The sequence below is a fragment of the Nothoprocta perdicaria genome, unplaced genomic scaffold (genome assembly GCF_003342845.1).
Source record: "Nothoprocta perdicaria isolate Ctin4 unplaced genomic scaffold, notPer1 scaffold_74, whole genome shotgun sequence".
NCBI lineage: Eukaryota > Metazoa > Chordata > Aves > Tinamiformes > Tinamidae > Nothoprocta > Nothoprocta perdicaria.
The window spans coordinates 801,401-1,037,592 of record NW_020456021.1 but is presented as its reverse complement, the minus strand read 5'-3'; the positions used below and the strand labels follow the sequence as shown (position 1 = coordinate 1,037,592).

Here is a 236,192-nt window from a genome sequence, read left to right as displayed (position 1 = left end):
TCAAGAGAAAGTTAGTGGCTATCTACTAAAAAAATATGATATTATTTACTACCAGGGGACGTACTAGAAAGAAACACTATTTTTGTTTTGTTTTGTTTTCCTACACTCTGCAATTTAAAAATGTTTTTAAGGTAACAGCCAAAGTGAGCTAGATGTCCAGTGACACAGCAAGTGGGGCTCCAACGAAGCAACTGTAGGAGTTGTCCAAATGTGCTGGTGGTTACTCTGTTTTCGAGCTGATGARTTGTTTCCCTTTCACTTATGACACATTCCCCAACAAAAGAAGTGGCTTTTCTGGCTCCTAGAACCCCATTATTTCACCAGTGACATCTAGGAGCTGGAGGGACAACATTTTCTGAAATCTCTCCAAGTGCACTGTGGTGCAGGAGATGAATTAATCTGTTTCATAGTGATTACAAAACTTTTCATCAAAGTATTATTTTTGTTCCGATTCAGATTGAAAGCTTCTGAATAGCAAGACTTATTCTTGGTCAAATGATAAAGGGTCATGAGGTTACTGGAAGCTGGGAGTTGGGAGCCTGGGAACAGAGACTTCTTAGACTTCCTTAATTCTGCATTAAAAAGTGTTTTTGAGAAATGAATCTTAAAGAAAACAATAATTCCCAAATTAAACAGAAACTTAAATTTTATTTCTGAATGAATTTTAATTATTTTGAGGTGTAATTTTACTTAAATCAACGAGTRCCTTTAGTGCTAAATGCTTGAATTTTTTAAAACTGAAGAAGTATGTTAGGTTTATTGMCTTTATTTTGTGTATAATAATCTATAAGCTCTTTTGATGCAGTTTGTCTTTTTTTTTTTTTTTCAGGGTGACATGGGATTACCAGGTGCAAAGGGATCTGTAAGTACAATGAATTACAATGTTCTAGAACTACTGAACTCTAATATGTCAGATAGATGTTTTGTTCTGATGTAAGAAGGAGAATGCAAGTAACAAGGTCTTTACAAACCTCAGTTAAATGAGYTCCCACAACATTTCTTCTTTTTAATTCCTCAATACCTCTAATATTAAAATTAATCCRTTTTCGAAAGGAATTCACCTCCTGAATCCCAAGCTCCTTGGAAGAGAAGCAGCCTTCAGCAGCAGTTTTCTGGCCACCTCATTTTGCAGAAATGAATGGCCCCTTTGTGCTGCAGAGGTGTTGCCTCGAAGGAGTCCCAGTACAGGGGCTGTGTTCAGCCTGTAATCTTGATGCTGTGAAAAAGCTGGCAGCAGGACTGCCCTGTTGCTGAAAGCTGAAGTATTTCTGGCCCAGATTCCTCTTTTTTTGAAGATAACAAAACGATGCCTTTGATGAGGGAGGTGCGTAAAAACTTGTATGCCACACAAGATAAAGCTTGAGAGCTGAATGCCCTCTTTTACTTCTGAGTCCTTGAGGAGCGTGGTGGTTGTGGCCGCTGGCAGCTGGGGCTGTAACGTGAGCAGCTCAGCAGAGCCCGCCTGTAACAGGAGCGTGGCGCCTGCCGCTCCACCGCCAGCGCGGCTTTGGGGCGAAGCACATGCAGGCTAGAAAGTGGTTACTGGGAATCAGGATCTCAAGGGAAGGACGTGGAGATGGAAAAGATGTATTAGAGGGGAAGGCTGCATTTTTACTCCCCGGATTCTTAAAATTCTGGAATCCTTTTCCTAGATCCTAGAATGCTTTTCCTAGCGAGTGCACACATAAGGAAGAGTGATCCACCAAAGAGCCTGATAACTCGCCAAATTTCAAARGAAGATATGATGACTTCCTTGCTGTTTAGTCCACAAAGGGAACCCTGCTCTCCTATTCATACATCTCTTAAAGCATTTTCTTCCCATTTCCTTCTGAGAAGACCAGCAGGTAGCTGCCTGAGATGCAGCAKGGATGGGACTGATGTGGCTCCATCATGTGGAACTGTTACCACAGCTGGGTGGCTTGCCACGTTTAAGAACTTCACCTTGAGTTGGATGTTACTTTCTTCTCCAGTATTTTGGGGAAGTTGTAGCTGTGTAGTGAGCTACTTCTTTTTTTTTCTTTTCATTTTTCTTTTCTGTTGGAACTACTGTCAATCACTACAGTGATGTCTATTGAAAGTGGTCCAGAGCTGAGGTTGGCATAGGTCCCCCTGTGCTTCCAGTTAATCTTTACATCTTTACAGCTTTTGCTTTTAGCAGTTGAAAAGATACATGACCATGCTTATTTACAACAAAACGATTTTAATGGAAGGTTTTCTTACGATTTTGAGTTTGCAGTTTATATAATACTGATTTTTATATGTAATGAATGCATAATACCGATTTTTAGCTTTAGATTTCTGCAGACTTCTACCCCAAAACAACAAAAGAGCCGCTAGGAAATAATACATGTGTATTATGGAATATTGCTCCTGCTGAAGTTAAAAGAAATTCCACCCATTATTGCAGAGTCTGGAAATTCACACCCTGACTTTCCATTTCTTTGTGCAATTTGTCTGGGAACAAATGAACTCTTATGGTCAGAAGGAAAGAATAGGTGTTTTACTCATTGCAATAAGTACCGTCTAGATTTTATTCTCCTCCTTCTCTTTCTTTGTTGCTTTTATAGATGASAGTGTATTTATGAAAAAAAAGATATGTATGTACAATACAGGGCATGATCATGAAGACAAAAACATATGCCTTGCTTGGCAATGATGCAATCTTCTGAAATTCCTCTCTCTTACTGTCAGGTGGGTAACCCTGGAGAGCCGGGTTCCCGYGGGCCAGAGGGGATCCGGGGGCTGCCGGGCATGGAAGGACCACGAGGCTCGCCGGGGCCGCGCGGCCTGCAGGGGGAACAGGGGGCCCCAGGCCTGCCGGGCAGCCAGGGTCCAGCTGTAAGTACCATTTTCAGGTTATGGGCATCTTTGGGCTCTGGGCTGCCGCTTGCAGCACTCGTTTTGCAGGATCACAAGCCCCACGTGCCCAAGTGCACACGTACACACACGCACGTGCAAGCATGAACCTGAATGCCACAGCAGCCCATGAAGCACCTGGTCCCTTGCAAGAGACACATCTCTACACCAGCACAGTCTTAGGGGTCTCTTTGGGTAGGACTTTTGGTCCTCTGCTTTCAGTTCAGCTCTGCTTTTTYCTTTCTGGTGCCACCTGCGCTACTGCAGGGTGCACCTACCATTTTTCATAAGTGGGTGTATCAGGCAAACATAGTACCTACCAAAATCAAATGAACTAATCAAATGGAATGCAGTGGCAGTAGATTTTGCATGGATTTGAACAGCTTGCTTTAACCAGCATTTACACTGATACTGCTTTTTGGGTTCTTTTTAAATGTTGCTTTTTTAACCCTAGGGAAAAGAACCAACTGATCAGCACATTAAGCAGGTTTGCATGAGAGTCATGCAAGGTAAGTGTGCTAAGAAGYATTAAAATTTTATTGTGCATTTAAATCAGAATACTCTAAGGCTGTGTTCATCATCTTCCCACATTCCCTGAATTGCAGCCCCTTAAACAGGGGCACCTGGCAGATGGTCTTCTCACAGGTTAGTGTAAATACTGAGGAATTAGTTTATTTCTTATACCCCTTGCACAGCTCATTGAATCACCTKTTGATTCCACAGTTGCAATATCCAGACCATAGTGTTTTTAAATGATTAATACATTTTATATGCAAACTATTTCCTATGTTTAAATAGATAAATCTGTATAGACTCACTGAAAGTTGCTCTTACCATTTGTCCTTATTCATTATCAGATTACAGCAAAAAAAAAATGTACAAAATATGTAAAAAGAACAGGGTAGACTGACACTGTCTATAGATAAAAACATAACATAAAATGAAAACAACAGGCAGATGTTCAAAGCCCTAATTGCATTTGTTCAGTTCTTTTATGATATCCACACCTCACTTTTTTCTATTACAGTTGGGTGCATGGAATTTACTGAGTTTACAGTTTTATGCTGTCCTGCAAGCACAAAAGAGACCTTTTCTGGACTTGCTACTGTAGATGTCCTTTGGGATATTATTTCTTTGTAAGAGCTTAGCAGAATAATATTGCTGCTCATGATTTAATTTAAAAATTCTCAGTACTAATCACTGTTCCTGATACTGCCCAAAAGGGTATTTTTTTTTATTTCAGTTTGAGTTATTCTGGCAGAGAACATCTTCCGTTTTCTATCAAGGGAGGGAGGGAGGGAGGGAGGGAGGGAAGAAGGCAGGGAAAGAAAGGAAGGAGGGAAGAAAGGAGGGAAGGAGGGAAGGAGGGAAGGAAGGGAAGGAAGGAAAGGAAGGAAGGAAGGAAGGAAGGAAGGGAGGGAGGGAGGGAGGGAGGGAGGGAGGGAAGGAGGAAGGATCCATTAAAAGAATCTTTGAAAGTGGCCTCTTGAAAAGCACAGTAATATTGAGGAGGATTATAGAGATATCGGATGTGGTGCTTGAGTTTCCTCACAACCATTAGAATTAGCAGTGAGCACAAGGACGTGAGAAAAATGTAGGCCATCTTCACTGCATCTCTCTTGAGAGCCCTAACATTGTCCATATGCATACTAACATACATATAGACATATATATAAATATATGCAAGCGAGTACCCTAAGTTTGAAGYCAGCTTTAGCTGCAGTCCAACTCCTCAGCGGCCTCTGGCCACAGATGTGCCCGGCTGCTGCTGGAGCCCTCAGCTGTCTGCTGGCCCAGCTCCGGCTCCTCTTGTTTGCAATCCTGTGCTCCTGCCTATGTTAATATTTCTTGGGTGAGGACACACGTTAAAAGAGCAAATCTTGCCAAGTGAAACATACCTTTTTAGCAAATATTACCTGAAACTGTGTATGGCTCTGTCCAGAAAAAGCTGTTTCTAAGGCATGCCTCTGTTCCAAGGAATGACAAGCTGATGATTGMCTACAGCAAAGCTTCTGCAGATTTACTTGAAGTAAAAACAATTGATATAAAATGTCAACTCAAGTAAACTTGAGTTCACAAACACAAATATAAGGGATTTTTCCTCTGAAAATAAGGGCTCTTTGAACTAAATTCAAATTATAAGGACATTTCTAAATAAACTATATTTTATTTTATTAGTTTCTTTCTAAATTAGTTTATTAGTAGTAGAAGTTTATTTCTATAATAATAATTATTACTATTGTTGGTTTATTCTAAATAATACATTTATTTTAAAATAAATTACTTTTCTAAATAAACTATAAACCTCCAAACATCTGGAAGATGTTGAGTTCAGAGTGAAAACTTGAGAGCATGCCTGCACAGTGTGTCACTGAAAGCACTGAGTAAGATAATAATCTTCTGTGTAGTCCTCTTTCCACCTATTTCCTACCTATTCTACCTCCATTTTACCTAGGGAAAGTGGTGTGTTGTAACCTGTCACTTTCCATAGCAGAGTATTTGCTTCACATCAAATAGAGATTTTTCTTTTGTGGTCTCTGATGCTTGGGAATTTTTCCATAATTTTGCACTTACTACTTAATTCTGCCTTGCTGTTTATTGCAGAGCAATTGGGTCAGCTGGCAGCCAGTCTTAGGAGGCCAGAATTTGGGGCTCCAGGGCTGCCGGGCCTGCCTGGGCCACCAGGAGCTCCTGGGCCTCCTGGGGAAAACGGCTTTCCTGGACAGCTTGGACCTCGTGGCTTGCCTGGTCTGAAGGGGCCCCCTGGTGAAATTGGTCGTAAAGGTCCTAAAGGTGAGAATTTCTGTAGCTGCCTTTCAGCTGGTGCCCGTAAATGCTCTCCTTGTAGTGCAGAACCACGTCATATTTAAACATAGTTCAGCAGTCTCGCATACTAGCCGTATTAAAACCAAAGTTGACCTTAAGCTTTCCACATTCTACAACTAACTCCTTTCTGTGCAAGAGGGAATCTATATTTAAGTTCCTGGTTTAAAATCGCACAGTCTTTCTGACCACGCAATACAATTTACAGCTTGTGTTGCCAGCACTGGTYGTCGGAAGCAGAGAGGTGCAGAGACATAACCCTAGAAATCCTTTGAGCTCCAGAGACGTAACCCTATAGATCCTTTGAGCTAGGCATTTCCAGCACTCCTTTTGCATGACTTGAACCCTGAAAAGATTTTTTTTTTTATGGTTCACAGACTGTGGGATGGTTCATATGTGTGAAGCCCCCGCACAAAATCCTAAATTTGGTATTTAGGCCATAACTGTTGCCTTAGTTGCCACAGTGACTAAAGGATATGCTAGTTCAGCCTCAAAGACTCACTTATAATTTTATCCTTTGTAATGAATCACTTACCCAATAGGAGAAAGGAGAGGCATCTGTCTTCATTTACTTTCATATTCATAGGAAGCAGAAAAGATTTCCTAATATTAGCTCTCCCTCTTATGCACTTTTGAGGTTTGTGGTTACACTCCAGAGAAGTTTGGGCCATGATTCTCTCTCTGGCCTCTCAGCCCAGATGTGAATCTCCCTTCTGCTAGACTGACAATCCCAAAAGATAACAAAACACTCAGATACTTTCACTCAAGTCTGTCCTTCTACATCTGGCCCCTCTCTTACATTGTAAGTGACTGATAACACTTTGCCTGTCATTTTGGCGTAGAAAACAAGTCGTTCTTAACTTCACCATTATTGCGCAGAGGATCACCACCTACTGACTSTTTGGAAAGAACAAATCCATACTAAGATTCACCTTACATGAGAAAAAAAAAAGAAAAAAAATACTCAATTAATCTCTTGTTTCTGAGTGAAAGGGTTTATATCCCTGCAAAGGATTACACAGTAGATTTTTCTGCAGAGTCTGATAAGCACTATGTGTGTGTTACTGTTTCTATTCAGCCATGGGTTTGTTTCCTTTTCTTGAAGGAAAGTTTTACTTAAAAATTGTGCTTCTGCACAAGGCTGGCCTATAGCCAGATTAGGATATTTGCTTTTGTCTCAAGTTCTATTTGAAAGTAAAACCAGAAAACTTTTAATGAGAGAAGTTCTAGAATAAAAAGAARTTTTCAGCTTCTTTGTTGCTGGAGATTTGTTGGCGTGTTAATTTAGCATAGTATAATCTACATTCTTATTTTAGAAGCAACAAGAATTGATATAAAAAAAAGTGATCTGACATATTGAACATGATTCAGGAAAGCAGCTATACTCTTGTTCGTATTTTAAAAATTATACGTATAGAGCACCCCCGCCTCTCCCCCCCCAGCAGAAGTAAAAACTTAAAGATGACTGCGGTGAGGAGCTGTCTGTAAGGGCTTCAGTGCAGCTAAAATGACTAGATTAAGATAATGGAGTTATTTCAGCCAGTGTTGGGCAGAGAGGAACCTCATGAGGTTCAATAAGGACAAGTGCAGGGTCCTGCACCTGGGGAGGAATAACCCCAGGCATCAGTACAAATTAGGGGTTGACCTGCTGGARAGCAGCTCCATGGAGAGGGACCTGGGAGTCCTGGTGGACACCAAGTTAACCATGAGGCAGCAGTGTGCCCTYGTGGCCAAGAAGGCCAATGGGATSCTGGCCTGCATCAGGAGGATGTTTCCAGCAGGTCAAGGGAGGTGATTCTGCCCCTCTACTCAGCTCTRGTGAGGCCGCACCTGGAGTATTGGGTGCAGTTCTGGGCTCCCCAGTATAAAAAGGACGTGGAGCTCCTAGATAGGGTCCAGTGGAGAGCAACAAAGATGATTAAGGGACTGGAAMATCTCTCATATGAGGAGAGACTGCATGAGTTGGGCCTATTCAGCTTGGAGAAGAGAAGGCTGAGGGGATCTTATTAACATGTATAAACACATGAAGGGAGATGGTAAGGAGGAGGGGGCCAAGCTGTTCTCAGTGGTGGCCAGTGACAGGACAAGGGGTAATGGGTGCAAGCTGAAACACAGGCAGTTCCATCTCCAGGTGAGGAGGAACTTCTTCCCTGTGAGGGTGCCAGAGTCCTGGAACAGGCTGCCCAGGGAGGTTGTGGAGTCTCCTTCTCTGGAGATCTTCCAAGCCCCCTTGGACACCATCCTGTGCCACATGCTCTGGGTGTCCCTGCTTGAGCAGGAAGGTTGAGCTAGATGATCTCTAGAGGTCCTTTCCAACCTTTAAGATTCTGTGATTCTGTGATTCTGTCATTCTGTGAGCACTCTATATACACCTTACAGACTCTAAAGACCATTCTGATTTAGGCAGCAATGAGCTGGGAGATGGAAACAGTATTTCACTACTGGACAAAAACTGGTTTGAAATGGATAAGCTGCTGCTGTTCTGATACACGTGTAGTATTACTCAAGGTGAAAGACCTCACTAAAAGACTTGGATTACATTATTTATGAAGCTTGGATTACATTATTTATGAAGATCTTGACAACTGCGCGGTGTTTCATGGTGTATGAGGCACATGAAGATTGACAGGTGCCCTGAAACAAAATTAGTGATTCATTTTGAATTCCTGGTAGCTACCAGAGTTCCACAGAGGTCAGGGAGATGAACGGACTTTTATTTGGGGATGTTTCTGAGAGAGGAGGATTACTAAGAGAGTAGTGTGTGTGATGTCTAACATGTGTGATGTCTAACATGTGTGATGGATATGATGAAGATCAGATACAGAGGAACATGGTGCAATATGTGCAGGAAAAGATGCACAGGAACAGTGATTAACAGTAACAACAGCAGGGCTGGAAAGACTTGAAAACCTGGAAGCTGTAGAAGTCTGTTTGGGTAACATGACATTCAGTGGCTCTGGTGGAGAAGAGATGAGATTGATGTAGTCTTCATGCTGACTGGACAGGTAGATTTTACTCTGAAGTCTAGAGATGCCTCCTCTAGTGTCCTGTGAGCATCTTCAGTTGAAACTCAGAGTTTTGTACTCTCTTGTGTATCTTTTCAAATGGCTCTCTCATCTTCTGACACTAGGCAATCTGATAGGCTATTCAAACTTTCCTCACTATACTGTCCATAGGACAGCTATTTGTGCAGTACAAGAAAGTGTAGAGGTTCAAAATAAAGCTCTCTCAAATGTTGTTGGGCTTATACCTGTGGGTTTAAACCCACAGAAAAGCAACCAACAAACAAAAAAAATCCCAGGATTTTACATAGTGTATTTGTAAATATATATTTGTAAATATATATTTGTAAATATATATTTATATTGTAAATATATATTTGTAAATATATGAATTTTCAGGGTGCATGTGTACAATGAACAGAATCTGAACTCTTCAACTAACAATAAAAAAACCTTTTTCTTACTAAGATACTTCTTGTTTGAGCAACACAAAAATGAGTGTGAAGAAAAGCTAGGCATCCACTGAAGAAAGGTCCCTGTAATACCAGCCAAAGGAGAACAAAAGGCCTTTGCTTCACATTTGGGAACATCTTATGTGGTTTAAACAAAATGCTGTGCAGGCTGGCTGGTCTTTTCTTCCCTGCACTATCTTGAGAAGCAGCACTTGAGAATCTTTATTTCTGAGCTGAGTTCACAGACCCCTGCAAAAGCTCCCTGCCAGCTACCTAAGGCTGTGATCCAAAATAGCTTAAGTGGTTTCGTGAGATTAGTTGCTTTCTGTTATACAGCCTATCACGTATTTTATGTGGTATATATACTATTTATATGGCATATATACTGCCCAATCCTAAGTTTTGTTTCAATATGTCCAAGTATAACTCCTCTGAGTTTAAAAAAATTCCAAACCAAGCAAATGTCTCGCAAGGATGTGACTCAGGGTATCTGTAGGAGAATATGCAGAATATAAACAGGTACCTGAGTTCACTGCTAATCAGTTGCTCACCTTTGAGAGAAAATATATTGAAGATAACATGTGTGGCAGGTTGTAAATCATATATATTTTTTTGATGTTGCTTTAGGTGAACCAGGAGAAAGAGGAGAAAGAGGATTTCCAGGCAGAGGACCGAAAGGTTATCCTGGACCAAGAGGTCTTCCAGGTAAATATAAATGGGTGAGGATGGATTAGAGGAGGAAGAGATGCAGAGTAAAAAATGCATTTAGAATTGATATTTTAAGCTCTTTTAAAAATCTGAAAGGTGTTCCTTAAGCAATAAATACCAAATTTTTACTTTGCACATAATTACACAGTCACAAAACACAATTAAAAGTTTTTCTTTTACTAAAGAGCCACCACTTTACCCTATGGAGCAAAATTAGGAAAATAGTGTACAAAGTATTTTTAAAAAAGCAATAATTAAAAAATAAAGTCTTGATACCCAGGCTGTCTCTCTGGCAGCCACAAGAGTTTTCAGAAACTCTGAATTTATAATTTAGGACACTGGTATAATTTCTCCTGTACTTTTGTGGTAAGCGTTAAGTGTTATGGAATAGGAGTCCCTGAACAGATTCTTGCTGGTAAATGCAGCACAACTGTCCTCTAGCGGCCAGTGAATGAAAATAAACAAGTATTTCCCTTGAGTGCTGCCTGTTTCTGAATATATTCAGACATAAGTTCTCAAAGTTTATTCTGTTTGGAGGAAAGACAACAGTTTCAGTTAAGTACACACTGATATCTAGGATATTTCAGTGCTCTTTATTAGAAGGATCCTCACTGAACTACTTTTTTTTTCCATCCCCTCATTGGGGCTTTAGAAGTAATAAAGATACTTTAGTGCTCAGCAATTGTTCCCTGACTGATCCGAGGGGAAAGTAAATTCATGGTATGCTTTTTTCTAAAGCATTAATGTAACTCTGAAATAGTGAGGAGCATCTACTCCTTCACGCACATCAACAGCCGGTTGTGCTGCATAGCTCCTTGCAGCCGTAGGTCTGCGCTAGGGTGACTGGAGGGAATTTAGCCTGATGTAGCTGGTTCTGTTAGAGGAAAATATATCCCTCTGAGTGGGCAACTTTCTGGGGAAGCCACTGTGAGCAGGAAAAAGGGAATTTTTGTACAGCTAAAAAGGAAGTTTTTGTACAGCTGAAGAGCAGGCCCATTGGTTAAGCTACACATGTGCTTAAGTCCTGCTGCCAACCTGGTGCCTKCGACTGCTTTTGCAGGTGAGCCCGGAAAAGCCAGCTACGGCCGGGAAGGCCGGGAGGGCGAGCGGGGCCGCCCGGGGGTGGCCGGCCAGCCCGGCATTCCCGGCCCGCCTGGCCCGCCCGGCCCACCCGGCTACTGCGAGCCCGAGTCCTGCAGGATGCAGGCAGGACAGAGGGCCGGGAAGAATGTGAAGGGGCCGTGAAGGCGCCAGCGGCCRCACCGGGTATCCCGCTGGAGAGAAGTAACGTACGGAGAGGAGGCACAAGTGAGGAGAAGCCTCTCAGCTGAGGTTTCACCGCGGCATTTTTAATGCAGTGGTTGTACGGTCTTTCTACATGTGTACTTAGCCAAACAAACTGGAACAGTGTTGCTTACAAAACTGCACACGTGGGTGATTCGGGCTCTTTTTCCACGGTGAAGGAGAAGGCACCTGCCTTTTGGGGGTATGTAGGGGGGAGGGACTGGTTTTTGGTTTTATTTTTTTTGTTTATTTTAAATAAAGACATTCCCCGTGAATACTTCCTCTCCCCTACTTAATTCCGAAGCATGATGTACAGTGAGACAATGTGTCTTTGGACATCAAATAAAATGGAATAGTTTATATTTATTTCAATTGTAGCTATTCTTTTTTGTGCCTGCATAAACTCCTATACAGATCACTTCACTTCCAGCACATWCATTCCGTTGCATGTATGGGCTGCACAGGGTGCACTGGCCCTCCTGCAAACCTTCAGGTGAACTTTCAGAGCCAGGAGACTGTTCTTAGGAAAACCTGCCACTTTGGACATCTCTAACATTGTAAATCTCTGCAAATGTATGACCCCTGGGTTCTCGTGAATAAGCCACATGGAACAACTTCTTAATTTCCACTGGCCAATTTGTGTTGCATTCCTCATTTCATATAAAGCCTATTCCAGGTTGACGTCATCTATGCAAAATTAAAAGGACAGAAGCCACTCTCAGAGGAATATTAAGTAAATCCCACAAATATACAACTATTATAGCCAAGATTATGTACTTTGAATAACATCTCTGGCTGTAAAAAAAAAAGAAGACAGAAATAAATAATGTGTTAACCTCCTGGGGGTTTTCAGTATGTATGGCTGCATGCGATAGTAGTGAACCGCACAGCTGTTATATTGCCATTGGAGATAGCCCTACTTGCCTTGTTTTTCTAAACACCAATTTTAGGGAAAAATGAGCAATGTGGAATTTTTTGTTTCTCTCTGTCCAAATCAAACTGTTTCTCTATTTACTTTCTTTTAAGTGCGTTCTCTCTCAAAGCAAAGGAAACCATCCTGTGGCTTTTCTTTCTGTCTTGCCATTAGTCACTAAACTTCCAAAAAGCAAAATTTGCTTTTTTGCACTTGCTTTAAGCACTTTTTTTTTTTCCTGGCCCTTCATTTTCTGCTTATGTTTAAAATAGTTGACTTTTATGCCAATGTAAGGAGGTAACACGGGCAGTGGAGCCATGCACTCTGCCTATCATGACAGTAAGGTCCCTGCCTAAAAGGACATTAAGGAGAAAAATACTGAATCATAGTTCTGAAAGGGATTGTTGAAAAGACAACAAACAAACCTTTCTTAAAGTAAAGCTGCTGCTCTAGCTGTATCCTCTCTGCCACCTTGTGTGTTGACAGAAATAGCCCAAATAGACATCACTTGGAAGAAGACTGTATGAAAAAAAAAACATTTATTAAAAGAAATCATTTGGCACATTTACTTATAAACTTTTAAGAACAAGTTAAACAGAGGATTACATTTGCTAAACTCCATGCCCATCCCAGCTCAGTGTTTTAAACAATAAGATGCTGCAGAGTTTGCATATTCACAAGTAAATCGCTCTGCCCAGCTCTACAGAGCAAGAGCAGCAGCTGAGATTTCAGGCAGGAGACCGGGAAAAATTGGGCTTGAAAAGGTGAAAGGTGATCCTAAAGACTTTGGGAAAAGCCTAGGAGAGAGCAGCTCTCCTGCCTCTCTGGTCTGGCTGGAACTTCCCCTCTCTGACACTTCTAATACTATAAGAAACCATCCAAACAGAGTCGTTCACAGAATTTTGTTCTTTAAAAATGAATCCAGACTACAGCATGCGAGGTGATAGGCCTGATCGCACAGAGCTGCTCCATGAAGTGCCCCAAAAGCCCTCCGGATGTCGTAATAAAACATTAATGCCAATTACAAATCGTAGTTTCACCAGCAAACTTTTATTTGGACTATAAAGTGTGTAAAACTGTTACAGAAAAAAAAAAAAAAAGGTTAACAGATTGCAAATACTTTTTTTTCCCACAGGTAATGCAAAAACATAAGTAATCAATAGAAGCAATAAACACAACATTTCATTACAAATGTGATGTGCTTTTAAAAAATATAGTCTGAAAATACATAAAATCCCACAATGGAACTCAGGTAGGAGGGAAAAAAATCCCGCATGTAAAAAATAAATCAGAATTATTACAAGAAAACACTTCCAACATTGAGGCTCAATTCAAGACATCATCTGTTTAAGTGGATAGTTTATGATTGTGACCAAATTTCTACCTCCAAGCTGATTTAAAAAGTGAGTTTTGACTTAAAATACTGAAGTAAACTGAAGAATAAATTCCCAGGCTATGTTATAAGACTGTATGGGACTTATATTGGCTAATTTAACTACTTATGAATTACCAACCTTGTGCAAGAATGGAAAAAAATTCTTAGATACAGTATATACAAAAAAGTCAAAAACTGATAGTTATTGGCAACATATTCAAGTAAATAAATATTTGGAAAATTAAAAAAATCATAAATCTAAAAGAAATATGTATCTTTTTTTTCTATAAAAATATGGTGATACATAAGCAATTGTTTAAATAAAAATATCAAGAAGGCACAAAGAGACTCCACAAGTCCACAAGACTGTCACATTTTCTAACTACACACTCCTGCGATCCTAGGGAAAACCCCATTAAGCCCCATTAGCCCTATGTTTTTCTTATACATTTCTAGCTCAATGACAAAAGATTCTATGAAAATTATCAATGAAAGACTTGTTAAAATCACTTTTACCAACGGGGATCTCTGCTGCAGCTCCTAATCGTTGACGTTTTACCAGCACTGTTATGAATACAATTTTTAGCTCCACCATTATCTCACCTAAACGTAGAAGAGATCCATCAAAAAGATGGATTGTTTAAGAACTGTCCTCAAAATGAAGGCAATTATAACCACTAATTCTCAGTCCAATCTCATATTTTGACTTTGGTGCTTTCCTTCCTAGGCTCCTGGTAAGTATTAGTGCACTGCTGCAGAGCAGGGCACTAAGAGGCATCTAAGCAGCCTTCTGCCACCCCTGTGGCACCCTGGTAGGACCTGGTGCCTTAGTCAACGCCAAAAGGCCGCTGTGAGCCCTTCATGCGGGCCAAGCTACTCATCTCTCCTAGTAGGACCTAGCAGGTAGGCACATGCTTCATATTTTTGTAGATGCTTTGAAATACTGAAGAAATTGGGTGAATTTTTGAAGTCTGCTTGACCTGCTCAATGGATGCAGCAGGGAGCTGGTGGCTACTGCTGCTTCTGGCACTATCTGGCCATGAAGTCTCTGCTTGTTGTCGAGCGCAGCCACATCAGGTTCTCTGCTCACCGACCACAAGAAAAGAAGGCAAGGTCTTTCTTTGTAAGGCACATTATTACTCCTATCTGATTTAACTTCATTTTTTTTTCCCGTTCATCTGGTTCTTTTCTTTTTCTGTTGTGTTCTGCTTGCTGATGCATGGAAAAGGACTAGGAAAAGTGCGGTGCCTTCAGCTTGTTCCTCTGCATTCCCTCGCTGYGCTGGTGTCCTTGGGTCTTGAAACAGGGGGAGGAAAGATGGTTGTTTCTGACAGAACCTCCCTCCTTTTATATGCACGGGAAGCAGGTGAAATGCTGCCGTGTTCACCTGCAATCCGCCTGCAAAGGGCCCCACAGGTGATGCACCCAGCCCATCTGCTTATCCACTTCATAGACAGCCACTGATTTGAACCTTAAATGTTGCAAATCCCCCAAAAAATCAAGAAGGAAAGTAGTAATCAGTATGCACGTACTGTGGTTAAATCAGTGACAGCTGCACGTCACTCAGGCATGGGGAAAAAAAGAAAAGCAATAAAAAGGTATGGCACTGAAAATCCTTCAAATACATTAACTGGGGATGGAATACATTTACACTGGGAGTTCAGTAAATAATTAAATGTATTCATGTTCTCATGACAGCAGACTTGGAGATAAAACTGAAAGAATATATGTAGATTACATTCTCTTTAGCTGAGAGCTTATTTTGGTCTAGGTTATATAACATTTGTTAGCAATTCATATTTGAAAACCACATTTTCTTAAGGTATTACRAAGCCTGTGTTTCCACTTAAACAACAGCTAAGGTCACAGTTAAGCTTGTTCTCCATGACCTACGTCAAGCAATACGTGTGCAGCTGGATCTGAAAATCCATCCAGCATAGCTTAGTTTTAATGGACTTTTAACATATTACCAAGGTAAATATATGTGCCTTAACATATCCAGAATCTAACAAACAAATAATAATAATAATAATAACAACAATAATAACAATAATAATAACAATAATAATATACCAGCACTGTTGTATTTCCTGAGATAGTCCTCATGTGTGAACATTTTAAGTTAGAGCAGTGATCTTACTCAGTTGRTAAAATTACAGGTCAGTGGCTGGTTTTACCACTGTATATTTGGAGCAACAAGTATACAAAGCGCTAATTTAGCTGGTGGGGTTTTCATACAACTTTTATATAAACACGACATAAAAATGTATACAAAATTTGAGTGTAGACTGACATGAAAAGGAGTATTTCACCACTGTGAAAAATCAGAAGTGCCAAAATATTTTATGTGCTTACCCAAGAATTTAAAACATTGGCCTTACAATGTGCTGCATATCTAATACTTGTCATAACACGGAGTCATGAAACCTGCAGGAGGGCTGGTGATGATGCATTCAGCTGTGGTTCTGTTTCACAGTGCTTATTCTAGCATTGAAACCAAATCGCACTTAATACAAAAATATTAGTTCTGAAAATGCTAACAAGTAGGTTGCACTGCTGCTTGGTTTTGCAGTGCTGGCAATTTTATTTATTACCCTTAGCAGACTTGCTGCTCCCCTAGAGACAAGTATCATTACAGTGGACACAGATGATGTCTGCCAGTGATATGTTCTGTTACTGCATATATTTCTATATTGTTTATACATCCAAAACACAAAATCTCAGCGACATTACCTTGAAATAGTTATTCAGAAAAGGCAGTATTTTTTACAAACACCACCATAAAAAAAAAAAAAAAAGGAAAAAGAAAAAGAGAGAGATTTTAGAAAAGGGTATTGGACTCAAGAAATGTGACACGCGGTGCCATGGGCAGCACCGGGAGGATGGACCAACTCCACCGTGTGGATGACAGGAGCAGAGCTTTAACCTTGAGAAAACYGCTCCACTGCAGCGCTGCTGCAGCCTGACTCCTTCCTTCAACAAGCGGAGGAGTTCTGCATGTTTTAAGAAAGAGCTACAATTTTAAGAAAGTCCTAACATTTTCTTAGAAGGTGACAGAGAAACTAAAATAGAGCTGCCTGCCCTCGACATAGAACAAAGCTTAGAGAACACTGTAAAAAGTGGGAAGCATGTTGTCAAAGAGATATCCGTTCTACATTTTGCTCTAAGTAAAATAACTTGTGCTACCAGAAAAAAAAAAAAAAAGAAAGAAAAAAAAAAGAGCTCTGCATTTAATTCCTTGCAATATTTACTATAGTACATACTGGATAAACCAGACACGAAACAGATAAATCACAAAATAGATTACCCCCCCACACCAAAAATAATGAAAAAGATCATCACAAAACCCAAGACAGCATCAGCAAACAAATTTCAGGGACCAAACCTGAAAAATATTCAGAAAGAGGCATGTTCCAAACTGGGTTTGGTGTTTGGCAACCCCATGGCAAATGAGGCAAAGCTACCTGGGTCCAACTCTCTCCTACCCGAGTAAGGAACATGGCATCTTTAAAAAGGTATCACAATACCCCGTGTAACAAAATACCCGTTTTCTCACATGAGAAAATTAAATTGGGCTTAACGCAAAATAAGATATAACTAAACAAGATAACTACCAAAGTCACCTGCAAATAAATTCAGTGTTCAAATAAATTTTAAAGACTTTTAGCTTTGCGCCTGAAAAAGAAAAAAAGGAAAAGGCATCTGTAGGAAATATAGATGAAAAAATAAATTTCTCAAAGTACAAAAAAAAAAAAAAAGTGTTCTACTCGCTGATAACTTCAAGTAAATTGAATCAGGCAAGTAGCAAACGCTCAGTCCCAACTAGCCCAAAGCCCCCAGTATGCACACAGCGCTGGAGCGGAGCAGTTCCCTCGGCTCGCGCTGCGCCGCTCTGTGACACACAGCACCCTTGCGGAGATACATCAGCACGSACAACGGAGGTCAAAATTAAGTTACAAAGTAAAAAAATATGCAGCTTTTACAGAGATTGGAATCACTAGAGAAGTAGAAATACATCCCCGGGGAAGGTCCGTGCCCCGCGTGTGGCCAGCAGCTCGCTCTCCACATGGCTGTTGCCGCTTGCCCCGCGCGGGGGCTTCTCTGACGTCCGTCTCCATCGGGGGCAGACGCGGCCTTGGCCCTCGCCTCAGCGCCTCTCTGGTGCTTGGCACCTTCCCGGCTGGAGCGGCCGCGCGGGCCGAGGTGCTGGGATGCTCCGTGCCCTTGGGGAGGCCTCTTGTGGTGTTGGGAGCGCCCTGGAGCTTCCACGTGCTCCCAACTATCCTAGCGTTCCGGCATGGGCGCCTCTGGGCCGGGAGTGAGTGCGGGGAACTCTGATCAGCACAAACGCCGACGACGTGATTTTTAAAGGCTCCCACCTCCAGTTCTTACTGCTTTCGAGCAAAAAACAGATTCCAGGTAGATTTGTCTGTTCACCATTCAAGCCCAGCAGTCACCTTTGCCACTTACCATCACAAAGCAGGAGAGAGAAGCTAGCGGCCTACGGGCCGGCAGAGTCCCTGCTGCTGGTTTTGTATGTCGAGCTGTGCAGTTTTGTGCAGGCCCGTGGCTTAYTGCTGCCGTCTCTGCACTACACTTGCAACTTCTGTTGTGCTGTCCAAGCTCCTTAGGAATGGGCTGTAGAGGCTCTAGCATCACCTTGGCTCCAAGCAATGTTAATGCACTTGCTAAGCTCATCAGCTGTTTGAAGAGGTGTGAGTTCTCAGTTAGGAATAACACCACCAGTCCCCAGGAATTCAGCATCTAAAGCATCCAGGCTAAGTAGAGTAATAATAATGCAATATCCATGGCTAAGCAATCGTACAAGTTCTGAGTTGGAATAACACTCGRTCAAAACAAATGCTTCCTGCGGCGGCACATGGTGAATTTCCAGTCGAATCAAAATGTTKCATGGGAAAGGAGAGAGAGAGCACATGTCTACCTTCATTTTACTGATGACACCTCAGAAATTACTGAAAGGATGGGAAGTGTTCATGCTGTGGGACAGACCCCTCCAGAAAGGGCTGCTGGAGCATCCTCAAGGGAGAGCAACATTCAGTCTGAGCAGAGTTCCCAGCACTCCGGCCACGAGCCAACATGCGCTGCTAGTGGGTACGCTTCAAAAAACCTCACAACTGCATTTTATTCATTTAAGCTTCACCAGTAGCAAGAAAAATAGATCCAGCTTACGTACTGAGGCATACAGACTGTCATAAATTATAATAAAATATTTTCTGTTTGAAGAAAGAAGCCGACGAAAATTATTTGGGCCTATTTTCTCCTCTAAGCAAAATAAATATGAGAAATAACACAACACATGGAATGCACTCTGGAAAATAAAAGGCATCATTTCATAATTACGACACTGCAAGTAGCACACAAAAGGCTCAGTTCTGTGCCTTATAAATTATCTGGATACTCCGCAGTGTCTGGGGGAAAAATATGCACCAAGTATTCCGAAGATTAAGTTAAATTATTAAGAGAAGTGAAAAGTGGCTGTGAACCCAAGCGTCTCCGGGAGAGGGTTTTTATTTCCCACTGGTGCGTGACCGAGTCTGTGCTACRTGGTAATAGCAATCTGCTGGGTTGCATCTTCCGTGGGGTCCGGGCGGCCCTTGYGGTCCGGGCGAGCCGGGAGCTCCTGGGGGGCCAGGCAGGCCGGTCGCTGGTAAAACAAACGCAGGAGTTAGTGGAGCTGGGACGGGAGCGCACACCTCGTCCTGCATTGCACCCCTGCATACCAGCGAGGCTGCAAGCAGGCCGGGATATCCGGCCTCATGCGACAGCAAAACCGCCAGGAAACACACTGAGGCAAAGCTGGCGTGAGGATGAGCACAGCAGAGTGTTTGTGTTAGTTCAGGAACGTTAGTTCAGGATAACGTAAAGAAATCTGGAGACTTGTACCTGAAGGGCCAGGTGGTCCAGGGTTACCAGGCAGTCCAATTCCAGGCTCGCCTCTTTCCCCTTTCTGTCCTCTGTAACCTACACAGAACAAAGATGGGAAAATAAGAGTGTCCTCTTATGATAAACAGTAATCTAAACAGTAATCTTATTAACAAACCCAAACAGGAAAACAGATGCCCACTTCTTTTCCTTTTTCTTTCTGAGACTAGTAATACAGCCGGTAATATTATGTTTGTATGTTCCTCTGGGAAATATGAGGATTTCTAGCAGTTACTGCTGCATCCTCTGGCAAAGGGCTCTTGCTAGATTTACTAGCCTTACTTTTCCCAAAGATTTTAAGTTACCTTCCTAATTAATAATTTAGGGTGTATTCACCTGTTTGGGGGACTTATATAAAGCTCTAATCCCAAGGCTCTTTGGCATCTGTCCATACATGTCACTGGTCATAGTCACAGAAACATAACTCCATGGCTCTCAGTCTTTCTCAGGGACATAGCCCCAAAAAAGAGGAAGACTTCGCCCTTGCTACTACATGCAAATCTTTATGCACGCACCTTTTAGATTTTAAACTTCCTGGGCTGGAAGTTTATACTTAGATATTCCACCTMTTTCACTATAAATCAGACCGATGCTCTCTCCAGCTGACACAGCTGCCCTTACTCTGAGTAGAGCTCATGCAGGCTACAAGTTCTGCATGCAAAGCCCACTTTGGCCCAAGTACCGAGATAATGCCCATATGATGTGATTGCTACTTGTATTTTGAATATCAAAATATATTTTGAATGTTTGTGACATTCAAATATAAAATTTTCAAATCACAGRTCATAGCTCTGTATAAAGGAAAATCAGCTTCCACCCTCTTAGGTGCTCCAGCTCACATCCAAACTATGCGATTCCTTTTTCTTAAACTCTGGCTATGTCTTTATTAGTTGGAAACATTTGGGATGCCTGAGAGTAGAGAATTCATGAGTATCAGGATATTACTATTTCWGGTTAGAAATCTATATAGGTTTTTTTTACTTAAAGAACTTAAAAATTATTTACATAGGAGAGAGAATGAAAGGATTTTGAGGCATTTTGAAAGGAACAAGTGTGACATCTGCCTTAACTCCTTATTTTAAAAGGGTTRTTGGAAAACCCTCCCATCTCCCTTCCCTAACACCTCAGCTATTGATGTGTAAGGTGACATATGCTGGTGATCAATTTTGCCAGCTTCTAAGAGCATTTGTGGTTGAATTTGTTTTGCTCCAGGCAGCAGTGTATGGCAGTACTGGGTATGCCATGCAAGAAGCTTTCTTTTGGGAGAAAGCTTTGATTAATTTAAGAGTAAAGCGACCCAGGTGATCGGTCAGCACACTGCTAAACATGCAACTTATGTCTCATGAGGAAGAAAGGGCACTGTCAGATGACCAGCAAAGGTTGTCTTGCCAGCGTACATCAGCTCATGGCAACATCAGCCCTTGCCAGGCAGTCAAGGAAGAAATTGTTATAAGCCCTATGGGCACCAGTTTGTGGTTGCAAGAGACAAAACGCAACAGAATGATACCCAAGATATTCAGACTTTCTGTAAAACACAAGCTTATTACACATTTCAGTAGAATTTGAACACTGGTCGTCCTGGATTTCAAAGTCGAGGACCAGTTATTGTGTTCTCTTCCCCCAACACCCCAAGTAAGAAATGACAGTGGAAGTCATACAGGCAAAGCAGGAGACAAGACATGCAGGGTGACATGCAGGGTGACACAGGCAAAGAAAATGAACTGTTTAAAAGGTCGTGCATTCAGGTTCACCAAGTTGCAGTAAACAGATTTGTGCAAGGCGCACAAGCACACAAAGGGAATATGAAGGTGTTGGAGTTCACTGTGAGTTTAGTTTCTCTTCAATGGCCATGGTAATATTTACAACTATATCAATCAAAGCTGTCTGGATCCAAAAATCTTGTATAATCCATAGTATTTGTCACTGTTTGAGAAGCTCAATCACACAACCACAGTCTATTACATTTCCTATTTATTACATATCTCTGTTTCTTCATTTACAATATGCAGTTACAATACATTTCTCACTACAAACCCAGTTAATCATAATTTTGCAAAGTAGTGCTGCCACTAATTTATTTATTTTTTTGCATTTCTTTAGTTATGGGAAAAAGAGAGAAATCACATTTATGATATATCACATTTACAATCTCCATCATAGCATTACTGAAGAGAGCTAACATAACACAGTTGAAAATGGACCAAGATAGACTGAAAGATTCTGTAAACATCACTTGAATTTAAGACATTAAAGACCAAAAAAAAAAAAAAAAAAAAAAAGAAAAAGGCAATAGTACAAACAGCAGGCTGCCTATGCAAATGTTTGAACAAGGACTGAGTAAGCAATTACCAGCTCCATCAGAATACATATACAAAGGTGTAGTTTGTACAGAGTGGCCGAGAAAGTTTTGTTGACACTGAAGTTTCATATAAGATTTCCCAGGTATCTTTTTCAAAAACTAAGGCTTTATTTAATAGAGTATAAGCATTTAAGTAAACAGGCTTATAAGTAAACAATCTAAACAACGCAATATGTGATTCTGGCAGTAAAATATTTGATTTTCAATGAGGTATATTTTGCTCAGAAGCAGGTCCCATGATTCTAGAGGAAGTCTGTTACCTTCTATCTGAGCTGAAAGTGACAACTTCATATGCAGTCAAAGGAAAGTATTATCATATATCTGAATAAGGTCTTGATATATCGGTTTTTACACAAAGGCAGATGTTTTACATTTCTATTGGTAATGACCCGAGTAAGAGGTTTAAAAGGTTCCCAAAGGCAACTGCTCTAGCAAAGCCTTGCAACTTGGGTTCCAGAGGTTTGCTCGTCATTCCTGCATCCCAAAAGTTGCTGTATGTAAACATGTACCCAATGTGGGCAGTACGGTAAACATTTGGTAGTAGTATGTAGCAAGCATGCACTTGAACAGATAAGCACCCTTCTTATGTTCACGGACTGGTGACAGCTAAAATGTAGCTTAGAGTTTGCTGCTATCTACCAGGACCACAAATATTACAGTCTGTCAGAAGCATCAGTATTGCCTGAGCTTAACTTGGAAATGACACAATTTCATGTCTGTAAGCTCTGGAGGGATAGAAAGAGTTATCTCCTTTAAACAGCTCCAAAAGGAACTTGATCTATATCCCTGAGACCCTCTTCCAGCTGCATGGAGAACACTGCAGCTGAAACAGGCATGGCAGTGTTTGGGAAAAAAAGAGCTTCTTTTAGCAGAAATGAGAGGCAAACACACGAACACAACAGAGAACAACAACTCCAAAGTATCCACTGTGTCTTAGTGTGCAAACAGTTGTGCATACTGCTGCATTCTTAAAAACACAACACCGCAAAGCGACAGCAACGGTGCYCAGAGCAAGTCCTTCACACCCAGCTTCCAGGGCACCTTCTGAACTTGCGCCACTGCCCTCTCCACTGCCAGGCAGTAACTGGCTTTCAAAGCAGACTGAAAACAAGCTGAGTTCACTGCCACAAGAGTGGGACACCTTAGGGGAGGTAAAGCTTTAAAACTCTGCAGCTATTCCACAAATAAAAAGTGACTACGTCTGGACAGCATCCACTAAAACAGGATGCTCCATGTCAACCATCGCCTCTACTCCCATGACATAATTTAGTAGGAGATACAACAGCAATAAAGATATGGAATTTTCACTATTCATCTCATCACATAGTATTTTTCTTTCCTGAGCTGGGAAGTTTRTTTCCTTGGGTCTACCATGAGTCATGAGGAGTGATCAAAATCTCTTGATGTTTCCTTTATATAACAGTGAAGTTTAACTAGTATGAACCCTTCTTATTTTTATGACAAAAAACAAAGGTCATATTAATGCAAAAGATAATATGCATCTCTCAATTCCAAAATTACCCAAGAACGTGAATTTGAACTAATGGATAAAAACTATTATATATTTAAAAATCTAATCAAATCAAATTGAGCTAATTTCTCTAACACATGACAGAATCTGACTGGCTGTCTGCAAAATGGATGACATTGGTAAAACTTGTCAATAAAATGCTGAAATAATTTTTTTTTTTTGTCTACAAGACATTAGCATCCTTCAAAACATAGATGCATAGTAAAAAAGTTCCTCTACTCTTCCTTAAATGGATGTTTTACCTCTCAGGGAAAACTTTGCCCCACAGAATCAGCTTCCACTAGCTTATAGGGTCTTCTTTCAGTGAGGAAATATATACATACATATTTCTATTATTCTTATGCAAAGTCTGTTTAATTCTCAAATGCATATTTTACCATTCATGTTGCAACTATTTTTTTTTTTTTCTGAGATAATCAAAATCAAAATTATTTTTACTTAAAGCACTGGGAACTACCTGCACCGTACTGTGATCAGCCTTACTCAAAGACAGCAGGCAGCAATTCTGGAATTCATTAGAAATGATAACTCTACTCGCAGTAGTTGAAGAATTCCTTAAACAAAGTCCTGCTCAGCAGGCAGGAGTGGCTACCTGACTGACCTGTGTCTTTACAGGTCCTGTTATTTACTCCTCAAAAGTTTTTTCCTGACTGTTTGGGAGCTGCAAGTGACTAAAACAGACACTGATTCACAGGTGCATATTACTGCACACGGCAGTACCCTATTAAATACCTGGGACAGGTAATCTAGGCTGCAACCAAGTGAGAATTACTCAGATGAGTAACTGTCAGTCAGTACTTGCTTACTTCAYATTCCTCCACTACCTGTGCCATTTTCTTTTAGCAAGAAAAGCCCTGTCTGATGCATATTATCCCTTTGGCATACCCGCCAAGTACAGGAACACACCATGCTCCCTTGCTGAGCCAGGCCTACGTGCAGATGGCATGCTGCCCTGCTGCCCTCAGATGCACACACRGATGAGAACATGCTTCTCCAGAGCCTCCTCCCTGCCACATCTCATATGCCTGAGAATAAACTGAAATATGCATGGATACTTCTCAATCTGCTCGGAGACAGGGATTTCATTTTGCTGTTGGCACAAAACAAGAACATGGACAGGCACAGCAGGGAAAGGCACCAACTGTAACTGCGCTTCTCTCAGGGTAACATCGGTTACACATAGTGTAATAAGGAGGCAAGACAAAATTTTGGCTTTCTTTCTTTTGCAGTATAACTTTATGTGTCTTTTGATATATCAGAGAAGTAAATGCTTCTCACTTAGCTTAACTCTTACTAACCCCAAAACAGCATTGAGCATACTGGTAAAATACATGGAAAATCCTGTGTACATGGGGCACTACTTTTACTTAAGCATAAGGCATGAAAAAGCAGCTTTATTTSTTTTCAAGCATAGCTATCATCTTCACTCTTGATGCCCACTAGCTGGAAATGAAGCCTAGTACAATGTGCTACTTCCCAGAAGCTGAGACTATCCACCACATACATAATCATTGAACAACCTGGCACTGACATTAAAGGTAACTGTTTACAGTGATCTGAGTACTTAGATAATGAAGAAGTCAGTGTTGTAAGACTCTTAAGTCTTTTACTGTTTTCCTTGATCCTTTATTGTTGTTTGTTCTTCTTATTCTGAGCTCATCACATTTTTCAAGCTTCTGTCAAGGGTTTGCTCTTATCAATGTTAATAAGTCTTTTTTTCTTCTGATAGCTTTAGGATCCACACATCTTCAGTTTTGCTTTCATGTTCTTCATTCCAGTCTGACTTGCTCTGACTCCAGAGCAGACCAAACTAACAAAAGATAATAATTAAGAACTACCTACAGATAAACTGCAAATTACATATTACCCACAAAATATTATTATTCTATAAATTCTTTTTCCTTCATTCTGCTCTCCCCTTCCTTGCACAGTCTTAATCTACAGGAGAACACAGCTATAATGACCTTGGATTCCTTGAAACTGATTTTGCAATAAAGGACAGTTCAGTGGCACAAGCGTCCTGCACTGCCCGAATGCACTGCAGTGTACAAATTACAGTTTGGGATACAGTGAAAAGCAGATTATTCTGAAGTGGATTTGTGAAAATAGATTATTTCACTCTAAGAAGGATTCAGGCTGTAGTATTTCAGTTCTCACTGCTTCTAAAGAGCAATATTTGCCTTTAATCTTTCCTCCTCAATACTTAGGGTCAGAGCTGAAAATGCTCAGCCTTGGAGATCAAAAGTTGGTTCTTAGATAAGATGGTCCTTTTTAATGTGAATCAGGATGTAAAGAGCTACATTAAAGTGCTGGCATAGCTTTTCTTCCTTGTTATAGTATTTTAGAGGAAAAAAAAATTGCTACAGCAGGTTTAGATATCTGTCAGCTTTAGATATCTGTCAGTATTTTATCATTTATTAGAATAAAATGCACTGATTAGGATTTTTTAAGCAATAAAATCCACACATTTACTACGGGTTAATACATAGCTCTAGTCTGGAAAAAAATATAAGTATAGTTTTAAAAAGTTAATCATTAGGAAGCTAGATATGTAGTCCTGTCTCATTTAATGATCATTAGCAAGTATATAAATTTCAAGATACAATCCTTAAAAGCATATTTTTTGAATTCCTACCTTGAAGTCCACGTTCTCCTGGTGTTCCTGGTAAACCATCTTTTCCTGGAGGTCCTGGTAAACCATCTTTTCCTGGTGGCCCGGGTTTTCCATGAGCTTGGGAAGCAAGCAGTGCTGCAGGCAGCTTCAGCTGGGATACAAACTGAGCCATCCTCTCTTCATTAATGAAAGAGAGAATCAAAAAAGGACATAAGTGTGTTGGAAACACAGGCTTGGCCAGTAAAGTCAGAGAAATCGATTGTATTGATGACAAGTCCTTCCTACACAGTAAATTAGCTCTGAGTAAGAGTATTTTGCTGATGTTGTGTTCATGCCAGTTGTGTATTTCCTTTCCATACCTAATCAATACAGCTATTTGTTGAAAACACAYGGCAGCTTACACCTACATAAATGAGAGCTGTCAACTCTTTCTTTCATATAAATCTGCTAAGTGGCCAAAATAATTAGATGTTTCTACTATGTCCATTTTAGTAAGTTTGCGGTGTCTTAATGGTTCCCAATTTTCCTTCTTCTGAGAGGAAAGCAACTGTTGAAAAATTGAAAATCTAAAGTAAACTGAAATCTAAAAGCAGCTGTTTATTAGATAATTTATTTGAAACAACTTAGTAATTTAATGAATGTAAGGGATTCAACAAGGATACCTACATTGTCCTTACAACTCATTCAGAGTGACTTCCCTTTCAATGCTAACCTCTATTATACTGTCATCAAGCAGGAGAATATATGATTTGTTCAAGAGGAGCAAACCTAACACATATGAATCTAAGTACATRGAAAAAAGCTGCCATGCAGAACAGAATCACAGCAATGCTGGGGGGAAGAGATCTCTGGAGCCGAGTGGGTGCAGTTTCCTGCATGAGCTGGAACTACCATAAACCCCATATGGATGACCTCATATGACCTGGGGTCATATGGATGATTTGTCYGGCCAAATCCTGAAAATTCCCAACCTTTCTGGGTAATCTGTTCCAACGTTTCACTAATCTCTTATTTTTTTCCTGATTTTTGATTAGGAAAAGTTTTTGCAAAAGTGCAGCCTGACCCACCCAAGCTGTAATTTGTGGGCATTACCCTTTGTTATATCCCATGACACTGAAAAATGAGTTCAGCTCTGCTGTCTTTATAACTACCCTTCAAGCAGTGTGGACCAGACCACCCTTTAGCTCCGTCTTAGCTTAGTTTAGCTTCCTAAGCAAGCCCAGCTCTTACCCTTTCCTTCTAGGTCATGTGCTCYAGACCCTGGAGCCCCTTGGAGGTCCTTTGCTACATCCTCTCAAGTTTCTCCTCATTCCTCCTGAATCGAGGGCCCAAAGGTGGACACAGTATTCCACATGTGGCCTCACCAGTGCTGAGCAGAGAGGTATTACAGCTTGCCTTAATGGGTGGGCCACGCTCCTCCTAATGTAGCTCAGGTTCAGGTGACCTCTTTTGCAGTAAGGGCAGCGCTTGTTGAGCTTCAACACTGTCCACCCTGTCCACCACCATGCAGAGTCATTTGAAAATAGACCTCCCCACACAGAGCCATTTAGAAGGACAGGGCTAGCAATCATGGAATGCTTTGAAGGCAGTTGTTTTACTCATCAAGGGGAAAAAAAGTACTAAGAATAAAAGACATTTCTGATTGTAAAGTTGCTTTTAATTAAAAACTGAAAGAGAAGCTAGTTTAGCTTAATAGAAGGTGTGATTTATATGTGAACTTATTAGTGAAAGCAAAGGATATGTAAAGATCTAAACTTGCTGGAACTAAAACTGAAAACAGGGCAGTTGCGTATACCAATTTATATCTGAGCAATCAGCTGCTTTGCATTTTAGCTCAGTTTACCCATTTTAATTCTTATTCCAAATAATATACATGAATATGTATCTACAATGATAAATATCCATGTTTGATATCATTTGAAGCAAATTATCTTTTAATGCTAATCTTTTTCAGAAGGAAATACTCTGGTTAACAGATATTTTATTTTTTTTTTTGCAATTTATAATAACAATTACTTGTTTGAATTATATTAAATAGTTCTAAACATCAGCAATTAACTGATAAGTTCAGCAACAAGGCAGCTGTTCAAGTACTATGCAAACAGAATAAAAAAAGTTAGAAACGTATACAAAGGCTATAGGGAAATGAAAACATTTAGAACCACTTAAGATTTAGATTCAGTTGTAAAATTTTCTTACCTTCAAAAACCTTAAGAACCTCCTGTTTGATATATTTTTTTATTTCTTCAGATGAAACTGCATCAGCCTGATGGGGAAACCAAAAAGTGTTATATGTTAGCTATTTACCAGGAAGGAAAAAAAATACTCAGTGCAYTTTTATAATCCGAACATCATAAAATTAGCACTAAGCATCTAAAACGTTCACCAAAAATAATATATTCTAAAATATTTGTTTTATTCACTTAACTGAAAAGGCCATTTTATTCCAAATTTATTAGAATATTAGGACGGTCTTGACTACCATACAGTAGAAGAAGCCCTTTCAACTGTCAGAGTGATCAGCATATATTATATGCTTAGAAATTGCTAATACTGCTTGTTCATAAGACTAAGAAAGGATGTCCAGCTATACCACTGTGATTTACTTGCMCTCTATGTCATGTTCATCAGCTTCTCACTTTCATAAGGGAATAACWGCTTTGACTCAAGCAAAAGTAAATAATACTGTAGCAATGTACCAACTAACACTCGAAAAACTTTTTAGATCTTTACCCTATATGATTGATGGTATCTCACTAATTAAAAAATAAAGACCACAACACACACACACGTGTGTGTGCATGACTGTGGAGACAAATGAAGGTATATACTATAACAGGTAGAGTGGTAATTTCTCTTTTATTGAGGAACATTTTCGCTTCCCTGTATTTCTTTCTCATTTGCAAACACTTAAAATTTAGCTATTAAGTTATGAAAAAATTGCAAAATTAATTGCATTGAATAGCCATCTGCTGATTTGTAAGGAACTAAATAAGTTAAGCATTACCTAACATCTGCTCTGAAAGTAGCACTCACATAGTGAAAAGCAAAATCTAAAAGTACTTSATCTGTGTAGAATTTTTCCACTTCTGACCTCTGAAGAGAAATTTTAGTTTTTATGAGACTGTTTCATTGTTTGGTGGAGTTTTCACTGCTCAGTATATGCTACCTTCATGATTACTGGCTTCACAAGCAGTAACTCAGAATCTTCACTTTCTTACCAGAAAACCTGGGGGTCCTGGTGAACCTGGAGGACCTTGATGACCTGGTGAACCGGGATGGCCTCTGTCTCCTGGTGGCCCAATGGGACCCATAGCCCCCTTTTCGCCTGATGGGCCAGGTTTTCCTCTTTCACCTTGTGGGCCTCTGTCTCCTGGAATACCCTGATCTCCCTGTGCAAATCAAAAGCATAAACAAAACCACTATGTACAGTAGAACAAACCAAGAATGAAACATCACCCAAGAATGTCAGAGAAACTTCTTCCCTGATTAGAAACAGGCATTTCTTAGGCAAATAACTTATGCTATGAAGCTGATTTTACAAGCTAATCCTATCTTTGAAAAAACAGTGGATAATATTCTGTTTTCTTGCACTTCTAATGTTGAACTCAGTAAAAAAAAAAAAAAAAAAAAAAACCTCGATAAACTACCTTTCAAGTATAGAATTGGGGTGCACAAAGTTAATAGCCAAGATCAATAAAAATGACCTAGAAATGTCAAAGACAAGATGGGTAGAATTTAGCTGCTCAAATTCCTCCACACATTAGGTATTTTTTTAATATATATAAAAATAAATTCCCTAGTTGCCTAATATTTTGTTTCCGCACACACTAATGCCTTCAAACACTTGACAGCTTCATGCTCATCTCAATTGTTACTTTCAGGTAGATTCTTCTCTATTCATTCTTAAAATTGCCATTTGTTATATGTGATGAAAAAAAGTACTACTACAAAAAAAAAAAAAAAAAAACAAACTTGTCAGTTTGTCCATTCTCACTCAACAAGTAAGAGAGATGCTTCTCACTGCTCATATGGTGTCCCAGTGGTCAGACCAGTCTCTTAGGATCAAAGATATAGGATAAAATTCTGTTCCTCCTTCAATCTAAAATCATCCAAACTCATTTCACTCATTTCAAGAGACAGGTTTGACCAACAAGCAGCTGTAGAGAGCAGTAACCTCAAAGTAAAACCACTTCAAATTTGTAAGATGAGAGAAAGGGCATGTGTGACCCAGGGTGCTTAGCTGGCAGAGGTGTGGAGTCCTTTCCAGGAACCATGTACAACTCTTCTCTGGATCCAACCCAACGTTACACAGTAAAAAGAGTTGAGTTTAGATTGTCCATGTCTTAAAACGATAGTCTGATACTTTATCCAAATTTGGTCTCACAAAGGTTGCAAAAATCTTACAGTGGGGCATAAAACGAGAAGGCTGAGTGGGTTAAAACCCATGGGCAGAAAGACACAATGCAGATAAAAACAGTGAAAGAAAAAATGAAATGATAGAGCAATGGAAAAGAAGTTTCAATGAAAAGTTGCAGTTTGATAAACAGGAACCTGCAGAGCCCAAAGGGGTGCTTCCTTAGCAATCTGCCTAGTATTCTCTATGTTCTTATATAATGACTGCAGAAAACTAGATAAAACTGTAGGTTTTATCTGCCTACATTATACTGTAGGCTACATTTTTGTCACTCCGCTAGAAAACAGAAAGAGAAAAAAAAAGTGTACATTTTTCAGTTAGAATGTAGTTGATAAGGCAATCAAAGAGTGTACAAAAATACAACTTCCAAGAAAAATCATGCAAAAAAATAAAGAATGAGTGTAACAGGTACGAGTAAGAGAAAAACACAGCAGAATATTTGAAAAGGTATTTTGACCTTCAGAACAAAAATGGTGAAATATGTACTTCTGCATTTTGCCTCAGCTCATGAGGAAAAAACCCAAACCAAACAAAAACCAACCAAACAAAAACCAAACAAAAAAACGAGAAAAATAAAACCCAGCAGATATGCAAACCCATTTKCAGTGAGTGAATTCCTTGCAAACCAAATAAAGTAAAGGTCAGTGTTACGGCCAGAAGCAGCTGCCAACATGGGCTGAGATATGACTTGATTTGTTTTATCTGTGAGAAATACTTCATTCATTAAGCTATTAGTTTGCTGAACTATAGCTGTGGAGCAAATCTTGCATTCAGACTGCTAATGATGAGTTGCTGGTTCTTAAGGATCACTGACTGTCCTTGATGCATGACTTAAGCTAATCTTAAATTCCACCACAAGGAGCGAACAGCATCAAGAATTGATTACATCTTTACCAGAGTAATCCTCAGCCTACACCAATGAGAGGTAAATAAATTGAATTGCATTCAATTATATGACAAGTACTGGTAAACTGTACTCASATTTGAAACCCTATTAACAAATAAAACTGTAAAACTGTAGCTATATTCTAAAATGATATTTATATGATACATAAAGATTAAATGAGACAGAGAAGAACATAAGGATGCATGTAGGAGGTTGCACACAATTTTATCACTCATTTGTCCTCCAAATCTCTTTGATTTCTAGTGGGTTAGAGCTTATTATTGGCTATAATTAAGCTTCACTACAAAGACCGCTGTGAGGTTTGATGTTTTATTGGATTAACTAAAATCACAGTTCATTCCTGAMTGGAGTTTAAAGTGCTCTCAGCAAGAGAGGAGAGGGACTGAACTCTGGAAACCCTCCCAAGAGGACTAAAATAAAACAAAACAAAACTCTGTAAAAATCTGAAATCTCTTTATCTGGAGAAATCAGGTAAACAATCTCTTTGTGATTGCATATTTGCAAGATGAATTATTTTATGTTTCTTTTAAAAGAGCAATTCTGCAATATTGCATACACCTGATTTCCAGTTTTATTTTCCAGACATGAATATTTACAGCTGGGCAGAACTGTAAATATGAATGATTGCCTGCAGAAACAAAGCTGCTTTAGTTATTAAGTAGAAAAAGAGAAGATACTCAAAGGATGTATGCAATTCTTGTTTCAGTTTCTCAGATTTTCAATAGATAGGAGAAGGAAAGAGAATGTGTCCACATGGAAGGAACTGGAAAAGGAATATTCTGATGGAAGAGACAGATCAAAAMGATCAAAAAGGTTTCTATAAATTTAAGATTTACAGGAAAAAACATGGCAGTGTGAAGCCAATTCTCAATTTGTTTTTCTTCTAAAATATTCTCATTTCTCAGGCTGCCAATGCATAGGAGGCAGATCAAATACAGTCACTTTTCATAAAAGCATTTTTGAATCGCCCCCAGTGTTTCCCTTGTCTTTGGAAGAAGCTCCTTGTAATAATTCATAAAACTGGGTCACTATCTTCCTCTAAATTTCACTTTGAGTTATTTCTTTGCCATGATGTACAAAAAAAATGACAGGACATTTGGATTCCAAGATCTCTGTTGACTGTGCTGAATTGTAGAGTCTTTTTTTCTGGTGTTCTCTCATTAATTGTATTTAATTTTGCACTAAAAAGGTAAATTCTGTGAAGAAGGAGCTATCCTGCCGTCTGGAATTATAAGGAAGAACTTGCACCTTTCTTAAATCTGTGTTCAGTTACTGCATTGGGCTTATTTATAACTTTACTGTTTTATAAGGCTGTGTGAGATTCTGATTACCACTTGAGCCAARAGTATTTCTGGAAACTGAACCAAATTTTTAACATAGAGCTGTGCTATTTTGCACAGAGAAGGCTAGACTGTGGCCAATTAGCCACACACAAGTTTGTGTGGACATACATACACATATAGATTTKTATGTATAGACATGAGTTCTTTCACTGATGAGATTGGAATGGGTAGACCCTCTTCCTTTTTCCCTGGACCTTCCCAAGTTTCACTCTGATGAAGAGAGCTAAGGCCATGGGTGCCTCAACGTCTTTCCTTTTCAATGTCTTTTCCTCACTACAAAGGATGGACCCAGTCATTAATGTAAGGCATCATTCAAAGGTACTTGCTAAATTCTCTGCTGTTGTGCAGTCACTCTGCTTGCCTTCTGGCCAGTTACAAACAGTGTTGCCAAAACTTGGCCAAGTCTCTTAAAGATGTGGCATTAGTTGGAGTCAGTGTATGTTTCGATATTGCATATATTTATGGGCTCAGCCTCTTTCTCTGGTGGCATGCCTGTGGTTTTAGTTGCAGGACAACTGATAAGGTCAAGAGTGAGCAAGGTACGGCAGGACACAGTGGGCTGGGCAATGAGAAGGTTCTTAAACCTTATTTGTGGTCCTAAGGGCAGGAACAGAACACTGCAAAATGTTGAATTCTGTAAGTGACAATTATTGTAATAATGACTAAAACCTCGTGTCTTACAAGTGTCTAACACTGCATTTCCTTCACACATTATGCACAGAGGTGACAAGTGTAACAAGTTGGTTTTAGATAAACCAGGACTATATGTTTGTGATGCCAAGTTCTTAGGGTTGTTAGGGGAAATAGGGAAAGCCTCAGTGCTCCTTCAGTGACTGTCTGCATCACTGTGGAATTAGTTACCTGCTACTTCTCATCCTATTGATCAACTTACATTGCCCAAACCAATAGTGTTAGAAAATCTACAAATATGTTTCTTTTTTTATGTAAATGCAGAAGTCAATTAAAATCTAATTCCTTAAATCAAAGCAGTCTCTGGGACGGAGTCTCTAAAATGCCTAAAGTTCACAGAAAATTACCTTGCTAGCTTTGCAAACAAAATCAGATGCTCAGAATCTCTTAGATGCTCAGAAAAAGGAAAGGAATAATAAAACAGGCAACTTACACGTTCTCCTTTGGGCCCTCTGTCTCCTGGTCTCCCCACAGCACCCTGAAAATTTGATTTTGAATGAAGAAGTTAAGCACATTTCTAAAAGCTGTGTTGTATATTCATTTAGTAGTAGAACTGACAGCAACTGCTAGGGTTGACAGTTATAGTATCTGTGAAGAGTAAAATGTATTCAAAAAGTATGCTTTCTTACCGGAGGACCTGGCAATCCATCTTTTCCATTGATTCCCTATTAAAAAAAAAAACAAAAAAAACCCAGAACATATTATAATTATGGGTCGAATGCATTTTTTAAAAATATAAAAGTAAATGTTCAGTGATGTTATGAATACACATCCTGAAGTTGAGGAGGCAGCAGCTGGTGTCTTGACTACGTTAAAACACTCACAAATACTCTTGAAGTATRTGAAAGAAAAGAACTTGGAGCCCTACTGAACTGCATGCATGCTGAAGTTTAACTACATATCTTTGGCAACATGATGTGCATCAACTTCAACGAGCATGCAATTTTAAATGACAAGTTATATGGAAATTATGCAAATCATGGAACTGCATGTGCACTTTTCTAGTCCTATCTCATCRCTGCATAATCACGGAAGAGATTCCTCTTGTTCTAGATAGTAGCCCTAAATTGATTTTTGTTCTGTTTTTTTTTYGTCTTTTTTATTTTTTTTGCACAGGAACATAACTGAAAGTAAAATTTGTCCTATGTAACCTGAAGATAATCTCAGTGTTTTAAGAGAAATTCAGACATATTCATTCAAAACACTTGCTGTTACAGACACAAGTAACAAGTGGGCTAGACCTACTCTTTCTTTTTTAGGACCTGTCACATAGTTCAGCTGCAACCTACTTGGCTAAATATTCTTGCTTTTTGAGAAATGCCTTCTTGCTTCTTAGCAAATTTGCTTATCTTGTTATTCTTTGCACCCAAAAGGGTGGTCTCATTTGCACCACCTATTCAGAACAGTCCCAAATCCACATTCTCCCCTAAACTGGAAATTGTCTCAGAGTGTCCACCCCATCACCTCCTGACACCACACATGCAAGCAGGTACTGCAGTTTTAAAATTTTATTAGTGATAGGGATTTTGCAATTATTTCCTAAATTGGGCCAATTTGGTGCAGAAGCTACTGACATTTTCTTCTTATTTCAAGAATCTCAAGAAGCATAAGGCAGGCAGACATGGTCACAAACTTAAATGGGCTACTTGTGCTTGTCACTGTAGCAGCAGGTGTAGGAGGAATTAATTAATTCTGTGCTACCGAAACTGAAATGTTGCTGCAATATAAACTGTGTTGTTTTTATACCAGCTCAGCTGGTACAATACACTGCAGCAAGTGTCTGCAGCGAGAGAGCAGAGCTGGACTTCAAATGAAGAGGTCAATTTAGACATATCCTAAGAAAACAGTAAATGTTTCAGCCATGGCTGGCGTTGCATTACCTGCGCAGAGAGGAGTTAATGAGGGCACGACGAAGCAACCAATTCTCTATCTAAACTGAAACTGGGAATACATTCTGTTACCCCATCCTTTATAAACTGTGTTGAGTGTCTGGGTTAACATTCTCCTTCAAAAAAAAAAAAAAAAAAAAAAAAGGTGCTACAGGTTCCTTCATGTCAGCAGGACCCAAAGGTTCTTCGAAGGTTCTCAGGAACATTAAATATTAAAACATCAAAATATAGGGCCCCCATATAAAGAGAACCCCGATAGTATGACTGGTATGAACAGTATAACTGTAGATATTCTTAGGATGAAACCTTGCTTAACAAAAAGCAGAATGCAATTTCATTTCTTTTGTAACTTATTGCAAATGAAGATGCCTATTTTTGCAATAAATGTATATTTGATATACAACTGCTTACCGGTTTTCCTTGCGGCCCTTCTGGCCCAGGGAATCCTATATCTCCTATAGGTCCTCTTTCACCCTTAAAAGGAAGAACACACACACATGGAAATCTGCATCTGTAAGTCTTGCATTCAGTGTTTGAAATATTTGTGTACTATCATGATAGTTTAGAACTCAATTTGCTCTTACAGGTTCACCTGGCATTCCTGGGGACCCTGGAGATCCTGGCTTTCCCTGCAAAAAGAAAATATTAAAAATCCAAGATTACTAGAAAACAAAATATTAATTTCTCTTAGCAGAAAAATAATACAGGATATGTGCTTAATTGAAAAACTCATATTTTTGCTTAAGAAATGCTTTGAGACAGAAAAAATATTATATTATATTTTAAAAAATATGAATCAGCTTACATGTGCACACATATGTGTGCATACATACCTATGTATCTGGATTATATGCACAAATTAATTCAAAAACTTTGTCTCTTCATTTTTGAATACTGGAATAATGTTTTATGGAATTGTAAAAAAAAAATCCATTAATGGTTCCTTCCTAGATGGTAACAGTCTGATTAGAGTTCATCACTGTATTTGTACAGTGTATATGTAAAATCATCAGGTAGTTTCTGATCTTGATATATTTAAAGAGGTTTTATTACTGACTTGATGCCTTTTGCAATTTTTCTTCAAGTTTTTTTTCTTGGCCAGTGTTATTGTGGTTTTAAGCTCCATCTGCCAGTTTACAATCCTTTCTAGTTATCATCATTTAGTTAGAGACTTTATATGACTAGAGCTTTTTGAAAGATGCCTTCTTGCTTTTTAGCAAATTTGCTTATCTTGTTATTCTTTACAGCTGTCATGGAAGAAAAAAACTATTGAAAACAAAAACTGTGGACAGCCCATCAAGAAAAACTTGGAAAATGTGCAAAAAGACGTTGGCAGCTCTCATGGTTTATTTTAGCTTTTATTGCTCCTAAAAGGAGGTAGGATTCAAACATTTTATAGCTGCTTTTACACTGTTTCTTTGATTGCTTTGTGTTACATTATGCTCTGCACAAAGTCAAGTTCACCTCTTGGGGGTTTTCTTCTCAACACTCTTAAACCAATTAAAACACTAGCTGGTTATGTTTAAAAATGAAGTCTCTCTGACATGTCCTGATGTGACATTCACCAAGCTTACTGATTTTAGCTGAAGCCTTCCTTAATCATCACACTCCTGCTTCTGCAGTCTCTTATATCTCTCTCAGCACACCACAGTCAATAAACTGCCTTGATCAAGTAGTTGGCGATAGACCAGTTTAGAGCTACATCCTATCTGGGCTTTGATGTACTTGTATTAATGGTGGGTGTAGCACTCTGCTGTTTTAACTGTATGCAGTTTGAAGAAGATTTTACCAGAGCTATAGAAAGGAACAAAGGATAATTCATGTTGGGAGGAACCTCAAGAGGTCATCTAGTCAAAACTCCTGCTCAAAGAAGGGTCAGTAACAAAGTCGGACCAGGTTATTCAGTCTCAGATGAGAATTCACAACCTTGAACCTGAATTCCTCAGAAATGCCTCTGAGCAGATTCTGAACCGACTCCTGTAAGTGAGGAAACTAGCACATGGACATAAGCAAAACTTCAGGAATGACAGGACTGAAGATTCAGTCTGAAGAAGTCATTTGTGGCAATTCTTGCAGACTCTGTTCAAATTTTTTCTGGTAATACCACTGAGCAAAAAGCCAAAGCTAGAATGAGATATTTATATCCCCAAATGGAGTAATATTCTCTACTGAATCTAGGAAATAATGGCAGGCAGGCAGGACAAATTCTCTTCCAGTAACATGTGAGGATACATTTCCAAAACTCTTCCCAGCCTATTAGAAAGTACCGTCTCTTATAAATCTAATAACTTGTTAATTAAAATGACTTAACATAAAATGTTAAAAAATAATTTATTTTAGTACATTTCATTTGAATTAGACATAAGCAACAGAATACTTTGTATGAGTGCTGAAGTGAATTCATTAAATATTTGGTATCTGGCCAGAACTGAGAGCAACACTCCAAAYAAGAATAAGACTTGGAACATATCCAGTGGGAAATACACCGGGAATGAACAATTATAATCAGCCTAACTGCTTACTGCATTATTGATTATACTGAACATAATCAATATACTGAATATACTGCATGCAGTATATTTCAGAATATCAAACTTTGATATTCTTACATGAGCTACAAATCCCAGAAAATACTTCTCCTTTTCCTTTAAAAGTGTACTTTCTACTTGTTTTAGGAAATCTTAACTAAATTTAGTTATTTACAGCCAATGTTCTCTTTTGGAACTCCCAGTAAATAATACTGAATCAGTGGCTAATGGAAATGGAGTGCGTAGATACACATTCCTCTTTATTTCATGAAGTACGTATTTATAATTTATAAACAGCTCCTGAAAGGATTGGTAGCTGTCCAAATTTAATAATAAATGTATTTGCATATAAATAACTCCATATTGCCCCCTAAAAAATGAATGAGATTTTTTTAGTAAACTGTGAATATGATGCAAAGAAAAAAAATTCTTTATTTCCTCTAGGAACACAAATGAAAAATTATAATTTCAATTTATCATTAGCTACATTTACTTTCACCTACAACAAAGTTTCTGGATGACTTTCAGAAAGTTCTTCAAATACCACCTACAAATAGCTGACAAAATCATTCCCTCATGAAAATGTTTGATTGACTTGATATGCAGATCCTCATAGATTGCAGTATCTAATGGTTATAAAATTTCTTTGTGACAGAAAGATGCTGAGAGGTTTGGGAATCTCCAGTAATACTGAAAATGAYTTTATGATTTGTCTTTATTAAATTGTGACAATGAGAAGAATCTCATATGCTTCGTTAGCTGAGTATATGCAGCTTTAAAAACAAGCCTTATCATGTATTCATACCATTCCTTCCTGTCATTTTAACAGTAACAGGAAGCCTCAATAGTATTAAAATTTTAATCTCTTTAGGGAAAACATGTAATTTTCATACCTGCCTACAAAGCAGGAGCCTAATGCTGGCATTCCACAAATAGTGATTAATGGTATATTTGAGCTCCTTGCCTGACCTTTTTCAGCTTTTCCTAATAATTTTTTTTCTTTAACACAGGTACCTACCGGTGTTCCTGCGACTCCTGGTGTGCCAGATGGTCCACGGTCACCCTAAAGGAAAGATAAATCCATACTTAAATGGTAATACTCAGAATAGAAGTAGATTCCAATTAAACCTGAGAAAGGTTTATTCAGTGAACTGAAAATGAGGATAAAACGAGGCTCTGCTAGATACTGAGATTTAGCTCTGCCATTGATCTCTTTGTAGACTTGACCAATTTAACTGTGTTTAAGTTCCCATGCATAATGCAATAATTTCCAAGCCAAACCTACTCAGTTTGAAGCAATACTTGAAAAGGGATAGAAAGTCCCTCTGAATCTGTGGTCATGAGGATGACCAAAATTAACATACGGTAATTTGCTATCACAGCAAGATGCATATATAAARATTTATCTCTTAAAGAAGTTACTGTCTCCCTGCTACCCAGTCATCCATGTCCTAGAAGTTATCATCCCTGAAGACTGGGCAGTAGAAGGGAAAGGTTCTTTGTGCCATCGTCATTTCAGGGAAAAGTTCCACATTTTAATATATGGCCAATCTTCATCTACACTTCAAGGAAATACAATGTATTTTGTGCTGAAGCTGCTGAGGCATAGGCATAATTTTATCTTTCTCGCTTGAGTCTTTACATCAATCAATTTCACCAGGGTGGTAAAACTACAGCAGCTTAGACAGCTGCTGGTATGTATTGATCTGCAATACCACTGAAAAGCTGGTTAAAAAAAATCTCTTCTCAAAATAGATCTATCATCTCTGATCTTGTCAATGAGATGGTTCAACTGTGTCAGCCCAGATGAGGGAAGCTAAACCTGACTCTGAGCTCAACTTCTTGYCCCAGTTCTAGCGTTTAAATCAATGCATTATAAAATTATGGTTTGTGCAGAAAAGAGTGCCTTCCGCCACACAGACATATCTAAGAGCTCCAAAGAAGAACAAAAGCATCTATTATACTCTTAAAAACATCTATTATATTCTTAGGACTGGCAGGAAGACACTAGGATTATGCTTATTTGTTATGTGAGTGTAGAATTCTGACTAAAATTAGTTATGGATGTTTTTGCTTTGGGAGAAGGTCGAAGTGCACTAACACTTAGCTTGTTTATACAACCTGCTCCAATCAATCTGCCTTTTTTGTTTGTTGTGTTTTCTGATGAAAGTCTTGCATGTGGTGGGTCTGGACTAATTCAGGTACAAACTTCTTTTCAGATCTAAGTCTTAGAACAGGACAGACAGACTGCAAGCATATGACCATATCCAAAAGAGAACAAGAATTTGTAACCATATTTAGGACCAATGTACATGTCCTTCCATCCACTTAAGAAAAAACACTATTAGGCCTCCTCCACAAAATTTTATATTTTTGGAAAACAGAACTTTATGTTAAGTTAGTATATTACTCAGATCAACATTAAAGGCAAAAAAAAAAAAAAAAAAGGAAATACAGATAATTATAATTTTTTCACACTGAAACACAAACTTCATAAAGCACACCCACATAAGTTTAAGACAGCATGCAGCTGCAGGTAGTTGCCATTAAAAGTCATGATTTGTCTTTTATGAGTCCTACCTTTTCTCCTGGGAGTCCTTCTAGTCCTGGTAATCCCATCGGTCCTGGGTCTCCCTGGTATTTGTTTTTTAATTAGAAAGGATTGCATGGATTAGAATTTCTGTCATCTACATAAGAAATGTTGAACAGAAAGCAACAACACAATATTTGGTTTGAGATCATTTAAAAATCACCAAGTAGTTGTCTGAATGCTCATATTTTGTTATGTCATGTTGTAGTGATCTACGAACTAAACTATTCTCAGAGGTATTGCATGATTTTCTGACAAACTGMTTTAGTTCTAATTCTGAATGTAATCAAGACTTCCCTCTTTCCCTCCAGTGCTCTTGTTGCCCACAGGCAGCTCCGAGCACCTTCACTCATCAGAGCCACAGGGTGTGAGTGTGTGMAGAGAATTAACTTTCTACCAGTTTATTTAACTTTACTTCAGAACAGAACTCTCCTCCTTAGAGGAGCAAAGCTTATTCCGCAAGGGACCCCCACACATTTGGTCCCTGTAAAAATACTTCTTCTGTTTTCAGGTTTTGAAAGAACCAGAAGATTGCTGCACTGGAGAGACCAGGTTAGGATGTAGAGAAGAGGTTATTTTATTTTATTTTATTTTTTTAAAGAAAAGTGACAGCAATTTACCACAGTTATTTTTTACAATTTCTAATAACTCTAGTATTTCAGCAGTCTCAGTCAAAACCAAAAGTCACAGCAAATTCCCTTAAGGATTTCATTTTGTCTCTGGCAGATCTCACCTTGAACACCCCAAACCTATGTAGGATAAGGTGCTTCCTGCGCAGGAAGTGGGTGCTGCTACAAGATGTTATGAGTGCTCAGTGCTCCATTTTGGGTTTCATCACCTGAATTGTCCTCAAGGAGCACAGTTACCACACTGGTTCATAGATCAAAGTTCACATGTCTKTCCTGGCAAAGAATTGAACAGAATCCTAGGCCTGGCACAGGTTGGCCAAGTGAAGAGTATGCACCTTCATCATACATGAACAAGTCTAACTGTTGAACATGTTCCCACATGGCCAATGCCTCTTTGGTCTGGGCAGGGCTAGTGTGATCTAGTTATGCTTAATTCCACAGCTCTTTTTGTGTAGATATCGTGCCTGCATTGGTAAGAGAAGATACATAATTGAATGGGACTGACTTTCCACTGAGCAGAGAGCTTTTTCAGTAGTTTTACAYTGACATGCAAAAAAAATGACTCCATGATTCAGACTCAAGACTGATGACAAGAGCTCTTGAACAGGATGAGACACTCATGATCACCTTCCGAATACTCTGCCTGATATTTTCAGACAAGGCCAGTGTCTGGTGACACTTACACAGTGTGCATGCTGTGCTCTGACATGTTACTACCAGGCAGCCAAGATGATGACTAAAATCAATCACCACTGGAGGTCAGCAGTTACTATTTCCCAATTTATTTTGCCCAAGATCGACAATTCAAAGACCAGATTGCATCTGGAGAGGTCGTGTGTCACCTCCTTGCTATCTGACAGAATTCCTGAGTGCCTTAAGGAGCTCTGGAGGTGTTTCTCCGAAGTAGTCCTGTGTTCCTTCCCTTAGTAGCAGAAATAGCTGTTTTGTACTTTGGCTGCTGGAAGGGATATGATTTTATTTCAAATGTGATCTCTATATTTTTCAGGCTTTTTTGATGTTCAACAGAAGAACTCATCAGAAGATAATGAGGAAAATAATACAGCCTGACTGGGTAAAATTTTCCTCCCCACATATCTCAACTCCGACTGCTGTTATCAGTGAGCTATGTTTCCAGCTCTTCCAGCTGACACTTTGGATCCAGCTTGACTCAATCATGGTCTTTGCAGTATGAAACAAGTCTACTGGACACAACTCTAACACACTGACTAGGAAGGAGTAGGACTTGTCTTATTGCCTTGCAGTGTTATAGTCCTGTAATTATTGTTATGCAGGTAAGTGATAATTCCTTAAAAAAGGAGAAAAACATGAATATATATCAATTTAAAATGACRTTTTATACCACCATACTTTTTATGCTATACCAAGAACAGTAGACAGTTTTTACCACTATCTTTTTGGTAATTTTATGGATGTCCATCAAGAAGTCATCAAGAAATCCTACATGTGAATTACAGTTTTGCCACTTTCAAGGCTTGGAGATGTAGTGGTATATTGTAACCTAACAACCAGTATAGTCTCTCTATCAGAAATTCAGAAATCTCTATATCAGAAACACCATTTGTCCAGGACTTCAAGAGAAATGTGTTCACAGACAGGATTTGTATTTGTATTCTACTGGTCACTAGCCCTGTGCTGGACTGTTCAACTGCTCACGATTCTTCCACTAGTTGTCCTTCCCCTCATAATTTTGACAGAAAGCTCACATGCAAAGACCATAATATAATAGGGAAAAAAGAAAAGTTAAGTAGCTCTAACAACTTCTGGTTCCATTCTCTTTAATATGAATGTGAAACTACTGGGCAATCTCTCTACTCAGCTGAAAGCTGAATGCCATGCACTCACCCATCCTTGAATGTCACCCTGCATCGCTCAAAGGCACAGCAGCATCCATGTCTATCATCTTCATCATCTTGCCCACTGGATGCAATGTGATCACATTTTAATTATCTATCATACCACTCCCAGTGAAACCATGTGAAAGCAACTTCTGCTTGCTGCTTGCTATTATGACACAGCACACTGTCTCTCTATCAATTTYGATTTTAATTTTGAGCACAGGCCAAAAGGTCTTGCAGCATTTTGCATCTTTATTACCTATAGCACTGTAGCAAGTAAGGCTTTTATCTCTTGCAATACACATTATTTTTTCTTATATATCTCAAGGGACAGCTCAGCAGAGATGAATCCAAAAGCCATTAATGCTGTGTTCAGTCATTCACTGCATTATCACTGAAGAATTATTACCAGAAGTTGCAAATTTCTCAAGCCCATCAGTAAAAAAAAAAGAAGGCTTTTCAGATGTACTGATTCTGCAAAAGCAAGATACCTTCTAAAAATGAATAATCTTCCACCTTTGTTACTATAATCATGTACTGAATTATCTGGGGAACCTCTAGAAGGGCCAAAATGTACGTACCACTACACCAGGATCTCCTTTTGGACCCTGCAAAAAACATAAGAAGTGGAAATCCATGAAAATCCGAAGAGCATTATCCAATAACATGGTATTTTTATGTTTTAGTGCATTATAACTATACATTGGTAATGCACTGCATTCCACATGAGCACAACAAGCCCTCCCAGCCAGTTTATTCTGTGTAAAATTTTAGTAATACTTGTTCTTGATATCCCAAAACAGAGAAAGGCAGTTCTGTGGATCAGGCTGAGTCTGCAGCGAAAAGCTGGTCATCAAGCAAGGGCAAAGTACTCACTGATAGCTACAATCTACTTAAATGGTTGCCAAAATGATGATATAGCAGAACTTGCTTATGACTCTAACAAGGAGGAGGACCTAAATAAGTGCAGAGCATCTTTGGCCCCAAGAAGCAAAGCAGCAGGGCGCAGAGCTGCAGGCTGGGGCAGCTACAAAGCCCGGGGTGCYGCCTGGAGTGAGGCCAGCTCTGCATTCCAGGCTCTGTTTTACACCTTGTTCTGCACTGTGGCTACCTGCAGTGAATCTGTGACAGGACTGAAAGCAGATTTCCCGTGTCTCATTTCTGCATCAAATATAATTCATTACATCCCTAACTATATAGACTATATTATACATTTTAATAGACTTTCAGTGAAGAGTCCAATAATAAATTAGGTACCAATTTTGCAGACTTACAAGTCAGCACAGCACGGGAGTGAAATACTTAAAATAGACCAGTCTCCTGGAACAAGCTAAACTGCTTGATAAACCTTGAATAACACAACTTTCACTATTTACGACATACCAGTCATATCTTGAGTTATGACTTTGCCATCTTCCACTTACAAAATCAAACATAATACCACTCACAAAAACGGCATGCAATTAATCAATCCCTCTGTTACTATTTTAATTTACTACTTCAAATTGCATTTSTGTGAAATACTTACTGGAGGTCCTGGTGGACCTGGATAACTAGCAACACTCACGCCTCCCTGCAACAGCAAGTTTAAAAGTTGAGTTGAGCCAAGATTAAATGCTTATTGAAAAAAAAAAAGAATAATGAAAAAAAATACCTGTAGTTTATATAAGCTGCTCATGCCATTTCTTTCATTGTGAGGGACACCCTATAAGACACAAAAACCAAGTATCACAACTATGAACTATAAGGTGGAATTCTTACCTTACCTAAGCCTCAGCAAAGCTGTGGTATCATTTTTTGTTCTAGATAATTTTGCAAACATTCTGGACATTTCAGTAAGAATGTAAGATATATAACAACACCACTTGTGACTTTTAAAAAATATAAACCTAATAAAAATCTTTAATGTACAATACCTACATACTCATATAATAAGCAACTCATCAAACTACACAAGCAAGGAAGGTGTTTTGCATTTTATTTTCAAATTTGAAGGCTTATGCTAATTGGAAAACTGGAAAGCATCTAAGCTACAGCTTCAAGTGCTTTGAGAATGCTAAATCTTGAACTGTTAACTCTAAATTGATGCTCAGGTTTGACTGATGAGATCCTATGCACTTCTCTGGCTAAATTTTGAGTTATGAGTGACAACTCACAGGAGTCGCATTCATGGTACCCAGAATGTAGCCTCTRTTTCAAACCCCATCATGACATTTACCCATCTACATGACAGCATCTGAAGTCTGCAGTTTTATGCTGTTTCTGCCATCTTACACTCTCTAGTTTCCCTTCATAGGTCTCAGTCTCTGCTAACATCCTAATTAGATCACAGTATTATTCCTCTTTCTCATTTTGGGGGCACAGAAATTCAATTTATAGCGATTCTTTTTTAACTTTAAGATTTATCTTGACCTTAAATTTTCTTTTATAGTCAGCATTAGTTATTCTGTCATTCATAGGCAATTTTTACCCTGGTATTACAGTGCCCCTCTCACTGCTCTCCTTAAGCCACGTCTCTGACGTTCTTATTACATCCTCATTCAAAATCAACTGTTGCTGTAGACAGTTTCCTGGGAATTAGATTGAATTTACAGAACTGTTAGGCAAGGACTAACAGTCCTCTAGGCTACATTAGGAAATGGCTTTAGAGTTAGMCTTGGGGCAGAAAGGAATAACTGTCCTAGAGAAAGGCCAGAAGCAGACCACAGTTTTGGCCGGATTTGTTTCTAACATAACATTCAAAATATAAAGTAAAATGTCTTACCGGAGGCCCCGGTGGTCCAGGCTTCCCAGGAGAACCTTCACTGCCCTAGTACAGCAAGAGATTCATACAACTCACTCACAGAACCTGAGGTTCAAGTCTACCCAACAGCCAAATTACAGTGACCATAACGACTAATAAAAAAGAATTACAGTCAATATGAGCAGATAAGATCAAGAATGAAGTATCCTACCCAGCTCATGCTTAAGGCAAACTGTTCACTTTTCTAGACTAGCTTTTATTTTGCTATAATGCCTTATCTATAGTAATTTCCTTACGATAAAATAGTACTGATAAGATGGGATGATTTTAATTTCAGAATACAGCATATATTTCATAGGTGCCAGGAGGCAGAGAAATGAAGGGTTGTTGATATAAACTTCAGTGCAACTGGCAGATAAAAGGTAGCATTCCTTGTCATTTGTTCTATACTACTTTTTTGGTAAAGGCTGTCTTTGATTTGTTCATTCACAGATAAATAACAAAGAATCACAGCTTCAGAAGTTCATTTTATCCAGAAACACTTCTCATTGAAATGTATTGAGTAAAATAAAGGATCTTTTTTTCCATTATTATCTGTGGATATTTGTAGCTGTAGCCTGTTCTGTTGACATAAACTGAACTGTATACTAAAAAAAAAATTTCAGAGTTTTTGCTCCAGTAAACTCTCTAAATTGTAAGGAGTTAACAAAGGTTTAAGGTTTGCTTCCCTTAGAAGCAAAACACTGTCAGAATGTCATTACTATAATTTAGCTAAAAATAGTGGAAAAAAGTTTGGAGCAAGTATGTCACAATATTTCACTCAGTCATTTGATCTTATTAACAACATGTTAATGAAGGCTTAATGAAGGCTTAGGCTTAATGAAGGCTTAGGCTGCCTATTTAAATTGTTAACAAGGAAAAAGTCAAGCTAAGGATCCAACAGCAAGCATTATCTCACAAGAAATATAAAATCTTTATATTCAAAGCACATTTTTAACAATTATATTGGAATATGCATTTCAGACATTAATTCAACTTTTTTTCTGATCAGGTTACTGAAAATATGTTTCTAGTTGCAAAGTTTTAAGAGGTGTCAACTTCCRAAGAGGAGTTTGGAGTACTTCAGGGGAAGACAAAATACTCTAGGAAACATATTATATGACCCGTCCCCAAAAGGAGGTTCCCAAAGAGAAGGAGGAGATGGAAAGTGTTCTGACCATATTTTACTCAACTTCATCACTCCTCAGGGGTCAGGCTTCTGCCCTTTTTCACGTATGGGAGAGTAATTGTGGAGAACTGGTGCTCTCRGTCCCTCATGTGAGAGCAAGTGGTTGTCTTTTCTTGATATTTAAGAGTTATAATTCAACAAAAATATAAGGAAAAAAAGTGTATAGGTGTTGAGTGGCTGATTTACCACTGCATTCTTAGACTCTTTGATCAGTTCCACATAAACAGAGCATTAGACTTGGATTTTCCTGTAGTGACTTGAAAAGGAAATGAATGTGACAGATTTTTGCTATTATGATTTAGAATGAGACAATTTTCAACTAATTTTTATACTGAAGTAATTCCATAGCTTTACAAAATGAAGAGTTTACTTTTTCTTACTCAAAGCAGTTAAAAGTTTTGTAGCATATTGGTAGCACCCCATATTCTGATATGGCAGCAATATGCCTGGAAAACTCCAGGCTAAAGCAGAAATAAGCCTCAGGAATGTGTATTCATGTGCCAAATGGCAAAGTTGTCCCAGAAAATATTTTGCAGCAGGCTACATTTATGTCTGCTGTACTTCACTGATTTGAGGTGCCCTGAAATAAATTTGACATGTTATCTACAATGGGTAGTTTCAATTGCTTGATAAAAGAACACATAAAATACTGATAAAAACAGTGCAAGTTAAGTTTGAAAAAAAGAGGAAGCTTCCATACTTTTGCAGATCATACTAAACAACTTTCAGTATTTCTGAGTGCTTTTAAGATATAAATTTTTTTCTAAAATATTGGAAAAGAAATGAGAACAAGTAGCTAATGGTTATGTAATATTTCACAAAGGCATTTTCATTTTTATAACTTTATATCATATGTCATATTAGAGAATGTTCTCTGGGACTTAGATTCATTACTAAGGTTATAATGTAAAACAAAAGCTCATAGGCATGGCTTTCTTTGAGACATATTTATTAAGGCATAAATAAGTCAACGAAAATTCATTTGGTAATGTATTGTATGTGAAATTCTTGTTTGCACTGCATGTTTAAAACATTTTCAGATCATCAAAAAGTAACAGGATTACATAATCTTTACATATCTTTACCAAGACTGAAAAGAAGGAATACCTTTTCGCCTTTTGGTCCTGGGGGACCAGGATGTCCAGGTCTTCCTGTGACTCCCTGCACAAGTAGTATTGGTCTTTGTTAGTTAAGAAATGTACAGTATTTTGCACAGTATTTTGCATTGCAGTTATTTTTGAAAACTTGAACTTTTTGAAGGTCATTTAAACTTAATTAAGTTTCTCCTCCAGGTTTAAATTTTTCTCGCTTGACTGATACAACAGCTGCATCCTACTGATAAGCCCCATGAAGGGTAAAAATTGCATTTGTGGTTGCATTTTCACCTTAGCAAACTGAATGGACTGACCTTTAACTAGCACCTCTTGATACTGCTAAGAATTACGCTTTCCTGCTAAAATATCTATTTACATATTTAACATTAAGCTCCTTAAATGTGTTACAATTTTTGAAAGAGGACTAGCGTTAGTACTGTAAGCAACCTTGGAATGAATAATGGCCACAGTAACAAACGTGATCTGCATCTTATATATAAGGCATAAAACTTAAAAATATTCCCAAAGGAAATGTTCTTRGATCAACATTTTTTTTTTTGTGATTGCCTTAACCACATTTTTTCAGTGGTTTAAGCCGATTTAATTTCCTACTTCATAATTACTTGCTATCATTTTTTTAGAATGTTTTYAGAATGACCAGTTAGAATCATTATTAGATTTTTATCACCAACATTAGTAGAGTAACTTGGGTACAAATCCATAATCATCTGTAAGTTTGTACAGCATAAGTAATTTTACCTCACAAAGTCTCTAATAACAGAACACCAAATGCATGCAAATTACATAAACTTTAAGAGTCCTGACTGACCTGTTTTTAGTAATCTCAACATATTTTGTTCTATTCGAGCCATTATGGATTAAATTTTAATATTCTTTCAGAAGTCGAAAGAAGGCAAAGTCTCTTTTAAGAGTAGAGACAAGAAATTAAGAATATGAGTTTTATTGAACTAGCTATAACAGCCTCTGCAGGGATAGATTAGATGACAGATGACATCAAACACTTACAGAAGGTCCACTGGGTCCTGCTACACCAGGCAGTCCAGGAACACCTTGAAGACCCTGAAAATCAAAATGCACATGTATTGGACAGGGTATCATAGAACATGGTAACAGGCAGTTCTGGTTTAACTGAAAAACAAAATCTCAAGTCCAATCCAATCATCCTCCACTCTTTTCCACTTATACTCATGTCTTTTATATCTTTTTGTCTTCAGCCATGCAGATAAGAGCAGAATATCTCTTTCCTTAGAGATTATTTTATTTCCTGTCACTATAAAGTGTTTTGCTAGGAAGAAAAAGCATCTACTCAGACTTCTGAATGATACTTGATGGTATCTGCATAAGGTAATGCCTTCTGGCAGATTTAGATTTGGCTTTTTGATAATAAAACATTACATTTTCCACGGCATCTAATAACCTACCATCCCACTCATTCTATGGTACTGCAAAGCAGTGGATCCTGGTATCCACTTATTAGACATACAAGTGTGTAACTTATTATAGAAAATTAAGGTCAGATTTGAGGCCAGTCTGCATGACAATTGATTTGTTCTTCTGCCTCATTAAATTGACATGGACTCTGGGGGAACTTTAGACTTGGAAAAGCTAAATGCCTATGTCTGAGCCAATTGCTCTAAATGCCCTTTCTACTCCGTGAAGTGAAAGAGGTTGCTCTCAATATTGACTCACGTTACCTGCACTGGGTGCCTGTGCTCTGGGAAGAGTAATCACTTCAGGCAAGACATTTTTCTCATGTTAAATAYGGGATTTGAAACAACATTGCTAAGCCGAAAGTAAAGAAATCCAAAGAAGTCAGAAGCCCTGAAAGAAGGGCTCTGAGGGAAAGTCTGAAGGGAAAACTTCAGATGGAAATAAAGAAGGAATGAATGGAGAAAGTCTAGTTTCCTTATTCTTGTCCCTCCACACACAAGAAATTGATCCGCTTCTTCACTTTTTCAGAGGGGCTTTCCAACAGATAATGTTTTCTTTGGCCATTTTAAATTGCTTTAATCTTGCAATAAATATGGTCACCCATTATATAAGATAGGTGACTCCTTGCTCTAAAACACACCTTTCCATAAGGAAATGCATTCTAAAAAAGAACRATTACTGACTTTTTTATCTTGGGCTACGGTAAAATTCAAGACACCTTAAGTAATGAGATTGACTTTACAGAGTAATATTAGAGTAAATGACCTTTCTCTCTAGAGGAGAGAGGAAAGGCAAACATATAACCCTGTGTTAAAGAGGCAAGTAAGGCACTTTAACTTACTGCAATATTAAATGTGGACAAGATTTCACTTGAATCTTTTATCATGATGATTAATATATTTTACACATCTCTGATTTATATTATCTATGTATTATGTTAGAGAAAGCAGCTTCAAACAAATTGTAAAGGTTTATTTGAAAGCACTCTGAAGTGTAAGAGAGATTTCCATTCATTCCAAAGAACTAGCGATTACGTTTTGAAAAGCCCATTACATCTGGATACTAATGAAATCACACAGATCTAAGAAATGCAGACCCATTAACTTAAAAACAACTCTTTTATAAAAGTGTTTCTATGTCCTCACATGTGTCTGAAAACAAGCTATCCTGTCCCCTCATAATGTAGTGATCAAATGCTGTTGCTTTATTTCTAGTCTGGCAATCTGCTAAATTCTAGAGCAAAGCAGCCAGGCAGATATATATCTAGTGCTTTCTTTATTATTATTATTATTATTATTACTATTATTATTATTATTAATTTATTATTTATTATTTATTATTTATTATTATTACTAATTATTCTCATATAACTGTTTATTCCTTTGAACCTGGGAGCCTGAACAACACAGACTTTGGGCAAATTAACTCACTCTCTTACTACATTTATAAGTTTAGCTCTAAAGAAATATAAAACGAACAAAAATAATTTTACCTCTTTCCCTCCAAAAAAACACCCCTGTAAATAAACTCAGAATTTCTCTCCTATTTTCCTGGTATTTTCTCTTGTAGCCAGATCTTCGATTTAAAAGCAAATACTCTTTATTTATCAAGGATCAGCTGGGTACTTTCCCTTTTCAGAGGGTTCAAGAAATTGTTTTTAACAGACTGCTCATTTTAACTCCTTCAGTTGACAAAGGTCACTGAAAACGTATTTATTTATTCAGATCTATTTGCTTAATGCCTTTTGCTATGTTCACTTTTTTTAAAAAGAATTCACTCACGAACTTTTAACTACAAGTATTTTAATTTAATATGAAAGCTATTGTAGATATTTGAGATTAGACGTTATCAGTTATATGACTTTTTTGCTCATCTTTGAGATAAAAATAACTCTTAATAACTCAGTACATGATGTAAAATACTGTACATATTTTAAATTGTCTCTTCAAATATATTTAAGAAAAACACTAATTAGTGATGATTGTTTCCCTGTTAGCATTTGCCTAATGGAATATTTTTGAAAGTGAATATTAAAGAACTAACACCATGAAAACAAATTTCTTTTAAAACATGAAGAATATTTTTTGAAAATATTTGACATTTACTCATTTCTTGCTCTAGCTTATGATATTAAAACTTACCATTTAAATCTTGTGAGGCTTTGAAATATATAAACGAGCAAAACCATTCGTGTGAAGATGAAATAGCTTTTTAATTGAATAACTTCATTTAATCTTGAAAGCTCAGCATGAGGGGCTATTCATAGCAATATGTGACTATTTCAACAGTTGTAATGAAATGAATATTTTATGCATTTAATTCTCAGCTTAGTTCTTTATTCCAGTTTGGATAAGAATGTAACTGAAATTAAAAAAAAAAAAAAAATTACCTCATCACCCTTCTCTCCAGGAAGCCCAGGAAATCCACGCTCACCTTTGTTCCCCTATAAAAATATAGTATTCAAATAAATACTTTCCATTAGCAGCACAACAAATATCATGCTCTGTAAAGGGTTTCATAGCACATATTTAATATATGCTAGAATGAAGAGCTTATAGCACAGAGAGGAAACCTAAAATAGAAAAAAAAATCTGCCCTGAAAGTTTTAAAATGTGCCTCCTATTGATGGTGTTGACAAGCCATGACATTGTTTATCCTGTAGGTAGATTAGTCAAAAAGACTCATGGAGATAATACGGTTTCAGCTCATAAATTCCAGAGAGTTCAAGTACTTGTTCAAATTAAGWAAGTAGACTTTCAGGATTGTACTACATGCCAAACCAGGTGGTATTTGATCAATCACAGTAAAGCACAAGCTTGACTGACTTCAGTGCAACTTCATGTCCCCGTGGACCTGAGGAGTTAGTCCCACGAGGAACAACTTGCAAATACACAGAACAGGCCAATTACCACATACTTGACTGATATATGGGAGGGCAGCTTTCTTGCATGACTGACTCACTTAAAATAAGCCTAAAGATAATAAAGCACTATTGGATAATTAAATCTGAGCTGTCTTTAGGTGATGCAGGATAAAAGCTTGACTTGGTACCCAAGTAGGGCTAATTTGTTCAATCATTAGAAAGATGATTGAGAGGAGAGGAAGGAGAGATGGAGAGAAAACTGATACTAGCTCAGGAAAGAAGGGCTGAATTTAAAAAATGTTTGAAGCTTTAGGGTGCTCAGACACTATAGACAAAGCGTTAAGACTGACAGATGTAAGAATTTGATCTTTTTATTTTGAACGAACAACAAAGCAAGCTAAAGCAATTTCTTCAAAACAAACAAACAAATAAAAATAAAACTCTTACCTTTGGCCCCTCTCTACCAGGGATGCCTGGAGGACCTCTTATGCCAGGATCACCCTGAGGAACAGACACAAAGCGAAGTGATAATAACCACTTCCATTACAAGGGTGGAAGACCTGAGCTATGTTAAGTTACAACTGCTGTTTTCCCTCCGTGCCTTTGTGCCTATCACTACTTGATGAGCATCCTTCTATTTTCACACTTACTGCTATAGAAACATGGACTTTACTATTTTTACAAACGTTCCATTAGAAATACCTATCTTTTTTGCTCATGAACAAAGAAATACTAAATCAATTATTTGAATAAAACATGTTGAGTTTCAATAATTAAAATAATGCTACAATTTGTAAGAAGGAAGTTAGAAAAATATGGTGCATACTATTAGGACAAGTTTGGAAATAATGTGAAACAGATGTAAATCCGACAATATAAAGTTGTTAAAAATATGTCCAAATGTAGGATTTGGGCTAAATTATTTTCATAGCTCTGAGACCACRGAATTGCAGTAAAAGGAAATAATATATGTAATTAATTAAAATATATAATATATACATATAATTAAGATAAGRTATACTTAATTTCTTATTACCACGTATCTTTATCTTCCTAGTCTCAATCTGTTTTATGAGATAATGACATTATTTCCTTTAAAAAGAGATAGCACAGCATTTTCAAAATGTGAAAATGAGTTGTTCCACTTTTTTTAACTTCAAAGTAGCCCCATTTTCCCTTAGAGTTAAGAAATGTTCAAGATTTAAAGATTACTCAAGTTAGAAGGAAACATCAGCGAAAATGTCAGCAAAGTGCACAGAAATGTATAGAACCTTGTTGACATGAGCAAAATTTCCTCATTCACAGCTTCTATTAGTGCTATTACTCAAAAGCCCTCTTTGGAGGCTCAAAAGAAGTCTCACTCACTTCTACACAAAAGATTTATTCCCATTTCCTTCCCTCTCTCTCTCTCCCCCCAACTCTCACATGCTCTTCCCATATTCAACCCATTTGAACACAAGCTTTTCACCTCCATTAGCTTCACTCTTGAGAAGACTCAGAAATGCCTTTATTTTGGATAGCACCAAATATCTGTATTTAGATTTCAGCCCTCTATTCTCTTTTAAAGGATGAGTTAGGAATGAAAGCCACTTGTTAGTCTTACCAGTTTCAAAACTGCAGTTATCTTAATTTAAATGATTCTAATTATCTTAAATTAAATGATTAATTAAATGATAAATTAAGTGCTTTGTTGGGAGAAACATCTTCCAGCTCAGTTTTAATCTTATAAAAGTACTAACCACAAAATACATAAGAGATAGGGAGAATGAAGCATGAAGAATCAATAAGACAGAGAGATGTCACAGGAGAAGGACATGCATGTACACGAGAAACAAGATAGTGTTACAGTTAGAAAGGATGAGGGAAAACCCCTGTAAAAGAATTAAAGAAATATAATTTGGGAATGACTAAGTCAATAAGCCATAAGTACATGCATTAATAACAGAAAGGAGAGTAGAATAATATGTCTCCTTATGTTTTTCATGTAAAAATTCTCTTTGTATTATTGCAGGCCACATCACATGTTATTATTTTTTAAGATAATGTCATAGAACTTCCACATTATTTTCGYCCTTTGCTATATTCCCAATATCAAATGCTAGAGCACAAAGCAGAGAATGGTAGAAGCAATTCATACATGGACTGGATGCACCGAACAGGTACCTGCCAGTAAATTAACTCRCTTAACATTCAATAACTATATTCATTTTTATGAAAAGAGAAAAAATCTTATCAAACACTCTTGTTTGTATTATTAATAATACTGTTAAAACTGATTTAATAATAATATAATTAATAGTAATTTTAATAAGTACTAATAATACTAAACATTCTTGTTTATTTTTTTTTTTTAAACAAAATGAGAATTAACAAAAATCTCAAAATGATTTTCGGAAAGACCAAATAGGACCTCACCTAACCAAAGGAAAAGTGCAAGCACACATTTTGGTTTAAAAAGTATGCTCATGACAAAGAGCTATTTAACCACAGAAAATTTTTACCTTCAGTATAGTACCCATGTCTCCCACAAGAGGCAGTGCAATCTGAAATTAAAAAAGAGCAACTACAATTAATATTTTGCATGAATAATAATTTACACAACATTGATTCTCATAGGTACTCAAAAGTTCATATTGTTGCATACATAGTTTGATTACATATATTCTGTCTGAAACTACTATTAAAATTCTATACAAAAATCAAGGATTCAAATGCAGTTTTAATGCTCAATTCCACTGTTAATCATTTTTAAAAATTAAATATTGATGTTCTTGTAGCCAGCCATTAAGAGCTCATCACTGTTGGAAATTCTCAGACACAATTCTCACTGCATGATTATCTTCAGTGTTTTCCTCCTTTTTTCTCCAAGGCTTTGACATTATTGTGAACTGTAGCATGATGTGCGAAGATAACAAAAATAACTTGAACAAGCTAGCTCAAAAACTGGAAATAATCCAGCCACAGCAACACAAGTGCCAAATATAGTGTTGTGCCCTGCTTTTAAACATTAAGAATTAGTGCAAAACTCTGTGGTGCCACAAAGCAACAGCCAAATTGCTACCAATGCCAAGGATATCTCAGTTAAAGCTTAATTGATAGCTTCACACTGTACTGTACTGGGTATCTGCATCTGCAGATTCCCAAGTGTTGTTGTTAATCTTATTTGGAAAGACTGCTTGTAAAAATTGACTGAACTGGTATCATCACCTTCAATTATGAACAGACTCTTCAGCTACCAAACCTCATTTCTTTAAACCAAGAAATTATTCTTGCAATTACTAAAAGAAAGACCTAATTCTGTGTGTAATTGGATGATGTTTTTCCAATCTCTTTCATCAATTTCAAATTCTAAAAATGAAAAATATATCATTTTTATTAAAAAAAAAAATGGAAAACATTTTTTAGCATATTAGRAAAAGTGCCTGTTGGTAGCAGTGAGTTTCACATACCAGATGAACAGAACCCCTGTTGAACATACTTATAGGACTACACCATTTACAATGTAGCTTTACCACCTCTGAAATGCATGTTGAGAAGTGTTTTCCATAGTAAGATATTGCCACATAATATACTTTTAAAAGCATACACATATAAGCTGTGAAGTCAATCTCTGACATAAATGCAGACTGAATACAGACCATGTCATTACTCTTAGAAGCATACAGTAAATCTTAAAAATAATAAAAAACCCACATCCTTACAAAAATCATGGCCTGATTTTTTATCCTCCTCCTTGTAAAAACTTTTTAGAAATAGTTCAGACTATTATCACATCTCCTCTTCCTYTTTTTTTTTTTTTTTTCTAGACTACAAAACCTAATTCCTTCAGTCTCTGCTGTTTAAGCAGTCTCTGCCTTTGTTTAAGCTTTAGTATCTTGTGAAGATAGGGACTCGAGCTAGAAAGGGATCCGATAACGCATAGATGATATTAACTTGGGCATGAATTTGCTGGACTATTTGTTATTTCCTAAATCTTCCTTTTAGAAGACTGTCTCTAAAGAGAGACAGTATTTCAAGAGAGTATTGTATTTCAAGAGAGTATTGCAGAAGGCAATAATTCTGCTATGAACATTTATAAAACAAGTTCTGCCTTTTTTTTGCAGTGATATCAGATTCCCTCCTTGTATTTAGTTTACAAACATACTGTGCCTTCTGGCACCTATTCCACTTATGTATTTTGGTTTTCCTATTAAACAATTCATGCTCATCTGTCTTGAGTTTCATCTTGCTGATTGTAGGCTGTCTCTCGGAATTTTAAAATTTGATTATATCTTCAAAAAGCTTGCAATCCAACCCAGACTAGTTATAGATTTTATATCTATTTCATTATCCTAATCAAATTAAAACATTAAAAAGAACCAGACATGGGAGGGACTTCTCTTCCCAAGTCTGACCATAATCTGTGCTAGTTACTCACATTTGTATTTTTGATAATCACTGATTATATATCAATTAATACCACAGCAATTTTAGCTCATTTATGAAAATACCATGAGGACAATGTTTTTATTAAAGGACAATTTTATTAAAACTGAAGTGTGTAACATCACTGCTTCCTTGTATCTCCTGAAAAAGTTAACCTGCTAAAGGAGAAATCTGATTTATTCCATGATTATTTCTTAACGAATTTCTTAACAAATTTCATTCTAACATTTTTGTATCTCCACAGTATCATCCATATCATTGGTACTGATAAGGCAGTTTTTAAAAATACTTATTTCAAATCTTTCCAGCGATTAAAGTTGCATTCAGCTGACCTATTATAATCTAGTTCCTTTTCTATCCACCTTCTCTATGAAGATATGTTTTMTGTTGTATTTCTCCCTTCTCCAAAAGCTTCAGTTTTCAAAGTACTCAAAAAAACTAATAATTCAGAAACTGCTCTGCTCCAGCAGATATTTATATTGTGTCTAAAAGCTCTTTAACCTATTTTTTCTATTAATTTTTAAAATATTTTTTCTGAAAACACTTTTTTTTTTTTCCTGTGGACAATGAAAATCTACTGAATTCTTCAGGTGTCTCTGCTCAGACTGTAATCTGATTTCACTCATTATTAAATACTAAAACTATATCTTACTATTTATGTCCACAGGGCCTATTTCTTGGTTTTATACTCATCTCTAATGAAAAATCTCACTGCACTGTGCTGCAGCTGGATTTGAGGGATATGAGGGAAATTCCAAAATGAGGGAAATCGACCAATAATATAGTTGGACTAACCTATGCAACATGAGAATCACTGCTCCAGTGACTGATGCTAATGCAGGTACCAATTGACCCATTGGCACCACTGAAAAATAATGTATTTCATGATYCTGATTCTTGATGCTATGATGTGTCTTAAACAAACACTACTTTTTGCATGAAGAATACTATCATTGTATCTCCCTGCTTTTCTAGAACTATGCCTTTGGGTAAAATCTCTTAGAAAAGATAAAATCCTACTAAACCAACAAGAACACAAGCGAGTTTAACAATACTTTATTTTAAGCTCTGGTTTGACTTGTTTCTTCCAGTCATCTACAGATTTTTATTTTGCTGATGGGATACATTCCAATAGCTGCTGAGGGAATTTAGAAAGCTTTTCACTGTCATAAAAGTGCCTGTAAGCACTGGTTTCTAAACAAAAAGTTACTTTATGAAACTTCTGATGCAGTCGTGGGAACTCTTAGTTTCAGCTGATTCAAGACAGGAGCAGGAATAATGACTACAGGCTTGCTGTTTGGGAAATTTTGCAGATTTTGCAGGGACAAGAGACTCTCTTGACTCCCATCTAAAGCATGCAAGTATCTCTAAAGGCACAATTTGGCCTGAAGCAAGAGTTGACTTTATGGCTCTTGCAATGTTGAACTTTACAAAATCTGTAGAGCCATAGCACTGTTGCATACAAATACACTGCTATAATACTCAAGAGGAGATAACAACTCCAAAAACTAGTTGAAGGTTCAGAACTCATTTAGTGKTTTTTTTTTTTTATAACTTAGACTTTTTTTTTCATTAGAGTTAAAGGAAACTAATCACACTACAGGCTAATTCTTTTCAGAGCTTCATTAAAAATTCATGCTTTCCTAATACAACAGAGCAAAACTAGTTTTCAGAATCCGAAAACTTTCTTTTTCAATCTTGTAACACAGGAACCATCAAAATATGTTCCTGCAATTTTATACTACACATAAAGAATAATTTTTTTCCAATATATATTTATACATGTATATAGGTATATGTATATATACATATATTTWTATATATATATAAAAATATGAAATAGTTCTTTTATACAGAATTACTCCTGCATATGCAGGAGATACGCTATACCAAGTTAAAGCTGGAGCAAACTCTACTACACAAACTGCATTACCTGAAAACATGAAATTTATCATACAAATGTGGACACAAGATAATTTACACTGCAAAATAATATAATGAGAATAACAAGTGCTTTGCTAATTGAATAATTGATTTAACTTATTCATTCAGACTTCCCACAAAAAAATATTACTACCAAATTGAAATATTAGTACAAAGCAAATATGCAAGAATCCTGTGTATACATACAGGATCACCTGGAGGGCCTGGAAGTCCTGGCTTTCCATCTCGTCCTGGAGTGCCCTAGAAATTTAAAATTCGAATCAGTAGCCTTATATCATTGACAAGGGACATGTTATTTTTTATGGGCTATCTGCAAGACTGTTACTTACATTAATTCCTGGGGTACCTGGAGTTCCTGGTAATCCAGGGGGTCCTCTAGGGCCCTACAATCAGGAAAAGTTATTTTGGATTTAAGAATTTTTTCTCTATTGTAAACTACTTACAATTCAATTTTTTTTAATATATATTACTCAGAATACTTATTCTTACCTGGACACCTGCTGATCCAGTTGGACCCATTGGACCCTGCAAGAAAACCCCAAATAATGAGCAAAAATGAGCAGTGATCACCAATGCAAAAGTTCAGAGCAGTCACAAAGCCTCCCATGGCTGAAGGCAAAACACATTTTTGCCTTTTCCACTAGCAGCATGTATTTCAAAATGCCACCACCCTCAATGTAGACTAAACTACACACAGGATGGATTTTGCTGACAACTGCAAACAATTGCTGATTGCAAACAGACCCAGTTGGTCTGGAGGTGTCTCAACACCACTCGCATTAAGCCTATGTGCAATGTAGCCATCAACTCCTTCTGGTCTCTYGATACCCACTTTTGAGTGAAAAACTACAGTTTTCACAGAGTTTATCCTGATAAAAGGAAAAGATGCTGAGCTGGAAATCAGTAGGTGGAGGAGAGTTYGTGTCCTTACTGTTTATTATGCCTTATCTACAATGATGGCCAGTGAGAAGCCCAAATTGTTGGTGTGTTGGARTACTTACTGGTGATCCCTGAATGCCCAGGCCAGGAGGCCCCATCTCCCCAGGAGTTCCTTGCACACCAGGGAGTCCTCGTTCTCCCTGAAAGGATAGAAACCTTTCAGYTAAATCTGCTCTGAAAATGTAATCTAGCCCATAATCCTATACTTTCAGAAACAGGAATTAAAATATTTTTTTCTGTACCTTGGGTCCCCGTGGACCTGGGTTTCCAGGAATACCAATGGGACCCTAAAAAGAAACAAAACAAAACAAAACAAAAATAGAAAAGCAAAAGGATAGTTCTATTTTGAAGTCAAAGAGACTGGCTAAATCTTATTACCTAAATTAGCCAGCCTTTACAAATAAACTATCATACATTTAGAATGTGTGTTCCTTGTTAAAACCACCGCAACTAGGACTATGTGTGTTGCACTAAACAATACAAATTTCCAAACTGTATCTTCAATGCACTTAAAATATTAGTATTGCATGTATTTTGACTTTGGAATTGCAGCTGATTTTTTTTTTTCTGATTCCTTTCACTGCACCATGAGAATTCTTTAATTATTTTCCCTAAAAAAACTGATGTCATAAAAGCCATTTCGGAGTATGGACTTACTGGTGCTCCTGGCAGACTTGATCCAGGAGGCCCCACTTCACCTTTTGGACCTGGATGCCCAGGTGGTCCCATAATCCCACCAGGGTCCCCCTACAAGACAAATTTCGATCATTAAATGGAAAGTCATCTGAAAATACATACTTATCATGTATCTGTACTTTTTTTCTCCTCAATCTTCCAATATGGGTATGATGACAAAATCTGGCCAATAATTCCAAAATAACATCTTCTCAGTCGCTCTCACAGTCACTGTTGTAGCTGAATTCCAACTAAGGGAATGCTTACACAGCACAAAGCAATGCCATAAGGAGATCCCAAATGGGGCTGAGACCTGGAGGCAGAATTGTGGCATTGGTTCTCCTCCAAGATTAATTATTCTGGCTTCAAGTTAAAGGTTTACCTCTAGTAAACCTAGTGTGTGACTAGGACATTCTGCTGAAAAGGCTGTTCCACTTTCAGGGCCTGAATTGGTTTTTCTGAACTGTGTAGGCTATGTCTAAGACCTCAGTTGAACCTCTCTTGAAATAATACCTACGTTGGTATTCTARAAAGCAATTATGTTTTCATATCGGCCTGCGGCATCTCTGAGGAAGAGATGCAGATTGTTTTTTCTTTTTCATTTTTAAATCAATTCATTTAAATCAGAGAGAAGAGCTACAATAGGATGGAAGATTATTTCAGGAGCAGTCAAGTATATTCTAACATGCACAGTTTAATTAAAAGCAATTAAAACATACCTTTTCTCCTTTATCTCCTGGTTTTCCTGGTATCCCTTGATCTCCTGGTAAGCCCTTGAATTAATTAAAAATGTAATTTTGCATTTTTATCGCATACTCCCTTAAAATTTATCTACAATTACAAATGAAAATGAGTTTATCGGCTTATTTACCTTGCATTAATACTGGCCCAGATGTTGACAGAGTTCAAGCTAATGAATGTTAATTTGTTCAAATATATGTATCATTTTCCTTTAAATCAATACTTTTTACTCAACATTATTTCTAGGTCCTACCAGGGCAGAGCAGCAGAGTCCCAAGATTAGTTTAATTTAACTTCCAAACAATCCCAAATCTTGAAAATGAAACATTTTTCAGGGAAGATGGTAACAGGTACAAAAATGAGTTTCAAATTATAAACACAGATCTTTTGTTATAAAGGACCTCAAGATTTCCTACATCATTTATGTAAATGTCATTTTTTACTTCAAAAAATCACTAACTTCCTACTCCTGCATATCACTTAGTTCCTTAAACTCCTTAAAAATATTTCAAGGGATATATTAAAATATTTTAGCAAAATAACTGTATTCCATTCTTTTTTTTTTGCCTGATTCTCCTTTTCGTCTTCCATATTTTGCTTTTAGCTCCAGTATATTCTTTTCCCCGTTCATCAAAGAGTTGGTATAAATGCAGAGAAATCAAATCTAATCTAATCCAATCTAAATAGAAACCATTCGAATAATTCAGAAGTTTAAATTCATTGCTCATGTTTTCGTACTATGTTGGAACAAATACAGAAAACTTTTCCCATAACTCTCTTCAATGCTATTCAGACAATGTTTTTATAAAGCATTTTGTTAAGAACCCCAGTGGCTAAACTAAACAGTCATATCCATGTCCATCTACACATTAATGTTCTGAGGAAAAGCCACAGAAATCCATATCACTCTTATTTTGCCTTGCAGTGTTAAATATTGCTTTGTGAGAATCTGTATCGGAAGGATGATGACATTTTCATGTAGGTAATGATGGTTCACCAGCTCTGTGCTCTCTATAGAGAGACAGCTACTTGTTTCACACACTCATCCAAATTAAAGGCATGAGAAAAAAATGAAATGTAGCTGAATGGAAAATATTTTGCTTTTGCTAACATGAAATCATTACAAGAATAAGTGGAAAGTTGAATTTACCAGTTATGGATCAGATATCATGTCCTGCCCTATCCCCTTTTGGTGTTGATATAAAATACATACACTCTTGCTGTATTTTTTCTAAGGATTTCTCAGGGTTCCTTTCTCCTCTTTTTTCTCCACAATCAAGCATAAAAGGCATATTAGCAAAGGAAAGAGGCAAATCTTATCTGTGGATGGTTCTTTGATGATGTAAGTGAAAGTAAATTATGTTCAATCTTTCATAATTCTTATCATGCTGCACAGGACGAATGATGTTGATTGTTAATTTACAACGTTCCACACTTAGCACGAAGGTGATACAGATGCACTGGATCTCTGGTCAGGCCCCTGCTGGTACGAGAGACCTTGTCCATCGATGAAGATCCATGTGGCTGCTGCCCAGAAGTGCAATGCCCACAGACACACTCATTTCCCCATGATGCCCGTGCTTGGCTTGATGAGCCCTGACCAGGCAGATGGGGGTCTCTGCCACCCCAGGGGCATAACAGGTAGAGTGAGATGAAAGGTTTTACCCTGCTTGATCATCTCACACTTTCACTCACTCACTTCCACCCAAGCTCTGTGGAAATTGCCCTGCTTTCTGGATCTTTCCCCCAACAAAGATCTTCACTCACTTATTTGTATATTTATTTTCCCCCTTTTTTCCCATTTCTTCCTTCTGAAAGTACTTCTTCCTTTTGGGAAGCCTCTTCCTTTTCAGTATCGCTTCTTCCTTCTGGAATCCCAGTCCTGTGGCTCTTGCAAYCTGAACAGTCCCCATGAGGGAGCACAACCAGTGCTGAGAATCCTACTCGGTGGTCCTAACTGGTGCCTCTTTCTTAACTGCAGAATTTGGGATGTGCCACTTTTGTTTAGCCCAGATGCTATCAAAATTTACAACCAGCTCCATTTGCAGCTAGCAAGTAGCAGGTCAAAAGTTCAGTTTGGGACATTTACCCACATATACACAACTATCTGCTGCCTGTCAGTGTTCACAATTTTAGCTATTTTTCACCTATAAGAGTCATACAGAGATTAATGATAATTTATAATTGTCAGTAACCCACTATACAAWTGAATTGAAATACCAGCTGAGAATCATAAAAATAAGCTCTTATTACACCTTCTGCACAGCATTTTGGCAATTTAATCTTTTGAACACTAATTTAGAAAAGGYCTTCTATTAACAGATAAATATTAATAAATGTATTACTGCATTCTACTCAGGTTGGAGAACTAAATCTTTCAAGTTTCAATAAAAATGTGGAAGAGATGAGCCTGGCTATGATTCTGAGTTTTACTCACAAATCTGACCTAAATGCTAAATGATAAGCACTGCTATTTATCTTGTTTATCTCACTAATCTTCCTCACTTTTAATGGCATGTGTTTAAATCCTTAGGATATGCTTACTTTCCCTGTTTCTCCTCATCTTCCTTCACACACAATGTCTTTTCCAGTTCACTGTTTAACATCTCTATTCAAACTGCTAGAGATCCTTTCAGATTTTAATCTACTCTTCTGAAATAGGATTTAGTAGAGTTAATTTTCTGTGAATAATGACATTAACATTTGCATTAGCATCCTTACTTGCTTGTGTAGATGGTAACACAGCATATTGYAGAACTGTATACTGAGCCACAGCGTAGCACTGTGTTTCAAAGGCTCATTTCTACAGTACCACTCACAGAGAGTACCAGCAATATAACTCATGTGATACTGCTGCACTAGGTAACTGTTCCTACCCTGTGCTTCTAGAGGTTAGTGAAAACACAAAACACATACAGCTTCTCCTGGTAGTCCACTGGGTCCAACAGGTCCTGGAGGTCCTGGCAGTCCCTGTGAGATGATATAATACACACTTGAGACAAAAGTCCCTGTAGCACTTCAGTATAAAGCCTTCTAGTAAACACACACACATATAAATGCACACATGAAGTTTTACTCAGTTAATTTTGCTCCCTTAATCTTCTAACGAGTAGTCCCATAAATCTCCACATAAAGGCACTACCTAAGAAAGACCAAAGAGGGCTGCATCTGTTCAGCTTGTAGTGTTTTTTTCATGATCTAAGAGACTTTGCTACTCTTCTACTACCTGTCAGTATTTGCAAGGAAGAGCTGAAATTGAAGTTAATTACTGGGGTTGGAAGTGTTGCCCTTGCTTAGGCCTGAAGAATGTACCTATTCACCCCCTRAGGAACATGACATATATGAAGAGTTTTGAGTGGTTAACTTCTTAGTTTTCTTTTCCAGCTTCATTTGACAGAATTACAGAGATCATCTGAACTCCTGATGRTGTTTAACTTCAGAGGAATAAACCATTTTCTTCAAATCAAAGCAGAGACTATGTTAAAATGAGCAATTTTATAGAATTTAAAACAAGAAATGCTAATGTACCTGCACTAGTTACTCCTTGCCTCTGTGCCCAAATAACATTTGAAATTTGAAGAAATTTTCATTATTGATACTGAAATCAACAATCTTTGAAATTGTTTGAAATCTTTCAAACTTTATGAACTAGCAGTAAAATTGTTCTGATATTTGCACAAAGGATTGGTATAAATTATTGAAGTCTGCCCTTTACTAGTAGCTGAAGTGTTGTAAGCACTCAGGGTCCTCTTGTATTACAACAAATGAAGACGACTGTAATGAATCCCACCTACCGGTGATCCTGGACTTCCCATGAGTCCAGGTGGTCCAGGGTCTCCTGTTTCACCCTAGTGATATTTTTTGAGAAAAAAATTCAAATTTACTGTCAAATCTCCCACTACCAGCTATACACACCAGCTATAAGAAGAATGTGTAAAAGTCAAAAAATACCTTATTTCCTTTCAATCCCTGCACTCCAGTTTCTCCCTGAAAATAGAAGATATGACCATAAAAAAYTGAAATTTAAAGTAAGATCAACTAAGACTTTAATGCACTACCTTAAAATACTACCACATAGCTCACAAATTTAACAAATTTTGAGAAAAAAAAAAGTTAAAAATGCTGATGCCTTGTGGAAACTTTGAAACGCATTAGCCTTCCAAAACAATTATCAGTTTTTCCTTACTGGCTCCCAAAACATTTACAATTGCATGAAAATGAAATAAATTTGCTTAAGAGCTTCTTCAGTCAAAACCTTATTCTTGCCCAATAAATCACGACTCTATTGGTGACATAGTATTCATCTCCAAAACAACACATTACTACAGTCTGTCTTATTTTGGATATTGCMATATGATTATCACAAGTATCTAAGCAACCATCACTTGTGTGTTAAAACAATGTTATTAGCTTCCGTCATATCCAACAAGAGAGGACAATAGTTAATTAAAAAAAAAAAGCAACACAAGTAAACAATGTGTTCTGAAAATATCCCTCAAAATAAAGAAACATTATGCACACAAAAAGAAAAATGGCTATAAGAAAATTGCYTGTGACCTCTTTTTGGAGTTTTCCAATGAGGTGCTTGATTTATCTGTTGCCTGATTGAACTGGTATATGCTCATATTAAATGTTACATTGTGAAAACTGATAGAGCAGTTAAAATAATATGGTTCATTCTACATAAAATTCTGTGAAATACATGAAAGTTAGAAAGAACCATAAAAAAAAAAAGTAATTGACTCATTTCAACTCATTTCAGGGACAAGAGGCAATCTATCTGTCCCAATCTTTCTGTTCAGAAATGCTGAAGATGACATTGTATTGCATCTCAGATTTTTATTATAACCTATGTGAACTTGATGCACATATGAGAAAGAGAAACAAAAAATAAGTTAACCTACATAACCAGTGAAGAACCACTAATAGAAGTATTAAAAAAAAAAAAAAAGGAAGATCACAGGAATCTCACCATGAATGAAATCACGCAGTATGAAAATCAGATCAAATATAGATTATTCACATCATCAATTCAAAGCTTTACTATACTTACTGGATCTCCCTTTTCTCCTTTTTCAGAAGGSTCTCCCTATGGAAATATCCAGAAGATGTTAACACTCACAGTGCTACTTCAGATCATAAATAGTACATCTGGCATCTCTGGTTTTAGTGAACAACTTTTGAAATAACTGGGTTTATACTTAAATAAAACACAAATATGTGGACTATGAAAATTCACTTGAGGGATAATGTTAATTTAATAATTACAGAATTATTAAATACAGAGGAATACAGAACACAGGGAGAAAACAGAGTTCTGCCATGCTYGGACTATAAATTGAGTGACAATGAGTTTAAGTATGTAAAAAACTGATGAATTCTCAAACAGAAATGTTTTATATTAAGTGACTAAATATTTCAGAAAAACTATTTATATGGAAAGGCATGACCAAAGAAGTCATTTGGAAGTCTAACACAGCAAGAWCGTCTGCTATTCTGTAGGGAACCAGGCATGTCACATTCTTCCAGAAAAAGGCAATACATTTCTCTTCCCCAGTAGCACCTTCCATTCCCGCCTCTCCTTTATCTTTCGTAAGAAAATTAAGCTGAAAGTAAAATAAAATGAACCAACAAAGCATATTTATGCATTTTAATTTTTTAAAGAAACATATCTTTTCCTATAGGTATTGATGATCATGTTTTATATTTTATGAAATGTGAGACATGCCTAAATCATCCGGCTTGAACTCATATAATTTTAAATTGGCATCCAATAAACATCTGAATGTATTTTAAGTTCTGTGAGTGGCTGGAACTGCAAAAAGCGACACATACACTCTCAAGATGGAGCTTCAGTAAATTACTAAGGACATTTAGAGTCCCACAACTTTTTGTGTATCTACATATTTTTTCTGACTCTGGGTTTATTTGCCAAGATTTGACTCATAATCAGTCTGTTCAGCCATTTCCTAGTATCATATCCAAACAGAGAAATAAAGAATTATTTTACCTTTTCTCCCTTTTCACCAGTTATTCCCATTTCTCCCTTTTGACCCTTTTAACAAAAGAAATAATAGTTACAACTTTTTTTTTTTTTTTTTCAAACAAATAGAAAGAAACTGTATTGAACTGCACTCTGTGTGGGGCACAATCTTAACTTTTATTACAAAGGAAATTTGAGATTTGATCATCTCCAAATTAATTTAAATTACTGTTTTCTACAGAAGACCTACAAGGCGACTCAATAAAAAAAAATGTTGGCAATCCTCTCACATATTTGGGAGGGCTTGCCTCTTTTCTTCCAAATTTAAAAGGCATCCAATTGTCAAAAATTCATTCCACTCTTTAAACAGAGCAGATGCCTATAAATAATACACTGTCAAAAGGTCTGGATTCAGAATTTGATCTCCATGTATTTTTTATAGGCTGATTATAAATATATTTTGTATAACATTCTCATTGTACAGAGAAATTACTTGAAGCATTCATGATTTACTATCAAAAATATATATTTTTTTTAAATTTCAACTTTTCCAAAGAGTTTTCCCCCCTCATTGGTATCCCATCCCATTGGACATGTCCCCAGTGTCACAGAAACCACACACAATTTTCCCTGAACTCTCCCTTTCTGGATAGCACAGGTAGAGAAAATAGCCTTACATGCAGTACCTGCAGGCTGGCACAAGTTGGGTATTGGACTACATTGCCAGTCACGTATAAACTGCTTTTCCTTCAAGGAAGTATCACAAAGATGGCAGAGACAGGCTTTGAAATTTCTTTAAATTTCATCAAAACTACTTACAACATCTCCCTTCTGGCCTTTAATTCCCGGTGTGCCTAGTAAGCCGAGTTGTCTTGCATCACTCTAGGAAGAAATAGTGTAAGAAAGATGAGAAAACAGAACATAATACCATACATATACTATGTAATTAGCATAACAATTTCATGTAGTTTACCAGTGTGTAAATTCGAAAATCCTAATTTACTATTAGAAAGTAATATTGAATTCCTCTGAGATACATAAAAATAATGTATTGCAGCAACTATTTGTCATATTCCATTCACACTAGTGAGAACTAAAACAATTCAACTATAGCAGTGAGAGAGAAAGAGATGGAAGGAGCATAATCAAGAGGCTCCTCAGAGAAAATAAATATAAGGAAGAGGGGTTCAGGTTTTAATCTTGCTTACATTCCATTGCACTGCATCTGTTTTCTGTAYAAGGTAAAGTAAAATATAAAGTAAAAAGCTTCTTTTGCGCAGATACAGACTCAGGGCAACACTATATGAGGGAAACATTTTCTTTAATAACAACAAAAAAAAAGAAACAACAAAAATTAGTTCAAGAAGCCAATGGCCTTGGAAAAGGACCTTGAGCCTGGCCCCAAAGAGTCTGAGTCCTAGGACATTTGCCACTGGYCTAAATGGGAACATTAAGCAAATCAAATCATCTTGTCCTGCTACAGTTTCCATATCTGTAAAATGTTATGATGCATAAAAGTGAATTTAAACTTGGTTAATATTAAAGAAATGCATAACCGAATATAACCCAAATAAAATTCCTAAATACTTTTTAAATGGTAATATTCTGAAGATCACCTTCAGTTTTTAGAGGGCCATAGCACAGTTACAACAACTAATTGTCAAGATCAGATCAAGAGACCGAGGCAGATGCTCAGTGATGGGAAAGTGGATACTGCTTTGTAAGAAYTGACTACCACTTAATAGATGCCTGCAGTCATATGAGGAGTATACTYCAAGTTCTGATTCATTTGGCTGAGCTGTGCATTTACTTTGCCTATATGAAAAATATAACCCATAGGTAAATAATCCATGACCAATAACTGTATTTATAGATCATTCATTTTCATGAAAAAGGTAAGAAGAAATATACCAAAGAAAAAAGAGTGTTAGGAAAGTGATCAAGAATCAACTCATATTTTTGAAAAGTTTCCTGAGAAGTCTGTGATGTAATTTCTGTTGTTTTGTGGCTTAATTCATATTTTGATGTCTTGGGGACCATTTTAGATTTGACTAAAGTGGCCTAATGCATGTTTATGTATGTACGTTAAAATGATAAATAAAAGATTTGTCGTAAGGGTGCCCAAGACCAGAAGCACAAGATGACAGGAGAGGCCTTGAAAGCAAAGGCACAGAGTGGCAACACGGGCTCCAGCGTATATAAACACAAATTAGGAGTTGTCCTAAAAGAATGAAACCAAGAGCGCAGCACAGACCAGCTTTGTAGCAAAACAAAGAGAACAAAAATAATGTATTCAGCACATGCAAGGCATCTTATTTGTGGTGAAAATAAAAAAAAAAAAAAAGAAATAACAAGAAGGATTACAAAAACCGTTACATGCCATGAAAGAAAAGAAATGTTGCTAAATAATGTTGTGTTTACAGGTCATTTCTTAGTGACCCCGTGTCTTTCTTGGTAGCAGTTTTTGTCATAATTCCAAGAAATGCCACTGTAAAGAAGCCCCACAAATATCCTCAGGGAAATCTGATATTAACATTTCTACAGCAAAAAAGATCTGGTCACAGTTTAAATACTTAAAAAAAAAACAAGCCCTAAAATGACTCTATGAGATACCTGAACATGCCCATTAAATGTTGGAAAACTACAAAACCAAATCCTGTGCTCTAAGGAATCTTAAACAAATAAACAAACAAGCAAAAATATCACAGAAATCACATCTTATAAGTGTTTTTAATCTTGAAACCCACTRCAAATTACATACTGGAAAATGAAAGACTTTTGGTACCACCAGGGTGCAGTGAACAAAATAAGCACTCTTCATATTAYAAAACAGTGTGAAAAAAGGGAAATTCAATGCATGCATCTGTCTTGACAAAAAAAGTTTTGTGGCAAAGCAGACAGCCTGTCTTATCTAGAGAGGTTCCCATTCCCCTCATTAGCTGCACATAACGTAACTCATATTCTGCAGCAATTGCAAGTTTAAGTTGACTTTAATGATATTTAAATAGGTCATTCCAGAAAATCTAGGAAAATCCTGCTTAAAATCTGCTACTTGAATCAGTAATCCATCATCTCTTATGTGAAATACAACTTTTACACTTCCCTATTGAAGTTACTTGTTAATGACAAAGTCATCAAAAATTTCAACGTGCAGCTGAAGGAAAGAAAAAGTTGGTAAGCAGCAAAGGATGTAAAAATGATTCATTTACAGAAACAGAGCAACTGTTCTGTATTTTGTCAGAAGATTATTAGTTAGGAAATTTAAGACATTTTTGGATTTCTTAGAGCCTTACAATTACAAGAAAAGTGATTCTTAAAGACAGATGCTTGTCAGAAGATCACCCGTTTTATCTTTCTTGTTACTGACCTAACCTTACAAGGCCTAACAACTCCCTTTAACTAGAAAGGAAAAAGATTAATAGCTCAGATGCCTATAATGAGTTACAATAATTACGATATATTTGGGAGCAATGAAAGCTGGTTTTGGCAAGAAAAAAGAAACTTAAARGAAAACAGAAGGCACAAATAGATGACATATAAAACCTCCAACATCTACATGTAAAAAGGCATACCAAACACAGGGATCTCTGGATAGGAAAATGTCCCTGCCTGGGACACGATACCGATCTAGGCTTAACTCCTAGCACAGCTAGTGCACGAGCAATGCATGCCCTAAGGTGATAACACTGATTTGGAAAGGATTAAGCATCACAAATACCAGGGAAATCATTTCAGTGATAAAAGCAATTTGAAGACATGTTTGATGGGACCTGGACTCCAAAATCCCTTCAAAAAAGAGATTTTAATACTCATTTGGATGTCATATATGAAAAAAGGCCTGAATTTATCTGCTGTCTATAGTTATGCATTTTAACACTAAAAAAGATGCCAGATGTCCACCAGGATTGGCCTGTGTGATGCAAAGCATGAAACACACAGTAATCTTTATATTAAGCAAATATTACTGTTTAATTGGTCTTTGAATGAAGTACAATTTTCTACTCAGATCTCTTTTTTTCTTTTTTTTAAACGCACTTTAGCATCAATTAAGAAAACTAGGGAAGTCTCTGAATTACTGTGCCTTACAACAGCAGATATTACAGTGATCTGAATAAGCGATTTGCAAAATCAGTGGTAAGAATTTAAAGGAGAGCATGGCAGTGCTGTCACATAGAAGTGTCTAGCTGCGGGATTTTACAGAATGAAGACAGTATTCATATTAGCCCCTAATCTAAGGGCAATTCTTATAAACACTGGTGGATCTTTTTATCTTCTGCCTTCTTATCTTTCTATACTATTCTCAGGATCATGACAAGTTAGGTCAGAAAGAAGTGTGCTTTAGGGAGATTGAATTTAGCAAAGGCAAGCCAGCACCTTACACTAATAGCGAGGCAGTCCAACGTTTTTGAGATTGGGAAGGGAAGAACATGGGAGCAGATATGCGGGGGAGGTAACACAAATAGCAGTAGGTGTGTGACCTAGTCGTGGCCTGGGCCTAAACTGGGATGCAAGAAGAGGGTAGGGAAGGGTCTAGCGTTTGGATGGATAAAGAACTTGCTATATAGTTTTTAGGGGCTGAAACTGTGGCCGTTCCTAACTTAGACACTTCTTAAACATAAACAAAGACACACATACACCAAATCAAATCCTCATACCTCATTGCTCAAGGACTCCAGAAATCCTGTCAGCCCAGAAGGACCCTATATTGAAAAACATGTAACAAAAAGTCATTTTARTTTAAATAATGCTTATGTCTACTTACCTGTATTCCAAGACACTAGTCTGTAGAAGAGTTTAGATTGTTATTTGATTATATACTAAATTATTTTTTGTGAGGGCATTATATATGTATTTCCAGGCACAGAAGAGAAGCACTGTCAGTTTCGAAATCCCTGAGCTTATAAAACCAGCAAGTTCTTTCAAAGTGAGTCAGTCAGGCAGAGAAAGCAAAGATGACCTTTATATTGAATGAATGCATTTTGATATGAACAGAGCCTGTGTTTTGCAGCATCTTAGAACTTCTTTCCAGGCTGAAAGTGCTAGTTTTAAAGTAGAAGCAGCTACTCATGCAAGTAAACAGTTAGGTTTTAACTTGAACTATAGAAAGTGAAACTGAAGAATGTCATAAATCTGTGAAAGACTAAATGTACATTTTCTATTTGTCATACTATGAAGAATTTCGGTAAAGCAGAATAAACTTCCCTCCAAAAACTGGGCTTAGAATAGACCTAGATTAAAAAATACATATATTTGGGCAAAATAAAACATGCTTAGACTTTTCTACACTAAATCAGGCCCTCAATGAGTTTTTTCTAAGTGTTGTAAATCAAGACAGAATACAAAATGTTGAGTATATTATGAAATTTTGATTAAATAAATCTAAAAATTAGCATAGTATCTCTCTGAAAGTGGAAATTTGCACAGGAACTACAAATGTTCTTGATCATTCTGAGAAACTACATTAATAAGATAAAAATACGCTGAGTTAAACGACCTGGTCAGAATGAGCTGCATTTAACAGACGTAGAGCACAGTGTCAACCCTTCTCTTTTTCTAGGGGTTTTCACACTTACAGACTCTTTATTGCAGTTYCTGGCGTTCATATTAATAGGAAAAGTGTAGCGAGCAAATCTGGTCCCTACCAATTGCTGTGTGAAGCTAAAATCTCTTTGGCTTGGAACAGGAGTTGATGCTCAAGCAAACTAAGTTCATTTATTAACTAGACCTTCCTTGGTTCAAACAGCCCATAAGCAAAGATACCCTAGGTAATGCCTTACTTATGAGGTGTCATACTGGGAAAGCACAATTATACCACACGAAAAGCTAATGAGAATCTTCTGTTTTTTTCAGGCAGTAATTCAGATCACTGAATTCTTCCTTTTGAACAAATACCAAACAGATACCTAAGTGCAGTAGGAAATGTCTTTCTTGAGAGGTTATTTAGGAATTAAATATCAAGAAGAGGCTCTGAACACTTCTGGTTACTAAAAGGCTTTATGATGTAAGGAATACTGTTTAAGAATCTGGCTGAACTTCACTTAGAAACACTATACTCTCTCTATGTAAATACTTCCTCTGTATTTTTAACCACATATTTTCATGCAAGTAGCAACACTATTACTCTTAAATAGTCACTCCYATAAAGGGAAATTTTGCATACGTAAATGCCATTAATGGGTAAAACAAACTTTGTTATTTTTCACACACTTTCAATTTGCATGTCTTTGTTAAGGATTTAACAATCTATATTACTTAATTACTACAGATATATCTCAACGTTATCCATCACAACAGGAAAATATCTTTTTACACTACTGAGGGTAAAGAAGGTGAGTACTACTGAGGRTAAACAGGGTGAGAACCATGCTGGGTAAAGACAGGCAGTAGAACTGAGAGTAGACAGTGGTAGTACCACTGAGGATAAAGAGCAGGAGTAGGACTGAGTTTTGAAAAGCGAAGTATTTCTGAGAGTAAACAGTGGTAGTACCACTGAGTGTAAAAAGGGAAAGTAGGAGTGAGGTTAAACAATGGGAGCAGGACTGATGGTAAACAGAGGGAATACCACTGAGGGTAAACAAGGCGAGTAAGACTGAGGGTAAACAGTGGTAGTACCACCAAGGGTAAAAAGGGAAAGCAGGAATGTGGGTGAACTGGCTGAGTACTACAAGGGGTAAAGAAGGGGAGTAGGACTGARAGTAAACATGCAGAATAGCACAGAGGAGTCGAACTGAGGTTAAAAAAGTGGAGTAAGTGAGGGTAAACAGCAGGAGTGGAACTGAGGGTAAAGAGGGTGAGTACCACTGAGGGTGAACAGCAGAAGTAAGACTGAGGTTAAAAAAGTGGTGTACCACTGAGAGTAGGACTCAGGGTAGGACTCAGCTGGAGTAGGACTGAGGGTAGACAGGGTGGGTAAGAGTGAGGATAAACAGTGGTAGTACCACCAAGGATAAACAAGGAAAGTAGGAATGAAGGTAAACAGGGGGAGTACCATTGAGGGTAAAGAGGGAGAGGAGGACTGAGAGTAAGCAGGTGGAGTACTACTGAGGGTATACAGGGTAAGACTGAGGTTAAACAGTGGTATTACCACTGAAGGTAAACAGGGAAAATAGGAATGAGGGGTAAACAGGGGGACTACACTGACAGCAACCAGGGCAAATACCAATGAGGGTAAAGAGGGGGAGTAGGACTGAGAGTAAACAGCAATAGCTCATGAAGACTGAAGGCTTTTCATTCGTGCAACTATTCTGCAGAATTTCTCTTCTAGGAAAGGACTACAAGACAATGTAGGACTACATTGCCTAACCTTGTTCATTGAGAGGAGAGGTTAGGAGAGACCATCGGCAGTTTCCAAACAGGGGACTTGTAGTTTGCTCTTCTCTAGCTCCCTCTTTGGGGAAAAAAAATCTCAGTTTTTCAACATGTAGAATTCCTACATATCTGACCAGGAGTCACAAGTTCTGCTTGCTAAATCCCAGTAGCAGCAGAGCCAGCATACTACTATGAAAAACTGCTATTAAAAGCTTCAGAATTGCCTCAATATTAAGCAACTGTACAAAGAGGATGCTGCTAATTTGGTGATTTTGTCTGCATGATGGGATGAGATAGCTACCATAAGGATGTACATTCTGAGGGTAGTATTATTTGACAATCAGGCCCTCTGAAAAAGCACTTAAATGTGGTAAATCTAAAATGGCAAAAGGGCATGCTTTGCATGCTGACACCACAGCCTTCTCCTGCAAGATCCACCTATTCTGTAAGAGGACACGGAACGGCAAGAACACAATTTTCCCACATATGCAGAACATCATTCCTCAAAATCCTGACGCTGTTCCTTATCAGCAAAGCCTTAATACCTTACAATACCTTAATACAATACAATACCTTAAAAAGATGGSGAACAGGACCATGGTTTTGATTCATCAAAGAGAATGTTGCTTCCTAAAGGAAATACTTTCCACTCTGAGTAAACTAACTAGTGAAAGGAAGGCAATCCTCAACTCCCCATGGAGTTTGAAGGTATGTAAACCTAGAAATCTGGTAAAGTCAAACAAAAGGAAACAAGAAGTTATTAAAAGTGATGGATAAGACTGTAAGATCGGGCAGAACATTTCTGCATCATAACAGAACAAGGCAGGTGTGTTGGGAGATATCCCAACCATCTCAGTAAGTAGCTTTGCAGAATTATTAAATACTAACCCCTTGCATTTTACTGTGAATATGCTGGTGAAAGACAGACTGTGGTACTTCAACAGGAGAGGCCTGAACATTTGGGAGTCAGGAGAAGAGAAGCCTGCCACTAACTTTATATAGGCCTAAGTACATGGCAGGGACTGACAACATGAATCTTTTTATTCTAAGTACAAAAAAGAGTATGTGTTTTGGCCTCAAAAACACCAAGGCAAGGTGAAAGAGAATTGCTTCAAAACCGAGSGCCCTGCTCCAGAGCTGTAAGAGGAATTTGCCTCTTCCTGCTAATAATAGTGTAAACCACAYGAAATATTAGAGCTGCTTCATACTCTCTCTGTTCTCCAACATGGGAAAGGACAAAAAGTCGTATTTTTTTTCTATTCATTTTATTTTGGAAGTGATTTGTCACTTTATATTTACACTGAAAAATGCGATAGATATAGACATGATGTTTTGTCTGTGATGCTCACTCAGCTATGATTTCTAAAGCTAATGGCAGGATTTTTCCTCTGATATCTGCATTTAAAAATGGCAAACCAGAACTGAGACTGAGCCATAGTGCTGCTGCATGCTTACTAGATGTCTAAACTTTAAAGCTGTTATAGCTTAGCAAGAATGCTGTAATGCTGCAAGCATTAAAAAATATGAATTTATCTTCCCTTCTCATTTGCCAACCTGTCATTCTTTTTACTAGTTTTTCACAAATAAAACTGCTGCAACAACACCACGCAAGAATGATGGTATGCTGTATCTCAACCAAGCCTGACCTTTCAGATAGTATTTGTACATCAAATAAATCACTTATGACAAAATGGAAAGCTGCCATGTCACAGTTTTCTGCAACTGACATAAGCTCAAAGAGCCCCAGAACGTCTTGCAAACAAGGCTGGCAAGTGGGACTTGGAGCATCTGAGCTCCATTCCTGGCTATGCCACAGGCTTCCTATTAACCAGAGGTAAATCATCGCTGTTTCATCTTTCCATCTTCAAAAATGGACAGAATCTTCTCTACTGCATCTTTTCAGCATTCATTCAAGTATCCAGTTTCTTCATTGCTGAGCATCTTTGTTAAGCCTGTAAAAAAATCTAGTGTTCAATCACAGAAAATACTTTTATTCTAGAGTGCCTTTCTAAATTCTGATTTCTTTCTTCTCTTCTCACTATTTCTTTCTACTAATACGTCTGCATAACATACTCTTAGGCCTCTAAAGATGAAAAATAAGTAGTACTAGCGGTTAGCAAGAGTGGGAGCAATGAGATTAATGGGAGTTGAAGAATTATTGTCAAGGCAATTTCTGTCTTTTGAATGAGAATTTTGTACATCTGCCACTTTGGACATTTTTCAAACTTGATCCTCTGCATATACCAATCAAGAGCTCACTTGAGCAGGGTTTGCTTGTTTTTGGATTGTATATCAAGTTGTGTAATTGAGGGAACTGAAGCACAGAGACAGCATGGTTGTATGAATAAGGAAAAGAACTGAAAATGTGTCCTGATTGTTTTCCAGAATGACAAACAGGTTTCAGATGCTACTTCTGTTAAACAGGTAGGAATAGCAATATACCTATATTGCCTAAGAGGAAAAAGCTACAAACTGTTTAATTATTGTGTTACATTGTATTACAACCGTATAAATGTCATACAACTGTATTACAATATATTTTTATCTCCTAACTTCTATATCTTATCTGCATTTCTGTGAAGGTGAGTTGGGTGAAAAAGCCTATCCTCACAGTCCATGCAGTAAAACATGCAACAGGTAAATCATATTGTTTCACCAACAGAGCATTTCTGACAACACAGTACTGGAAGAAAAGCTCCATGCAATCACTTTGTTCATCTTCTTCATATCCTTGCCTATTTATTAACATAAAATGCTTTTTATGCTTTTTTTTGGGGGCGGGGGGATTACTGTAATGTAAAAATAAGCCATTATTTTTCAAATAATGAAAGTCATCAGTGAAGACCTATGATATGGTGTAGCTATTCCAAAGAACAAATGGAAAAAAAATGAAGGCATGAGGACTGCCACAATAGGGTACATTAAATAAATTGCAATTTGATACGAATTATAAAGTCTTACATGCATAGAAACAAACAATATGACCAACTGTTGCCAGCCACTCCTGTCCTACTGCACAGGCGATATTTTTTTAAAAAAAGCAACACAAAATCCTTCAATACCAGAAAAGCTACTGGCTGCCTTCACATATCATTGCTTTGATTTTCTGTTTATTGCAATTAACTGATAACATTCATACATTTTCACAATATTGACAGAATGACAGTATTTCCTGAGGCAGAGGAAACAAGATCCCAAGGCAAACTGCTGGCTACTTAAGATAACTGACTGGTGGTAATAGTGAATTACAACACTACAGAAGAATACAGAATTAAATGGAGAAACTCAAGTAGTCTAGAAACATAAGCAAAGATGAAACTCTAGTTAGCTAATCTTCCAAGAAAGAATAATGGCTGAATACAAAGAGATAAAGACTGGGCCTTTGCAAAGAGAAATACGGAACTGAACACTGGTGAATCAGTTCTTGACATGGAATATCTGGTACTTCAGATCATTGATGAATCAAACTTCAACGGAGACAGAAACTATGAAAAGAGCTACAGTAAATGTGAAATAAATCTATTCCAGTTGCAAGCAATAACCTGGGATATGTTAGTAGAAAATAAAAAGGAATAACAGTTTTAAGAAGATGAATAATTTTGATTGCGGTACCTATGATTCAGGAGATCCAAAGTTTATTTCCCTACTGTGCCACAGATAGCTTCCTGACCAACATGATACTTGGCCAACTCATATAGCCTTCATGTTCCCTACCTTAAAGMACAGTGATGGCAGTACTCTGCTGCATAGTAATACTGAACAGAGTTCATAGCCTGTCTCACYACAAACAACACTGTTATACTGGCAGAAGTCTGTAGCACAACTCCCAGCTTGGCACTCTCTATTTTTTAAACAGTCTGGTGTTCCACCACAATAAACATGTATTATTGAGAAGTGGAATTCTCCTAGACATCACAGTTCTGGAGGAGAAACAGAAAACTGAGGAGATGAAATTAACCCTTTAGTTAATTTAGTTAATCCTCTAGTCTACCTAGAAGATAGGTACACTCTAGATATCTCATAGAAATACCCTGCTGCTGGTTAGAGTGAAAATAAAAAAGCACTGTGTGCGAGTAAAAGCAATAATAAAATACTTTGTGCCTTAAATAAATTTTTTAGTTCTGTGCTGTGTTCTGCAGTGTTGCATTTCATTATCAACAATGCCCACAAATAACAACGTAATGCATAAGACCATGTCAGACACTATCCAGATTGAAGCTATTTCCTATGCAAGCGACAACCTACATGTCCTTCTCACCTTAGCAGAGTTCTAAATGAAAACAGACAGGCACCCTGTAAATATTCAGTAATTCCTCAGCCACAGTCCTCAGCCACACTCCTAGGCCAGGGAAGGATTTCATCTAAGTGATGATCTCTGATCTGGGCTAACACCAATAAAAATACTAAATTCAGACCCCAGTTTTTAAATTTTGAAAAAAAAAATACATAGGACAAGAAAGCCTACACATTATATTTATTTAAAAAAAAAAAAGAAAAAGAAAAAAGCTATGCTTTGCTGGCAACCCCTTCTGTGTTGCCAAGATCTGTAGACATTTGCATTAGTAACTATTGCAGAAGAAAACTACCAGTTCAGTTCTACAGTGAGATCAAAATGCAAGTGCTTGTAACTTCTCATCAGTATCTTATTCTGACTGTGTTTCTTTTTGTTGCATAAAATCAGCATTTTGATTCTGATGAAGAATCACATGGATGGGGATAACACTATGTTAAAGAGGACTATGGGAAAGAGGCCTTAACCTCTTAGGTTAAGACCAAAAAGAAAATACTAGCAAGAAAATGTATAAAATGTATTTGAAGACTACAGGAATTTTGATTTACAGACTAGAAACTCAGCACACTTCTGAGCAGAAAGAATAATTTATATTTTGTTATATGTGTATATATATATATTTCTTTCTCTCTCTATATATATTTCTCTTAATTAATAGAAGCTTCAAACTGTTATCTAGACCCTTTAAAGGGGAAAAGGATCAAAAAGCACTAGAGGGAGCTGCTGTTCTACTTAAACCACCTGGATTCCTGGTTTTCAGCATAAATTGTTATGCACCCAAGTGTGACAAGGGTGAGCTGCACATCTCAGCTCGCCAGTACTGAAATAATAGAATAACACTCAAAAGCAGCATCAGGCAGCAAGGACCAAAGCCATGAGCTCTGAACCAGACGAGTATAACAGAACATTTTTAAGTTGTACAGTGTATAATAAACATTTAAAAAAAMACTCAAAGGAGCTGATGATCATCCAGGGAAAACTAGCAGGAATATTCATATAACTTGTCAGTAAAAATTCTCACTGACTCCTGTCTTTTTTGGGCACCGAACTTGCTTCAGAGGGAAATAAGATTCAGTATAATGATCTCTTGAAGAAGATGCATAGGAAGTACCACTTTAACTAACTTATTTCATGCAATAGATCTACACTTTTACACTGACATAAATGCTTAACCAAAGATGTGCTGATGGTGCTAAAGGAATAGAAATTCACTACAAACACGATTTAAATATATATATATATATATATATATATATAATCAGAAATTATTCTAGAAAAGGAAAATGCTGAGCCTCTAATATTAGGTTGGAAAAGTCAGATTAGAGGCAGATGAGGAGATAAACAAAACCTTAATTGTTGCTGACTTGCATCCCTGCCTCAAAAATGTTAACAATAATAAAAATAATATACATTTCCAAAACTCACATCCTTGCCCTTCTGGTTCTTCTGAAAGTGGTCTCATAAGCTTTCCCCAACTTGCGTGGTTTTTTGGATTGTCTTTTACACCAAATCCTCTGAGTCAAAACAACTAGCTTCACCAGCTTCTTCCTCAAGGAGGCAGAACTTTCCTTCTCAAAGTTTCTCCTATCATTGCTGAGCAGTTGGCTGCTTTCCTAGTATATAAATTAACTACTACTTTATTAATTTCAGACACTCAGTGTGTGCTGTAGCTACTAGATAGCTTACTGTTTGCAGAGTGTATTTTTTGCATGTTAAGTCAATGAGTTATGCATTTTGCAATCTATCTATGCCAATTATATGACAGCAACCACCCCACAGGTGTGATAATTTTTGCTGCATTTGGGAAAGTCAAAGCTGACAATATATCCACGAGCATGAGGGGGCTGGCAATACTTGATCTGAGTATGAAACTTGAAAAGAAGAGAATGATAACTGGAATGTCAATAGAAGAGTAATTAATATGGTTTGAGCCTTAAAAAAAAATGAGAGGGATGACAAATCATGTTAAAGTCTTGTCAGTATGTACAAGCTGTAGCACTTTTACTATGGGGATACTGCCAGTGCACATTAATGTGTATTACTGCTGACTGTATGTTTGGCATATGTGTTACCTTCTCAGTTTTGGAAGAGGAATATAAAATGTTGGTGTAGGCGTATCCAAAATAAGCATTGTATAATAATAGTTATACCAGAGAAAAATAGCTCTCAACAAGATTTCAGCCATGACTGTTGAAGAACGATATGTAGCACTTCTATACTGTACCTATACGAAATTCATCGTATGGATGCCATGATAGTGACAAAATAGAACTTTTTGGTAAGAAAAATCCAAAATAGGTTGCTGTAATAAAAACACAATTTTGCTTCCATAGAGATTCCTGTCACGTCTGGGAAAGGTCATGCACCTTCACATGTCTGCCTGCCAGCAAAGCCCTAATGGCAGGATTCTATAGTGAGAAACAGCTTTATAATGGTTCACATGAAATTAAGTTGGTTAGGGTTTAACCTTGACTTTGCTACAGCTTGACAATCATTTTTAGTATTTGCACTAAGAACGATTCTGCACTGCTCCTTCCCTTTGTTTGGATTCCTGCAGTCCACATTGCAGAGTGAGGATTCCCCAAGCTGTATAGAAGACTCAAATACATAAGGCTTCAATAGGGCTGGATGTAGGAAAAGAGGGAGTGATTTTTAAGTACTTTCCTTTGTACAAATGAAAAAGAATAACTTCCCTGAGGAATATATTTTTAAACATATTTCACAAGGGTATAAGGAAAAAAGGTGATTCATAGAATTATAAAATTTGTTCTATTTTATTTTCAGATAATTATAAATGACACCTATTTCCTTTTATTCTTTCTATTTCATGCTACAGTCCACTATTCTCTTCTCTAGAAACAAGAGTAAAAGTTTCCAGTGAGGATGAAGTAGATCAGTCAAATGGTCTTACACATATCCTACTGGCATATTTCAGGTAAGCAAAAATAGGAATCACAAAACCTGTTTTGGAACAACTGGAAAGAATGAGAGGCAGCAAAAGTTGCCTTAAGCCACAAGCAAATAGCTGTTTTTTGTTTCTGCATGATAGCATTTTTAAAATATGATATATAGGAAATGGTACAAATATGAACAAATTTTCTTTTATCAAAGGCTGCATTCATTCAAGGCCTAAATTGCCCAGAACCATGCCTGACTTGAAATTTGAAATCACATATCCCTTAAAAGAAAACCCCAAAYCCAAAAGCGCTTAGATGTGAACTAAAATCTTTAGTGCTTCATTAAAAATTCTTTCATAGAGTTTTTTATTTCTTAATCTTCTAATTCTTCATAAACTTATTTGATCTACAGCTGAGTGCTCATTCCAGTGATGAGTATAATCCTCCTCACCATTCAGACAGTTGGCACATGCTTCATATGGTCCTTCGTCTTTCAAATTACCCCTCTGAGACAGAAATTATCGCATCTTAAACACAGCATCATGCAATTTGTAAACTGAATGARTGCACAGTATTGACATGGAGCATATATGGATGGTCTTTCTTTGAAATGCCGGACAATTTGCTTCTTCACTGCAGTTTTCATCTTGCTCTTTCCATCCTTTAATCCTGTATAGTCTATTATTTATATCCTGTGTAGACTTTTATTTGTGGTCCCAGTTCTTTTGCCTTTGCTGTAGCAGAAGGCTGGGAATGGTTGCTGTTTGATACAGTGAACACAAATCAATCGTTTGCAAGTCTAATTATTATTAGGTAAACTGATATAAATGTTAATAAAATTCATCATCTTAGGTTGGAGTGAAAACTTCCCATTCTCTTTCTTAGGTACTCACAGGAGGTCCTGGTGGCCCTGGTTTTCCAGGGGGCCCTGGTTTGCCTCGTCGACCCTAGAAACCGAAAGAAAAACAGACGTTTATAAAAATAAAAGCTAATGAAATTTGTAATAAGAAATTTGTTTAAAAGGAAGATATATTGTTGTGCTTACAAGCAAAAAAACCCAACTACTTTCCAAAACAAATGCTTTATACCAGTTACTGTAACAGTATTTTAATTCTACTACTTTTAGGGCTGTTTTTAATAATTATAACAAGTAGTATATTTGCATCACTGTAACATTGCCTGTCACGGTTTAAAGCCATGTCTCAAAATGAATGCATATTGATAGGGCTGTAACATACAGAACATCTTGATGATATCTAACAAAATTACATTTGAATATTCTTTATTCTAAATAATCTTCGTTGCCAAAATGAGATCTGAAGCACATTTTTAGAAACAATAGCTGGGAACAGCTATTATCTAGGCGCCATGGTAAAAAAACTATTGTTAACCATAAAGATTGAATTTTGCTTTTGCATATGACAAAGCTAAATTAATAAAATACATTAGAGGAAAGCCCTCGTGAAAACTTGTCTTATAAAGCTAAAAAAAAAATATGCTGGCTGACAGCTCATGTCCCTTTGGTAAAGCCTACCTCTGCATGTTACCAAATGGCAATCGCASACAAACCTCAGAAGTACTGTAAGGAGCGTAAAGGGGAAATCCAGCCTTGGTCTGTACAGTGGATAAAATCTAGAGATTTTCTGATCTCTAGAAAACCATCCTTGCTCTGCTTTTCCGTGATCTTAAACTATATTCTATATAAACCACATGACAAAACTAAGGTTGGAAAACCCCTCTTGCTCATGCCCTGTAGCAACCTCTTGCCTATGTGTCAGGAGCCTCCTGAGAAGCAGGAGATGGGGATTTGAAGCCCTTAAGCCCTTCCACCACTTTGGGAAGGTCCACAGTGGCATGTTTTGTCCACATGTATGTTTTAAGGGCCACACAAAAAAATAAATAAATAAACAACTCAGCATATTTGGAGTGCCAAATTCCTGGGTCTTAACTAGCTGAGACACATGTTATGTGCTGAGCTGTTTAATCCCATTGGTTGCTGAACATGCAGAGCTACAAGTGGAGCAGCACAGGCCAAGCTTTCAGAGGCAGCCCGCGTGGCCCAAGGCCTAGGCTTGCGTCAAGGCCACGCTGCCCCTCAGAGCAGGCCCTCATGCTTGGCCATGGCACGCCCCTCATGGCACAAATCCATGCTATCCATGTTGCCTGTGGTCAGCCCCAGCAGGAAAGCACCTGGAGTTAGGGATAATCCCTGGGGAAGAAAAGTTGCTTTTATTTTTGATGGGTTCCTCTGTTCAGTTTGCTGCGTAACTGCACTGGGAGAGACATGAGGAAAGAGGGTCTGCTGCTGGCCAGCAGTGCTGCCAAAATAAACACTTGTGAAACTTCAGGATACACTGCTTTGGGCCTTAGTTCTTCATGCCAAATTCCTACTTAGATTATAATTCCCCAAGTTGAGATGTGCCTCTTTGGACTGATCTGCAATCCAGAAACCAAGGTGGAGAGCAAAGCCTCCAGATTTTTTGAAAAGTAGTAAACTTAGATTAGGCACAATATCAGGAGCCTGATATTTACTAAATAATAAAAAAATACAAATTGTTTCATACTTTTTAAATAGTGCCCATGAGTTATCAAGAGCCGTGCTGYTGACTTATTGAAACATCTTCCTTTTCCTGTTTGGATTTATTTAAAGTATACTGAGGATGACACTTAAAATCACAACAGTCTAAACAAAGTATCAAGGAAGTGTCAAGGGAAAGAGGGCAGGGCTTTGACGGGCAGACACAACTGCGAACGAGGTGTTAATTACACAGGAAAACAYGGAACATGCTTGGAAGGCGATTTTTTTCCTTTACAAGATGAGCTATGATGTGATTTATGACATTTTGCAAAGTGAAAACTGAGTAGATGGTGAACTTTCTGGAAATCAGAAGCAAAACAAAAATATTTCTGTGTATTTTTTTTTTGCTCTGTCATTGATTAACCACTTGAACATTTACCCAGTGAGACATAAAGTAAGCACTTTCCCTATCTTTTATTCAACCAGTGCATTATTAGACATTATAGTACATTCCATATGTATAAGAAAAGATGTACAATAATCACACACAAATCCGTACACTTAGAGGAGCAAAAGTTAATGAAAATACCACCATCAGGGAAAAGTCTAAGAATTCAAGTTATATGTTTCTATAATGTGTTTCTATCATAGAGTCTTCATTTTTCTTCTACATTTTTGGCCAATGTAGAACTAGAAAAATAATTTTCTTTACTGATTCATAACCACAAACATTCTTTCACAAACATGAACATTTTGTATTGAACTATTTTGCAATATTTAGATAACATAGGGGATAKTAATCCTTTTCTCCATTAGCCCAATTTAGCTACCCAGCTTTAAGAAACAACTATAGTATGGCCAGTGCAGCAATCATAATAGACTTTGAAAAATAAGTAAAATGTTTTTCTGAAATGAAGCATCTGCTTTTTCTAGAAGAACGGAAGGAAGGAAGGAAGGAAGGAAGGAAGGAAGGAAGGAAGGAAGGAAGGAAGGAAGGAAGGAAGGAAGGAAGGAAGGAAGGAAGGAAATCTTCAAGCCCTTCGTAGTTCACAGAGTGTGTTTAGCTGGGAGCCGCAGATCCAGACTCCTTTTCAGAGGTGGGTATCGCCTGTGCTCCTCATGGTACTGCAGGGTCTGGAGCAGTCAGCTGGCCCAGGAGGCCACAAAAGCCCTACCCTCTTGCTCCTTTGCAAGCAGAAGTGTGCAGATTACAATAAACAACAAAAAAAAAGTGTTGACCAGACCACATTTTGGGTGACAAATTATCCCCAAATGCTAAATTTAAAGTGAATTTAATTACTTTTATTTATCTGAGTTCACTRGGCAAATAAAACATCTCAAAACATAAATAGAAAAATAAACATCCTAGATGCCATACTCTAGTTTTAACTAATTAAAAATGMAGTACCACCTAATCTGACTTAAAATAAAAAAGTGGTGCCAACAAGTTTTCTGAGACTATTTACAACAGTATCTAAAGAAAATAAAAATTCAACAGCTGCTGACATTCCTTTTTTGCTGGATACATTTTTGTTAGATATCAATATGATAAGAAGTTCTCTAAATATTATTAATTTTTTTGTATCAGTCCAYTGAGATATGAAATGCCTGTTTCAAACTAATTTAATCATATGCTCCATTCCTCTTCTTCTTTGGACAAACTTCAGCCCTCACACACACCTAAATGACTCAAATAATACCTGCTTCGTCAAACAGGACAAAATGTTAAATTAAGATAAAGGAGCCAGCAGCCCCCAGCTGAGTGCCTTGCTAAAGTATGCAGACAATTGAACTTTCATTCCTCTCTAGCTCACTCCTTTTGCTAATCAAAAAGAGTTGACAAGTTTTGCCTCAAAGTAGATGGAAATTTCTTTAGGACAGAGGMTCTGTGCATCCTATCATACATTTGAACTCTGATTCTGCCTACGGTCTTTGAACTCTACCACAGACTTTAATAAATAGTGAAAGAAATACTGCAACTTTCTGCCATATCATACTGCACCTATCTATTCACATATTGCTATGGACAGAAGAGTAAGACTACTTTTAGTATATATAATAAACTACAGGTTATTTGGGGATTATTTTAGTAGAGTTATACACAGGAACTCTGACATATTTGTGAAAGGGAATTAACAATTTAAAGAACCCACATGAGGATGAAGGAAAAAAGTCTTAAAATGTCTATGTGATTTTCAAGGGGAATAACTAATTAGCAGTTTCTGAAACATCATCATATTTCAAAACAGGAACTAATATACTAGAGAAAGCAGGAAGTCGGGTTTAAAGTCTTAAGTACTTCAGGTACTAAACAAGATAAATGAGGCTAATGTCAACTTGTTTGCCAAGCTAAACTAGGATTCTCTGCAATAAACTTCCAAAGTCAGATTGGCAGAGTGAGAAATACACCCCCAAAAGGGAACAAAGTGGAAAGGAAAGACTCGTATCTCAGCATCCAATCCTCTGGACTCCCCATCAGCTCGTTAGGCACGAGTAATTCCAAGATTATTACTTGACATGCCCAGAGCTGCCACTGGGCAGCCTGGCAGTCCTCAGTGCCCACACTATTTCAGAAGACACAAATACACATCAGGGGCTTTCCTTTGCCTTAGCCTTCTGAGCCAGCTAATCCAATGGACATTCTTTGAATAGGCCTAACCCACATTAAGAGACCCGATCTCTACACATAACATAAAATACATTCCTTCATTAACACCAGAGAAAAAGGCATGGCATATCTCCTTTTCTTCTAAAAATCCAATCAAGGTACTTCTCTCAGGCTGTGACCTGTATGACAAGCCCATGTAGCAGCTTAGTCCCCTTAAAGGAAAGCTCTTACTTAGTCTTCCCATTTTCCCCGTGTGTCTGTACTCATGACTCTGTGTTCACTGCTGCTTACGTGCAGCTTGCAAAGCCTGCCAGAGTAAGCCAGTTCAAAAAGTAATTGGAAAAGGAAGATAAGAATCAATCACAAAAATCAGAGCAACCACCCATCTAACCCTGTGCTCTTTTCTCTGACTGTAACAGACAGTTAGAAGGAGCTGTAATTATGGGAGAGTGTGCATCTATTTGACATTTAACCACCTGATTCTGCACTGCTGCTCTTAATAGGAGTTCTGGCACTAAGGCACAGAAATCTCACAGCTCTCCTGTCACCTCAACTGGGAATTCAGCCCGTAGTCAATGAACCCCAATACAGCAGCAGGACTTAAATGTACAAATCCTTCTGTCTATTTTTAATCTTAGCCTTAAGGATATATCATGCTAATCAGCACACTACAAATTAACTTCAACATTTAATTTTTAACCTGAATAAACTTAAATTTAAAGAATGTCTTACAATATATTAAGATTGCTTTTTTTTTTTTGTATTTATAAAATGCCAAAAGGATAATCTAGACAGACTATGTACTATTCTTTCTACATATTGAATAAGCATTTAAAAAGTCCTTAAAAGATGGATAGCATTGCCAGCAAGTAAATTTCTGCAACTTAAAATCTCCGATGCCTATATCTATAGGATTACAACAAATGCAGTGAACATTTATCTATTTAAAAAGATTTTCCAATGTGTCATACTTTTATTCGTGCTCACTAGCAAGCCTTGTAATCTCAGACAGAAAATCAAGCATGAATATAAAGTAAGTTCCTTAAGGTAATTTTACAAGCTCCTTCTAAACACAATTTTGGTGAGAACAATGTTGAAACACTGGATATGATATCTCAAAGGACTGTCAGTTTTATGAGGCATTAAATTTATTACTAAGGTAATGCTAAGAATAGCCTCCTCTTAAATGAAATATTTGATGTTATAAACACAACAATCGCAAATGAGGAAGTTGTTTCAAAAATATTTACTTCAAGACACCTGCAACTTCCCTAGGAATATACTCTGAGGAATATCGCTGCAGTACTGTGGAAAGATTTATAAATCCTTTGAACTGAATTAATTATTAGAACCAAGGAAACCACCAAGGTGGAGAGTGAGTCAGTTAAATACATAGGAAACATTTCCAAAAATCCTATTAACCCATAAAAAAAAGTTGTTGATAGCTACACTGAGAAAAATCTAGAGCTAGTTAAATTAAAACAGAATGCAAAAATGAACCACTTTTAAATTTCACAGTGGAGATATAAGGAAGTCRATTTTTAGCTCTGCATTAAAAGAATTTTTGGAACTAATTAAAATTGCATATAAAAAGTAATAGCATTTTCAGAAATCATTTATTTCCCATGCCTTTGGAATTTTGGAAATAAAACTTTCACTTCACTGTATTTGACATAGTGAAGGCAGACTCTGGAAAACTCAACACAGTCTCTATTTATAAACAGTGGAAACTTGAGGAAAATACAGTAATGTAATAAAAAAATAAGGACAGAAGAAAATGCCTTACATGGGAAACTGAAGTACCTCAGTTCAATTTCTTTGAAAATAAATGGAAAGGTGATTTGATTACAGAGAGAGAGAGAAAAAAAAGTCTTTAAGTATGTCTTTAATGTTATTCAGACAGACATAACAAAAACCAGTTGCTGGAGGCTGAAGCTACATGCTCAAGTTAAAAATAATAAGCACATTTTGAAATATGGGAATGACTAAAAAATAGTGGAAAGAACAGAGGAGAAGCCTGGTGAARTGTCTTGCTGATGTCTTTCAGGTGGAAACTACTTCTGTAGAAGATATGCTTAGCTAACCACAATTCCTGTGGCAATGCAGGAGTATTGAGAGAAATGCAATGTCCTGCTAGGCAAGAAGTTAGAAGAGACAAGAGTGGCCCATGGTGGTTTAAATTCCATGCAATGCTAGATCAGCACCCAAACTTTTGGTGTTTTTTGCATAGTAATATAGGACCAAGGATTTTCCTGGGTAACATCTCATTACCTTCCGAAGCTCCTCATACAACTTTGTATAATAGTACCAAGTTGTTGCAGCAGTAATATACTGCTCTGAGTGCCTGAGGCCAACAGGAGGAACATTATAAAACTACCCAATCTCCACAGAATGACCTAGTGTCTCTTGTTCAGGAATGGGCAAGAGGGAATGAGTAGCCATCCCTACTAGTCCATTTATACCAGTGACTTCAGAATTAAATTTTTCCCAAAATTAAAGAGGGAATATTACTTAGCAAGGCCTCATGTTTAACACAAGCGTAACAATCCATTTCACTAAAGACGACAAAATCAAAAATTTGTACAAATTCACTAGTGGTAGAGCATGGAGGAACACTGGTCTTTCTATTAAGTAAAGGAAAGTTCGGAGGACTACTGGAGATGAGATAAATAAACACAACCAATACACTGGTAAATACTGGACTATTAACCTATCTATTTTTAATTCAGAAAATAATTTTATGGGTTATAATACTGTAATTATATGAATTACCAACATGGACACAAGACATCTCACACACTTATATCAAAAAAAAAAAAAAAAAAAAAAAAAGAAATGTTGTCAGGTTATTTGAGTGCCATCATTTAAAAGCAGAAGAATCTAAACTGCTCAGTGACTGAGAAGCAAGATCAAATTCCAGCATGATGTATTAGATCCTCAGGACACAGAAAGTAACACAACAATGATTTTAATAATCACACGTTGACTCAAATGATATGATGCAATTGCATCTATAACTTATTCCTTAGACAAAAGCTATTACCTGGTTTTGAAATAATGTATTGATATCTTTTTTTGCTCTTGAAATAAAAGTCTATAGTCATTATTTTATTGAGATTGTAAATCTGTACTTGTTAATAGATTTCACATATGGATCAATAAATTTTTCAAGCTTGATATAATTTTGAACTCAGAAATGTACCAAGCATTATTTTTTATCCTTATCCCACTAAAATAGTAACCCACTTTAGTAACACATTAAAGTATGATGTTTCTTCTTCCCTTTCTATCTCATTTTATGGTCTCACCTAACTCACTAGCTCTAACACGAGCTTTCCACATGTTTGAGTTTGACACACCAATATTAATATAGTTAATTTTCCAGTTTCATAGATCCTGCTTTTATACATGTTTGGAGGCTTCTAATTTAGACACTTAATATTTCTTGGCTGCGTGCCTTATTAATCTTCAAAATCCAATCTTCAAAAGTGCTTAAGAACACTTGAAAATGTTGCTGTAGTAAGTGGAAATTAGAACTCCGAGTATGTCAAGTACTATACAAATGAAAAGTATATAAAAATCAGGGTTCTCAAAGTAAGGCATCCAAACGGAATATTTTTAAAATTTTCATTTTTTTTTTACTTTTATATATATTTATTTTATTTATATATATATATTTTTTTTCAAATATGTTATAATCTTAATCTGTAATAGAAAATTTAGATCTGGATATCATGTGGTATAAAAATCATCAGCTAGTTATACACTCAATATCATGCTTGAAGGCTCAAAAAAAAAAAGCCCATGAGAAAACTGGTAACTTCATATAAAATGTTAAGATTCTGATGATCTGCTACAAGTATAACAGGGGAACATGACTTCTATAATTAAGTAAAAAAGAATATTAAATAGACATTAGATGTGTCCTGCCCTGTTTGTCATTAAATAGAGCAGAGATCTTGTTAGAATCAGTATGTTATTGTGTAATTAAATGTATTGGAAATGTAAATCCCCATGGGAGCTGAATAAAGACTGTAAACTAAATAAAAACTGCAAACCTAATAAAAATTGCAAACTTTGGTGGTGGTGACGGCTAGTAGAAAATCTAAAAAGAACACGAGTATTGTTGTGACCATTTCATTGACAGAAAGATAAAGACAGATGCTGAGATTCTGAAATCTGGTGTTCCCATTGTTTGGCTCAAGGCAAATGTGTGCAATGCTGAGATTATAAAACAATCAGCTCTCCTGTTTATACATATATACAACAGTTTAAGTATGAACAGGAAATTACCATTATAAATTTATCAACTCCATAATTTCCAAAATAGAAAAAAAAAAAAAAAGGCATCTCCATAATCATTTTTTCCAGCATTTCATCTAACATTACGCAATAATGCAGAGTCTTTGCTTCAGAATATTAAGAAATTCAAAGAACTACCTGTTTCTAAAGCACGGTCACATTTAGACTTCTTCCCAAAGGAGAAACACAAACCTCTGTATTTTTGCAGAATCAATACTCCATAGAAAAACTTTCTAAAATTAGATATTTGCAGCTTTTATGTACTTCATAACTCTTAAAAGCATAGCAATAAGACAAAATAATTATAAAGTCCTAACAGTAAATCCATAATTTCATGTTTATACTCCCTACATAACTTCTGCTATACCTTTTCTATGCTGTTGTTGTTTAATTGGATTCTCTATCATTACTTTGAAATTCAAAGAACCTCAGCTTTCATATAGCAATATTTAACTTAAATGAAATTTAGTACTATTTTTATAACTTCAATTTGTAAGTTCAACAAGCTACTGTTTAAAGAAACAACAACATAGCTTCTAGGCCTAAAGGCCATTAGTTATTTTGTCTTATGTCAATATTATTATTATTATTATTATTCGAATGACTAAACTGGTCTTTAATAATTCCACTGACCATAAATCACTTCAGTTGACTAAGATAAGAGATGAATGATACTAAATGCTTTCCCTACAGATAATTTAACTCAGATATTAAAAATCACAATGCCTAAGTTAACCAAGAATTATTAAGGGACCAAAATCAAAAACCTCTCATTGGGGTCAATTTAATTTGGACAAATATTGAAGTGTTTATGTATGAGCATCTTCCCAGACTGTAAGGAATCTCAAGAAAAAAAAATTTCCTGAGGTGTTGGAACAATAAATATCTTTATATCATTATTTTTTCTACAAAACTACCAAATTCAGTAAGTGAAAGTAAATGGATAAGGAGCAAAGAGAAACCAGTCAATTATTACATTTAAAACTAGAGAAATCAAGGTTTATTTCAAGCCTTAAGCATAATTCTCAACTGTTCCATTTCCTATCATTTTTCTTCTCTTTGTACATGTATACCAGGTCTTGATAATCATGTAGTAGTAACTCCAACAAAAAATGGAGTTCTAGTTTCTGTTAATATTTTAGCAATGACTCTTAAATCAGATTTTCATACATCCTGGTTATAGTAAGGTATGGCCTATTCCTGCAATAAATCTAAAAGTTTGGAGTAATTTTATTATTGTTTCATTTAAAATTACAGCAGAATCATTGAACAAATGACAAGACCTGCATCTGTGCTGTCAGTCATTAAAACATTTTGGATGGTTTAAATCGTTAAATCTCCTTCCACTGAAAAGAAACCTCAAATGTCAAAGCTCAGTTTGTTGTCAGCATGTTTCATACTCAGCTGCTACCTTTCAATTTTTTATTAGTGCTTAGAAAGAAGTAACACATCAAGGACAGTTAGCACACCCACCAGTTGTTCACAGAGTTTACTCACCCTTTGACCTTCTTTGCCAGGTGGACCTTGGGGACCCTCCAATCCTGGCAAACCCTGAAAATACAAACATTAAACAAATATAGCATTCAATGCTATTTTCACCCTGCATTATTCTATTCAAGTGAGACTATGCCAAAGAGCCAGATGTCAGGACAAAGCATTTATTTCTAATAATAAAAATAGGTTAGCCATAATAACCTCTTTCGGGGTGATRTTACATTCAAGACCGTAAAAAATGCAAACAGTAATTATTAACCACATTCCTCCATATAAAGGCTGAATCACTTAGAAAAGCAATAAAGTAGATTATAAATACAATAAGCTACAGCTTTATATGAACAGTTACTTATCTTCTTAAGTTAGGATGCCRTAAGAAAATAGAGAAGCTATATTAAATGAACGACAACTTACACTAAAACTCAAATTCAGATTTAGGCAGTGGAGGGAAAGGGGGAATGAAGGGGACATGCTCTCATGGCCTAAATATAGCAGAAGGCCTTATGCTCACTCAGGTCTCTGCATTCTCCCCAGAGAGCCCCCCTCTTTGCTCTCTCCCACGAGCAGGCACCGGAGCTTTGGATAGCTCAATGYACACTCTACTTCTGATACCAGTGCAGGATCTGTCCTTCCAGTCATGGAATTAGAGACTYTTTCTGAGGCTTCAAGGCTTTAATTCTATGTCTGATTAGCATACAACGTAATCATAAAGCTATCAAGTAACAGCTTTGTGCTTAGAACAATGCCCCTCTTGCTTTATCAGTCATCCTGGAATACAAATACTTCTTAAAATGACTTGGGGGAAGCTATCCAATTTCCATTTCAGTCATAAAAGGTATAAAATGAGCTTTGATATAATCAGCAAAGAATACAGATCTGTTCTGCTTTGTATAACTAAAAAAAAAATCAGTGTAATGTTACATACTCTTTTAGGATATGACAAAATTAACTATTTTTTGGTTTATTTAACAACAGTTATTACTTCAGCTCTACTTATGCATGTGGTGAAATGGTGAGCTCCTTATTTAGAATCAGTTATGCATCTTTACTCTAGTGCACCAAATATGGATAAACTGAGGCTCAACAGAATCACATTTTAACAAAAATGTTCATATTTAAAGAAATGAACTTAAAAGAAATTTTTTGATCTCTAATTCCCCAGATAAACTTGAAAAACTAATTTGACTGTGTCAAGAGCACATCCTTCAAGTGTCATTTTCACTTAACAAAAAAATGAACTGTCTTCAATTGTAAATAATTTTCAGTTTAAGAGTTTTTCTTAGAATTTCTCCACCTTCAACTATTGAAATCAGAAGAATACGTCAGATGTTATTTCATTACAGAATATATTTCTTTTTCCCTTCAATATATAATATTAATGCAGTACAATGCAGGATCTGTTACAAAACTGCTGCATACTTTTTATTTCCTTAATTTCCCCAAAATTTATGGGCCTAAAATACATATGACAATGAAAACCTGGTGTGTCCAATAAATCGCAATATATTAATTACAGTGCAGTTATGTGTCTTATACATTGCTTATAAAGCAATATATGAATATGAGCTCTGTAAATCTCTTTTTTTTCTCTCCAAGATAGTTTGAAAATTTGTTAACAATTCTCACTATTATCAATATTTTATTTTTATAAAAAATTCTGGGAATTCAGGAAAAGGTGGGGATTTRTTTTGTTAATATTTCAATTGTACTGACAATTTGATATAGGAAAAYGAGATGAAACTTCAATGTCTTTTTTATGAGGGTGGAAATACTTAGCCTCACATATCTGTACAATGAGGTTCCAGGGGGATAAGAATTCTACAACAATATATCTGCAAAGTAATGATAATTAATAGCCTTTTTTTTATTATTCTAGACTTTTATTCTTTTTCTTTTCTCTCTACAATATTATTGTCAAGAAAAGGAACCAGATAAGAAGGTTTATCTTCAAGGAAAGGGAGGAGAGCTGCTTACAATTGGTAACTAGGCAGGGAGGACTACACTGTTCAAGGAGCCATATCCTGACATTGAAACTGAGTTAAAAGTTCACACTAATTTCAGAGAGATCTCTGGTTTAAAAAGTGATAGGACAACACGAACTATGTTAGCTAAAAGGTCTGTCAAATTGTAATAAATTAGCAATTGTAATGAATTAGCAACACCACCACCACCAATTAGCAACATGATCTCTGTAAACAGTTATGCAAAACATTGTCAGTTAAATTCCTACAAAATTTGGCAAAGAACTAAGTCCATCATGAAAATAGAGTATGCACTTGTAAGAAGGCAGCCCAAAGTATCTACTTCTTCTACATCTTTTCCCTATTTTACTTCTGGAACATTTGCTCTGGAGCTCCAAGATCAGATTCTCTATTTGCTTAGCCTATAGAGTAGTGGGTGGAGGACAAGCCTCTCAAAATAATTTTCTTTGGTATCTTTCTTTGAACTCATGTGTCTTATGTGACTTGGTATCCCTTGGACTTATGTGTCTGAAGCTTGATGAATACGAAACAGAAATACGTTTCAAACATGTCTAAGGAATAGGGAAAAAGTGGTAGATTTAAAAAAATGCTACAGTCAAGCAAGTGAGGTTTTAAAATACTTTGCATCTCTCACTGTAAGTATCTGTAGCAAATAAACTGTTTATTGTGTAGTTATGACACCATAAAAATGTCAGGACTATGAGTACTATGATGAAATAATTAGATACATGCTTTTTGAACACCTTAGTTATCTTAATCTTTAAAAATTAGGGGGAAAAAACCCTAAAATTAGAAGACAATATGCTCTAGGTTGACATTTTTGGCAAGTACCTGAAGGTATAATCTTACGGGAGTTACTAAACTTGAGATGGAAGAAGTGAACTGTGTTTGGAAGGTAGATGATAGAAATATCACCTAGCAGCCCAGTCAGTTAAACTGCTTTAAGTTTCATAAGGTATCAGTTTAAAGTGTACTAGCTGGCATGTCTAAGAAGCTATGTACTACAGAAGGGCTAAAATCCTGTTGTGTGACCACACAAATACAAAAGGAAATAATAAAAAAAAAAAAACTAAAAAAAAAAAAAAAAAAACTTTAATTATTTGTTATATGAAAGCAACTGTCCACAGAGGCACCGTAGAGACTTGGTTCATTATTTAATAGTTCAAAATCAACGCCTAAGAACACACTGAACAAAAGCGAAGCATTTATCATGACCTCTTGGTCAATTAAAAAAAAAAAACAGCTGAAGTGGAAGAGTGAAGTTACTTCAAGTTGTTATTCATATTACTTCCTCTGGAAGCTTACAGCTGAAGCCAAAAGCATATTCAACAAGTATTACACAAGTAAGTATTTTTAGTATTCTGAGAGTTACTTCAAAATGAACCTAATAGTTTTTGAAGCAGACAGCTAGACAGCTGCTTTATGCACTGTTGGGTAGTGTTGTTGAAATAGATTCCAAACACAAGAGCCTCTTCTTCCCCATACAAATTAGATACAAAAAGCAAATGCTAACAGTAATACAAAAGGTCTCATTAATGGCACAAAAAATATTTTATTCTAGACCTCTACAGATTATTTTTCCATCTCCTATACATAAAATTTATTTCATCCATTTTTTTTTYCCTCACTACAAATTCAGGCTTACACAATACTCCAATTTTTATCGAATAAATATGACTACACAGGGAGAAAGTGCATAAAGTTTAGYGAGACAAGTCAAAGCCTAAATTAGTTATGCAGAAACATCTCTTGGGGCAGGGCAAGAACAGGTCATTTTTTGCCACCTGACTATGTGAGTTTTATAACTTGCTACTTTAAAAAGATTCAGCTGTCACGGACACTGTTTGTCAAAGCAGTTGTGAAATTACATGTTTATAAACATAAAGGTGTATCTCTACTCAAACAGTGCATGAAGAGATCAACAGCAGAATTCCTTTCATAAGTGGATTGCTGAGTGATTCCCACTGCAGAGGCTTGACCTATTTTTTCAATGCAAAGAAAAGTTCTGGCACACTTCAGATGAACCAGCTGTATAGTTATCTCTCTGTGAAGTCCACAGCAATGTAAGATCTCACAAACCAACAATCAGGTAAAAAGTGGCCACTGATTTAAAGGAGACTGGGACCACAGAAAACAGCTGCAGCCCCAAGGAATCCCAGGGCATTCCCCAGCTGCCAAGTACTGCATGAAGCAAGGACAGGGTGGCTGCAGCTGCACTCACGCAAGGAGGCCTCAGAGATGCAGGAAAAGACACAAGATGTATCAAGATGCAGTTGAGTTATGACTTAAGCTCATCTACTTCTCTGTGGCTGTTAACAGGAGATAAATTTTACTGTTCAGGTCATGATTTTCTTCATCATCCTTCTAGCCYACAATGAGGATTTTTCTCTCTCTGGCCTGTTTCCACCATAATGCAGGGAAATCTGTGGCTTTCATTCTTTTAAGACTGGGGATTACCTCTAGCAAGCAAAGAAATCAAAATATACCTTATTCAAAGTAAGGGTGACTACAGCCTTGCCTTGCCAGATATCTCCAAGTCAGTCTCTTTTCTGTGACTGTCCCACTGTCCYCCTTTAAGTAGCCCAAGTGGATGGGAAAGACATATCTTTAATGCGACTCTCATATTTTCCTCTCTTCAACCACAATATTGACCATCACTACGCACACAGAAACCCACAGAGCCCATAGACTCTGATGTTACAGAATATTGCTAAAAGTGGAAAAAATGTCACAGGGATTTCACACACAAATGGTCCATTTGWTACATTAACATTTAGGAGAGACAAATTCGGCAACTACTTCTTTCATCACCTTTTGACAATTGCTTATATACATCTTCAGCATTTCCTAATGTGATCTAATCCCACTCACATCCCCAATGAAGTAAATGAGGTTGGCACATTGGGGTTGGGGATCTCTTTTTTGGGGGACTCTTGCTACTAGAACAGACTGTTTGGCTCTTAAGTTTTCAAGTGGAATGGATTTCATCTTCTGCTYTCAGAACTGCTGCCAACCCATTTGCCTCACTGGAAAAAAAAACCCAGCAGTTAGCCATAAATATTTCAGATTGCATGAAAACATAATCAGCAACATTTTTGTGTTAATTTATTACTGAAGAAAATAGAAAATACACTAAATTCATTTTTCTCTGTGTTTGGTCATATCTGCATAACTCAACTTGAAATCTGTTCAGACTTCATGAATCAAGTATCTTTTTAGACRTAGGTTTATTTTCTAAGTGAAAAAAAGCTTAACCTAAGTTCAAYGATTCTTTATATCATGTCTACTTTTAATAAAAGAAAGTATAGAGAACTTCTTAAATCATTCTTCTAAAAAAGGACATATAAATCACCTTTATGCCAATTTTGCAGACTACAAATTATTGAAAAACATAAATCTCCTGCGAGGGCAAGACATAAATATTATCTGCATAAAGAAGACTTAAAAAAGGACTGAAAATTCTCAAACATCTATTTCACATAATACAGCTACCTTGAAGGATCTGACTCCATATTTAGAAAGAATTAAAAAAATCCTATGACAGTTAAATATCATGAGAGCTAAAGAACATAATTGTTCAATATTTTCATTAAATTAATACACTTGCCATTAAAAGGCTCAAATAGTTAAAATTCAGATTCATCTTGGAGGGATATGTATGAAAATAAAAGATTTAGAATGAAAACATAATTTTCTGTTTATACTTTCTTGAGTTAACTAGCGTGCCTCTCTCCTTACTTTACCTCATTATGCAAAAGGAATGAGAGGATCATATTAGCTGGGACACTTCTTAGCAGGGCTACCCTTTCTAAGTAACGGAAGCTATCCACCAGACAGGTCTTAGTTTTCAGTGTTAATAGGAAAGAACTCATTTGCCTGAGTTGAGATATGCATTCGGGGCTTGATTTTTYGGGGAGAGCCTCTGAAATACCATTACCCCTTACAACAGAAGAAAACATACGGACAGCATATGTTATCTCTTCCGAACTCTGCCTAAATGCCAAGCAATGACACTACAATTATTAGCATTACATAAGATAAATTTGTGAAAGCATTTTTCTGAGCAATAYTGCCAAGAACGAGTTAGGGTTTCAGCTCTACACATGCCCTTACAGCCACTACCCCAGGGGAGCTGCTGCTGTTTACTGGGCASTGGCCAAAAGTGACCACTGAGCTTGCCGGGACCTGATTCTGCAGCTTCCTCCCGCAGACCGCACTGCGCTGTATTTGTGCACGAGCTTCCTTTGGCTCCACTGAACCCGACCTGCGAGCCAACATTTCACTTATCTGTTTAGTAAGCAAGTCTTGGGTATGTCTGCCTGTGACTGCCTTAAGCCTCGGCCGCTGCGTAAACACTTGGTGCCATCTGCATGAGTATTTTGTAACTCCCGAAAGGGATAGGTTCACAGGAACGTACAGACAGACACTCGTTTTCCTCAGGAACTAAAAGCAGCGTATCGAGTGTCAAGAGAAATACTTTTCATATATTTTACAAGAGAGATTGCAGCACTACCTTCCCTCACCTGTCACTCTTCGGACACGATATGCACTGGATTAAGCTGTGGATGCCAGAGAGAGTGAGCAATCAGCTCAGACAACTGGGAAACTTCAGAAAACAGTCGCTGGCTTCTTACATTAAGTCCCATTAAGGCTTCTTACATTTTGACAAAATTGCACAACGGAACAGTGCAGTCCCCAGTGTTTATTCTCTGAAGGGCCCTTCATAACAGGAATAATTTAACTGGAAACTTAARCACTGAAAGACTTAAAAATAACACATTCCTGCATAAATTGGATATAATTATATGATTACGATAAAGAGTTCAAAATATAGTCCTAATGTGTATGATAGCACATTTGAAAAATACTAAAAAGAGAGATCTGGTGCTTACAGAGTAATCCAGAATGTAAAAATACCAAAAATATGAAAGGCAGCATAAATGAAGATGAGTAGTAATCTTGACTTTGGACTACTCCTCTAAGATGTATCTAAACATATATCTTCAACCATGCAGTGCAAACGACTCCACAAAAACATATAAAAAACTTTAAATCATTATTAAAAGTTCTCAGATATGTACATACATGTCAAAGTTAATSATTAGAGAGAATGAAATGTATTTGCATGAATAATGCATGAGCTAAATGAATATTCTTAAAACTCTCTTGTGATTTCCAACTTCAACAGGATTCTACAACGACCTTATATTTTTTCGTATTTTTTTTGCAACATACGGTATTTTGCATTACAATGCAGTTCCTTTTTTATCCCCTCTGATTTCATCACTTTGGGAAGATGATATTATATTAACAGAATTTTCCATATCTGCTTTAAAGAAACACATGGGCTGCAAATTCTAATTCCAGTGCTGTTAACTTCTGAAGCATATGGTCAGGTACCTATCCAACAATTCCTTTCTGACTTTGCTATTGCTTCAAGCAAAAAATTTTATGAAAGGAGCATTCTTAAGGATTCTGGTGGAGATGTTCTCTTAAACTGTATCAAACTGGACAAGGTTATTCAGAGCACTTAAGTTTTGACAGAACAAAGCATTTCCAAACTATGAAATTTGCATTTCAAACAGATTAAATCATTTCCATATCTCCCAAAGCAGTAGCATTATTTCCCCTTTTATATAGTTTGGCAGGTGCTCATTCACCTAACAGTTTGTTACAGTGGCAGGGAATTCATGGGTTCTGTCATACATACCACGTGAATATCCCTTATTCACTATACTGGCTGTTTCCGTCAGTTGAACACTTTCTAAAACACAGGTAGATTTCTATCTACCTATAACTTCTATCTAGCTATAAATATCTATCTATAAATATCTATCTATAACTTTCTAACTATCAATAACTTCACTCTCTTCTGATTTTAGTTCTGTTAGAAGTTGGAGTCCAGAGAGCACTGCTACGTTTCTGAGCAGCACAGATTTACTCTGTCTCAGCAGTTTCTGAATCATGTTAGGCACGTGATTCATTGACACCCTTTAGATTTTCACAGGAACCATTAGCAAGAACAAGTGAAGAAGAAGAGTTCCTGCTGTTTACTGCTAGATGCTTCTGTAGATGACCTGTGGACAACTCTCAGTGGACTTGGGGACCACCAACAGCTGTCAGTGACTTTCTGCAGAGGCTTTGTCATGTTCATTGCCCTGGTGAGGAGGACAGAACTACAGGATGGATGGTGCCTGGGGATAACTCCCTGGCTTCCAGCTCTCACTGCYACCCCTTATCCCGCATGTGGACTCGTAGGTGGAAAGGCCCAATGTGCCTATGCGGGAATATCCATTTCCAAAATACTACTGGGGAACCAGGAGCCTTGGCCTAATGAACAAGCTGAAATTTTCATCATCTCACTAAGCCTACAGCTGCACAGCACTAGATTATATTGGGACCAACATAAATGCTKGACCTTCCCCAGTTTATTTCACTGGTGTATAAGTTCTATAGAAATGAGTGGAAGAGCAGCACAGGCCAGCAGAGTTTAGTAATGGTATCATTTTCCTCCTGTCTCATGACAAGAAGGTAGTGACCAGTTTTCCCATACAGGCACAAGCACATCTCTTTAAATATTCCCTCCCTCCCCAAMCCTGGAAAGCAGTATCAAGTTATTTTGGAGTTAGCTCTAATGTGTGTCATTCGTGTGTTAGTGCATCATTATTTTTGCTTCTCTCCCTTCCCAGCATAATAATTTGTTTCGTGTTTCTATAAAAAGAAAAGAGAATAATTTTCTCACTGGGACAAATTAAAAATGATTCCAAGTATAGGATAAATTTATGACATTATGCATGAGCCCCAAATAAATAGAAGATTTTAAAAATCTTGATTTAAACAGGCTCATAACTGAAACACTGATGTCACTTTTTGGCTGTAACAACATGAATGGTCCTGACATAATTAGTTCTCATTCAGTGACATATTAGTTGTAATATTATCTGACCTATTATTAATTTATGGCAAGATAAGATATCCAGCCTTTACACTTACATACCATAAAAGTCATGATGACACAGAAGTCACACAAATAAATAAACTATGAAGATCAGATTTTCCCCTAACCACCATCATTCATGTAATTCGTATTCTTTTAGTTCTATCCAACAGAAATGCATGACTATTTACAGTGGCAGAGAGAGAGAGACATCCTGCTGGGCCGCATATTCCCATTGCACTGTAATCTGTCTTCAAATTCAAATTCACCCTCCTGCTTGTCTCTTCCCTCAGTTAACAGCCACATGTTTCAGTACGATTCACATCTTTTTTTGCAAAATTTAAATGCTTCCTTTTAAAAACTGTGAAGACAACCATCGGTGGCTGTACCAATGCAGTACCATCTTTCTGTGCCTGAATCAATTGATCTGAAATATTCGTATTTTTTTATAATCAAAGAAATTTCAATATTTGACAGTCCTGTTTACTAATGTGTATCATCTAAGCTAAAGAAAGAGCATATTCAGTTAATTTAATTCAGCAGCTTCTGATTTTCAGTGCTGGAGATGCCAACCTTTGAATATGAGTTTTAGAAAAGCCAAGTGCCCGCAATAGCACTGAAAACAATGCAACAATATACAATCAGATCAGATCAAAGGCCTAACATAACCAGGTGCTGCTCTGAGAATAGATCTAGTCATTATTCTGCCATTTACACAAGAAATACTTAAAGGGATAGTACTGTGATCTATAACACATGGAAAATAGATATCTTCCACTCTTTTTCTTGTGTCTTATCTTCAAAACCATCATACTTCTATCTCAGTGATCCCTTCAAGATCACTGTAAGAATCTATTTGAAACATGATCTACCCTCAACAATCTATTGCAGTAACAGTCCTAGAATCAAGTGCTGTTTAATAAATATACCTTATCAAGAGCTGTTTAATAAATATACCTTAYCATTAATGGTTTCAACATGTATTTCTATTGTATGCTAAAGAGATGTTAAATGTATAATTGGCCCTGTTTATCTTCAGTAAGGCATGAACTTTAGCAATAGACACCAATCTTGGGACACTACTAGTTCATCACTTGGAAATCAAGATACTGGATGTTTGGATTTCCTAATCTCAAACAGAGTACAAAAAACTACGTTCACTTAATTTTGGAATCTTAGAATAGAAGTTATTTTTATGTAAAGGACTTGTGGTTAAATCCTTCAGTATTTGTTAGAGCTGATGGATATCTTTGGCAACAAAGAAAATGAAAAAGTACAGAATAATCAACAGGAGTATGAATAGGAACTATTGTTCTTATGAAAATATCACAGGATTACATAGCCAATATAAATTGAATTAGTTCATAAGTGGTGAATCCTGGGGAGGAACTGGTCATGCAGTGGAGGTAGAGCTTGGGAATGAGGAGTTATGTTTCTTTTCATTTCTTTCATGGTATTTTGCATCATTCTCAATTGCTTTCACCTTACTGGGAGGCCYTTTCATTTTATTCTGTGGATAAAATTACTTTGATTCAGATAGGTCTTACCACTTTTATAAAACATATCTTACCCTAGAGAGTTTCAGGGAGCTTTTGTCTTAGGCTTGGGGTACTTGAGATTATTGCAAGTAAATTAAATCCACCCTCTACCATCTATATGGCAATATCTATTTACAGCAAATACACAGGCCAAGAAATTATCCAGATTTTCTTTGCGGTGCACAGGTTTCAAATCCTCATAAAGAAAATGTCTTTGATCCATGCTCAGTACATCTGATTTTGATTCTAGGAAGACAACTAATCATGTATGAACTCACCTATTCTTCGGCAGAATACAAGAAAGAATATGACTAAGTGAATTTATATCAAAATTAGCAAAATTTCCCAAGTCTGATACACAGAGACTGAAAAATGCTTTCTGGTCACCAACTTCTTTTTAACTTTTTTTTTTTTTTTTTTTTAATGGAGATAAAAGATAGGCACATGTCTTTTTCTTTATAAATTCCTGTTTTATTACTTTATCACAGTCAAACCTGTATCCAATATTGAGGGTGAAGTGGAACTGTTATGACAACTAACAATACCTATTAAAACTATAATAATGGTAACTAATAAAAAAGCCATCTGCCTTCATAAGATGACGATGATAAAAACAGCAAGAGTTACCRTTAAATCAGATATAACTCAAAAGACAATATGGTAATATAAACACTTAATCACATGAAGCACTCACCAGCTGTAAGAGGTTGGGAAAATCAAAACCTGTGACTTCAAGACTAGCCTACGCAGAACTCCTCAAGTCTGTCTACAAGCATTATGGCATGGAGCTCAGCTACAGAAAGCCTGTGAACTCCCCTCCCACTAGTCTGATCCGATCTACTCAATTTTTAAGTGAGCAGCTTTCTCACCTTTCATATTAAGTATATACCATATTACCACTGTGTTTGCTTAGAGAACCAGGATTGGAGGAGAATATACAATATTTTTGAAATATATTCAAAACATGAATTAGTACTACAAGCTTTCACAGAAGTATGTTTTCAGGAAAAGCACCAAGGGAATTCTCACACTTTAGATGGTCTATGTGATCTATATGAAGAATAAAAAAGACTATTCCTGATAGTGTTTAATGGGAAACATATTTAAAATATGTTTTCCCCTCGGGTATACTTATGTATTTCTTTCTTTCCCCTGAATCTCATTAATTTTGAAAACGTAGAGACATTTTAAAGAGAGAGACTTGGCCCTTTTATTCAATAATAAAAGCATTGGCATTGCAAAGAAGTAAAAGCTGCCACATTTTCCTTTCTTTTCTTTTTTTTTATGGATACTTACACTTAAGGCAGTTGGTCCTGGAGGACCTGTATCTCCCTGGTGAAAAAAAAGAGGACAGAAAAATTAGCAGTCCTTCTAGACATGCATTTTTAATCTTTGTGCATTTAAGAAGATATAAACCACAAGTAAATTCAGTATAGCCATCAGTTGCATGCTCTAATTACGAAAATATGTAGTATTTTTTCAATAACGGCATAAATGTAAAACACATATTCACCACAGRTGAAACAGAAGAAAAAGGCAGACTTCTTCACATATTAATCACAATTTAAAAAAGCAATTCTGCAAAGGTATTTGCATATGTTTAATTATAAGCTGCAGCTTTCATGCATAAAATGGCCACTGAAGTTAGTGCAACTGTTCACAAATGTAAAGACACCTGAATATGTAAATGTTCACAGAATTACATAATTGAGGTTTGAGTCTTGCTGTGAGACYTTCAGGCTCAGTCAATGGGAATGAACCAGAGTACGTAGAAAGCAGTTTAAAACATGTACATTGCAGTCCTGTTCTGAATACCTCTGAAAAGAAGATTCCTTCCCTTCTGTGGTGATAGCAGCACTTGCCCTCTAAATTTACAGCTCTCTTGTATTTATATTCCTCAATCCTTAAAGCAGACAAATGTCAGCAGTAGGTGTTCCTCACACACATGTCATTAGGGCAATGTGCAAGTACTGAAGATCTGTCACACACACTCATATATGCAGCCTCTTTATGGGCAGTAAGTACCTTTTCTCCTTTAGGACCAGCCACACCAGGATCACCAGGGTCACCTTTTAGTCCCTGTGCAAAGAAGAATATATATTTGTTGTCAATTAAGAAAATCGATGGACAAAATTCTGTGCTGCTGAGAGTTAGCCTATACCAACCAAGTCTTTAAATATTAGTATRGCATATGTACTATTGTATCATAACTATTTTTCCATTATTCTGYGAGCAGAGAAACATCTATCCAAGACCATATGGATCTTCAACACATAATTGAACCTATGAAGTGAAGCATCTAATCTTGTGTGCTATTCTGCCAAGCAGCACAGAGAAATGGAAAGTTCTTTTGCAGTTCTACTAGGTGGGGGTCTTGCATGGTCACCTGGGGTGAAAAAAAACATGCTAGTCCAATGCTACGTTCTCTTAAACTATGTTGAACCATGGAGAAGTGGACAGGGAATGTAATGGATTGTGTGTTGCAGTTACCAGTGCTGAGCTGGTGAATTTTCAACAGGGCAGAGCTCACAGCAGCTGCCACCTCCTCCAACCCACTGATTTGCACCAGTGTTTGAAAAGGGAATTAGAAGTAATCAAGGCCTTCACACCTCCTTCCCCAGTTCTGCCTTCAGCAGAGAAGCAGGGTTTTTCCTACATTAAGAATGCATCAATTCCACAATTCAGCAATTCCACCCACAAGCACTCAAAAAAAGAAATGCCCTCATCAATACCAAATGATCCCTGCTGTTTTCTCCTTGCTGAGAAATACATGCAAAAGGAGGAGGTTTGTAAACACATGCAGTATGATCAGGATATTCTGCACTAAGCAATGAGCTTAGCTCTGATGCTGAAGCTACCTACCAGGAGCTACTTTTTGTTTAAGCCAAAAGATCTGTCCTACGTATTCCCCAAATCACTGCTTTAGAGACATGACAAAAGAGAGTAAGGACAGAATGGAAGTCAAAGATTGCTCTACAGGTTAAAACATTTTACTCTGACACCAACCGAGAGCCAAGATAGGCACTAAAGCACTAAGGCATAAAGAGATACTCCCCAAACAAGCCACCGTGGCTACTATTGTGCAGGTGAGGTGGGCTGAAGATAAAGAAGATTGGCTGAATTTGAAGGAGGATTTACTAACTCAAGTTCCTCCCAGCCCCCTTTCTCTTCTTGCAAACTGCGCTCCTCCATTTGCAGTAATTGGAAAGATAGAGACAACTGGCACTAAAATGATAAGCAACATCTGTGCCTTGGTGGGTACAGAAACATTAAATCAGTGAGTGTTCTAAATACTGCGTATTTGTGCAACTTCACTTCCTGCTAAAATTACATTAATTCACCATCTGGAAGGAACATCATTTAGAACTATATGAGCATTTTAAGTACCCACTTTGGCTTAAATTTGTGGTTGTTGTAAATACCTCTGATTTAGCTTTGATTTGTCCTTTATTAAGCTTGCCAAAAATGTAAGAGTTAAATCAGAAGTAGTTTTGCTGTTTGAACTTAAAAAGATGTAAAAGGCAGATGGACCCAAAAACAAGCCAAAACCTACTTTCCTTTAAAATTTGCATATTTATAACTTAGTTTTAATGCTGTCCCCATTTACTACATTTTACTTTTTACTTCCTTATGAAAGTGTACATAAAACACTAACACTCCATAAACTGAAAAGCAATTTCAGGCATTTTTCAGGTATCTCGAGTTTCTATGTTACAAGCCATGTTACTAGATGGTGTTCAGAATCAGCAACGTGAGAGAATCAGCAGTACAATAGTTTGAGTTTCAGTCCTGTGACTGTATATTTACAGAAAAGAAAAAAAAAAAAACAAAAAAAGAGAAAGAAGTAAAAGAAACAAACAAACAAAAAGAACAGCACAGAAGAATAGAAAGGACAGGTGCAGACAGAAGATATGGAACCCAAGCCACGCACTATCAGAGTGAGCTTCATTTTTCTCTAATTGGTATGTTTATAGATTTTAGTAGTCTTCCTGTATCCCACCACAGTGAGGTATATAGTTTGACTGCTGCTATAGAGGTGATGACCACAGAGGTCAAACTCACATAAAAAGGAAAAGGAGAAACTACGTATTTGACAATAAACTTTACTGTATTAGAAGCAGGATTTTATAAAACCCAGAAATATTTTTGACAATGTATTTATCCTATAATACTTGAATTAGCTTTGATTCACAGTACATCTCTAAGAGTAGAGAAGTAATACCAGAAAAATAGAAATCCTTCAAAAAGTTAACCCACTAGAAGTACATCTTGTTCTTCTAGATACTATTTATCTTTTAAAATTGTAATTATATTAACATGTTCCAGACATTGTGAATGCCTGGAAAAACACATCTGGCACTATATTATCCCTGCGCTTCCCTACAGCCACCCTTCTAAAGCTGATCAGAGGTTTAGTCGCTGTTGGCTGCTTCTGAAATTACGTAAGTAATGAGAATGCCTCTGCTAAGTCAAATTTGTTGTCCCTTCCAGTACAACACAGTACAGTATCCTGTCTCTGGCAGAGACCAGAACAGGATGCTACAAAATCGATGTGGTTATTTCAACAGACACAGATTGGACGATTTTAGGTGAGCCTTTAAATTATTCATTTAAATTCATCATTTTCAGCAGTTCTTTAGGAGATAAAGACATGAGTTTTGAAAACAACAGACTAACTTACATTGATCCACGGAGTCTGTTATCAGGTTTGTTAGAATTTCARGACCTGAATGAAAACTCAAGCAGGTTTCATAGCAAAGTGTAGATGAATTAGGGATTTCCAACCATATCTAACTCTAGCTTTTATGGGGCAACACAGTAATACACATTTGTGAGTTTAGGAACTCATTTTACTTCTTTATTTATGGCCTTCAACTGGTACCTTTTCCTCCTATGTAAGGACTTGCGACAGATTCTTTTCCCAGCTTTTTCCCAGTTCTTTTCCCAGCTCAACCTGATCTTTCACACGTAGCCCTATTCAGCTGTTTACCACCAGCGACTTATCTGATCCTGGTAGGCGCTTTCCTGATTTCTTCTCTCACTCAGACATCAACATAACAGTCCTGAAGGCTGCATCCTGATGGGGAGAAAAGGCTAATACACTAGGCACGCCATTTGATGTGAAAGAATGACTATAAGTCAGTCATCTTATCCTAAAAATACGTGGACAGCCCAAGAGCCCCTTGAACTCTCCTGGCATGGCAGCGGGCTGCACATCAGGATMTCCCCTTGGGCAGGGACGCCTCTCAAGGTTACTCCTCGAGGYTGAGAGATGCATTTCAACAACAGATTGGTGGTAAGTGAATATAGCGCGCTCTCTTTAAACTTCACTTTGCAACTGTGCACAGAATCCCTTAGTCATAAACTGCTGACCAGGTCTGGGACTTGGATTGGATGCAGCTGCACCCAGACTCCTCTCAGAAGGAGCTTGGAAAGCAAGGGGGTCCAATCTGAACCTGGTGACTCAACAGGAGGGTATCCCAAGATAAGTGTGTATTATCTTGAACCTCCATGCAGTGAATAATAAGTGACCTTGCCACAGAATCTCGTGAAATCATTGTCCATATCAATAAACCCTATTATTATTTCTTTCATACGGGTGAAGTGCATTTTGTCACTCACTCACCCCCACCACTCATTCCACGACAGGACTACAGCTTGAGCTCTCTGTAAGGCAAACAAACTTAAATTGAGGTGACTTACATATGCATGAAACAGGCCAGACCTAACCACCTCATCACCACAGCTTGAATCAGGACAATAAATCACCTTTTTGAGCAGTGTCTGTCTGTTTGCTGTGAATGGGAAGGACATAACACATTCTCCATGGGGAGGATGAGGGGATACAGTGTGCACCCTGAACCCCTATAGAAGGGGACATCTGTAAGGTACCTCTAACAGCATCACTTCTTCCTTTCCTCATCAGTATGATTTTACTCTTTCTGCAACATTCAGACACCTGCCATCAAGAGGTTTACTATAATTGCATCAGACAGAAAATCTAAATTCTCCCCTGACCTATCATACAACCATGTATTTCTTCTGGTGGAAGCAATCTAAAGGAGAAGTTGTCATATTGGCTGACAAGCCATTTTTTTGACAAATCTTTCATTATGTTCTTTTCCAACACTAGTTTACTGGGTCTTAGCCAACCTACAAAGCCAATTGCACTATGAAAAGAACTTGAGTTAAAAAAAACCCCTATGCTTTAAAATTCTAAAATTGGTCTTGATTTCATGAATTGCTCAAATGATGAGATTTATAATCGGTAACTTACCACCTATTGGCATAGAAGGCAATAGTTTTACTATGTACATTTTCCCTTTAAAACTAAAGACTGTCTCATATGAAGCATACTATGCTTTCGAGTTCCATGGCAAAGAAAAATAACTTTACTTAGTGATTTGATGAATATGTTCTTTACTAACTTGGAAAACATTTTATTCATTCAAAAGAAATGCCAGGTATTACTGGAGCCAAATAACTGAACAGTTTTTCAGTTTCTATGGTTTCAGTCATTTGGATAAAATTAGAACAGCCAAAGATTTTGGAAGAAAATGTAACTGAACAACTTTTTCCCCTAAGTCAAGTAGTCTTAACTACAATTCTTTTATGACAAGTTGATCCACAAACCACTACTACTACTCCACTAGCAAAAGCTACAGAAGATGAACAGTAGGTTCATAGCTTGATGCTTGTGTTTGCAATCCATATATCATATGCCTGTACTATTTCAAAAACTACACTATGTGGCTATTTAGACATCTAGCCTGCGGCAATATCATCTAATCTGCCAGCTCAATGACAAAAGCAATTTGAATGAAGTAAGTCTCATTTGTGAATATTCCTGTACCTCTACAGAGGTTCTATTAAAAGAGAAATATATATGAGTACTTACACAGCATGGGCAAAACATCTTGTAATTTAAAGATGTCTGCTTCTGTAAAACTAGATTTTTTTTGCAGACTCGTCCATTGCTTTTATCTTGATGCTGTGATGTTCACCTGAGTTTAAAATCCTACACAGGGATTTATAAAGCACAAAAGGCTTAATGAGCAGACACCTCTCCAGCTGAGACCAAGGGGCTTCCAATCACTGTGATAAAAAGTTTGCAATCTAGACACRGGGATTTGAATGACAACCCAAGAAGGTTCAAGGAGGACTGTGAGCTGCAGACTAACAATGTTACTTTTGCAGTCAATCCAGAAACTTCAATAAAGAAAGAGTAAGCTTTCAGGGAAACCCTTCAAGAGCTATGAGGTTTACACTGCCTAGAAACAGAGAACTTGATTAAAGAATTTCCACATGGACTGGARAATCAGTGAGACCAAGGGTCTAAATAAGCAGGATGCTGTTGAGCAGTTCATTGAAGACAAACTACTGAGATGAGAAGACTGATACCAACTACAACACAAACAGCACCAATACAGCCTTTTCTCAACTGTCATTAGCTACTTACATATCCACAGCTGGAAAATACCTAAGAAGGCCATTAACCTCTCACCCTGACACAGGATATTTATCATAATACCAGACATGAATGGGATCATATATATGTTAATGAATAATGTAAGATTCACATAATGTTGAAAATAGATTTTTCATTTTATAAGGGAACTGTTTGGGAAAAGTGTTGGTCAGTATCTTCTATTATTTCTATTGCTGGATGCAGAAAACATTTCAAACCAACTTGTACATAGGTTTTGACATAAATTCCCAGCCCTGCATAACAGTAAAAACTGGCTCAGTCTTATCACAGGTTAGAATGTCCTAAAACACATCATGTCTAAAGTATTGAAAATAAGGTAAACAACCCAACACATTGGGGTATGGACCCCAATCACGGATCAAATCAATCTCTACTGTATAACAAAACTTGGAAATGCTCTACTGAATAATACAGACAACCTACATTATCTCCACAGAACTGTCTTACAACCTAAATTAAAACAACCTCTTCAAAGCCATCTGTACAACACTAATAGGTATAGGTTAGGATAAGTGTTTTAGAAAAGTACTTTAAAAGCTCCAGTTAATACTAATTTTCAGTCGATATTTCATGTACTTCTAAATATTGCCATTCGTCTTTTCTTGCCAATGTCATTCAAAAATTTCAAACTGCTTCACAATTAGGGTTTTCTGGTGTTCAGTCACTGCCTACTATTTCCTTATACTTGTGCTCCAAACAGAATCCTCAAACTCGGTCTATCAAAACCAAATGCACACTTTCAAGTATGGACTTCCTCTCTTACCATCAAAATAATTCTTCACAATGCTAAAATGAAGAGATTTCAAGATTAGAAAGTCATAAAGGGATCATGAGAGTGTGAAAAAAAAAATTTAATCAAGGCACTCAATCCTTTTCAAAACCCGCAAGCACAAGAATAAAAAGGCCATAAATTGTTTATATTTTTCTTGTTTCCATTTAAAAATTGGTTAGCTCACTGGACTCCACAGCTTTGTTGTGTGATATGAGATATATAAATAAAACCCACAACATTTTATATAACAAAGCTTTTTTAAAAAGTCATTTAGGGCATCATACTTCCCAGCAGTAGAAGAAAACATATTCAATCAATCAATCATATCTGTGTAGATATTATGTACTAGATTTTCATTTCATCATTTTCATCTGATATTTTTACAGATTTTTTTTCCTACAATTTGCAAAAAAAAAGACTCTATTCTTCTGCTAGCTATGTATGTCCAGGTATGGTAAAACTTCCRAGTTTCATCTATGTCACCGGATTTATTTCAGCAAAAAAATAATTGTTATTATCTCACTTTCCTGCCAACACCACAGACCAAAAAGCTGACCCAATGACAAAAGGAATCTGGGAATTTCAATGATGAAAAGTTTCAATTCAAATTCAACTGACAGTAACATGCATGTCGCACAGAACTTATTCCACAAATARCTTCATGATTATCTGCATTGCAAATGTGTTGTTGTCTCATAYGGAATACAAGTGTGATAGAAAAGCAATCATATGTATTGGGGTTTCTTCCAGATAGTGTGTCCATGAAGATTCACTTGTTATAAGGATAAAAATTATAACACTATTAATGCAAACAGGCTATAAAAATCTCAAGGGAAAAAATGCAAAGATACTACTCAAGCAAACTGATAGTTTAATTATATAGGTAAACAGCTGCTTACAGCTGTAACACAAACACATTCCACAGGAGAACTACGCTGGTAATGTAAGCTATTTATAGCTACTCCTAGAGGAGCCGAAAACAATGGCAATAGCATTACTGGTATTTATAGTCAGTATTTGCGCTGTCAGATGAATTTTGAGTCTCAGGCTGGGATAGAGCATGTACATCTTGGCTCAGATTCATGTAGTGATAAACTGGGAGATGTGCACAGCAGTTAAAAATATTCACAATTCCTGCAACCCAAACTCGTTCTGAATGGGATCAACTGAAACACAGTGCATCCCCAAATCAGCTGGGGATGAAGAGAGTAAACCTTTGCGGTAATCCTTCATTAATACATAAAGACAGTCTCCTAATAACCTTTGGTATTCCCATCTTGTCATTCTACTTCATCCTAGCACGAACTTTCTGTACAGCTAGGAAAAGAAAAGTAACAAAAACCAAAACATTTTTTTTCCTCTGACACTCTTTCCTGATTTTGATTTATAGAGATTTAAATATATTTCTACCATCTGGGCAAGAGAAAATGTTCAGCTTTCATTTGTAAGTTCTTCATTTGGGAGCATGGAAACCCAGGAACCCTCGGTCCCCTGGGCAGGGAGACAACAGCTGCCAACAGCCGCTATCACTTGCTTGATGTGTTTTCAGGCTTTCTTTATACAACACTGCTGATTACACCAGYGCAAGCAGATTAACTTCATTATTTCGGAAATATCAGATGTTACATTTCTGTGTGTGGAAAGAGTTTGGAAGACACTGATAGCAAACAAGAGCCAATGATACACAATCCCTAGAATTTAAACTTAATGACTGGCATCTCCATGCTGTCTTATGATAACTGAATTCAAAGCATTTTATTTAAGTGCTGCTAAAAAGGAGTGATATGGGGGTTTGAATAATATAATGTTATATTGTCTTGTGTAATAGTACTTCAAAAATGTTTTAAAGATAGTACTCATGATGATAATCTGCCATATTTTGACCATTACAAGAGCTGGATAAATATTTCAAAATATAAAGGTTTGATATTTTACATTTTCACAGTGCCACCATGTCAAATATGTTTTAGAGTTCAGCAGATATTTGGTATTCCTTCCTCATCCTAAAAGGTTTATGGAACAAGATCCCATGTAGTAAAGGAGATCGTGTAAGACCAACRCAGAAATGTCCTCAGAGCTATGGAAAGAAACACAGATGTGTTTTTCCATGCTGTCAGCATATATATATGCACGGCACAAGTATACAGTTCACCTTTACAGACAGTCAGGCTACAAGAGAATACCTCTTTGAATACCTAAATCTAGATTCAACTCAGTACACAGTATACATTTTCATATGTAGGGCATTCACTGTTACCCCAAAATAGCTTCATTTATCTAGTATTAAATTATAACACCCTAGAATAGAGGGRAAAAAAAACTTCTTGCTGCTACAGTGTGCATAAAAAGCCAGATGACATAAAAAGTGTAAWAAATAGGTAGTTTGTTTTAAAAACTATAAGATATATCTGTAGCTCAATGCAAATAGCTACATAATTTGCCTGCATTTTTAATAAGCGTGGCTAGACTGTCATGGCATGTTGGTGTGAAAAGAGGAACCTTCTGCTCTTTCGGTAAGGTTGCTGAGTAAGCTTTGCTGAACTCTTTTTCCAAATCCCTTATCTGGTCATTGAGTAGAATTCCAGTCAAAATGTCATTTGCTCCCAAAAGAATTTAGACACTGAAGTTCAGATCCCTCTGTGAGATGCCCTCTGCCTTCAGCGGAAATGTTTTGCAATTGGAGAGCCAAGTAAACCCAGATTGACCTCCACTCAGGTCAAGCAGGAGACTGGAGGGGAGTAAAGAAAAATTGTGGCTTTTCTTTTTTTTTTAATCTTTCTTCTCAAATCATGCTGGTTCATCACTTTAGTATTGCTCTATTATTGATAAAATTGTGGTTTTCTACTCTGTCATCTTACTTCTCTCATTTAAAAAATGTATCAGGCAAAAGTAAGGATTATTAAGGTTTATTACTAGGCATATCTACAGTGTCAGTTCAGGCGGAGGCTTGAATGTAAACTCAAAGGCTAAGGTTATCCAGATTTTTTATACTTAGGTTCATGCTCTAGTTCAAATATAGACCAATTGATTCAGATCAATTAACCAAACTGGCAGTGAAATCTGGAATTTTTCTGAATTTTTTACTTGAATTCACTATTGCTTGAGCCACATGGCACAGCGATAGGCTTTCCTCTGCCTTTAAAGTCCTATTTTTCTATCAGATTATCCAAAAAGGAATTATTCTCATCTATAGTGTACTGCTTTAATCCCCAAACTGCTTTGAGTTTATGTCACAAACTTTCGACATATTCTCACCTACAACTGTCCAATCCAACTTTAGGACTTAAGAACACATATTGGATTTACGTGCTCTAGGTGACCCTGCGTGAGCAGGGGGGTTGGACTCGATGACCTCTGAGGTCCCTTCCAACCTTCGGCATTCTATGATTCTATGATATGGATGTATCTCCTTTCCTTATAGGACTACATATTTCCTAAATCCACCATTTTCCTTCCATAAATTTCTAATCGTATTGCTTTGCCATCCCCTCAAAACTTGATAACTTGACTATTTTATTATCTGCCACTTTACCTCTCTTCCGTGAATGCCTTCTGGTCCTGGTTCTCCTTTATCTCCCTTTTCACCCTAAGAAAAAAAAAAAAAAAAAAAAAAGAAATTGTTTAAATATATACACACAAAAAAAATATGTTTTTAAGAGAAGAAATATTTTATAAATAAAAAATATAATTAAAAGTAAAAAATATTTTTACAATGAAAAAGTTATTGCTCTTATCCACATGCAATGTCACACATATGTCATTCACTGCACAAACAAAATTATTTCTTACATTCCAATAGAAAATAAATGACTGTGAAAAATGTTTCACATTCTGAGAACTAATGCTGTCTGTACTTATAGCACCTCTGAACATCCATAAAAGACTCATTAAAAAAAAATATGTTACATTTTCACAGTGTTCCAAGAATAACATGGCTAAACAGAAATTTACACTGGGGAATAGTTTACTTTTTTGAAATTCTTAAAGTTGACATGAATCAAATTGTTTTCATACTGCTGCTCTTTTTAATAAACAATTAATGTTTAGGTAAGAGAACGGTCCTCAAATATATGTGTCTTTGTTTCACAATCCTACATGGCTATATACTATATAGTATATATATATATATATATATACACACTATGGCTATATACTTGGCTGCATTTGAAAAATAAAACATGATTTTGTACTGGAAATTACTTAAAATAAGGATAAATACGAATGATGTGCATCTGAACTATGAATCAAAATTTAAAAATAGATGGCAYGAAGGATTCTGTAGAATCAGTAATACTGACTTGTTCCTAGGCCTCCTCATGAGCCACTCACAACAAAACACATTTTTTTTTKGTAAGGAAAGGATCCATTTCTGTATTATCTGTACTTAACCGTACTGTTCTAGTTAATACAGATTTCATTTAAAGTGAGCAAAATAYATCTGCTTAAGAAGCATAATTAAAAGGAGAACATATTTCAGTACCAACAGGCCTAAACAGCTCTGTAATTGCATTCGTGTCACCATGAGCTTCACTGTATTATAAAAATAACAGAATTACAGAATAACAGAATAGTTGAGGTTGGAAGGGACCTCTAGAGACCATCTAGTGCAATCACTCTGCTCCAGCAGGGTCACCCAGAGCACAGGGCAGCATCCAGGCGGGTTTGGGAGATCTCCAAAGAAGGAGACTCCACAATCTCCCTGGGCACCCTGTTCCAGGGCTCTGTCATCCTCACARGAAAGAAGTTCCTCACATGCGGATGGAATTTCCTGTGTTTCAATTTGTACCCATTGACCCTTGTCCTATCACTGGCCACCACTGAGAAGAGTTTGACCCCAACCTCTATATTCTCCCCTYAAGTATTTGTGCATATTGATAAGATCCCCTCTCATTTTTCTCTTCTCCAGGCTAAATAGCCTTACCTTGTACAAGGTATTGTCTTTCCATATACAATAGATGCTTCAGTCCCTTGATTATCTTTGTTCCTCTACGCTGGACCCTTTCTAGAAGTTCCACATTCCTCTTGTCCTGGGGAGCCCAGAACTGCACACAATACTCAAAGCCCAGCCTGACCAGAGCTGAGGAGAGGGGTAGGATCCCCTCCCTTCTCTGCTGGCAAYACTCCTCCTGATGCAGGCCAGGATCCCATTGGCCTTCTTGGCCATGAGGCCACACTGCTGCCTCATGGATAACTTGGTGTCAACCAGGACTCCCAGGTCCCTCTCCRTGGAGCTGCTCTCCAACAGGTCAACCCCTAATCTCTCCTGGTGCCTGGGGTTATTCCTSCYCAGGTGCAGGACCCTGCACTTGTGCTTGTTGAACCTTAGGAGGTTCCTCTCTGCCCAACTCTCCAGSCTGTCCAGGTCCCTCTGGATGGCAGCACAGCCCTCTGGGCTGTCAGCCACTCCACCCAGCTTGGTATCGTCCGCAAACTTGCTCAGGGTGCCCTCTGTGCCCTTGTCCAAGGCACTGATTGACCCCTGGAGCACAACACTGGCCACAGGCCTCCAATTCAATTYGGCCTCATTTATCACAACCCTCTGAGCTCTGCCATCCAGGCAGTTCTCAATCCAGCTCACTATTCACTCATCTATCCCACAGTTCTCAAGCTTCCACATGAAGATGTTATAGGAGACAGTGTTGAAAGCCTTGCTTCAAGTTAAGGTAGACAACATCCATGACTCTCCACTCATCYATCCTGCCAGTCATCATAGAAGGCTATCAGGTTCATCAAACACGGCTTCCCCTGGTGCTGACTACTCCTGATCACCTTCTATTCCTTKACATGCTCTCTAGGATGAGCTGCTCCATCATCTTTCCAGGGATGGAGGTGAGGTTGACCAGCCTGTAGTTTTCTAGGTCCTTCTTCCCGTCCTTTTTGAAGATGAGAGTGATATTGGCTTTCTTCCATGACCTCTCAAAAATGATAGAGAGTGGTCCAGCAATCATGCCTGCCAGTTCCCTCAGCACTCTTGGCGCATCCCAACTAGGGTGGGATGAGCATCCAGTTTGCCTAAGTTCTTCCAGTTTGTCACGGTTCTGACAAAACGGTGCAGTCTGGCTTTATGACAGCCCAAGCTCTTCATATCTAGTGGCCACCAGAACAGTCCTGCATTGAATTTTAGCTATCTCCAGAGGTCTACACTTGTCTGAGCAGAACCTATTCATTATRTCTGCATAATCTTCATAATCTTGTTAGCTAAATGATACAGAACTGAGATCATGCTGCTAACTCCATTTGAGACACAACCATAATTCAAATCTATTCCTCCAATGGCAATGACAAAGTGCACTTCAACTAATAAACAGTTTTGCGAAATGAGCTTGTATGAGCTTGCTGAAACAGCTGGAGCCTACTAGCAAGTTAGCAATTTAATAATCCTGTATAGAAGATACCTTTGGTAGTTCCTTTTTTTTTCCCTTAATTTTAGTACATCTTGTAAAGATGTATAACTTTAATATATCTTGTTGACAACAATCCTAGAGAGAGTAATAGTCTTTCCCAAGCTGATTATTCTTCTTTTAAATAGTCCAATTAAAACTTTTAGAAGACATTTCAATAAAGACATTTTAGTTTTTATCACTAGTGTGAAACACTAGACACTTAATACCGCTTCCAACTGGTATCTGCCACATTACAGTACACGTACATCATATGTACAGTCACATATTTGCTGTAACATCTTCTTATTTTAGTATATTTCTGGGAGATTTAAAATCATTTTGAATTATAAAATTGTTTCTATTCTGTGATTTCTTTTTATCTGCTTACGTACTTTAACCAAAAATGGCACCTACATGTACAGTCTTGCTTCAGAACTAGTATATACCATACTTAATGCGTATATGGAAACCCAAGGYAAGAGAAACTTGTTACTATTTATTATACAAAATCTACATTTATATAARCAACATACTTTTAAAGAAGACCTAAATCAGATGAAGACCAGCTCCTCACCTCTGCCTATCATTTGTCCTGATGTTAGAATAACAGCTTCTGCATTGGAAATCATGCCTTTGTTTACAGCAGGCAGAAATTACTTTTAGAACTGCTAGACACATATGAGTACAGGAGGTGAATACAGGAAGAAGGAAAAAATCTTCCGTATGATTTTCAAGATACTCAGAGTGAAAATGTTTGACAGTTCCTTAGACAAAATGATATATATATAGGGAAAAAACATCACTTTTTGGGGGCATCCAAGGAACAATGGGCATTTCCCCATCATATGATTTTACTATGAACTTCCTCTGCTTTTTTAATAGAGTAAATTATTTGTTTTTGCCAAGCCTATTGTTTGGAATGTCTACATCTTCTGTGAAGCAATAATTCAAGTAAAACACAGTTCCAATTCTTACAATTTTTTMTTATCTAAAGTGAGCCAAGTCATGCTCATTTCTGCCTTTATGGGAGCACACTGTACAACAAAATTAACAGCTTTGAACATAGCCAGTTTGTAGAACTGCCCAAGCCACTCTGCACTGTCGATTGGGCTGTTAATAATCAACGTTGTGGGTTACCTTAAAAAAAGATGATAATGTCAGGTTATGTCCAACATTTCTGCCTACTTRTATTATATTTAGATGAGAAAGCTAAAGACAATTCAGGAAGCAACTGCAAAAACAGAATGACAAAAGTGTAGAAGCACTTTTTCTCATTTATCAGTTAATTAAAACTAATCCAATATAACACTGAATTATTTGTGTATAATGGCTGCATTCTGCTTTCAGTAATACCAATGGAAAAAAAACGGCAAGGTTGTTTCAGCGTAAGTGCTGGGAGGGATTCAGTCTTCTGTGTGTAACATCGGATACAGTGAGGCCAGTGGTGACACTTTAATTAGAGCCAGAGGTTCACCCACKCCTTCTTCAAGACCAGAGTACCAGTCCTTAGCTCACCTGTCAACTTTAAGACTGCCTAATCCTCTCTATGGATTACTTGCTCCTTATTCATAGAGAAATGTATCAGGAAATAAAATACATTCATTAAAAAAAAAATTCAAGATTTTTTTTTTAAGTACTACCTTGTTATTAATAACAATCTCAAATTCCTGATTTCCTTTGTTCAATATGTTTTAAAACTACCATTGCTCTCAAGAGTGGTCATATTCTCCAACCTATGCACTCTATATAGTAACACTGAACATCATACCTTGCAATTCACACCTCACATTCCTTCAAGCCTTGCAGTTTTTACCTTTTGAAACTCTGTGACTTTACTTGGCATGTGGTTAAGCTAGTTAAGGCTAGTTTTGCTTTTAAATAAAATTATGTGTTTTATTAAAGTTCTATTTCAAGAGTGATCTATAAGAATATTCTTTTCTTGTGACCATTTCTCCACAGCTTGATATAAATTGAATCTAGCTAACAGTGATGCTTACTAATTTTTCCCTACATAGTTTATGAATATAACACATTAGAATCTTCTACACAAATCAGCCCTTATGGCTTTTTCTAGTTTTACTGACATATTTTTGGACAGCTGGGGTTATGAAGGGCGCCATCCTCAAACCTTTATTATTGATTGACCCATAATCTATCTGCAGAAAGGGGGATAGCAGACATCAGGGAAGCAGCAATATCCAGGTTGAAGAACATCAGGACAGCTGAAACACTACACATTTTTTAAAAAAATAGTAATTAAGGTGGACTAATAACGCTGTCCCAGTTCCAATTGTGAGGAGCTATGCAAGGAAACAAAAGAAGGACACAAGAAGCTTATTTCCAAACAGGTTATGACCCTGTACCACACAAGATCATTATCTAAGCAGGAGACATAATAAACTTTGCAAAAACATTTCCATCTGTGGCAAACTAAAATTACTAGTGATAGCCTAGAAGGACGGCACTGCGAGCCCTGTGTCTTTCCAGCTCCACCTATTTAAGATATTGGACACAAGAAGACAGATAACATTGTGCTCATCTTTTCAGAAAAAACAAGAGGGGCTCATTGTTTAACTCAGTTATGGCAAAATGCATTTATTTGAAAGTAGAAACCAGAGTCAAACAGACTGTGTGCTGATTTACAAATTAATCCAGTCTTAAGGATGCACAAAAGACCTCACCAATATTTTCTGAGCTACACCGTGCATTTTCTACCCACACATTTGTTAGTTTACAAATAAAAGTCCCCATATACTCTCCTCTCACAAGGTACTTCTGGCCCTAATAACTGAGTGAGTGACATCCTGCGTGAGTGATCCAGTGAGGATCTTTAGACATTATAGGGAAAATAGCAATTCAGCTGTTTCACCAAGCAGACTAACATTAATTGAAGCAATGCCCTCCCAGCCTCCGAGGTGAAAATCAGAGTCCAGAAGCAAACAGGAAGACTCGAGTGTTTCACTAAACATCATATCTTGCTGCAGAAAGAAAGACCCACGYTACAAAAAAACAGGGCAGCCAGTGAAATATTATGATGTGATGCCAATTGTTATCACAGACACAACAACTCACAAGAGGCCCTTGTTTCACACRCATCTCCTTGGCTTTTGAAAACCTTGGATTTAGAAAGTGAAAGGTGAACACTCTTGGCAGGGAAAATGGTTGGTGTAGACAGCAGAATTAAAATTAAATAACCAAAGCTATTCCTAAGGCAAGATCATAGGCCATAGAAGTATTCCTACTAGCTCCAGTTTGCATTGCCAAATCAAAACCAAATTGCTCTCTGGAGTGCTACAAAGTTTATTTTAWTTAATTAATTAATTAATTAAAGCTTAAAGCAAGGCAAAACTCCATGTGCAGTGAATAATTCTCTTCTTACGCATAAAAAGATCAAAGAGTTCACAAAGCTTCATAAGCATCAGCAATTCACAGATCTCACTAGATGGAATTATCTTTTCCTTTAGGAAAAGCATGATTRCAACCTATGGCATCACTGGCTTGTGAAAGGGCCACAAACAACAGGTCTCATGTCTGAACAAGCCAAAGAATATGTTATGAACATCCCTTCCTTCCTGCTTCCTCCAAATGGACCGAGCAACACTGGAGAAGTTCATATTGGCTAAATGGCCTAGTATCAACAGTGCGTCTCTAAGCATGCTCATGGATAAGCAACTATCACCTCAGTTGAGCCCAAAACCTTAAATGCAGAATAATCTGAAGTCAGGCATATAGACCCAAAACTGCACAGATGAACTGTTTCTTCCTGTAAACTGAAATGAGGCAGTCATCTATAGTATTCATGGTAGAATAACCTCAAAATACAAAATGATCTTGATCAATCAGAGCAGTGACTACAAAAAAATCAAGTTAAATAAATATTACAAGGTAACACTCTTGGAATGGAAAAATCAAATGCATAAACAAGAACAAAAAATTGAGTATGCAACGTACTGAAAAAAAAAAGAAAAAGAACCTGGAGATTACTACAGAACACAATATACAAATGCAAGAGTGAACACAAATCCACAGCTATTTTTAAAAGGGCTAAATTTCATTCTAGGATGTTTCAAGTGCAGACTGAAAAGAAATAGTTCTTCRGGCTTACTTATCAATGATGAGAACGGACAACTTATTAATGAAATCCTGAAAAGTAATAAGCAATATTGTCATAAGAAGAAAGAATAATCTGAATGTAGAATAGTATGTAAAACACATTTTTACCTAAGAGAGTTGTTAGGGTGAAGGATATGTTAAGACACAACTTTCTCCTTTTGGGTTATATATATTTTCTGTGAGTGCTAGCTAGCAAAAATAGACAAAAATTACTAAAGTTTTGATAATTCCTCATTGTCACAATTTATGCAAAGCAAACCACAACTCAATATTTAGCTTTATTATTCAGTAATAAATTCCTCAAATGAAATCTACTCAGGTATATGATGGTCACCGTCTTTATTTTTTTGCCACATAAAATTTAAATGTAGTGGTTTGCAAATTTTCATCTATATGCTATTATCGCTCATATTGCTCTCATCATTTCATTTATTTTTTCAAGGAAAAAGAAAGAAACAAACAGAAAACAAAATCTTACTCCATTCTCTCCAACTGTTGGATCATGACGAATTCCCAGACTAAACTCCCATGAATATTCTTAACCCGAGATTAAACTTTTATTCATAAAAATAAGAATAATAATTACAAAGCAAAGAACGAACTATACAAAAACATTGTTTCAATCTCATAAATGTGTTTTTAAAAGTCCTTTGAGTATATTAATGCTATCTTCAGAGAAAGTACAGTCAGATAACTTCTATTTATAAAGTCACAGCTTTTCCTGGAGATCTACTTTAGAACTCTAGTTGATATTKACTTACACAGGCTTTAATGGTTCTGAGGAGCTTTCTAAAATACTCAAAAGCTTCCCCAAATATTCAAGGTGATGATTCTGTCATTAGCTTTCAAAGACAGAAAGAAATCATAAAACATACAATATAGAACCTATCAAAAAAAAAAAAAAAAAAAAAACCACAATAGCAATTGAAGCTCTATTTTTAACTCATTTTAACTCCATTTTGCTGAGTTGTATGGTACATTTTATACATGGAATAGCTTCAAGTACCAACATTCACAGTATCAGACATTCCTTCACAAAGCCAAAAGCAAAAATCATTTCCAGCTACAAAGGTTTGTGAATTCAAGACAAATAATACGGGCAACTTTCTATGAAGAAGCTATACAGAGAACATTTATGGTCCAGTTTTCCTCTCCTTCTGTACTCTCTCAGGCTAATCTTATCTGCAAACATAAAATCAGCAATCATGATTTACATTTCTACTCCAGACTTGCCTCCTGTCCAAAATAAATCTTGACTTAACTTGCCAACATCTTCCTGTTGATTTCTAAACATTCAAATTGGAGTTCTAAATGTTTCTTTCAAGATTTTTTTTCTTGACAAAACATCTTCTTTTGCTACTGGAAAAAACATTGCTTCTGTTTAATCACCAAGTACTTGGAATCATCTCRAAGTGGACCTCTCTGATAGCTTTTCCTCATTTGTAACCTATTGGGCACRGTGTCTCCCAAATATTTTCAGAGCTAAAACTTTCATTGAGACTTGATCATACTCTTCTCTCTGCTCTAACAAATGCTACTTTATTCTGCTCTTACCCACTCACTCCGAATGGCACTGCTGAAAATGTATTTGTCAGGTGTCTTTTCCTTTGATGCTTCTCATGCACATATATTTAAATATTGTGAAACCTAAGTTCTGAGCTCAGGGGACAAGTACASTACTTGTCACTTCAAAACTTGCACAAAGTTGTATCATTATCCTCATTCAAGCCCTCCTCTCCTAAAATTCTTATCTGGTATAAAGATTTATCTCTAAATCTTGACAGTGGGTGAAGCATTATCTTTCACACTGTTTATTCTACTATTAAGCAGACAAATCTGCTGGTACTGTAGGTATCCATTTTGTCTCTTAAAATTTGTATCTTAATTGCAGGAGATTATTGAGGTAACTTGTCTGCTCTGACTTTGCACAGYCTGTCACAGTGGAATCATAATGCCTGTTTTGGACATTCACAAATACGAGTTTTCACAGAACTTTGCTCTTTGAAGAAAATTAATAGCTGAATTTGGCTCCAAGTTTTGAGCACCAAATTCTACAGTAATTTTGCATTTTAATATCTTCCGTATCTATAAATTAAATACTGAAAAGAGGTTGTGTGATTTAATGAGAGCAGTATTTTCCAATACTTAAGTAAATACTACAAATGGATTTGACTTTCAGCTGCAATTGTTTAAAGTTCTATCTGCCTTTTAGTGGGGAGGTTTCTGTTTATACTGGCTTAGTGTTAGTGTTGAATGAAGATTTTTCCGTAAGAGGAATAAACTAGTCTTTTTTCAAGGCTGGTCTCCTAAGGTAACCCAAATTGTTCTTGTCAGCAGTTGACAAATAGTATTGCTTTCACAGAATGTAGTATTTTTTAGACACCGATACTTTCATGGTTTTGGCAGGCTATTGCTATTGTTATTTAGACTCCAAAAGATGTTCTGCAGATGGTTAAAGCAATGTCAAATGTTTGCACAAGCTTATGGTCTGCTATGCCTTTTCTGCAAAGGCTTTAATATTCTTTTCCTACTACACGCTGACAGAAATAAAGGCTTTTTCCACTGTTACTATGAACTGTGATCAACAGGCTTAGTCATACAGAAGTATCTGTTATCTCCTTTTTCCTAAACCAAGTAGTTTATTTATTAGGGTCATAGAAATATATACCTCAGACCAGGGGCTTTTTGGGGTATCAGCAATGCTCTTGTGGATCCTGGTACAATCTAAAAGTGTAATGTATTTAGTCTTCTGGGGCATATTTTGTCTGAGCAGGAGTCTTAATGTGTGTTTATAGTATCACATCTTACTCAGACTTTTCTACGCTCAGTTCAAAACACAGCTAGAAACACAGCCACCACAAAAGTGGTGGCTGCCTCTGCAAAAAAATCAAAAGACTTAGTGATTACAGCTTTAATACAAGAAGTTTTCTACCTTTTGGAGAAGACCTGAATCCATGTTTACCGCTTTCGTGGCAACTGTCCATACCACCAGCTTATAGGATACTATGTGTGAAAACAACTGACATTTTTCTGGTTCAGCTGGATCACAGTGCCGTGCAGTGTAAAAATGAGTAGAGCTACAATGAACAGGACAACAGCAATGTTCTTCTGCTTTCATTTTCATCTCCTGTGGCCTTCTGAGGACGATGTGGTATGTACAGAAAGAGCATCCTGTGATAATTGARGTGTACCTGTCAGCCAGATATTGACAACAGAAACAAGCTTCACTGAACACAGGCCTTCAACAAAGACATAACAGCCACATGCAGATCAGGGCAAAACTCAAACTGTTCTCCAGATATTTGTGCCCAACATATATTGGCCATCTGATTCCAGGATGACCAACTATAGCCTCCCTGGAGGTAGCAAAGACAACTCAAATCTGCAGTTATTGTTACCAAATTTCTGAATGTCTCTTCTGAAGTAGTTGCACTTTTAAGCTAGCTTCTTCAGTTTCTCAAACTAAATTTAAATAGATTAGAAAAAAAAAGTTCAGTGAATGTGCTGCACAAAGTAGCTGCATAAAGTGCTCATTGGGCTAATTATATACTCTACACAGTTCACCACTCTAACTTTTGTGCAGATCTTGGATAAGAGCCTTAAAATGACTGACTTGTGTACATGCTAGCTCAGGTCTGTTCCAAGATAAGAATTACCTATTTATGTTTACATTAGCAAGCCTGAACAGCAATTGGAGCACCTTAGTTTTGTTTCTAGAAGTCAACTTTCAGCTTAGTTTCATCCAGAAGGAAACACGCTGTTTTCCTTCAGCCTAGAGGTCATCTTTACAGACCACAGTACCTTCTGGTCATAAAATTGTTGTCTGTTATTCTCAGATACCTTGGCAGCAGAAAAGTGGAACAGCAGCCTGCTGAGATATGACCCAGTAAACTGAGGGGGTTTTATGGTTGAAACAGTACCCTGATTGATTTAGTTTATTATGCCTCACAGAAACAGTTGCAATGGCACTGCCTGGGACAGTGGGGACAGGAAGGAACAGCTGGGAAGGAGGAGAAGCGAGATGAGGACTATTTTTCTCATTGACAGTATTACCTTAATGCACATCAACTACAGCTGAAGCAGGTAAAAATGCTTTGAAGATTTAAATGAACATAAACATTTATGCCACATTATCAATAGTAACACCCCAAATTGCCCTTGCAGGTTGTGGAAACCTGGGTTTTTTTTTTCCCCAGACTGAATTTTACTTCTAGTCTATTTATGATTGAAAGTTCTATCTTCTCCTCTTCTGTATGGATCAATGCAAGCAGTCATTCTTTTGTTTCTTCTTTCATCATTATTTGTTCATGGATTCTGTTCCTTAACTGCTAATAGAGCATTTATCAACTCTTCACTCCTAGAGAATTACAAATCTGATTTAGACTTAAGGAGTCCCTTGAGTTAAAAACAAGTATTTCATCTGTAAATTTTCTTCTTAGTATTCATACCTATTGTAGAAATATCACACGAAAAAATTAAGAAACAGGCCTCACAATATGAGGCTAAAATTAAAATACAAATGTGCATAAACATGCATACAATTTATGCTAAACTATGTTTTCTAATGTTACATCAATATTACCACTATATTTTATTAGATAATTAGACTTTTTTTTAAGATACCTGTCTTTTTTTTTTTTTTTGAAAATATAATCTTTTTGTGAAGTATAATCAAAGTGCATAGAGCATCATCTCACTGACAGCAGCAGCTGCAGTATGCAGGTGACTTTCTTGCAGTGGATTCCTGCCAGCTCAGTCTTAAAACATATCTGTGCTCAGCAATTCTCAAGAACTGGAAACTCCAGCTTGAAAGAACTCAGAAGTCAGTAACTTTATTCAGTTTGCTCCCTAAAAGTAATATACTGCACCTGCCACTGATTATTCAATTGTGTTTAATCCCTATGCTCTAATCCCTTCTTCCTTCAGTGCTTCCTTTCTGTCTTAAAGTTCTTGGTAAAGGAAGCATTTCCTTTAATAACAGCATTGAAATTACATCAAAAGGTTAGAGTATTAGAAATTAAGTTAAAAATTAATGCAATGTTAGAAATTGTGCAATGAATATTATGTTGTATGTTATTAAATATTTTCATGACTGTATTATATTACATTTCCTTATATGACTAATACACACATAAATATGTCTGTGAATGTATGGATATATTCATGTAAATGAACACTTTCAATTGGAAATCAAGCAAATTCACTTGCTCAGAATTAATCCAATTACAAGATCTGGGATCCAGAGGAAATTTCCTATCTAGCTCATCCTGACAGAGAAAATTATCACCATAGGCAACTACTTTAATTTTCAGTCCTGGCTAACTGTAAGATGGTGATACTTGAGTTTATTCATCTTGTAAAAGCCTAAAAGCCTAAAAAAAGTACCTAAAAGCTTATCATGGCAATTGCAGTAAAAAACAACTCTTACTCAAACATATCCAAAAAATATTAGTGAAATGTAAACAACATTTAGAAAAGAAAAATAAGGAAATAGAATGTAGAAATATGTTTATATGTGGGTATCTGCACAAGAAGCAAGGTAAAATATATACTAGCAACAAAAAGAAACAGAGAAGAGAGATGGCAGAGATAATCAAAAACAAATAGAGAAAGTAGTAAAAATAGCAAACAGCNAAAAAAAAAAAAAAAAAAAGACAGACACAGAAACAGTGCTATTAAAAGGAGTTTGAAAAAAAATGTGCAGATGTTGAACTTAAACCAGATCCATTTCTGTGAGACTATCTGGGAACATTCATATGATGGGCCCTTTCCAGGCCTCTCCTTAAAACAACTGAGGTCACATTTAGTTTGCAAAAGAATTCTATTCTGGTATTTCTTACCTTTGACACAGCAATATCACCTCTTAAAAATGCAGTCTCTTAAGAAAGAGGTGAAGTCAGAAGAGAGGATATTTTAATTCACATCAATGAGCATTACCACATGAGCTAAGGGGTTAACAAGATGCAGTGATGGCAGAATGAAAGCTAGAAGGTGACTCTTCTGCTTGAACCAAAAGCATATGCTGAGTATGAGACACCTTCTACAGAATACAAACAATTTACTAGCCAAACTAAAGAAAAACAGGGAAATCACAGAATCACAGAATACTCAAGGTTGGAAGGGACCTCTAGAGATCATCTAGTCCAACCTTCCTGCTCAAGCAGGCMCACCTACAGCATGTGGCACAGGGTGGCATCCAGGYRGGTTTTGAAGACCTCCAGAGTAGGAGACTCCACAACCTCCCTGGGCAGCCTGTTCCASKGCTCTGTCACCCTAACAGTAAASAAGTTSCTCCTCACCTGGAAATGGAACTTACTGTGKTTCAGCTTATGCCCATTTCCCCTTGTCCTGTCGCTGGCCACCAATGAGAAGAGCTTGTCCCCTTCTTCCCTGCATTCTCCCTTCATGAATTATACATATTAATCATATCCCCTCTCAGCCTTCTCTTCTCCAGAGAAAACACRCCCAGCTCACTCACAGTCTCTCCTCATAYGAGAGGTGTTCCATTCCCTTAATCATCTTAGTTGCTCTCCGCTGGACCCTCCTTGGGATCTCCATATCCCTCTTATACTGGGGAGCCCAGAACTGCACATAGTATTCCAGGTGCGAATTCTGGATTGTGCTTTTGTCTGTGAAATGGGGGAGGATTTGCTAGTTACAGGTTTCAYAAAGGCACATGCTTTCTGGAAAGCAGTGCAGTCAAATGGAGCACATGGGACATCCTATTTCACTCTCTTCTTRCTTTAAAGATGATGTAACTTCACTCTGGCTCCTGGCCTACTCTTGATCTCCTCAAGCTCGCTCAGAACCACACGTACTTACACAGCCCAGTGTTCCTGTTTTGCCTGGTTAATAGCTTTAGCACTCCCTCCCTCCCCTTTTGGAAAGCAATACATCTTTTCCAGGCATCCATAAGACACAATGATATCTGGCTGTTCATTTATGGACGTACCTTCACAGAAAACTTCAAGCAAGCACTAAGCCATTACTAGAAGCAGTACGTCAAATGGCCTGACACTCTGCTCATGCACCCCTAGCTCCTCCACACAGTAACCACTAATGAGACTATGATGCTTCTGATACCACCTCTAGCTTGCTGAGAACAGGCTTGGATATTTCTGCAGAGCACTGCACGGGCCTACTTGCCTAGAGCTCCACATCTGTGCCTGGCATGCAAGAGGTTTCCTGTGTTCTGGGAGTATCAGCAACTTGGAGGGTTTTGTGGATTGAAATATGTCYAAAAAGCCAGCCCTTTTCACAGCTTAAGACTGTAACAAATATTGGTATGGATAAGTGAGAACGAATAAGACACCTTTCTATTGCAAAGAAAACGCACCTGTTGTTGAGTGYTAGATTTCTACTCCAAGGTAGAAAGAGTTAGGGTTCACACTAGCATCTTATTCTAATCTTGTTCTCAGCAATTTAAGAGTTGCTCACACTCACTTCATAAAGAGAACACCCCCAACTTAGCAGGCTGGTGTGCAGTACAGCTAGAACTGCTAGCATTTAGCAAAGGTAATACCCTGAAAAAAGGGGTCCACGATAAAAGGTAGTAGGCAATTTGGAATTCTGTTTTCAAACTACAGATTTTCTCAATTAGATGTGTTGGAAGTAGAAATCCTCCATTGTGTAGTATATAAGTGAACACTATTATTTTCATGTGAAAGGCACAAAAAAAAGTGTAAATTATTTTTAATTTTACAAATTACAAAATCATGACTATACCTTACCAAATATGATTTAGTTTCCACTATATTCCTACAAGCATATTCCATCCTTTAAAATGTGAAAGGATAACAATTTAAGTATAGTAGAGAAGCTGCTGGCACCCAAGAATGCTACTATTAACTTATACATACACAAGCTCTTTAAAAATCAAAGGCAGTGTACACAGATTTACATATTTTTCCATCTCTGTTTCCATCTCATCTCTCCATTACAGAGAAACCAAAATATATTGTGAGTTTTAAATATGAAAACACTACATCTTAGCAAACTTTGAGAAACTAAGTTACCTCTCAGTTGCCTTGTTCAGGTTCATATTGTTACTTCTTTAGCTCAGAGGATGTGGGCATTTCAAGAGGTAAAAATCTGATAACTAGCCAGCGACAAGTGCATATATTTCTCAAGCCCTCTTTCATTCTTTTACCAAAACTAAAAGATGAATATGGGACCAGCAACTCTCCTCTGCTGCACTAAACCACCTGTATCTCAAATAAAACTCACAYGGCAAGCATTATTTGGAAAAGCTTGTACACGCTGAAGTGATCTCAATATTTATGACAGCTAGCCAAAACCAAAACATTGTATAAACTTGTGTATTAAGAAGTAATCAGTTGATACATAGGTTAGATCCTTTATTCTTCACAACGAGGATCAAAAAACCATAAACACATAATCTTTAACAGATACATTTGTTCAAAGAAAGAGAGATGCCTTAATCAGACAGATCCTATCAGATGCCTTAATCAGACAGATCCTATCTGATGACTCTGGTTTCATCCTGACATAACTTTATGAATCCTTAGTCATAAGCAGTGGATATTTTTGAAGGAGACCAAGTATTCAGCACACCAGTTTTTCAGCATAATTCATCCCTCACACTATTGAGATCGAGCCCCTTCTAGTTATTTAAAATAACGCAAATTAAGTTGTCATCATTTTAATTATCAATTGGACAATGTGTCCAATTTTACAAGACAGTTTCTAAAWAGTCCTCAAGGGAGCACAGGGGAACCAGTATTTGATCAATAACAATTAATTTTAAAAAGAAAGAAAAGGCATAGAAGGTACAATTAGTTGATATATAGGCTAATAATAACAACACTTTGTGAAAAAGTCAATATGGCTTTCATAAAAAAAAACTAGTAAGTGGAGTGGCTGAAAAAATGCAATCAAGTCAATATAGTAGCTTTAAATTTCAAAAATCTTTCAACAGGTTCTCTCACTAAAAGGAAACTAAGTAATCATGAGATAAAGAGGAACAGCTCTTGCATAGATGAAAGCAAAACAAAATGTAACACTGTTCAAAAGAAACAGAGGGTAGGAAAAAAAGGTTAATTCTCACAATAGAGGGAAGTCACCAGTGTGGTCCCTACAGGCATGTCTTCAGGCATGTATGTACTGTTCAATATACTTGTCAATCATGTGGGGAAAGCCTAAATTGGGAAATCACAATATTCAGAGATGATTCTAAACTATATAGAGTATAACAGATGAGGACAATCTGTGACAAATTGCATAAGGACACAGTGAGATTAAACAGCAGGGCTAAAAAAGAGCAAATGAAATTCAGTGTAAGGTAGAAGTACTATGAGCATGTGGGATTTTTTTTTCCCCATTTCCCTTTTCATGGATAAGATCTGTGAACACAGCTGCAGCTTCCTAAATGCAATTTACTGGTCATGGGTCATTTCAAAAAAACTCAACAGTGAGACTGGGTGCCACSTTCAGTGCTTAATAGCTGTTTAAAAGGAAGCTAAATCCCAGAATATATCAGGAAAGTATTGAGAATAAAACAAAGCGCTTCACTGCAATACTACATATACTAGAGTTCTTGTCTCTACCATTTTAGAACACTACAATAGAACTAAAAAAGGTTCAGGGATAGGTAACAAAGATGATCAGATTCAAAACAATCATAGCAGTAGTAACTAAGTAAACCACTATTCTTTAACCTGGAAAAAAGACAATTAAAAAATGTATGATAAATGCTCATGAATTTCTGACTGATATGGAAATGGAAAGTAGGAATCTTCCAGTGGAAGGAGTAGAGGGCATCAACTGAAATTAATAGGAAGCAATTTCTGAATAAACAAAAGGAAGTGGTTCTTCAAACATGAAGATAAACGGCATAATTCCTTACCACAGGATATTGCAGATGCTTAAAGTTTACATGAGTTCAAGAGGAAGCTGAACACGTTAATGGAAGAGAAGTCCATTGAAGGCAACTAAACTCACTGAAACCACATCTGGCTCGGATCTGAGCCTTAAATAATTAAATGCTGGAAGAGTACATAGGGAGAAGTCTTTCCTCGGATTCTTTTTCCTAGGCATCAATTCCTGGCTATCCTTAAAATCAGGATACTGAACTAGATGGACCTTGAATTTTACCAAGGATAAAAGCCAACGTGGAGGCTTTAATTACAGCAGAGACTTCTTGTAAGATTAGCAACATCCTTCTATTTTTGCCCTAGAATGCCTGTGTGCAACCATCTGTCTTTGGGACTGTATATGGTCTGTCTCAAGTATAAACACTTTCACAGCCATTCTTAATTGAGATTGTTGATTTTGAACTACGTATAAGTATATATGATTTCAGGGAAAAACATCTCAGAATGGTATGATGTAGATATTTTAGGTGTAAAATATTTAAAACACTACCCGCAAAGTCACAGCACAAAAACTGTACAAGCAACAAAAAGAACAAAATTAACTCAAAGCTTACAGTGTGTGAATAGSTAACTAATTACTGGAAGAGGAGAAATTAAAAATCTGAATTCGACAGGTTATCGTGTTACAAGTCATCATAGAGAAAACTCAGTCTATACTCATATCTAATTGGATAATGCACTACACATTAATCAATCTTGACTGTGTTAAACAGGATCTAAGGGACTTCATAAAATCATGCTTTTTTGTTTTTTCATTAGATCAAATATCTGTTTTTGAAGGCTGGCAAGGGTAGGGAGATATTTTTTCAGCACAGTGGCACTAACTCTGAACTCATCACCAAGGAAATAAAACTCTTCGTTTATAGTACAAAACGCCATTTCTTCCATTCCTGCTACGCATAGACTAACAGACCTGTATATGCAACAGTCATGATTGCAAGATTCAGTACTTTCTGGTTTTACTGTATTTTGATCTTCAATTCAGATTGAAGCACTTCTAGCAAAATCCACAGTTGACAAATAGTAATGCTCTACTGCAATGCACAGAAAAGTTAWTAATTGCTTCTTTTGAATTTTATTTTTAATATCTCTAACTATGGACTTTCTAGACTTTTATTTCTCAAGCAGATTTCAAGCTTCCTGGTGCATAAACTCTCATATAGATCTGTTTCATTGCTGAGATTTACAGACAGTATCAGTATGGAATTACAATAAAGTAGCACCTGGCTCCTTCAAATAGCACCTTAGAAAGGAAACAAGACTCCATCCTTCGTTTACTTAAGCTTATTGAAGAAAAGCATATTGAATTCTAGAAGAAAAATAAGTAACTACATATAAGGATACACTAGGTATTTATTGTCATGTATGTTGTGAATGGAAGATAGACACAGGAGTATTWTATTAGGTGTGATAGGATGAAATAGGAAAAATCCAGGAAATCCTCCTGACACTAAGATCTATTAGGAATTTTCCCCTAAAGAAAATAGAGGAAGCCCTATTTCCTGGGATAATTTAATTGTACTTCACAAGATAGAAAATATATACAAAGAACATCCTGCGTTTAGAAAAAAAAGTGAAGCTGATGACAATTTTTTCTATATTTAGGCTGGACAAGCCCCAGACTATCTCTTTCTTCTTCTTACATGTGCATACAGGCAAAAGCATAATCAAAACAGTCAAGAAGATAAAACGGTGAAACTATGGAAATGATGTATAGTTATCATTATAGACTTTCTCCAAGATTTCCTTCTAGTCAATTTTAAAACATTTTTTGTATTTATATTGTTTTGCTGAGAAATATCAAGGACTTACAGTAAAACAATCACTTTATCAAAGACCATGGATCAGATGTGAATATCACAGCTCATGCACTGCCACAGAGGCCAGTCTCAACAATTCTCTACTGAGTATGTAAGACAGGGTGAGGGTTACACTTCGTAAAGAAAAGCAGGCAGTCAAGGCAAAGTGCAGCTGAAGAGTTCACCTCCAGAGCAGAGCCATCATCCTACTCTACTACTCACCACCTCTCTTYGAGTCCTCTGAGCTATCAAACTAGTACTGCAACTTAATACATCTAATAATACAGTTACTTGCTTCTCGGAGGTAGAAGAGAAGCAGAGATTTTGTACTTGTACTTTGAGCTGGTTAAATGGGAAAAGGAGTACAAGATTCCTAGTTCTATCAAGTCAGTATTACCTGTGAGCTACAATTGAGTTGTACTGACTTGGCTGCAACATGCTGGTAGTATTACAGAAAACAAAAGCAGTTAATAAATCAAATATGCAGGCTTTTCAATCATCACTTTCAAAAAAAAACAGTATGTCCCACTAAAGGTGCCAAATTATAATGAAACTTATAGAGTGCTTCAGGCCCATGTATTCCACAAAAGTGGAGGTATCAATATTCTAGTTCATCTACTGAAGGAGCAGTGTCTCTGAAGGACAYTGCAGTGAGCAAGAAGGCAGACAAGACAGACAAGATAGCAATTCTCAGCATGTAATCATTTGTGTTAGTCTATCCCATATTTCATTCCTTTTTTAACATTTTATATTTACAGTATTGCCCAGAGATACCAAAAACAGGCTCAACGAACAGTGACTCTTACAGCTCTGTATCCCCATAATGCCTATAATCCTTCCAGAAAGACAGGATTCTATTTTATGCAATGTTTCTATGCTTTCCRTTACTGATTTCAGTGTCTGTCTCTCTTTCATACTCAAAATTATATCAAGTTAAAACGTGGCAATGATAAATTTTTTTTCAGCGATTACTTGTTGTAAGTTGGGACACTGAAGACACTCTCCATAAGAAAGCAAGCTGTAAAARTGAAGTAAGATTTACCTTGTAACTAATACTGTATTTAGTAAACACAGGGACAGAACTTCAGTTGACTGTTGCAGCTTAGGTGAGTGCAACTATGACCACAGAGGCCAGTAGTTGCACGATAGTTTTATACTAACTGATTTTAATATTTCTTTTTCTTTCTTTTTTTTTTTTTTGTACATAAGAGATCTTAGATTTCATCTTTATAGATCTATTTATTTCATAATTACTTTTATTGCAAAATACACTGTTTCCTAGAGTTTCAGCAAGCCTGAGCTAAAAACATCCCAAGTTGCATTAGCTGCCATCAAAGCAATGGAGAAGAACACTATCACATGAGCAATCTGTGATTGCTTTCTCAGAAAGAGAGTATCAATTTATAGCTCATCTGYATTAGAACAAAAGCACAGGATCAAATCCCTCAGACTTGATCACTCAAAACAAGTAGTTTGTGACTGTATATGCACATTTTTCAAAATATGCCTAGTGCTTAAAATGGAAATGCATTTCAATTCAGTCTTTTTAATTAACTTCTGAATTTTGTCCTAAAAAAAAAAAGTCTAGATGACAAAGCAGTGACTAAGCTTCTACACTAGAAAAATGTTATTGCCTGTAGTTGTTTTTTCTTTATATTGGTTATATATATAGTGTATATATATATATATACATATAGTCTCTATATTTTATATTTATCTTCAAAAAATAGAAATAAGGAAAAAGAGTGACAGCAACAGCAACATCCCTGTGTCCAAACACAATCTATTTGTAAAACTTAAAGAAAGCAAGGCACAGCTGTAATTACGAAAAACATCAACAAGTCCTTCAGAACTGATGAATAACGATGCAACCAAAGAAATAAGATCTGTCTGTGGAGCTGGAAACACTGGAGTTTAACAAGTACTTTTTCAGCAACTGAAACTTTTTGTAATAAATTTTATTTACAATAGATGGTGTCTTTTCCTTCTGGTATTACTTCCTTTCTGGCTACTAGTATATTTCACTCTAAGAAAAGTCCCACAATGTCAATTCTCACTAAATTTTGTTAATCCATAACACATTTTCTTTTAAAAGACCAAGCTTGGAAAGCTGACTGAAGTTTCTAGCAAGGTATAGTTGAGTGAATATACTCTTCTCCAAAGCAGCCTAACTTACAGATATATTGCACTTTCTTAAATTCAGAAGCTGCCACCCACTCTCCATTTTCTTCAGATTAAATACTGCCAGAATCTCAGGACATTTCTTTCATCATCTTTATGACATACAGGTTCAGCAAAAATGCCTTTTGTGTCTTTTCCAGACAATGAGCACAGAGAAACTACGGAGCAAAAAAGAATCTGGAGAAACTCTGGTGACCAAAAATAACCCACATGCTCTGTTCAGGTGGCCTAATCCAAATAATCAAAAACACTAGTGAAAAAGCAGTAACCAGGCAGTTAGGGAGGTTAGGAGCTAGAGTTCAATGTAAACTGTCTTCATTGCTATTTTAATTCTTGTTAGGCAAGCCAAGTTAAGAACAGACTCTTTTCTTCTCCTCTTCCCACAGTACCGACTTGCCTTCGGTGACTTGTCACTTGTCTGAAGTCACACAGGAACATTAGGTCATCTGCCAAGAGGGGACTGAAGCGTCCAGAGCTACCCAGGCCAGCATTCTGTCAATTGGGAGAGCCTTTCCCAGGACCAGTTTAATTCCTGGGTAATGCATATGTTTTTGAACTATTTCTGGCCACTGAAGAGCATCTGTGATTAGAACAAACTGCTTCAGTCTGTTTACGATACCCTCTGGAGCAGGACAAGGAAACCCTTCTGCTGGAATTTCCATTAGAAAAAAAGTTATACTAGTCTGGAGATTAAGATGCTCCTTAGGACAAGGGACTGGACTCCCATGCTCAGGACAAGGTAGATACACCTGTGTTCTTGAGGGTAAACTCTCCACTGGCCATCAAGCTATTTTAGTAGAAGTCAGATGAGTACAGGAGGGAAATTCACATCAGCTACTCTGTAGGTACACAGTAGTAGGTCAGCAAAAACTAACCTTCTTAAACTAGTTGTCAGTTATGCTGCAGCAAATGACAAATTTTGCAATTGCAGTATATTTATGTTCTCAGCAGAAAAAATGTATAAACTGTTGGTAATTAAAATCAACACATTTTAAAGTAAGTATTTATAAAAGTACATTTGTAGTTTATAGAAGCAATAATTGAGTACTATAAATACCTACCCATCATCTCATCATGCATCTTATACTGTATAAATAAACGTCTACTTGTTACTGTAGAAATAAGGTAATAGTATGGTGCTCAGCCTGGTAGCTACATTAGATTTTATTGCTAAATCTTTCATTTAAAAATTAAAAAGAGTTCTAAACAAGTATTGATGACGTTGTTTAACATGAATAAAAATTATTCTGGAGTTTAATTGTTTTTGGAATCTTTTAAAGTAAAAATAGAAGTTTTATCCATAAAAGAGTTAACAAAAGCCTCCAAGACTAAGCTCTACTTGGTCTATCAAATCATTAAATTGGAAAAAAATATTTTACCTTTTCACCTTCTTCACCTTTACTACCTGCAAGGCCATGATCACCCTGGAACACAAAAGAGCAAAATAAAAATTTCTAATATACACAATTGTCAAATAATATTATTCTTTAAAGTAGTTCTAATGCATTGAATTTCTATTTTGGCATTAAAGTATAAGAAATCACTTGAATGCTCATTATTCAAATTATTTCTCATTATTCAAGTGGTTTGAAACCTCTACAGGAAACTAGCATGGCTTTCCATCATTTTTGCTGCTTAACAGTAACAGACGACTATCTTTTTTTTTTCAATCTAAGGAAAATTGTGCTATTCTGCCAGGTTTTATACATTTATTACATACATTTTATCCAATTTATTCATATTATTACATACATTTATTCCAATTAACTACTTCATTTTAATTTATAAATGTGATTAAGCATCTGTAATGTTCTCATAAATCCATTCAACTGAGAAAAATATACACCTACTGAAATAAACCTTTCACTTTAAAAACAATTCAGTCTCGTTAATCAAATACTAGAAAAACCTAGAAAATGTGACAATTGAAACTCTATTTAAACTCAACTCAAATCCAGCTGATTTCAGACAGCTGAAATCTGCATTTGACCATCTTTTACCAAAAAGACCTATTATGATCTTCCTGCTTCAATGTAGCTTGGAAAAAAACCTTAACATAACATTCTTGCTATGCTAGTGTTTGTGTCAAATAGTCTTCAGCCTGGCAATGTTACAAGAAAATATGCATCTATTTTACTAAAATGTTTTAAAATCTTTATTCATTCTGTATTCATGAGAGAGAAGATTGTATTCTAGTACCACAAAAATAACTACCTTAAATAAATAAATAAATAAAGTAAAATAGACAACCATTTTCTCTCTACACCAAACCATCTAACAAGACACTTTGCTTATCTATGCCCATTGCCAGGCTTCAGGCTCACTGCCCCAGTATAACTCACAGAATTTTTACAGGTCTGAAGAGGAAGAGAGTGGAAGATTTCCAAAGTAAAGAATACGGTATTTTTCAATATTACTTTTAAAAAAATTAGAATGAGCAGAGTCTAAACATTCTTTCACCCTTCCCAGAGTTTCTTTTCCTTAGATAGAAGTCTAAGGTTTAAATGAGGTTAACTAAAACAGCAGGCTACAACTTCAACCTTTATAACAGCATTTTGCCGAATTGTTCAATTGGTAGAGAATCATGGGAATACATCTAGGAATTAATTCCAGAGCTTTAGAGATGTGCAGATTTTTATATTAGCGAATAGTTCTGGACTTATCAGCAACTGTCTGCAGTGGTTTCACTTTCTGCCTTCTGTTTGTCTTTTTGGCTGGTGTGAATGATGCAGTCAATGGCTTAGCAGCCAATTTAGAGGTAGGTCCAAGAATCAGTACGCAAAATTTAATTTTGTAAAATAACATTTCATATGTTCTCACCTAAAAATSAGTGCTTATTTTCTAAAATAATTTCTGAATGGGTGCAACTTCTATTTCTCCTTCTTTTCCAATAGCTGGACATAAAACATAGCTCCTATTTTTGACAAATTCCTAGAAGCAAGGCATTTTCTCCATTCAGTTTTACTATTTGTGATATTGCAAATCCAGTCTATATTCAATTCCCAATTTCTTATATAAAATTCCCCCAACAAAGCTGACTGGAGTGCAACTGAGACATATTTTAGAGAATCATAGGAAGGCTGTTCAGGAGTGGCTCTTGGAGATCTCTAGTTCAACCTCTTGCTCAAAGAGAGAATACTGCCAACACCAGATCAGGTCTGTCTTTACTTTGTCTAGGTAAGTCTGGCAAACTTCTGATGTCAACGCTGTCCTATTAGCTGAATATAGAAATAAGATCCCCTCTACCTCTTCAAACCATCTCTTCTTAAATCAGAACAAATGCAGTTCCCCCAGCCTCCCATCACACATCATGGGGTTTGGTGCTCTGACTCTCTTTGGTGGGCCTCCAGTGGGCTTGTTCCAAAGAGTTGCTCTTTCTCCTCTCCTGGGCAACCCCAAACTAGACAGAACTTGAGATGTGGCGTCGCAAGTACCAAATAAAAGATCACTTCACAAAATCAAATCTTTCGACCTGCTGGTTATGATTTTGCCAAGGCAGCCCAAGCTGCAGTTGTCCTTTTTCAACATTTTCATTCAGAGGTGTTTTCCAGGAACTCTGCATCCAGGATCTGCTACTGCATCACTTTGCAATTATGGTTGCCTTTGTTGAATTTTATGAGGTCTTTGCTAACACATTTGTCCAGCCTGACAACATCCTTCTGAAGAGTATTCTAAGTCTACTTTTCAAGGCATTGACCCCTCCTCCATATTTGGAAATATTCATGACAGTGCACTCTAGATCATCACTCAGGTCATTAATATAGGCACTAGACAGTACTCTTCCAAGTACACCTAGAAGGATGATACAAGTTACTGGCTATCAGTTGTTCTTTGCTGCACTGATCACCAACCTTCGAATCCAACAGTCTAGCCAATTTTCCACCCACCTTGATTGAAAAATGCAATCAAAGGTTATACAATCATTCACACATCACAGAATTACCTGTGATTACATTGCATACAAGGCAGAGTGCTCATTTCTAGGCTCTATTCAGTCAAAGGTGAGTTTCAGATATCCCCTTATTCAGGGGGGCACCCTACCTATTAGGTTTAGAGGCAATGCTAAATGTTAATTTGTGACACTAGGCAGACAAAGTCCTTTTCTCCCAATTCTGAGCAGATGCTCTAACCACCAAAGGATCATGTTAAAATACTGCCTCCTCTATCCCATAAAAGGAAAAAAAAAGTCAGTTGTACAGTTGACTGGTAGTCACTCTCATCCTTTTGTCACCCAAAGTGACCTGCTTTATGTACTGTTTGTGTAAATTAAGAATCTAATCTGTAAATGCCATTCCCCTGAGCATGTATAATTCAGTAATATCTCAGAAAATACAAAATATTGTAATTGTTTCCTTATAAATTCCTTCTTAACAAAGCCTATTAGGTAATTTGTAGACCTAGTAAGAAATAGGCTATGTAACTGACGGCTATGAAACATCCTCCATTTAGAGCACCATGAAATAGGCCACTGTGAAGTACATTAATTATGGTCACAATAAATCTAGAGTTACTGAACTAAGTTCTGTTGGAAGAATTCATCCCTGATCATATGACTAAGTAGGAGCTTAGAAGACTTATTAAAGGAATCTGAAATCGAATGCTTTCTCCATTCCATTCATGGGTCTTAATTCCTTCACAGAAATATCCCCTAGTAACTCGCACACTATCCGATTCAGTTTTATAGCCAAGCCCAAATTCAACAACAAAAGGAAGATTCTAAACTTCACTTGGTGGTTTCCAAGCCAAGTAGAAGATAAATGCTTTCCAGACAAAAAAGGAACAAACAGAGACAAAGAAAAAATTCAGACCTCTCTTAACTACAGAAAAAAAAAAATCACTCATAAAAAATGATACAAGTAATTAAATAAATACAAAGCACTTATGATACATAACAATAAAAATACAGCTTTAAATAGCCTTTTAAAAAGGTATTTTTGCAAGTCCATTCACAGTACAGTTTCCAACATCTTCCTTCCAGCTCTTCTCTGGTAAAAATAGACTCTAGTGTGGTAGGGAAAAACGCTAATTAATCATTGCAAGTAATCCTTATTTCTTCTACTTGTCCAAATCTACAATATGAATTCAGAAAAATTCTTTGTAGTCTAGTAGTAGCCAGATAATATTTTATCATCAGTATTGTACTTGATCACTACAAAGTAGAAAATATTGCATTCCCTATTTTTTTCAAGGAGACACGCTAGAGGCAGTCTGCCTTGCACTGTTTAGTCAGTGTTCTACAGATGACTTCTTTGCTTCAAGACACTAATGCAAGAAGAGTCTTACACTCCAATATTGATTTTTATATGTTCTAAAATGTGAGTAATATTGTGGTTGCTTTAACTCTTTCTGAAACATGCAGAGTGTGCATAATCAAAGTTTTCTAATGCATTTATCATTTAATGCTTCTGCAGTTTTTCATTGCACTGCATTATTGCAATAGTCTGTAAGATTATCAATTCCGTTTATAGGTATAGTTTAAGATACAAAAACCTGCTTTATATCTTATCTATATATCAGAACGTATTTAATGATTTTTTTGAGTACTTTGACTTCAGGTTAGCTAGTTTTCCCCCAAATAAAAGGAGGAAAAGAAACAGCTAAATATATATTTTAAAAAAATATATATATTAAAAAAAGCTATCTTAATGTACAAATATCTGAACTTCATTATACACATTGCTTATTCTACTCAACAACATTGTGCCAAAAATGAAGCAGGTATCATATTAATTAACTATTAAAAATGAATAGCTACTTTTATCAATCATTCAGAAGGTGCTTTGCTATTTAGAACATTTTATAAATTAATAGGGTTTATAACATCAAGCATACTGGGACTCTGCCAGATGCTTTCCATGGGTAGGAGAGAGAAACAATTTCTGCAAAATATTTTAAATAGGCATTTAATGGAYATAATTCTGTGAAAATACATAATAATAATAAACAGTCAGATGCTTCTCTATCCTCAATACGAAGAGTAAACGTTTTCCTTTTGTTTTTAAATACACTGGGGGCACTGCCAGCAGCTTGATCTACAGGACAACTTTGCACTTCAGGGTTACTTGTAAGGAAACTCATTTTAATATAAGTAAAATCAGTATAGTCAAATGCTACTTACTGCTTGGAAAATTTATGGATATGTGCCTTTCATTTACYCTGACTATGTCAGACCTTTGGAATAATGTAATGGCCCCAGCTTTTAAAATGAGGACAGCTATTTATAGCATTGCAGAAATGGAGCGGAATGTTCAACAACGTACTACCACAGGGCTCTATCAACAGCCACCCCCTCGCCACACGTCCGGGGCAAGGCAAAAGCCACCAACAGGCTTAGAGCTTTTCTTTTCCGAAATAAAAATCCCACTCCAGTTATTCTCCATTGTATGGCATCTGCCTTGGCCTTTGGAATGTTTCCTTATTTCTTTAAATAGGCTCCCATTAATGGTTAGAACCACCTCCAGTAAAATATTAATTGCATAACAACATATGCAGGTGGTATTTTCTAAAATTCGACATGTGAATCTCCTGACTTTGTCATGTTAGGAAGCTGCACTAAATATTATGACATTTTGGTTGTATCTGCTTAGCCTTTTGTTCTCATTTCAGTCACTGCCACACTACCAGTACTCAGCACTTGATGGGTCCCAAAGGCCCAAATCAGTGCTACCCTTAAAAGCAAATCATGCATGTACAAGCATAAATGTAGAATCTCCCCCCTAAAATTTATCTAATAGAGAAAGGGCTTGTGAGAGTTAAATAATTTGCTTCCTTTCCTCTGTCACGCTCCCACATCGGACTCAACATAGCAGGTATCCAAGTTTAAGCCAAGGAGGGTGAGGACTAGACAGAAGCTCTTGTATCCTAGTCATCTGGACTCTTGTTTATTTATTTTGCATAGCTGCTCAAGAGAAGGCCAATTGAGAACAGCTCTGCTAGAAGAGAGATACTCTGGAGTTCAGGAAGCATCATTTTTTTCTCATTCCTAATCCTTCTTGATATCCCAGTCTGGGACAACTCTGACTTTCAGAATCATTTGGGCATGTGGAAGTTAATACAGCCCGAAGTATATGATATTGAAAATATAGATTTCAGTGCTTTGCTGAAGAACTAATGAATCATCAGCAAAAATATCTCAGAGCCTGGGATGAACGCGTCTCATTACACCAGACTAAATTCTCTTTAGTTGTTATTGCTTCCTTTTTTGCTCTGAGTATACCTCAACAAGCAGAAAAATTAAAGTATGAAAATTAGAGATCATGAAAGTCATGCAGTTTGTTTCTACACCTTCACAAATTATTTTTGCAGGACATGAGAGCCAGAGAAGTTGATTAAGATGAATAGATCACTTAACCCATTTTAATTTAACTACAGGCCTCTATCCTGTCTTTCTTTAGAAAACTGATAGTGAACTAACTGAAGCCTTTATGACAGCTGTCAGGAGAGGACTTTATACCACTAACAAAAGTGCTGGTAGAAACAAAGCCTCTGCTGCCAGTAGGTGTTTCTTCTGCCTTGTCTAATACAAGCAGTATACGCTACCATTACAAGCCCTTGAAGAAGTGACAACTGCCTTCTCCTACCATTCTTGATCAACAACAAACTTTGCAATTCAGAGGACACACCTCTGTTCACCATCCTTAAACGCTACCATTTTCAGAAAGAAAAGGACTGCAAGAAATTAAAAGGGACTAAACAAACAGGAAATATAATGAAGTTCAAACTTATTATCAGGACATAACCAAGATCTTCAGTATTTAGGGACTGGTTGTCTGTTTGTCACAAGGCTGTGTGTCATCTATGACAGGTCTTTACTCCTCTTTTTCCATGTCTACCTCCTACAGTCCTTTTGAAAGGAAGCTCATGATGGTGGAGCCTCACAGGGAAAAGAAAGTTGCACAAAGTCCCAAAGAGCAGTGGACTGGAGCAGTTTCTCCCTATTTTGCCTCACTACACTCTAGAGGCTGAAGGGCTTTTATCAGTTTCTCTATTTTTCAAGCTGCAGTGACCCAASTATTACCCTTTGTAATGGCTCATGCCGCTGTTAGCATTCCTGGGGGGAAGAAGCCCACCATCATATTTATTCCAAATAGAAATGTGTAAAGTTTAATGTATCTTTCATATCATTATTTAAAAATGCAGGACAGGCATATAAATTGAACACAATATTGGAAACAATGCAACCCAACTGACCTACAACATCCTTTAGAGGACATGAAGAAAATGCAAATGAAAAACATGAAAACACTTTCAACAGTGAATTGAGAATAAGAAAACAGGCCTCTGTCTACAAAAGGTTCTGTAAGATTCCTCACCACCTATGGATGAACAGTTTAGAAAATTATACCTAGCCAGTTGGATATTTCTATCACTTGAAATGGCATAGTAGAAAAGAGATGGAAATCATMTTAAACTCATAGTGAACGGATGGATTTTTGTAAGTGCACTTTTTCCATTACAGTGGATCAGTCAAAAGAATTGCCCAACTCATACAGCATGTATTGATTTACTGTTAACCCAGCCATAACATGACCTTAAACAAATATAAGCCCTATTAAAATTTCAACAAAACTGTAAATTCCTTGAATCGACCTTGCTGAAATAATATCTGAAATCCAGTAATGTTAACTGTCAGTTAAAAAGCATCTTCCAAAATCAATGATATTTTTGGAATTGCAAAAAAAAAGTTGAGTCTTTTTTAAAAATAAAATAAAATAAAATAAAATAAAATAAAATAAAATAAAATAAAATAATTGGAACCCAAGTTCAGAATAGAAAGGTAGACAGCACTGGTCAACCTCTTGGATTTTAGCAGCCATTCTTTACTGTAGAATTCCTTTTTTTTTTTTTTTTTTTTTTTTTTTTTTTTTTAAATTTTTTTTTTTTTTTTTTTTAAATATCCATTCCCATAACCTGAAGATTCAGTAGGCAGATTCTCAGCTGATACAAATGACATTTGACTTTACAAAAATCTGGCTCAGAGACCACATTAACCACTATCATGTACAATGTCTAACAATACAGATTTGAAATGCAAGAAAGCAGTAACAAAGTTAACAACCTTAAAGTGACTCAAYAATAAGTAGACAGCAGAGGCAAGGATTTCCAGTCTAGGGACTAGCCTAGATGAGCATTTGCTCTGCTAGCAGATGCAGATGTTGATATAGTTGCAACCTCGGCCAGCTATTGACAAGTAAAGTTGTGCTGAGATCAGAGCTTCTGTGTCTTCATTGTACCCAGATGTTGTAAGGCTTTTTGGGGGTGGGGTTGGGATGAACTAGTATCTGTGTTAATACATAGACTGTATATTTAGAATTCTAATATGTAATTTTCCCATTATCGAATYCAAGTAGCAAACAATAGAAACTGCTCACTAAAGATAAGCAGGTGTATCCCATTAATGCCAATTCTGAGCAGCTTTGTAGGGAAAAACATCATCATAGGCTGGTAGAGTTGTAACTCTTCCTTTCAACCCTTTTCCTTAACATTTTGAGGCTATTCCACATTCTACCTCTGGGATGCCTGGCAGAAGGAAGCTAATCCACTGCCCAAAGGAAACAAGGGCTTGCATGAGGAGGTTTTGACTATTCTTTCACTTACAGAGATTGTTTATTTAAGGAATCTGCATTATTCTGACAGCTGTTCCTTTGGCTGCTTTCTTATTCTTGTGAAGCTCAGCAAAAGTACCGCTAGCGCATTATATTCTACAGTGTGGTATTTCTTCTGGCTATTTTACATGAGCCATATAATTTCGTCATTGTATATTTTTCTTAACAGTTCCTGCAATCCCAGCTTTTTCCAATTCCTAAATTGGATACTGGGATAGAAAACGCTCAGTCTAATGAAAAAGAAAAAAAAAAAAAAAAGACAAATTCTGGTTAATACTATGCATCCTACTGCCTAAGGTTCAGCAGGTTCATATTAACCAAACATGATTTATAAGGCTGCCTTAACACTCTATTTTACAGCTGTTTTTGTCAAGAGTTGCTTGCTGTAAGGGCAGTGACTAACACATGCCAGAAAGATCACCTAGGCRCTGTTTCATCTAGGCGCTGTTATTAAAATGAAACAAAAGGGTAATTAAATAAACAGATGCTTATTGATACACTCTCTCGTCCATCATGCAGCGTGCCATTTTGGAGCTTACAGAATAGCAATAAAGAATAGCATCATATACTATATGTTCTCATCTCTTAAACGACTTCTTCTCTTCTCACTCTCTTGGGTCTACCTACACCARTACTTTATGCTCTTCTACACCGGGAATCTCTTTTACTCTGGGCCTGTGTAGTGCTCTGCAATAGAGATTCAAGACTGTGTCATGCTGATGGGACACATGACGAAGAATATAAGGGATACGTGGCAGTGGTCTGTCTCTCACCTTCACTTGCCTACTGTTCGATAGAATTTTCATGATAACAACTGGATTGCTAAATTAAAAGCATTTCTTGTGCTATAGCTCTAGTGTTAATGTGTATAGATATAGTGTTAATAGCTATAAAGGATGTGTTCTCCATCTTCCATTTGTAAAGGCAACAGCTTACAACCATAAGTTTACTATGGATTTATTTCTCACACATAATGTTTTAGACCAAACTTCTCCTTCCAAAGTAAACCAGAATTACTTTCTTTTGTAAGGAGAAAGAAACAGAGCTATCATTCACAGTTAAAAAAAAAAAAAAAAAAAAAAGAGAGCAGAGTGAAAGGAGTGTTAATTGTGGAGTAAAAGCATCTTCTGACTAGCTCCTTGGTATCTGTGAAGGAAATCTGTTTTCTTCGTGTTAAACACTAATCAAACACCTGTCAAGCAGCTGGGCTGCGTGTGTTACTGCCGAGCCATCTGCAGAAACACACCCCGTGCCAGTTGCTTTACTTAGCGTGGCCTGGGAACAAGAATCCATTAGACAGAAAGTCAACAGTGGAATTAGCAGCCCTTTTGCTTTTCGTGCCCTTCCACTTACTTGTTGACTTCTTGTGTTTCTATTTTTGGGAGCCTCATGCCAGAGTTCCAGTGCTGACTGCTGATTAGGCAAGACTTGGCCCAGCCTCAGCCTGTCACGTTGCTCTAATCAATTCCGATTTAAAATATGAATCTTAGGTGTTGATAAATACTGGCTCGTGGTGAGAATTTTGAAAACACATCCTGCTTTGCAGAAGCATTAATGATTCTACTATATGAGTAAAAGACGTGTTATTTTTGCCCAGCAATTTAGTATCTATAAATGAACAAAAGCAACTAACTTAGAAGTTAAATTATAAATTCTCTTTAAGTTTCTTGAGGAAAAAAGTATTTATTGGCGTTAAAAATCATGACATTGAAAATAATCTTTCTATTTCTGAGACTAAAAATATTTTCAAAATTTCAAGTATAGCTTGTAATTGAAGGAGTTAATCAGAGAGAAAATATTGCTATATATAAATGAATTACAGTAAACATAAATAATCCATTTTTGAAATTATCCTATGAATAGATCAATAATTCATCAAGTCTGAAGTATCTGGTGAAGTTCAGCATCTAATTTCGCAAAGGAAAATAAACAAAACTAGGCAAAATGTTTCAGACAAGTTGTACAATGCACAGTGAGAAAGTTCCTTCCTTCCTGATAAATCTACCCCTGTGACACACTGTGCCAACTTTTACAAGTTTTGCAGTATTTAGTATTTTTTTAATTTTAAAATTCTCAGTTCTGTAGCAACTGAAGGGAAAAAAAAAGGGGGTCCCAGAAAGCTCACAAAAAAGAATCCAATCAATATACAACTACTAATAAAAAAATCCTCTTATCTCCATCCTCCTCCCAAGTTTGCAAGATTCTGACTCAGGCTTTTCAAGTGAAGCTAGCGATACCAGAGCCACGCAGACTCAGAGCTTGAGTATTCATTATTAAGAAACAAAGAGCCATATTTAACAACTGCATTATTTTTCACTTCCGTATTATATAACAAATGAACAAAAGCCTTTTTTGTATGGCTTCAGGCCACAGCCAGTTTTGCTCCCAGCAGTCCAGACCCCTCTAAAATGGCTGGTGACCTCTGGTTTCTTTGGGCACACCTCACACAGCAACAGCAGTCACTGCACGCAGAGACCATGGCACTGGCCATGTTTTTTTCTGGTTATTTTAATTTAATTCTTAATTCAATCAAATCGGTTTTAATTTAAATTCAAATTTGGATATTTCAAATAGCAGAGTTTCTCTACAACATTTCACGGCAGTGACACTGACCTGGAGACAGTTTGATGCTGAGCAATATAAGCATCGGGGTCTGCCTTCAAAAATGCATTTGCACTTTTGCCCTTCTCACACTTGGTAATCTGATTTTGCAAGGAAGTACAAAATGACATAAAAAACACTAGAAGTTTCCTCAAATGAGTTAGCTGACAGGCTAAAGCAAAAGAGAAAAGTAATGATTCTTTAATCAGAAAGGAAATCTCTGCTCACTAGCAACTCACAACTTAAAGCAGTCACCAGCACCATTTTCTCCAGAATGGAAATAACACTCCAGTGGTATCACTGCATGAAGCGTAATCTGATTCTGAGTAGCTTTTTATCAAGAACCAGACAGCACTGCTGTAGTTTAACTTTAGGAGTTGAAAAAACAGGGAGCTCAACAGTTCCTGGAGTTGTGAACTGCAAATATCACCTAATATGGCAAAAAGAAGTCAGCACAGCAGACAGCTCTCTGGAATCAAATTTATGATCAAAGGCTATTCAAAACACATCCAGTAATGTTAAAGAGAGAGTGAGCAAGTGAGAACTATATATGCTGAAGCAAYGAAACGAGTTTTGGAAAATATAAGAGTCTTAAAGTGTGTTTCCCCAGCAGGATTTCTAAAGAGCATATTTCTGCATCTAATAGCTACAGAGTTAATCTTTTCATATACCTCCATGTCATAAAATGCAATGTATAAATAATACATACATAGATGCTACTGAAAACACACCAACAAACAAAACCCTCACCCCCACCCAAACAACAAAAACAATAAAATCTTAACACTCCTAAGAAGCTTGTTGTAGTCGGTAACATCCACCACCCAATTTCCAAAGGCCAGTTCACAAACAGAAGCAGTAAAACCACACTGTCACCCCTGTCTGTCCTTTTGAAGCTGATCTGTTTACTTGCTAACCCATCAAATCTCATTTAAAAAAAATCTGCATCTTACTTTCTATTGAAATGCTGTTTCAGCTTCATGCTTAACGTTAGGGCTTATGATTATGTTCCTCCTTTATTGTCCTGTATTAGCGATTATACTCTTTTGTCTCTGTTTTGTCTCAGAGTAAAATGAGAGGGGGATTGTTTTTGAAAGCTGCATAATTTATCTTCACACCTAATCTAAAAAATTTAAGTATAACTGATTAGCAAAGACAGGAGCTCAGAAATTAAGTTGGATGGCACTGAACCAATAACAAACTGAGAGGTGGCTTTAAGCAGTACCTATCCAGCTCTCCATACGCATTTTTGAAGCTTTCTCAGAGATGCTGATGAGTTACTTCAGAAATATCCTGACCTCTGTCAAGGATCTGTACAGTATATGAAATGTGGAAGACGCAGAGTCCAAGGATCTCTCAAAACAGCTGCAAGGAAAAGAATGCATTACTGGAAGCTCAATATTAATGTCCTTTCAGATCTGTATATTTGTATGAGTGACTGACGCTCCAGSAGCATACGCTGTAGTGGTATGATAGGCTATATATCTGTGGTTCTTTGGCAAAGTCAAAATATGACTTGGAAAATTGTAGATAGGGTTTCCAACAGTCTAGCTGGAGGAAAAAAGGAAAGCAGGTCACTAGAGTCTTTAAGATGACACGGTTTGATTTGGATGTGCATTTAACACAATAGTTTCTGGCTGCAGATTTCATGAAGTAGCTGGCCTTGAAGATGTGATCCTGAAATAACTCAGTATGGAGATTATTATAAAATATCTCTTTGAAAGTAATTTAAACTCACATGCTATACTACCTTTTTTTTTTTCTAAAATCTTAAAATAATCTCCATATTATAAGCATCTCGCAAACCACAGCACTAGGCATTTCTAAGTCCAAGCTTTTTTTATTTTGAGCTTCTGAATTCTGTAACAGTCAATTTTTTCTTGAAACATCGTATAATACAGCATTTTCTCAGGTACCGCTAGCAGAAAGGAAAAGGGGGCTCACTAGGCTATTGCAAYGCAAAGCAGGCTATTCAGGAAGCACTAACATGCCATTCCAATGTAGCGTGCACATCAAAAATGATAATTATATTATATTTTGTGAACCCTTTTCCTAATCATTTCCTTAGCTGTACCAAATAAAAGGAGAACCCTACTACAAAAGAATAACTAGATTTAACAAGAATGAAATAATCAGTGTTAAATCTGAGGCACTTAAAACTGTGAAGATAGCACATTGTTCACGAAATTGAGAAAACTAAAATCACAAAAAAAAATCCCACTTACACATTTAAATGAAAAGGAACCACACAAATAACATCAAATATCTACTCTTTCTGTCTCCCAGTCTACGAAATGAATGAGTATCTGTACATTTTGTTGGATTACAAGCAGAAATGCGCACAGTGAATATAAGCAGAGTGATCCTTTCACAGATACCTCCTGCACCACCTCATGCAAACAGAATCTCACATTTTAATGAGAGTAAAATAAGAGTCTGTTTACAGCTGTAAAGATAGGCCATGTTGCCACAAGTATTTTCCAAAATGTAGTTTAGGAAACATATCTACATTATGGATATCATTAGGAATTCTATACCATCAACCAAATAAAAGTCCAAATAAAGATAAATACATGTTCTAATTTTGAGATTCAGTCGAATGTTCTCAGTTACAGTTTTGGCTATTTTGACTTTATTTTTTTCAGAACTAAGTGATTAATTAAGAAGAAAAATATTTTCTGAACAGAAAAAGATAACTCTGGAATGGCTAATAAAGCCAATTACTTATCTTAATCAACTTGAACATTTTGAGACAGGAGCATTTTCACATGTTTACAGATTTTTTGGTTTACAGGAACCAAGTCACAGGKATAATCCCTACCAGGCTCAGTGCTCTGCATCAAAGTAAATGTTAAAGTGGCCACCTCTCTTTCAGAGCTAGAAATGCTCCCTGCTAAACTTTTCAAGCAGAGGCTGCCTATCCTTAAATGAAAATATGCCCAGACAGATGCAAGGTTCATCCTTGCCTGCTTAGGGGTAGTTTACTTAATCTTGCACACAATATTTTATCTTAGAAAAATGATCTGATTACCACAACTTTCAGGCTCTTTCCATGTCATGACTTGACAAATACACAGAAGAAGTCCCCCAGAAGGCTAAGTCACAAATCAGTCCTGTTTGTAAGAAGGAGATTATGACAAGGTAAGTCAGGAAGTCTACAAATGAAGTGAATTTCCTCCCAAGGGAGGACTGTTATCCTCTTGTTTTTCTAGAACTGTAAACTAACACCAMAAAACCCTCTCCTCTGATACTTACCAGAACTCCTTCTGCTTTCATACGTAAGATCCCCTATTTCAAATATATCCCATAAGCGGTGCCCTGAAAAAGGGCTGGGAAGAAGGGACTAGGTAGTTAGATATCAAACAGTCATATTACTATGGTGTTGGTGATCACTGTCTTGTCAAAATAATGTGACTTTGGAGCTGGAAGTAGTGCTCCAAAGGAACTGCATTTTATCCTTGAATCTGTAGATCAGGTATCAGTACTATCAGTCTGACKGCTCTCGTCCTGCAGGCAGATGAGATGACTGGCACCTTCTTGGGGAGCTTTCAGTCAGAGGAAAGCTTATTTTTTAATATGTTGGCTAACAAGAGCTGTAGAAGAAGCTGCAGGACTAAGGAACCGCTGCTTGATGAATACCATTCAGTAATATCATCTGTACTTTGGGGTGTCAAAACTATTCAAAGCATCGCCCTATAGTCTTTCAAAACTTGAAGTTTGGTCTCCATCTTAGCCCACAGCAGGTCAAAAGTCTCAAACAGCAGAACACCTCTAACAGTTTACACTACGTTTAGACCTGCAACCATTATTCCTGCACAACTCCGTACAACTACTGCAGCAACAGGAAAATGTGTTGCTTGTATCATGGTAATTGTTGTTACCTATAAYTTAGCTTGCAGACTCGACACCACATTTGAGATAAGACTGAAGATATCTGAGGCACACAATCTATTTTCACACTTTAAATYGCTAAAAATCATGTCTATATATGATTTAAGTCTTACAGACTTGCCCAGGAGATCTTCAGACTTCTCACTGTCTACATGGGTTTTGAAAATGAGATGGCAGTGGAGCATTTTATAGAGAGGTAAGGTTTTTTTCAACTAATTAGGATACATTAGGTAGGATTATTCTAACTTTAGTGTTCTACTACAAAGATGTATACATTTGAACTAATCAGTTCTACGAAACTGGCCTTTTAATAGCCAGGTTTATGTCATCCTAAGATAAACTTCTAAAATAGGTTAGACAAAATAAGCAACATGAGCAAGATCTGCTATGTATTTATTCTCTCAATATTTCCACAAGAAAAGAACTATGGCAACACAGCAATACTGTGGGTAGTTTGAGGGAGCTTCAGATAAGAGCTCCTTTGCTTACCAAGGAGCAAATGCATTTACATACATATTTAATGTATCATTTCTTTTTCCTGACTACTACTAATCAGGGACCCAGAAGCACATCTGTACAAAGCAAAAAGTACAGGTCGCAACAATGTGAGAACAGCCAAACTACTCAAATAAGAATCACATCGCTGTTAACAAAAAATGCCTCCTGAATGTGTAGAAAGAGGATAAGCAAATAGTGGCAGTTCCCGAGAATGCTCTCCCAACACTCCACAATCTGCCTCTTAACTTCCTGAAACATACGAGATGCCTTTGTCTGCAAAACCTCAGAGGATTTTTCTTCTATTACTTTGTTCGGTTATTTTGGAATCAATGCACATTTTTAGCACCCAGAAGATCCCAGGAAAAAAAAAAAAGAAAAAAGAAAAAAAATTAGACACACCTAAAATCATACAGCTCTTGCATTATGCACGTCAGCTCAGGGACAGAGCATGTTTCAGCACCCACAGCCCCATGAAAACAAAGTAATTCTATCTCCAGATGGGTGCCAATAATTACACAGTACTGCTCAAGTCAGCAGTGGTGGAGTGTATGCATCTCAAATTATTCCTGTGGCTATGCATGCACAAAGTATTTAGACCCTACTTTTTTGTTTGCTGCTTTTTAAAATGGCTTTTGACAGCTTCAGTTTTCACATAGTTCATTTTTAATTTGCAACAATGATTTGGCAGTCATATAGTCTAGATTTAAAAGAGAGTTATCATGTGCAGGAAAAGTGCAGTGCTTTGGTATTAAATATGCCCAGACTGTTGAGCCTTATGTAAACTAACAGTGGCTTTGGGATTTAAGCTGACAGTGAATCTGCAAAGCACTGAGCAAAAAAAAACCCCAAACAACGTTAACCATGGAAACTGTGCAGAATGCAGAATTTAATAACAACTTGTCCTGGAAAAGCTACATTGCACGATGATTTTAAAGATAACACCAGAGAAGGGCTACAGAACATAATACAAGAGGAGCTACAGAAAGATCCAAGGGAMTACACAGCACTAATTTCATTCTATAGCTACCTAATTCAATCTGCAGTGCTTTGTTATGACTCTTCCTGCTAGCTCTCACATGGGAATACAAAAGTGTAAAAACTGTCCAGCTGGATAATATCAAAGGTTTCTCTAGTCAAGTATATGTCTACAAATGTGACAGCAACAGATACCTGTGGAAAAACATAATAACAAGGCAACCACAGAGTGAGACATCTCCAGTGTGTTTCCCTAGTCTTCAGCAACTTGGGGCTCAAGAAATTCCCAAAAAAMCTAGACTATTTGTCCGTCTGACACTCTCTGTTTTTAGTATTCCATTAACTTCATAATCATTTTTCAACACATTAAAGTCCTATGATAGGACTTTAATCATGTTACAGAAGGAGGACCAATTATCCTTTTTGAACTTTCTGTTAGATTTGACATCCTTGTTTTCACATTGAAAAAGAGGGGAAAAATAAATACAATCTCTGCTGAACTTTTGCCTTCTACTCATGATTTTACAGGCCACAGAACAAAACACACCTCTCCCAGCTGCACTTCTTCCAGACTGAAGTCCACACTCTCCTTTCTTAACTGGAAGATGCCCAATGCTGGCACCTCCTTTAAACTTTTCCCAATACCCTCACTTTGATATCCCACTTTGAGATGTGGGAACCAGAACTGCATACCGTATTCAAGATATGGCACAATATGTTTTTTAGTAACAGTGACTTCATCAATATATTTTTGCTTTCTTCTCTATTCTTTTCCGGTCATTCCTAAATTCCATTTGTTTACCTGACTAGTACTCAGCAATGAACTCTAATTCCAAGATCATTTTCATGAACAGCAATATGGAATATGTAATGTTTGGATTGTATCTCCCTCTATCACTTTATGATTTCTTACACTCAGTTTTATACACCTCATGCATTCATTCAGTATTGCCTTACCCCTTATACACCTCATGCATTCATTCAGTATTGCCTTACCCCTTGAAAATCTTCATATCCTATTTTCAACTTTACTGTCATATGCAACTTAGCATTAGCAGAAAATCTCATCATTCTATCCTTTTTGTGTTGTTATGTATCTAGCTCCTATTACTAAGAAAAAAGTAGTTAGAGTAAGAAATAGTACATAAAAATGAAAGATAGCCTTGTAATTTCACATCCTGTTAATTAGAGCTTTTAAACTTTACAGTTATGGTGAAATTCTATTTGTTTTTGTGGTTAGAAATCTGGATAACTACTAAATAAATTAAACTCACTAGCATTATTGAACTGTCACATACATTTAATGTGGTATTTCAACCAATAATGTTTGATACAGGAATTGTGAACCTCTCACAGCAACAGTCACCTTCAAAAGGAACATTTGTTTCTGATACTGAAAGAACTGGAGTTGAAAGTCCATTATGAGAAAGAGCACACATTGACAGAACTGAGGAATTATTTTGTGGTATTAAAGATACCACTACAAAAACCTGTTCAGTGCACTAACATGTGTAACTGAAAAGTCTTATTCATTTATGCATCCACTTATTCTATGCATATACATGTATGTAGGGTGCCAGAGAACATCTCTCTCTTGCTCTGCCCATTGGATTGACTTCCTTTGGTTCTGCACAACCTCCCSTTGTGGAAAATCCATGTGTAGAGCTGTGGAGAACAATACTGCTCCAAGCAGCTCTTCCAGTATCCTGCAGCACCTCACGTAAGGGAACAGGCTACACTGTTAACGATACGAATGTTCTAGTCAGGCACGTCCTTTCATAACTAAAGATGAATTACTGACATAGTGAACATTTCTAAGTGACTCAGATTACAGATCAATATACATGAATATACCTTTTCTCCAGGAAGACCAGCAACACCAGCCTGTCCTTTGGCACCCACTTCACCCTATAAAATAAATTATTTAGTTACAAGTTCTAAAACTTCTGATGCTGTTAACTACTGCTCAGATCACAGATCATTCATATCTGATTCCATCTAAATATAAATAAAAACTTGTACTTGTTCTGAACATTGGAATAAGTTGCCCAAAGATTGTTGGAGATATTCAAAAGTCAACTAGACACGGTCCTGGGTAATATGTTCTAGGTGACTCTGCTTGAGCAGGGAAGGATTGTCCTATTTAATCTCTAGAGAGATGTGATTCATAAGAAAAAATATTTTCTAACCTCTGCAAATTTGTTTATCATGCAAACGGATATGAGTGGCGCACAGGATAGGGTTCCATATATGTAACACCCAAACCATGCAAAATAAATACATTTTAAAACATTTATAATGTCAATTTATGTCCTCATCTGACAAATCTTTGCACATATACATTTCCTTATAAAGTAGTTCTGCAGATTTTAAGGGAATCCATTGGGATGGTAAGGCTAAATCAAGCAGATACATTCAGGGATTGTGTGTTCCTCACGAAGGAGGTTCAATAAAAAGACTCCTTTAGTCTAACAGCCGCAGGCACATGATACTTTGAAAYTGCATTGCTTAAACTCACTCCTTCCTCTTCCTGCCCCCAGAAAGAAACCAAACTCCAAACTGGAATCAGTCTGTGAGAAAATTTTAGTTTTAAGAGACATATCACTGATTTATCAGGAGATATACGCAGCTTTCCAGCAGCTACAAATCAGACTGAGACTTAAAAATAATTGAAGAAACCACCAAACATAAATACTGTTTAATAATGTCAAGTACAAGAGCTACAAAGCTTAAAAGAAAGGAAAGAAGCAAAGAAGGAAAAAAAAACAGAGGATACCAGAAGAAGATAATTAAGGCATTGAAATCAATTATATTCATTCAGTAAAAAAAGTTTGCACACTGGTAGCAATGGGAGAAAATTCTCTGGCAAACAGAAAATGTACAATCTTTTTCACAGTAATCCAGTTCTTTATGATAAGGATCTCATTGGTTTGAAAAGATTTAGCTATCAAATTCTTTTTCAGTAGAAAATGTTGCCTACATAAGCACAGGAGTTACAATTAAACAATAAATAATTGAATTTTAAAATAGGATGTACACCTGTCTTTAATGCCCAAATCCCAAGACACAGACCTGGAAAACTCTGCTCAGAAATTAGTCATCTAAACCTCACTAAATAAGAGTTCCATTTTTAAAACAGGACAGCCTTGGGAACTTTCAATTCTGATCCTCAGCATATGCAGGAACATCTTAGCATTTGGCACCATCCACAAACAGCCAATAAATCCATTCTGAAGTAACAACCCCTCTAATGATCTTCCCAAATGGGAATCATCTCATCAGCTAGGTCTCTTACTTAAGAGTAAGGAGACATGGATCCTACTAAGTTGAGTATTCGTGCATTTTACATGAGATAACGACTGACTAAAGTGCAAAACCATTTCCTAAGTTATAATCAGGTCTCTTCACAGGCTTAAAGCAATTTTAATTTACGTAATTACAGTACAATAATATCAGCTTGGCACCTTAGAACAAGAACACCACCACTGCTTTTAGCTTTAAAAAAAAACCTCACTCAAAAGAACTTCATAGACAGAATACCATAAGTATCTTTTCTTGTCAGTGTAAATATAATATTTCTGCTCCAAAATGAAGTTATTAAATTTATTTTTTTTTTTAAAGGAGAAATAAGATTGGCAAGGAGGCCCTAAAGTAGTATCTAACAACAGTATACGCAAAATCCCAGAGGGTCCATTATAAAATATTTCATGTATGGATAAAAGGAAGGATTTATAACATATTCCTCAGTGCTGCCTTTAGGCTACCTCTCAGCAGGTGCAGACTCACCTTGCTGCCTGCAGAAACTAYCCTGTGAAGTGCTCATCTCTCTCAGAATCACAGAATGGGGGAGGTTGGAAGGGACCTCTAGAGMTCATCCAGTCCAGCCCCCTGCTCCAGCAGGGACACCCAGAGCACAGGGCACAAAGTGGCATCCAGGCGGGTTTGGAAGATCTCCAGAGAAGGAGACTCCACAGCCTCCCTGGGCAGCCTGTTCCAGGGCTYTGSCACCCTCACAGGAAAGTTCTTCTTCATATGCAGATAGAACTTCTTGTGTTTCAGTTTGTACTCATTWCCYCTTGTCCTGTCACTGGCCACCACTGAGAAAAGTTTGGCCCCTTCCTCTCTACATTCTCTCCTCAGGTACTTATACATATTGATCAGATCTCCTCTCAGTCCCTTGATCATCTTTGTTCCTCTGTACTGGATCCCCTCTAGAAGCTCCACGTCCCTTTTATACTGGAGAGCCCAGAACTGCCCCCAATACTCCAGGTGYGGCCTCACCAGAGCTGAGGACAGGTGCAGGATCACCTTGCTCGACCTGCTGGCAACATCCTCCTGATGCAGACAGGATCCCATTGACCTTCTTTGCCACAAGGGCCATTGCTGATTTATGGTTCACTAGCTGTCAAACGGGACTCCCAGACCCCTCTTTGGGGAATTGCTTTCCAGCAGGTCAACCCATAATCTGTACTGGGTTGCACTTGTACTGGCTTGCACCTGGGGTTATTCCACCCCAGGTGCAAGACTCTGCACTTGTCCTTGTTGAACCTCATGAGATTCCCCTCTGCCCAACTCTCCAGCCTGTCGCCTTATACTCTGCTCTGGACTGAACTTCAGGGTGAGGCTTAGGGAGTTTAAAATTGCTTTTTGTCTCTAGCCTCAGGGAAAAGAATAAAATATCAAGTGCTAGGGTCAATAATCCTTGTTACCTTTTTCTAACAGCAGAATGGTATATGCTGATGACTGTCACCTGAACTTTGAAATATGCTGTCATTCTCATAATACTGTTGTTGCTTCTCCATAAATCTTATCCATCATTCCTTGCCATCAATTTCAATTTCATTCACAGAAATCATCACAAGTAGCTGCATCTGCACAGTCTGGCTGAAAGTGTCTTGGTTTATAACATATGAGCCAAGCAAATTGATCAAAACAAGCAACTCTCCACCCCAAAATTTTAATCCACTGACAAGAAATAATAATGATTAGGAGGAATATGAGGGATACTTTGTATGTCCTACACTTTTCAAATATTGGAATGATCCTTAATATAGGTAGGCTAAGTCAGTCCTATCTCAAAAGTGGAATAAAATTTTATGTGCATGTGAATGTCATAAACCCTCTGTAAAATTTTATGTGCATGTGAATGTCATAAACCCTCTGGTAGTGTGAGAGATGACGCAGGAATGGCCCCAAGTTACCTTATCTAATCACCAACAGAATGACTGCTATATCTATGCACACTCTGTTCCCTTATGCCACTGTCAACTATTTTAATACACCAGACCACTCTGCTACATTCATCAGTGTACTTTTACATACTATATACTCTAAAATTATACAGCCTACTACATGTGTCAGGAAGTCTTTAGAATACATGACTTACTAACTTGCTAGCCAGGGCATATTACACTGTTTTTTTTTTTTTTTTTTTCATAACTGTAAATGGATTCCCTTTTTGAAGACCTGAAAACAGTTATTTTCCATAGGATATGCCTCTCTCTCATAATTCTAATTTTAATAGCCACAGCAGAAAAGTACTATTTTTTCATGTTTTTTTTTTCTAATTATTATACATAACACGTTGTATAACCTATAATAGTATTACTGCACATTCATATAGACAGCCTGACAGGATAAAAGGAAAAACCAATGGGAAAATCATTTTTCATTKTCTTTTTTTGTGATTATTTGGTATTTTCCTTTGCTTCTGCAGATCTCAAAGTGCTTTACAGAAGGGAACAAGTATCACTTTCTCTTTTTTACATTCAGGATGCCTACAGTGCAGAGATGAGAGGAAGAAACAGGGTTATTGACCTCAAGGAAGTCCATAATAATCAGAATTTAATTAATATGATACAGAGGTCTGGTTCCCCATATTATCCAGTCCTTCCGGACAGAGATKAAATAATCCTAGTCTTCTATGCCTGTATGACTCTCCTAACCATTGGAAGACACTCTGTACCTAGAAAAGAACAYAACCTAACTAACAATTTCTAGAGACAAAAAATGAAGAAAATAGCTAACCAGCAGCAACCAGCAATCCAGAGAAGAATGTTTCACATCACCTTAGAAGATTACAAGAAACAACTACCTTCTCCTGCCAGAGAGAAGCAGTGAGAAGTTGTTAGTGTTTTTGAGACACAGGACAGCCACCAGGAAAAGTCGAATCATGTGAACGAGCTTCAGAGATGAAACTTTCCTTCTCAGGGTTATAAATTACCTCAAACTTAAAGAAGAGGATCAAGCTGTTAAAAACATGATAGAAATATTTCACTGTGGTCATTCAAAACCGCTCTGGTAAAAAAAAAAAAAARAAAAARAAAAAAAAGAAAAGGGGTGAGAACTCTAAATCCCCTTTACCACTTCTGGAAATGGACCAAAGGAAGCCTGTCATGCCTCATAATTCTGCTGGAAATGGGGAGAGAGAATAGGGAGAAGATATTCTGGGCCCCGATATCTACCTCAGGCTCATACAAAAGAGTAATTTGACTTCCCCACACAAGACTAATTTCACACACCYTGCCAGAACTGTAAGCTAGCCACAGGGAAATACATCCATAGCTAGTCTTGGTGTTACAGGTTATGAGACCTACTCAGTATAATAACCTTCTAAAATAGGACCATAAGCTTTAATTCTACTGTTAGGATTTTCTATTGTGGGTAACAACAAAATTAATTTCAACAGTGGCCAAGATATCTATTGAATAACACATTGAGGCCACTGCACAGTTTCCAGAGCATGACATCTTGCAAACAATGGGATAGCCACCACATTTTTGACACGGTTTATTTTGGTTATAAGTGGACCCCATAGAAATTCAGTAGGCTGACATCAAAAGAAAAGGTCGCTGTCAATTTTCCCTCATACTTTTCATAAGCTGAGCCAAATTCTTAAAGAGAGCACAGGCAGCAAATGCTTCTTCAAATGATAGTCAAATCTGTCAAACCGCCTTCCATCTGAAGTGGAAACAATTTTGCACATCTGACATCACTTGCAATATTACACTTGAGAGCACTTTGTTGCACTGATTCAGAGTGTTTCAAAAGCAATTAACCTTTGCATTTCTGTGCCATTTACATATTCAATGCACTGGCTGTAGAACTAGAAACTACATAYTGGTAGCAATCAAAAAATATAGAACCTATTTCCTTTATCATACGTTATAATTGCAGAATCACATACAGCAAGAATAATACAAAGCAAAATATTCTACTAGAGAGGATGACAAGTGACTACCGTTTAAGTTAACAAAAATCTATTTAAATGTCTATATTTGCAATTTAGGAGACAAAATAATTTAAAATATATTTACATTGTGATATAGAACTGAATTAAGCATGACACACTAATATATAATCTCAAGAGCAAAGTCTAGGAGGAATTTGAGAGGAGGAAAATATTCCCCATGGAGTTCTGTAGGTCAAAGCAGGGTCCTTTAAATATTGGGTCCCATTGCCCCTAGCAATCCCCCAATATGGAGACAGCCTGAGATGGGGAGGGGTAGCAAGAGAAACCCTAGAGGACCCAAGTCTGAGAAGAAAGTCCCACCATGGACATCATACACATACTAGCAAGGACCTCAGGGTGCCACAACTCTGTAACCTGCTGCACCAAGAGAGGCACAAATTGCCTTTCTTGGGATTCTGAAGAATACTGGAATGGTGAACATGATAGCAAAGGAAACATGGAGGTGTTGTGAAGACTAGCAAGGAAAACAGGTGGAAAGGGCAGTCAGACACATTCTTTACTCTCTAAGGTCTTTTATCACTGTACTATAAATATTTTCCTTGCGCGGCAATATATTGCATAAACTTATTTCTACCAGTCCTAAAATAGCCTTTGAAAAGGCTATTTCTTTAATTAAAATAAAAATGAACAAAGCATGCTCTAATAGCAAAGTAGTTCTCTAGGGTCTGCATCAATAGGCACTTCAGTGTCTGAAAACACTCTGCCTCTGGCTTTCTTGCTTCCTCTCATATTTAAAGCATTAACCAATGATCTATTAACATAGCTTAGAGTGGGTTATTACTATACTAAAATTTTAATTCTCTTTCAGTGTCAGTTTAAAACCTTCTGTCAGCTTCAGGTTTACCTAAAGTAAATGGAAATAAAAAGATATCATGCAATTACTTTCATAGCCTCTGTGATATAGGAAAGTAGTTTTTATATTCAATAAACATGTAATGATTCAAATTACTGTKATCCATATTCTCTTTCTGAAGTACATCTACATATTGAGAATAAAACAGGACGTTCATATTCTGATCAAAATAGACTGCTGAATTACAAAAAATGTATTTACTCTGGGGCTGATGTCTCTCTATTTTGCTGACTATGCAGAATGTGGAACCGTAGCCCTTGAGAACATATCAAAATATATTAAGTCACATGAGGGTTCCATCTGATGACTGTTCACTAGAACTTGAGAAATAGTCAGCTCCATTACTTGCCCAAGAAGAACGTTATAGTGAAGGTCACACAGAATATGTTTTAGGGATAACCTAAATTCTAAACCTCACTTCTGCTACCTCTTGGGTTCCATCTAATAGGAAATAAAAGCTATCAGATAGCCTAAAATGTGGATGCCAAGAGTTGAAACCAACAGATATCAAACAAAGCAGTTACTGGCAACTTTTTAAGTCTTAATTACTCAGGTGTTAAAGAATAGTAGATTGTCCCATTACACCCATAGCTATGGAATCTTCCAGCAGACATCCCACAGGGCAAACACTACCAAATCCCAATTTGCATGGGAAATTAAAGGGGCAGGGACTACTGTCCTTGAGGCAATTTTTTCCTATACAAAAAGGGGCATATGGTATCAAACTGAACAGTGAGACAGACTTGAAGCAAGGCAGATTTGAAATGAAGCAGCTCCTCTACCCTTGAACCTTCTCAAAGCCCATAGATATTTTGACTAGTAACTGAAGAAACGTCCTCAGGACGCCATAAAGAATGTATAATGGAAGGTGGCGTATACAAACCAGGAGGTCACCAACACAAATGGATTAATTTTGATCAGCAGTGCTCTTGTACATTTTAGAGAGATGGTTTGCCAGAGATACATCAATATTTACATGAAAGCCTGTTCTTGTGAAAACATGGCAAAATTTGGGCCCACGATACATCCCAGCCTCTGGCACAGACCCCATTCAGAGGTATGTAGATGAACTTTGCCAAGTGCAGAGGAATGAAATGGAAACAGCAGTCATGCTTTGTTCTGCTTATAGTTTAGATACACCACAGCAGACAAGACACAGTCTGATCTTAGGAACAACTACGTTAGACTGTAAGAGAGTAGCAAGCTTGGGGACTGAAATAGATGCTAATACTAATCTGTGTACATCGTTCCTACTCAATCCCACAACGATCAAATTCAGTAATTCAAAAGTAAATTCGGAGGTAATTCAGAGGTAAATTCAGTCATACATTTAAACAACGTAGCAATTGGTACGAGAAAAATACGAGATGGGGGGATGAGAATTGTCATGACAAACAACAGACTGGAATCATCTCACAAACACAGAATTTTCCAAGAAAGATGTTAAAAAAAAAAGAAAACAAGTAATTTACTTTCCCTTGGACTTTTTAATATACTTAGTTGGATGCTAATAATATGATTTAGAAGCAAAAGAAAAGAATAAAACAAGCTGAGCACAAGCAAGGTTAAGAATGAAGAACCACCGGGCAAATCAGAGAAATTCCCTTTGCTTTGAGACTGAAACCCTCACTAGCCTGGTCATCATCAAGATGCAGCCTATTTCTTATATAGCATACTCTGAAACATCTTCTCCAGTGGTCTTCAAAACCCGCCTGGATGCCACCCTGTGCCACATGCTCTAGGTGTGCCTGCTTGAGCAGGAAGTAGAKGGAGTAGATGACCTCTAGAGGTCCCTTCCAACCTTGAATATTCTGTGATCTATCCACAGCCTGTTCCTTTCCTTTGTATAAGACGGCAGTAAGCTATATATCCTATATATTTGGAATGGTTGCAGTATTATTGCTTGTCTCCTTATAACTATTGATAAAACAAGGCCATTGCTGAGGGCAAGTGTTCCTGAAACCTTACACAAGTGCAGAAAGAAAATAAGAAAATGGTACACATTCCTCAAAGAGCATGGCATTGCCTCCACTGTGRTAGGTACTATTCATTTGCTTCCAAAGGTCAAAAAGGGGGCCATTTCTGCAACCACATCATTACTRTGACTCAAGAGATGCACTTTTCTGTTGAATTGGTATGTCAAGAGATAGCACAGCCTGAAAGGTTGGGCTACAGAAATCATCTATGGGGGTAAAATTGAATAGTGCAATTCTAATCTTGGAAGTCCTTCAAGAATTAATGCTGCACAAAAAGAGGTAAGTCTTATTTCAGTAAGAGACAGAAGTGYAAGTCTACAAGTCTCTTCTGTTTTGAATTCTCTGGTGGTACCTATAAAATGACATTTCTTAAATGGAAGTTACTGAATGTTGAAAAAGYCCTATTGCAATATTTTTTTCCTTCATACTGAAAACAAGCAAATGAAAACCTAGCAAGTCCTGGTCAAGTCTATGGAAGGTTCACATTAAGCAGTTTTCTAGTAGCCCACCTCTGACTTTTAAGGATAGAGTCACAGCACAGGATTCTCATCATTAGCAGTGTACACACAGATACAAATACAGTACTGAAAAAACTTGTTAGATGTGACATTTTTCCTTTTTTTTTTTTTTTTTTTCAGAAGACGGCATACGAGGGCAGGGGGGGGCTGTTGGGGTGGGGAGAGCAAGACAACAAACAGGATGTGCCAGCAGTGTTGGATGTGCGTAGGGAGGTATATAGTAATTCATGGAACTCATGAGTGGGCCCCACATAGCGGCAGCTCCGAGCTGCCCAGCAGGAGGGCAACACACACAGAACCACAGACTGACCAACAAGAGTGTTAACCTGCGCACAAGATTTGAGAGAGACAATGTAATTGGTAATTTTTTTTTTTACCTTTTCACCTTTAACTCCTTTCTGGCCTGGCAAACCAGCTGCTCCTGGTAATCCTGCTTCTCCCTGTTAAAAAAAAAAAAAACAAAAAAGAGAGAGAGAGAGAAATCAGAACAGCAGAGGATCCAAAACATGTTAAAGATTTGTTTTTCCTAGTCCAGATCAGAAAAGTCCAATGACACAAATAAGTCAGAATAAACAGGGCACAAAAACATCAAGAGAAGGATTTAAAAAAAAATGCAGAAAATCATTCTCTCAAATAAAATCTCTTACATTAAATATAAGGTGATTAGAATAATTTTAATTTTTATAATTGATCTTTTTCTTTCATGTGTTCAAACCATGCAACCATATAGCTCTTTGCAACACTAACTTTTAAAATAATATATAATGTTTTCTTTTTTCATTGGGAAATAAACTATTACATTCAATATAATAAGATATTTTATATAATGTATATAATTAATTTAGTAATTATTTTATTATTTAATGCAATTATTTCATATAATAAGATATATATGTGATATATACTTATGCATTGGATTACATCACTTGTTATGATTATATTTATTCTTATTCATATATTTATCTACTGAAAAAATACACACGTTTTTACACCTTGTAGGAAATCAACACGAAGATACATTAAAAAGATACATTTATACCAAGATACATTAAAAAAAAATAAATAAGAAATCCCCATACTTTATTTGGGAGGCAGAAACATCTGTCTCTAGATTCTTGCTGGGTTTCTGGAAGAGCGTATATTTTGCTGGCAATAACACTCACTGGGGAAGAAGTGGTAACAAATAGCCTGTCGTCACGAGGGCACTGAAATAAAGTCAATATATTATGGTTTTTAGTCAGTTTTAACAGATAAATATAATCCACATCCTATTTCTACCTTATTTTATGTTTAATGCTACTATAAAAATGCCTTTACAAGTAAGTCACTGTAATTTTTCACAGAGAAAAACCTGTTGTAAAATGAAGTCTAGACATTTGATCTTTCTGTAATGAAGTCAATTCTGCCCCAAACTGATCTGACTGGCCCATGTCTTTCCTCTGAGAGAGCCCAAATAGAAGAAGAAACCCCAAAACTACAAGAAACAAAACCAGAAAGTGGCTATGTGAAGAAAGAGTCGATCCTTTCCCATTCTGAAGTATAAAATGTTAGAGTGAAGGGGGAGATGAAAGGAGGAAAACGATGAACTGTGTTGTTCTTTTTTATTTTGTTTTGAGCATATGCAGCTTGGAAAGAAACAAATAAAAAGCCTTGAAGCCAATACTCAGCTGTCTGGTACCCATGATTACTTACAGAAGCTCTGTGTAATGAGGTCTCTTGTGAGGTCTCTTTCAAGGTAACTCCCAGAAGATTTACATTTTTGTGGAAAAAATATTTGTATCTAAGTACAGATGCATTTGTATCTAAGTGTTTACATCTTTCCTTAAATTAATGAAAATTTAGCTCTTACAATCACCAAGAAAGTGATGAAAAAAATTCCACAAAATATAATGCTAGCTGTCATAAACAAGTTGTCCATTATTCTATTTACATCTTCAACACAAGTRTACATGAAATTAACACTGCTTTTATCTCTATAGCTGAATGAACATTTAAGATGCTATCAATAAAATACGCTTTTGATCTTTCTATGTTCATATATTTTTAACTGTTTTTATCACTGTGTCATGATCTCTTTATAAATTATAATTGTATTTTTGTGCAATTTTAAGTGGAATTTACAGAAAAAAACACTCATTTTACTTAGCCATGAGACTGTATATTGAAAAAGAAGTCTGCATTATTATCAGGAATATATTTTGAAATACATTTGAACAAGAAATTGCTACGTAAAATTGAAATTTCCTTTGATAATTTAGATCCACCCTCTCCTACTCTTCCAAGCACATATCAGTTGCCAGTTCACACAAAATGAACTGTTCCTCTCTTCTCTGGGCAATTTAATCCTTCCAGGAATCCTTCCTTCCCATTTCTTTCAAGAGAAGCTCAATTAGTCCTTTTGAAAACTACAGTTTGTTCTGATTGCAGGATAAGTGATGGTACTTTCCACTATCTCAGAAGAGTCTTCTTTTATAGATATTACTACCTGACTAATATTTTAATATATGCTTTTTCTACTTCTTTTTTTTCAAATGAGCCTAATTCAACAAAACTGTATTCTGTTTCTAGTATCTTCCAGTTTATACAGATTCATTCCATCAAAGCAAAGGGAAAAAGTGACTCCACTCAACCAAATGTATCCTTTATGTTAAACGATATATACACACCATATGCATTATAAAGATAAGAGTATTTGCCAATTACTTATTCATTGCTCCATATACTGAAATAAAGAACAGTCTCAACCCTTTCAGTCTTTCCTGTTCTGCGTTGCCATGCAAACTCTCTCATGTAATTGCTTTTCACCTATAATACTGTTCTAGTTATAATTGTCATTAAAATAGTCTATTCTATTATTTGAAGTCATCCTCTGGTCATTGTTACAGCTTCATTTTCTCTGATCTGAGACTTCCTCAATTACTAGTTAGATATTTACCAATGTCAAGAAATGCATTTAAAAAGTAATACTAACAGCTAGTGCTAAGTTTACAGACACTTTTACTCAAGTTCCACTATGCCATTTATTTAAGCGACAAGCAACCATGTGCCTAGCAGTCTACCATGACTCCTGGCAAACAGGATTCATTACAGGAAATTAATCTAAAGTTCCCTTTGCAACTTATTTACAGTTCTTTAATAAGAAACAACAAAATCTCTTTTACCTTCACATCTATATTTTAGCAAATAACTTACTAGATCTGCAGATATTTCACAACATGTATCTTCTGTTGCAAGTTTTGGATTACAATAAACTGTTATGCGTTGGAGTTCAATCTATTAAGAAACACAAAATAAGAGATTTATATGAGCTGTAAAAAATAATCTGTTTTGGCATGTATTTTCCAAACTTGGCAGCAAAAACGGACAAAATCCAGGACTTAACAATTATACAGTTCCTCACTTCAGGAACAAATCCTGCAGTATGTTTTTTTGATGTAAACCCCATTTTAGATGCTTTAGACATTAGATAAAATATTTCAGAATTAAATTTATCATTTTGTTATATTTGTGTAAGAATTTATTAAATCTTTGTGCAAGTTGCAACCCTCTGCACTGCTCTTGCTCGGTGTACTCCATAGGTGCCACATTCTGCATTCTCTGCAAATCGTCTTTTTGGAAGTGAACTCAGTGAGCTGCAATGAGCTGTGGAGTACAGATTTGATAAACTCTGTTTCACATTTACTGCTTTTCACTCTGGACAGACCTTTCCCTGAACATTTACACTTCTTTGCCACTATCTGGACAGCACCTGGATAGCAAAWATCACAAATTTTGTATATAAGAATTTTATTTTAGGGATTTTGGGGTGGTTTAGTGGAGAGGAACAACACCTAATTTTAAGTAGCTAATTTGCCCTTACAAAAGCCAGTTAAGGAACCTCACTGACTTCAGTCACTCACACTAATGTGTAGAGGCCTCGTTTCAAACAACAGCTTTGCTAAAATATGCTTCTTTTTGCATCTGTTTTGTATTCCTTCCACATATTTTTCTCCCTTGCGCTGGGTATTGAGGAGAATGAGTGGTGGTAAAGGATCTGCTCTGCTTCCTTCACCAGTTTTATGCCAATATTGTTATCCGCCAAATGGGGAATTCTTGACTGGCAASATCCACTCAAGAGTTATCCATTCGGAGTCATATAATCAACACAAGGCAAAAAGGATCTGCTCCTTATCCTATATGTAGCTTGGTAATAATTAATGATACACACATTTTAAACATAATCTCAATCCTACAGAGTAAAATGAAATATGAACTTGGCTCCATGAAGTCAATGACTAGGTTAATAATTTGGATGAGTTGAGGCCAAAGTGCATAAGCACCCTACAGGACTGATCCCTCTTACAATGCTGCCTTGTGATTATAATAAGCTATTTTAATCTTAAACTGTGCAGTGAACAGAATACAGTTGAAACTTTCACATGGTCACAATATACATTGAGCTAGAGGCTTTAAAACTGGTAACTTGATATCAGTATATTTAAAACAAAATGACATTTCCCGCAACTTTCATTGCTCTGAGCTCTTTATACAAGGAAACATAAGAGAATGCTTCTGGAATAGAATATAGCCCAGAATACCAAAAGCATCATTTTTGCTGTGGCTGAGACAACAGATTTTTTGTTGTTGTTTTTTAGGAATGCTGCATTACAACTTAGTCTACCTTGCATTTGCATTTCATTATGGAAGAAGAGCACATCTTGCTCTGTTACTTGTATGAGAAGCTGCAGGGAACTCACTTCCAGCCATCTCCCAATGCCTCTCAGCTGGAGCGGGAAGCCACAAGTACAGACAAGAGGTCCCTGTTTCGGCGTGGCTGAACCGCCCTGGCTTCCAATGCCACCTTTATAAATAGCTGATACTTTTTTTTTTTTTTTTTTTTTTTTTTTTTTTTTTTTTTTTTTTTTTTCTCTCCTTTAGCAGAGAGAAACAAATTGGTGCAAGACGACAGATAGAAATTTGCGTTTGTCATTCATGTATTCAAATCTCAAAAAATTGAAAGATTAACACAAGAAGTTATATTTAAATGTATTAAGAATYTACAAGAACTATGTCTGTCACTCCAAAGCGAACAATTTAGAATAAAGATTCCTGAGACCAGGACCTGAGTTTTTGCAGTCCTTTGGTAAGGGTGGGCTTACCTTAACAGATAGTACAGATACTACTACAATGAATATCGCTCGGAGGAGAAAAAGAGAAAAAAAAAAACAAGAAACCAAGAAACTAAGGATAGCACATTAAGAATAGACATTCAGAATTAATAACTAGTTATGAACTTCATCTCCAAAATTCCTTACAACAATGTCAGTAAAATGTGATTTCCAAGTCATACAATTTTGTCTTTATACTACTCACATCTACTGGTTTATCATCTGCAGCCCGAGATGCAATCAGAGTCCTTCCCTGAAAGTCAATGGTGAATTTTTCATCAGTCTGCTTTCTCTCAATTAAATTACAATCCAAATAGAGGGAAATGATCCCGGGCTGCACGCTAATACCAAGTTTATGCCACTGCCGATCAAACAATGGATAGATTTCTCGACTCTTAAAAGTRTAGTGCAGTATATTTCCCTGAGCAGATTTAGTCATGTACTCCACAACTTTTTTTGCACCATCTATAAGGACAGAGATCTGAAAGCAAAATAAAACAAAAATGTGGTTATTTACAAGATAGAATAGATGAATGAAATATATATAAAACCAGATATAATAAAAATAATTTTACTGCATAGATTGGGTAAGAATTGCAAAGCATTCTTTTAGGTAACTTTTTAAATACTCATCAGCTGTAACCATAATACGCTTTCTCTTCTAGCACGTTGTATTAGTCAATATAGTTTAATTTCTGTAATCCCTACAACAGCTACTTCAGAGCAGTCTATTCTGTGTAAACTGCAGCTAGATCCACTGATGAAACTCTCTATATTTGTATTATTACTATAAAAAAATTAAAAGAAAAAAAATCAAATAAGCCTCTAACCTCAGGCGTGTCATACTGATTTAGAATTTGCCATATATACCACCGCTCTTTCTTGGTGCTTCGTCGTACACGGAACGTTGCTATTAGAGAATATTCTTCAGGAAGACCCTTCGGAAATACTTGCCTACAGAAGGGAGGARAAGAGAGTTTTCTTTATTCTTATACAGACATAAACAATGTTTAAAAGATGGGGACAGAAATAAGKTGAATACAAGGAAACAAATATTCATTCTCATACAAATTCACTAGCTTCAGTGCTCAAAAGTGTCTCTTGTCACTTCTTCTAACTGAAAAATACAATTCTATCTGAAAAGCACAATCTATCTGCAAGAATAAACAGTGAAGGATAAAAACTTCACTAAGATTTTTTGCATTTTAATTTTTAATACTTAATTACTATCAATAGGAATCTTAAAGAACTACTGCAAAATGAATGTCATAGATAAGTATACTTGAAACACTGCTTTCCTCAATTTACTGCTTTGAATCATCAAAGAAACACCCTCTCTTACAATTCCATCTTACAAGAGAACACATAAAGATGAATTTTCTGTAATGAGCAGAAACAGCTCAGAGAAGCTTCCTGGCTGACAAGTAAAACGATGAGGATGCAAGGATGGTGGAAGGGAATAGAAAAGACAGCACATCAGAGACAGACTCCAAAAGAGCTATCCCCCAGTGCACAGGGTTGAGAGYGCTGCCAGCAAGCCAGCTGTGGCAGATTATCCTGAACTCCATGGAGAGTCACCTCTGCATTGCTCGGAAGAGGAGGAGAAAGAGGAGAGTAGAAGACAAGTTGCTTTACTTTTTATGTTGGGCCCTGTACTGGAGTAGCTATGCTATGAATATTATTATTCGCATAGAGAAGCTGGTTGATGCCACTTTATGGTCRTTATCATCTGTGAAAGGCTGGAAAGTGCATGAAAGGCTCCTGAAGACTGAAAAGGCTACAATAGTATCTTTAAATGGGTAAGCAGGAATATTTACAGAACTAGAGGCCTCACCTCCATCCTTGGGAACAGCAATTCGCAAATCCTGCTGAAGCCATTTCCAGGCAGAATGTGAATAAGAAGGTGACTGGGAACAGCTAGCAGGACTTAACCAACCGATTGCCTTCCGTGATGAGGTGACTAGCTCTATGGACAAATAGAGAGCAGTAGCTGCCATTCAACTTCATATAAGCAAGGCCTTCAACTCTGTTCCCTAAAGCATCCTTGCAGTCAAGATGGGAATCAAGGGCTGGACTACAGGATGTTTAGAAAACTAGCTGGAGGGCTAAGCTCAACGGTAGTGCTCAAGAGTTCAAAGCCCAGAAAGCTGTAGGTGGGGGTACTCCTCAGTACCCAGGTGGGTAGGCAGGGTACTCCTCACAAGTTAAAATTAGGGTCAGTACTGTTAACATCCCTGATGACATGGACAACAGGAAAAAGCAGCTCAAGCCTGCTCAAAAAGCAGCTCCACAAGAAAGGTGCTGGGGGGTTTTACTGGACAACAAGTCCATCTTCAGCCAGCAAGGAGCTCTTTAAGTGAAAGGGGAGAACTGCATCCTGAGCAAGGGGGCAGCCGTGTAAACCAATGTATGGTCTTCAGGAAATAACCATAATTTAACCATGTGCACTTTTCTCATTGCTTCCAAGATAGTTTCCTCTAACATCCTGAAAGTAAGAAACTAGGGGGGACTTCTCTCCTTTCTCATAMTGCTTGTCTGCATCTCAACTCTTGTCCTATTTCCAACTGGTTTAGTAGAACAGTTAAGAAACAAACTTTTATATGATGTGCACTAACACAGCCAAAACATTTTAGAAAAGATTCTTAGAGAAACATTCAAAATTTTAAAAGGAAAATAATATTATTTGTTTAGATAGCGCTTCAAGTTTCAGAAAGGATTAAAGTAATAGGAGACAACAAAAATGTGTTGAACTTATTATTAGAATATGTAAGAGGTCCAGAAAGTTCTTCAAGTTGTTTTGCAGATGCATCGTTTCAGTCACACTTCCCCTCCTTTCATTTCATAAAGGTTTTGGATTATTTCTCATCTACTCTTTTAGTCTAGCCTTCTCCCATTAATGTAAATTCCCACTTGTCTTCAGCTATGAAAGTCAAGGAAATTTAATTCGCCTTGGACAGCTACTTGGATGCTTCCAGATACACTACATGGGTTACAGTCATAAACTTGAAGTGAAATGCCTTTGCTTGTGTGAGGTTCTGTAATCTATACAGCTAGTCCTACCTCCAGATAGTTTACAGTTCTGCACTTGCATATTGCTGGTRTTTGATGAAGGTATTTTCTGTATAAATGCATTCTTTATAAACATATTCTTTAGTCCCTCATTAATTAAAATATCAAATAGGATGGTATCTGGATCCAAGTTCTGCAAAGCCCATTTACTTCTGCATTGCCTTTTGACACTGAAATACCTGTAACTGTAATAGAGCATACAGGTCCACTAAGGACATGGGAGAGCAGCCAGTTCAGTTCTGTGATAAAACAGGAATCAGCTCTTGGACATAGGCCAAAGAAATGATTTCTACACACAGGATTTCAGTAGGAGTTATTCCACAGAGCTGCTTTTTAGCAGGATTACAGCAGGCCTCTTTACAAGGGGGTCTTTCCTGCAATTCCAAATTAATTGAAGTGCATTGACTTCAAAGAGGGTAGCAGAGCTTTGGTCTTGTCAGCTGATGCTTTTCTCCTTTCCCTTTTTTTTTTTTCTCTCTTCTTTTTGATAAAATCTTTGTAGCACATCAGTATGTAACTATAAACTCATCTTTAGTTATATAGAAATATAATTTTTACTTATGTCAGGGAAAAAAAAAGAGGGAGGGGTTTTTTGGTTTGTTTGTTTTCCCTACTACTTGGGGCTCTAAAGTTTCCTCCATTCTGCTCCATCGAATGTCTTTTGGAACGCGGCTAGTTCGAACTGGGCAACCCTGACACTGTATCGCAAACATTACTTCCTGCATGAAAATTTCCCTGTTATCCCTTTGCAAGCTACTGCTGTTTGCTGCAGTTTCTGTGTCTGTGGCTTTCATTCATCTCGCTCTCTGAAAATGAATAATATGGGATGCAGAAGCTTCAAACAAGAAGGTCAATAGCATAATCCAATTTCAATATAGAAATAGTGTCTGTTTAATGATTACCAGAGACTCTAGAGTTGATGGCTTTTAATAGCATTTTCTTTTCCTGAAATTCATACCTTTTAAATAGTGGGTGTTAGGTGGATAATACCACCTAAAAGCAAGTGATATTCTGACACATTATGTGGAGCCAGGTAGCAAGTCAAATATTTTTAGAGACATAGACATGTAATCATTTAGAGAATAAAAGAATTTTAAAGATGAACATAGTTATTTGTTTTGAAACACATTCGTTCAGAAACACATTTTGCTCAAGTCTGACAAATTCAAATCAATCTAAAACTCTAGACATGCAAATCACTCATCCTGGAGGTCATGACTCAAATTCCTTCCCAAAACAAGAGCAACTTCAAGGTTAGATCAGGTCAGTACGAGCCCCATCCAAGTGAGTTTTTAAAGTCTCCAAGGACAGAGATTATTTCACAAATCTCTTGACAACTTGCTCCAGTATCTGACCACCCACACAGTGATTTTTCCCCTCTCATTGCAATTGGTGCCCATTGTCTCTTGTTCCAGATTAAACAAGACCAGCTCATTCACTTTCTCCTCATATATCATGGCTCAGGTGGTCTAGTCATCTTGGTGGGCTTCTATTGGGCTTACCCCACCAAATTGCTCTCTCCTCTCCTGGAAAGCCTCAATCTGGACATAGAACTCCATATAGGGTCTCACTGGTGTCTAATAGGAGTAAACAGTCAGTTCCCTTGACCTGTTAGGCAYACTTTTGCTCATGCTGCCCCAATGCAGTTCACCTTTTTCACTCGGCAAGAACACCTTGCTGACCAAAGATTAGCTTGTCACTAGCATGGCCCTTTCTGTAGAGCTGCTTTCTGAGCAAGCTGGTGCCCAGCCTGCACTGTCTCATTCCTTCTTAGCTGCTGGACTTTGCAATTGCTGAACTTCATGAGGTCTTTGATAGCTCATTTTTCAAGTCTGTCAAGGTCCTTCTAAATGCCAGCCTTATCTGCCAACATACTCACCATTAGCAATTTAGAACCTAAAATATGTATTTCAGATTATATTCTGAAAACACTAGACACACTACAAAGAATTTCACCTTGTTTAATGAAGTTACCACAACAGAGGTGAAAGTGAGGTAAACAAATGGCAAGTCATAGTCAAATAAAATAATGCAATATATTAGGCTTAACAGCAAACCACCAGCAAAGAGCACAACTACTCTATACCAAAGACTGAAGCATTCTGGAAAGCATTCTCAGTGCATAACCAAGTGAACATTCCCTGGTGAGTAATTAATGGAAAGTCATTAACAGATGCCTTAAAAGATGTGCTTTACATTCAATGCCACCAGCCAGATGGTGACTGCCCTAAAGGAAAAATACTCAAAAAACTACATACTAGATACTATTATACATATTTTCCCCWATGCTCTTGCTCATTCCGAATGGTTTCAAGTGAATATAATAGAATGAAGAACCTTAAATTGACATAGGTAATCAGTAATATATTACAACCGGCTGCATAGAGTAGAAGTAACCATTTTGTAAAGTTTGGTCAAAAAATCCACAGAACTGTACCTAGTATGTCTATGTTTTAAATAATAATTATTAAAAGATATTTCTAAAAAAAACAGTAACAAGTTGACTTAAAACCTCATGATATACTGTAACATGGTAAAAAAAATTTAAAAACCCTCAAAATACTGAATTTGGAATTTAGAAATTCTTGGAATGTTTCAGTTTGTTTGATCTTCCAATATGCAAAGGGATCTTTACAAAAAAAACTCACAAGACATTACACATAGAGTGACAATTAATGGTAAAGAAGCTGCGCTAAATATTAACCCCCCARAAATACAAAATCAATTTGTTCCCCATGTCCAAAACTCAGCAAGTACTTCCCCATAGCCTATTTACCCTTTCCATGTGATATAGGAAAAGTGCAAGAGGAAAATGAAAGAATAAAGTTAGGAGAGATGATAAGGCTGAAGGAAAGTTTTGCCAAGCTCACTTCAAAGTCTATAGACGTAAAGCGCAGAGAGAGGACAGTCATTGAGAATGGTATATCAGAGTGCCTAAGCCAGAAGAATAAAAGGCATAGCAGGTCTTAACACATCCCTAGCACCGCAGAGACATGTCATGGGAATTAGTAAGTTCTGAGCAAAATCAACTATATAACTGAGGATACGAAATAATTTACAAGTTAAAACAGAAGTGTGAATTAAGTCATCCTTGGCTTCTGATCTCTTACCTGGGAAATGCTTTTGTACTTTTGGACAAAAGCATCTAAAGAAAATTAATACTCATTAATTATACAGGAGCACAAACATGAATCTGATATTTTCCTCCCCCAGGAAACATCCTTGTCAGCAGGACAGACAGTTAAGTTGCATCATTACTGTTTAGCTTCCTCTGCTTAGGACAATCCAGATCAGATATCCTCCCCTTCCTGGCTGTCTGCTCTAACCTTTAGGCTATTTAAAAAGTTGTCTTCTCTTCCTCCTCTCCACCTTTTCTACACTGAAAGTGATCATGACTACCGTGTTCGGTGTTGAATTCAGTGCTGTCCAAATTTATCATGTGTGACTTAAGCATGGTCAATGAATTAGGTAACTCTGGGAGCACTGGCCAAGGTCAAGCATCTCTATACACATCTCTGAGTCACAGAGAAATTTGGGTGGGAATTTAATGCCTGGCTGCTTAAAACATGGTGTTTCTGAACTCCACTGGAACTTATGCCCAAACACATGGGCATTTATTTTGCGGTGCAAGATGATTCATTTTAGGTGCCACCAGAGTTTAGGTGGTGTTTGAGGGCAGACAATAGCGAAGACTTACACTTGGGCACCTAAAGTCTCAGTGAATTATATTTTAGCTGGAATTTAAATAGTCTGAACAGTCTCTTGGTCTGTATTGTCGCCAATATATAATTCAAAATAAAAGCTGATGAATGCAGCACTATGTTCTCAAAGCCCAGCACAGCCTTGGTGGAAACTTCTGCAAACAATAGCAGGAATTGAAGCACATGAGCTGAGCACAGAGGCTTGGATTTACACCACCCAAGCCCGCCKACTTGAGGTGTGCTGTAAATTATAGAGGCCACAGCTGCCAGATTGTGGAAACAAAAGAAAAACCTCTGATATAACAGTACAGTCCAGACAAGATACCTCTTACTAAGCCCTAGATTGAAGCATCAGGCATTTGCACTACGGATGTTAATAAATACACACTGACCTTCCAGCAACAYTTACATGCCACCCTGCCAAAGCATACACCTACATATATATCTGCACACCAAAGCTGCAGAAAGTTTTTGTTGCATCCTCCTCCTCTCTTAATGGGATAAGTATAGGCATATTTTTTTCCTAAAAATGGATGCTATGGCTGTTGCATAGCATAGACTACACATTATGAGGTTATCAGGACAGCAGTTACAGGAACTTTGCATCTGTATTTGTGCATATCTTCCACTATTTTGTAATGAAAAAGCAGAGATTGACTTTTTAATATAGAGATATTTGCTTTTTAATCTGTTTACAGTTCTGAAAATTTCTGAAACGCTATCACCTGGTTTGCCCAGTGCTACTACATTTAAAGAAGTAATTATGAATGAATTAGCTGTGTATKCACAGTGCTATAAAAAGTTTCAGTTCTATCTTTGTAAAGCAGCATTGAATTACCCATATCAAATTTAGTAAGGCAATCCTTTATTTATCTTTTGTTTTTATTTTAAAAAAAGCACTGATGGAAAACTAGCATCTATTTTTAAATCTTGTGAACTCTAATTGTTCCGTGTTGAATAAGAACACGCCACCAGTATATGATAAACTTCCATATTTACAAGTATCAATGAAGCCTCTAGCTTGCTGAATACCTTCAGGAAGGAAAAGACGAGCCAACTTATATTTCCTGAGAGTGAAGTGAGAGATGTTTAGAGTTCATGGCAAGACATATCTTTTCCAGCTGACATATACCATTACTTCTGTATGTCATTGGTAACATGACGATRTTACAGAAAATTGGTGATCAGAGCTCAAAAAGTCACTTTAAACAGTTTTCCTGTGGTGGATGATGGTGTTTTCAGTACTATGTTGACCAGGACACTGAAATTTTACCTTTTTGGGAGTCACTAATGAAACTCAAATTGAGATCATCTACCAATAAAGAAAGCAAAACTCAGGTGACCAAATGCAAAAAATCCTCTCCATTATTGTCAAAACTTCCACATCAGATTAGTGTATTTCTGATTCTCAAGTTTTGCCTAAACTTGAATAGTTCAGTGAGGACAGAGTAAATAACTGGCTAGCACACTTTACTAACCTCTACCTAAATGAGGTATTTTAAATTCTTTTTAAGTAAAAGTAACAGCTGTCTGCTGCCCAAAATAAGAAATAATTTCCCGTCCATCCATCTTCCTCAAATCACACTAGGATTCACTATACAGTTTCATATTGCATTAGGCCTCAAGTTGTTTTCATATGAAATATTATATGATGCACCTTAAGGAACTATGCAAACAGCTTAAGACTTATTAATCATTTATGGAGAGCACAAGTCAGAAATTTGTCACTGAATGCAAAGCTGAAAAGGATTTCAACATTGGAAAAAAGGATTTACCATATATTTTACATACTTCAGCATACTTCTGCTTCCATTTTCTAAATAAGAATAGATTAGCTCTCATTTTTAATATTCAGAGGGGATTAGAAAAAAACGTTAAAGTCAGAGTGCTGTTGTTATAGAAATGTTAAGGAACATTTAAAATCAGAATAATTTGAATCAGAAATAGAAATCTAAAGACTGCTATGCCTCCTCAAAGCACTTTTTTCCTAATGATTCCAGATGGATTATGTATTCTTATTTGTAGGAACTATTGATATAACCCTGTCTCTAAAGAATTCCAAGGCTAACCTTCCAACAATTTCAAAGTGGTTTTGCTAGCAACTCTGCCTGTTTTTAAGTGTGGAAAGTTKTGGCACATTTCATAAAAATTACATTTTTAATAGTAGTAACATATATGGGAAATAGGAAATGCAAATTTTTTTTTTTTCATTTGCTTAAGTAGAAACTTGCAGCCTGATAAAGTTTGGGAAAAAAAAAAAGCAGACAAATATTTAGGCTTCTGGAGTCTTATATTGTAGAAAGGAGCTTTCCATGCTTGTTACAATGCAGTTGCCTTGTTCRGCCTGGTTATTTGTTTTACGAACTAAATAGTTTGTACTCTCAGAGTAATCAGTGAACTTTCCTTGTATCTGAGAGACAATTAAAAACCAAACACCAAAGGCCACAAAAAGTAAGAATATGTGATTTGTAATCATTTGCTCTTTCTCTCTCTTAGTAAAGCGTTTAATTTAAAAGAAAAAGTATGAAAGCTTCTTTTTTCCATTCCATATATGTGCTCAGAAAMTAGCAACAGTATCACATTATAAAATAATCTACTTGAACAGCACATTTCCCTTCTAAATCATCACAGCTTATCCTGAATGCTGCACAGTACATTAAGCTGCTCTAGCATGTTTCAAATACTGTGATTTGTTGTAGGGAATGAAGTATCTCCTGATGCATGCATTCATTCAGCACGAACGTTCCAGAAAACCTCAGTTCTTTCCTTGTTCAAAATCAGATTAATAAATTGATTGCCTCTATAAGGAAATTATTGAAGGTCTGACATATTCCTGACAAGCTATCCACAAAATAAACTAACTAAAGCATTCTCTTTGGAGAGTAATATGAGTGGAGGAATCTGCAATAACGTGATGATTTGTCCCTGCCTTCAGTGGTTTTGCGGTTATATCCTAAGAGGCTATCTCTGTTCAAAATGTAGAGCTCTTAAAGACTCACTTAAAAAGATAGCAGAGATGTAAGTTTTCCTCAGATCATTCAAGAACAGTATCAAACTTCTCACATCTTTACATAGTCACTCATCCCATTTAGCCATGACAAACATATGGAAATTCAATTGTGATAGATCCTCTTTTTCAATTATGGCAACATTCAAGAGAACAAATATGAATTCAAACACTTTTAAAGTAACTTTGCATAATTCCTTCAACATTTACCCCTGGGACTTMATTTAGAGATTCTACAAGCAACTCTATAACTAATTTGGCCCCTCTAGTTTGTTCCTAGTAAGGGAACAGAGACAACAGATCTAGATATTTTAGAAGTATGCTATTTGGCAGGCACTGAAATAAATGAGATATTAAGTTCTTATGCTAAATATGATTATCTACAGTGGAATGAGTTACTCAGCTGAGCAAGGAACTCTCTGATGATATTAGAACAAGAACCAAACACTGTAACCTCTGAAAGYCAGCCAGCAGCAAGAATTGCTCTAGAGGAATTTCTTTTTTTATGCTTCTTACCTTGAAACCAAAACTATTGGCACAGTGTTAATTATTTGCAGATATTAGCAGATGCTGTTGTCTGAAAAGGTAAAAGAAAAGGCAGACTAGAATGGAAGATTTGTCTATTGGGTCTTCTGTCTTTTTATGCTGAAGACAGAAGTGCTTCAAGTTTTTTTTTTTTTTTTTTCGGGGGCAGGTTGGAAGGAGGAGAGAGGCAAGAAGGGAAAAACAAAAATGGTGTTTCTGTTTCCTTGGCTTATGCATTCATATCTCCTTCAGAGGAAGGAATTAAGAAATTTCAGCATTCACCTTTCCATAAAGGCTTTCAGAGACAACACGTCGGCCCTGCGCAGACACTTGCACTGGCATCCAGAGACACAAGTTGATCCTGGCTGCAGAACTGTTATTTCAGCTTAGTGCACAGCAGGGGWAATCGTGCCAAGCAGAGCTGCCCACTGAGAGATTCACATCCCTCTGCATCTCACATCAGTCTCACAAGAGCTCCCCTGTGCATTTCCACATTTATTGTGCTGCCCAACTACAATACATTCAGCTCCTAGGAACCCTAAAACTTTAGCTGCAACCTCCCCTCCAAATATCAAATATTTGGTAGCTTTTTGCAATAATGCAATGAAAGCCACGAGCACTAGCAAAGCAAACTTGAGATTCCACTTGGTTTCTTCCCCCRTCTTCCCTGGTTATGACACATTTGGCCAGGCCCTAGACAACTTGGGCTGATGATCTATAAGGTATCACATCTTGCAAAGTAGTAATCCTTTTTATTAAATTTATTGTTGTAGTGAATCTATGTCTGGGAGGCGAAAGGGTGAGCTTAAAGAACTGCCATATGGAGTGCCAAAGAATGAAACTAAGGGATGCATTCTTCCTAAACTCTTCAATTAATGGCTTGGATAAACGTTGCCTCCTCAGCATTCGGGACTGCCTCCAAATAAATGCATTCCAGGCTGAAGTCATGAGCTGGCCACTAAGAAGTGTCTGAGAGGAAAGGCTCAGACAACTCTGAAGGTATGACAGCCTACCACACTGCTACAGATGGATATATCTATCCACTTTGGTTCCAGCTGATCTCCCCAAAAAAAGAAAGGTATAAGGAGTGGGGAAGATTAAGTTACCAACAGAAGGCACTGGAGTAGCAAAGCAGGTTTATGATACCAGATACCAGAAGACTGACCTGAAATAAGTAGCTGTGTCAGCTGCAGCAGTGACGCTACAGAGGGAGAACATGCTTTGGCTTTAACACCCCCTACACACAACATGACTAATCTATGAATTTTTAAACCTGGTGCTCTGCTTACAATTTGAAGGATAACTAGATAAATAATATAGTATTTTACTGTTGWAAAAATTGCATATACATTTGTAAAAATTTATATAATTTGTAAAATATTTACAATTCATAAAAATGCATTTGCATTACATAGAAAGATCTGCACTCATTTCTGAAAACTGAAAAGAATCTCAGGGCTTAGAAATGGGTTGCTTAATTTACATCAAATTAAAAAAAGTGTACATATCTTAGCCTTCATCTCTCACATTCTCTATCATAACAAGATTTCAGCAAGTTACAGATTAAATGGGGTTAAAATGTATCAAGCTAAAAAAAAAATATCAACATTGCATTGCTACCCGCTGAGTCATAACTATGCTGAACAGGATGAGCCAAGGACCTGCAACTTGCCAGTCCTGCTACTATGTGACCCAGCTGGGAAATGGCCAGATATCCTCTTTCAAGGGCTAAGAAAGAAACCAAGAGGGGAAGGAAGAAAAAAAAAAAAAAAAAAACACCCACACACCTAAAAAGGGTAGACAAGTTCTTGCATTAAATTCAAGATGGCTATTGAAAGGAGAGTCAAGCAGCAGTGGTCTCTTTGGATAACTGACCAATAAATTTTTTAATTTATTTCCTAAGCTTTGAGGAAAACAAGAGATAGGAAAATGAGAGAGAGGAAAGAAAAAAATAAAAGAAAAAAATGAAAAAAAAAAAGTAAAAGAAAAGCCAACTTGAAAGAAAACTGGGTATGATGAGGAGTCTTTCCCAAACTGGGGAAACAGGCTACATGCCTTATATCCAAAMAAGGATGCTTATTATGCTGTGAATTTATGAACTCTTCAAAATACAGTGAAGGCTCCACTGTGCAAAAATGCCTTTGCATTAAAGGAGCATATGTATAGCCATTAATTAAGCCATTAGTTGAGGTTAAATCATCTATGTAATTTCCTTATGAAAATAACAGAAGTGGAAGAATAACGGTTTTATTTTTTAATACTGAGACTGACAACCTCACTGCTGATTCAAATTCTTGGAACATATTACTTTTTATAAAAACACGTGCAACAGATAGWTTGTGGAACACTTACGACAGTAAAGAAAACATGATTACTTTGCATTTTATAAATTTGTGAATATTCAATCCTGCAATATGATGCAAGCAAGTTAGTTACTTTTCAAAGCTTCCAAAATAATTTGCTCACTGTCCTATGAGGAACAAAAGCAGCATTTTTGATGTATTTGCTCTCATCATTTAAATGACTTGGTTGGCAGTGGACTTGAGTATCTATTTTGATGGGAATCTATATCAAAATCTGTTAATGTCATGATTTGTAAAAGAAATGCACATATTTATCTTTGTATTATATCTAAATCAATCCAACAAAAGGTATGCAAAGAGATGACAATGAATAGTGACAGTAAAAGCCAGGATGCAGTAAAATAATGTCATCTTAAATTATAATGGGGATTCACATTAATAATGCTAACTGGTCCTTAACTACAGCAACGAAGTGAGGCAATGTTACAACACTTAAATCTTTCAAGAATTCCAACCAGCTAATGAGTCATGACTTTCCCTTTCCATGAAATCATATCAGCTATCTTGAATCACAAAGCGTTGTGTGTTTTTAATGCTAGCATTTTCACAACAACTCAAACTTAAGCTTATGTAATTTCCTGGTAGCATATATTTCTATTAGAATGTGGAGACAGATAAGTATTTAGTTATTCCTGAATTTAAAGAAACTCCTTTGGCAACGAATGTAACTTAGGAAAAATAAAAAATAGTTTCAAAGTCTACAGTCCTTTTTAAGTAAATACACGTCTGATAGCATTTCTTGCATGTAACATTTTCAGACATTCAAGTCATCATATACAGTTTCATTACTGAACTACTGCTACAGCATATTTTCTATTTATTTTTTCTGTATGACTGTTGTCATACATTTTCTTAAGACATTGATGTTCACGTGATTGTTAAGAGTCACTATCTATACAACATATTATCATTCATATAGGACGCAAACTTCTTTTGTTAAGCATTCTTTATTCCCACTGGGTTTACTTTATAAGAAGTTATATATTTCCGGGGAAAGCTGCTTTCTCCTCCAAAACAACTGATTTCCAAACAACACTTATTCATGCAAAATGTGTGAGTGTTATCTACTACTCCTGTAGTTGTCAGCTGCTAGATGTCAATCCTGGGCAACAGCAATTATTTTATTTTCCTGTAGCATAGAACAAACAGATCCAGCAGGTCAGAATTCTGAAGGCAAGCACTGGACATGGAAGCACACATCCCCTACTCAAGGTCTGGCAAATCATTTCTGTTATTGTTCCATATGCTTTTGGTGAATATTACTCTCTTTTTAATTTAGTTTCATAGGTTTCTTTAGATTGAGCAGTTCAGAATGTTAGGTGCCTGCCATCAAGAGACAGATGCAGCAAGTTCATAAAAAAACAAGATGTTTTGAGGCGCAGCATTTTGGAGGTGCTGTCAGCACAGTTGGTTCTCAGAACCTGCTCAAAGCAAACCTAATGCTCTTTAGCCATTCACTGATTTATAAGATATGCTTTCAACAATATTTATTTTGGGTAAGCATCAATATTCACTATAAGCCTATAGCATACATACTTCTTATTCAAGTCAGCACAGAGCTCACAGAAAAAGTATCTGAGATAAATCCAAATCTATCAGGGACTTCAACATTAACAACAATGTTATGGAGAGTAGCAGCCTTATACCCAAAATAAAAAATACGTGCATTTTCATGTTACAGTTAATAACTTAATGCCCTATTGAAAACTGTCAACAAATTCCTCAAGGTCTGTATTGTTATGCTCAACCWCAGAGTATTTTTAGGATATTCTGCTTTTTAGAATTCAGAAATTCTGCCGATAGTCACATTGACTCAATACAGAAATAACTTATGAGCTCTTGCAGATGGTTCTGTTAACATACTGATGGCTGTACACCAGTATTTAATTTCTTTAGATTACAAGAATATCATTTTCTTTCCAAGTTCTAAAATGATTTTGTGATGTGACAAACACTTAGTAGACAATGAGGTTGAAATGAACAGACTCTGTACACGTATGASCTAAATTAGTTGAGACCTAGGTCTCCAAGTGAAAAATCCAGGGCATAAAACATACTGTTCATGCAAATTTAAAGCAGCATTTTTAAATGTTTGGTAATTTATCTCCTTCATCTATAAAAAAAAAATATTCCATGGCAGGATGATAAAAACTGCAAAGAGCTAACCACAAAGAAATGCTAGAAGCCAAAAATCTTTCACAACCAACTGTAAATAAATGAAAAATCAGGGTAATGAAAAACATGTCAAGCAGCTTCACTGTGAGCCCATGAACTATTTTTAGACAGAAACACTAAAAATTCCATTTTTTTTTTTCCTGCCACAGTACTACCTATTTGGGAGGCACGAAAAGAGAGGGACGGGACAGATATTTATGACATCTTTAAAATACAAAGGCCCTTGGTGTAGAAACAGCTGTATCAGCACAGACATCTTTTTGCAGGTACAACTTGAATCAACAGAAGGAATGTTTGACTGCCTAGTTAATGCAAACAACATTTCACAAACTGCTAAATCATAAAGGACACAAAATACATTTGGATTTACTTTCTCCAGCCTGCTGATACATTGCACTATTGCTTCAGCAAGAGAMGCTGCATGCTTTCCAAAGACACATGAATCCACTCAGCCCAGTCAGCAAAACGGATAAATTATTTTTCAATTTCTACATCTACACTGCATTATATGGGGCCAAGGTCTATGTTCAGCTGCATGCACTATATCCAGCACATTTCACTGAAATGCATGTGGCTGCATATGGTATTACTGCATATACACATATTAACTCTTGGTTACTAGAAAACTACACACTATTATTTCGGAATTTTATTTTTGCTCTAAMATTTTTCTAACTAGAGGTCTTATCAAATCCTAAATCAGCATCCTCTCTCGTTGTTTACTGCTTTTATTGTACTCACTTTTTGGGGGATATTTCTTCAAAGATGATGACCAAGAAAGAAATAAGGCAATATTAAAAAGGTTTTAAAATTTAGTAAGTTTGGAAGAAAACAAGCAAGAGACATATAAGCTCTTGCAGAAGTCCTCTTTGATCAGGAATGACTTAAGGCTCTCTTCAACTAATGATCACCATCAGATCAAAACAAACACGTGAGAAATTCCCTAGGGCAGCACCTGGCAAAACCAGAACTGCTCAGACGCTGTTTTTCCCCCAAAATACTTTTCTTGCCATAAAGTGCTGACAAATAAAGGGAAGGGTCTTCTGTGAGATGTGTGCTSTAAGGGCATTGGGCCATACTAAGGAGTGTGCAGGAGACCACTGATTTTTCTATGGATCCCCATTCCTCATGCACCTTATTGGTAAGAGTTGAAAATTAAGACAGGCAGCAGGCAAATAACAGAACTACTGTATGAACATATAGTAAAGGCACTTTATAGACAGTAAATTTTCTCTCCATGTTGCCTCACAGTCTGCTATACTGCTATACATTTTAATAGATAGATTATTCCTCTCCCTTCCAACACCTGTTTCTTGCTTTCCCAATTCTTTTTACAAAGTCAGTTGCATGTTGAATTATGAGATGATCAATTCCATGTTTAGCAAACAAAGTCTAATATAGCAATTAATGCCCAATTAATTGTTAGATCTTATAAAAGATCTTGGCACTTCGCAGGTACAAACAGAAATAATCCAAATACGAAAAAAAAAAAGCATTCACGTTTCCAATCTTTAAAAGAAGSTTTTTCGTATCATTTTTAAAGAATAAGATGCCTCAGCCCTCTTGCTTATAACAAGAAGTAATTGGTAATTATATGCTAGAGTTACAAATCGCTATTTTTATAGTAATCCTTGTATTTTAGTTCTTTAAATTTGTAAAATGCAGTACATTTTCAGAATACCCACAAAGGACACAATTGCAGTACCTTTAACCACGAGCAGAAAAAAAAGAAAGAAATTTTATCACTGCAGCTTCTCATCCAGTGCTTTAAAAGATCTGAGGAAAGCACCAGGTTTTGCACTAAATTCAAGCTCCTAGACTCGGGGAGTAAATTCCAGAGACAAGGCCTTTTTCTTGAAAACACCCTGCAACCAAAATACCAGACATTTCAATCTCAGCATTGTTGGCTCAAATATTTCAAATAACCTCAAAAAAAAAAAAAAAAAAGTCTGTGATAGGAAGGGACGGGGAGTCTCTTACGTAACTACCTAATATTTAAGCAGACCAACAGCTTAACAGGACTACATGGAGGCACAGACCAAAACTGCTTATTATTCGTAGCTATTGTCACCAAGCAGAGAGRCTGCTTGCCTGTTGTTTTGAATAAGATGCATTATTTTTTCAATTACAGATTTATTTTAAAGGTGTTTGATGCAGGAAGCTAGGTCTTATTTTCTTGAATACAGAAATCTCAGCAAAGGAACTGCCTATGAAGACACCTAGAGGTGCCTTTGGGGAGAAGGGCGCTTGCTGGAAGGCAGGGTCAAATGGTGAAATCAAAAATCTCCTCTGCTTGATGCTGACTCTGTCCCAAGGAGAAAGCAGAAGCCTGGGCTGCTTTTTGATAGACAAAATAATAAACTCAGAAAAGTTCTTTCATCACCCATTTTTCTTCTCAACAGAAGCAACCCTCAAAGCTAGGTATTCAGTTACTGGTGGTAAAGGTCTCTCTGAAACAAGCCACTGTTCTTTGGGGAGCAGGGGATGCTGATGGAGCGCAGGATTTAGGCTGTATTTGGACTTTTTCAGTACCTCTGAACCAAAAGTGGAAAAAAGTATTTAAAGGTTGTGAGAATAAACCCACTGTTGTACTTCTGAGATCAAGAGCTGGCCTAGCGTAAACTCTTCAGTAAGTTAAAATGATTTATTGAGCTMAACTATAAAATGAGCAAGCAGTGACTATACTGTAAAGATCTGATAGTGCCAAGAACATTCTGAGATTTGSTCAAAATCAACTTCTCATGCCCCACAACTGCTCTGCACATGCATTGCAGAGACTACGGGTCAGGTCCAGGAAAGGAGCAATCAACATTGGATGCGTYTTTAGAAAAAAGACAATAAAACTATTCCAGCATAAACTCTAAAGGAGCTAAAGAACAAGGATCAGCCTAAAATGCCTCGTGTCCCACAGCGTCAAGAGGTGCAGGCAGATCTCCTGCAGCTGCTGATGGCACAGGGCTCTGTGCTACTTTCGCCTGCAAAGTCTCTGCTATCACTGCAACCCACTGCACAGGCAACGCTTAGTAAACTGTAGCTACTAAGAACCTGCCACCGTAACAGCTTTTGGAAACAGAATGAAAACATATCATGACTGTTATTATGACTGCATAGTTAATTGTCTACATATTCCTATTTTAATGTGATTTTCTTTTTGATTCGAGGGCCCAGTTATGCAACGTTACTCAGTAACAACTTCTAAAAGCATTCAAGTACAAAGGGCAATACATAACTCCTGGATTTCAAAGCCCTTCTCTGGTCTTAAAGATGTAAAAGAATAAAAAGAACTTAAGATTGATAATATGTGACATAAAAAAAAAACTCCTATCACAAGGCAATATACCTAACAAGTTACTCTCAAAAAAGAGGTCAAGAAAAAGTCAAGAGATAAAACTAAAATTCACCACAATCAACTTCCTGCACTAACAGTGTATTGCAAATTATTTACAATATATAAATAGGAGCAACACTACTCCAGGTTCATTGAAAAAAATCAAAATGGTATCATAGGAAAAAAAAAAAAAAGGACCCAGCATCGCTCTCGATTACCCACCCTGCAACTGCATGAATGAAATGTAAGAGGAGACGTGCCAAGTTACCCGATCCTTGCTAGTCAGCTTAATCAGATACTCCGAGTTTCCTGCAGGAAGGATAACAAACTCTCTTCTGCTCCTTACTGCACACCACGTCTACTCACATATTTTCTGAGGCAAGATGATCCTAAAAACCTTCGTGCATCTGGCAACACACGGGGTCTACCACTACACAGTTTGACAATGTAGGAAAAGGAGTTTTAAATAGAAGGAATGTATTACATGGTACATGAGCAAGTGTGAAAAGGTATATTATAAAGCTTTGACATTAGATGTTTGATTTCCTCATCACAGGGAACCTGTCACACCAAATGCATAGCTCCATACTGCCAATTTCCCTTTTTTTAAAATCAGCTCAGAAGTTCAGAAGAACATCTCATAGATTATCAAATCTTGTCTGAAGTCTTACTTCAATAACAGAAAACTATTACACATGTAACATTTTAAATAATAATTAAAAACGCGGTTTTCACTTATGACTTCCATTTCTCTTTGATAACAGTTTAAAAAACAACAAAAAAAAACAGCCTTAGCGGCTAGTTCCACTAAGAACTATTTAATGTACATAATATTAATGTTGATGTAATTAATTAACGTTATCCCTTGTTAATAAATGCATTTAAAATACAGCAGTAAAGCACAGACTCTGATATTCTACTAATTCAACTAATGAAAAAAAGGGGAGGAAAAAAACCCTATTTATCAACCTCACCATTATGAATTAACCCCTCCATTATGCTCTCAGAAATAATGCCTTAACAACATGAATTTTCCCCTTGTTTCTTCTTATAATTTTTAGCTCTCTTCACTCCCTTTTTTGGTCATCAATTTTCTAACAATTTCAGGAAATTAATCATCTTGCATACGCGCATTTCTCTTCCTGACTGCACACAGCTAAACTCTACTCAACCTCCTATTCCTAAAAAAAGGAAAATTGCCACACTTTTTCTGCTATTGCCTTGATTTTCTACTCTCCTATATTCTCATATTCCCCTCATATTCACATTGACAATATAAACATAATGAAAATGAATAATAAATAAATAGAAGTTTGTTACTTTTAAAACAACTTTAGTAAACATCTGCGCGAGTTGTACCTACTTTCCCATGCTACTCTTGCAAAATCAATCTTGGTAATACTGGGAAGATCTTACTGAAAGCAGAGCTCTCAGTGACAATCGATTTTATCTAGAATCTTAATTTCTCCACATAATAGCGAAAACAAATTTTTAAAGAGATTATTTTGTGTAATTTTAATGAATTACATACCCATATTAATGTAGTATTTCTAATAACTCATGATAATTTATAACTTATCTATTAATATAGCCAATCTATCCAGGGTTGTTTATTTTGACAATTCCTCAGTCCCAGGGATCATTTTGCTTCACATCTGGGTTTCTGTGAAACTTCTCCTCCTCCACCAGTCCCTAGTTTCACGTTGCCCCACAACTCCTCCTTGCCCTGCCAAAGCCCCAGGCAAAGGGGAATGTGGAGGGCATGGCTGTATTTCTTTCTGCACAACCCAGAGCCAGAACCTTTGCAATGGAGAACACCCAACCTGAAAACATGTGAATAGTGAACACAGTTGCTTCCCACGTCATCTCAGGAACACGTTGTACAGACAGCACAATCCCATGACTGAGCACACCACAACCAAGAAGCTCCGAGAGGATTTTCTCTCTCTCCACTGTCTAAGGGCGGGGAACTTGAACTGCTTTTCACCATTTCCTTGCCCCAATGCAAATATAAATCCACCCGATTTCATTTTATGTTGCTCTCTTTCACCTTCCTTTTAATCTTCCATGGGGTGTCTGCCTTTATTTTCATTCTGTGTTATACCAGGATACACATCCTGTGATCGCTACAGACTACAACATTTTGTTAATCTCATTGAAAAAAATTTATATGAAAATGTAGCTTTCTAAGGAAACGGTGACCATTTTTCTGTCATTATCCCTTCAAGTAGTAATGAGAGACAGGGTAAACAATTTCATTAAGGAAAAAAAATAAAGCAAGGAAAATACTTTGTATTATATTACAAAACATAATGTTGATTCTTTTCTTTGTTTTATAATTGGATTTCTTTGTTTTATAATTGTATAAAAGTTTCCAAAATCAGAATCGTGTTTCAAGAATAAGACGCATGCAATTCACTTTCTACCTAGATAATTCTAGATTCCAGAAGAAGAAACATACGAATCAGACAGCTTCCTCCCAAAACAAGAGGAAAAAAAAAAATCACAGATGAAAATATCTATAAATGGCAGCTTTACGACACTGATTTTAAGTAATTACTTACTTTGTGTCTCTGACAAGAGGTGCGCTTCCCAGCTTAAAACAGACTTTTTCCCCTCCGCAAGGTGTTTGTCTCAAAGAAAAGCTTTCTGCTAGATCAAACCCTGCAAGATATGATTGACTGATTTAGTTTATTTAATGCAATTTTCAAAACTGACAGGAGGTATTGATTATTAGCACGTTTGGTGACTTTCTAGAATTCAGAAAGATACGCTATTTTGAAATYCACTACTTTAGGATACTAAATACTCCAATATTCATTTTTCTCGATAAAGAAGACTGTAGGGCAGAATTCCAGCAGTAGCTGACTTCCCAATCTCTGAGAAATACATCCATTATTTCTTTTTATCACCTGAACTAATGCGCCTGTAGCTCAGAGCTGCAACACGTTTGAGAAGAGAATGGAAATGAAGGCACATAGAGAATGCAAAACAGTATCTTTCAGAAAGAACAGGTTCTGATTTTGATCAGCCTTCACTTTTCTAAAACTAAAACAATTTTGCAGCAAGGGAGTGGCAGGTTGATTTATCCTTCTACAGCTTTACAGCCAGCCTCAGTGGAACTACAATTACATCCATTGCAGGCAGATTAATTTTGATACTTTCCTCTTTCTATTAACAGAAGTAATTTACCTGAAACACCAAGATCCTCTTGACTGGCTTCTCTGAGCTGATGGACAGCTGTTCTTAGCACAGGACATGCTGCACCTTCAAAAGAATAGATGAGCATGTACCTTAAACATACTTAAACAAACTTATTTATCAAATAACAAAGAATCAGACAGTGGTTGTAATATCTGCCCTAAAACAGAATAAACTGTAGTTAACAGGAAATTTGTTTTTTTATCTATCCTTAGGATTAAAAAAAAAAAAAAAAAATCAAATTGCATAAAATAAATAACAGCAATGACATTTTTCATTAAATGTGTAATATAACACACACCTTAACACTTCTAATATGCATACAATACACACACTACAGTAGACTAATATTCATAATACATGAATATATTTTTATATTTTTATAACTTTATAATTTTAATATAAACAAATATTTATGATATAAACAAACATTTTATCATATTATAATTCAACTGTTTATGATTAAAGCTCACACGAATGATATAATCAGAAGCAAAAATACCTATTTTTTACAAAGCTCCATATAAAGCAAAAACATCTTTTGTAAGTTTTTCTCCGCAGATCAAGTACAAGAAATTTTTTTTCTCTCTCAGTAAGTAAATATTATAATGAAAAGGCAAAAAAAAAGTTTGATTACCATGGTAATAATCTATTATTACTTCGGGGAACACTAATTTCAAAATGGATTAGCAAGAATGCTATGATGTAAGCAATGCCAGCAATATTTATGTTTTGAAAAAGCTGTTAAAAAGTAAGCCGCTTTTCTGGGTATTAAGTTTGAATCAATATGTTTAAGTAAACAAGCAGAATATTTTAATACTTGCAACATGGTAAATTCAAAGGTTAATTCTAACAGTTTTAATGTACTATTAATATGCAGTATCCTGCTATTATAAAGTTGTTTATATATAAATATATATGCACATATATACACAGATTAAAAAACATTCTTACAATGCATCTAGAGGAAAATGTTTCTTTTGTGCACAAGTCTGAAATAGAGCTTTCTCTTTAATCAGCTTTGCAAAGAGCCCTCTAAATCCTATTGAAACTATTAAAAGGAAGACAATAAGCAGCATTTGGTACATTTATTTATTAAGCACAGAGMTCCATGTTGAGCTGAGGTGACTAAAAAGACTGCCAAATTGTCTTAAGTTACTAAAGAGCAAAGGACAAGGGGCTTTCCAAAGTGTCAGTTCGGTGAAAAAAGCAAGGATGAATGGCCTAGTGTTAACCTGGAAATCATCCATATTTTATAATTTCCAATTCTATATAGACTGAATATTGACCTTTAAAATAGCTGTATTTATAATCTGAAAGTACATTAAATTTGTCATTTATTCTGCAGTAATATAGAAAGCATATTATCCTWCACATTTCCTAAGTTTTATTAAATGCTTTGGTGTGTGATCTAGAGCACAAGTGGGTAGGTTGAAAATAATAATAATAAAAAAGAATTTATACAATAGAGAAAAAAAGCAGCTTTCTAGCAACACAGTAAATGAAACCCGTGTTAAGTGTTTAAGAAAGGATTGAGTGGAGGCAATTTTTTTGCAAGATGCATCAAATTCCACTCAATACCACATCCTTTATGCTACAAATACAATTTGAAGTAACTCGTAAGTAGATTTATTTCAAAGGCACAAAGATGCTATATTCTTTCTTTCCTTCATATGAACACTAAATATATATGCGTGTGAAATTTCCTGAGGGAGCGAGATGAGAAGAAGCATATGCATTAAGAACAGCTACTGGAAATTCCGCTTCCCCACAACAGATGCAGAACTGCTAGAATACTTATGCTGAAATCTCAGAAACCAAAATTAAATCTTTCAATCCTCTTGTTTTAACAGGGAGTTTTATGTGGTGTGAAATGCATTCATTCGAATGACATAGTAACGTTATATAGTAACAATGCAGCACTTTCAATATTCTATTTGATGTACACACACACAATCAGGCTCACCTTACACACTCTTCCATATGAAAATCTATTTGTAAATCATTAGCATAGATTATTAAACTAAAAACTACAGATTTTTATCTATTGCCGCTTTGGCAGTAATTTTACACAAGTGTAACTACAAGTAAAAAGGGATGTAAAAGCGGCCTACAATAGATGAAATCACATCATTTCACTAATGCACTAAAAAACTTTTAATTCCATTTTTCCATTCGGATTTTTATACTTGAAGACCAAGAGACAGAATCACTTTTTCCTTTTTTTTTTTTTTTTTTAAATAGCATTTATAACAACAGCACCTGGATAGGATCTGTTGAGGATTTCACCTGAAACAACTATAGTAAGGCCTACATGTCTACAGTAACTTGGGGGGAGGAAAAAAAAAAAGAAAATCTTTTACAGTATTAACTTATAATGAAGGCTGAGCGGCTAAGAAACAGCAAGTTGCAGCTTATTCCCTACATCTCCTTTCTCCCATATCCAAATAAAGAATCAAGCCTTAATTTCTGTGCTATCCAGATGATAGCAATGATTCCTCAAATGCCACAGACCAGACTGTGGACCTATTTTTATCGGTGGCATAGCACTCACAGCCATGTAAGTGTTACTTGCTTGGTTGTATCCCATATCCCCAGAAAAGCCAAAGAGGTTACTACGGTTCTTCTTCCATCTCACATGGCTGATGCCCTTCTCTAGCACAATTCTCTTCTACTGGAGAGCTAAGGCAAAAGCCTAAAATATCAAAAGCAAAAGTTCCCCAAACCAAGGCTGGTTACAGATTGATGAAAATTCTTTATGCGGTTATAGCTTATAAAGACAAARATTAAGTCTCTTCCAAGATTTTTAGTAGCACTACAAGGTCTTTAGAATTCCTTTTSATCTATGACAAAACAGAGTTTTCTCATTCTGCCCATGGGTAGTGGAATTATAAGACCTACATGAAGGAAGTCCAAGAAAGTAAAAAAAATCAAGACAAATCCTTATCGCTAATCCGGGCATGGAAGCCATGCAACTATCTGCCCAGTTACAATACACCAACGCACCATGTAGCAGCATGAACAACAAGCTTACATTTACACAGTAGATTATTCTACACATGGTAAAACTGCTTTGTCTGGTTTAAGATCCACAATTCATATTAAAATGGTGACTCCAAAGGTGAAGTGTGACATATCTATAAATTAATGAAAATTGCTACTCATAGAACAGATCTTAGATCTTCACCTTTGAGTTAAGAGCTCAATGAGCTCTACTATGAAAGCTTACTTACAGGATCTTATAAGATCAATATATTTATTATTAACTTATTATAACATAAAACCATGTTAATCAACAGGCTGATGATAGGTCACTGTGATCTGTATATCTCTCCAGAATGACACTACTAAGAGAAACTTTTTATAACAACATCTTGCAGAAAAATAAACCCCAAGTAGAGGRCTACATCTAGACTTATCTGCTAGGACACACCATGGCACATCCTGAATTCCCAGAAGGAGCAGGGCAGCCATGAAAGGATGCTGCAGCTTCCACCTCAGGCCCCTGCCCAGCTCTCCCTTCCATGGGAACTAGAAGGAGGGAGACACTCATGCCTCCTTCAGCCTCAGCCTTACATGAGTCTCTTACACATCCATCCTGACTGGGAACTGCAGCTTCCAATAAGCACTCTTGGCCTTGCTAGCTTAGATGCAACCCATAATGGCTAGATTCACTGTACAAGTACCTATATGCTATTTTATAAGTGAAGTTTACAGCCAGGTGAAATTTTCAGGGCTGTCTATCCCCAATGAACTGGGCATTCTGCATGCAGCAAAGACAACAGCCGAATGAGATGGGCTTTGCAGTTCAACAGCAAAGCCTACCTAACAAGTTCCCACACTGTATGGCAGACCTAAGCTTCAGGAAGAATCCCAAATTAGCTGAGGATCCACTTGCTTCACACTCTAACAGGATCAGCTCTCATAAATACAGATGTAATTAAATTCTACGGAGAACACGGCATGCCCACGTGTCAGCAACATCTAACACGTTTTCAAACAGAGTCAAGAACTCAGATCTCTTTCATACCTGCAACATCAGGAACAGGACAATCAGAATATAAGGTGTGATTCCCGCCCCCCCCCTTTCCAATCAGAAGCTGCTTCATATTGAATTAAAAATAAAGTTTTAATTAAACCAAAGAAGGAATAGGGAAAGGCAGAGACTGAACATTGTTGATACAGGAAAGTCAACGTTCAAGGACTATTTTGTTTTAGTAAATAATATAACTTTGGCAGGAGACAGTAAGAAATCCATATCACTGGAGTTCTAGCACTAGGATACTTAACACTAGGCACTGGAGACTGATTTTCCCATGCAGAAGAGGGATTTTTAAAAAAATGGATTTTGTATCCTAGGTGAATATCTAGAGGCGGGTTTCTTTTTTCCTCTAGCTTTCCATGAAAGTAAAACTAAAAAAAAAAAAAAAAAAAGATATTTTCACAGGCCTCACTCTGTGATAACATGTGCAGCAGAGAATATTTCCCTCTGTGGCATGGGGTCTTTGTAAAGCACTGTTTACTAACAAGACTCTCCCACAGTGCATAGGCTTTTGTGAATCACTTTCTTAGTTACCTAAAGCCCTTTATGCACTATCTGAGAAGCCTTGATATTTAACTACAAGTTAAAAGATCCAACAGTGGCAGGGTAGCTTAAACACTACTACCAATACTAACAAAAGCTTGTGGATCCAGCCCAAAATACTCAGTTTGAGAGTTTAAACTCTTTAAACTTAACAAATACATTGGATATAAGGGTAAGTACAGAAACAGCATCTTTGAGGATTATCTATGTACTAGAGCAAGAAAACTGAAAAGAAAATCTGCATTCTTGAGACCATTCACTGTATCTGGGTTAAAGTGCCTATCTGAAATTATGATCTAGAGCCAATACTTTTCACAACACATTCCACGTCTAAAGGCAATGGAAATTCATGGTGGTTGACAGTCCCACGACTTTGTTTATCCTACATTTGTCACGGGATAGCAAGTCATTTTGAAGAAATTGTGAAAGAAAGTTGAACAAAGCAACAATAATCTGGGAGACAGACATACTAAAATTCTTAATATAAAAATATAGAAATGATCGCACTGAAACTCTGAGTATCACTACAAAAATATTTCAAGGTGTATGCTCCAAAACCAAATGCTCCTAACAATGAACAATTAGTTGACAATAAAGAAATAAAACCAAAGACTTTATTCTTGAAGCCAAGTCAAAAACATCATTATGGAAAACTCCTGAACTTCAGATTTATAGCCCAATCCTCTCCTTTATCTTTACTATATTTTATCTCTTCTGATTGCTCTCTTCTGATATTGCTGATAGTAATTGCTCTCTCCTGATAAATGATTAGCAGAACTGACACACAGGAGATAAAAAAGGACAAAAAGAGTCAGCTAATGCAAAAAAAGAAAAATCCTGAAGTATGTCTGTTTTTTATGTTCATTTTTTCTTGCCTACTTTACATCCATTAAATCCATTTTACTTTCCAAAATAGGATCTTGATTCTAGCACAAATAGACTTGGCCCTCTTTTTCTTGAGATGAGAGCACTTCTGATTTCTAACAGTTTCACACACATAAAATGTATCAAACTAGAACACGATAATTTTTTAACAGAATGTTCAGCCTAGTAACGCAGATTAAAAAAACGCTTGCAAACACAACTATTCCTCTGATCAGTGCACATTTGCAGAATAGGTTCCTTCTCAGCTCCTGCCTTTTGGTCAATAACCTCCTGTATTTCTTTTTTTGGGGGTGGCAACCACTTCTTCAGTCTCTAGAAAAAAAAAAAATCTTTTTTTTTTTTTCCTCCTGTTTGGAGGGTATTTTTCCTCCTGTTTATGTCTATCCCCTGCTGGAGGCAAGGTTTCCTATTGCTGCCAGCCATCTCCATGCTCTTCTTCACCACCTGCCCCTGCCACCCCATACTGTGGAAGCTTCTCTCCGTCACACACCCTCAGTTATTTTCCGAAGAGCTTCAACCTCTCCTCTTCCTCCCAGTGACCCAAATTGGATCCATTTGTAGCAACCAGGTTAAGGAAAACAGCAACCTCTCTCCCTGCTACCCAGCTACAAACTTCTAACAAAACATAACGTACAATTCAGAGATATTGTTTGCTCACAGTTTACTCTACCTGTCACATTTTCTATGTCTGGTTTACCTTTTACTAAGATAACTTTTCATTAGACAGCAAAAGGAGGAGAATACTTCTTGGCATTTTGTTTTAAGGTTATTCAAATGATAGATTTGTCTTATTAGGGAACTTTGTGCCATCAGGCTCTTCTGGCTTTAAAACTTCCCTTTTGCAATCTTCCAGCGAGGAAGGACAAATAAGACAACGCAGCCCCTCAGACAGCCGAGGAGAAGAACTGCAGAGCTGTTATGTAAAGGCTCCCTCTCTCCCAGGGGTTAAGAATAATTCATGTTTGGAGCACTCCTCTTTGCTACCCAAAGAGCAAAGGCAAAAAGGTCTTTGACTTAAACTGAGATGCTTCACAGTGCGTTAAAAAGTAAAAAGATTGTTATGTCAGTCACTAACCTTAAATATTTCTTGGGCTTGAGTTTCAGAAGTGTTGCTGAGTTTAAAGGTATTGTGTACCTATCCCTTCTATCATGTGCCATCAAGTTTCTCCAAAATCAGCACTACTAATTTTTGGTTAAAAAAAAAAAAAACTTTCTATTTCTACTTAAATAAAGGGGAAATAAAAGTYCACTTTATTAGTTATTGTAGGAAAATGCTAAAGTTCTAGAAAGCCGAGATATGTACCCAGGGCCTCAAGAAAAGGGATGTAACTTGTGTGTTTAACAGACGATTTACTGCAGTCAGGATGGTCATGGTAAAGGCCACCAAGTGGGTAACAGACCAGGAGCCAGGGAAAGAGACCATTGTTTGAAGCAAGCGAATGAGTTAACACAAGTTAACAATAAGAAGAAAATACCAAAATCAGGGTAAATTTGCAGAAAGTGGGGAACTAAGCCACCACCTTCTTAGGTAAAGGTTCTGCCTTGCTCTACATCAGTGACTGACTTGCTTTGTGGGTTTAGTTTAGGTTACCCTATTCATTAGGTTATTTACATCACCGTGAGCAGTAATTTCCTCTGATTAAGCCAGATTTTAGTCATAAAAATTTTCCAAGCCTCAATAGAGAATCTTCTTCCTTTTTTCTTTTTTTTTTTCTTTTTTTTTTTTTTTTTTTAAATGGTAATTTTAGAAAGAAAAAATAACGCTCCCAGAAGCGGCAACTGCTTCCAAATGTTCATCTTCCAAGTATAGAAAAGAGAAAGACTGTCTTGAAACTTTGAAACTGCTTCAGACTTGCACTTCTTCAAAGGCAGAGATAAAACCACTGGTCTAACTGCTGCACCTGCTTTTATTATTCATTTTCCGCATACTTTTTTTAATTCCTTCATTACCAAGGTTTGTGCCTTTGGCCTGCAATGGACAAAAMCAAAAACTCTGGAAGTACCTGTGTGGTCAGTGACTGCCACAGGAGCAGAAACAGGGAGGAGGAGGAAGACTGCCATACAAAGCCCAACTACGCCGGATCCAAGGTACTTCATCTCCCTCTGGACTCATGTGAACAGCCAGCCGCAAATCTGAAACCGAGAATATTCACTGTGAGAACACATCTTCTCATCCCTTCTCCCTCACCCCACCAGAAATCCATAGTAAAGAATTTAACTGTAAATAGGGAGTAAATCACTAGTCTATATAATACAAATCATTATGATACATATCATTTATCTGTTTTAAAGAGCTGTAAAATAAAGGCTCCCGTGAACTTGGAAATGAATGACAAGTATCTTCCCTTAGCCTAGGGCTAAGGTGATGAGCCACAGTTTCAGAAACATTAACTCAGAAAATATGAGTAATAACGCCAAGAAATTGTCATTCCACTAGTAAAGACGAAAATTCTTTTTATTTTCCCCGGAGATTTTCAACCTTGGAGGCAGGAGCTTCCCGGCGCCGCTTCCCAAACCCGCAGCCGCGCGCCCGGCGCTGGGGCACGACCRGGCGGAGGAGGAGGACGAGGAGGAGGAAGGGGAGGAAGAGGAGGGCGCGCACCTTGCGCGGGGGCCCCCTGGCGCCGGCGCCGCTGCCAGGTGCGCGGCGGCAGCGCAGCCACCTGCGCGCAGCCCCGACCCCGTCCCGGCGCTCTCGCCCCTTCCCAAACGGGAAAACRCAGAACGCTAGAAACGGTATCAAGGGCGAACACGTGCGCACGCCGAGTGCATAACCCTGCTTCTAAACACACGCCGCGGCCGCGTGTGCTGACACACATCCAGAGTGGGCCACACGCGCCGCTAGCAGGGACTCAGAGCTGTACGTTAAAAGGTTACCGTGGACCTTATATTCCCACAGGATACCGTTAACACTGGCAAAACCCGCAATAAACTTAGTGCACAAGTGCAGGGAGAAAAGGCTTAGTGGRGAAGTGCAGGGAGAAAGTGCAGGCAGAAAAGGTTTAGTAGGCAAGTGCGAGGAGAAAGTGCAGGGAAAAAAGGTTTAGTGGGGAAGTACAGGGAGAAAGTGCAGGGAGAAAGGCTTAGTGGGGAAGTGCAGGGAGAAAGTACAGGGAGGAAAGGCTTAGGGGGAAGCACAAGGAGAAAGTGCAGGGAGAAACGATTTCGTGGGCAAGCGCAGGGAGGAAAGGCTTAGCGGGCAAGTGCGGGGAGGAAGCGCCGGAGCGCTGGCGCGCGCTCCCGAATTGCTGCTCACCTGGGGTCCGGCCCGCGCGGGTCCCGCCGCGCTCAGCAGGCGCGCCCGAGCGCCGCCGAGTCGCCGAGCGAGGCTCCGCAGCTCTGGCCTTATTAGTCTCACGCGGCGCGACCCTCCCACTGGGCGAGCGGCGAGCGCGGCGCCGGATCCGCGCGGGCGCAGCCCCGCTGCAACCCCTCGCGAYGTGCGAAATGCTTCTTGCCGCCACCCCCGCCCGAAACGGCTCCGCAAATAAAACGGCCCCAGTACCCGCGCGTGAAGGAAAGAGCGCCTGGTCTCCGGCTGCGGGGACGCGGCGATGGGCGCTAGCACACGAGCAGCAACTCGCTTTTAACCCCGAAGCGTAAGCACACACTATCAATTTTAGATACTTTATCAGCAATTCGAAAAATCAGCCGCTCAAAGAAGCAAGAGAGTGCACCTATTTATGGCACTCACGCTGCGAAGCACAGCAGATGATTGACATTTATTATGCCTTTTAAAATCTATCATTTACAAACCAGAACGTTCTTGCACTGCAGTGTCATCTGCCTGGGCTGAAACGCTGACACTTAGCGCTGCCACCAACTCGCATGTGGATACGTGAAACGCCACTTTTGGCAGGTTTCTCTACACGTGCTTGCAGCAGCTTTCTGTGTTGAATTTTACCCACGTAAACCAGAGGAGAGAGGGACAGAGAAAAATAAAATGACTAAAAATATACACTGGAGGTAGAATAGAGTTTTAATTAAGTGTAAATCACTTACGTGTGTATCAAAGACACGTTCTCTTTTTTTTCCCTAGAAGAATCAGTCTGGCAGGAAGGAAAAAAAACATATAAAAAAGAAGTTTCAGTGACTCACGTTGAGTGCTTATGTGAAAATTTACTAGCTTAACATGAATTTAGCTCAACTGCTATCTTAAGATCAGGAAACCCACAGGGTTTCCTTTTCACTTTGACCCCAGCAGGTTCTGACCAGCGTTTTCTCATTTTAGCCGAGGCAAGTTAACAGGATAACCAACAAATCRCACGCAACAGTCAGGATGATTTTCTTGATTTTCAATTTCCCAGTTATTGCTGTTTTTCCTGACTTAAAATCACAAGAGAAAGACAAAATTGCAGCCTCGGCATGTGTCTGCTAGGGTGCTGGTTTAATTCACAGCTCTGTCACAGACTTGCGGTGTCATTTTGGGCAAGTCACCCTTCTCTTAGGTTTTGCTTTCCCATTCTGTAAAATATAGAATAAAGCTTCCCTACCTCACGGGCTGAGGCTCGAGATCCCGATCCGACAGCTGACAAATCACCCAGGCACTTCCTTCGCCTTGAGACCGTTCATTTGATAAAGGCTTCTGTGTTGGGCCCTGTTTCAAATGTTTCAAAAAGAGTTTTGAGATCCTCAGTTGAAAGACCCTTTGTAAAAGCCCTGCTCCTAGTGAAAGGCATTATCATTATTGTTTGGAAAAAAAAAAAAAAGGAGTTTCCCATTGCTCTTTCAAACTGTAAATTCTTAAATTCCTTCTGTTTCGCATTATTTATTTCACATATTCTGAATATTTCTCAATATCACAGCTCTCCACCTCATTATGACAGCAATAAATAGAAAAATTAGAAGCTGCTACAATGTTCCCCAGTGAATATATAGCCTTCCTACACGCTAAACCAGATTTCCAACTAAGTGGGATTATGGCAGTTCACATAAATCAATGCAGTTCCACTGATTTATGTCACTTGAGGACCTGGGCAATAGAGACTGTTCTTGCATGGACTAATACTGGTCATACTAGTGAATATGCTCCTGAATAACTAGTGACAGAAACACTGGAAATAAAGAAAACCTAAGTCACGCTGGCAAAACTTCTTTGCATCATGAACAGCTTAAGAATTCAAATCTCCTGCACTCGAGTCTCCCTGTGAGGAATTATTAACATCACTAATCGTCTAYGTTCAGTCTTCTTCTCCTCCTCCTTCTTCAGGAGCTCAGGAAAAGCTGATGAGATGACGTGAGCTGAAACACCAGCAGCAAAGAGGTGGTCTTGCCTTTGTAGGAACAGTTTTCCAGCTATCTCGCAGCTCAGCTAAAACTCTTGCTCGCATATAGAAAACCAGACTAGATCTGGATCCAAGCAAGAGACAGAGAAAATATGCCAAGAAGCAAAAGAGAGAGGAATGAGGAAGTTTGAAACCACGCATTAGCACAAACCTGTGGAACGCACGTGCTGCCTCCTGCACCCGTGGGGAGCTGCTCTGCTAAGCAGCCCTTGGTACAACTGCAGCTGCAGGCAAGAAATAGTGGAAAAAAGAGACAGAATTTAGGCAGAAAAAACCTTGCTATTTTTTTTTCTGATTTTTTTTTCTCTAAGCAACACTGATTGTTTTTTCTTGGTAGTATGAGATGTCCAAACAAGCCAAGCAGCACAATCCACTGGTTTTTAGTCTGTTTGGTATTGACAGATTAGTCTTCATCTTGTTGCACCCATATTTGTAACATCAGTGTTGCTTACGACAACATATACGCAGGAATGAAAATTAAGTTCTGATAAAACTCCTCCAAAGTAGCAGAAAAAGTACTTCRAAAAACAGCTTGCTAAAACCGTGTGAATTTGAAGCTCCCCTTACCACACTATTTCTTCTTGAAATATTTCAAAATAGAGCCTAATATTTCTAATCTTTAAGTAAACGCTGAAGTTTGAGCCCTTATGTGGCCTTGTTTCTTGTCAGATGATCCTTTCTGCCTTTTGCAAGTTTGCTGTTCAGTGTAACTGCACATCACTGAAAGAATTACACTGTAAATGCTTCTGACTAAATACACTCGGCTGAACGGTGGAACTTGCACAAAACAGGTGGACTCCGATCCTTCTTGAAGTCAACAGAAATTTTGACACYGACGTAATGGTGTAAAGATGTCACTCAAATGAAGAAATTTGAGCAGAAAGCATATAAAAGGGGATTATTTACATGCATGATGGCACTGATAAGCTTGATCTCCAGAGGAGTTTAATTTGAAGTTGAATTGTGAAATGTTAAGGGCTATGACAGTCTAACATGGAAAATGCTTCACATTTTTTAAATTGAACATATATTTCAAAGTAAAACCATTTGTAAGTAAATACATGGCATTCAATATATGGTTTATATTTACTAGTTGCAAAYGTCAACAACTCTATTGTATATTTGCGAAGTACTCATGATTGCTTGGGAAACAAATATATTTCTATACACATGCTACTAGTTAAAACATTAGTACAAAAATTCAGTGGAATTATTTGAGCTTGTGCAAATGCTGAAATTGTAGACTATGGCATGACATCCATGCTGTCCGAATAGGCTCATAGCAACAATGTTAAGAATAATACTGCTGAAGTGTGTATGTCCTTAATCTATTAAAGAGACGCTTCATATTATTATGAATAATCTTAGATGTCTATATAACTATACTGCCACTGCGTGTTCTACTGCTTCATGAATCATGCAAAGAAATAGAAAAATGGAAAATCCTGGGCACAGATTGAAAACATTTGTAAAGCACTGAAACACATTAATCTAAATTTGCTATAATGCAAATTATTATAACAAGGCAGTTGAAAAGAAGAGTATCACCTATTGTCTACRAAGCTTCTGGGTTGTTTTAGCCTTGTAGACTTAAAGAGTAACTTTTAGACAGAGACAAGACTAAGAGGCTCTGCATAAGTCAAAGCACAGGTAGCCCAAAAGTTAAAAGTACATTTTAAATTGTAACTGATAAGTCTATTTAATCTCACTGTTAGGCACTGCATCCTACTGTTGTGTCCTTCCTATCCAGATAGTTTGCTCTGAGTTTTATTTAAATGCAGAACACCATAATGGTAAGTACAATGCTTTCAGGTCCAATCATAAATAGTAGTTTCTATTTTTTTTTTTTTTTAGAAAATAATTGCTATAATTTTCTTTGTGCAATATTACAATTAGTAAATGCAATCAATTTTATCAATATAGTAGCTACGATCATATTAACATATCCAAGACCCTGGTTGTAGGCAGAGCTATTTACCATTATGTTATTTTATATACAATTTCAATACTACAATGCAACTTAAAAATTAAAAAAWAAAATTGTATTTTATTCATATTTATTGCTAAAATAAATGGGCACAGTGAATTCAAAAGTGCTTATTTAATCTGTATCTGCATCCATATACGCATCCATATATGTTCTTTATTTGTCGTTCATCTAGGAGTAAATATTCTTGGAATTTAAGCAATATTGTATCTTTAAGACAACAGTTATGCAGATTTCTGCCAGTTTGATATCTGGCTAAAATTAACCAGTCAGAGTCTGAAATGTAAAACAACTCTGAGTTCAACAGAATCTAAAAGCTGTAACTAAAAGGGAGATACATGTACATACCCACAAAAATAACCTAGCTGTTGCGTGTTCGCTAAAACAATGTACCATAGCAGATATACATATTGCTAGTCAACATCTTAAGTTATCCTTCATATATTTGTACTTTGGGGAGCTGGAGAATGAGTGCACTAATAGCAAATGACAATTGAAAGGAAAGAGAATATATCATAGGTTGTCTGCATTGTTGGCAAGACTGTTTAGGTCCCTGCGCAGGGTAAYTCAAATACATTTTACTATTTATTAGGAATGCAAAATGAAACATTATCTCCTACAAAAGACAGCATCATGAATAAATAGAAAGTTCTTTAAGAAAACAGCCATATACTGTATTGAGCCTAACATTGGCATCAACTTTTAAATTGTTTATCTTTGGCACTTCAAATGTGGTTTGGACACCACAGATTAATTTAATTTTGGAGCAAGGCCAAGCAATTTAACATGAACGTGCCACTTTGATGAAAATGGAATAGCTAGGAACAGTTGTGATTCTTCTCTTTCCTGGAAGCGATATAAGAGGAACCCATATATAACTTGTTAATAGTTTTAACTGAGTAACTAACTTAATCTTGCCGATTAGTCATTGACTCAACATTAGTGATGGAAATAACTATGCTGTAACAACATGAAGTAGGATTCTGTAGCCATTTAGTGAGTATTTTCACATGCAAAGTTGTTCAAGTGTATTTAGAGTCCATAACTAACTGAGCAGATAAAATCCATAATCATTCAAGTGGTAATACCTGACATAGATATGTAGCAAAGAAAGAATTTAATTATACAAAATTATGCTAGAAAGAAGAACTGTTACCTAAGGTCAAAGACTAAAGATAAAATTATTTTGGTATGTTTAATAATATATTTTAGTACATTTTTATCCAAATTACTTGCATACATTTTATTATTTCCGTTCTCTTGAAGGGGAGTACATTGATGCGTTGCTAATAGTCTGTCTTCAAAGAAGAATATGTACTTAGGTCCCGCTCGGGTACATGACTCATCAGTAAGATATCAAATTGTATGTAATAAAAWACATTTTTCCAAATCTTTTCAGTGCAAGTAAATACAGCTTGATGTGCCTTCAAAACTTATTTGGGAACGAATTTTGGCTTATATATCAAACTTAGAAGGTCAGGCCTAAGAACAAATATAATGACCTCCATTAAGACTGACTTCATAGATATTCAACAGCAACACTGAATTCATCCTTCCTAGTGCAATATTGTTCTATTTCCCAGAAATTTGAATAGAAAAAGTATCTATCTCAGGAACAGTTCTCATGTTACAGATGTTTCATTTATTTTGAGGGAACTTTAAAATTTATTTCTACAGAGGATTTGACTCCTGGAAAATAACTTTCGAAGAAAGGCTGAAGCTGAAGAAGATAAGTTGAATATAAAAAAAGCCCTACTCTAACCACAGAGTGTAACAATACATGCTTTACAACTAGCCATAATAGAAGACTCACAGGATAGTAATAGTCAACAATTGTCCTTACAGAGGGTCTGTCTTCACTACAGAAATACATCTTGGTATCAGACTGGGTTTGAACACCATATTAAACTAACCTAGTTATGAATGCCCAAAGTGGCAAGCCTTCCTCAGAGTCCTCCCCAGCAATGAGCTCTCCTCATAAAACTCACAGGCCTTTGAGTGCATCTCATGGTTCTTTATGAGAAACGTTATTCTATACATTTACCATATAGCAAATGGCTGTAGGTGTGTTCCCAATGCACTGAGAGAGAAGCTGTCTGTACTGAGCACATACCTGAAAATGGGGAAARATAAAGGACTATATATATGAGATTGACATGTTTCTTTACTGTAAAGACGACAAAAACAATAAAAGAAACTTAAACATCACTTTAAATCTACTCCAAAGTAGTGTCAATTATTTTAGGCCAGAAGAATCATGTAATTTTGACTGATTCTGTAAACAGGAACTTAAGTAGCAGATAGATGTAATACTTGAGTCACCAGAGATGCCCAGAGAAAGAATAAAATCTCCATGGGTTTAGAGGTAGGCTTAACTGCCCTCTGGAATTGCCTCCCTTTATTAGCATTCCTAACTCCAGCTTGACAACTAAGGTTCTGAAGTCTGGTGAGATGAATCTGTGCTTAAGATCCTTGGTTAAAGGTTTTACAGAATTTGTAGGTATCCAACATTTATTTAGTTATTTAAATAGCGGTTTATTTAAACTTCTTTAATAAAACTAGTAGAGCTTTTGTATGGAGATAGTCTTATCCACTTAGAAATATTTACATTCTACATATGCCTAAAAATTGCTAGAGAATGACCTAAGCTACTATAACACATTTTTACAATTATCTAAGTGGTTCACAAAATAAACTTAACTGACTTCAAAAATATGAACTATATTGATTTATTAAATAAAAGTCCGTGTACCAAGGACTTAAGGGAAGATGCCGCGAGCACTGGAAASAAGTAATGATTAATTGAGTCTCTTCAGTTGTATCTGTCTAAAACATTCAGGACATTTACATTCAGGACAGCTGTTCTCAGCAGTTAAGTGATGTTGTACTCCATACAGTAAAGCCACGTATATCCTTTTTGAATGAATTCTCAACCATGCCTTGTATCTGGTAGAGGTTTAGGTGGCGTTTTTAATGGGCGTTTTCAACTCCTGCAGTTTCTCAGGGTGTTGAAAGATAGATTTTCAAATTAATAGAAAAGAGTTCTCCACTTATGTCCCAGATAACCCCAGGGAATACAGAGAGCTAGTGGTAATGCTGCAGCTTCACTATCCAGGATTTACCTTCATGTCAGAAGTTGGTTCACCAAGCTCTAATCATACGTAAGATGACAGTTTGTCTTCAGCCTGGAGCAAACCAGTGAGCTATCAGGACAAGGAAAACTCAGGCAAGGAAAAGGGGCAGGAAAGGGGGCAAGGAAAAGATATTTGAATATTTAGCCTCTGGGAGGATGCCAGAGGTCACCCATGCACATTTTTTTAAAATTACCCACACAACTACTTCTTTACTACCAGCTAAGAAGACATTTACATTATTTAAATATCTAGCATTTGAATACTTAATGATACCTAATATTATTATTTCTTAGGTATTCTAGCACATATTACATAAAACATCTAATTTATTTAATGATTTAATTATCTTTTTTGAACTATATTTAAGTGTGACAAAGTCAGGAGGTGAGGCAATAAAATATAATGAAAAAAATAGAAGCTCAAGTTAAGAAAGCTAGAATGTTATTTGACACAGAGCAGCTAAATGGATTGTTTCAGACTCCACTGTGTCTCTCTGACTGTCTCTGTAAACAACTAATACCTAATGTTGATTAAATCACATGCACTTAATCTCTTTGGGTATAGACAGTAATGCGATACAAATCTGTTTTAGAGCTCATGCATTTTAGAACCCCGTAAGCATCTTATTGTAACAGTACAATGAGATTACAGTGACATATCACTATGTGATTAATTATACACATGGACATTTAATAAAGACTACATATCATATCAAATTAAGGACTTAATCTTACTTTYATCATACAAACACGGACATGCTTTTGATGTCCCAGAAATACAGTCAAGACATAATTTTTTCCCCTTTTAGTAGTACTTAACTTTACTTCTCTAAAGCTAACAAGTTTATTATTAAAAAAAAAAAACCTTCTAACTTCATTCTAACTTTGACACAAGTACTCCTAACAAGAATTAACTGAAAAACCTATCAATATTGAGAAGAACAAGAAAACCAAAATTCAAGAAAGAATTAAAAACAAAATCCTTTCCTTCATTACCAAAACCATATCACCAAAAAACTTACAGAATAACTTCATTAACTTAATGTCAAATTTAATGTCCCTGAAGCTGAGAAGGACATTGTAAATTTCTCATTGAGAAGAGAATTGTAAATTAAGCTTCAATACTCCTTTTCTTACCATTTCTCCCCAAAGAAACTTTTTCTTACAGGACCAATACTGTTAATCATTAACCATAACCATTAACYGCTTTGCCTCCTGTTTTCACATTTGCCCATCCTGTCTTCTATAATCTGTGGGAGACCACTAGTCTACAAATCCCACAAACAAATGAGCAAAATAGAAACTTAGTAGGAATATTTTTTTTCTTCTTTTGGCAGATCAAAGAAAGAGCTCATAAAATCTTTTATTTAGAGTGAAATTCTGACTTCGCTGAAGTCACTCTATGCTTTGCTATAAACTTCAGCTGGGCCAGAATTTCATACCTGGTTTCTATGATTCCTATTAAGTTGTTGTTTTTGTTAAGAGCTAGGAGCAGTGGAGGTTTCAATGAAGCCAGGTTTTTACTCTAAAGAGTAAGTATTGCCAACACTTCCTGTGATCCTCAGAGAGGAGATACTGAGAAATAAACACAGCAGAATGTTACTATTTGCCAGAAACGCTTTTGTGGCTCTCAAGCTATTTTTAGTGCTAATAACACGACTTGAGCAATAACAAAGAAGGTACAAAGTTTTGTAATCCAGAACCCGAAGAAGAATAATGTAGAAGCTGAGTCTTTTTGAGTTTTTTATCTGGATTATGATGAAATTAGTAACAGTATGATGAAGTTAAGGCAGTATGCTTCTCAGTGTGCTGGAGGTTCCTTCCTCTGTTTTGCCTTTTTTATGCCTTTCTAGCCTTTACCGTGTGTATATTCCTTACCAGGAGTTCCTGATTTGGAAGCTCCAGTCAGACCACCAGGGATATATCTAGATTTTACAGATTACACAATGCTCTGTTTACCAGAGAGCTCTCTTTTTGTTGCCAAAACAGAGCTAAATACTATGAAAATGCGCATTAATGAGAGGAAACTCCTAGCCTATGTTTCAGCAGGCTTTGAATGCAGTTRTGTTATCATCCATACATTTATAATGCTATAATCTCTGACAACAAGTTGGTCAGCGTATTGTTGTGGAGTTGCCTGCATGTTCTGGAATTGATCAAAGACTCCTCTTATCTAAAAGCAGACATTACGGAACTTCTAACAGTAACAAATGACATCTTAATAGAAAAAAAAATCAGCTCTATTACAGATAAAATGAAAAGGGTTGAAAATATGAAGGTTTGAAAAAGAGTCTACTCACAGTCCTCCGTGTTGCTGAAGGATAGATCTCTTTCCTCCCATTCTCCTGGTAGTCCAGCAACATTAAGCATTAGGTATCACAGAGTCTTCTGGGTCTCCCCAAAGAAGTCTTGTCTTAGCTGCCATCACTGAAACTTGGGCTTGGTTTTCCCCCTGCTGCGGAAAGACTCCCTCGACTCTAACTTCATGCTTGTCTGTGCCTTTTTCCCTCTCCCAGTGCTGAAGCTTCTCCAGCTGGGTAAGCCGAACTGCTTCCAAAAGTTCTCCCTCCRCGGGGTCCTGTCTTAGAGCCTCATTCCCTCCTGACAGTTTACTACCTGATACAACTATTTTTCATTATTTCTTTCATAATCTGGTTCATAAAATTCTAGTTCTGAGAGATTAGAACTCCTCTTCAACAGAGATATCTGATCTAGTTTTAATATATAAAATTATAGAGATTATACCACATCCTAACCTAAGAGTTGCAGTGGTTAACCATATTTATTTATGCATTTATTTTGCAATATGCCTCATTTCTTTCCTATTTTTTTTCTATTTTTAGGCTACAGGCATTAGATTATGATATGCCTTTATCTGTTAGACTAAATATCCTTATGATATTAAAAGATTTTGTTTCCGTGTAAAACTTAGACTATCATCGACTCTTCTCYTAAATAGCAAAGATAAATGAAGGGCTTTTATGTTTGTTTTTCACTACAAAACTTTTTTTTTTTTCCTTTTTTTTTTTTTTTCTGGAATCCTTCCTGCTCACTGACAGCAATTAGAAGCCTGAGCGCTTGGATGCCAGAAGTAGACATAATGGCAWAGTTATATCAATACCATATAAAGTAGAAATCCAGCACCATTATTGATTCTTAGTATTTCTTGCTTTTACACCAATATTTTTAGCCATCACAGTGCACAAGAAGCTATCATCATTACCTATCTCTTTTTAGGAGTTAAAGCTTTCCAAAATACTGCACCTCATTCAGTAACTGCAGTCCTGGGCTATTTATTCCTATTAGTCTGACTTTACATTTGGTTTTGTTACATCACTTGTTTACTGGGCACTTTAAATCACCCCATGAAAATAGGCATATAATTATTTACTATTCAGTCATTCTCTGCAAACCATCCACAGTGATTTCTAGTCAGATGAAGCAAGGCCCTGGGCTCAGTTTAATGTTTATCTGAAGGTAATGTGATAGTTTTGCAGCAAGCCAGCTGAGCAACTTCCAAATTTCAGGGAATGTTCTAAGTACTTTTAAGAAGATTGTTTATTATTTTGAAAAATAGAAAAATGGAGTGGGAAAAATCTGACTGAAAAGAGTTTTGAATCTGCTTAGCAGACCCGTAATTTCCAGCCTAACATGTAATAGCTTGTGTTTCAAAGAACCAGCTTATCAGTCATCAATGTCATTCAGACTCGTTCCCTCTCACATCAGAAAGTGCATCAGACCTATAGGATCGGATTGATTCTGTACATAACGTAGCCCACGGTGCTACTTTATATGTACATATGGAGGCCCTCAAAAGAAAATAGAGCCCTGGTTGTGAAGAAAAGTCAGCAGAACTAAAACCCAAATCTATGAAGGAGATCTACCATCTACGAAGGAGAAGGCTTCAAAGCTGGTYGAAATACTGTCCAAATATTCAACCACCTGAACAAAGATGACGGTGAGTTGAATAATGAGCACAATTTTAATGTTTATACAATGCACACAAAATAAATCTATGTAAAAAGTAATTCAGATGAAAACGTGCTGTTTACCGTTATGCTATTTTATAGAAAAACTCATTATTTCCAGTGTATCTGCATCAGTTCTAAATAACTGCTAGAAGAGATTTCAAGATTTAATCAGCTATATCAGCACAATCTGGTTTTCATTGGTTTGTTAGACAAAACATTAAATTACTAGCACGCATTGCATCACTGTGTTGAAGACCTTGTGTGGTGAAAAGCAACAAAGCTTCCTACAGGAGACTATCACCTAATTGAAACATGAKACAAAAATTATGAACCATTATCTGTTGTCATGGTATTTTAGATACTAAACCAGAAATGAGTAGTAAGGGGTATTTTGAAGGCACACAGGAGTGAAGACTCAGTGTACTGGTTTATTAAGGATATTCCACATGTTAATAGGCTGTGTGAAAAAGGCAGGGGGAGGATTTTGGTGAGCAAACTGAGTATTTTGGTCATAGAAAGCAATACATTTCCTGAAATGGAGGACTGTGAAGACACACTGAGGTCTGTCACTGAGGTCTGATACTGATATGTACAAGGGAGGGACAGGACTGCACAGATTGTACTAGTATGAAAAAAGATCACATGTATTTGATGCAACAGAGACACCAATAACACCAATAAAAACTGAAAGAAGATGAAAAGATCATCATGACCAGACATGGTAAGATATTCGATCTCCTTTTGAATTAAAGTTATCAGAAGAATTAAGCATGGAAATGCCTACAACTGTAGGCATGACAAAARTTGATGTTGTAGGCAAGAATTACTCATACAAAAATAGAGAAGAATTATTTATGGCTATTTAATAGTGAAGAAATAGCAAGATTTAGATATACTCTGATTTATAATATCTACAGAAATGGATTTAATGATGGCACTGGCAAACCCATTTACTGCATAAGGCCTGGGAACAACTCCGGAGAACTACGATATGGGAGCCCTCTTGTGGTTAAAAAATGTAAATGCTCCTTAAATTCACCCAAAATTCTCTTGCCATTTAATTTTTACTTTTACACCTAAGATGAGGCTGTTCTTTTCTTAGTAATTAATAAAATTTTATTTATTAAAAATCACTTATTACAAAATGATGATTTTCTTCACCACTCCTCCTCTGTAATCACCTTTCAGGATTTTTTTCCCCCTACTTTCACCTGAAAAACWTAGGGACAGGCAGTTTACTCAAGGAAAACAAATGAAACAGGAAAAGCATGTTAAAATAAATTATTGTAAATATAATAGAAAAAAAAAGACTTATCTATCCATCTCTGCTGTTTCTATTACCAGAGACAGGGAATATTAAGTCTTAGCAGCAGTAGCTTGAAGCCTTAGCATTCCTTTGGGTCTTGTAAAATAAATATTATACACATCAAAATCTTCAGCACTGAATAAAACCCTGAGATTGTTCTTCACTATTTACACGAGCATGCCTGGCTTTGCCAGGACAATTTGCATATACTTAGAGAGAGCCATTTGACTACACATGCTTTTTTTTTTTTTTTTTCTTCACTTCAGGATTTAATACCTTTCTTCTCCCAGGAGAGAAATCAGTACTTCATTGTATCAGTGTGCATTCACTGCCAAGTGATATATGATACAAACAGCTGAAGAACATACATTTAAAAATGATAGAAATAGGAGAAAGCAAATTGCTCCCCTGTGAGGTCAAAACTATAGATATATCTGCTGCTATAAAGCTACACTTCAAAAGGCCTAAATGATAATGGCTGAAGCTTGCAACTATAATCTCATGTCATCTTTCCTCTTCCTCATGTTGCTTCATTTTACTGCCCTGTAACGTTCAATTCTTGAGCAGGTCCCGAGAGAATCAATTTGCTTTATGTTCCCCTGAAAATCTTCTATCATTGCTGTGTGAATGGCATCAATCCCTGGCTCATTCAGGTAGGAAGGAACACTTGGCATCTTTCTGACCCAGGGTGCTGCTGACCTTCATCGCTGGCTTACGGCCTCSAGGTGCTGGGCTTTGCATTTGCCCTGCTGAATTCCACAGCTTTCCTGCTAGCCCAGCCTTCCTGTCTGTCTGGACTCCTTCGGATGCATCCACTGCTCTCCTTTCAACCACAAATCTAGTAACCTCATCATGGATGGCAACCAGGTTGACCAAATGCTCACTTCACTGTACATTCAGGTTTTGAGTATATACAACAGCATGGAGAACTCCAGGAAGAGACACCAACTCTTTCTTTATGTGGGGCAGCATTCAGCCCATATTTTTGCTCTTCTGGAGCGAAATAAAACTGAAGGCCTATTTTACTGGTCACAGCTGAGACCTCACRATGACATGTGATGATGTCTCCTATGCTATAAATGTAGCTGCTAGACTTTCTTGCTCTTCAGAAACCTTTGTGCAATCCATAGCCCTGGTTTAAATGTTTGAAATGGATCCATGAATTTATCTGACAGATTTYTAACATCTTCATGCTTTCAGCATTCAAAGTATCCTCAGGTAAAGACACCTGTTTCTTCAATTGGTTTTTCCAACTTTGTGAAGTATATTTTTTTTAAGTCTGCTACCTGATTTGGGCCACTGCTTTTCTTCTAATGAYTATTTTTTACTCACTGTACCTCATGCTTTTCAGAATTTTAAACAGAATTTTAAAAATTTCTATCAGTTCTCCTTGAGTAACATCTTTTCCAAGATGGAGATTCCTTTTTTTTTATTTTTTTTCCTGTACACAAAACCTATCTCTTACTTTTGCATGCTCGTCTTCCTTCTTTAAACTATTCTGAATACTATAGTCCCTTTTCTGAAATAGACAGAACAGCTCACAGTGTTCATGAGGCAAGTGGGAAAAATAGGGATTTAAGCTAAGAATGGAATGACAGTTTTTGGCTACTTATTCATGTCACATTACTATCATTATCTGCCTTTTTGACTACCACTGAAAATCACTGTTTTTGAAAGTTAAACTCACTAGCAGCCTTGACATTATATTAAGGAGCTCAGAATTTAAATACTGTTTTGCTTCTTTAACTCAGTCTGATTTCCTCTGTCCATCCTGGAAATATCTCCAAAAACAGTCCTTCCAAGTTTACACCTCAGTTGTAACAGTTGTAGTTTTCACATGCACCAGAAAAGAGAAATATATCTAATCATTTAGAAAAAAAAATACACAGAAGACAGTAGCTTGGATAATCTAATATGATCTTCAATTCATTTTTTGATTTATATTTAAAAACAGACCAGTAAAAAAATCCAATTTTATTCTGWCTGAAAACATCAGACAGAACATTTTGGCGGAATAAACATCTTACCACATTTATTTTTGCTCAAAAAACTAATTTCTACTGTGGAAGTTTACACAGTTTTCATTCTTAGCAGTTAGTATAGAACTATTATTTGCATATAGAACAGGCATTACAAACTTTAAAAAACAATTTAAACATTTTAAAGATGAATTGACCTTGAACACTCTTAATAATTTTAGAGATCTCATTAGAAAAGAATGGTACTGACCTACAGTCTGGAAAATCATTCACCTTTTCGGCCCCCAAACTCCTTTTTTCTATACTGTTTTTTTTAAAGCAATCAAAGTAAAGAACAGCGTGAAAAGAAACCTCATTATTATGCAGCAGTTGGTAACATTAAAGTAAGAACAACTACTCTAAATTGTTTCAAATATTCTAAATTGGTAACTCAATAATATTCTCAAACTTTTAAAAGGCGAACTCTGCCCCCAATTAAAAGAAAGAAAAAAAAAACAAAAAAAAACAAAAAAAAAAAAAGAATTTTTTCTCCTTCAGTATTACCACAGCTGTTAAAGGCACATATATCCTAAAATATGGATTAGCTATACCTTATGTAAGTACTATGCTTTGATACATATCACACTAATCACTAACTATGTCAGGTTTTTGTTTTCATATATTTTACTTGATTCTACGTAACACAAATGATAATTATAACTTAAAGTATAAGGTCACAATATGTTTGTCATATAGCGCTCAACCAGTTTCATTCTCTTGTTTTGCCTCCAACACTACAGAAAAAATACACACATACACACACACACACACATATATATATATAGTTACTCGGCCAATTTTAAAATATGGGATTCCCATTAACTCACACACTTTCAGCCTCCCTTAAACTTGTGGCATTATCATGTGGGGAAGGGAATGATTTAGTCAAGTGAGAAGGCACACCTGCTCTCTCATGGTATGTACACTATTTAATTCAAGTATGATACTAATCCCTTGCTCAAGTCAGAATGAAGACTGTATCATGTTCTGGATACTTTCATTTCTACAATAACTCCCCTGTATTTTGTGTCTTTTCACTACATGGATACCTTAAATAAACCCATAAGCATTTAATTTGAGGAGCACATAAGACATTTTGCATAGTTTGTGATTACTTCATCTAATATATAAGGAGATTTAGTATATTGGTTCTTTTTAGAATAGATTTTATTTTATAAGACAAAAGTTTTGCCGTCTTCACCTTTCCTACAAACCATCTTATCTGGGAAAATTAATATGGTTCCAAGGGATGGGCACATTTATATATAATTTTATATATTTTTTTTCTACATTAATATTGCTGCCACCATAATATGGATTAGGGTTTTTTTTTTTTTTTTTTTTTTTTGAGTACTACTCAATACAATGACAGCATTCCCTTCATTCAGCTATTTATTCACACATTTATACTCTCACTGATCTGTGAAATTCCTTTTTTGTTTTCCAAATTGTGCACTGGGAATTTTAAGGAGCCTGCTAATAACTAGCTTGCAGTTAGGACAGGAAGCACTCAGGGGCTTATCAAACGCACAGAATCTTTTTGGAAATGATCCAGACCCACTTCTTGTACTGTTCTCACCCTGTGACCCCACACACTATGTCCTACACAAGAAGTCCTACCCGCTGCTGCTCTTCGTCACAGTCACTGATCTCGTTGCACGCTGCRGCATCTCGATAACAAGCTTTGACTTGCAAGAGCAAGGAAGGGTGAAGGAGAAAGGAAAGAGTCTCTCGGTCTAGGCAGGAAGAGGGGTAAGGCAGAGCAACACCTTAAGGACCTCATCTAATTCACCTTGAAGCTATGCTAGCATAACCAGGCTGTTGGAAACATGGCACTCATGTGCTCTGCACTCAAGGTGAGCCTTAGTTGTCATGAGGATCCAAGCCCCCAGTACTCCTGATGAGGAGTCCAAGCACCCAGAACACAGATGAGCAGTATTTTTGGTATATGTGAGGGCACTTCTCTCAAACAATAGCACTTTCTATGCTGGCGTAAGAAAAACCACAGCATCACAGAATGGTTGAGCTTGGAAGAGACCTCTAGRGATCATTTAGTCCAACCCACCCTGCTCTAGCAGGGACACCTAGAGCACATGGCACAGGGTGGCATTCAGGCTGGTATTGAACAGCTCCAAAATAGGAGACCCCATAACGTCTCTGGGCAGCCTGTTCCAATGCTCTGTCACCCGCACAGTAAAGAAGTTCTTCATATGCAGATGAAACTTTCTGTGTTTCAACTTGTACCCATTACCTCTTCTTCTATTGCTGGCCACCACCAATAAGATAAATTAACCTTCAGGTATTTGTACATATTGATAAGATGCCCTCTCAATCTTCTTAACATTTGTTCTTCAGGCCTCCTGTTCCATTTAGGCAGTTTCTTCTGCACCAGGAATCAACTGCCTCCTTTCTAATTTCTTGACACACAGAGTCTTGTGTGCTAGTGCACCTTGTGCTAGACACACAGGTGCTAATGACCAGTGCACCTTATGAACTTTTGTTCTGTGGTTGCTTGTTTTCACCGCATAATAAAAGTTATAATGACAGAATTTGGCTTCTGAATCTCTGCTGACAGCAGCCTCAGCAAAAGCAATAATTTTGCTTGCAGGTACAGTAATCCTCACTGGAGCCTTGAGAAGCTTACCTTTTACCTGAAGAGCCTGCAAATGCCAGACTCAGAGCATTGATCCAAGATCAGCTGCAGCTGCGCAAGTGAATGGGCAAAACASGGACAGAAATCAGTAACTTGGGAAACTGCTGTTCCTTCAGAGACAATCTAATCCCAGTTCAGTCAGAATAAATGAACATGTGTATCCTCTCCACGTAGCAATCTTCAAAACTGTAGTGAAAGAATGAAGCACAAAAATGTCATACTCTGGTTTGTCATCCAGAGGGACCTGGACAGGCTGGAGAGTTGGGCAGAGAGGAACATCATGAGGTTCMATAAGGACAAGTGCAGGGTCCTGCACCTGGGGAGGAATAACCCCAGGCATCAGYACAGATTAGGGGTTGACCTGCTGGAAAGCAGCTCCATRGAGAGGGACCTGGGAGTCCTGGTTGACACCAAGTTAACCATGAGTGAGCAGTGTGCCCTCATGGCCAAGAAGGCCAATGGGATCCTGGCCTGCATCAGGAGGAGTGTTGCCAGCAGGGGGGGAGAAGTGATCCTGCCCCTCTCCTCAGCTCTGGTGAGGCCGCACCTGGAGTACTGTGTGCAGTTCTGGGCACCCCAGTATAAAAGGAGCTCCTAGAGAGGTTGGAGCGGAGGGCAACAAAGATGATTAAGGGACTGGAACATCTCTTGTATGAGGAGAGACTGAGCAAATTGGGCCTGTTCAGCTTGGAGAAGAGAAGGCTGAGAGGAGATATGATTAACRTGTATAAGTTCRTGAAGGGAGAAGGTAGAGAGGAAGGGGCCAAACTCTTGTCAGTGGTGGCCAGGAGAAATGGGTATAAGTTGAAATACAGAAAGTTTCATCTGCATATGAAGAAGAACTTCTTTMCTGTGAGGGTGACAGAGCCCTGGAACAGGCTGCCCAGGGAGGTTGTGGAGTCTCCATCTCTGGAGGTCTTCAAAACCCRCCTGGATGCCGCCCCGTGYCACATGCTCTAGGTGTCCCTGCTTGAGTGGGAAGGTTGGACTAGATGATCTCTAGAGGTCCAAGGTCTTCCAACCTTGGTCCAAAGTCCAAGGTGTTCCAACCTTGAACATCCTGTGATTCTGTCTTCGAAAACACCTAACAGAAGCTTCCTTACTGAACCTAGATGTGTCCTAGAAACACAACAAACAAAAACCATATCTGCTGGTCTTCACCCAGTACTTTCCCATCAAGTTTTGAGCCCTGAGAGAGTTTGCTGCTCTAGCTAAGTTCATGACCATGCATGTGGTATAAGGCTGTAAGTGACAGTGCTTTGGGTGCAGAAGCAGACCACCTGCCAGAGCAGCAGTGCAGCAGGAGGACATGGGGCTGCAGACTGACATGCGGCCTTGCGTGACTGTGTGCAGGCAGAGTCTGGGCACCGCGAGCGGCAGCCGTCCCGGAAGTCATCTACAGCGACCGTGAAAGACAAGCACAGGCAGGCAAAGAAGTTGTAGCCAAGGCATCCTCAGCATGCTCCTGTAGAAAGACTACGTGAACAGTCTGGAAAACCAGCCTTAGATAAATGGTTAGTGCCCACTYACAGGACTGCGTGGATTTGGCCAAGACGGTGTGTCTCAAGCTGCCCAGCAACACAAAAGAAGGGATGAAATTTATCTCTGCCAGAGACATCGGTCCACATACCATTTGGACATCACTGTTAGGGATGAAGTTTATAGTTTCACAAGGCACATGTGAAAGATTACTATCTGAAAAATCAAAAAACAAAACAAAAAMATAGCTTTGCTATTGCTTTTTTTTTCGTTTTGCACACACTTGATACCTGCAATGTTCCAATAACAGTAAAAACAGTTGAAGCTAGTTCTCTTAATTCCATTTTTAGATCATTCTCCAGAGAAAGATCTTTGAATATGTTATGCAAGACAAAATGTTTTTATCTTTATAAACTCTGAATAGTTTACAAGAATAAAGAAAAAAACACAAGGACAGTTACTTGATATATAATACATGGTATTGAATGTCCACTCTGTCTACACTGTGCATAAAACAAATCCACTTTGACAGAAATCAAAGTTCTTATTTAAACTATAAATTACAGTAAACATTTTACTTGCAGGTACAATAATTCTCACTGAAACCTTGAAGAGCTTTTACCTTTTACCTAAAAATACGGCTACATTTACCTAAAGATACGGCTAGCAGTATTTACCAAATGGGATTGCCTCGGACAGCGATGTGTATTTCCTGAAAATTATAATTTACTGCAAAATATATGAAGATTTTAGCAAAAGACTCAAAGATGAATGGTATTTTTCCCTTTCTGAAAACTGYTTATATAGTTTTGATTTTTTAAAAAAAGATTTGTTAATAGACTCTACATAAACTCTTAACTGTTTATTTTAGTCATATGAGAGGGGAACGTTTTTTTGTTCATGCTGAAGCTACTCTTATGGTTTATTTACCAAAGCAAGTTAAATATTTAGATAGCCATTTCAGTCTGAAGAAAAAGATTTGTGGTCAGGATGTAGCTATAGCAATTCTTTTATTACAACAGCCTTAATTCTTAACTAGTTATGAACCTCTGATGTCCTCTGATTCAATATTTTATTGATAAAGGTATGCAATGTTGTCAAACTCATAAAATCTTTATATACTTAAAAGACACATTACATCCCCTTTGGGAAAATAAATTCTTCTAGTGATCTTTTTAATTCTTCATGGGATCTAGGGTAATTTTGAAGCATAACTTACATATTTAATAGTAATGACATCCATGGAAACATTTTCTGTGATCAAAATAATATACACTAATAATAGGATATACAAAGAAAAACTAAGTGCACAATAAAATCATAATTTAATCCTAAATAGATGGCAAAGGATTATTCAAATTGATGTTTCTCTTCTGTGTGGTTTCACAGTTGAAAAGGATTACTTTGTTGCTTCCAGTTAACTTCCATTTCTTTAGACATTTTGATTATTCGACATTTCAAATATTTCAGTTTATTTGCTCAAGAAATACAGTTAATTAATAGCAGCTAGATATTCTTTGAGAAAAACTGTTCACGTGCACATCAGTCTGCACTAACAAAAGTAAAAACTCACACAAGAGATTTTTGGTTTGTTGGTACCTGCAGGGCTGTTTTGTATTCTGCTTCTGCCACACRGACTATATGCACAGAGGTCTGCCTTTAAATTCCTTTCAATCCTGAAGAATTTCTGTTTAAAACAACAATAGCAACAACAGCAGCAGCAAAAATACTCATGACTGGTATATTCACTCAATAAAACTGTTTATAAAAGAGAAGTTTCTGCCTCTTCATTTTCACTGCAGGGATCTCCTGAGCTCTCTACGTGTTTTTTAAAGACTATCTCATTGGATCACAGAGTAATTTTGGCAGGAAATCATCTAATCTAACCTCACGCTCCAAGAACGGTTGACTGTYAGGTCAAACCAGGTTGCTCAGGGCATTGTGTCAGCAGGCAGAAAAAAAAAAGTCCTTTGAGGTTGGAGACTATCTGTGTGGTGAAGAGCTCTGTGCAGTACCAACCTGTCGCGTTGACGTTACAGTTCATGCCCATGGCCTTTCCTTCTCCTGCCACGCACAGCAGCGAGGAGCCTGGCTCTTTCTCAGCAACCTATAGGAGTCTCACCAAGTCATTCTCTTCTCCAGGCTCAGGCTGTCCAGCTCCCTCCACCTCCCTTGACAGGGATCCAGTTCTCTCAGCCATCCAGTTTATCCTGCACACCTTTTCTGTGCTGGGGAGCCCCAGTCTCTGAGGGTGACATTCTGATGTGGTCTCATGAGGGCTGAGCGTGGCCTCCCTTCGCTGGGCTCCCGCCTGCAGAGCCCGCCTTGTGCCTGGGCCTGCTCCCTGCTCTTTGCTCCACAGGAGCCCAAGGTCCTGCAGAGCTGCTCCCAAGCCCGTCACTCCTGGCCTGTTTTTCCCTCCCAGKGCAAAGATGTGTTGCTTGGCCCTGACCTCTTGTGAGGCTCACGAGCACTGCTATCACAGCAGGCTCTGCCTCCATGCCCCAAGAGAAACCAGTCAGGATGCGCTCTGGGAACAGGCTCCCAACCTGCCTCCACCTTTCAGCGCAGCAAGCCTGCGTGAACATGTCACCTCTCAGCGTCTTTCCATAGGAAACCTCGGCCCCTGCAGGCCCGGGTGAGGCCCTCCCGCTGGTCTGCACCGCACACCAGGTGCTAGTGAAGTCGGCCTGTGACGAGGCTGCCGCTGCAAACTGCGCTGCAAACTGCGCTGCAAAGGTGCCGCTGCAAACTGCGGCAGGATTTTAAGTGCTTCTATAAAGAAAAATGGGATCGACAAATCAGGACTTCTCTACGTCTCTTCGTGTGCCATTTAATTTATCTTTGCTCACACAGACCTTCCTCTCTGTTCAACAAGTGCTGCTCAGGCCCCGCCGGGGCCGTTACCGGCCGTTACGGCGCCGCCCGCCCCGCGGCGGCGACAGAAACCGAAACCAACCGCCGCCGCCGGCCCCGCCCCGTGACGTCACGCGGCGTCAGTTAGSGGGGTCGCCATGGTGACGGAGCGCCCGCCCCCTGCGCACATTTAAAGGCTCCGCCAGCGGGCCCTCCCGGGCGCGGTGGCTGACGGGAGCGAAGATGGCGGCGGCCGCCTCGGACCTGCTCACGGGCTGGTGCCTCTTCGGCCTCGCGCTGCTGGTGAGAGGCGGCTGCCGCGCGGGAGGGCCCGGCCGAGCGGCTCGCGCTCTTCTCCCCTCCCCTCCCTCTGCCTGCCGCCCGGCCGCATCCTCTAGGCCTTTCCCTGCCGGGGCCAGCCGAGGCACCGGCCCCTCTTTTACCCTATGTCAGACTCCGAGCTGTGCAGCTTCACTGGGCTCTGTGTCCTCCCTCTTCCAAGCTGTCCCTTCTGGTTTGGGGAGCGTCCCTTGGCCCTTCCCACCTCCCTTATCTCATCTGGGGAACTTCCCTTGGCACTTTACCCTTCCTTTTCCAAGCTGCTTCTGTGTCTTTTGGTCTGGGGAGTTTCCTTTGGCTTTTCCCCATGCCTGTCCTTGCCTAGGGAGCTTTCCTTGTCACTTTGTTCTTTTCTCTCTGTCTCATCTGACTTCTGTGCTCTTCCCTTGTCTTTTTTTTCCCTCTACCTTCCCCCTCCTCTGTGTTCTTTCAAGGTATCCCTTGCCTGGAGCTGGTTGACTGCCCTTTCACTTTTTCCCCTTAATCTGGCTGCCTGTTCTTTTTGTGCTTGTAGTGAGAGCTTAGTAGATATGTAATATCTATCAGTAAGTATCTAAGTATCTACTTAGTAGATACTAACTTAAATTGGTGGAGTCATATTTTAAAACTCTTTGGAAACTGAGGTTCTTAGACTGTTGTCTTCATGTCTGTATGACCAGCACTGTTTGATTTTTTTTTGTCTTATGAGTTCTACTCTAGTTATTGCAGCACTCCATTAGATAACRTAGCTGTTATGAATATAACACAGCTTCCTAGGAGTCAAGTGTGTTGGTGCTATCCTGGAAGTCAATATCAAGTAATAAGGTCTGACCTCAGTGGCTGAGTTCTGTAATCCTAATTATCCAGTGTAATAATTACCTCTTACTCTGCATTTCAGGTTATTCTTGTTTTCTGCTGGATTTACGTGCGCAAGTATCAGAGTCGACGGGAAAGTGAAGTCATCTCAACCATAACGGCTATTTTTGCATTGGCAGTTGCTCTCATATCATCAGCATTACTACCAGTGGACATCTTCTTGGTCTCGTATATGAAAAACCCAAATGGTACATTTAAGGTACTAGTTTGTTTTTAAAGTGCAGTTACTTGTGAAAAGTGATATTTTTGTTGAAAGAGGCTATATGTTCTTGACCTAAGGTAGTCAAAGTGTTTGAATACAGGTTAATACCTGTTTTATTGTTTTAAGTTTTCTGAGACTTGGTACTAGCACTACTACTACTACTACAAATACAAACATGCTTGTATTTCAGGCCATTGATATTTTTCTATCAGCTTTTGCAGTTTCCTAACACTATATTCTCTCTTAGCTGATTCTGCCCTAACTGAGCTACTTTCTCTTAAGATGTGGRGATTTGCTCTGTGAACTGATCTAAAATGCTTCAAGTTTGTCATGAGCCATTATAGTGATGTACCATCGCAACACAGTAGTGATTCTTCAGGAAAGTTTTCTACTGCAATAGCTTTAAAGAAATTCCAAATGCATGTGTACATCTTCCAGCATATGTTATAGGTAGTGACAACAAGCAGTTTTAGCTTTGCTGAAAGTCTTTGTTTTCAGGCATACGTTCATAGTTCAAAACTTCTGCAGAGAGACAATAACTCTGAATTATTTGATAGCACTACCTAAAAGTTGTCTCTTTTGGTGYCAATGTGACTTGCCAAAGTATTTACTGGAAATGAAAAGCTTGCAGCTGTAGTCCCTTCTGTTAGACAGCTTTGATCTACTCAAGGCTATTTGTTATGCTATACAGTGGTAGTTCTTATCTCCATGTTTTGCTTACATGTTTCTGTGTGCTTGTTATTTAACTAAACAAGGATTTAGTGTTTTTGAAGTTAATGCCTTCTGTGACACTTGGTGGCTACTGTTAAAAACAGGCYGTTCAGACTGGAGCATATTAATGGCTGGAACAACCTAACATTGAATTATTATACCTCATACCTTCTCACAAACACATGAGCAGCTTGAAGTGTCTTATTTCTTGTTTAACTATTTTTCTCCTAATATTTTTTAGGAGAGCATATGTCCAAATTCTTGAAACACTGCTTGAACATTCAGCTTAGCTTGGTGTGGAGTCTAGCTAGATTGTAATAAATTGGACCATTGGGAAGTCAAACTAGTGAGGTGACTTCCGCCACTCAAGATTTGTTTTGCAAAATGGAGGAGTAGTTCTTTGTAGGTTGATTTTGATTCTCGAATATACCTGTAGTGGTTACAAACTGCTCTCCACTTGGGGGGGGAAAAAAAGGCAACAGTCTGGAAAGTCAGCTGATGATGAGCTTTTTTATAAAGGAATGCTTGAGGAACTCCTTTCCAAGCTCTTTTCCACTTGCTGTTCACTACTTCAGCTACAGGCAGACTTTTTTGGTTACTTTCAAAGCACCCTTACATAAATTCAGAGAAGGTTCTTTAACACACTGCAGAAAGTAAATTAACTGTCTTGAGTACTGCTGTGCTAGAGACTCCTAATACGTAAGGGAAAATAGACAATGACTTAGTCTTATCTTGTAGTTGAATAAATGGATAAAAATAACAGGTTTGCATATGACTGGTGCATAAGACAACATTAAGTAATTCAGGACAAGTCCCATGTTTACAGTTTAAGTAGACTTTACTTTAGAATTGACCTATGACACAGCTTGGTGGCGTTATTGCTAAATAGTAACCAAATAAAGCTATAAAATGCTTTGGCTGTAAGTTTGTCTTCAGACATTATTTGTTCATAACAAATGCATGTAGTGTTTGAAAGACCCTATGTCTTTCTGTATGTCAGTCTGATCTTAGCACATCAGAGTAATAATCTAGTCAGTGAAATGATACAAATGGGTCAAGTTGAAAAATGACCAGGCATCCTGTAGAGATTAAGTTGRACTTTGCATTGAAGGGGGTATAACTGGAAGCCCAATACAAGTTGTGTACCTTGATTTGAGAAACTTTTGAGATAAATAGTAGGTTAAAGGTGGTAGAGGAGTCACTACTGTCTCTAATAGCCCCATGCAGCATGAAGGGCTGTTTTCTAATACATTTTCTCATAAAATGTATTTGTCTCTGCTTCTGAGATTGCAGAGCCCAAGTTGATTCCTGATGTGTGTGTAGCTGGTGCAGTTTTGACATTGTCTCCACATATTGAACTAAAATTGCATATAGCCTGCATATTGTCCCGTAATGGACTTGAAGTGATTACAGATAGAGGTGGTCTGCTTGATCTGAAAGCTTGAGGAAGCTGATAACAGCTGCTTGTAAACAGAAAATCCCTTTCTAGTTTAAAGGCTTGAGATTGCTTCAGGAACACAAGACTTAATGGCATCTGACCTACAAACAYGAAATTTAAAATAGTTTATTGTTCTCTGTAGAAGGAAGACAGATTTGAAGTAAGACAGCTCTTGAATGGGTGCATTCACTCCTCAAGCAACAAAGTGTYAGAGTTGAGTAGACTTAAATAGGTACTACTTATTGAATCATAAATGGGAGATTAGTTTTGCAGGCAATCTACTAATTACAATTCTACATATATACTACAATATGTAGTATGTAGTTTAATACAGTACGCATAGACAATTCTACTGTGCTACAATTCTGCTAAGCCTCTTGAAGAAGCTTATTGTATAGCTGCTTGAGCAAGACTAGAGGAAATGCTGCATCTTCTAGGAAGAAGCTTGTGAGCACTTAGACTGTGGCTATTTCCTATCCTTTTAGGATAGTTTGAAGAATTACACATGATGTGACAACACTTGGCCCAATCCTCGTTACTGGAGGAAGAAAGTGTTTCTTGTCAGAACTGGGTCCTTATTTATGTTGTGAAATAATAAGCRTGTTATCTTACATAACTAGTAGATAACAGTGAATGGTTTTAAAGTATTTTTTTCTTAAAGCTTGTAGAGCTACAGTGTTCCTGCAAAGAGTGTACCACTGTGGTCAAAACAAGAGTTTGAACCTATATGCCTAGAAGAAGCTCCTTTAGCTATTTACTTAAACTAGAACTTTCTTAAACTTTATTTATATTAATACTATAGCAACATTAGATTAATATATCTTTAATACTTGTAATTGTTTGAAGCTTGTGACTGTTTTAACTTGCTTTATGTTAAGGAAGGGCTCTGTTAGTAGTTCAGGCAAGCCTTCTCATTGCATATCCTTGAAATGTTGGTACAATGCTTGTCGATATTATGTGCTTTGAAGTATTCTAAAGCTATTATGATATGCATTCAGTAAATGGGCACAGTTTAAACTGGTAAATACCAAAAGGAATGGTTTCAATGACCAAAGTTATTCCCAGAAGTTCTTCGTATGAAGAGCAGAACAATGCAGTGACCAAACTCCACTGATGTTAAAGAATTTGGGGTCATTTGTCTTAAATTCTAATTGAAGATAATGAAATTTCACATGAGTCTCTTGTAAGATAGGCTCAAGTTTCATGTGCCCCGTATTCTTTGAACTTAAAACACTTGAGACTTTAGCAGTTATAATGGGTTGTTTAACAGGTTGTAATGGGTGAAAGAAAATGGGCTAAATCTAGGAGCTCTTCAAAAATTCTAAACTGACTTCATGTTTCACGAGTACAGTTCTACTTAAGGTACTTGCTTGGCAAACTGATATGTCRGTTACAAATTCTTTTGTTTTCTGTTATAAATTTGAAGTCCCATGTTTTGGTTATGGGCTAGCTCCTTCTCCAAATGACTGTGCTACTTTAAACTTAAACAGTTTTTTTTGGTATGGATTTTTAATGTCATCCTTACCCGTAGGAAAAACTCCCAAGATTTAAGAAGGTGACTTCTTTCTGTTAAAATCTTTCATCCCACTGTAGCTTAGCCTTTCTTTTTGATGTTCAGAGACCAAAATTTATGTATAATTTCCAAAGCGCTGCTGGAGTAGTGATGCCCCCAACTTCCAGTGAAAAGTCTGAAGTTTGTCTCAAGTGACTTACTAGGAACCCTATTGTATGAWGTGAAGGGATGTCACTGTTTGAGTAAGACTGCAGTTTAAACCAAAGGTGGTAGCTGGGATTTTCTGTCCTTAACGCTGTTCCTCATAACTGTTCTGCAAGTTGATTTTGGAAAAGAATGACTTGGTCAAATAATAGATATGAAAGTAGTTAAGTTTGAGCTCAGGATCAAAGCCCTAAATGCTTTTATGGGTCTGTGTTGTGGCAGAATTTTTCAAAAAGAGTATTCACCAATTTATAAAAATAAACTTTAGAGCTTTAATCAGCATATGACTCTGGATAGGACCTGCAGGAAAACAGTCTGTCCTTTATTTTTTTCTGCTGTAAYGAGCCTCAGTTCTTGGACCCAGAAAGTTGTTTGGAGTGCAGTTAATGTCCGGGTTTCTTTTAGTGTCTGCAAGTAATTCAGTAGCTCACACTTGTGTATGGTTCAAGTTTTGGTCCAGCTAAATTGCAAATCTATTACTGAACAGTTGATGGCTTGAAGTAGCTATGTAAATACTGCTGAGGCTGTAAGTTGTATTATGCCCTGTTGCAGCTATCTGCCATATCTTGCTGCTACTGTATCTATAAAATAAAAGTTTTGGTTAATCAGTCATGGATAAACTGCTTGCAATYAGTTACCTTAAGCACAAACATCTGGATAATGTGGGAAGTGGTAGAASGTGCTTGATAGCTGCCAAAGGCACCTGTAAAATCTTTTCTCCATAAAGCTGCTCTGTGTATTCCTCTTTGCTCCACTGTGGTACCGTTGCTAACAGATCACCRGTAACTTTTTAGAAGTAGTCTGCTTTGTGTGATACTCTTAAGACTGTTAGGTTCTTAATCTTATGAAAAAGGATCTAAACGCTAAGAATACAGAGAATTGTACTTTATCAATATTTAAACTCAAATGTTGTTTCAATGTACAAAAAAGTTTCCATGTGTTTATATAGATGGCTATTTCTGAAGTGTCTTTTTCAATGTAAAGCCCTAGCAAAGCAAATTCAATGTAAAATTTGATTTTGTCTCTTTCCATTGAGTCACAACTAGCAAAAAACTGAGTTCACAAACTCCAGTTTGTTACCCTGTTTCTACAGCTGAGCTTTAGTTAAGCAGTTCACAATCTCAAGTGGTGTTTTGGAGCTGTAATCTTAGCAGTTCCCTGTGKGAGCTTTGCTGATACAAAACTACTTGTTTCAGGGGTATTGCCTTTAAAATGACTAGTCCTTCAATTACTGCTTATATATGCATATTCTAAAGAGTTGCAAAGCAGGTGTCTTTAAGAGCTCCCTTCATCCAAAACTGTAGTTTTGTGGCCAAAGACAGTAATGCCTGAAGCAACTCTCCCTTACATTGCAATACTAAGGGAAAGAAGGTTCTGCTCTATATGGTCAGCTCTGGGGGAAGCTTGTGGTGTAACAGATAAACCTTTAAGGTTGTCCAAGCTGCACTACACCAAACTACAGACCTGGGCTATTCATGCAGTTTAGTAGTTCACAGGTAGCCTCTTTGCTGATGAACTGTTCTGCTTCAAGCGAGCTTGCAGAAGGCACTTGGCATGAATGCTCAGTGTCAATAGCAATTCTAGAGCCCAGAAAGTGAGATTAGAACTGAGTAACCACAAGGACGCTTCATCCTGAAAAGCAGCTTACATAGCTCTCAACTCTGTTATGTTGTCTGATATATTAAAGCTTCATAGAAGCAAATGTGTAAATTGCTGCTTTAATGTTTAAGTACAAAATGAAGGTAAACGTACTTAGTTGTCAGCTGCTAAAATGTGTAACAACTATGGAAAACTCTGCATGGTAAGTAGTAAATTCTGTATTTAAATTGTCTTGATGTATAGAAAAACAGAACTTTAATGAGGTTAATGGCAAAAAAGTACAGGTAGACGGAAATGTTTTTCTGAAATGTAATGCATTAATTGGTCACTTGTTATTAAATAAGCTCTTTAAGTTCCAGGGTTTAAAAAAGATGTATTCTCCACTGCTTTGCTTAAATGGCTTATACAAGCCATTTTTGTAGTTCAAGAATGCTGTTGAAGTGTTCTTTTGTGATGTTAACTGCTTGTGTCCTTTATTGCTAGGACTGGGCTGATGCTAATGTTTCAAGACAAATTGAAGACACTATACTCTATGGATATTACAGTAAGTATTCAATGTCTAATTTATCAATTGATAGAAACAAATACTTTTAAGGGAAATATTGCTTTGAAGCTTGTGATTTATACCGAATTGTTCCTTTTCCTAGATAAACAAGGCTCTTGAACATAAAAACTCCAAATGTAAAAGTAATGTTTAAGTGTCAGATGTTCTGAAGACCAGTACAGGAAAAGAGTAATGACACTTTCAATTGTGAATATGCATCCTATCTGTGTATTTTGACTTTGTTACTTTTGTGGCACTTAACATTCAGCAGTGTCACAGCTTTCTGCATTGAAGTCAGTGTGAAACCTGTCTTCCTTCGGTAAAATCAGTGCAACTCTTACCACATCACTTGTGTTGTGAGCATTCACCTCCAGCAACTACAATATTCAGAGTAAGTAGATAGAGTAGATGAGTGTAGTAGAGCCAATCCCAGGATAAGGTGAGACAAATCTAATAGATCAATCCCAGATGAGACAAATCTAATAAGATTTAGAAATGCTGTGTAGTTCTAGTCTTTTAAAGTTGCCCTATAATCATGATCTAAGGATGAATGAAGATATTTTAGGTATCTGTGGAAAATACTGTTTACCTAAATTGTCTCAGCTAATGATACAAATGYGAAACAAAAGCAGTTACTGAAACTTTTAGTCTTTGAATATTTCAGATCAAGAAATATTTAACTTCAGAGTGGCCTTTTCTGTGCTGAGTTACAAAATACTGTTGAAAGAAACATTCAGGCAAACAAGCTAAGAGTATGTGACTTCCTGCTGAGAGTAATCTAAAGGCAATAGTGCAAGAACAGCTGTGTCTTCAGAAAATGTGGACTTTAAATATTTGCTCATCTTTCACCAATATCTTTCTGTACAGCATAGCTAAATATATTGTTTTACTTGTTAACTTGTGGTTTGGTTAACAGCCCAAGGGTTTCATAGTTTCTTACGTGAAATCTTGAAACCCTTCTGTGAACACTTTTCTACAGATTTGTGAAACTGATGTGGAAAATGACTAAAATAGGTTAGACTGACCATTGATTCTGTCCTAACAAGTTAGGAATAGTTRTTGGGGTATAAATGTCTTTTCTCAAATTAAGACAAGACAAGAAGTTATGATTTAACTTCAAGATTTAGGTGATATATTGAAAAGTTCTGTAACTTCAGTAAGTTCAGCTAACAGATAAATTATGTGAAAATGAAATTTTCACTACTTAAATGGAAGGCAAAAGTAATTTTAAAAGTACCATTATGAATCAAACTTAAAGCATTTTTGTGTTTTAGTTTTAATAATATCATATGATGGTCAGCTCCTGCTCTTTGAGGGGGGGGGAAAGGCAAAGCAACTTGAGTTACAGGGAGTTCTTTTGGTGCTATTATACTTTAAGAGTTTTGGGAAATAGCTCTTAAACTAATGCAGGGAGATTTATGGAGCTCAGTAGGTGGTTAATYCTAATTCAAATACCACATTGCAGAAAGTTAGCTTTCTTATTTGGTTTTATTCAAAACATCAGTGATTAAATTTCTTTAAAAGGGATGACTTTGGGCAAATTCTGAACTAGGTACACTTCARGCACTTGAAACTAAAATTTTCTACACTTTCAGATTCAAACCTAAAAAACTTAAAGAATTTTTTTAGGCCTGTCTGGGTAGATCTGCATGTAGTTGTATAGGACTAATATTTCACAGCATATCCTCCAGATGGTGGTAGAGATGCTTTTCAGAAGTCCTTATCTTCTCTTTTGTGATTTGAATTTGAGGAACTGATGAATCTTTCATAGATCAATTTGAAGTGAACTACAGCCAGTGCAGACTTTTCAAAAGTGCTACTTAAGTTCTGTAAAAAAAAAAAAACTGAAAGCTTCTGCTCCAGTAGGTCCAGTTCCCTGCTGCTTTTGCAGTGTGGAGAAATGAAAACTGAGGGAGTAGGTTTAACAAATCACCTTTCTAGTCTCTTATAGCAGTATTTGATTTGTTTTTCTACTTGTGTTCTCTTGTAACAGTATCCTGTCTTGGCATTTGATAAATAGCTTCAGAGGAGATCACTCACACTAATATTACTTTTGTACTCAATCCTAATATCAAGAATGAGTACCAGTTCTTTGCTATCTTTCCAGAAAATGTGCCGACTGTGTGTTGTATTTGGCTCTTGTAGCTGTATGGTCAACTGCACCCCCTTAAAAAGGCTATTCCCTGGAAGCCTGCCCTTCAAAACTAATCAAGAACCTAGCAGCTAGCAGACACCTAGAAGAGGCTTTTGCTTTCCTCTCCAACTCTCCTGGTCTAATATTCTGACATGACTTAATTTTATCTGTATTTCCTTCTTTTCCATGCACTTCGTAGTTACAAATCAGTGGATCATTCTGGTGTTCACGAGTCCAACTTAATTTTCAAAACAGCTTTCTGGGCAGCATCAGCACYTGGGAGCAGTATCACTGGAAATGGAGACTCCACTGTTCAGACAGTAAAACATCATATAAAAGCATGAAAAATACTTTCAATTATTCCACAATAGCCAGTGTATCTTTTAGCTGAAGTTGTACACAATTCAAAAATGAACTGAAATGCGTTMACTTGATTTCTCTAGTGAAAACTACCCATCACATGCATTTAACAGCATTCTTATGGGTAGCCAATCCTTCATTCCAAGTTTTGTGTCTTAATKTTAGTCTGTTTTGGGTTGTCTAAAAGCTGGGATTTGAGGTGTTCTGCTGATATGTCTTATTGCTGAGTTGGGGTGATTTTTTTGATTTGAACTTGGAGAATGGGTTAAATTGACAGTTTTGAGTATCTAAAGGATGCCACTGACAATGAAGTGATATTCTTTACTACTACAATATGAAATTCAGGAATAAGGACTTCTTTTATGTTTTCACKTCATATAATTCTTTCTCCTAGCTTTGTACTCCATCATACTGTTCTGTGTGTTTCTGTGGATTCCTTTTGTCTATTTCTACTATGAGGAGAAGGAGGAAGATGAYGGCAACACATGCTCTGTAAGTTTGCTATGGCAGATAAAAAATTATCCGTGTTCCTTTAAAATGATGACCATTGCTGCTCAAGTACCATAGAGGCCACCATAGAAAACCATATTAAAATACTTTCTTTTCAGATGCTGCTTTTTAAAAGGTAGGTAGCAGTAACTACTGAAAACTAGCACATATTTTTAATGTACTGAAACCTTCTGTGATTTGTGTGGTATTCCTGTGCACTGCAGGAAAAGCTAGGTACATACTAAGCAGGCACTACTTGAAGTGAAAATGCAAAAAATGAGCCCTTTAATCGTTCATTATGATCACTCCTAGCTGTTCAGAGTAATTTTAACTTAAAGAATAACTGTAGCTGTAAGCCTATTTTTATCCTAGCTTTATATAACTAGGAATTATACTATAACTTTATATAACTGTTTATATAACTTTCTATTTAAATAGCTTTCTGTTTAATATACAGCAGGTCAAAACTGCTCTCAGATACACTCTGGGATTCCTCACAATTTGTGCAGTTCTTCTCTTAATTGGGTAAGTAACGTATTGAATCTTGAGAAAAAGCAAATAGAGCTTTATGTGCAAAAGTAGAAACAGGTGGCTCATGATATAATGGTACTTGCATCTTTTGGGCATCCTGTATCAGCGTTTAACAGAGTGAATATTGCCTGTGCTTAGTACTCAGAGTTCTCAAAGGGAAGTGCTCTGGAGAGGATCTGTTAAAATACTGTAGTGTTGCACTTGCATTAAGTGCCTTGTATGATAAAGGCTTTTCATTTGAAATGCAGGTCTTAAGTGGGGGAAAACTTCTGCAGCAAGTACTGTTATTCTGAAACACCACAGTATTACAAATTCTAGTTAAGCTCATCATTAAACATGGCATGCACACTTACATTTAATGGTTCTAAATTATGCTCAGTCATAAACTTTCATTCAGAGTTTTGGCTACAGCAATAAAGTTGGTAAATACCTGTTAAATGGATGCTAAAATGAAGTAATGACATATGAAACAGCAGAGTAAAATTCAACCAGTTTTGATAAACACTTCAATATAGACTTCAGTTTTATGACCTTCCARTTAAGAAAAACTTATTTTTTACTGTGTTAGAGGAGATTGGCAGAGCTTGAGTAAACTCGATCATGACTTAGAAATTCTGCCCCTGAATTCTCAAGTTGTTTTTCTGTTCGTTATCTTGCATCATAGGTGTGTATGTATATACTGTGTATATATGCCATATAAAACACAAGTTTAGAAACTTTTTTGCAGTATTGCTTGTAGCCATGTTCGAGCTGTGGTCCGTCACTTTCTTGATGACTGGAAGCATGTTCTCATTTGCAATTTGGTGGATCACCTGACCACTTGATTCTTGTTTTTCTAGTTATTTTCTCCTCTTATTCCTGCTTATTCMAAGTATTCAATGCTTAGAGCTGCTTAGAGCTCAGAGCTGCTTTGACATCCTTTTGATGCACTTGTCAGTGAGATTGACTTTCAAACCAGGTAGCTGCAGTGCTTTAAGCTTATTGCTAAAGGCTGGCAGCTACATTAAAACCACCTGTGGAGAAGTAATTTTAATATACACATCCATGGCAGTGAGCTGGAGTTTTAGATTGTTGTATGGATTTTACCATCTTCTGCATGCTCTCTACTCGTTTGAGACACTTGATGCATGGAATTTGTTCATCTATCTGTTTTCATGCTCCTTTCCTTTAGTCTCCTTATAACTGGACGCTAGTTGAAAAGCATGTGTAATGYTTGCTTTGGCTTCTGCTCTGCTTATTGTCCTTTGAGAGTTTGGTTATACTGTCAACAGCAAATGTACATTTTCTAGTTATCAGTGAACCTTGTAAAAAATGTAAACCCTCACTTGCTTAGCTACRGAAGCAAAACAGTTTTGCCTGACCTCTGGTAACTTTTGATCTTGCCTTAATGCTGTTCTACAGAAAGAATATTATAATATGCATTCTAAAAATGAAATATTGGTTAAAACAATCAAGCATATGTCAATTTCAGTAAATACTAGCTTTAATCTACCTCTTGCACTGTCAAGATCCTAAAAATAAGACTTAAGTTGTTTAAGAACAGGAGCTTTTAATTTGCCTTGCAGGGCAACAGTCTTGTTTTTGACATACTAAAATAAAAATAAAAGCACATGTGCTTTGTAGTTTTACCCTAACCTCTGAAATGCGTGCTCATGTTCTGTGCTTGAAATGTAATGTATACTCCAGGAAGATGCAAGTTTATTAATTACTGGGTGTGAAGCAGGAATTGGAATCTTCTCTGTACCCTTTTTTATGAAAGTCCAGGAGACCTGTAATTATTTTCTATAGTTCTTGCTTTGGRTTCTTGCATCTTAAAGTTCTCTTTGTGACCTTCCATGTCTTGGAGGGAGTAGAGATGCTTATGTCCAGAAGCTGTTTTTTGTTGTGTGTTTTCTGGCTGTTCAACATAAGCTATTCTGAGATGCTGATAAGTTGAAGAATCTTATGTGTTGGACTTGAGGAAAAAAGCTGACAATAGGAAGCCTTCAGACAAGAGGCTGCACTTAATGTTTTTCAAAACACTTAAATTCCCTGCTTGCTGGAAGGTCAGATTGAAACCTTCTTGCTCTGCAGTTCAGTTTTCTCAGAACAACTACCAAACAAGGAACTGAATGCAGAAGACTTGTTACTAGAGCTGTAATTGTGGAACATCATTTTTAAGAGCTTTATCCATGCTAAGCATACAATTATCTTGAGCTATTACATTCTGTCTTCCAAAGGTGTGAATTTATAAAATCTGATTTCTGAAGTGCCTCTTAGTCTTGGTACTTCTTGATCCTCTGCCCATGAATTAACCAGGTTAGTAAATAAGATTGATATCTTATAATGAAACCTGAATGCAAGATCGTCACCTTTTAAGACTGGTAAACAGAAAATTTTGTTGAACACAAACCAGACTATGCACTGGTTATATTCATAGTGTATGAGAAGAATGTAAATGGAGGGAAATATTCTAGATTTTTTGTAAGCTTAAATTCAGATGATTTTTCTTCAGGAATAAATGGATTACCGTTTCCTTAATATGCAAGCACAGTTTCTGACCTTTGGCTAATATAAAAAGTAGTAAGAGCTCTCTTTTTCTGTTACAGTGCTTTTGTCCCATTGGATATTCCCTACAAGAAGAATTCCACGGAGTGGGAGAAAGTGAAGTTACTATTTGAAGAATTTGGAAGTAGTCGTGAGTCTGAGATTTGTCCTATACTTTCAGATTTATTTGGGCTTCTTTATCATAGATTAGTAGCAAGGATAATAGCTTTCTGAAAACTAGGTAATTCTATCCTAATTTGATTCTTAGCTTGCTTACATTTTTTATCTGGAATAAGACTGTGTTCCTTCAGAAAGGAGACACTGACTGTGTCTAACCTTCGGTGCAATGTTAATTTGACATTAAGGATGACAAAGCTGTGTCCTTGATACCAGCAATGAAGGACTTGGAAGGTGATTTTTACTTTCTTCCATGAGCCTTTATTTAGCACAGCTTTGCAGTGTTGTGTGGGTACCCTAAGACTAATGAAGTTCAATACAGTGGATGTCCTGCCATAAGGAAAAACAGAAGCACATATATAATGATTAAATGAGATRCTCATTTTTATAAGAATGAGACCCCATAAATAGCTCTTTCTGTTTGTATCCCAAGGGCCCTTAGAACAGCAATATCTTGCTTGATATCACTAGTTTATATGTCTATGCAGTAACTGAATGAGAAGCTCACTTTAGTGCTTACTAAAATATTCCTACATATTCTTTTTTGTACAGAGCTAGCATTCTTTGCAACTTGAGTTTAATATCAAATTTAACTCTTTTTGTGGTGCTACTATCTTTAGTTTGGCATGGTCCATTTTGCCCCATTTTAGGGAGATGAGAGGTTGTGGGGTAGAATATTAAAGTGGCTCAGTTTAGTTACTGTGAATGGCTACAAACATGAAAGTGACTTCTTGATGTTACCTTCTAAAACTAGTGCTAGCATCCTGCTGTTAGCTAATGTGTTCAAGGGGGCTTCTCTGAGTGCAGCATCTAGTTTTTTTTGTGCTCTGGCAGAGTTTCTGCTGCTGGTTTGCAGAAATCAGTGCTCAGGGGATTATTTTTACCTGAATTGGTATGATTTCTCTGGAGGGGTCCTTAACTCTAATATATGCTGGCCTTACAGTTTCTTCCTTACCCTGCATAATGCCTGTAGTGTTTTCCCTGAGCTTCCATAGGGCTCTTAGTTCCAGGAAAGTCATCTTTAATCCAAAGCCCTTCTATGGTATCAATAAAAGTGATTAGGTAGTCAATGCTGTGGACACTGGTTTATTGCTGAGGGGTTTGTCACTTAGTGACTCCATGTTCTGTAGTAACTTTAGTCTTTACAGTAAGCTCCTCTAGTCTTGTGTCCTTCTGTCACATCATTAGAGTGGAACCCCTATCTGGGAGAGCAAGTCTGTTCACTTACATCCAGGCAGTAGCAATGAGTGGCTGCTGTGGGAGGTCAGTCTTGCTTCCCTTCTCCCTGCACTGTTAACTTTCAGAGCTGGTTCAAGGGAATGTGGTGAATCAGTTCAGGGAGCTGAACAGATGGCCCGTTTTCCATAGGGTGAGTTAATAGCTTTTTGTTTCTTAAATCCCTGTAGTCTGTCACTTGAAAGTGAAGGAGGAATTCYGCGGCTGGTAAGGAGTGATTGGAGATTGGATGGCCATTGCAGCTTAGAGTACCTTAGAAACAATGTAGAAATGCATCTGGATTCTGACTACTGACATACCCTACCTTTTTTTGTGAAAGGCTTTGTAGCCTCTGCACATTTYAATAAGTTTTATGTGAATTGTCTTAGTCATTGGTAGATAACTGCAGCTCTAGATGTCTTCATAAGCCTAATGAGTTTAACTCTTAAAAATCTCCAGGAAAGTAATGTAGGAAGCAATATTCTTTGGGAACTTTCAACACCTTGCTCTTATTTTGCAGATGGTTTGACTGCTCTTTCATTTTCCATTAGTTCCTTGACTGTGATTGGAATGTTGGCAGCCATCACTTATACAGTAAGTTGCTGTGCATATTTCTGTRTGTATTTCTACTCTTTATTCATGATGCTTGTGGATATCGGACTACACTTGTAAAGACTCTTCTCATGCTAAGTAATTTCACTTTATAAAAATCTCCGCTCTTTATTTTTAAGACCAAATTCATAGATTGAGGAGTAGTTTAAATTAGAGAATCTCTTCAGTACTCACATATAGATTAGCTGTTAGTTCAATATATTCCCCTTTTCCCAAGGAAGAAACTATTCATAACTCTAATTTTCTCTCCTGCCTGTAAACTGGTCTTAATCCAGCAGTGGAGAACCAAGTATTGCTTCTTCACTGAGACTTTATCCTTGCAGAGCTTTCCAACTAATACTGAATCAGGCAGWTAACTATTCAGTGAAATAGACAAATTACCCTTCATTGTAATTGTTTGGTTGTTGTTGGTGGTAAACAACTGTTCTTGTTTCAGTGACTGAAATGACAATAACAGCAATGTTTTAACAGATGTTTTTGTTTTACAACTTTGTAATTCTAGAATTTGACTTGAGGTGAATATTTTTKCATATTTAGATTGTTTGGTGTATGAAATATCTGCAGCATTCCCAGCAACTTATGGCCTCAGTGGTAAAACT

The 236,192-nt window shown here is 37.1% G+C and overlaps 3 protein-coding genes across 4 annotated transcripts in view; 2 read left to right on the top strand and 1 right to left on the bottom strand.

Annotated features, from left to right (window-relative positions):
• The window catches only part of COL9A1 (collagen type IX alpha 1 chain), a 59,382-nt gene extending 48,082 nt beyond the window's left edge, over positions 1 to 11,300 (top strand). Inside the window, exons 33-38 of the mRNA XM_026051267.1 lie at positions 830 to 862; positions 2,692 to 2,838; positions 3,311 to 3,365; positions 5,461 to 5,649; positions 9,761 to 9,838; positions 10,902 to 11,300. Of these exons, the coding sequence (XP_025907052.1) occupies positions 830 to 862; positions 2,692 to 2,838; positions 3,311 to 3,365; positions 5,461 to 5,649; positions 9,761 to 9,838; positions 10,902 to 11,086 (687 nt within the window). The 3' untranslated portion in view covers positions 11,087 to 11,300. The remainder of the gene's footprint in view (positions 1 to 829; positions 863 to 2,691; positions 2,839 to 3,310; positions 3,366 to 5,460; positions 5,650 to 9,760; positions 9,839 to 10,901) is intronic.
• Positions 11,301 to 18,941: 7,641 nt separating this feature from the next.
• On the bottom strand, positions 18,942 to 198,730 carry COL19A1 (collagen type XIX alpha 1 chain). Its single transcript, XM_026051330.1, has 50 exons — positions 198,713 to 198,730; positions 197,460 to 197,589; positions 189,978 to 190,052; positions 189,350 to 189,449; positions 169,448 to 169,571; positions 168,823 to 169,098; positions 166,663 to 166,743; positions 164,550 to 164,675; positions 163,848 to 163,910; positions 154,726 to 154,779; positions 136,681 to 136,725; positions 114,465 to 114,518; positions 104,697 to 104,750; positions 103,968 to 104,003; positions 92,218 to 92,271; positions 82,186 to 82,239; positions 71,452 to 71,496; positions 67,616 to 67,678; positions 66,824 to 66,868; positions 65,867 to 65,902; positions 64,765 to 64,800; positions 64,608 to 64,661; positions 63,730 to 63,783; positions 60,792 to 60,845; positions 60,055 to 60,144; positions 59,640 to 59,684; positions 59,460 to 59,537; positions 58,948 to 58,983; positions 58,788 to 58,841; positions 58,645 to 58,698; positions 54,591 to 54,632; positions 52,537 to 52,590; positions 51,616 to 51,669; positions 48,801 to 48,854; positions 47,788 to 47,841; positions 45,474 to 45,518; positions 44,364 to 44,414; positions 44,238 to 44,282; positions 43,291 to 43,317; positions 40,215 to 40,268; positions 38,653 to 38,697; positions 35,691 to 35,735; positions 35,518 to 35,580; positions 33,847 to 33,882; positions 33,651 to 33,695; positions 29,082 to 29,252; positions 28,060 to 28,126; positions 25,882 to 26,037; positions 19,318 to 19,395; positions 18,942 to 19,078 (listed from the first exon to the last, which is right to left on the bottom strand). Exons 2-50 carry the CDS (start codon positions 197,551 to 197,553, stop codon positions 18,942 to 18,944), a joined length of 3,357 nt encoding a protein of 1,118 aa, XP_025907115.1. The 5' UTR covers positions 197,554 to 197,589; positions 198,713 to 198,730.
• Positions 198,731 to 220,372: 21,642 nt separating this feature from the next.
• LMBRD1 (LMBR1 domain containing 1) overlaps positions 220,373 to 236,192 on the top strand; it is a 50,037-nt gene continuing 34,217 nt past the window's right edge. Inside the window, exons 1-7 of one of the 2 annotated variants that reach the window (XM_026051265.1) lie at positions 220,373 to 220,447; positions 221,361 to 221,537; positions 227,489 to 227,549; positions 230,438 to 230,535; positions 230,990 to 231,057; positions 233,652 to 233,740; positions 235,502 to 235,575. In XM_026051265.1, coding sequence (XP_025907050.1) covers positions 220,388 to 220,447; positions 221,361 to 221,537; positions 227,489 to 227,549; positions 230,438 to 230,535; positions 230,990 to 231,057; positions 233,652 to 233,740; positions 235,502 to 235,575 — 627 coding nt within the window. In that variant the 5' untranslated portion in view covers positions 220,373 to 220,387. Of the gene's footprint in view, positions 220,448 to 221,360; positions 221,538 to 227,488; positions 227,550 to 230,437; positions 230,536 to 230,989; positions 231,058 to 233,651; positions 233,741 to 235,501; positions 235,576 to 236,192 lie in introns of those variants that run through there. The other variant, XM_026051266.1, reaches the window with a different exon arrangement.